The sequence below is a fragment of the Andrographis paniculata genome, unplaced genomic scaffold (assembly GCF_009805555.1).
Source record: "Andrographis paniculata isolate CXL003 unplaced genomic scaffold, ASM980555v1 Contig37END, whole genome shotgun sequence".
Classification (NCBI taxonomy): domain Eukaryota; kingdom Viridiplantae; phylum Streptophyta; class Magnoliopsida; order Lamiales; family Acanthaceae; genus Andrographis; species Andrographis paniculata.
In genome coordinates, this window is record NW_026137570.1 from 454,426 (window position 1) to 735,017 (window position 280,592).

The 280,592-nt window shown below is 32.0% G+C and overlaps 38 protein-coding genes and 4 long non-coding RNA genes across 78 annotated transcripts; 18 read left to right on the forward strand and 24 right to left on the reverse strand.

The window, feature by feature from the left end:
• The first annotated feature begins 2,217 nt into the window (after positions 1-2,217).
• On the forward strand, positions 2,218-3,659 carry LOC127250503 (transcription initiation factor TFIID subunit 15-like). Its single transcript, XM_051273818.1, has 4 exons — positions 2,218-2,341; positions 2,424-2,812; positions 2,930-3,060; positions 3,330-3,659. Exons 2-3 carry the CDS (start codon positions 2,442-2,444, stop codon positions 3,018-3,020), a joined length of 462 nt encoding a protein of 153 aa, XP_051129775.1. The 5' UTR covers positions 2,218-2,341; positions 2,424-2,441; the 3' UTR covers positions 3,021-3,060; positions 3,330-3,659.
• Positions 3,660-10,242: 6,583 nt separating this feature from the next.
• Positions 10,243-17,149, reverse strand: LOC127250267 (peptidyl-prolyl cis-trans isomerase CYP95). 4 transcript variants are annotated; one of them, XM_051273452.1, is made up of 14 exons: positions 17,039-17,149; positions 16,108-16,206; positions 15,916-15,970; positions 15,542-15,630; positions 15,192-15,216; positions 15,070-15,108; positions 13,113-13,230; positions 12,742-12,869; positions 12,323-12,641; positions 12,139-12,236; positions 11,855-12,065; positions 11,047-11,763; positions 10,897-10,959; positions 10,243-10,832 (listed from the first exon to the last, which is right to left on the reverse strand). In XM_051273452.1, the coding sequence occupies exons 2-14, from the start codon at positions 16,189-16,191 to the stop codon at positions 10,496-10,498; spliced, it is 2,283 nt and encodes a 760-aa protein (XP_051129409.1). In that variant the 5' UTR covers positions 16,192-16,206; positions 17,039-17,149; the 3' UTR covers positions 10,243-10,495. The 4 variants fall into 4 exon arrangements, with proteins under 4 accessions (XP_051129409.1, XP_051129408.1, XP_051129412.1 ...); XM_051273451.1 differs by having other exon boundaries at positions 16,976-17,144; XM_051273455.1 differs by lacking the exons at positions 16,108-16,206; positions 17,039-17,149 and adding exons at positions 14,783-14,865; positions 15,349-15,390 and having other exon boundaries at positions 15,542-15,965.
• Positions 17,150-18,562: 1,413 nt separating this feature from the next.
• Positions 18,563-21,876, reverse strand: LOC127250582 (ammonium transporter 2 member 5-like). The gene is made up of 3 exons (XM_051273939.1): positions 21,257-21,876; positions 20,129-20,414; positions 18,563-19,236 (listed from the first exon to the last, which is right to left on the reverse strand). The coding sequence occupies exons 1-3, from the start codon at positions 21,851-21,853 to the stop codon at positions 18,677-18,679; spliced, it is 1,443 nt and encodes a 480-aa protein (XP_051129896.1). The 5' UTR covers positions 21,854-21,876; the 3' UTR covers positions 18,563-18,676.
• A 4,083-nt stretch (positions 21,877-25,959) lies between these two features.
• Positions 25,960-30,484, forward strand: LOC127250371 (uncharacterized). 5 transcript variants are annotated; one of them, XR_007838685.1, is made up of 5 exons: positions 25,963-26,150; positions 26,849-27,319; positions 27,599-27,904; positions 28,785-30,303; positions 30,402-30,484. XR_007838685.1 is itself a non-coding variant. In XM_051273627.1 (4 exons), the coding sequence occupies exons 2-4, from the start codon at positions 26,882-26,884 to the stop codon at positions 28,397-28,399; spliced, it is 1,179 nt and encodes a 392-aa protein (XP_051129584.1). In that variant the 5' UTR covers positions 25,960-26,150; positions 26,849-26,881; the 3' UTR covers positions 28,400-28,659. The 5 variants fall into 5 exon arrangements, 4 of the variants coding, with proteins under 4 accessions (XP_051129584.1, XP_051129583.1, XP_051129580.1 ...); XM_051273627.1 differs by lacking the exons at positions 28,785-30,303; positions 30,402-30,484 and having other exon boundaries at positions 25,960-26,150; positions 27,599-27,673; positions 27,734-28,659; XM_051273626.1 differs by lacking the exons at positions 28,785-30,303; positions 30,402-30,484 and having other exon boundaries at positions 25,961-26,150; positions 26,854-27,319; positions 27,599-28,656.
• Positions 30,328-37,155, forward strand: LOC127250372 (transcription factor PIF5-like). Of its 3 annotated transcripts, XM_051273629.1 has the most exons (5): positions 30,328-30,479; positions 35,323-35,630; positions 35,719-35,784; positions 35,992-36,057; positions 36,728-37,155. In XM_051273629.1, exons 2-5 carry the CDS (start codon positions 35,334-35,336, stop codon positions 36,965-36,967), a joined length of 669 nt encoding a protein of 222 aa, XP_051129586.1. In that variant the 5' UTR covers positions 30,328-30,479; positions 35,323-35,333; the 3' UTR covers positions 36,968-37,155. The 3 variants fall into 3 exon arrangements, with proteins under 3 accessions (XP_051129586.1, XP_051129585.1, XP_051129587.1); XM_051273628.1 differs by lacking the exon at positions 30,328-30,479 and having other exon boundaries at positions 34,773-35,630; XM_051273630.1 differs by lacking the exon at positions 30,328-30,479 and having other exon boundaries at positions 34,773-35,630; positions 36,741-37,155.
• Positions 37,015-38,576, reverse strand: LOC127250373 (cytochrome b-c1 complex subunit 7-like). The gene is made up of 4 exons (XM_051273631.1): positions 38,384-38,576; positions 38,139-38,296; positions 37,443-37,490; positions 37,015-37,318 (listed from the first exon to the last, which is right to left on the reverse strand). The coding sequence occupies exons 1-4, from the start codon at positions 38,478-38,480 to the stop codon at positions 37,250-37,252; spliced, it is 372 nt and encodes a 123-aa protein (XP_051129588.1). The 5' UTR covers positions 38,481-38,576; the 3' UTR covers positions 37,015-37,249.
• Positions 38,577-39,899: 1,323 nt separating this feature from the next.
• Positions 39,900-46,180, reverse strand: LOC127250419 (probable boron transporter 7). Its single transcript, XM_051273701.1, has 13 exons — positions 46,077-46,180; positions 45,669-45,751; positions 45,114-45,300; positions 44,880-45,018; positions 44,162-44,330; positions 43,648-43,808; positions 42,975-43,148; positions 42,534-42,629; positions 41,884-42,003; positions 41,475-41,791; positions 41,004-41,283; positions 40,395-40,535; positions 39,900-39,932 (listed from the first exon to the last, which is right to left on the reverse strand). Exons 1-13 carry the CDS (start codon positions 46,178-46,180, stop codon positions 39,900-39,902), a joined length of 2,004 nt encoding a protein of 667 aa, XP_051129658.1.
• A 6,127-nt stretch (positions 46,181-52,307) lies between these two features.
• Positions 52,308-53,766, forward strand: LOC127250420 (probable indole-3-pyruvate monooxygenase YUCCA4). The gene is made up of 4 exons (XM_051273702.1): positions 52,308-52,946; positions 53,037-53,285; positions 53,377-53,499; positions 53,596-53,766. The coding sequence occupies exons 1-4, from the start codon at positions 52,308-52,310 to the stop codon at positions 53,764-53,766; spliced, it is 1,182 nt and encodes a 393-aa protein (XP_051129659.1).
• A 1,069-nt stretch (positions 53,767-54,835) lies between these two features.
• On the reverse strand, positions 54,836-58,658 carry LOC127250331 (serine/threonine protein phosphatase 2A 57 kDa regulatory subunit B' kappa isoform-like). Its single transcript, XM_051273551.1, has 2 exons — positions 56,832-58,658; positions 54,836-55,562 (listed from the first exon to the last, which is right to left on the reverse strand). Exons 1-2 carry the CDS (start codon positions 57,930-57,932, stop codon positions 55,203-55,205), a joined length of 1,461 nt encoding a protein of 486 aa, XP_051129508.1. The 5' UTR covers positions 57,933-58,658; the 3' UTR covers positions 54,836-55,202.
• Positions 58,659-62,354: 3,696 nt separating this feature from the next.
• On the forward strand, positions 62,355-66,129 carry LOC127250332 (E3 ubiquitin-protein ligase At1g63170-like). The gene is made up of 5 exons (XM_051273552.1): positions 62,355-62,675; positions 63,804-64,563; positions 65,078-65,203; positions 65,303-65,585; positions 65,689-66,129. The coding sequence occupies exons 2-5, from the start codon at positions 63,929-63,931 to the stop codon at positions 65,878-65,880; spliced, it is 1,236 nt and encodes a 411-aa protein (XP_051129509.1). The 5' UTR covers positions 62,355-62,675; positions 63,804-63,928; the 3' UTR covers positions 65,881-66,129.
• Positions 66,130-67,064: 935 nt separating this feature from the next.
• Positions 67,065-69,385, reverse strand: LOC127250145 (polyadenylate-binding protein-interacting protein 6-like). The gene is made up of 3 exons (XM_051273309.1): positions 69,187-69,385; positions 67,473-67,837; positions 67,065-67,392 (listed from the first exon to the last, which is right to left on the reverse strand). The coding sequence occupies exons 1-3, from the start codon at positions 69,368-69,370 to the stop codon at positions 67,282-67,284; spliced, it is 660 nt and encodes a 219-aa protein (XP_051129266.1). The 5' UTR covers positions 69,371-69,385; the 3' UTR covers positions 67,065-67,281.
• An 804-nt stretch (positions 69,386-70,189) lies between these two features.
• LOC127250653 (uncharacterized) lies at positions 70,190-73,710 on the reverse strand. The gene is made up of 3 exons (XM_051274034.1): positions 72,851-73,710; positions 70,793-71,054; positions 70,190-70,686 (listed from the first exon to the last, which is right to left on the reverse strand). The coding sequence occupies exons 1-3, from the start codon at positions 73,190-73,192 to the stop codon at positions 70,310-70,312; spliced, it is 981 nt and encodes a 326-aa protein (XP_051129991.1). The 5' UTR covers positions 73,193-73,710; the 3' UTR covers positions 70,190-70,309.
• Positions 73,711-74,407: 697 nt separating this feature from the next.
• Positions 74,408-78,181, reverse strand: LOC127250691 (syntaxin-32-like). Its single transcript, XM_051274094.1, has 5 exons — positions 77,794-78,181; positions 76,894-77,144; positions 76,629-76,804; positions 75,639-75,836; positions 74,408-74,648 (listed from the first exon to the last, which is right to left on the reverse strand). Exons 1-5 carry the CDS (start codon positions 78,023-78,025, stop codon positions 74,489-74,491), a joined length of 1,017 nt encoding a protein of 338 aa, XP_051130051.1. The 5' UTR covers positions 78,026-78,181; the 3' UTR covers positions 74,408-74,488.
• A 2,363-nt stretch (positions 78,182-80,544) lies between these two features.
• Positions 80,545-81,238, reverse strand: LOC127250247 (probable steroid-binding protein 3). Its single transcript, XM_051273424.1, has one exon. The coding sequence runs from the start codon at positions 81,062-81,064 to the stop codon at positions 80,759-80,761; it is 306 nt and encodes a 101-aa protein (XP_051129381.1). The 5' UTR covers positions 81,065-81,238; the 3' UTR covers positions 80,545-80,758.
• A 1,023-nt stretch (positions 81,239-82,261) lies between these two features.
• Positions 82,262-86,186, reverse strand: LOC127250246 (3-ketoacyl-CoA thiolase 2, peroxisomal). Its single transcript, XM_051273423.1, has 14 exons — positions 86,010-86,186; positions 85,208-85,284; positions 85,008-85,092; positions 84,792-84,918; positions 84,579-84,677; positions 84,419-84,486; positions 84,222-84,329; positions 84,073-84,150; positions 83,847-83,979; positions 83,665-83,761; positions 83,358-83,481; positions 83,175-83,283; positions 82,998-83,081; positions 82,262-82,617 (listed from the first exon to the last, which is right to left on the reverse strand). The coding sequence occupies exons 1-14, from the start codon at positions 86,103-86,105 to the stop codon at positions 82,508-82,510; spliced, it is 1,395 nt and encodes a 464-aa protein (XP_051129380.1). The 5' UTR covers positions 86,106-86,186; the 3' UTR covers positions 82,262-82,507.
• Positions 86,187-87,089: 903 nt separating this feature from the next.
• Positions 87,090-91,110, reverse strand: LOC127250459 (translocase of chloroplast 90, chloroplastic). Of its 3 annotated transcripts, none has more exons than XM_051273760.1 (4): positions 90,899-91,110; positions 90,519-90,631; positions 89,995-90,126; positions 87,090-89,468 (listed from the first exon to the last, which is right to left on the reverse strand). In XM_051273760.1, exons 3-4 carry the CDS (start codon positions 90,119-90,121, stop codon positions 87,202-87,204), a joined length of 2,394 nt encoding a protein of 797 aa, XP_051129717.1. In that variant the 5' UTR covers positions 90,122-90,126; positions 90,519-90,631; positions 90,899-91,110; the 3' UTR covers positions 87,090-87,201. The 3 variants fall into 3 exon arrangements, with proteins under 3 accessions (XP_051129717.1, XP_051129718.1, XP_051129719.1); XM_051273761.1 differs by having other exon boundaries at positions 90,472-90,631; XM_051273762.1 differs by lacking the exon at positions 90,519-90,631.
• Positions 91,111-91,770: 660 nt separating this feature from the next.
• Positions 91,771-94,236, reverse strand: LOC127250095 (uncharacterized). The gene is made up of 6 exons (XM_051273251.1): positions 93,924-94,236; positions 93,795-93,851; positions 93,213-93,366; positions 92,769-92,866; positions 92,402-92,467; positions 91,771-92,115 (listed from the first exon to the last, which is right to left on the reverse strand). Exons 1-6 carry the CDS (start codon positions 94,050-94,052, stop codon positions 92,077-92,079), a joined length of 543 nt encoding a protein of 180 aa, XP_051129208.1. The 5' UTR covers positions 94,053-94,236; the 3' UTR covers positions 91,771-92,076.
• A 1,124-nt stretch (positions 94,237-95,360) lies between these two features.
• Positions 95,361-99,590, forward strand: LOC127250706 (zinc finger CCCH domain-containing protein 18). Of its 2 annotated transcripts, none has more exons than XM_051274115.1 (6): positions 95,361-95,546; positions 96,301-96,609; positions 97,570-97,630; positions 98,025-98,854; positions 99,097-99,276; positions 99,342-99,590. In XM_051274115.1, the coding sequence occupies exons 1-5, from the start codon at positions 95,418-95,420 to the stop codon at positions 99,271-99,273; spliced, it is 1,506 nt and encodes a 501-aa protein (XP_051130072.1). In that variant the 5' UTR covers positions 95,361-95,417; the 3' UTR covers positions 99,274-99,276; positions 99,342-99,590. The 2 variants fall into 2 exon arrangements, with proteins under 2 accessions (XP_051130072.1, XP_051130073.1); XM_051274116.1 differs by having other exon boundaries at positions 99,351-99,590.
• Positions 99,591-102,611: 3,021 nt separating this feature from the next.
• Positions 102,612-105,845, forward strand: LOC127250270 (aspartyl protease family protein At5g10770-like). The gene is made up of 2 exons (XM_051273459.1): positions 102,612-102,937; positions 104,346-105,845. The coding sequence occupies exons 1-2, from the start codon at positions 102,736-102,738 to the stop codon at positions 105,632-105,634; spliced, it is 1,491 nt and encodes a 496-aa protein (XP_051129416.1). The 5' UTR covers positions 102,612-102,735; the 3' UTR covers positions 105,635-105,845.
• A 2,169-nt stretch (positions 105,846-108,014) lies between these two features.
• Positions 108,015-108,859, reverse strand: LOC127250271 (uncharacterized). Its single transcript, XR_007838595.1, has 2 exons — positions 108,447-108,859; positions 108,015-108,369 (listed from the first exon to the last, which is right to left on the reverse strand). It is a non-coding gene; the product is annotated as an uncharacterized LOC127250271 (long non-coding RNA).
• On the forward strand, positions 108,856-116,403 carry LOC127250269 (uncharacterized). Its single transcript, XM_051273458.1, has 14 exons — positions 108,856-109,034; positions 109,231-109,360; positions 109,848-110,088; positions 111,033-111,074; positions 111,516-111,587; positions 111,728-111,863; positions 112,011-112,168; positions 112,520-112,604; positions 112,968-113,140; positions 113,566-113,727; positions 113,812-113,961; positions 114,424-114,684; positions 114,872-115,144; positions 115,919-116,403. The coding sequence occupies exons 1-14, from the start codon at positions 108,980-108,982 to the stop codon at positions 116,165-116,167; spliced, it is 2,187 nt and encodes a 728-aa protein (XP_051129415.1). The 5' UTR covers positions 108,856-108,979; the 3' UTR covers positions 116,168-116,403.
• A 3,243-nt stretch (positions 116,404-119,646) lies between these two features.
• On the reverse strand, positions 119,647-121,803 carry LOC127250648 (zinc finger protein CONSTANS-LIKE 4-like). The gene is made up of 2 exons (XM_051274029.1): positions 121,010-121,803; positions 119,647-120,083 (listed from the first exon to the last, which is right to left on the reverse strand). Exons 1-2 carry the CDS (start codon positions 121,703-121,705, stop codon positions 119,790-119,792), a joined length of 990 nt encoding a protein of 329 aa, XP_051129986.1. The 5' UTR covers positions 121,706-121,803; the 3' UTR covers positions 119,647-119,789.
• A 3,789-nt stretch (positions 121,804-125,592) lies between these two features.
• LOC127250286 (DNA-directed RNA polymerases IV and V subunit 2) lies at positions 125,593-134,829 on the reverse strand. Its single transcript, XM_051273477.1, has 8 exons — positions 134,716-134,829; positions 130,470-131,006; positions 129,952-130,164; positions 128,934-129,820; positions 128,560-128,854; positions 127,439-128,392; positions 127,087-127,358; positions 125,593-126,355 (listed from the first exon to the last, which is right to left on the reverse strand). The coding sequence occupies exons 1-8, from the start codon at positions 134,722-134,724 to the stop codon at positions 125,854-125,856; spliced, it is 3,669 nt and encodes a 1,222-aa protein (XP_051129434.1). The 5' UTR covers positions 134,725-134,829; the 3' UTR covers positions 125,593-125,853.
• Positions 134,731-135,374, reverse strand: LOC127250287 (protein GLUTAMINE DUMPER 5-like). Its single transcript, XM_051273478.1, has one exon. The coding sequence runs from the start codon at positions 135,229-135,231 to the stop codon at positions 134,731-134,733; it is 501 nt and encodes a 166-aa protein (XP_051129435.1). The 5' UTR covers positions 135,232-135,374.
• Positions 135,375-141,126: 5,752 nt separating this feature from the next.
• LOC127250363 (ubiquitin-like modifier-activating enzyme 5) lies at positions 141,127-145,282 on the forward strand. The gene is made up of 14 exons (XM_051273606.1): positions 141,127-141,372; positions 141,750-141,818; positions 141,894-142,007; positions 142,512-142,640; positions 142,958-143,026; positions 143,127-143,279; positions 143,426-143,462; positions 143,690-143,772; positions 143,975-144,049; positions 144,127-144,201; positions 144,294-144,380; positions 144,471-144,583; positions 144,661-144,707; positions 144,790-145,282. The coding sequence occupies exons 1-14, from the start codon at positions 141,283-141,285 to the stop codon at positions 144,933-144,935; spliced, it is 1,287 nt and encodes a 428-aa protein (XP_051129563.1). The 5' UTR covers positions 141,127-141,282; the 3' UTR covers positions 144,936-145,282.
• A 50-nt stretch (positions 145,283-145,332) lies between these two features.
• On the reverse strand, positions 145,333-151,179 carry LOC127250361 (probable cyclic nucleotide-gated ion channel 14). The gene is made up of 8 exons (XM_051273605.1): positions 150,698-151,179; positions 150,489-150,604; positions 149,267-149,682; positions 148,482-148,694; positions 148,054-148,355; positions 147,438-147,549; positions 147,081-147,317; positions 145,333-146,344 (listed from the first exon to the last, which is right to left on the reverse strand). The coding sequence occupies exons 1-8, from the start codon at positions 150,748-150,750 to the stop codon at positions 145,619-145,621; spliced, it is 2,175 nt and encodes a 724-aa protein (XP_051129562.1). The 5' UTR covers positions 150,751-151,179; the 3' UTR covers positions 145,333-145,618.
• A 2,554-nt stretch (positions 151,180-153,733) lies between these two features.
• LOC127250114 (uncharacterized) lies at positions 153,734-156,902 on the reverse strand. 5 transcript variants are annotated; one of them, XR_007838534.1, is made up of 6 exons: positions 156,822-156,902; positions 156,426-156,543; positions 155,993-156,079; positions 155,357-155,789; positions 154,685-154,841; positions 153,734-154,566 (listed from the first exon to the last, which is right to left on the reverse strand). It is a non-coding gene; the product is annotated as an uncharacterized LOC127250114 (long non-coding RNA). The 5 variants fall into 5 exon arrangements; XR_007838533.1 differs by having other exon boundaries at positions 155,357-155,461; positions 155,621-156,079; XR_007838535.1 differs by having other exon boundaries at positions 155,357-155,469; positions 155,621-156,079.
• A 1,150-nt stretch (positions 156,903-158,052) lies between these two features.
• Positions 158,053-162,127, reverse strand: LOC127250113 (uncharacterized). 2 transcript variants are annotated; one of them, XM_051273273.1, is made up of 7 exons: positions 162,070-162,127; positions 161,649-161,766; positions 161,129-161,217; positions 160,003-160,164; positions 159,211-159,339; positions 158,925-159,063; positions 158,054-158,442 (listed from the first exon to the last, which is right to left on the reverse strand). In XM_051273273.1, exons 2-5 carry the CDS (start codon positions 161,735-161,737, stop codon positions 159,266-159,268), a joined length of 414 nt encoding a protein of 137 aa, XP_051129230.1. In that variant the 5' UTR covers positions 161,738-161,766; positions 162,070-162,127; the 3' UTR covers positions 158,054-158,442; positions 158,925-159,063; positions 159,211-159,265. The 2 variants fall into 2 exon arrangements, with proteins under 2 accessions (XP_051129229.1, XP_051129230.1); XM_051273272.1 differs by having other exon boundaries at positions 158,053-159,063.
• A 2,248-nt stretch (positions 162,128-164,375) lies between these two features.
• Positions 164,376-171,108, reverse strand: LOC127250381 (phospholipase D alpha 1-like). The gene is made up of 9 exons (XM_051273656.1): positions 170,841-171,108; positions 170,657-170,741; positions 170,450-170,549; positions 169,714-170,259; positions 169,244-169,368; positions 167,762-168,195; positions 167,070-167,226; positions 165,734-166,407; positions 164,376-164,996 (listed from the first exon to the last, which is right to left on the reverse strand). Exons 3-9 carry the CDS (start codon positions 170,540-170,542, stop codon positions 164,554-164,556), a joined length of 2,472 nt encoding a protein of 823 aa, XP_051129613.1. The 5' UTR covers positions 170,543-170,549; positions 170,657-170,741; positions 170,841-171,108; the 3' UTR covers positions 164,376-164,553.
• A 146-nt stretch (positions 171,109-171,254) lies between these two features.
• LOC127250382 (pentatricopeptide repeat-containing protein At5g10690) lies at positions 171,255-178,850 on the forward strand. Its single transcript, XM_051273657.1, is given in 15 exon segments — positions 171,255-171,613; positions 172,531-172,713; positions 172,922-173,054; positions 173,288-173,385; positions 173,482-173,643; positions 173,748-173,813; positions 174,181-174,316; positions 174,739-174,971; positions 175,293-175,370; positions 175,601-175,669; positions 175,765-175,941; positions 176,312-176,526; positions 176,528-176,582; positions 177,468-177,551; positions 178,317-178,850. Coding segments are annotated over 15 exon segments (1,977 nt in total). The 5' UTR covers positions 171,255-171,385; the 3' UTR covers positions 178,377-178,850.
• Positions 178,851-181,025: 2,175 nt separating this feature from the next.
• LOC127250547 (probable LRR receptor-like serine/threonine-protein kinase At4g31250) lies at positions 181,026-185,456 on the forward strand. Its single transcript, XM_051273879.1, has 3 exons — positions 181,026-181,997; positions 183,272-183,820; positions 184,654-185,456. Exons 1-3 carry the CDS (start codon positions 181,358-181,360, stop codon positions 185,322-185,324), a joined length of 1,860 nt encoding a protein of 619 aa, XP_051129836.1. The 5' UTR covers positions 181,026-181,357; the 3' UTR covers positions 185,325-185,456.
• Positions 185,457-191,131: 5,675 nt separating this feature from the next.
• Positions 191,132-194,000, forward strand: LOC127250568 (uncharacterized). Its single transcript, XM_051273918.1, has 2 exons — positions 191,132-191,319; positions 193,379-194,000. The coding sequence occupies exons 1-2, from the start codon at positions 191,152-191,154 to the stop codon at positions 193,937-193,939; spliced, it is 729 nt and encodes a 242-aa protein (XP_051129875.1). The 5' UTR covers positions 191,132-191,151; the 3' UTR covers positions 193,940-194,000.
• Positions 194,001-209,213: 15,213 nt separating this feature from the next.
• LOC127250334 (uncharacterized) lies at positions 209,214-215,206 on the forward strand. 14 transcript variants are annotated; one of them, XR_007838674.1, is made up of 15 exons: positions 209,214-209,532; positions 209,616-209,727; positions 209,819-210,156; positions 210,249-210,290; positions 210,393-210,454; positions 212,303-212,878; positions 213,015-213,096; positions 213,189-213,244; positions 213,434-213,516; positions 213,645-213,720; positions 213,922-214,001; positions 214,157-214,224; positions 214,321-214,382; positions 214,878-214,918; positions 215,058-215,206. It is a non-coding gene; the product is annotated as an uncharacterized LOC127250334 (long non-coding RNA). The 14 variants fall into 14 exon arrangements; XR_007838672.1 differs by having other exon boundaries at positions 213,937-214,001; XR_007838678.1 differs by lacking the exon at positions 214,157-214,224 and having other exon boundaries at positions 209,215-209,532; positions 212,303-212,331; positions 212,467-212,878; positions 213,937-214,001.
• Positions 211,641-213,677, reverse strand: LOC127250336 (uncharacterized). The gene is made up of 2 exons (XR_007838679.1): positions 213,443-213,677; positions 211,641-213,149 (listed from the first exon to the last, which is right to left on the reverse strand). It is a non-coding gene; the product is annotated as an uncharacterized LOC127250336 (long non-coding RNA).
• Positions 215,207-218,328: 3,122 nt separating the features above from the next.
• On the reverse strand, positions 218,329-221,726 carry LOC127250700 (basic leucine zipper 9-like). Its single transcript, XM_051274106.1, has 6 exons — positions 221,424-221,726; positions 219,901-220,006; positions 219,527-219,665; positions 219,331-219,406; positions 219,122-219,247; positions 218,329-218,823 (listed from the first exon to the last, which is right to left on the reverse strand). Exons 1-6 carry the CDS (start codon positions 221,604-221,606, stop codon positions 218,512-218,514), a joined length of 942 nt encoding a protein of 313 aa, XP_051130063.1. The 5' UTR covers positions 221,607-221,726; the 3' UTR covers positions 218,329-218,511.
• Positions 221,727-224,287: 2,561 nt separating this feature from the next.
• Positions 224,288-231,553, forward strand: LOC127250625 (protein arginine N-methyltransferase 1.5). Of its 4 annotated transcripts, none has more exons than XM_051274001.1 (24): positions 224,288-224,599; positions 225,816-225,933; positions 226,147-226,256; positions 226,399-226,488; positions 226,586-226,651; positions 226,930-227,021; positions 227,112-227,187; positions 227,498-227,584; positions 227,764-227,839; positions 228,005-228,096; positions 228,197-228,232; positions 228,355-228,423; positions 228,622-228,690; positions 228,792-228,845; positions 228,953-229,027; positions 229,344-229,436; positions 229,535-229,638; positions 229,733-229,781; positions 229,869-229,955; positions 230,049-230,154; positions 230,347-230,434; positions 230,518-230,611; positions 230,749-230,846; positions 231,215-231,553. In XM_051274001.1, the coding sequence occupies exons 1-23, from the start codon at positions 224,462-224,464 to the stop codon at positions 230,830-230,832; spliced, it is 1,953 nt and encodes a 650-aa protein (XP_051129958.1). In that variant the 5' UTR covers positions 224,288-224,461; the 3' UTR covers positions 230,833-230,846; positions 231,215-231,553. The 4 variants fall into 4 exon arrangements, with proteins under 4 accessions (XP_051129958.1, XP_051129957.1, XP_051129959.1 ...); XM_051274000.1 differs by having other exon boundaries at positions 231,232-231,553; XM_051274002.1 differs by lacking the exon at positions 231,215-231,553 and adding an exon at positions 231,099-231,117.
• Positions 231,554-237,220: 5,667 nt separating this feature from the next.
• Positions 237,221-244,661, forward strand: LOC127250120 (F-box/kelch-repeat protein SKIP25-like). Its single transcript, XM_051273278.1, has 2 exons — positions 237,221-238,453; positions 244,411-244,661. Exons 1-2 carry the CDS (start codon positions 237,252-237,254, stop codon positions 244,457-244,459), a joined length of 1,251 nt encoding a protein of 416 aa, XP_051129235.1. The 5' UTR covers positions 237,221-237,251; the 3' UTR covers positions 244,460-244,661.
• Positions 244,662-247,530: 2,869 nt separating this feature from the next.
• On the forward strand, positions 247,531-251,466 carry LOC127250388 (trihelix transcription factor GT-3b-like). The gene is made up of 4 exons (XM_051273663.1): positions 247,531-248,055; positions 248,812-249,386; positions 251,000-251,048; positions 251,131-251,466. The coding sequence occupies exons 1-4, from the start codon at positions 247,654-247,656 to the stop codon at positions 251,131-251,133; spliced, it is 1,029 nt and encodes a 342-aa protein (XP_051129620.1). The 5' UTR covers positions 247,531-247,653; the 3' UTR covers positions 251,134-251,466.
• Positions 251,467-251,727: 261 nt separating this feature from the next.
• LOC127250387 (uncharacterized) lies at positions 251,728-256,569 on the reverse strand. 2 transcript variants are annotated; one of them, XM_051273662.1, is made up of 7 exons: positions 256,251-256,569; positions 255,471-255,592; positions 254,369-254,617; positions 253,959-254,093; positions 253,473-253,655; positions 253,240-253,401; positions 251,728-252,389 (listed from the first exon to the last, which is right to left on the reverse strand). In XM_051273662.1, exons 1-7 carry the CDS (start codon positions 256,552-256,554, stop codon positions 251,976-251,978), a joined length of 1,569 nt encoding a protein of 522 aa, XP_051129619.1. In that variant the 5' UTR covers positions 256,555-256,569; the 3' UTR covers positions 251,728-251,975. The 2 variants fall into 2 exon arrangements, with proteins under 2 accessions (XP_051129619.1, XP_051129618.1); XM_051273661.1 differs by having other exon boundaries at positions 251,732-252,389; positions 255,471-255,628.
• Positions 256,570-257,906: 1,337 nt separating this feature from the next.
• LOC127250720 (cytochrome P450 CYP72A219-like) lies at positions 257,907-262,579 on the reverse strand. The gene is made up of 4 exons (XM_051274140.1): positions 261,989-262,579; positions 260,102-260,349; positions 259,066-259,432; positions 257,907-258,479 (listed from the first exon to the last, which is right to left on the reverse strand). Exons 1-4 carry the CDS (start codon positions 262,496-262,498, stop codon positions 258,048-258,050), a joined length of 1,557 nt encoding a protein of 518 aa, XP_051130097.1. The 5' UTR covers positions 262,499-262,579; the 3' UTR covers positions 257,907-258,047.
• A 6,150-nt stretch (positions 262,580-268,729) lies between these two features.
• On the forward strand, positions 268,730-270,368 carry LOC127250515 (uncharacterized). Its single transcript, XM_051273844.1, has one exon. It carries the CDS (start codon positions 268,796-268,798, stop codon positions 270,284-270,286), a length of 1,491 nt encoding a protein of 496 aa, XP_051129801.1. The 5' UTR covers positions 268,730-268,795; the 3' UTR covers positions 270,287-270,368.
• A 1,655-nt stretch (positions 270,369-272,023) lies between these two features.
• LOC127250403 (pentatricopeptide repeat-containing protein At4g19440, chloroplastic) lies at positions 272,024-277,201 on the forward strand. 3 transcript variants are annotated; one of them, XM_051273683.1, is made up of 5 exons: positions 272,024-274,807; positions 274,895-275,003; positions 275,775-275,870; positions 276,403-276,508; positions 276,719-277,201. In XM_051273683.1, exon 1 carries the CDS (start codon positions 272,251-272,253, stop codon positions 274,795-274,797), a length of 2,547 nt encoding a protein of 848 aa, XP_051129640.1. In that variant the 5' UTR covers positions 272,024-272,250; the 3' UTR covers positions 274,798-274,807; positions 274,895-275,003; positions 275,775-275,870; positions 276,403-276,508; positions 276,719-277,201. The 3 variants fall into 3 exon arrangements, with proteins under 3 accessions (XP_051129640.1, XP_051129642.1, XP_051129641.1); XM_051273685.1 differs by lacking the exon at positions 275,775-275,870 and having other exon boundaries at positions 276,389-276,508; XM_051273684.1 differs by lacking the exon at positions 275,775-275,870.
• Positions 277,202-280,592: the final 3,391 nt, after the last annotated feature.

The window sequence follows — 280,592 nt, forward strand, 5'->3', positions numbered from 1 at the left end:
CTTCTACAAGTCAATTATATTTACAAAAATATCATTAATCAATAAGTTTTGTACACATAAGAATACTTTTGTTTTTCTATTACATACAACTACTTTTACAAACAAAATATTATTATTTTGTAATGTCTGTATGAAATACATTTATTATATATATTTCCTGAAATCATTGTATTAAACATATTACAACAAATTATATCGTGTCAAAAATTTATTTAAAATTTTATTATTCTCAAATCTCGAAACAACTCTCAAACAACACTCAAATTCCTATATATATATATATATATATTGAGGGAGACAATGAGACAAGAGAAATCTAGTATGAGAATATGTGAGTGTGGAGTGGGGACAAAATATTCACTAAAAGACACAAATTATTACCATTCTCCACAAAAATAAAAATAAAATATTTATAAAAAAATTACAAAATATATATATATATAATTGTATATAAATATTGTTCCTGCTTATCCAATCCTACTCAACTGTCCACCAACATATCTATCTCTATTAGATTGTTCTCTTACAATTTTTTGTTACCATTTATTTATTTATTTATCTATATTATGGCCATTCCATTTGATATAGAGAAATCGAAATATTACAAAAACTATTAATTTAGCTTGAAGAGTCAAAATTAAATAAATGTAACAATGAAAAAATAAAAATAAAAATAAAAATTAGATAATCATTGTTGGAATACGTACAAGTCTTAAAAGCAGCGCATGCAACGTAGATACAATTAATGCAATCTAACTTTATCAAATTTCACAACACACACACACACACATATATATATATATATATTTAAAATTTAATTAAATTTTATTCCATACAGACATATATATAAATAATAAATGTATATAAATATAATTTGTTTAAATAATTACATCCAGCAGCAGCACTGTTCACTTTTCTCTTTAAATTTGTTCTTTTTATGTGATTCTCCCATTCTCCAATTACCGTCCAGAATAATATGATGACCTGTAATAATTTCATTAAAATATAAAAAATTTAAATTAGTGTATATTCAATGCTAAAAATATTAAAAAATATATATATACTATAATATTTCATAATTTAGATTTTTTATCATTAAAAAACTTATATTGTTAATCTAGCTTCTATAGAATTACTATTAAATTATTTAAATGGTTAAACTTAGATACATATTATTCATTTACATATTAATCAATACGCTCTTGACGTGCAAAGTGAATTTATGTCACATACGGATTTTACGTATTGACGAAGACAAATGAAAACATACGGATTTTACGTATTGACGAAGACAAATGAAAACAGTGGAACTCGAATACGAGACATCCCGATGATTCTATACTATATAATTTTTGGATGTAAAATTTTAATTATACAAATAAATAATACAATCATATATATATATATATGACAAGACACTATAATTTTCACAACCATAATTTTTTAGAATTATTTTATTTTATTTTAATATTAGATTTGGATCATTTGTAAAAATTTGTTAGAATATCAAATAATCCAATAAAATTAAATAATAAAAAAATAGATAAAATTTTATATATTTTTTTTACTAATCAATTTTTTGACTTTTAATTTTATCGGTTATATTCATTATCTACAAAAATCTATATTTTCAAAAAGAATATAATGTATATATTTTAATATATTTTTCAATTTTATAGATTATATTCAATTTTTGAGTTTTTTTTTATTTAAAAAATTCAGAAAGAAAAAGAAAATTTACAATAAACATTTATTCTTTTTAAGATATTCTTTCATATATATATATATATATAAGCTTGTTCTTACATTACATAAACATTTATTTTTCTAATTAATTTTTTTTTTTTTTTTTTTGTCTAATTTTAAGTTAACGTAGACCCGATACATTTAGATAAAAAAAAGTTTGACCGTTTTAAAAAAATAAAAAATATATATATATATATATATATAGTAAAACATAGCATTTGATATTTTGAGGAAAAAGAGAAACAAGTCTTTAATATATTATCTTTTTTAAAAAATAATAATAATAATAATAGTTTTTTTAATAAATAATACCAAAAGTTAGATAGAACCAAAAAATAAATAAAATAAAATATTTTTCTAAATATATGTGTTATAAATTTTTTTAAAAAATAATAAAATTGTAATTTAATCTATAGATAATCAAATATAAATATATACATATCTATTAAATCTAAAATGAATGAGTACACGCAGGCATGCAATATATATATATATATAAACCCAACTAGACTCAATCAACTCATAACTTCAACCCCAACATTCACAAACATTTCAATTTCTCTCTCCAATTCTCATATTCACTAATTAATCTAAGGTACTTCATTTATTCACATTTTTATTTAATATATATATAAATATATTGAGTTTGTATGAATTTAATTAAATTTAATTTTCAGGAGTTGAAGGCCCGGAAAATGAACAGGCCAGGGGACTGGAACTGCAGGTCCTGCCAGCACATGAACTTCCAGCGCCGCGACTCCTGCCAGCGCTGCGGCGACCTCCGGCCCGGCGGCGACATCTCCTACGGGGCTCGGCTCGGCTTCACCACCGGCCCCGATGTCAGGCCCGGCGACTGGTACTGCGCCATCGCCAACTGCGGCGCCCACAACTTCGCCAGCCGCTCCAGCTGCTTCAAGTGCGGCGCCTTCAAGGAAGACTTCATCATCGGCGCCGGCGCCGGAGCCGAGACCGAATTCCCCAGGAGCCGCGGCTTCGGATTCGGCGGCGCCGGCGCCGGCGGCGCGGCGCGGTCCGGATGGAAATCCGGCGATTGGATTTGCAATAGGTAATTTGTAAAAGTGAATTAATTAATTAATAATAATAATAATAATAATAATAATAAAAGCTTTAAATATGTGGTGTTACATAAATTAATTAAAAATTAATTCCACGTCATCACCAGGTTCGGGTGCAACGAGCATAACTTCGCGAGCCGGACCGAGTGCTTCCGGTGCAATGCGCCGAAGGAATCTGCCAGCAAAGCTTCCTTCTGATCATTGGACAATCCACGTGTTTGTTTGGCTACGTTTCTTTGTAAGTTCTTAATATATATAAAATATTTTTTTAAATTAAATATTTATAGAGATATTTTTATTATTACTTACTGTAATTTATTTCTATAATATTATTCTTATTTAAAATTTTATATTATTCGGTAAATAAAATAATTTAAAAATGATGTTAAATAATAATCAGTGTGAACTAAATTTTGTCAACAGCTTATTCAATTAAATTATTAGTTACTTAATTTAATTAGATAATTATTAATTAATTTATGATATATATATATATATATATTTCAGGTTGAGAAGGCGAATATTTAGAGGGAATCAAGATTGAAGAGGAGAAAGGGAATGGTTTTTGGTGTCTCTCATTAGCTATTTTTAATTTTTAATTTTATTTCATTTTGGTGTCGTAGGGATTAGAGTTAATTTAGGTTATTTATGTTTGCAAATTCATGTTGGTACATTTTTCTTTTTATTTTCGATTTTAATTTCCTTGAGTTTGTGAGGTTTAATTTAAGTTTTATATATTAACTATCAATTAGTATGCATTATGATATATACATATATATGGTGTTGTGTGTCTTGTAGGTTTATTGAAATCAATTATAATATCAGCGTGTTTGGAGAAAAAAATAATTTAATATTCTATATATATATATATATGCAATTTAACAATAGACATAAATTATTTAATTTTATGAACCACAAAATTCATGAGTGAATGAATGAATAATAATAATAATAATATGATCAACTTGTCACGAGATTATTTCATAATGTGTTTCTATATATGATTAATTTAAAAATAAAATAAAATGGAATTTTAATCATTTTAGTGAAGATATAAATTGGACAATGAGGATGTGTTATTTGCATACCACCTTACTTTTTCAATATTAACATTAACCAAAATTCTCTATCTGTATTCTATATCAAAATATTATTTAAATTAAAATGTAAAATAAAATACGAACAGAAATTGTCATCTACGTATGTAATACAATCTTGTAATAAATGAGACCTATACTTTTAAATTCTTTTTACGTCTAAAATCCATTTGAATCTTATTTTGAATTGTAATGTCTATATAATCTATGCGGTTCAGTTAATATTCAATAATATAAACTTGAAATAAGATTAGTATATGATTCAAAACCTTATGTCCTCTCCTCTATATATATTTTAAAAAAGAAAAGAAAATGACACATAGGATATGATGATTGTTAAACGAGGGTGCATTAAACAACAACAACAATAATAATAATAATAATAATATACTGGATAATTAAAGATATTTAATTTCATTAATTTTTTTATTATTATTTCAAACACGTTTTATATTGTTCGTCCGCACAATTTTTGATAAAAATATACCCTCTTCGTCCCATAAATATAGTCTTAATTCAGTTGGGCACGAGATTTAAGAAATATTGATATTATATTGATAGTTGGTAAAAAATATAAATAAAAGACTTTTTTGTCCTTGTGAGTGTATTAATGTAAAAAGTAGTGATAATTGTGTAATAAAAATAAAAAAGTATCGGTAGTTTTATGGTGATATATTCATTTATGTAAATAAGACTATTGTTTTAAGACAGACAAAAATAGTAAATATGGACTATTGTATTGACACGGATGGAGTATTATTTTTCTCACCAAAAATTAACTAAAATATTATTTAAACTAAAATCAAACACTCAATTTCAAATTAAAATCGAACATATTTATTTTTTTTTTAATTTCAATGTCCAAACAAAATGGTATAACGAAAAAATATTATACAATAACTCAAATTACAATCAAACAATACTTCTTCACTCATTGATAAAATTGAACTTCCAACTAAATCTCTCAGCTTACAACCAACCACACTAATATATTTTTTTATTCAACTTATTTATTATTTTCAAAACAATAAAATAACTCAAAATACTTTCAAAATATATTTAAACACAATTATAATTATTTTTAAATCAATCTAAAATATGAAAATACGTCCTCAAATACAAACATACCCCAATATTTTAAATTTTTCTTTTTCTTTTTTTTTTTGTTTGGATGACATGGGAACCTGCGGCCGCTACCCGAAAGTGCGCACTGAATAAACCCCGGTCGAACCTAATACCCTGCACTTGATAGCACATGTTTGTAATATATATATATATATATGAATATGAATATGAATGTATATAGATTAATTATGATGAGTTGAACACAGCTCATTTAATCATAATCTAATTTATCTTTTTCATTTTCTTTATTTTTTCCTCTCACTTTATTTACCTTTCAATATATTAAAGCTTTTTTTTTGCAGCTTTAATTTGCACCTTACTCTTTAATGCCTTAGTCCAAAGCCCAAAATATAAATATTCATAAATAATAATTTAATAATGACAAGTCAAATTTATTTAATTTTTATGCATGCATGTCTATATATATAGAATCTTTTTTTAAAAAAATAATCACTCTCAAATTTAATTATTTTACATTTTTCATATAATATTTTCAATAATAAAAATATAAATATTATGTTTGTGTTTTTTAAATAATAGTAATGATTTGGAAGGGCGAGAACAGAGAATTATAATGAATAGTGTAAAAATATAATATTTATTAAAATAGGTGAAATGAAACTTGAAAATAAATTATGATAGTTCAAATATTTTATTCGGAGGTAAAAACATTGTTCATCGCATCGCATGGTGAACAAAATCAAATAAAAATGCATATATATATATATATATACATATACAGTAGCGGACCTATTAAGGGACAAGGGTAGACTGCAGCCCACCCTTGTTCCACTCCAACCCTATTTTTACTCTATTTTATTAATTTTTTTATTTTTAAAAGAATAGTATATATATTTTTTATAGATAATATTTAAAATAAATAAAAAATTAATAAAAATATCGAAGTGTTGATTTTTTTTTTTTAATAAAAAGTGCATTAGTTTTTTTTTTTTTTTCAAAATATAATATATCAATATTTACTAATAAAAAAAATTGTTTTTTTTTTATTTGGACTAGATATAATAATTAATATTTAATATTAGTATAAAAAGTAAATATAAATTTATTAAGTGGACGATATTGATATTATTTTACAAATAAAAAATTTGTTTTGTAAATTTAAAATTTTTTGTCACTCCCTCTAATAATATTCTAGTTCCGCCGCTGTATATATATATATATATATCAAAATTAATTTAAAGTCATTCTATTATTATTTTTCTTCTTAAAATTTATCAATATTTATCGGGCTCAAACTCAACTTGTAAAATCTTATTTTGAACAATATATTTCAAGTCGAAAAAATAGAAAGTCTAAAGGTACTTTATTATGATTAGTATTAATCTTAATTTTATAAAATTTGAAGATAACATTAATTTATAAGCAAATTTAATTTAAAGTTGCAATTAGGAAAAGAAGAGAATGAGAGTGACATACTATTAATTCACATAGGATTCCCATTTGCTTTTTAGCTGAATGTTGAAAGATATATATATTAATCTAAATAATTAATATTATTAATTTAGAGGTTTTTATTTTATTTTTTTAATACACTTTTGATTTTATACTTTTAAGGCAAAAAATTCACTTTCTTTTTTAATATCTTTCTTTTTTGTCTTAAAAATAGTGATCCTTTTTTCTGTTTCAAAAATAGATGTCTTAAATACTTTCACTTTTTTTCATCTTTTTTTTTTTAAAAAAAAAAACTAATTGTTCAAATAATGATTAAGTTTATGTAAATATGAAATATATAGGATGTGTTCAGTTTTTTATTTACTTGGGTTTATTATTTTACTTATTATTATTATTATTATTTTATACAATGGATTGTATGTAATTTTTTGTAAAGTGAAATTATGTAGTTTTATACATGAAAGAATTATATAGTAAAAAAAAAAGTTTGAAAAAAAAATAGTAAAAATATCACTACACAAGTAAATACATCCTAAATTTGCAAGAGTGTATATATATATATATAGATTTATGCATGCATGCATGGGAAAGGAGAGAGAGAGAGAGAGAGCTAGAGAGAGAGAGAGCTAGAGAGAGAGATGAATGATGAGTGGTCAAAAAAGTAAGCATGCAAATATTGATTAATCTCTCTCTCTATCTCTACTACACTCCATTATTTAGCTTTTAACAAAGATTCTTGTCTCACTTTAGGTTCTCTCTCTCTCACTCTATATATATATATACAGAGAGAAAGAATAGTGATAGAAGAAATACATTAATTATTGAAAACTAAATCCCATGCATTAAAAAATATCACTACATAAGTAATTAAGTTCTGAGTTCGATTTCTGGTCAGTACATATGTGTTTGACTTGAATGAAATTCTCGTCAGATGCGTGAGTGTGTAAAATAAATAAATAGACAAATAAATAATAATTATAACTAGTCCGTTTTTGGTTTGGGGTTTTTTAAAGGTTTTTTTCTACTATTTAGAAAATTATCAAATTAAATTTTTATTTTTTATACTATATTGAAAGTTAAATTTACATTTAAAATAAAATATAAGCATCTATTTATATTATATTAAATAAATTAATATTCAAATGATTTTTATTCAAAACTCAAATACTCAAACAAGACACATCTTAGAGATGATCAAGATTATCATAGATCATATTCAATAATACATACATGTCATATATATATATGTATCTATATATGTGTGTTTTAGGCATTATTGTTATTATTATTATTGAAATTGGAATTGGAATGAAAGGTCTCTCAAATTGAGGAGATGCAAGAATTGAGAGAGACACTTCTATCTCCTTAAAAGGGCAAAAATTTGCTTAACTTTAATCATCCCAAATATGTCCATTTTTATAAAACATATATACTTATCAATTATTTGACAACCCATTAAATTTACCCTAAGTAAATATATGGTTTTAAAATATTTTCTATTTTCTTGATTTATGCTCAATTATACTTCAAGATATAAATATGTCCAATAAGTCGAGCCATGCCTAGGATTAAATTTGATATAATAATAAACTTGAAGATGTCCAATAAGTCGACCCTATCCCCACACGGGTTTAACTTTGATTTTTAAATTTTAAAAATATCAAATTAAGCATTTATTTTTATTTTTTATATTACATTAAAAATCAATTTTATATTTATAATAATATTACATCAATACTTTTATATATATATATATATCATATCAAATTATTATTTCAATTCAAAATTTTATTTTCCACTATCCTAACACTACATCCAAACACACCCTATAAAAAGTAAAAAACAAAAAATAAAATAAAATAAAACAACAGGTTTGTTCCCTTAACATTTCTTCGAATTACATGATTCTCTCTATATATTTTTTAAAAAATATGATATTAACAATATATATATATTACATACACTTCATTCACTCAAAAATAAAAATAAAAAAAATTAATAATTAAATACAAAATATTATTATTTTTTTGTTACTAACATACTTTTTCGTACCTAACATAAAAAAAATATATTTATAAAAAAAAAAAAAAAAATACAAAGTACACAAACTCATGTCCCTAGTTAATAAATATTTATAATATTGTTCATAGTAATATTGTATAAAAAGCATATTGAATGATTTTGGTGGGGTAGATAGAGTTTGGATGTTAGACATCTTGTAGGCACTTTTCTTTTCAATTTTGGCTATTCAATTTCGATGTTTTATTAATATAAAATATATAACTTCTTCCGTCTCAATGTTCATATTTTATATTTTCATCCGTTCCATATATTTTGTCTTTCTTTTTATAAATACAATTATTCATTTTAAATTTCATAATTTTTAATTTGTAATTTTAATTAAGTTATTTAATTATTTTTATTATACAATAAGTATGTTTTACTAATATATTTCTTAATTACTTACTAATTAAATTTTATCTTAATTTTGGATGTTTACCACAACAGGGACATATTATTTGAAACGGAAAAAGTAAATCAAATTAGTATTTAAATTAAAATTAAAAGTAAAAATTCAACAACAATCCTCAAAAGAAACATACACATAAAGCCTTTAAAGCTACCACTACTTACTTAAAAAGGCCTTTTGGCCTCCACTACTATTCTTGTTTTAAAATAATTCAAATTATAATTTATCATACTCTAAGTCTCGTCTCGTTGTCCCGTCCCGTCTTGTCTTAAAAAAAAAATTCAGATAGATTCGATCAAATCAAGAATTGGAATGGAATTGCGACGAGTGATTTCTCATTTTATTACGGGATTCGATGAAGAATATATTCTTCCATTATTATTTGAAAAGATATATACTATCATTGTTTACGATTAATATATATATTTCTCTCATTTAATAAATATATAAATAATAAAATATTGTTATATTTAACTTAATGTTACAAGTATGTTTTATATTATTATTTTGCAATTTATATACTTCTATATTTAAAAGCATTTTACTTCATACATTCTTATATGGAGTGCTATTTATCACATACAAAAATATTAATAATTTTTAATTTATGTAACAAAAATAACAACGGAATGAGGGCAGGGTGGGCACGGTTCGAATATTTACAAATATGCAGGTATACAAATATGCAGGTATTTGATATTTGAACCGAACAGAATCGAACAAATATCCAAAATTATGAACCGTATCCGAACTGAAATTTTCAGTTAACCGAAAATATTTGCAATATTTGCAAATAATTCGAACCAAATAAAAATAAAAAAATAATTTAAATTCTAATTAAATCAAAATATTTGCAAATATTTCAAATATTCGAACCGAAGCCGAATCGAATATAATTATTAATATAAATTTTAAAATATAATAATATAAATATATTCGATTCGGTTAACCGAACCGAAAAAAATATAAAAAACTGGAACCGAACCGAACAAATATCAAATATGCAATATTTATATTTGAACCAAATTTATTTAGTTAACTGAAAATTCAATTCGATTCAGCGATTGGACAGTTCAGTTCGATTTTTTTGCTCACCCCTAAATGAGGAAATATTAATATAACAAAACTTATACTAGTATTTGTTTGGATTTTAGACCCATTTGAGATAATTTTCATAAATGGGCTTATGATTTAGAGAAACAATAAGGCTTCAAAACCTTTGAAAAATAACCCAAAAAAAACACACAAAAGCATTCTATGTGAAAGACAGCATAATAATAGTCAGAACGCAGAACTTATAAAACACCTAACAATATACTTGACTAATCATAATAGAATTAAATGTCTTTAAACCCAGTTGAAAATTCAATTTTGGACATAATAATAATAACAATAATAATAATAACTGGAGAAAAAGGAGTTCTGCAGCAGAAATCCAAACACAAATAACAAACTCAACTTAAGACACATAACACAAGACATCCAATCCGATAATTTTTTAACACAACATAACAAACGAACGAGCTAAGCAAGAAACGGTCCTTGCAAGTTTTACCTTCAGACACATTCTATTCCCGAGCCGAGTCATACGACACGAGCCCCGGTCGAGCCTTCCCGGCAGGGCTACCAGACGACGACCTTGAATTGCCTTTCTCCTCAGGACGCTGAGAGTCGTGTGACAATCGAGAACCCGAAGGGGACCTGCTCCTGCTCCTGCTCCTCGAAGGCGATCTGCGTCGCTTTTCCGAACGCGGCGAGCTACGCGAGTATCTCCTCACGGGAGATCGACTTGGGACGGGACTCCTGCTCGGGCTATATCGACGGCGGCTGCGGTACCGTATTGGGCTCCAGGACCCACTAGGACTCCGGGTCCGACTCCGACTTCGACTCCTCCTGCCTCTGAACCTGCAATGCGTTTCCTACAATAAAAACCGGCACTAATCAACGAATACTAAACAAAACATGCTACCTTGGAGATCGTCCTCGAACCGGGCTTCGATAACGTCTCGGGGATCTTCTGTAACTCGGATATCTATGAAGAAATTTCAAAGCTAAGTACGCGAAGATACCGATTTGTGTAAACAGCAGGGAGTGAGGAAATTACGATGATTTTTCTTACCTATCGCGATCGCCCCTGCCACCATAGCGATTAGATCTTATAGGAGAACGATCGGGGGAACGTGTCCGGCTCCTGTAGCGACGGACGTAAGAATAGCGATCACTGAAGCCCCGTCCTCTTCGGACACGTTTGGGTGATCCGTCGACAGACGGACTTCTCGATGAACTCCTGCCGCGGCCAGAAACGGGCGACCTCAGGCGACGTCCCGCTCCAGAGGGGCTCCCGGAGTAGCTGGGGCGATTATTTCTTCTCGACGACCTGGCTGGGATCGGACTCGGGCTTCTTTTACGAGAAACCCTACCGGAGCTTCGACTAGCACTTCGACGAGCTGACCTGACGGGGCTTCTGCTTAAACTGCGTCGAGAAGATCTCGCAGGACTCCGGCTACCTGACCTTACCGACGATCTCCGGGGAGATGTTCTCGACGGCGGGCTCCGAGTGAGTCGTTTTCTCGGAGGAGAAGCGGTGGCACTTCGACTGCGTGCTCGAGGAGAACTCGTGCTGGCGCTTCTTTCTCGCCTGCTCCTTGGGGGACTACTGCTGGTTCGACTTTTAACGGGCGTGTTACTCCTGCTTCTGCCCGAGACGTCTTTCGGGATTGGACTAGCGTCGGGACTTCGGTTATGTTCCGCAGCAGGACTGGGGCTTCGATCGATGCTTCTAGGACTGATGCTCATACTCTTACTCCGAGCCCTTTTCGGACTTATGCTTCGACTCCTGCCCATCAATCATCCAACCCAACACATATAGAATTTCGAGATCGATGCTTAAGCATGTAGAGACATGAGGGAGGAGAGGGAATGTAGACCTAGATTTGCTTGGAAGGTCATTCAATACATCGGGGCGCTTATCGGCACTTCCATCAGATTCAATCCTTGCAACCCCGACATTATTACTTCGATGGCCGCCGTTTTCCCTCGGGAATTCTCTGTCTTCTCGTTCGGTGATCTCCGCTGGCTCCCCTTTCTTATGATTAACTTCGGATATCTCTTGCTCCTCAGCTTGTGGAGATTTATTTCCTGGCGCGATGAAATAATTAGAACAATAGATAAAATAGAAAAAATAGAAATATGATCTAAAAAGGTAGTATACCTGAGGGTCTATGATTCCCATCCAATGCATTGACGGCGTCATCATCCTGAGAACTACTTTCACTTTTAGTGTCACTCTCGCTATCGGAGTTGCTCTGCCTACATATCCAGAATGAGAGAAATCCAATGTGTTATATAAAATCGAAGGGAAAAAGTTATAAATACAATGCAACAACAACTCCTACCTCTTAGATTTACGTTTTGATTTCTTATCGCGTCTCTTGCGTCGCTTCACATGTCGTTTATCCTTCTTCTTCCCACGCCTAGGCCTGTCTCTCTTAGGCTTCTTTCTCTTCTTCCGCCTATAATCACTTGACGAGGTGGTATCACTCAATGAGGAAGACTCAGAGTCGGATTCAGTGTCAGATTCCGATGAATCCAAATCGGTATCAGATGAACTATCAGAGTCAGATGAGTAATATTTTCTTCTTCTCTTCCTCCTCTTCTTGGATGATCTCTTGTGCTTCCCCTTCCCCATTTTCAGGCCATTCCCCTTCTTTTTATCTGTACATAGAAGAGTTAATTCCATAGGCGAAAAGATCAAAGGGGCAACAAAAATACGAAGAACTATATACAGGTATGTGCATAAAGTCTCATTCCCTACCATCTAGTATTTCTCCAGAATTTACAATTTTAACAGTCACAGCAGGTCTCCCATCCTCATCTCCAGCATCCTCAATCTTCTTCAACAATTCATGCCCATCCACAAGTTTACCAAAGACAATACTTTTTCTGTTCATCAGACAACAACAATCAATGAATAGAGTAACACTAGAAGAAAATATCAGGCATATCAGGCTGGGTGGATTAGAATCTGTACATACAAGGATTTGATTAACTTTATCATTAAAGAAAATTGAAGAAACTTGAAGCTATTATGGCATGAATTAATTGAAGAAAACGATGGTTTTCCAATTTGATGTTCGAACACTCAGAAAAATTCATTGCATTCATTAAAAGATATATATTACAAACCTGTCAAGATGATGATCAGCCTTAAAGGTGATACTAAACAGTGAACCTCGTTCATCGCGATCAGCAAGGGACATGGATAATAAGCCAGGGCCATCATGCTTTAATTTTGGAGACTCATCTGATAAAACAGTAAAAATACTTTCAGAAGCTACCCACTTGCAGTTATACAAAGACTCCTCAATAAACGATGTATGAAATTATGGATCCTTCATGTAATTCATAGTATAATTAAGATGGAGGACATGATGACAGACAGAAATAACCCATTTCACAACATTCTGTCTCCCAGATCAACAATCACTTGATCCAAACTTTACAGTAATAGACACCAAATGGATGCCAGAATCTGCACAAACTTAGGTGTGGTTGTTTAGCCTTTCAATCTCGCACTACCAATACTATTTGGCAAAATTTCGATGCCCTGCTTGACTTCTAACAATTCCCATCCTCCTGTCACGATGTGTATGACTAATGTACATATATGTGCGCATACATATACTATTCCACCCTAAGATTTTAGTTTTTATATTTATATACATTATGTATGTTATTGTTTCTATTCATTTGTTTACATAATATTTTTATTCTCTTATAAAATAAATATATATATATATTAAGTATATTATTATAAGGATATAGTTGCAGAATGACTTTGTACACACTTTTAAATTAATTTAAGTAGAGTATATTACAAAATATTTTTACTTTTACATCATCACACAAATCGATACGTAATCAATGCATTCCTAAAGTCATCCAAGCATCATATCACAATTCTCATTACAAATAAATTATAAGCCCAAATACCTTCAAAAGCCAAACAACTCCCCAAAAGCCAAACAGACACTCTAAAGTTTGAGGTCAAAGATTTCAGTATAATCATAGAATGATAGTAACATGAGATTTGCAAAAACTTGATCTCAGAGTCAAAACCATAACAGTGATGCAGTACAATCACCGAATTACATCAGTACAATGTGATTGATTAAAATAAGATATGCGCATTTTTATCATGGCTTGAAAAATTAATGCAGCCTGAGACTGAAAGGGAAAATAATATTCGGGCTAAGGTCAATAGGGCTAAGACCCATTAGATTGTTATGTCAGCACAAGGATTAGCTGTAAATACTTGTTAGGATTATTACTTCAGTATTATCCATGATTTGAAATCAGGATTTGATATTAATTTGATATTATCCATGATTTGAAATCAGGATTTGCCATATGGATGTGACAGGAAGAGTATCTATTTCTATAGGACAGGAAGAAATTCCAGTTAATTTTTTGTTTAATTTAATTTTTTTTGAGTATATATTTTCTACATAACAATAGCCTGTTCTCTGGCACTGGATGCAACGGTGACAATATAATGACCGCAGGCACAAAAGGGAAGAACCCAAAATTTCAGGTTCCCTTAAGTGCACTTACGGACATGTATACAGCTCCTATCAGGATAATGATAGTTCTAGCATCAAATTTCAAGAGGAAGTAATTAAAATGGAATCAACAAAATCGAAAAAATGACAAGCAGGGAAAAATATTTAAAGGCATCCCAGGAGTACAACATCATAATCATTGCCATTGATAAAACATTTGAAGAAAAAATAAGTATGTCAGGAAAAATTCGAAGCACGGGCTGAACAAGTTGTTCAAAACATTTAGATTCCTACCATAGTAAGAGAAAACAATTGTTCCAATATCATTTGAATTGAGGCTCCAACGCAGCGAGAATAAGATCAAACTCAGCCCCAACCTTCATAGGCAATAGAAAAAAGGAAACCCACATGTTCTCAAGACAAAGAAGTTGTGAATAAAGAAACATATGAATGTGTTTATGAGTGAGTATTCTAAACATAGCAATACAAATTTTAATGTAAAGAATGAATCCAAGGATCTGTCTAGCTATCAGTCAGGATACCTAAACATTAGAATTTAAACCAAATTGTTTGTTTCTCACCTGGGAAATTATCTCCATATATACTTTCTCCAAAATTGCCTGCACACGATGATAAAATTCAGTTAACCGGTTCAAAAGAGAATAGCAGTTTACTATGGCATCAATATCCTGTTAAAACATACCATTTTGCCGCAGAAAGTCACCTGCCTGTACAAACAGTCAAAAGGCAGTCAATAACATTTTATAGCCAAAATGAAATAACAAAAATAAAATAACTCTTTTGGTCCTAATCAGCCAAGGTTTACCAAATAATAAGAATTGAAAACTCAGTAGTACAACCTTAAAATTATATCACAAGAAATGCAGTCATGATCATCAGCCCTGTTACAGGATAAACAAGGATAGCTAACTAAACATTGAGGTGAACAATTTCACTTATGCTTGAGCAAATAATACATAAGCAAGTTAAAAATATTAATCTCTAATATTTACGCATTACCTAAACCCAAAAAGTAAAAAGTCTACCAAATACCTGAGCAGCATATCCTTTGACTATACTATGGAAAAAGGTCCCTTTGTAATGCAATGGCTTCCCAGTTTTAGAGCTGATACCTTTTTCTCCTGAAGAATGGAGTCAACATCTGATAAAGAAAACTTACATGATAGTATATAAATGATTTGGTGAACATAAATAGGAGATTTCTCAAGAAAATATAACAGAATAGTAAAACAACAAGAAAGGAAACATTTCAACAGCTGTAGCCTTCTCAAAAGCAAGTCCGAAGTTTTATGAAACCCATCACTCATGAAAGCATTATTAAACTTGCAGATCCCTATACCGTCAAGCAATACCAGAAGCATGTGAAATCAACTGTATGGCAAAGATACATTCAAATTTAGTGTTACCAGTACAAAGTGCTCGAAAGTTTTCAGCAGCTTTGGGAGCAACATCAGTGAAGAGCTGCACAGCAGGAGCAAACAACAGTTCGGCATCTTAGCATATTGCACTATACAAAAAATCATTGAGAATGAATCTAAACTAATAATTGTAACCACACTACCACAGCAATCTTATGTGGTTACAAAATAGAAGAATACCTCAAAAACCATCCTCTCCAAAGGATCACCATCAACGGATATGTCCAAAAACACTAGCACTCTCTTCTTATTAATTTTCTCCATCTTCTAGCCTTGCTCCTAAAGTCAAGTATGCAGTGTCAATGGAAATTGTAAAAACCCACCAGAAACAAAATATACGATAGCAGTCGAGAATATAATTCCAGAAAACCAAACACAACATCAATACAAATTTCACATCAGAGATCTACCATAATGCAAAGAGAAAGGCCCAGAATCTCTTTTTAGAAATTTTCAGGTCATAAATACATATACCAAATTCAATAAACAAAAATCCTACCATCCCAAAATGAATAGCGCATCAAGAAACCTCAACAAGTGCATTACATAAAATCAACCCATTAGTTTCTCCATCTTGTAACCTCACTAATAAAGCCAATAATACGATGTAAATGGCAATTACAGAAACGCTACAAACAGTGTCAATGATATAATTCCAAAAACCAAATACAGCAAAATCACAGATCTAGCATAATGCAAAGAAAAAAGATTAAACAAGATTCCACGAAAGTACACTATCCCAAAATTAATAAAGCGTCAATAAACTTTCACGAGTGCATCAACACAAAACAACACACACACACACACCCAAAAATCCAGAGAGACATTCAAAACCCTAAACCCTAAGGAATCATCCCCCCTCAGAAAACACTAACAGCTCGTAAATTAACCTCGGCAGTGCAAATCACAACAAGGGCCTAGATTTATCGGGAAAAATAAAATTAAAAGAAAAAAGAAAAAGGTAAGTCCGAACAATAACTTCGTGTACTCCAAAAAACCCAAACAAAAGAGGAAGAAAACGAAACAACGATGGATCGAATAATTCGACCTTGAATAAGCAAATTCGAAGAAAACAAGCAGACGATTTAATTTAACGGGATATGGTCTAAACTAGGGTTTTTGAGCAGCTGGCAAGCGGTGCAGTGCAGCTGGAGGAACTGCTCCTCTCCACAGAATGTGCTAATGAAATGAGATTTGTTGTCTCTGCTTGTCCGAGGAGCAGAAAACCTAACTGAAATAAATTGCTGTAGCGTTTTTAGAAAGCGCTGATTCTGAATCGTATAGACACACACCACCCACGACTTGTAGCGTAGTGTGTTCTCGATCCCTCTACTTAAATTTTAGTATTATTGTTATTATTATATAGGGAATTTTTTTTTTTTTTTATTTTTATCGGAATTATTATATAGGGATATATGGTAAGTTGATCTTGATTCGAGGGATATTTGGTAATGGATGTTCTAATTGATATTGATCCAATGAGTTAATTTGATTAGTCGTATATATTTATTATTTGTGTTAAAATATCATTTCAATAAAATATTTATATTTATTATAAATATTTTATCTTTTAAATAGATAATTACATTTGTTTTATAGCGTTGCCGTAGCTGCTATTCAAAAGTATTGCAGTGACCTAAAGTATCGGGTTTGAATATATGACCTCATGATTTTACAAGTCTCACTTAATTACAATTTTTTTTTTGTATATAGAATTGTTTTATAGTTTTTACAGGAGTATTAATTAGTACTAAAAAGTATGAAAATATTTTATTTTATTTTTGTTTTTTAAATGCTGTAAGAATACTAATTAATTTTTTATTGAAAAGTATGTGATTTTTTTTAGAAATAAAGTAAAATTATATATATTCGTATTTTTTATTAAGTTAATTTTTAATTAAATTATTTCTTGATTAAATTTATTATAATATATTTATTTCTAATGATTTTACCATATAAAATAATATTATAATATATATTTTGTAGATAGTTTTGACAAGGCGAAGTAACATAATTTTTTATAAATATTATTTAAAAAATATATTGTTTACACGGATTAAAACAATAAATAATATATATATTTATTAATTTATAATAATATTTATAAAAAATTATATCATGATATGTTGGAATACAAATTTAAGTTCATAAGTTTTTTGAGAATACCTAAAAACAAATCCATTCAAACTCAGTCTCAAGCTGATAATATTATAGTAGTGTTGAATTGTCAAATCAACAACCTAAAATATAAAATGTACAAATCAAATTTCATATGTTTTCATAAAAAAATTGTAAAATTTATATAGTAATGGTATATTTTTTCCGGTATTTTTTTTCCCAAAATTTAATATTCATCAATTTTTTTCTTTAAAATATTAGATCAAATATCTATTTTTTATTTTTATATTATATTAAAAATTAATTTTACATTCAAAACATCACATCCACATTATTTATAAAATATCATACACCTATTATAATACAAAATTTTTACTATAAAATTTCAATCCAATATTCAAACCCCAAACAAATACACTCTAAATAAATAAACAAAATCAAACTCAAATATATAATAAAACTACAAAAGTTACAATAAAACACAATCAACACTATAATAATAATAATAGCAACCAAACAAAATGCAATTTTATTCGGACAAGATTGTCGTGATCACGAACAAATTTTCGCAATCCAACTATTAATTAGCGCCAACAGTACAATCCAACCAACCTTCCAATCAATTCCTACCTCATGTCAACTCCACTTGTCCCTTATTCTTCGACGACGTTCCGGCGCCGCCGCCGCCGCCCTCGACGTCATTATACAACGAGAACCGCGAGTTCTCATTGCGGTCCCCCTGCCCCCAAATGGCGTAGGCCTCCTCGCCGTGCGCGGCTTCGTCGCCGACCTCCATATCTTCCTCCGTCATCCTCAACGGGACAATTAACTTAACGACGAGACAAACGAGGCTCGTTATTACAATGTTGATCGAGACGACGAACAAAATGCCGATCAATTGGATCCCGATTTGTCGGAATCCTTTACGGACTTGCTTCATTTGGAAGCCATAGAAGAGGCCGACGTAGTGGCCGTACTTGCCGTAGAATAAGTAGCAAAGCTTTGGGTTGGCGAAGAGGCCGGTGAGGATGCCGCCGAGGGTTCCGGCTACGGCGTGGGTGTGGAAAACGGCCATTGTGTCGTCAACTTTTTGTAAGAGAACGGATTTTTTGTGAACCACCATCATTGTGAACCACGGTATAGACCCTGAGCATACGCCCATTATTATGGCGGCCCACCCGTGGACGACTCCTATAGTAAAAAAAAATTGAATTGAAATAATTAAAAATGTTAAATGTGATTTTTTAAATTTAAAATTAATTTTAATATAATATAAAAAAATAAAATTTAAATTTTTTATTTATTTTTTTTTTGGATAAAAAATTCAATAAATAATAAAAATCAACCAAAATCTTCGAGCCAAACACTTTCCCCTTATATCCTACATTTAATTACTAGTTAAATTTAAATGTAAAATTAAAACACAAATCAAGCACATCATAGATTCTTTAGAGAAAATATATTCACTTTCTTCCTTTAACAAATTATTATTATTTTTTTATTTTGGTATGTTTTATAATAAATTATCTATTTTTTTACTACGCGATATAATAAAGTTATTTTAGTCATTTATATTTTATTCCTACTGTATCCAATATAATATTAATATTTTCAAAATTTTATGAAAAAAATAGATACATAAATATGGAATAGAGGGAGTATGGTGTATTTATTTTGTAAAATAGTTTAAATATATATATATATATTTTTTACGTAAGATATAAGTAAATATGTATGCTAGTATTAATTTTTGGGAAAAAATATATGGATTATTTTTGCAAAAATACATCCTAAATTATTTTACCATTTTAAATTCAAATCAACATTATAGTATGACAATTTAAATCTAAAATTATTTTTTAATATTTTGTTATAAGTGGTAAAAAAAAAAAATACTAAAAAGTCCTACAAACAAACACAACCTATCATTTTCAATAATATATGTATATATATATATATATATGTATATATTCATAAAACATCACATTCAAATCATATAATTAGAAAAATATATTCAAAAAAGAACAAAATAAACCGGACAATAACATATGTATATATATATAAGGCCGGATACGATGCTGACCTGCCGCCGGCGTGATGCAAACAAGGCCGGTGATCATGCCTTGAACCGCGCCTATGATGGAGGCTTTGCCGAAGAATGCAACGTCGAGCATGAGCCACGTCATGAGACTGGTGGCCGTGCACACGTGCGTGTTCAGAACTGCCAACGATGCGTCGATACTGGCGGCATACGGGTCCCCACCGTTGAACCCGGTCCACCCCATCCATAGGAGCCCGGCGCCGGCCAACATCAGCAAAATGTTGTTCGGAGGAAACCTCTCCCTATCCTTCGTTAGTCGTGGCCCAACCTGAAAACCGTCGGATTTATATATCGATTAGAATTTATATATAATTGGTTTTAATTTCGAATTAAAATTATCGAATTCATTTCATACGATTTTCAATAAAAATATATTATTTTTATGTAAATATGGTATTAAAATATATTATTCAAATAAAAATTTTAAGTCAAAACTTAATAAAGCTATGATTGTTGGTAAAAAATATTGAAATAAATAAATTTAAGAAATTTGGAAATATTTTCTACATTTAATAATATACTAACATTTTATATTTCTTAAAAAACGATATAATAGAAAGTTTATTTTCGATTCTAACACTCTAAATCCGTTGAAAATAAGTTATTCTTTCTATTTTAACCGCGTTGCTCGAAAGCTTTTTTTGTTTTTCTTTTATTCTAATAGCATAGAAAATGAAATTTTTTACTCTAAAAAGTTATGTTTCTTACTCTAATAATTTACTTTAATAATATTGAAAGATATATTTTCATCTATAACTAGGTCAAGAGTTCTATTTTTTACTCTTAACATTATTGAAAACCCTATTAAAAAGTTATGTTTCTTAAATTAAATTAATAATGTTGAAAGCTTTATTTTCAACTTTAATTACCTCAAAAATTTTATTTCCAACTCTAAACATTATTGAAAACCTTGTTAAAAGCCTTGTTCCTTATTCTAACAGGGTTGGAGCCTTGTTTCCAACCTTAAATACGTTAAAAATTATATTTTCAACTCTCAAAACAATCCTAACTAACCCATTCTCCAACTCCCTCGACAAATTAAAATTAATTTCTACTATATGGACATATTTTCCATATTCAACAAAGAGAAAAAGACCATCAAAACCATACCCAATAAGCCGCGGTAAAGCCGGCAACCCCCGACGAGAGGTGAATAACATAACCGCCGGAGTAGTCAATAAGTCCGGCGGTGGCGAGCCAACCGTTAAGCGACCAAATCGAGTACGCCCCGACCGTGTAAGAAAACGTGAGCCACAACGGCACAAACAGCATCCACGCGTAAAAATTCATCCGGCCGAGCACGGCGCCGGCGATGAGAATTAGCGTGATGGCGGCGAAGGAGAACTGGAAGTAGACCATGGTGGCGTTGGGGAACTTTCCGGCAAAGGCCTGTTCGAGGAGGTAATGTTGAGACAGCGCCACGTTGATCTTCCCCCAGACCGGCACGAACTTGTCGCCGAACGAGAGACGGTAGCCCCACCCGACCCAGCAGACGAGGACGCAGGCGAAGGCGTAAAACGCCATGAACGCCGAGTTAACGGCCCATTTTTTTTTAACGGCGCCGCCGTAGAGAATTATCAGCCCCGGCACCGACTGCATTCCGACCATAGTCGCCGCCGTTAGCTGCCAGGCGTTGTCGCCTTTGCTCATCCATGCCGGATTGGCGTCGTCGGGGATTAGGTTCGCCGGCAGGGCCGCCATCGACATTTTTGACTGATTGATTGGTTGGATCGGAATATGGTGTAGATTCAGTTATGGAGTGCATGTATATATATATATATACATGTGTGTGTGTATAGAGAGGGGGGTTGGGTGTAACGGAATAGAATATTTTTTCTTGTCGGGGGGGCATTGGTGGCGTCGCCGGAGCTAAGAAGTGTGTTAAGACAGACGGTGACGGGTTTTCCAATCAGGGAATTTTGGGTGTTATATATGCTGGAAGTTTTGGAGGTTTGTGGTTTGAGAGGTACTTATTTCCTCTTTTTACTCTTCTTCCCATTGTCTTTGCTGCTGTCATTTGTCAAAAGAAACCAATGGGTTTGTTTGTTTAGTTTAACACTGTGCTTACGTGTTACTCTCGTTCTCGGTCTCATATATATTTTGTGTCTATTACGGTAGATAAAAGAATTCACTTCAAGTATAATTAATAGGTAATTTAGAAGTATATTAGTAGAAATAATTATTATTTAGTATAAATAATTATAAATTAAAATTAAGATAAATAAATAGTTTAATTAAAATTATAAAATTTAAAATTTTAAAATATGATTAAAATAGATAATCATGTTTCCATAAAAAGAAAAGACAAGTTATATGGGACAGACGAAAATAGAAAATAAGAACAAATTACGTGGGACGGAGGAAATATTAGACAATATATAATATTATTAAAAACAATACACTGTATATGTTAATACAAAAATAGTACATAAACAAAACATATTTGCTATAGTCTCAACAACACACAATATTACGACAGACAGGACATTGTATATGTGAATATAATACAAATATAACACACGAACTAACATCACATGCTATAGTCTCGTACAAAAACACAACAGTTGATTTTATTATTTAAAAATAGCATGTACTTTTATTATACATAACATGTGTTATTTGTAATACTAATGTGTATTTGCATGACATTAGCACCGGTTACCCTATCCCAATGTATTGTGTCTCTTCTACGTCGACCAATCACCATCCGCCATGTGTAATAGTAGGAGCACAATACATTAGGGGTTAATACAAATGCCATGGTGATTGAAAGAGACATAATATATTGGGATAGTATAACTGAACCCATATATATTTATGTATAAAAAATTATGAGCAAAAGTACTTTTCTGTGTATGGCTGTTCTTTGTTTTTTTCAAGATATTGCATGAAATTTTTTGTTATACATAAATTATAAATAAAAAATTATTTTCTTATCACAAAAAATATATATATATATATAAATGAATTTCATAGAAGATTTGTGAAAATATTAAGGAAAATCATACAATTTTTAGAATAAAAGAAATTTATATTAAATTTTAAAACCACATGAAAAATATAGATAATTTTAGCAAAATTATGTCGATATTATACAAAAACAAAAATAATTTATATTTGATGTTTTGTATATAATATGAATATTTAATTATATATAATGTTAAAATACTACTAAAATTCAAATTTTTAAACAAACATACCATTAAAGACATCTGTTAAATATGTTTGGATTTGGTTCAAATCAAAATAACATCTATTCTTCGTTTTTCAATAAAAAATTATCTCTCCATCCCAAAACTATAGTTTGAGTTATGTTTGGCACGGGATTTAAGGAATATTGATATTATACTAGCAGTGGGTAAAAAGTACGGGTAAAAGACATTTTTGCCATTGTGAGTATATTATTGTAAAAAATAGTGATAATTGTGTAATAATAATGAAAAAGTAAAGACAATTTTATAATGATATCATTATTTATAGAAATGAGACTATTGTTTTGGGACGAACAAAAATGGTAAACAAGATTATTATATTGGACGGAGGGAGTATAATATTATTATTTAAAAAATATATTTAAATAATATTCAAATTAAAATTCGAATAAAATAAATAAATTCAAACTTATTGAATTTTGATGCATTTTACTACTATTTTTGTTTTATTTATTTACAAGTAATATATCTATTTTATAATTTAGTATTAAAGATAAGTCCTTTATTTTATTATTATTATTTTTTATTTATTTATTCTTTTTTGTACTTTCTTCATCGACAACTTTGAAGATTCCATCTCAATATTACAAAATTAAGTGTGAATATTAGTTGGAAAATATTTCTTTATCTATCTATCTTATATTTCATATAAAATTATCATGATATCCTTATTTTATTTTACAAGCTTTCAATAGCTTTCAGGGGACTTAGTGTTTGGATGTTGGGAGTTTTGCTTTTATCTTACTCTATTTATTATATGTTTTTTTTCTATAAATTATCAAATTAAATATTAATATTTTGTATTACATCTACTCTCAAGCCTTCTTTGACCATGTAAGAGTTATATACACTTATGTTGGAGTTGCAAAGATTACGAGATATTTGGTAAATAATATTTTAATTTATTAAAAAGTTTTTAGTTGTTTCATGAGGAAACTAATTAATTTTTGTGTTTGGTAAATTAATATTTTCAATACTAACTTTACATATTAGTTTTTTATTTTTATTTTTTATTATTTATTTATCCATAAAATTAATTAATTTCTTGCATATATTAATTTTTTTTATTATATTATTTATTCATAATTTGGATATATTATATTCTAATAACTTATAAATTCGTATTTATAATTTCAAAATAATTATTTTTTTATATGTTAATTATCTTATTTATAATTTTTTTAAATATTTTAGAATAAAAACAATATAAAAATATTAATATTCCATCCGTCCCGTTAGAAAGGTGACGTTTGATTTTTGTACGTAAATTTTTGAATATTAGTATTATATTAAATTGTAATAAAAAAAACAAAAATACCCCCTAGTAGTATGGTGTAATATAAAAGTAACGAACATTTGTGTAATATATTGTAAGTTGAAAAGATATTTATCATGTGAAGTAGGTAGTACAATTACTAAATTAAATATAACCTTGTTTTGGAACAGACGAAAATTAAAAATGGTAACCTGTCAATGGAACTGAGGGAGTATTATTGATTCATTTATTAGTATTTTTTATCATATAATATTTTTATTAAAATAAATATATTTATAAAAGTTTATATAAATTTTAATAATAACTAATAAAGAAAGTTTATATAAATTTTAATAATAACTAATAAAGAAATATATTAAATTACTAACTAACAAAGAAATATAAAACTAATTTAGGGTGTGTTTGTTTGGGGGTTTGGATTTTGGATTGGGATTTGAATAGTAAAAATTTTGAATTTGAATAGTTGTATGATGTGATATAAATAGGGTTTGATGTGATGTTTTGAATGTAAATTTGATTTTTAGTATAATATAAAAAATAAAAAATAGATGTTTGATGTGATGTTTTTTGGGGAAAAAAATTGGATGAATAGTAGAAATCCTTCAAAATCCTTCAAACAAACACACCCTTAATATATTGAATGATAATATATGTTAAAATTATAAAACTGAATATATTAATATACAATATAATATTGTTATATATATTATAATATATTTTTTTTATATTATTGATAATTATATATTATTTATTTATTTATTTTATAAAAATAATATATGATAACTTTAATCATAAATATATTATATTTATAAACTATGTGTTTAATATAATTTTATATAATTATATATATAAAAAAATTATTGTACAATCGTACCAAATTGATATAAATTTATAAAAAATTCAATCAAATTTATAAAAATTCATTTAAATCAATTACTAAAATGTATAAATCTGTACATTTTTTAAATCCACATAAATTTCATTGAAATTTCAATTCAAAAAAATTCATTAAAATTTCAATTTTGAATTATAAATACATCCCCTTAATATTCATAAAACTTCAATTTTCAAATAAAATAATTATAAATGATCTTGTTATCTTTGATTTCATTTTATTATTAATTAATTAATTAATTAATATTTTGTTTTTTTTTTTTTTTTTGGGCGTAGAGGGGTAGTTTAAAGGCTATCCTAACGGCACTAAGCGTGGGCGTGCTTTACCCATCCCCTAATTTTATTCGTGTACGGATTCAGTTTTAAGCCTGTCTTGGTAAAATTCCTAAAATGCACCTAGGGCTCCCTGTTTCATAATATAAATTAAAATAACCTTTGATCCATCATCAATCTCGTGATTAGTATTCACTTTCCTTTCAATTAATTTGTCCTCAAGCAAAAGAAACAAACCCTAGACCGTAAATCTGAAGATCAATTTCTGGCTTTGGAGAGCATCCGAGATCGAAATTTATCTAATTGCGCAAGCTGCTGGTGTAGATTCTTGTTTAATTTGGCGAATAAGGTATGTTTTTTTGAATTCTAGGGTTTCGTTATTAGCCTCGATTCCTGAATTTGATTAATGTTTAGTTGTTCTAATCTAGATTATCCTTTTTGTTTTACGCAAGTGTCTACTGTGATTCGTTCGTTATTTGGTTGAAATTCTTATTTCGTTTCTGCGTTCATGGCTGACTTGCTCGGTTTTGAGGACTCTGCATGATCTACGTTCTAGTGAATTTAGTTGATGAATGCTCGATGCATTGGAGATGTAACCGGACATCGCGTGTTCGTTACAGAGTGAGGCCGATGTATATCAGTTGCAAATTTTTTGATTAATATATGAATGCTTTTAGGCAGTTAATGTTTTTGAAATTTAAATGAACGAATACTTTCTTAGTTATAGATGTCTACGTGATTTGAATTGATCTGAAAATTAGAGTTTCCCAAATCTGTAGAATTTAGAGTCTCCTGATTCACTTTTTGCTATTCGCAAATTTCCTGAATTGTTATATAGCTTGATATGTATATATATATATATAAGAAAGAAGTATTGTTACAGTGATTTTATTCCCCTTGAATACTTTTATGAAAAAGTCCTATGATATCTTATTAGTATATTTGATCAATGCGTGGATCTAGATTTAATTTCAATCATATTTCAATGTTGATGCTTATCAAATTTATGCTGCTTTCTCATTGATGTCCTTTTCATTATTGCGACAGTTTAGTGATATTTGTTGAAGAAAATTGCTTACAATGAGATTCAAAAAAGGAGATAAAGTGGAGGTTATGAACAATAAGGGAGTGCCATATTTGTGGCATCCTGCAGAAATACTCTTCGGTACAGGGCATACATACCATGTCCGATATGATTGTTATCCTGCTGTGGGAATTGACCGATTGGTGGATATAGTCTCAAGGAAGCTTGTTAGGCCATTGCCTCCTCTAGTGCAGCTAGATCTTGAGAGTTACAATGCTGAAGACATTGTGGAGGCGTTTTACAAGAATTCATGGACGGTTGCTGTTATCGTAAAGATTTTGGGAGGCAAACAAGAAAAGAAAAGGAAGACTGCAAGCCTAAAAAATCGATATTTACTACGGCTGCTTGGGTATTCTCAGGAAGTAGTTGTTGATAGGTTGAACATCAGGATGAGACAAACCTGGGATGGTGGCAGATGGTTTCTAGTGGGAAAGGTACTTTTAATCTGTGTTCTCTCTACTATCTGTGTGTTAACCTGTATCCTTATCCTGTGGAATGCTTTTGTTTCTTCTTCCAAAGTAGAGCTATGAAGGATTCTTGAATGCTCAGTGTTACTGTAAAATGGGGATAAATTCTTCCCACCAAGTGACCGAGTTTATTCATATTTCTAAGTTTTCTACAATTCCTATTTCTCTCCGTTCTCATTTGAGTTCAAAGCAATAAATCCTTATCTTAATTTGCACATTCTGATATTGTCTTTCTTATGTTTGCAGATATCCCATGTGGGCAATGATTTGATGTCTAGGAACCAATCAACTTCCAGTGGTTGTAGAAAGATGAAATTTCAGGTGCCTCAAATCAATTCAACGGCTAACTTTGAACACGAAAATGATTGCATGAATGTCCAGGATGGTGCTGCGTATCAGAATTCTCCTTTAGTCTCTGCAGCATCTCGAAAGAGGGCTTCCCCCTATGATTCATCCATCATTGAAGCAAACAATGGACCAGCACAAAAATTACGAGCAACTGTGAAAGAAGGCCAGAAGCAGCGAGTGGTTGCTGCACCTTACATAGAAAAGGTAGATGCTGCTGCTTACCCATTTTCGGGTGGAAAAAGCATGCATTCCTACTTTACCGTTATATCAAATGGATATGATCAAGCTGACAGGGCTAAACAAAATGAGGTTGGGTATTCTTTGGTCAGCAGCTCCGAATTAAGTAGTTCTGACAGTGAAGGTTCTTCTGTTGGTAGTTGTAGTCTAAATAACGAGCCTCTGAAAAACTCATCTGGTCATTTCATACCTGGTAGTTTCAAAGAATCAGAAACCCTTTGTAGTGACGCAGAGTCATCTAGTTGTCCAGGATTTGAGAGTTCCTCTCATCCTTCCAAAGAGGATGTAGCGATCAGTATACATAGGCTAGAATTGCATGCTTATCGAAGCACTATGGAAGCTCTGTATGCTTCTGGTTCCTTAAGTTGGGACCAAGAAGAATTATTGACAGATCTTCGCATTATGCTTCACATTTCAAATGATGAACATTTGAAGGAGTTGAAGCACCTAATTTCTACCTAAAACCCTTATTTAGTGTAAACTGATAGCTATAGATATTTCCTGTCTTTCATCTGTTGTCCTCATGTTACCTCATCCACTTTCAAGAATGTAAAGAAATATAAAAAGGCAATACTTTGTGTATTCTTCTTCTTACCATCTTTGTTATTATGCCCATATCTTGTAAGAGAAGCACGTATCAAATGCTTAATTCTTTGTTTATTTTTATTACAGGTTATATTAATTTTCAAATTGTAGCAATATGAAGCCTAGCATGCTTAAATTTAAGGCTACTTATTGTATATGGATGTATTTGTAGCAATATGTATTTTTATGAAATTGGCAGCACATGAATTTCTCTTTTGAGGGCATTATTAATCATGTATCGACCCTGTCGTTGATTTTCCAGGGGTACAGTTGGAGGCATGCTCATTTGCTTCCTATGATTGTGAGATGATGCCAGGGTTTGCTGCCTGTCTCTGGCATTGAACTTTGGACGATTCACTCGTCTACTTTCAAACTTATGCTTCAGTATATGGCTGATCCCTGGTATCACACAATTTCATCTTACAATGTGTGTGTGTGTGTGTTTGTATATATATCTATGTATGTATTAAACCCTAAGCTGTTTAAAATACTATCATGTCTTTTTCCGTAGGATGTGCAACAAGATATACATTGATATTTACCTGGTCATTTCTCTTTCAATATTTTACAATAACTCTCATTCTTTATTTTGTTTGGGTACCCATGCTTATTATCATTTACACATTCCCAACTGTACATATATTCGTAGTACATTGCCATTGGATCGTATTGACATTTGAATTGCTTTTGGGACTTTACATGGGAAATTGCTTTAGAAGCATTCTCGACATGTATATGTTGGATTCATTTCGTTTTACCTTTTGCTCGTATGCTTTCATGCTGTTTACTTGCTACAAGAAAACCTTAGCATCTGCATATGAAGATACCATCGCCAATATGCTTCACGAGTTGGAATTGTTGGCACTTGTTCAGGTTGGTGTGAATGACTTATTATGTCCTTGGAGAACACTTTTGTGATTGTGATTTCTCTATTCTTTCAGTTCAGTCAAAACTTGCTCGTAATATTCAAGGCTACTTACAGTTATGTATAAGGTTGGTTTTGTTTATGTTAGTTAGAACATTTTGTAACGGGATTTGGAATCGAGAAAAGTGAAGTTGAAAGATCCGGCTTCCTGAATAAGAAACCATGCTCAATTGTTTATGAAATTTAGTACTAGTAAACTTATCCATGTTAATTAGCATAGAGCTAAATTCTCGAGAATCTGTTTACATATGTTTTGGAATTTTGGGAGCTTTTAGGAATAATAAAAAGTTGAGGGAAAATAATTGTTTCATGTGATGTAAATAGTGCTGGATACGATGTTTTGAATAAAGAATCTTTGACATTATATCTCAATAACGAGTTTTTAAATAAGATCTTCTTTTAGAGGCAGAAATTTTGATGAATAGCCCTAAAACAAAGTTAAAAATATAAATATTGTGAGGTATTGAGAACTGTGAAAGTATTACAGCGACGATATTTTTTATATTTTTGTTTGACTTTTATTGTTACGTATTATTTTTGGGATAATATTTTTGGAGAATCATGTAAGTATTAAACACTCATTATCCTGCAATAGTTATATTACATCGTGCTGTTTATAAAGTTATTCAATAATGATATATGCTCCCTTTTTCATCATCTCTTGGTGCAGAAAGCAATGAAACTCATCTTACTAGTGGACCTAAAAGGAATTCGTCGTACATGACACAATGGGAAAATGGGTATCCTTTATTTCAAGAGTTCGATTAGCGCAATATCAATTGAATTATAAAGTATATTACCACTAAAACGCGCCAAGAGCATTGCCTTTCCTCTACATGGTCCGGAAACTCGCAAGGTTATGGTGATCAAATCCTTTTTCTTAAATATTCACTTCATTTATTTTCGCAAATTATTACCACATAACTCGATGAAATTTATCTTTGTCGGTTTCAGCTTTCCTCCATGTAAAGTGTTCCTATTGCGCCGCAACAACAACAACAACGGCAATTCATTGTTTAACCGATTTCACGGGTAAGTCAATCTAAACTACGCCAATATTTTATTGCAACTTGCATATTATTTGCTTGGGGTTATATGTCATTGGTAATTTTCATATATATATATTTAGTTCGGGTAGGCATTTTTTATATATAGGCTATAGCATTGGGTATTCTGTTGATACGGTAGAGAGAGGAGGAGAAATCTTTTTAACTCGAAGGTTTTAACAGAAGTCGAAATAAGAAAAAATTGAATAAAATCAAATGCAACTAAAAACAAAATATTATTGTTGTTACATTCCCATAAAAATGAAAAACAAAAGAGCCCTGACAACCTAATTATTTTTAGTTATTAGTTTATTTTATATAAGTGTTGGTTTTGATTTTAAATTGAAATTAATACTATTCTACAATTTTAGTAAAAGATTCTATTCAAAATCAAATTAGCTCAAGTTTTTTCCCCTTACTAATTAGTTATCTTCAGTTTTAATTCATTTACATAGGTAAAGTCTGACGATAGAGGAAATTGTCTTTATTATCTTTTATATATATATATATATATTTATAAGATTACGAAAATGATGTATTAGTATTATTTATAAGTATTATTCCTTTGTGTTTTGCTTTCGTGATTTTTTTTTTTCAATTTCTTTATTTTTAGAATGTTTTTAAAAATATAAATATTTAATGATATATTCTATAAGAATTAAAAGGTTATCTTGATTTAGCATAAAAAGTTTGATAGCTTATTATAATTACGAAGATTTAGTTGGACAAGAAGACTTAAAAAAAATATTAGTATAATAATATATATTAAGATAACTAATTAGTTTAATTAAAATTAAAAATTATAAATCAAAAATTAAAATTGTGACTAAAATGTAATAATTTTTTTAAAAATGTCATGAGATGTAGTTGAAAATTAGTTATTGTTTGTTTAGTTAAAATATTATTTATAAATATTCATATATATTCTATTCATAAAAAAAATAGTTAATAATTTAAAACAAAATATTATTTCTATAATTACTGATATATTTTTCATATTCATCCAGATACATCCAAGTTGTGTATATATGTAGTAATATTTTCGCTGTTAAAATTTTGCTATTATTTTTGTACGTTAAATTTATATTTAATTTATTTATAGTAAATAAATTATTTATTTTATTATTTTTATTTTAATAAAAAATTATTATTTATTAATATTTTTTTTCTATTTTCTCATTATTTTTTATTAATTACTTAATAAAAATTTAATAATACTTTTATTTTAAATTTATCTCCTATTTTAATATTAAAATAATAGTATTTATTATTTTTTAATTTATGTATCCAAACAAACTTATACGCCCCATCCGGTGCCAATTTATTTAATTTTTTTTTTATGTGAATTTTAGTATATTACTCATTCCGTCTCGAAATTGAGTATCTATTTGCTTTTTGCACGTAATTTAAGAAATATTAGTATTATATTGGGATATAGTAAGAATAAAGTAGAAATGACTAAAATAACCTTATTAAATAACCTTATTAGTACGTGTGATATAAAAGTAAGAATATTTGTGTATATATTGTAAGTTGTAAGAGTATTTGTAATGTTAAGGTAGAAAGCACAATTACTAAAAAAAAAAATAAATACTTTGTTACGAGACGGATGAAGTATTATTTTATAGGTAATAATATAATAGAAAGAGAAATAGTTTATTTTACTTTTATTTTTTTTTCATGATATTATTTATAATATTGATTAACTGTAAATTATAAGAATTATTTTTTTAGTAAAGTAAAACGTATATTTGTTTTAAAAAAGGAAAAAAAAAAAAGATGCATTGAATTTGGACGGGCAGGGATAATATCTATAATGTTAATAATGTGTGTGAGTGTACTTGTGATGTTATATATATTATGAATTTAAATTTCTGATGTTATATATATTATGAATTTAAATTTCTGATATTTTTAAATTTGTGTGTTATATATAATTCGTTGTGTGTGTGTTTTTTTTTTTTTAACTAATGTAATTTATAAATTATTATATTTAAAATATGTACGTGAAAAGTGTCAATTATAGATTTTGATGTTACACTACTAATTGTATAGAGCTGTTAAACGAGCTAAATTGTTAGTAAAATTTGGTCCGATTCGATTTGATTTGGTTTTAGCTCATTCACAAACATAACTACTATATGAATTAAAAGTAAAATAAAAAACCATATCTACTTAAACGAATTCGAACAATAAATTTTTTAATGAATCGAACTTGAACAATATGAACAAATTTGAATATTTAAAGAATGAAAGCAAATTTTATTCGCAAAATTAATAAACGAACATAAACGCTTCAAATTTTATCCGGTTAGAGAGTGAAAAAAAAAAAAAAAGGGAAGGCACCATTGACACGTGTCAATGAGGTGAAATAGCTACTTGTTTGTGTTTGAGGAAGTCAATATGCCACGTGTAGAGCGTTAGGGTGGCCTTGAGCCTGAATGCCCATCTGCGCTGCTGCAATTTGCAGCAAGTGTTCCTTCTTGAATCATCCATCCATTATCCGTGTGTGGTATAATCCCTCCTTTCTTTTTGTCACCAAACATTACATTTTATTTTATTTTTTAATTGTTTAGACATAAGAATCTTTGAAAAAAGATTAAGGAGTGTTCTTTTGATAATTTAGGGTGTGTTTTTTTTGGATGAATTTAAAAATAATTGGTTTAAATTTGGTATTAAAATAATATTTGATAAAATATTTTGTGAAAAGAAAAAAATATTTTTATTTTTTATTTTTTATTTTTTATTTTTATACGCAAAGTCCAGTAAAATACGGAGAAATTGGGTAAAGAAACATACCCTAAAATTTTGTGTTTAGAATTTAAATAGCAAAAATTTTAAATTAAAATCTTTATATAATATAATATAAATAGATATTAATATGATATTTTAAATTTTAAATTATTCTTTTGGTCTTTTGGTCTTTTGTTTTTTTATCCGAAAATTTCTCTCTAAAAAATTACTCCTCCTTTCCAGATAATTTGGTCATATTCCTGTATATTTATTTACATTAAAAATATTTTTATATTTAAATAATTTACTCTACAAATATTATTGAATTTGTATTATAAAAAACTATTTTTGTTCTTTTTTTCTTTTCTTTTGATTTGTATTAATTGTTTATATAATAATTAATATTTAAAAATAAATATGTAAAATATTAATGACAACCTTCATATAGGGGACTTAAAAAAGTACTTTTATATTATCTACCCAAATTTCAAACCAAAACCAAAATATAAAACACACTCTTGAAAATTTTTTAATGTGTGTGTTTGTTTGGGGGTTTGGATTTTGAGTTGGGATTTGAATAGTAAAAATTTTGAATTTGAATAGTTGTATGATGTGATATAAATATGTGTTGATGTGATGTTTTGAATGTAAAATTAATTATTAGTATAATATAAAAAATGAAAAATAGATGTTTGATTTGATGTTTTTGGGGGAAAAAAATTGGATGAATAGTAGAATTTTGTTAAAATTTGACAAACGAATGGAAAGATAAAAATATTAAAATCTTGACCAAACAAACCCATAACTTTTACATTACAAATAGTATTTAAATACAAAATTAAAACCTCTCAACTTGTGTGTTTATGTAACACAAATTTCTTAAATCTTTTCTCGAAAGAAATATAATATTATTTTTCTTTTACAAAATATTTCTATGAAATACTCCATTCATCAAATTAATAAATATATATTACTTTTTTACGTAAAGTTTAAAAAATAATACTAATATTTTAATTGTAATGAATAATTATTTTTATTTTTTGCTACAAAAATAATGATGTGATGTTCAGTAAGAATATTTATAAAAAGAAAATAAAGTATTTAATAAAATAATTAACTTTTTATTGGACAACTAAACATAAATATATATATATACCCGAAGGAAATATTATTTTAGTACTAAATCAAAAAATCAAATATTTCTAAATTTTTACTAAAATGAAACGTAGTTAATAATGCAAATTGATTCGAAACCGCGCCCTAAATCTTTATCTTAATACTGTTTTGTTCTCAAAAATTTCTTTTAATCTAATTTTTCATTTAAAATATACAAATAACTTATTTTTCATCCAAACATTTTGATGAAATATAAATAAGTAATTGATAAAATATTTTGAATAAAAGTTTATTATTCCCTCTGTCTAGTTAAATATAATGATAAAAATACTTATTAGTTTCTTATAAAATAAATACAATTATTTTTATAGAATAAATTATATAAATATAAAATTATTTTTAATATTAAATACAATAATTTAAAAACAATTAAATAATTTTTGACCGAATGAAAGGAGTATTATTTTTTTAAGAATATATTAAACAAAAAATAAAAATTTCATTGGATGATTTTGGATCAGAAAAAAAATCCTAAATAAAATCCAAACTTTAAAAGGAACGCACTTATTAAAACATCAGCTTGGATAGGGTGCTACCAAGGCTGATCTTTATAATTAAATAATATATAATTATGTTAATTATATTATTTAATTATATAAATTAGGATTATTAAGTTTTCACCCATTTATCCTGAAAACATACTAATTATTCTTAATTATGAAAAAAATTTCCTTATATATATATGTATAAATTTACTTGAAAACCACCCCTCCAATCCCAGTATTTATTCACCTTCACTACCCCCCATTGGCTGCTACTACCATCAACAACTACTCTACTCTACTACTTGATGGATCTATTATTTTGTTCATCATATTAGGGAAGAAAACAAAAAAAAAAAAAAAAAAAAGGAGAGAAAAGAGCAACTAACCTGGAAACAAACATGGCTTATCATCATCATCTTCTTTCACCCCCACAAGGATTTACTGAAATGGATTTGGTTCCATGGGGAGAAGAAGAAATTCATCATTTGCTGGTTGATTATCCTCCACCCCTTGTGCATCCTGGAGAATTCATTTCACTACCAGAATTGGCTATGGAGGATAATAACAATCATAATAACAAAAGATCATCATCATCACCAGCCCTCCTCCTGGAAAATGGGAGCCAATACACCACACAATCAGCATCAGCATCAGCATCAGAATCAGATGATGTGTTGATCATACAACAAGATCTCACCCGAAAAAGATCACGTTGTACCCAATCTCGTAACCTCAATGAAAGGGTAAGCCAACTAAATCAATACACCTCTTACTTATATTACTATTTTATGAACTTAATTTAATTTTGTATCCTATTTATCTATGGAGCAGCTGAGGAGGCAGAGACTTGGAGAGAAGTTTAAGGTTCTACAAGAACTCATTCCCAACTGTCATAAGGTGCTGCTCTGCTCACAATATCTATATCCTTAATCATACCTTTACTTTGAAGAAGGAATAATTAAAACACGTTATTATTATTACTATACTACTAATTTTATGACTATCCTATTCCTATAGTCTCTTAAACCATAATTACAAATGTTTTGGTAAGGCTTCTATTGCTTACTGATGTTCTTACATGGTATGTGTCCTTGTGGTTTTTAGAGAGACAAAGCATCCACCCTGGATGGTGCTATTAAGCATATCAAGACATTGCAGTATCAGCTTCAGGTAAACATACACCCGCGCCCCCGCGCACATATATATATATATATACACACACCTATATGCATTTCCACACGCTTGACATTCTGAGGTATTAACACAGGCCTATGATATGAGACAGATGTTGCAACAATTTTCCATATTTAAATGCATAAAATACCCTAAAAGTAGATTTTATTGCATTATTCACACTTATATTTCTAATACAAATATGAATCATGTTATAAAATTTAGGGTAAATTGCATAATAACACCTTGTCTTTTAATATAAATGCACAAAACATCTCGTATTTTATTAATTGCGTGAAACCTAATGGTTGAGTTTTTTTTTTTTTTTTAAGAAAAAAAATTAGATAATAATCCGTGTAAAAATAATTATTAAATAAATAATTGATAAATTATTTAGTTATTTATTTTATTCAAAAAATATTATTTAAGATATTTTATCCTTTTTATGTATAGTTTACAACCAAATATTAGTTTTTAACAAAAATAGTGTTTTGTGCATTCTTTCATTTAACACAAGAGGGTTCCATACAATAAATAAAACACAAAGCATTTTGTACATTTTTATTAAAACACCTATTATGCAATTTACAAAAAGACATTTTATGCATTTATTTCGAAACACACAAATACAATATATGTAGTTTACTCGAAAATTTTTAACTCGTAGCACAACATACCAGATGATGTCCGGGTGGGCAAGTTTCGGCATTCGTCATCCATCACCATCGATGATGCCACAATCGATAGAACCGCGAATCCAATGGGAATCACAAGAGGAGAATGCCACTTCAGTGTTCCCCAGAGCCAGTTAGGAAGTTCATTCACTTCATGTGAAAATTGTCAGAACTCAATCCAAGTCAGAATCCATGGAAGCTCAACCCCATCAAAGGGAGCAACCACTGATTAAATACAGAAGTGCTATGAATTGAAGTCATGAAAATGACATAAAATCAATAGCATGAATGTATGGCTGCAATCAATTTACTGAAAATCAGGAAGCATTAGTTTAAACAGACCAGCAGATGCATTTCATAAGTTTAAGTAAATCTATTCTAAATAGGTTTAAATATACGTACGGGTAGTCGTGTACAAGCCCAGCAAGAACGACGCTATTGCTGTTATTCATTAAATCATTATAACATCTGTAGTACAATACCAGGCGCTGTTGTGGGAATATATTGAGGCTGACTTAAGGAATGGTACGCTGATAAAGAGGCAAGGCGCCGAGTGCCTCTCGTTCAGCTCTCTCTCTTTTAACCTGAACAAAAGAATCAGATTTAAACTACCATATTGTGAAGATCAAGTTTCCCATAATAACAAATGGGTTGCGAATGCTATACTCGATTTAGTTCTATAACCAGCATTTCAGAAAAGAGACTTACCAAAGCCAACATCTCCTGAAGATAACTCCGAAATGGTGTCTGCATTGCCTGTAAGTGGAAGAAGATAAATGTAAACATAACCAGAGCTTCGAATACTATATAGCAATGCATACACTAAATTTACACTCATCTCATACAAGATGTGCCAACAAGAGTATTTACTTAAGAATTCAAGTTGTTCCATGTGAATCATGATCATCAACGATGTGTGATGTTCTTCACACCAACAAACCTAAAATTGGCTTAAAAAATATTCAATGTGCCTGAGCCTGTAAGAGTTCTTATCACAAGTAATTGGATTCGAAACAGCTGACAAATAGAAGTGGCTAATGGCTAACGTGAAGAATATGGAAGTCCATGGAGAAATACATAGCCACTGAATTGTGACAAGCTTGATATCAACACAAAATTGCATACAAATTCCTTTTCAAACTAGAATATAATTTCACATAGAGTTATGAATAGAGTTTCTGGATATATATATATATATATATAAACCAGAGAAGAAACTAAGGTCAAATTTAGCATCTAACAAGCCAATACTCCATCACTATCATCCTTACAAAATCCTTGTCAGTTCATTCCTTCAAATTCACACACAGCTAGCTCAAAAACAGTCAACATTTACAAACACCAACAATCGAAGTGAAAAAATCAAATCAATGAAATGGATTACCGTAAAAAAATTATTTTCACCTGAAGATCTTCCGGAAGATATTTATGCTTCAGAGAGAGGTCCAAGGCGCGCTTAAGGCGTTGGTTCCTCGCATCCACAATCTCCCTCGGCAGCCGATTAAGCGCCTCTTTGACATCCAGATCGTACATCGGATCGTACAGATCATCGTATCTAAGACCTAGTTTCAAAAAACATCGCACAATCAATTCGATTCCAAATCGAACTTGTCACTCAAATACGACCAATAACACTACAACCGACGTACCGTATTTGCGTAGGCGCTTGGACACTGCTTTCATGTGGATTGCCGCCAGCGGATTGCGCTTCGGATCCACGAGCCATTTGGAAATCGCCGATGCCATTTTACAATCGTCTCTCGAGAGAACTGTCGCAATGATCAGAACTTTCCCTCTCTGCTGTGACTTTTTGGTTTTGAGTATTTGTGAACGGAGACTGAGCCACGACTACACGTTGATATTATTTCTACAAGGCGTGTTTTCGGGTGAACGCGAGTTTAGGTATAATAGTAGAAAATTGAACCCTAAAGACGCTACTTTTAACTAACGCTTTTACAGTTAATAATAATTGATACTTGTTGCATAAATAGAAAAATAACATAAAATTTCAAAAAATAGAATTTAATTTAAGATACTTGTAATATTTAATGAAATTCATATACTAAAAAAATATATATACAATGGAAAATGGCAAACAATTACATTTTGAGTGAAAGGAATTATCTTAAAATTTATTTAATTGTGATATGAGTTTGTATATATTTGTTTTTATTTGAATTTGAATTTGAATTTAAATCATATTTATTTTGAGACGAAAACCAATCAATGCATTATATTATCATCTTATTTTGATAATTTTTTAAAAAGAAATTTGTTTTTATTTCTTATTTAAAATAATTTTATTAATTGTATCTAAACGGATAAAAGAAAAAAAATGCATCTAAAAGAAATTAGAGCTATTTTTTTTTATATAAAGGATGAAAAATTGGTTAGTAATATAAAAAATAATATTTTATAATAAATATTATTTTTTATAAAAATAATAAAATATATATTAATTACCAAAATGTTATGGACAACCAAACTTGTTTGGTTACTTACATTATATATTTTTAAAATAAAATAAAATAATAATTGAGTATAATACTTTTATATACGAAATAAATATTAAGTATAATATTATTTTTAAAATTTCAAGATATGTGAGTTTGTTTGGGCAACAAAACTTTTATATATTCATACGATTTTCAATATATATATAATATTACATGTGCTTATATTATTTGGTCAAAATTCAACATTGTTTTTTATATTACCTATATGATTCGTCATTATTTAAATAATAATAAAAAAAGAACAAATTAAAATACTAAAGAAACAAATATTGTATATTAAAAAGATATATAAAAAATACAAGTTAACAAATAAATTTGAAAAAAATCTCTGTAAATATCGTCTGTTTGGAATTGTGCGTGAATTGAAAGGAATAAACTGAAGTTTTCTTAATATGGAAATTGTAAATTCTTTGATCAAATCTTTAAAAACAATAATATATAAAATAATGAAAAAAAAAACTCAATTAATTTGGTTAAAAATACGAAAAACTTAAGTTATGCTCCTCAAAATTTGCATACAACAATGGAGCTTGCTAGCTAGTTAGGGTTTCTTACAATACTTATTCTAGCATTATACATCAATGTATATATGTATAGATATGAATTTTTGTACGATCGTCGATTAATAATGTTGCGCATGGTACACAATTCATTGTGTCGCAGAAGAACTTGCCTGTAAACCCTGCATTAAACGATCAAGAGATATTATTAATTTTTGCAAACTTGATCATAAGCATGTAATAAGGGAAAAATGGTAATTATTTGTCCATAGAAAAAAGGTCTTGTATCCCGGACATAGTTAGTACAAATATACAAAGCAGATAACACGGTAATGATAACACATGATAATAATAATATACAAATCATATTTAAATAACACATAATAATACAATATATCAAACAATATACTATTAATTTTTAACACAATAAGCATATATGCATACAATACAATATATTATATATATTGCACAACACACCTATATAACACAACATTTAATTGTCGTCTTTCGTTGGATATTGATTCATTAATGTTACGGTATGATTTAGTGAAATCAACACGGTACTGACTTGACCAAGCCAATACCCTAAGCTATATATATATAATTTTTGGTTAATCAATTGAATCATATACAATTAAGGTTACCTGAGGCTGATGATGTTTTCTCGAGGGATGGTGGTAGCTCAAAGACCTATGCTTGAATTCACCTCTATGGGTTGTCATAAGATCTAATATTTCTTCGGGAGACATTTCTACTTCATTTTCATCTCCTTCTGATTCTCCTTTCTGCACATATAACCGTGTTAGGAAATTAATAATTTTGAATTGAGACGAATTCAAATTCAATAAGTAGAATTATATCAAAAGCCGTTGGATCAATTCAACTTGATTTTATTTATTAAGAAAAAAAAAAAATTTAACATTTTTTTTATCAAAGATTACATCAAACTACCATACAAATACAAAATATAAATACGAACACAAACCCGACATAAAAGACCTTGTATATGCACATTATGCTACTAGATTATCTTAATGTAAGGTCGCGTTTTTACTTTGATAAATGAATCATCTTGTTTCTTATAGATATAGTTAAACACTAGTTATGACACTGTTTAAATACATTTTTTTTTTTTAAATTTTGATGTTATTTATTAACAATAATATTTTTGAGTAGATGATTTAACTGTTGTTCTACTTACAAAGTAAGTTGTGTCGTATAAAATATGTTTGAATTAAAGGAGAATAGTGTACCTTGCGATGTTGATCGTTAGGCATATACGAGTGCCCATAAACTTCCTCGTACTCAGGGGAATCTAAGTCTTGAAGATGTTGGGTCGGGATCACCTTGGGGAGAAGACGCTCTCTTATGAATATAAGAAGGAAGAACGGAAATGGGAACAAGATCCCGGCTATAGGAATCCATGTGATTCCGAAGCACACCATAAGGTACATGATTTGAAACACCGTAAGCATGAATATGTATTTGAACGGCACCGATTCAATGTACGATGCATGCAATTCTTCGATGATTCTACAATGATCAAGAAACAACAAATACACACGTAAAATATCAAAAGAAAATTGCAAAATCTGTTCTATACCTTTGGTCAATTATTACTATTGTACAAAAAAAAATCTATTTTTTTGTAAGTAACGAGACAAAAATATAAGCTAAAAATATATACGAGACAAAATTTATAATTTTTTAAAAGACAAACTTACTTGTAACGACGTTGTTTGGTAACAAAGAGGAACAACAATCTCTCCCAAAATTGATTCCCCGGAAGACTATCAATTGCCATATAGGCAAAGTATCCCCACAATACTGAGGTTGGTATCAGCCGAATCACGGGCATGGCGCATGCGGCAACCCCGACAAGTATGGATTGTCCTAAGTTGCTTAGCCGTTGCTCGTTTACTAGGACCGGCAAGTGGAGATCGACACATTTCTCAGGGTCAAATTCCTCCTTTTTATTCCCTTTGTCATCGTGTTTCACTACAGATTCTCTTAAATTTGTCAAATCTTGTTTAACCGTTTTCTACAAAAAAAAAAAAAAAAACTCGCAAAAATTGGTTCGATCCCCATTCTTGCATTAATGATACTAATGGAGAAATGATGATCGACTCTTACCGGAGGGGAAGAAGCCTCCATCTCAATGAGCACGTCGTGCATTCGACCGTATATTTCAGAGTGGCTCACTTTCTCCTCAATTCCATCCTTTGCGCGTTGCACCATTTTCCTTCGAACCATCTATAGAAATGTCGTAAAAGCAAGAGCAAACAACATACAATTTTTTATTGAGATATTAATAAATTAAATGGTAAAAGATTTGTGTCCGTATGATCTTTTTTTTTTTATTCAATACTTATTAATTTTAATAAAATTAGGCTATTTCTTCTGATGAAATATCATATCATAACTATTTAAATTCAAAATTCAAAATGAACAAAGTATTTACTTGTATTTATACGTAGATATACATACGAGACATCATTTTATTAAAAAAAAAAATGTACATAACATTTCGTTACATATATAAGAATTTTTTACCTTATTTTGACTACTACTAAAACGAATAATTATATAATATATTGGTATATTTAAGTTAGAATATAATTACTATAAATTAAATTTACTTATAAGAATGAACACACTAAAATTGATTGTTGTTTTTTTTTTTTTTAAAAGGAAACTATCCAATTTTTTTTTTTATGTATATTAAAAAATTTATTTCAATGAAATTTAACAATAATATTAATCTCAAATAAAATATTTCTCACCTGCCTTTTAAGAATGGCAAGACTTCTCGTATGCATAGGAGATTGTGGAAGTACTCCATTCGAAGGAGGAAGTCCAAGTATTCCACATATAAACGTCTGACAATACATGGTAATTAAATTTTACTCCATTACATATATAATTCATCTTCATAATAAAATAAAATAAAAATAAAATACATAGGAGCAGTTTCATACTGATTAGGTCCAATGATAGCTAATTTGACTCGATTAACATTATTTAATCAAAATATACAACATATATTTTGACAACAATAAATAATTTTTTTCTGTAATATGGTATATTATTGATTTAAATACAATAAATATATTTACAGTATATAAACTGCATAACACATTCTTTTATGGTGTTGCATATTTTACAAATGATTCCCCAATATTAGAAAAAAATAAAACATTGCAAGTTCATAATAAGGTTCGTACCATGATCCCGAGCAAAAAGACATCATAGTGAAAGGCCGATGGTTTTTTTAGGTTGAAATCCTTCTGTTGAGCCATCCGAGCAGCTATACTGTGGTCGAAAAAATATAAACCAGCGACCATCAAAGCTGGAATGATGGCCGCGAAGATGTAGCCGCCGGGTACCCTTCCCATGCCCTTAGAATTGTTAACATTCATGAAGATGAGAAAACAAATATTAATAATCATGAATGTACTACAAAAATTAAGTCGCTATTAAAATTATAAATGTATATGTATTGAAAGTTTAAATAAGTATTTTTGCATGTTATCTTTATAAATGGAATTCCTATGGCTCTATTTCTTTGTAGGTTTTTATTCAACTTTTCACAGTTAATAAAAGTTTCTAAAAAATTTAAATTAAATATTTTTTTTTATATTATATTGAAATTAATTTTAAATTTGAAGTATCACATCAATTTATATTTATATTTGTAATAACTATTTATTTAAGTTCAAAATTTAAACTTCACAAACAAACCAATGTCGCTTTTCTTGATAATTTTTTTTTTTTTAAGACTTATCAAATTTGGCTAAGTTTCGCTTGTTAAAGATATTATCAAACCTAAATAACGAACAACATTAAAAAGATGTTAAATATTACAATATTAAAAATAATAAATAATTCGAAAGATACCACAATTGTATCCCAATGAGAGTTCGATTTCCATGGAAAAGAAGCATCGAGTCTCCTCGGAATTCCAGAAGGAATCTTTGATGGTATAGCAAATGAAAGCGCGGTCCAAATTATGACCGCTACCGGAACTCCATATTCTGCAATGAAACTCCTAAACCAACCTACATACAAGTCACGACAAAATCATAATTTAATTCGGTATTGTGATTAATCATAGAAAAAATATATAACTTATTTCAAACCAACTCCGAAATACATTCACTAAAGAGGATGACATGGCACACACGTGCACATATGGCATGTCTTTATATATGCCAAGTCATTCTCTATGTTGGCCAATATGGTGGCAGTATTAAAGCCAACATGGAAGATGACGAGGCTAAATAGAGAGAATGACATGGCACACACATGTACACATGGCATGATTGCAATGAAACATCAACAGTCATATCCTCAAACTTAAAGGATAGAATTGATAATCAGATGTAATTTTATTGCAAAAACTTGTTCGTACCTGTCCCATATACCCAAGATCGAGCATTTCGGCTCTTCAAGGTAGTCAAAAGGACACCAGTAGCAAAAATAACTGCAAGCAATCCATTTATATACAACCATTGGAAATGATATTTCTCTTCGGTACTACCTTCTTCGTCTTCCGGAACATTGAATTCTTCTATTATACCCTATCATTGATATGTAATAATAAAAAAATAAAAAAAAGACAGACAATTCTTCATAAGAGCAAAGACAAGCTTCACGTGACATGAAAGGTTATTGTGAGACGAATCAATATAATGCTGATTTTTCGGTCAATACATCATAAATGACAGACAATACATAATTTCAATTAACATAACATTATTGTGTTAGTTGAAATAATGTCCTAATAGTTCAATTCATAGGATATGGTGTATGAACATATTTTATGTGACAAAAACTAATAATAGTGTTCATAGGTTGTATTATTATTATTATTATATTAATATAGATAATATTTAGTTTGTTGTTATATAATGTATTATTTGTTGTTATATAGTATGCTATCACTACTGTGCTAAATTAAAAGAATTAAAAGTTATTACCGCCTCACGCAACTATCACAACATAAGGTTTTCAATATGAAAATTAGTGAAATTAGAAAATTTATTCGATCATACAAAATTATATGATAAAAGTGATAATTGAATCTATAAATGCATATATACGATAGGAGTGAAATTAGAAAATTGTACCTTGATGGCTTCTTGAATGAAAAGGACCGCGATCAACATCCCAAATAACTCCCCGGCAAGCCTTGTGAATCGATGGATGATAGCGCACAAATTGAACGTGGCAATAAGTAACAAGAACAATGCCGTCCATGTACATACCCTGCATCCCGCCCCATATGAAAAATTTAAACTAAAGCTCGCTTGGCTAGATATATATATATATCTCGTAGATAGGTATATATGTAGATTGCTTACCATCCGGCCCAAGCTAAGAACAACTCTTTCCCGATCCTAGTTTGGATAAAAGAATATAAGTACGAATACATTATAATTGTTGGTTCCGCGACTCCTAAAATCAACAATGGTTGCCCGCCAAATATTGCGTGGATAACACCACACAAGGCTGTCGACATGAGTGTCTCCGCGGGGGTCAAGGCCCCATCTAGTTTCAAAATAAATAAATATATCAATACATCTATTTAGTGAAGGTTTTCAAAATATTTTGTTATTCATTCTTTTTTTTTTTTCTAAAAATATTAAATCAGATATTTTTTTTAATTATTATTTTTTTTATATATACGTATTATGTGAATTTTAAAATTTGATCATAAATACTACACATTGATTAAATCACATGCCCATTAGGTGAGAAACTAAGGGTGTTTTTATTTTGTGAAATTGATATTTTTTAAGTGATGTACAAAGAATTATGTAGGTAATATAAAAATAATAAATGCGTGTAATGTATTAATTTTTTTTGAAAAAATATGTATAAAAAAAAAACCAAAAGAATACAACTATAATATTTACCTGTGGCTTTACTCAACTGCTCGCCGAAAGCAATGACAGGAATAGCCGAAGCGAAGAACATGAATGCCATGGGAGCGATAATCCTAAATTTATGAATAAATAAAATTTAAGAAAAAATAAAAAACTAGTTCTTCAATAAATATGAGAACAATACAAAAATTTCTAGATAACAGTTCCTTTTTTCTTTTTTTTCTTTTGTAATATATACCTTATATTGAAATATATCGTATTACATATTATTAGAATATTACTACGTGTTATTAGTTTATATTATGCATTAGTGTTATGTTAGCAAACATCTTATGCTGAGATCAATCTTAATATATATTGTATGAAATATTATTATATGTTATCATGTGTTTAACCTACGAAAATATATACATATATATATTTGAAAGATGTACATACCCGGGACCAGAATGAAATGCATGGAGCCAGTCATTTTTGTAGCATCTCAACCTTCCCTTGACATCAGTAATTACTCCTTTCCCCGGATTCTTTAGATACTCCATTCGATTCAATTTTTACTGTTCATAGAAAAATTTGCATTAAAATTTATTTATCTAGTATATATTACTATTAAAGAGTTATGAAATTTAAAATTTTACTATTCAAAATACAAAATAAAATTTAACTCTACTATTTATTAGTGTTATGTTTTAGTATGTGCATTAATCTATCTTTACACTCTTTATCAATTTTTTTTTTTGATTAAAAAATCATGTTCAAAAATTAATTTTTTATTTAAACTACTAAATTTTAAAATATATATTTTTAATTGAAAATATTTATTCATTTTCTTTATCAAATACCTATTCTTTATTCTTGTTTTTTTTCTTTTTTCTTTTTTTAATATACTCTGTCAACTCAAAATGCTAATGTACTTTTACAATATATTTAAACGCAACAAATAATCATTAAAAAAAAGTAGAAAAAAAAAATCTACTTTATGATCAATTTGAAATATGTAAAGAAAGATATAATAGTAATTAATTTTATATATATATATATATAATCAATTAAGAGTACATTATCTTTGCATCTGCATCGCCCTATGTAAATTAATCAAACACATTATTAAATTATTCATAGTATAAAATAAAATTAAAATTAAAATAAAATACTGACCTTAGATCATAGCCGGAGAGTGTCGGAAGTGTTCATCTGATTTAATTTTCCGGCAACAGACGAAAAGCCGGAAAAAATAAAAACTAAAAAATTACAGGGAATTTCAATTTCAAATTCAATTTAATAGATTACTCAATGTCATTCAATTTTTTTCAATTTTTTTTTCTTCGTGTTTTTGGGGATGGGCAGTGTTTACTTTTCCTCTTGCTTCTGTTTTCTCTCTTCAATGACAGTTAATGTTGTCTGTACAGACAGATCCAATATATATATATATATGTATATGTATATATCTGTGTGTGAGCTCTTAGATAGAGATGGAAAGGAGGATAGAGAAATGGGATTGCATGCATGCATGCATGCTTGTATATCTAGGAGAGAGAGAGAGATTTGTTTTTACGTTGAAACGTAGTATTCGGTGTATGATTATTACTGAGTCAAAGGATAAAATAATTTTTTATTTTTTTTTAGTTTTTAAATAAAATATTTATTTCTATTGAAAACGAAGAATTTGCATGGTTAAAAAAAATGAAAAAAACTTCAAAATGAAAGGAACATACATACATATATTATTATAATTAGTCATATGTATAACAATTGTATATAATGTTGCCCATAGCCCACTCCATTTTAGGGTTCGAATAAGATAGTAATTGAATGTAATATTATATATATAAGTCTACTTTATTTTATTGAAAACAATCAACTATATTATAAAAAATATATATTTATATATAAAATAAAAATAAAAAAGAACAAATAATAAACCTATTGGTTTCAATTTAATACGTTGACATATTACAAAATAAGTAAAATAATAATAATTGAACAAATCACTACTATTATAAACTATAAATTAGTTATAAATTTAATATAATGGCGTAATAAATTAGTTTATCAATTTAATTATACATTAAAATATACTTTAGTAGTTCCATCAATATTGCTAAAAGACCTCTGATATTTTGTAAAATTGATTTTGCTACCTAGTTTATATTTAATGTCACCTGAATTCAATACAGCACAACATTTTATTTTTGATATATATATATATGATACACATTTAAAATCTGCTGTAGCAATCTATAGTAATTTAATTAGTAAAAAATATTTAAATAATTTTGGCATATAGTTTAATATTTTATACGTATTCTATTACATATTCTGCAGCACTTTTTATATATATCATCAATAGTCGTGATTAAATTTATTTTCTATAAATACACAGAATAAAGCTAAATTTAGGGGTGACTTAATTTTGGCAGACGGTGCAAATCTCATTCGCATTTTTTATTTTTTATTTTTATTTTTATTTATTCTTACGTAGCGCTTTTCATGATGGTTGGAATCTAATATTCATTTGAATTTATTGAAATATTTAATTACTGAATAAAATTGAACTACGTAAGTCAATATAATTTATTCTTTTTTATTCAACCGAACGTTAGCGGTAAGCAGCGATAATGCTATACTATAAGAAAAACATATTTTTAGAAAGACACGTGAGAACGTAATAATAATAATAATAATAATAATAATATAGCTAAAATAGGGTTTGTTCATTCCAAATTTGTTCCTTCGTCTTTATTATTATTATTATTATTATTATAACAATGTGGATATGTTTGTTTTGTGAATAATTTGAAAGAATATTTTTTTTTTATATGATGTATAAAAAACTATAGAATTAATATAAAAATAATAAATTTATATAATGTATTAATATTTTTAAAAATATATATATATAAAAAAAAAAAAACTTAGTGTATACACTCAACTAAAAATTTTAGACATTTTTTTATTTATATTATAAAATAAAATAAAGGAGTACATAATGTATATGCATATACTTATCTAATATTTCATTCGTTCTACCACAAATGACACTATATTTTCATTTTCGTTTGTTAATAACAATTGACATATTTTTTATTTTAAGTAAAATTTATTAAATAAAAAATATTTAACAAATATAAATCAATTTAATTAACTATATACGAGCATGCATACTCACTCAAAATTTATTTATTTATATATCTCTCCTAAAAAAATAAATATTTTTTATCTAAATTTAAAATTACACGTCTTTTTATAAAATTAATTTGTTAATTATAAATAAATAAATATTTTTGTTTACATATTTGTAAGAAAAGTTATTATTTACAAAATTATATTCATGTCTAATATATTTTTTATTACGATATAATTTTCAAAATATTTAAATATATATTTTAATTTTTTTAGTCATATAATATATTAAATTTATTTTAAAATTATCAATATTATTAATTATATAAAAATAATAAAATAATATTATAATACATTATAATTAAATAAATATTACTCCATCCGTCCATTTATAATTGTTCTAAAGTATATTTGCATGATTTTTTAGATAAATTATCTTTTTGGTATGAATCGACAAATTTATCATTTATGAATTATGATAACGTAGAGATTAAAAGTGATAAATAAATAAAGGGTAAAAAAATAAAATTTATGTTTAAAAAGTGAAATATAACAATAATTTTTGGATGTTCCAAATAAAAAAAAATAAGAGATTAATTTTTGGACGAAGTATTACTTTATATACGTTTAATGTCAACGGTAGAAAATACTCCCTCCGTCCAACTATAAAGTACATATATTTCTATTTTGGGACGTCCAATTACAAAATAACTATTTTATTAAATATTTTATTTTTTCCACAAATACCCCTACTTTACATCACATCGTTACTTTTATACAAAAAAGTAAGGACAAAAATATAATTATCCTATTTTTACCTATCTACTATAATTAAAATACTATTATTTTTTAAACTTTGCGCCAAAAATAAATATATACGTTTTTTTTTTTTTTATGGAAGGAGTATATATTAACACGAACAGGTAATTTATATTATAAAATATTTTTAAAATAAAATTAAAATTCTTACATCCACGTGACGAACACGAGTTTTGGTGGGTCACACTGACACAACTCAAGTATAATTAAAATATAGTAAAAGTGGGACCCACTGTTTTGGTAATAATAATAATAATGATGAGTCTGTTGCATGAGATCAGACCGACCCAGCTACACCATTGTGAGGTCCGTTGCTATTTTTGGCTAAATACACAATTGAACACAACCAAGGTGTATATAAATGCTTATAACTCTTTTAAAAACATATATATACTATATTTTTCTTATTTAAAAATATATTTATTAATTATGTAATGTAAAAAAATAAGAAATAAATCATTAATACACAATTGAACACAACCAAGGTATAACTGAGTGTATTTTATTTACTCTTTATTATTTAATTTATTTAATTTCTTTTTAAAAAGATACTCTTCCATTCCTAGAACAAGATAATCAATTTTTTTTTTTTTTTTTGTTTCAAATCAATATATTCACATTTTTTTTAGTAAACTTATTATATACACATATTATATTATCTTTGTTTAACCAAATTACAAACTAATACATCCTACTAATATATATGATTATTTTATCTCATTTTGTACTATATATATACATATATAATACTTAAAAAAACTATGTAAAAATAATAATAATAATAATAAAATTGTTACTTTGTTAAAGGGATTGATAGAGTAACAATTTTCTAATAACATATTAGTTTTGAATATTATTTAAAATTAAATTCATATAAAAAAAATATATAAAGGGAGTATGTATTTAATTCTCTTTATTATACATAACCCTTATTTTTATAAATTAAAATTATTAATCACTTTAGCCTTCCCTGTCTTACCAATTTGCTTTTAATGTAAATTGGAGTAAAGTATTTTCAATTTTATGTTTATATTCATTTAATTCGAAATTAATATATATGGATACACTTTGTTTGAATATATATGTATCATTTTTATTCTTTATTTTTTGAAAAAATAACTTATAAATTGTTATAATATGGATATATATTGTTTTATGCCTAGACGTGCATTGGCACATTGTGGTAGAGTATTAAGACAAATTTTAAATGTCTAATATAAATATAAGTTTGACAAATTATTTACAAAATGAAACTCAAGCTAATAATTCCATTATTAATTCTTAAAATTATATATATATATATATAGCCATATAAATAAGGGCGACTATTAAAAATTGATTCATTGTGAAGCTACATATTATGCTTAATTTGAATAAATTCGAAAATTCAAATTGGACCCTCACCGTATACCTCTCTATAAAATGTCTAGTTCTTCCCGATGCCGAGTTTATAATGAAATATTTAGATTGGGCCGATAAAATCGATGAGAGTAAATTAAAGCCCTAGACACAAATTAAACATGCAAAACAAAATTAACTAAGTTAATCTTTTCAATTTGTTTTGAAGATACTAACTTTGTTAGTGTTTCTTAGCTTAGAATGGAATCAATATTTTAGAAAAACATTTGAAACTTATTTTTTAATTTACTTATTTCAAATATTTGTGTATGATTAGCTAGGGTTTTGTTACAATTTAAAATACTATTATTTGTATATTATTTTTAAGTATATATTACTTTCTAAAATTTAAAACTAAAAGTGACAATCTTATTAGAAATGTGATTGAATTTAAACATATGATTCAATTAAATTTAAAATAAAAAATCTTGGGTTCACACATTATTGGAAAACTAGTCTTTTTATATTTTACTAAATCAAATTATGTACAATAATTTTAAAGAAGATCTTAGGATTGCATGTTTATGATTAAATTATAATTGTCAATCTCAATATAATGTAAAGTATATCTTATACCACATATTGAATATGATACAACAATTTCATAAATTAATTATAAATCTTTTATAATTAAAGTAAATATAAATTTAGAACCAAAAATAATATATTCACTTTAATCATTCGTGCGTGGTAAATACGACACATGACAAATATATGTGCAATAATTATTAAAAGTAATTTTAAATTTTATTACATTGTTCGAATGAATTGCATTTTTATTAATAAATATGGGTGAAAACAACAAAAAAAAAAATATCATTGAGAACGTTGTAAAGATAAAAGAACAAAAACACATTGAATATACGATCACTTCTTGTACGCAAAACATTCGACTATAATAAAATTACATGCTCGTAATATCGAACTCCTAAAACAATCCGAATTATTATTTTTATAATTAATTCAATCATTTTAAACTAGAATTTATTTATTATATATTTACACTCTAAACCGATAGATTTTTCTTGAAATAAAAAGACAAAAGACAATTAACAATTAACAATTATAATCTCCCCAACTACATTCACCAAAAAAATCAATACATCGTCCCCATAATTACACAAGTTAATCCACTTATCCGTACACCTAAAATGTTTTAATGACGTAACATTTTCCGACGATTAATTTAGATTGCAACACGTGTCCCAAATCTACGCCTATAAAACGGCCACCACATCACTCATCAAAACTCGTCAAAATTAAAAATAATTTAATTAATTAATTATAATAATAATAATAATTCTTTCAAAGCTCTCACTCCCTCCATCAATGGCGTCCTCCGACGGCCGCCGTAGCGCCGCCGCCGCCGCTGTCGTCTTCCCAGGCCCGATCATCGTCGGCGCCGGCCCTTCCAGCCTCGCCGTCGCCGCCTGCCTCCGCCGCCACGGCGTTCCGTCGCTAATCCTCGAGCGCGACGACTGTATTGCCTCCCTCTGGCAGCGGCGGAGCTACGAAAACCTACGGCTACACCTACCCAAACAATTCTGCCAGCTCCCTTACCTCGGATTCCCCGAAAACTTCCCAAAATACCCCTCCAAAGCAGACTTTATTACGTACCTGGAAACTTACGCCGCCAATTTCGAAATCGCGCCGCGATTCGGACAGTCCGTTTCCAAGGCCGAATTCGACCCCCGCGACGGTGCATGGACCGTCGAGACTCACGGCGGCGCATCCTACTCCTCTCCGTGGCTCGTCGTCGCCACCGGCGAAAACGCCGAGCCGGCCGTGCCGAAGATTCCCGGAATCGAGAAATTCCGCGGACCGGCGATCCACACGGCCGACTTCCGGTCGGGCCGGCCCTTCCGCGACAAACGTGTCCTCGTCGTCGGATGTGGAAATTCCGGCATGGATGTCTGCGTCGACCTCGCCGGACATTCTGCATTTCCTCACCTCGTCGTCCGAGACTCCGTAATTAATAACATTAATTAATTAATTAAAATTTTAGTAGTATTTTTGTAAATTATTAACTAATTAATTAAGATTATTTAATTTCTGCAGGTGCATATACTCCCGGTGGAGATGTACGGACTCTCGACGTTCGCCGTCGCGAATTTTCTCCTGAAGTGGCTGCCGGTAAAAATGGTGGATAAGTTTCTTCTGAAAATGGCGGATTGGATCATCGGCGACACCGAGAAGGTGGGGATCCGCCGGCCGGCGACCGGGCCGTTTGAGCTGAAGATTCTGACCGGCCGGAGCCCGGTTCTCGACGTCGGCGCGCTCGCCGGAATAACTTCCGGCAAAATCAACGTAATTAACTAATATATCAATAAATAATTAAGTACATATATATAAATAATATTTTAAATTTTAAAAATGAAATAATTAATTAAATTAATAGGTGGTGGGAGGGGTGAAGGAGATAACTGAAAATGGAGCAATTTTCATGGACGGAGAAGAGAAGGAATTCGATGCGATAATTTTCGCCACTGGTTATACGAGCAACGTGCCTGCTTGGCTAAAGGTCTGCTATATTATATTTCGATATATACATATATATATATATATATCTGTATGTATAATTTAATTTAATTAATTAATATAATTGGTGGGGGTGCAGGGGAGTGATTTCTTCAGTGAGGATGGAATGCCTCGGACACCATTTCCGAAGGGGTGGAAGGGGGAGAGGGGGCTGTACACGGTGGGGTTTACCAGGAGGGGCCTCGCCGGAACTTCTGCCGACGCCGTCAACGCCGCCGGGGACATTGCTCGCCACTGGAGCATCAAGTGAATTATCGTCGTCGTCGATCACTTTTCCGGCGAGGGAACTCCGGCGCCGCTCCGCCTGTGTCTGTCTGTCTGTCTGTTTGAAGTATGTGAAGTGACTGAGTAATTTAATTTGCTTGATTTATAAAAGTATTGTTTTTCTATGTTTTAATTTTGTGTGAGATGTAGTTTTATTTGTTATAACGTTTATATTGGAATAACTTAATTTGAATAATTTCAGCACCAAATCACCAGAGAGTTGGAACGGAACATACACGTGAATACGTGCATGCATGCATAAATATATTCATTTGAAATTTATACAGAAAATTGTGGCTAACTTTAACTGTAAAAAAATAATGTTCTTTCATTATTTAGAAAATTTTGAAGTGTTTGGCCGTTAGTTATTGAAAATTGTAAAAAAAAAAAGTATTAAAATATTTATTTTTTAAAAAAAAAAATATATAAAATGTTGAAACTTTTTCATATTTGAATTTTACACTACACCCAGAGCTCAAATTCATGAAGTCACAATTGACAGACGTACGAAAAATAATTTGGGGTGTGTTTGTTTGATTGATTTGTTCTTTATTATTTTTAAATTATTGAAAATTAATTTTACATTCAAAATGTTATATTACTTTTTATTTATATCACATTAAACAAATACTTAAATTTAATTTTATACCATTTTAATGAAAACCCCAAACAAACATACCTTTGAATTCTAGTACATATTTTTTATTCTAAAATACTTCTTGAATGAACAAGGCTTGATTCAAATTTTAGTAAACTCTCAACCTTCAAAATTTAAGATCCATTTTATTTTGATTTCAAATAAAATCCTAACATGATTTAGCTCGATTCCGAGCAAGACTACACTATAAACATCAAATCAAAATATTATATTATCTAAATCAAAACCGTAACATTTGAATTTAAACAAATTTTAGCAAAACTCAGAACTCAACCGCACACGCGGACACGATCAAAAATCATAAGGTTACGACAACATTAACAAGCTCACATTACTTCGAACAACCCGACACAAAAAATAAAAACCAACACTCACAATTTCATGAGCAAGACAAGCATCGAAAACATACCAAATATACACCAGATGCAAAAAGCCAAAGCAATCAAAGTAAGAGACCTAAAAATTACCAAAGAGACAAAAGAAAATAGTTTACAACATCGATACCCAAACTTCCTCCCGAAACATCTTAGGCATTGCAGATTTAAACACAGCCACATATCATATCAATTCATACAGTTAGAGACATTAACTATAACACAACAATAGCTGCGCCGCAACCGATAACTCAAAACATGGGCAAACAGCCATACATATGACCAATTACCGAAAAAAATAAAAAAAGAAAGAAAAAAGACAACAGACAGACAGACAGACAAAATGCACATAAACACAGGCGCAAACGAGCAAACTAACCTGGACGGCAGCTATAGACACGGCGCAGGGGATGTTCCCGGCGTCACCAGAACAGCAGTGTTGCTGCCTGCCGGCTGAAGACTGGCGGCAGTCTCCAGACGCCGCCATGTTTCTGTCCGTTTTCCGGCAGTCTGGTCTGCCTTTTCTTTCTTGGCTTTGTACTCGGAGATGCAGGTTTGCACGAGGGCTTCATCCATATCCGTTAGGGTCTTTTTAACGTTTAACGTTAAGTTAAGGACGGCCTGGTTCCAGTGCGCCTGCGCATTGTGTTCGAGCGTCGGGACTATGATGGGGATGATGATGTCCCGGTTGTGCGCGACGAGGCTCAGAATCTGGTCATTGTTCCAGAAGAACAGAGCCCTCTCGGCTACCTGTAAAAAGGAAAAGTAAGAGGATCGATGTTAAAGCTATTTCATCGAAACAAAACAACGACATATTTCGAGATAATACAAAGTAGACTAAATTACATAATGCTAACGAATGTAGTATTGTTTAAAACTATCGTATACAAACCACTCAATTCAATTCTAGTTTCATCTCTTCAAACATCTTTAGTCGTGCTTCGGCACTATTGTCTCTCAAAATTGCACCGAATAATCTTCGGATATTGCGACAAAACATTCCGAAACTGCACAACGCACACGTGCGCGCATTTGAAGTAAACAGAGGAATAACACATGTAATAACACATTTATTATGATCAGAAATCGACATAATACGTCAACAAACATTTTAAAACATGAAAAAGATACAGCACTTGGCCACATGTACCTACACAACTACTATGATCCCACAATAAGCATAATACGTTAACAAATGTTTTAAGACATGAAAAACGGCAGCACTTCAGCCACATGTAACAACACATTTATTATGATCCCATATTTGACATAATTTGTCAACGAACATTTTAAAACAGGAAAAAGTGACGGCGCTTCTCCACATGTACCTACCCAAATTACTATGATCACGCAATCAACATAATACGTCACCGAATTTATTAAAAGATGAAAGAATGGCAGCACTTCAGCCGCATGTAACAACGCATTTATTATGATCCCATGATCGACATAACACGTCAACGAAATTTTAAAACATGAAAAGCAACGCACCTTGGCCACATGTACCTACACAATTACTATGATCACAAAATCAACATGACACGTCACCGAACGTATTTAAACATGATAAAGCAACAGCACTTCAGCCACATGTAACAACACATTTATTATGATCCCGCAGTCGACATAAAACATCAATGAGCATTTAAAACAATGAAAACATGACGGCGCTTTGCCACATGTACCTACACAATTATTATGATCCCAAAATCGACATAATACGCCACCGAATGTATTAAAACATGAAAAAGCAACGGACTTTCAGCCACATTCATTACGATCCCACAATAGACATAATACGTCACCGAATTACACCAAACAAAGCATCATCACATAATCATTCAATCAAGCCAAGAAAGCAAATAAATGAACTCCTTATATGTCAATCTTCATTAAGTAAAAACGTAGTTTTCCATAATGGACTTACCTGCAGAGAAAAGGCCAAAGCGCATAGAATTCATTAAAGCTTTGTAACAAAGACAGATCTTAAAAGTCACTACGAAGCAATAAGTTCAGTACCTGAAAGTGAAAGCTGCTCATACAATGTCGGAGGCGACAGAACAACGGAATCATGATCCTTTGAAACTCAGCCATATTAATGGCTTCCAAAATCTCCTCCAACTCCCCCAAAAACATCACCTCCTTCTGACTGTTCGTAATCGGCCAATACTTCAACAGCCCTTTAATCACGCTGCTCGCTAGATTCGGATCCTTCTCGATGAACTGTGTTACGCAGTACGAAAGCTGCTGAAAGTAAATTCCCAACGATTTCGGCTTGTGCAGCGGAATCAATGCCCTGGATAGGAATATCTTGTGCTCGTCTTTAAGCGGCAACGCGAATCCCGTAATCACACTCCCGCAAATTTCCAAGAGCTCTGCAATCCCATTGTGCTTCTCGGCCTCGAATACAAATCGATAGAACACATTGCTTACTATCTTCCGGATAAACGGCCGGTGAACCATAAACTTGCCGTAAATCCTATGGAGAATCGCCTTCAGAGAGTCCCGCTCTCGAGGATCCTCCGAATCAAACAAGTCGATGATTCGGAGCAGAAACGACTGATTCACATACTTCTTTGCGACTTTTACTTCCAGAGATGTCGAGGTAACGAGCTTGAGCAGGAAATCGTAGACTAACTGCAAGTGTGGCCAAGCAGGATCGAATGTAGGCTGATCATCATTGTCGTTTTCGCCAAGACTTGAGGCTCTGGATCGACAACTAGGAGGAAAAACACGGAACAAATTGATCGAACACATCTTGCAAGAGGCGAGGATCGCTGGTTCGGAGAATTTCGGCGGATTTTCCGACACGAATTCGAGAAGCTCGAGCAATGTGGCTCGTTTGAGCTCCTTTTCCTGAACATTCTTCACAGGATCGGTGAAATCGAAGACGACACAGCACAGACTCAGTTTACTGATGAAGAGATTCATCTTCTCCGAATTGGAGACATCTTTGAAGGGAACCAACGGCTCGATTCCGGCGATCACGCTGGAAGGGAACACGGCGGCGCGTTTCGCGACGGGACTGGAAGCGTTGGAACTCAAATTAGGGTTTTCGGATAAATCCTGATCCGATTTTGAGGATTTTCTGGGGAGTTTGCCCAAAAATTGCTTCCACATTGTGAGGGTTTCGAGGCTTCCGATTCGACCTCAATCGACGAGAGATTTTGAACGAATTGCCCAAGGATGAGTGTTGGAGGATTTCAAATTGAAGAATAATGCATGGCTGAAGAGAAAAAATTGGGGATCTGTGAAGAAAATTCAAAAAACAAAAAAAAAGCCCCAGAAATTATCACCCCCAAATTGCTAGAACACGAAACCTTCGCGCTGAACCAAAAACGCTTAGAAATCGCAGGAATCGTCAATCTACGCTGCGAATTTCGACTCGACGAAGCGAAAATTCATATCGGAAATCACAATCATCGCCCACATTTTGAGAAATCAGAATCAAAATCACAATCACCGCCACCACCAGCCACAATACATTAAGAACCCTAATTAATCTGAAAATGCACCCAACGCATGAACACCATCCACCATATACATACATTCACGCATACATATATGAGAGAGAGTTAAATCCATGGCTTGAATTGCAGTAACACTGGAATTTCAAAAGGACAAAACAAACCTCGGATTCCTCTCATGAAGAAAAATAAAAATCAATAACCAGAAAAAACACACAGAGGCAGATTTACAAGGAAGAGTTGGATCTTTGGTACAAAAAAGCAATTTTTATATATCCATGTGTGTGTAGTTGTAGAGAGAGAGAGGATAGGAGGGCCCTGTCTCTCTGCGAGAAATAACTATGGGGGGAAAAATGGTGAAAGAAAAGGTGAGCAGAGAGAGAGAGAGGGAGAGAGGAATCAAATTAAATAATTTCAACTGGGCGGTTTTTGTTTGTTTGCTTGTGTTCTGTTTGCAGAGAAAAAAAAAAAAGAAAAAAGAACAAGTCTGGATGAATGTATCGAAATTAAAATAGTGGTTTTAACTCAATATGTAATAACAATATCAATAAAGTAAAAAAGTTAAATAAGTGTTTGTTTGCATTTTTAAGCCTTTTTATATAAATAATTTTAAAAATATATACTACTTACATTCAAAGGTGTGTTTATTTAGTATTTTAATTTGATATTTTTTATTTGAAATATAAAAATTGTATTAATAATATTAAAAATTACTCATCGGTTCCAAATATCCTGCAACATTTCATTTTTGGTATGTGTCAAACATCCTTCAATATTTTCAAAATAAGAAATAATTAATTATATTTAATCTCTACTTCACACTTTATCCCCACATCATCTAAATAAAAAAATAATATATATTTTTCTCTTCGTCACATCACTGTACTATCCACCTAAAAATTCGTATCAAAAGCAAATGTTGCAAATTGTCTGATAAGGAGGGAGTACTATTTTATATTAAATTATTAAATTTTATTAGAAATGAAGTATAAATATATATATGTAGTGAATTTTGTCAATCGAAATTATTTTAGCTATCCATCCAAATCTCACAAAATACTATAACATCAAGTATTAAGGGTGTTTTTTTTAAAAAAAAAAAAAAAAAAAAAAATCCACACATTTTTTTACAAAAATTAATATATTATTCACAACATTTCAATTTCAAGTGTGTGTGGTTTTTGTTTCAAATACAAATCAATCCATATTTAGGTTACATAGTTTTTGCTAAGAACATACTAAGTTATTAATTTTTCTCACAAGTATGATAAAATGTTGTGGCTTTGTTTAGAAAAATAAAAAAAATAAAAATAAAATAAAAAAATTGAATTTTGAAAGTTTAAAAAAAATATAAATTTAATATTTGATTTGATGTGATGTAAAATAAAATATGTATTTGACATGATATTTTTAAAAAATAAATAGTATCAAGAAAGCAAAAATTAATTATTGATACCAAATTTATTTCAATCAAAAAACACAAATTATCTTCTTATGAAAAATACCTATTCTATATTAGTATATAATATTCTCTAAATTGAATTTAAATTAAAATCTTGAAGTCAAATCAAAATCAAACAGACACTTATTTGTTTGGGGTTTGGATTGAGATTTGAATAGTAAAAATTTTGAATATGAATTGCTATATGATATGATATAAATAAGTGTTGGTGTAATATTTTGAATATAAAATTGATTTTTAATATAATATAAAAAATAAGTGTTTGATTTAATATTTTTGAAAAAAAAAAAATTGAATAAATAATAAAGTTTGAGAAAAATCACCTAAACAAACACACCCCTAAGGAAATTTTAAATTTTCTTTTAAGAAGAGTTAGCTTTTATGTGATTTTCTAAATAAAATTTAAGCCTTATATTTGGGGTGGGTTTGATTGAAAGTTTGGCTTTTAAATTTGAGTTTTGAAGAGTAAAAGTTTAAATATGAACAGTTGTACGATGTAAATTTGAATAGTTGTATTATATAATATATTGATATATATTTTTTAAATATAAAATTAATATTTACTATTATAATATATTTCTTTCGTTTCGAATTGTCTTTCTATTTTTGTCCATCATTTTATTATTTACAATTTTTTAAATTTTAATTATATTATTTAGTTATTTTAATTTTAATTTATAATTTATTTTTATTAATATATTTTTTTAATTATTTACTAATTATATTTTATCTAAATGATCATATTATTAATATAGATAATTTATCCGAGACAAAAAGAATAATAAATAAAAAATAAATATTTAATTTGATATATTAAAAAGATTAATAAACATTATCAAACACTCTCTCGATGTTTCACATGAAAAACAGAAATTACATGTTCCGTTCACGTAATGTTTTTAGATTGATTTTTAGTTTATGGTAGGCTGAATTGTGTTAAAAATTTATAATATAATTATTTTAAATTGAATATTTAAATTTTTTTTAATTTTTATAATAAATATTTAATTTAATTTTATATTTATTTTCTAATAAATTTTTTAATAATAAAATAAATATCAAAACTTTACTAAAGAGACACCATATATTTTTTTATAAAAATAAAATATTCAAAATGGACGATAATCACAACCAAACACACAGTTTGATAAAATAAAAATATAGAGAAAATAAAAAAGAAAAAGAAAAAAAAAGACAGACAGCAATCATGTGGATTTGTGCATTTACCAATTAATGACCCTTTTACTAAGTAAAAGATTTTTTTTTCCTTTTCTTTTTTAGCGACGGTGATTAATATGTTGACGTATAAAATTTAGCATATATAATACTCGTAACATTCCAATTATTTCATTTTCTAATGTCCTATTTGATATTTACACGCAATTTTAGATAATTAAAATTTTTGTTATAAAATGACAAATTTGTCTTTTAATTTTGTGTATAGAAAATGATAAAGTAAATAAAGTGAGGGTAAAAGAGTAAATTTTATATATAAAAATAAAAATATGACAATAATTATTGGACATTCCAAATAAAAAAATATGAAGTTAGTTTGTCGACGAATACAAAGATACAAACCACGTACGGATAGACAATACTCTTACAACAAATGACATTCTATCTTTATTCTACATGAATTATTTATATTTTTTATTTTTTTTAATTTTATAGTATTTGTCTTTTTATATTAAAAATATAATTATATATTTTAATTATTTTAAATTTTATAATTTATAATTTATAATTATACTTTACCTAAATTTTCGTATCTCAATATCATGGGCAATTATTTTTTTTGACCGTGATTAATTAGTTGTGATAAATCAGATTTATCTACATTGTATTTTGATTATATAATTTCTTTTCTGATACAAAATGTTATATAATAAAATTTTAAATTAAAAAAAAAAAAAACGTATATATATAATTCACACTCCATCTTAATAAATGGGTGCTAAAATGACAGACGGTGATGGAGATGTATTGACAGCCCAACAAAAAAGACGTAACCCATAGGCCAACTACTGGGCCCATTTCAGCCCAATGTAATTATTAATTGTTCATTTTAACTGTAAAATTACAACATATAACTGTATTTTATTTGTTTTTATATTTTTAAGCAATAATTAAATATTTGATACTTGTTACATATTCAAAGTATTGTCAAACATTATGTTGAATATTTTTTATCACACACAACAATCATAGTAAAAAATTTATCAAAATTCCCCAAAAAATATGTCAAACATACCACTTATATCATAAATTTATTTTACATTAAATTTTACTATGATCAATTTAAAATAAAATATACTTGTAATGTGATAGTAATATATATGTTAAAGTCAATATTTCAAATAAAAAAAAATTAAATTGAAATCTATATAATAGTTAATTTAATATTAAAAAAATCAATGACATTTTTTTGTATAACCCTTTGGAATCACCCGACACAAAATTTGTAACTTTTTAGTAAGTAATTGGAAACTCAGATATTATTTTATTTATGACATCATAAATTATAATATTCACCTAACCTCTCAAAATAAAAAGAATTCTCCTGAAAAAATGTAATATATATAATAAAATAAAATAAAAACCTACAATCTATTATAGAAAAAATTCGATTCATAGTGGAATCTGTAGTCTCTCTCTCTATATATATGTGATTGGAGTTGGGACTTGGGAGTGAATGATAGTGGAATTTTTGAGGCGAATCGAAGGAAATGAAGCAGGACGAAGATGAGCGTGGATGACGCAGTGATTGCGCAAAAATAGGGAAGAAACGAGAAAAATCGAATAAAAAACGAGTGAATCTAATAGAATTTTGTCTCTCTTTGAGAAAGCGTGGAAAACAAAGTGAAGGCCGACGCCATCAATCGATTGGAGGCGGCTTTCATCGGATTCTGCAGCGGATTCGAGCTCCGGCCGCCGGTGCGTGTTTCGTTATTAATTTATCGATTATTTTCTTGGATTTGGAAAGGAGAATTAAAAAAATAATAATAATGTGTTGCAATTTTGTGGATTCTAGATGAGGTTAATTGTTTGTATTCGTGTGTTGATTTTGGATTAGGTTTTTTTTCTCTTTTTTTCCTTCTCGATTTGTAGCTTTGTGTAGTTTCCTCAATTAGAATTGGATTATCGATTGAGGTTGAGGTTGGAAACTGATTGACGTTTTTGAAATTTTGTTCAATCTGGAAATTTTAACGAAATACCGTTGACGATTAATCTGCATCTTGTTAAACCTTTGTTTGCCAAACCAGAAATGATACGATTCTATATTTCTCTGTCTTTTTTGTATTATCATCTCTAAGCTGAACTTGTATTGGTGGATTGAGCTGAAAATTTTTGATGATATCATTTGTCTGTTCAATTTGGAGGCATTATTGTTTTGCTCAATTCAATCAATATTTTGATTTCTTCTCATCCTAATCATTTTGGATACTTTGCCTAATTTGAATAATTTTTATTTGTTTGTCGGATTTTATTTTTTTTCAGTTTCTTATCGAATCATTGCTCGTTTTGAAGAGATTGATTAGTTTTTATACATTGATGTGGTTCCTTTTGGTGTTAATGTACGAACATATGATTATCACAATCTCTATAAGGTTTGGCATTGATCTTTGGTTTGGGTGAAAATTGAAGAGGTTTTATATTTGATGTTGATGAATAAACACATCTTGGTCGAATCTCGATTTTGAAATCCAAATAATTCTTATGTTATGCTGTTGTTAAACACACATGTAGGAAAGCAAATAATGAAAATTTTTACATAGTTTGTTGAAATATTTTAGATATTTTTATGTATGGTTTAGATTAAATTTCTATTATCTAATTTATGTTGTTATTGTCTGGCTATGTCTATTAGATTAAGTTGTTACTATTTTATTCTGCCTATCACAACTATTTATATGTCTTTGATTTCATTATTAATAATTTTACAATTTTAAAAGTTCTGCAAAAATGTAATATGGTATCGATCTTTGGATTGCTTTCTTGATTGATAAAGATGAATCGGCCGTGATCTCCTTGCTTTTGTCTCGTGGTTTCATATTTGGGCAGGATAAGTAGAGTTGCATCTGATGCACAAAGATTCAATCGAAAGCCAATTAATATCGAAAGGGTTTGAGAATTAGACTTGGGTCGTATGCGTGGAATTTCCTTTGCAGCCTCGGGTGGCTTTTTCCATGCTGGGACTGCATTGTAAAAGCCAATCGAACAAAGTCCCTTTGCCAATGGATCGAGCAACGAGCAGCCATTCCCACAGTGATAACGACCACATAATCGATATTTCTAGCAGCAGTGATGTTAATACGACTACGTCATCCCACCAAAGGTCATCCGGTGGCTCAGAGCAGCAGCACGTCGACAATCAACCGTCTACTAGTTCGCGAGGGCCCGGATATCAGCCGACACTCTCGGTTCGAAGAGGGAATAGCCGAGGCCGTCAGCGTCAACGGAGTCCGTTAAATTCACTTCTGTGGATTTCTGTGGAGTTAGTTTTAACAGTTGGGCAAATTATCGCTGCGATTTTGGTTTTGAGCCTGTCCAAGAACGAAAAGCCGCGCGCGCCTTTGAAAGTTTGGATTGTGGGTTATGCGACCGGTTGCTTTGCAATCCTTCCTCTTCTTTATTGGCGCTTTACGTATCGAAATGCGGGCCCCGAGCAAGATCCACCATCTCAGATGCGCCGGGACTCTTCTCTTGAAGGTAATAATAATGTTGGCACCGGAAATAGAAGAGTTGCGGAAGGCGTAGATAGCCAGACGACGGGTAATCCAACAGGAAGTGTTCAAAGTAATAATGGATCACCGAACTTAAGGTACTCGCCTCTCTTATGTTTTCATATCATCAGAACGACTGATATCTAACACATACACACATATATATATATATATATACACACATATATATAGGTCTGGTTATGGCGTTGAATCCCCAGTCAGCACATTGTAATGATATATATAACACAATTTGTGTTGTATATATGATTAGCATGTGTTCTCAGAATTATGCTATATTAATTCAACATACTAACAACAGCCATATATATATATATATATGCATATATTTTTTGTCGATTGTTCATGTTAAGCCTATTGTTACCTATGGTGTTTGAACTAGTTTCTGCAAGTGTAGGTTTCGATTTCACGTACATTCTTGTACGATCTCATGCACCATCAAACGCATATTAATGTGTATTTCTGTCCATATATGCCGATGCTTTTTCATTTTCGGTGTAAAACCGAAGCATGGTTATGCATTTGTTCATCACAGTCTGAAAATTCGTCGTCATTTGAGCATGTTATTTACACTTCAATGTGTAATCTTGGCAGGCTTAAGTTGTTCGTGCAATATTTTAAGATGGCGTTAGATTGCTTCTTCGCGGTATGGTTTGTCGTCGGAAATGTGTGGATTTTCGGAGGGCAGTCATCCGTAGCCGAGGCCCCCAATGTATACAGGTACTGTTACAATACCCTCTCATATATCTGTCAATGGCTGTATCTACATCACTTCTCATAATTCCGTACACTTGCACTTGATTCGATCCGTGTTTACAGGCTGTGCATCGTGTTTCTAGCATTTAGTTGTATCGGATACGCAATGCCGTTCATTCTCTGCACTACAATCTGCTGCTGTCTCCCGTGCATCATAACCGTTCTAGGCATCCGAGAAGATTTCCCTCAAACCAGAGGCGCTACACAAGACTCCATCAACGAGCTCCCGACCTATAAGTTCAAAACAAAGAAATCCAAAGGGAGCGCAAACGCAAAGGAGAATTCCGAAGGTGGGGTAGTGGCGGCAGGAACCGAGCACGAGCGTGTAATATCAGGCGAGGATGCGGTAAACCTATTTCTTCTATCCAAAACCTTAGATCACTCATCGTTATCGATATTTGTTTCGAGCTCTTTTTTCCGAAATCCGGCAAGTTTCTTCTTCTACACAGGTGTGCTGTATTTGCTTAGCAAAGTACGCGAACAATGATGAGCTCCGGGAGATACCCTGCAGCCATTTGTTCCACAAAGAATGCGTCGATAAATGGCTCAAGATCAACGCGACATGTCCACTCTGCAAAGCTGAAGTCGGGAAAACAGAACAACAGAGTCCGGTAACTGGAATGACTGCCGGTGGTGTGTAACACAGGAGGTAAGTATATCTATCTGTATCTATCCTATCTTCTGCCATTACTGAATTCGTAGTTCCTAAAAGTTGCGTCGAAGTTTTGTTTTCGGAGTCTAGTTTTCTGCGGTCAGCTTTGCATATCCGTTCGGTGTAATTAATTTGTTATACGAAGAATAAAGAGTGAAAATTCCAGGATCGAGACAACGCTGGCGATATGATATTGTACTAGTAGAGAAGATATATGAGAATAAAAATGAATGAGAGACATGCTTTGCATGACTTTTTTTTTTTTTATAACGTTGGAAACTGCAGCGGCTGCTAGCTTACTTTTGAATCGATGCAATCATGCCTGCTTTATTGGATCATATAGCTAAGTATATATAATTTAGGAGCTTCTTAGTTGTTTGTCGTGGATTCAAAGTCTTCGCATTACCTTAGCCTACGGAATCTAGGGTGCATTTGTTATAAAGAAATAGGGATAGAAATATAAAAATATTTGAATTTTTCTTTGTTTGTTTGAGTGGAAGAAATTAAAATTAAAGAATAAATGACAAAAGAGATTGAGAAAATTGATTTTTTTTTTTGTTTTTTTCGAGTCAGAGAAATCAAAATTAAGGAATGAATGATAAAAAGATGGAAAATATTGAAAATTTAGAAATATATCGTTTAGACAATAGATTTTTGAAAGTGTTGGAGTTTTGAAAAACTTAGAATAGTAAAAAAATTGAATAAAAATAAATTTGATATGATGTTTTTAAAAGTAAATAGTACCAAAACTCCAAAATACATTGGCTAAATAAAGCATTTTTTTTTTTACAAAATACTTATTTTTAAATTACTCTATATTACCATTAAAATTAATCTAATTGAGTATTTAAAAATTAAAGTAAATGAAAAGAGAATGTAATAAAATTATTGATATATGCAGTAAATAACTATCAAATAAGTAAATATTGATTTGTTAATTTTATCAAAATTAAAATAAGGTAAATTTAGCTAGCTGGACTAAAAAGAAAAGTGAGAATAAATATGACTAGATTGGTAAAATATTATTTAAATTAACCAAAAAAAAAAAACATACAATTTTTCACTTCACACTAAAATTTCTCTTATCAGACCTATCACCTTCTCATGATCGATTCATCACATCTTTCCTCACTCCACAGGAATAGAATCAAATTTTCACAATTGATTCACACATATTGTTATATTTTTCATCTGAATTTTTTATTTTATCGAAATCTCTCTACTATTTTGATTTCATTTTCTGTAGCAAACACATTCTCATGGGATTCTAAAACTAATAATTTGTGTTTCAAGACGAAACGAGCATTTAAGTTTGCAAAGAAGTACACATATTGTTGTTCATAGTAGCATAAAAGCTGATTAGCTAGTAAAAAGGCGAAATCAACAAACCTTATTTTAAACCTCCTACTGCCGCCTCTTTCTTTGCTTCTTTCGACGATTCTGGCACATCGCCTATGTCCAGTGTGTCGGGAAGTATATCCAATGAATCCTCCGCGACATTCTGTCGAGTGCAACTTCCCAATTTGTATGACAAATATACACTTAGCATATGTAATAATAAAGGGGAAAGCTACTAGTTACCTCAAGTTGATTTAGCATGTCGACTGCAGCATCGAGATTGCAGTTACTGGCGAAATAGACACCGTGGAGAGACTCGTTGGATATTCCGGGAAAGTTCATCCGGAGATAAGATATGTCCGCGTCTTCATTCAAGTTGGAAGGCGGAGATGTCCACGTGAATCCCCGATGATCCTCCTTTTGTTTCATTAAGTTGTAGGTCTGAGTAGCAATGGCCCTCCGCTCGTGTGTGAGTCGAACAACTTCCTTCCCCCGACTGTTCGAATCTTTAGCCGGATTGTCTGCCTCGGCAGCGGCGGCAACTCTTTTGAAGAGCGGTATGTAGGATGCTGCATAGGGGTTTAAAGAGGATGTACCTGTCTTCATTGCTGCAACACCAAATGTAAGATTATGCATTTAGTTTTACTATTTTAATTTTATTTTTATTTTTAAAAAAATATATATATATTAAATTTATTATATTATATTAAAATTTAATTTTATACTTAAAATATCATATTAATATATATTTATATCATATCGAATAACTATTTTAATTTTAAATTTTACTATTTAAAAGTTAAAACTAAAACCAAAGTCTTACCCGAATAAACACACTTCACAAATTAGTTTTTATTTGGAGATTTTGGAATGATTTTACTATTTGAATATTTTTTTTTAAAAAAAATATCAAATTAATATATATTTATATCACATCAAATAACTATTTTAATTTAAAATTTTACTATTCAAAATTAAAATCAAAAAATCAAAATCTTACAAATAAATACACAATTAATGATCAAAATCTCACAAAGTAAACACACAATTAGTTAATTAGTTGTATTAAATTCTATATTGACTTGACAACAATTTATTGACACAACTACTGTCTAGGGTGCTACATCAACAAAACTAGTTTTGTTTTACATATTAAATAAAATATTTATTTTTTATATTATATTAGCAATTAATTTGATATTAGAAATGGCCTGAGTCGGGTTCGATTCCTATACAGTCTATATCTCCCCTTTATATTTTGTGGTATGGGTTCCACAACCTATCTTTTAATCAATAGCTTCGGCTAGTCCAGCAAAATACATATTATTTGTACCGAATGAGTACAATATATATACATTAACAAAGTCACACACAAAGTATTGTTTCTTATAATACTTTTATAACTTTTTATACCTCAAAAACGTAAATACTTAAAATCATAAATGCTATACAAGCACATTCAAATAATAAACTAAGTGATGTATGTGTGTTTAAACTTAATTTCGAGAGAAAATGGTAAAAACAAAATATATGAACTGTTCAAAATGCTCAACCTATTAAGTCGGTTACTCTGTTAGTGAGAAGAATGTGAAGAACTGAACATAGAAGTTTTTTACTTCCTTCTTCAAATTGAATCGCAAAAACATCAAATAATGCATCTTCTCATCAACCTAGAACTTAAACTAAAACTAATCACACTATTTTTTCCAGCTTTGTATCGTAGGTTAACAATTAAAATTTCCGAATAAAAACAGCCAAACAAATGAATTCATCCTTTCACCACATAATCACGATTCACGAAGGTAGGAGCACCGATATTGCAATAAAAACATCGAATTAATGAAATCATCCAAAAAATTGCTCACGATACTAAAAACGCGCACACTGATTCTCGAAATTAATCCAAAAAAAGAGCAGAATTAAAGCGAGGAAAGTAAAGTGAGTAACCGGATCGTACCGCGATCACATACGCGATAAGCAGCAGGTGGAAGGAGCTCTCTGGCGTGTGCGAATTCGTGATCGGCAGCCGGCGGGGAAAAGGATCGGAGAGAATCGAACGTCTGCAATCGATCGCTTTTGGAAGGATCGGGAAATGGAAGTGTAGGACGGTTTTCGTGACTTATATAATTATTTTGGGTCATCTAATTCTGTCGTTTTGTTACGAGAATTGTGGCTTTTGTGGCAGGACGAAGAACGGCAGATTTAAAAATAAATGTACTATATTGCAATTTATATATTTTGCAATAAAGTATTGGAGTATAAAAATTTTATTAAAAATTTGATAAATAAATAACTAGATGAGTATATTTAGAAAGAGTAAAGTAATTTTATTTGTTATATTAGAATTTGTAAAATTATGAATAAATAAAATTATATATTATAAATAAATTTTGTGAATAAGTTACCTAACATTTGACATTTTTATGATGGATGAAAGGAGTATAATTTTATGTTTTTTAAAAAAATATTTTTTAGTTTCTTTATTATTGTAATTTGTCCATAAAGAAATAAATATAAGACAAACACACCCTTAAGTAAATTCGACTTAATATGTTATTTAAAGTATTTAAGACATAAATTTGATGACCTAACGATAACAGTGACTTATAATATTTATTTTTTAGATGAATTAATGATAAATAATTTTTATAAAATAGAGAGTTTAATACAAATAAAAATATTTATTTATTAATAAGAGATATAAATAAAAAAAATTGTGAATGGACTCAAATGAAAAATATATCAAGTAGTTATGAGAGGAGATTATTTTGTTAATAAAAAATATGATAAAATAAAAAAAAAGGAGACTGAAAAATATTTTGAAAAATATCTTTTGATTCAAAGCACATACAGCAAAACTGCTTGTAAATGATGCATTCAAATAAAATCCCCAAACAAGCATCAAAATTCCAAGAAGTAAAATGAGATAATAGATACATAAAAGAAACAAGTAGCAGTGATTTAATAAGTAGCCCGGAACCGAAGTTTTCGACGCCCAAAAAACATGCTCAACAACAGTCACATTTTGTCGAAACTTTCTCATACATATAAGAGTATGCAGTAGTAAAAAGTTGATCGGCTTACCGGATCGGCTGCTGGTTGTAATGAGTCTTCTCTTTCTTCTTAGCAGCAGCCGCGAGCTTAGCGCGTCGGGCAGCAGCCTCCTGTGCAGCGGCTTTGGCTGCGGCGTCCATTTCTTTATTGGATTTCTTTTTCTTGGCAGCGGCCACTTTCTTGAGCTTTTCTTTAACATCGACTGTTGGATTGTTTTCCTCTACCTGTACAGTTTGTTCTTGTCCATTGGGGGCGCTGCTCGACTGCTCTTGAGGCTCCTTTGCCTTCTCCTTTTCCTTATCCTTCTTTTTCTTCTTCTTCGAATTTTTGGATTCAGTTGGGGTGTTTTCTTTTTTACCTGTCTCTCCGTTTGGTTGTCCCTCTTTCTTGTCATTGGCAGTACCTACAATAGAAATGGATGTTGTTGTTTCGATGGCATATTAATTTGGCAGTGGTAAAGTTTGATATTAATTTAGCAATCAATTTTTTTAAAAAAGAAACTCGGTTACCGGATGGGCCATCCTCAGTTTTTTCGGTTGGTTGGTTGGCTCCATAATCGGCTAAGATGGCATGGAACTCAGCAAGATCCTTTTTTCGTCTCTCACTCTTGGAAAGTGGTTTTTCCGGCTCTTTGGGAGCTGGGGAAGGTTCTGCCGGCTTTTTCACAGTTGGTTCGGGCAGTGGTTCTTGGACTTCAGGTTCTTGATCATGTTCCTCTTCTACGTCATCATCGCCTTCATCAAGAAGGAGATCGTCTTCACTTTCACTTTCCTGCAATTGGAATGGAGTAACAATCATAATGTATGGCAAACTAAATTCTCAAGTTGATCGAAATATCAAACTCCGGATTAGGTTATAGTTATGTTAACAGAGACCCTTCCTTGAGAAAATAATTCTGGGCAGAGACATTTTTTAGCCTTTTAATTATTTAGAAGACTAAGAGAGAATTTCACAGAGAGAAGATATATAATGGCTGTTGTAGACGGTACTACCATCGAACTATGATCGCAGTTAGTCAGCTTTGATTTCTTATTTGTCAGAACATATGTTGTAACAATATCATTCGTGATATGGAAGAGGATGAATTTTTTAACGCGTGGACAAAAAACACAGAAAAACAAACATATAAGCGCGCAATGATACACAGACGAGAAGATGTCAACCAACTAAGGCTGCCAGATACAATGAAGGGTAACATTTATATGTATGTGTGTGTGTGTGTGTGGTAGAAAAGAGAGAGTACATGCTTATAAAGATTTCATTTCTAAGATCATAAAGAATGTTGAGCTTCTCATAGATATTAATATTATTTACCTATGTCTCATTTACTGTGAGGTACTATCTAATATTTACTACTGTCTCAAAAGTAGTAAATATTATCAAATAAACAATCAAGTTAAGGGCAATCCTGTCGAACATGGTACAGCACCATTTACCATAATAGATGGAATGCATAAATTAACAAGAAACCCTTGTTGCTAGTGTGCTTGGCAATTTGTTATCTTATCTAAAGATCAATATGCCAATTAAAATTATGATACTCATATTGGTTCGAGGAGATTGCACTTATGAAGGTACAAATTTTAACATCATTAGTGCCTGAGTTATTGCTTACTCCAGCTGCCAGCTAATTAAAATAAAAATGTCTTTACTGCAAATAATGGTAAGTGTAATGCTAAAAATTACCATTCAGCAAGGTAACCTTATCAATAAGAGGAACATTCTTCTTAGTTCATAGTACGAAAAACCATATATAGATAAAACATCATCATAATTGCATGTCATATTAAGAGGAAACGGAGAATCCCAGATTGGTTATATAATGGAAGAGAAAACATTTTGTTTAGAATAAAGATCTTTGGGATCTCTCTAATATCATAATCTTATTCATTTCCTTTATTTTCTATCATAGATGCAGAAATAAATTTGTGATTCTTCCTTCCATATACTCTTGAGAATAATTAAAGTTCAGACAGTTAAAAAGGAAAGGATGAAAGAATGTCATGCACTCAAAATCCTTAAAAGATAATATCAAGACATGGATAGATAAATAATATATATGAGTATTTTCTGTCCCGCTAATCCTTTACAAGAAAATATACAATAATTTATGAACAAAAACAAGGAGGGACAATATGTTTGTATGGTTGAAGCAAAGCCTACCAAATAATTAATTCCTAATGCAACATCAACTAAACAGAGAAAAACACATATCACATTGTTTAACTATATGTTAAGGTTTTCAGAAAAGGAAGAGCAAAATAATCAATTACTCAAGAACTAGAAAAGAAATAACAACAATCAACAATTGCCAAACTGAGGAAAATCATAGATTCAAACACATTACTACATCAAGAAGAAAACAGCCGTATAGCATGATAATTCGAACAATTAAATCACCGATGACATTATTCAGCATCAAATTAAGGTATTTGATTCACTAAACCAATCAAGCAAATCAGGAAGAAACACAAACTAGCAATATACAATTAGAAACAATGAAATCAAGATGCTCAACATCTAACACGTTTCCAAGAATAATCAAACAATATACACTGCTAATTTACCTCCACAGGATCTTGATCATGCTTATCACTCTCTCCGCCTTTGTTCAAACCCCATATAGCCTGCGGAGGAGCAGTGGTGGCATAGTAATCATCATCATCCTCATCATCCACATCCGCCCACGACTTCACAGTCAAAGGTGTAGGAGCCCAAAAAACCTTTTTCTCCTCCTCGGCTTCCTTAGATTTCCCAGAACCAGCTTTGGATGTGCTCTTCCCGCTTTTCGAAGAACCCTTATCTTTGTCGGATTTCTTTTTCTTCCTTAAAGTATCCAGAGCCGCAAAAACATTGCTATTAGTAACAGTAAACGATCCTTCATCTCTCCTATTCCCACCACCAACCATCTTCCACTAAGAAAATGGAAAAAATCCTAATCTAATATCGGAAAACGGAACTCAACCAAATCAACAACACCAACACACCAATTTCAAATTACTCCTGAAATTCAATTCTCAAAAACTACTATATTCGTGTAATAAAGGAACCGATCAACAACACGTATTCCCCACACAAATTTTAAAATTAATCAAGGAACAATAAAATTCCTTCGGACTTCTTAACTAAACAGAAATAACACTAACAAAAGCTTAAATCTGATATATCTCGAATCCCCTGGCCGATCACGTCCCCCTTGAAAATCAATTTCCAGAATGAGAAGTCGAAAAATTAAATTTAACACAAAAAACTAGAAACCACCGCGAAAATTGGACGCGATTCGAGAGACGACGAGTTATATGCGGATATGGTTAAGCGCATTGCATAAGAGAATCAAGATACGTGTGTACGCAGGGAACGAGAGGGTTTGAGAAACGAAACTGGCGGAGGCAGAGAAGTGCTGTGGTGCAGATAATGTGGGAGACGAAGCCAGGGTTTATATACCTGTGCTTCCTTCACAATTGCTGGTCCCTTTATTTTAGTTATTTTCGTTTTCCACCCCAAAATTCGTACCAACTGTAATTCTTTACGGATTCAAGTTTATCGTGGGCCGGAACCCTCAGGTCCGTTTTAACCCAAAAAATAGCGCACTACAGTCAACCCAGACCTGAATAGGCCCAATTGTTATTATAGTATTTTTTTTTAAAAAAAAAAAGAAATATACAATATATGAAAAAATATATATATTTATACTCATTCTTTAAATTTTATATAGAAAAAAATAAATACTATATTTGTAAATATGTAGATAATATAAAAATAATAACTATCCCTAATTGTTTACTTTATATAAAAGAGTATTTAATGTAATAAAAAAATAAATATTTAATTTAATATTCTGAATAAGAAAAAAATGAATAGTAAAAATGGAAAGTACAACCAAATACACCTATCCTAAACTTTTAGGTCAACAAATAATTATAAAATAAATAAAAATTAATATCATTTTACAGAGGGTCGACGATAAGGCATCATCAACTGTAGCTGCCATACACAAATCAATTTACAAATTGAGTTCTCCCGAATTAAACCCTCACAATATGTGTACGTATATATATATATATGTATCTATATATGTATTTCTGGAAACACACACACACGCACAAAAACATGAAGAAAGAAAATTAAGGAAAACAAATACAAGCATGTAAGTATGTCTCATAAGCATATTACATCTTCTTTCTTACAAGAAAATCAAACCTTGATTAGGCCACAAAGAATAGGAATATCATGAGAAAGAAAACCAGCACAAAGAAAATCTTGATCATCAGCCACCGGTTCGACGATATGCTGTTGAGATACTTGAGGAGGGCTCCCTGAGCTCCCTCCACGTTCGACATCGTGTCATCCATGTTTTCGTCGATCCTGATCCACACCACAACGTGAAAACTTGTTCAAAACCATTCAAGGAAAGAACCCGATGTAATAAGATCCAACAAACTACTCCAAACCACCGTTTGATTCAAATTGAAATTAAGTAAAATTGTTTATAATCCACCTGTGATTTTGAAATTTTGCACCATACTCATTTATGATTTAGACACTGCACGAGATTCTCTCGTATTTTAGAAAATATTACGCAAAATCCCCTCAACAGCGGATTTATGTAGTCTTTTTGAAAACACAAGGATCTTCATGTAATTTCTAAATTATGAGGGAGAAATGTGCAAAATTTTCAAATTTCAAGTGGATTATAAGCATTTTTGCCTAAATTTAGCCATTTTGTGTCTACAGTGCCATAGAACTAAAACACGAACTGTGCAATGCTTATCATCTAAACTTAGGATATTTTTGCATCCAGTAAAACGACACATAAATATTTATGGTAGAAAATTTTTTCTTGCTAAGAAGCATCATCTTTGACATATATTTTTCGCTTAATACATAATATCGGATACCTAACCATTACACCCGACACCTATTTTCTATTCAAAAACACGTTGAAATCCAAGGCATCCGAAAACACAACCAAACACACATTATTCGAATGTGGAGATCAAACCAATATTGATGGTATAACAAATGAAATCAACACTGGAAAATTTTGGGATAGTAAGATATTGGGTATTTGAGGTGATATTTTGTAAAAAGGTAAAAAATAAAAAATTATATGTGAATAGTATCAAAAGTTCCAATAATGTCTATGTAAATAGAGCCAAAATTCCTGATGATCTGAGAATATTTATGCACAAGCTACATTCATTGACACTTTCTGGAAACGGATTATCTAATGATTTATCGCTAAATGGCATGGCGATAAAAATGACAGAGCAATTATAAGAAGGGTAACAATGCAGTAGTGATGATTAAATTTACTAGCAGTCGAAATTTTTTTATTGAAGCCATTGTGCAAACCTGATAGCAATCTCTCCTTGCTGAGAAACCAACGTAGCTAGCTGATTGAAAATATTACTGAGCTCATGAATCGTTGATTCCACATTCTGAAGAGCCTCGGCTCTACTCTGCATATAGCTGTCCTGTAATGGGACCATTTGCTGTTGTTGATTTTGTTGCTGCGCCAGCAATGGCTGAGATTCCGCATCTTCCGGAGACCTGATTAAGGTGTTAAAAGAAATGAGTCCTCCAGGTGACATAATCTTATAACATATTGAGTAAATATTATTTTAACTGCCTTATCTGTTAATAATGCATTGGGGATTCGCGAAGAATCCATGCAGTGTAGAATAAATTTTTTAATACTCCTCCGTCCACTCAAAATATTTACATTTTTATCATTTTTGTTTGTCTAAATACAAATTTACATTTCTTTTGTTAGTAAGTTTAACCACACTACACATAAATACCTTCAAACTTACACTTATTTATATTAATATCATTTCATCACATTAAAATACAAAGGGGAAAAAAAAAAATGAAGACAAAAAGTACTGTAAACTACCATTTAAATACTATTTACTCCATCCAAGATAATTATGTTAGTTTTTCATTTTTGGTTGTCCACTAAATTTATGAGTAATCCATTCATCCATTCATAATTTTATTACTCATATGTAACAAATCAAAACAATAACCAAATTGCACTAATTTTTCTACCTATCATACTATTTTTTATTAATTCTTTCTTAATTTTTTCATAATACTCCCACTTTACTATTTAAGTATTTTATTTTTATATTAAAATCCTATTATTTTTTAGTCTCTCTATCCACTGAGATATCCGTGCCAAAAGTAAATGTAAACCTTTCACTGGATGGGAGTATATCATAGTTCCTTGACAGTATGCAACAGAGCACACACAAAATAGAAGTTCAATGCAAAATTATGTAATCAGTAAAAGATCAGAATAGCAACGATTAATTGCAAAAAAGTTCTTTTGGTACATACTTGGGAAATAATTGAGAGGAAGATTCTTGGTCTTTAGCCCACGGGAGAGGAGGCGCTGATGAAGTACTGGCACCAGATTTTCCGGCCAAAGGACGCTGGCGAATCAAAGGGTTTGTCGGATTTTTCGAATAGGAAGAGGAAAATAACTGTCGCCTATTCTCGTGAACCTTTAAGTTCTGTCAAAGAATCAGAAAACACATTTTCTGTGAGTTTGAATGCATTTATTTGCTATTTAAGGATGGCTGGAACAGAGTTTATGTTAAACCTCGGTTCGCATGGTCAGCACATCCTTGAATTCCTTTGTGGCACTCATCAAACGATTTTTCAAATCATCAACAACTGTAGTGGCGTGGGTGGTTGTGTCGGTGGACGTATCCCCACTTCCAGTGCGGGAATTGCAGAGAAGCTGAAGATCGACTACTGCAGAATTAAGAGCCGTTATATCTTGCTTGATAACTGCAGTTAGCTCTTGGATATCCATGGTGGGGTCATTGAATACGGACGTCTGCTTGGCCACTGAAGACAAAGACTGTGTTACCAATTTTGCAATAACAGCATAAACCCAAAAAAACACGTGTTCATAACCGGCGTGCTCAACATAATTCATTTTTCAAATGTAAATACCAACTAAAGGTTATCGGCACACTTTGAGAATCGATGCGATCTAATTTAACCTTCACATTGTTTTCAACATACCAAACCAATAAATAGAACAAAATTATCCTGAATATCAATCCATTCGAAGTGTGGATCATCGAAAAAACAAGAAACACATACAAATAAAAACCCAATCGCACAACCCTCCAAACCTGAAATCTGCAATTGAACTTAAAAAGTGACTCACAATGCGAAAAGGAAACATAAAACACTAAAATCAACAAGCCAATCAATGTACAGATTTGAGAAATTCTGCAAAATCCTAAGCATAGCAAAAGCATTATCAAATGAACTGTAACTCAATCATTGAAACAACATCAATGAAGACTGCTAGAATAAGAAATTTGCTTAATCCCAAAATCAAGAAAATGCAATTCAGAGAATCGTCCTCCATAGATGAACAGAAATACAGATGCAAGGATTAACTTTTCCAATACCATTAGAACAAGACCCAATCGAACGACACAAAACGCAACAAAATCCCCAAAGCAGGGCAACGATCACTTACATTTTGCTAGCGCAGCTAGCTTCTGCGATGTCTGGTGAATCCCAAACCCAATTTTCGACGCCCTCCGATTGAACTCCGACTGCATCGCCATGGCCGACCTCGGCGGCTCCTCCGGCTTCGATCCGCTGCTGCTTGGGCCATTCGGCCTGGAGAATGACTTCTTCGCCCTCTCCGCGATCCCCAGGAATTCCTGCGTCCGATCCCTAATCGATGAGCTCCCACTCTTCGCCATTAATTCAGTATATCAATTTTCCAATCCCCCGCAACACATAGGATGCCTAAATTCCTTGCTACCCAGAGAATTCACATCAATTAGAGATCTGAAATTGCACAGTGAATTTCGTAGAAATGCGAAACCCTAGATCTGCTAAAAGGATCCCAAAATTGACGATTCGCACGTATTTATATGTTCTGAGCAAATTACAATTAACATACTCCATGTAAAAAGTTCGAGTGGATTACACACATTCATATTATTCATATTATATACTAATACAGTGTTTTTAAATTTTATTTTTTGTCTATCAATTTGTTCGTATTTCTTTTTAATTCGTACGTTAAAATTATCACATTATTATCTTTTATAAAAATAAAAATTTAATATTTTAACATTAATTTTATCAAATTTTTATTTATTATAATTATCATTATTATTGTAATGATAATAATAAAATCTATTTAACTATTATTTATATTTTTCTCAATTTTAGAATAAAATGTTTATTTTCTAATTTTTCATGTCATCCAATCAAAATAATTTTAACAAATAGATGAAATATACTTTTAAAAAAATTATATATAAAAAAATTCTTTTAATAATTTTAATCAATTTTAATTAAATATTATATGTATTATATAATTTTTTTTCTATAAAATAATATCGGTATGAAATATATTTATTAAAATAAAAATTTTGAAATATATTTTTACTTTTTAAAATTCAAATATACATTACATTTTAACTTAATTTATGTTATAAAGATTGTACATTTTAAAAATAAAAAATATATAAAGATTTTTATTAAACAAATTTAATAAAAGAAGAAAATATATGATGGTGGGATCTGTAGAAAGCAATGTGTAACACCGGTAGTTCAGCTTCATTTTTTGGAGTTGGATATTTTTTTTTTATAGTTTTGTTATTTTTTTGTATGGTCGTAATTTTAATTTTTTGGAAAATGGTGACTTTATTATTATTTTTTTAAAAAAATATATATTTATTATTTTTATATTATATACACAATTCTTTTTAATATTTCACTATAAAAAAATATTCATTCAAATAATTTTACGAAACAAACAAACCCAATGTGTCTAATTTTTGAAAAAAATTAAATTTATATTTTATAAAGTAATACTAGTATGTAATTTTTTTGTTTTAAAAATAATTATTTTTGTATCTTTTTCATAAAGAAATTATACTAATATTTATATATATATATGTTAAATAATTATTAAAAATATATATATATTTGAAAATAATTATTAAAAAATATATATATTTGAATTTGAAATTTGTTTAATTTACAAATATAAAAAATTATATCCTATGAAATATTTAATTTTCGACATAAAAATTTAAATGAATAGTATTAAATTTAATAAATTAAAAATTAAGTAATATGATAAGAGAATTATATATTTATTTTATTTTGTTTGAGTAATATAATTAATTATTTTTTTGTTTTCTAAATATTAAAAAGTATATGATATAAAATAATATAAAAAAAAATACCTTTTAGAGAGCAAGGATTAATATTTATAACTAAAATAAAATTCCTATAGTGCATATTTGGCGCTATGCGATTTCTTAGTATTTTGTATTTCTCTTTTCATTTTTATTTTGAAAGCTTAAGAAAGTATTTAGCAATTATCTTATTCAATCAAACACGTAAATGAGTTTCAAGAATTTTTTCACTTTAATTAGCATAATTCGCTAATGTATATAGCTACTAATAGTTAATTGAATAGAAGTTTAGATCCCTTCGTGTATGTATTTTCATTTTTTTTTCTTTGTCACTATTTTTTTATAACTATTATAAAAAAAAATACTACCTCTGGGTCCCATAAGAATCTCATTTAGTTTTTGCGTGTTAATACTAATAGAATGACATTTGTACACAAAAATTATACTTAGTATTTTCAATATTTTTAATAAATATAACATCTGAGAGAGTATAATTTATGGCACAATATATATATTACTACATTCATCCGACTCTAAAGATCTTATTTACTTTTTTTTTTTTTTTTTGTGTATTGGTCTTTGAATATTAATTATTATATGAAGGCGTTGATATTTGAATATTAATTATTATATAAAAACGCAATAGAAATTAAAAAAAATATTTGTATCAGTGTCTTATAATACTACTACACATATATAGTTTTTATTCCCTATATATTACCTATTCAATTATCCTAATTAATAAAAAAGTTTTAAGGTGTATCTTTTTATAAAACTTCACTAAATTTCTTTTATATCATATCAAAATCCCAAAAACAAACACACCCCACCTCAAGGAAAAAGTCATTTATTTGTCCATTTCTCCGTACCAAACGCTTATGATTTCCAAAAATATCTCCCACTGCAATCCTCAAGTTCAACCATACATACACACAACTTGTTTTGATTACAATTTACAATTGATTACATCTCTGCTCTGCTATTATTTCATACATGAAGATGATAATGATACGTTGTTGAAGAAGAAGAAAAAGATGATATTCTACATAATCGGACTCACTAAATTCACAAACACCACAGATTTATTTATTCATTTATGAATACGCACAAACTGCTTCATACAATTACAAATCCACACAGCCAAATTCAATCACAGATAGAGCAGCCAACAACAGTTCAATACACACACCGATTTATATATGTAATTGAAAATTATTGATAAATCGTTCGATTTAGCGGTGGATCGCATCGAAATAAGTACGATTGGAGACAGAGAAGTTAGTTACCGGCGACGGTGCCGACGGTCGGGTATTTGGCCTGGAATTTCTTCTCCCAGTCGTTGAGCACGCCTATTTCCTTCTCGGAGAGTCCATCGACGGAAGGCACGACGTCGTTTTCGTCCTTGCTCATCTTCGCCAGGGCGCGGGTCGCATCCTTACCGGCGAAGACGTGGTAGTCGCCGCCGGGGCCGTAAAACGACTTTCCGGCGGTGACATCGTAGATCTGGCCGCGGATGGCCACGTAGATCGGCTTCGATGGATCGGTGCCGTCGTAGTTCTTCAGCTGCTGCGGCGTGAGCTCCATGGATGGATGAATCTGAGAGATTTGGGGATTTTTGATTTGGAATTGGAACAGGGATATGAGAGGCGTTCCAGAAATTTCCAATAATAAATAATACTGAGTGAGCGAGTGAGTGTGGGTTGAGTGAAAATCCGAATACTTTATTAATTTGCATTTGTTGAAGGGGACCGCCAACTATTCCATTCCTTTTATTTCTTTATATTGTCATTATTATTTATTTATTTTTTTATAACGTACCATCCGAAAATACACACTACTAAACTCATAATCACTGGCTCACTCACAACAGTAAAATATAAAGAACTAAATATAAAATAAATAAAAATAATAAATATATTTAATATATTATTTTTTTTACAAAAAAAAATATGGAAGATTTTTTTGCATAAAGAACAATCCTTGGATTGTAAGATTTATTTAATTAATATATTAATTAGGAAATTAAAGTAAATACTCAGTCCGTCCCCCACATTTACTCTAACTTTAATCTTCTCCGCTAAATTTATCTTATTATTAATTTAGCAAAATTAACAAATATTTAATTATTTTTCTTTATTCAATCTTTATTTACAACGAATATCACCATCTTTATTACTTTATTTCTCCTATTCTTTTAATTTCTAATTTACTTTTCAAAAATACTCCAATTATCCTTGACAATTTTTATATATATATATAAATTCTAAAAATACTTTATAAAAAAAGGAAAAAAAAAAATAATCACAAGCCTGGTTGTTGCAGTTTTGGCCCTCCCGCGCGGCACACGATGCCTAATTTGCAGAATTTACCTGGTGTGCACTGGTAGCTATCCCTGCGAATTTCTATATTATAAACTTATATTTTATTATTTTTATTTATCAATTTCTTAATAATTTTTTCATAATACCTAATTTAATTTTTATCTATCTATTTCATTTTAGTATCATAATACTATTATCTATAAATATCCTTGCACAATCCAATTTGCATAAATTCAGCAATAGAGAAATAATTTCTAATGACTAATAGTGAAATTATTGTTATTTAATTTAGAATTTGTTTCTTTTAACCTCAAATTATTTGTTTCAAAACATCTCATTATACATTATTTAATACCAAATCCAAACTAGAAATTTTCAAATTACATCAAAAGAAAAATACCCTACCCTTAATGTTTTGAAGCTACTGACCATAATTGATTTTTGCTCTAACAAATATTCACACGGTAATAAAAAACAGAATTTCTTCATCTTTATGGAGCACAATTATTATTTCACCTCTTAGGCATATATATATATATATATATATATGTTTGGATATAAAGTGTAGGGAATAGAATTACATGAACCATACAAGTCTTCCTCATGATACTAACTATCATGGAAACGATAACATATGCTATGCATAGGATAGCTTTATTAGGAACCCAACCTTATGATAAGGGAGAGATATGGCGAAAGTGTTCCTTCACCTTGCATCTTTAGATAGGAAGTTGTGCGATTCGACCTTTTTCACGTTCATTAGCTCGTCGCACGAGTCCCCTCTTTCAAATACAGCCGCAGCCCCCATTCCCGTACCTGCAAAACAGTCGATTCTATCACACTAAATGTCGAATGTAGAGACAGAGGCGGAATGTGTGTGGGCGTACTGTGAAAATAAATTATGAAAACTGATAATTTATTTTATTGATCATCAAAATAAATAAAACAGACTTGATATACTCATATCTAAATAATACTACCTCCGTCAGACTCTAAAGATTTCATTTATTTTTTTGGGTGTTGATACTTGGATATTAATTATTATATCAAAATGTAATACAAATTAAAAAAAAATTGCAAAAATACTTCCGTAATAGAATGACATTTCTAAAAAAAAATTATACAAATAATAAGATTAAATATAAACCTGAATCTAATATATCTAAAACTGAATATATAAAATATTTCAACATTACCTATGCACATGGATATTACACCAAAACGACAATCCTTTCCACGACGCTTCATTTCATGCAACAACGTGGCAACACAACGGGCACCTGCGAACAATGCCGAGAACAAGTTTGTATCAAGAATGGATTCATTTCCATTTCCCGTACGAAATAAGATCGATCACACTAAAGGTAGCGAACCTGTTGCACCCAAAGGATGCCCAATGGCCATGGCACCTCCATTCACATTAATCTTCTCGGGGTCGAGTTCAAGCTTCTTGCGGCAGTACACAAATTGCGAAGCGAATGCCTGCACAAGCACAAGACATTATTTCACGAATGACATATTTGCACAGTGACGAAAATGTGAAGTCAAATTATTACCTCATTAATCTCGAAGAGATCTATGTCTCCAAGTTCAAGACCAGCAGCTTTAACGGCAGCAGGAATTGCAACCGCTGGCCCAATTCCCATGATGGCAGGATCTACACCAACAGCAACAAAGGTCCTGCAGTAGCAGTAGAGAGATTGATTGCACAAATGAAATTCGTCATTAAAAAAAAAAAAAAAAAAAGAATCAACAATGTCATGTGAAATGGGAAAGACATATAGCTCCTCAAACAATTTACGAAACAGTTTGCGATACTTCTCCAAAACCAAATTATCAGACAAAACGGAAATTCTTACAGACCTAAATACCCCCAGAATGGGAAGTCCTTTCTCCATTGCCACCCGTCTCTTCATGAGGAGTACGGCTCCAGCACCATCACTAACCTGGCTGGAGTTCCCTGAAGGATACTCGGAAACAAAAGATGAGAGTTTATGAGAATGTACACTTATAAAAAGTTCTTGTAATCCGGCACCACTTTTTACCAGCAGTGGTTGATCCGTCTTTCTTGAAAACGGGCTTCAGTTTGCCCAAGTCTGCCACTGTTGTGTTTGCCCTTATGCCATCATCGACAGAGATTGTTACTTCCTTCTCATCTCCTGACTTCGGGTCCACAAGCTTCAAACATCCAAATTAAACTCAGAATTACAAAAATGTGAATAGAAAGAGAGAGAGACAACAGATCAAAGTGTCTGAGACATTTTCTAACACCTTAGTCTTCACTGGTATGATCTCGTCCTTGAATTTCCCTGAAGCAGTGGCAGCAGCAGCTTTCCTATGTGACTCTACCTGAAAAGAACATTCGATCTTAGAACCATTAACCCGACTCCACAGTATTTGGGCAGATGTGATCAACTTACCGCAGCCTGATCTTGCTCCTGCCTAGTCACACCAAATCGATTTGCAACATTTTCTGAAGTGATACCCATTGGAAGAAGACAGTTTTGTGCTTCTACCATAGATTCGACCTAAAGTGTATAAAGTAGCTCAGTTGGAATGGAGTTTCTGATAAAAAAAGCTTAAAACAGCGCGAACAAGTCTCGAGGGAAGATTTTACCCTTGGATTCACAGATCCTTCCCAAGCCATGGGATTAATAGTCATCGATTCCAAGCCAGCGCCGATCCCTGATTAAAATTTAAGGCAGCTAAATAACAGAGTAAAGAACAGTCTTTCTGTTATATCTTCCAAGGCATTATATGGAAATATATCAGCAAACCTATATCGTAGAAACCAGCTTTGATAGCTGCAGCAACATCAGCTACAGCTTGAAGACCAGATGAACATTGCCTATTCACAGTTCGAACAGGCACCGTTTCTGCAGGTGTAACATTTGCATTAAATCTATGTGTATCATGTAGAACTCAAAATTGATCCCGAAATTCCCAACAATTATAACAACATAAAAGGTATGAAAGGATAGACAAGCTACCAGGGAAACCGGCATAAAAGGCGGCCATTCTGCATTCACTTGCTCTTTGAGACCCTGGTGCCAAAACTGTGCCTACAACGATATCCCCAACTTCGCTAGGATTCACGTTCGTTTTCTCAATCAATGCCTGTAATTCATACAAGTAGCGAAAGCATAAAATATTCAGAACTTGTAATTAGTTTCTGGAGAATTATAAACAATGAAGCAGAAACGAACCCTCAGCACAGGAGCGAGCAAGTCATCAGGATAGGTATCCTTGAAGCCACCCCTCTTTGACTTACAAAGAGCACTCCGATGAGCACTGTGCAATCCCAAACATATCATCTCCAGGCAATATAAAATAGATCGGAACATACATTTTTAACCAACATGGACATGAACCTTAATTCTAGAATATATCAGACGAGGAAACTTACGCCACTATAACCACATCATCACCAAACACAGAAGAACGCTGATATGCTGCACTGTCCCCAGCTGAACATATTGATGCCTGATTAAAATAACAAAGTTACATTGAAAAATATTCCAATCCAGTACATGTCAAACTGGAAAAATAAAGAACATCACACTCTAATTTGCATTTTCTATATCATATCACTCCCTAAATATAATGAATGTCACCTATAGTAGTAGAAAAGATGGAGTAATTGATTTCATGTTTTTCTTATACTTTCAATTCAAAAGGTAACTAAAGTCCATCTGATTTCTAGAAAGTTCAATTTTACTTTTTTGCCATTTAAAGGCAAATTTTAACGCCTGCGGAAAAAGATTTAAGGAAGAATGACGGCTGTCTGCCCAAACATCACCTTTTGATTGCATAGATTTTAGTGGGAAACAAATCGATGAAAAACACTATTTCCGTGTGTATCTAAGAGTTAAAAGTATCTTCTCAGCCATCTTTCCTTTTTGTAATCAGACATTTAGCATCAATATAGAAGTACGAAATGAAATCATAGCAAGACAGAACAGTGACGATAAACAAAGCAACAATTCCGATCAATGAAATCCTGCTCCAATTATTCGAATCAAACCTAATCAGTAAACCATCACAAATCTCATAATCTTTGATTCGCAAATCGCACCAGAATCTCAAAACCTCAACCTCCCGAAACTCCAATCAAATCAGTAAACATCATATACCGATACCCCAATCAAACATAAGATAACTTCCTAAATACTGAAGAAAATAAACGAAAAACTAAAATAAACACTCACAGAAATTGAAGAATCGAGATCTTCGAGAGAAGACGACGTGAACGACGGACGGAGGTGCTGTAGCAACACCCTCTGCCTATCAGCTGCTTTCTCCATCTCTCTATAAAATCAAATCAGATCTCGTAGCCAGAAATGTCGACGGTGCCAACTGCTAACTATTCCGTGCCCCTCTCTTTCTCTATCTAGATATATATAGATATACTCCGTATACATTGGGAAACACGAGGAGATAACGTTTCGTATACGACTACAACTATACGCGTATTTGTGTATATAGGTGATATCTTAGAGTGTGTTTTCTTTTTTTCTTTGTTTGCAAAATTTTAGTTTAGCGTTTGGTATTAAAAAACAAACCTTTAATTTCAATAAAAATCAGACATAACTAACTAATGCTAGTTTATATATTAACGGCGCGATTAAAATGAATTTAAATATTAAAAACACTAATTAAAATATATTTAATTTTATAATACTGACATTTATACTAAAAGTTATACAAATATAAGATAAATGTGACCATAGAGCCTGGAGGGAGTAATATTTTATCCCTTTTGGCTATATTGACATAATACAATATTTAAAATAATGATATTTGATTAGTTAATAATAATAAATTATATCTATTTTATTATTTTTATATAATTAATAATAGTGATAATTTTTAAATAAATTTTAATGTATAAAATTTTATAAAATTAAATATATATTTAAATATTTTAAAAATTATATTGCAATAAAAAATATATATACAATATAAATATAAAAAATAAAATTTCTTAAATAAAAAAATTTATTTATTTATTTATAATTAATATAAATAAATTTTATCAAAAAAGAGTTAAATTTTAAATATAAATAAAAATATTTATTTTTTTGTTAAAAAGAGATACATAAATAGTTTTAAATGGTTCTTACCTAAAGACAAAATAAAAAGAATATCAATTAGAATGAGATGGATAGATTATAAATAAACATTAAACAATAATAAGTGTGAAAAAACATAAATGTTTTAGATATAAATTTTAGCATATAATATAATATAAAAATTATTATATAATTTGATATTTGTAGATATATGTATATGAATTATAAAAATCCCGTAAAAAGCCCAAAACATAAACACAGCCTACAATTTCACGACATGAAGAAAGTAAGGTAACAAAACTAATACCCGACCCGAATCTACTCGACCCTACCCGGTTTCCAATATTGCCAGTGTGCTGGTTTTATTGCACGCCTTCTTCCTAAGCATGCCTTTGAGCATACAACACACTACACCAACTAACCCTATTTCCATATTCTCAGAGCTATTAATCTTCACACTAACCTGTCCCATTTTCCGGCTATTCACCTCCGCCGTCACCGCCGCTCTCGTCCGGCGGCTCAGCCGGAAGTTGGAGCCGATGCTTCCGCCCAACACCGCTTCGTTTTTGAACGACAGGATCGTCATCGCCAGCGTCATTCCATCGTCTCTCGCCGGGTAGTCCCTCCCCTTGATCAAAGCTTCCAAGCCTCCGCCGTACACGACTTGGCCGGCGCCCGAAATCCCGCCGGCGTTCGCTTTGAAGCTCAGTCGACTCTTGGTCGAGACCCGGTCCTCAATTTTGGCGCCAAAATAGTACTTGTCTCCGAATGACATCACCGAAACGCCGCATTCGGTTGCGTTGCGGTCGAAGATCCTCAGCTTCGCGTTGCTCCGGACAGAACAGATCAAATCCTTCCCGGACGATTGGGCGTCGAGGCCTACCGAGTACATGCGCCCTCGAGGATCCGAGAATCCGACCGTCGACTCGCACTGGACGTTGAAATCTTGCTTATCTTTGCTCATTTGTCCCGACACATACGTCGTAACGTTCTTCCGTAACTCCGCGGCTATCTCGAGATTGATCCCGTCGAAGCTGACGTCGTGATCCCACCCGTGAGGGTCGAGAACAGGCCGCGCGAGCCACTTGTCGGTCGTGACAAGGCAGCGATAGCGATGAATCGGGGAATCCGAATCGAAGCTCTGCGGGACAGCCATATCCGGGAGCACGATCGACTCAGGAGGCCCTTGATCATTGTCAGGGCTCTCGTCGGCGGGTAGCCGGTCATCACTGTTATATTTTTCCCGTCTTTTCGAACACTCTTGTTTCAGCTGTTTCTTCAAATAAAGAGTCTCCCGGTAGTCAAGCTCGTCGAGATAATCCTTTTTCTGAGAAGGGGTCAGCTTCTGAAACTGAGTTCGAGTCAGCATCCGGATCGGGGGCAGCTTATCATACTCGTCGTCTTCCTCCATGTCGGATATATAGAGATCATCGATGTCGTCATCAGCCCCGTCGGGGCTGATTCTAACACGATGTTTAAGGAAAGACGAGAGTAAATGAGGCATTGATGGCAACCGGGAGCTACCCAAAGGCCCGAGACGTATAGTGTCCTCGAAGCCCAAAAGACTATTGACGTCGCCAAGAATCTTTGTGCATACGCACAAGAACATGAACCGGGAAATCCACGCCTGCCCGTCGGGAAGAACCTTCTTCCCGAAACTATCCACCTTACAGTGAGGATGATTTTCGACCAGAATCACCGGGTTTTCAAGTTTTGTATCCAGGATTGTTTCATGAATACGACGCTGCACCACCTGCGTGCAGTAATTGACGTAAGAATCGTAGCTCACCGGATATCCATTAGGACCTTCGGGAAGAGCCGACGAGGAATGAGTCATGACAATATTGGTGCTGAACCAAATTGCCGAGCCGAGAATGCTAGTTATAAGCTTCAGCAGCCCCAAATCACAGTAACCCGAGCTGATCAAGTCAAGGCGCTCGAAATATAAGACAACATCCGGACGTGATTTCCGAATGTACCGCTTGACGGAATACAGTATCTTCCGATTTCTACTGTCGGAGTTTTTCGAGGAAGGTAACAGTCCCGGTGTGTCGATAAAAGATATCCGGACACCATTTAGATTTCCCACAATCTCTTGAACACGATCGGTTGCAGGGTGGAATGCATCCGTGGCGACCTTCGACTCGCCGAGTATGGAGTTTATCGTCGAGCTCTTTCCGATGCCAGTTCTTCCCAAGACAAGTATCTTAAGAGAAAAGTTCAGTTCCGGTTGGCCGATTTCTTCTTGCTCGCCAGCTATTGCTAGAGCTTTATCGCTTTTGAGACTAGCTTGCTTTAGATCCAATTCTCCTGCTCGCAACAAAGTTGCAAGGTGGATTCGATATAAAACTTTTGCCACCGTCAGATTATCTTGCAGCAACCCCAAGCGGCGAAGAAGACGCAAGAATTTAATTTGTAGAGCTTCGACCTCTGCAAGAGGGCCTTGTTTCTTTTCCTCATCAGTAATATTTGAGCGAGAAGAGTTTCCTACTTGTGGTGACAAGGTACTCGGATATTGACTAGATGAGCTAGTTGCTTCACTAGAAACTGGCTGTGATATCGCATCAGCATTGTTGGTTTGAGTTGTACCTGATGCTGCATAACATAACAAGTAACAGATGTGATAAAATAAATCGGCATGAATAAATATAGACACAAAAATGTAGAAACGGCAGCTTGCAGCTTCTGGGTGGTTTGACTAAAACCCATAACCCACCTTTCTAACTTTTATGGGAACCGAATCAACCCATCCTACTAGTAAACCTGCCACGATTCGTCTAAGTTTTGATTTTCTAATCCAGGACCAGGTCAGGTGTAATTTTAACCCAAAAATATTACCAGATGCCTGAATCAGAACATCAGTGTGATTATGATTTAGAATGGAGAAAGTAGATTTCAATTTTTTGATATTATGGTTCCAAATTATTATAGAATATATAGTGACCAAAGCATATTAAAAAGTAAACCAAAATGGAACTGGTTTCTGGCTAATAACAAAAAGAAAGAAAATCAAGATTTCAATGGACAAAATTTCAATAGACTACACAACATCTAGATAGTCCATCTGTTGGACAATCTATTTCACAGCATTTGACGGAATAGGGGAACAAGAGGTGATTACCTGAGATTCCAGGTTCTTCACTCTGAGATTCCCTTGACAAAAATCTTTCTGATAATGACAATGGCCAGGTTGAACCAAACGAATTGGATATCATTTCAGAAAAAACCCAATCCTTAATGCTTGTCATTGTGGCTGCGCATGTTGGATGAACATCAATATTAATTCTTACAATAAACTAGACATGCCAAAAGTTAGAGAAAAATAATTGTTTTCAATTTGAGGCCAATCATATGCAAGTCTGCCTCCGCATCACATACCATACACCAACAATGATAAAATGAGAAATATATATGTAAAAAAAAAAGTTGCAGAGAGCAATGGATGCTAAATGCTGCCAATAGATTAGTTAAAGGAAACAATCATAGAGGAATTTGTTTTCAGCAGTGAGAAACTGAATTGTATCAGTTGAGTTCTATAATCATCAACAGAGAAAGATTTAGCACAATATATTTACATTGAAACATCAGTAGCACCTACAAGCAGCTTATGATGAAAATTCAAATCGGTAGCAGAAATCCACATACTCAGAATTGATTCAAGCACGCTGCAGCTAAATGGTTCCTATCGATGAGTTAAGGGAACAATCACAGCGGACTTTGTTTTCAGCAATGAGAAACTGAATTGTGTCAGTTGAGTTCTACAATCATCAACAAAGGAAAATTCATCAAAACATATATACATACAAGAGCAGTACATATAAATTCATAAACCATCAATAAAAACCTACGAGCAGCTTATTATCCAAATTCAAATCAGTAGCTGAAATCCACATACTCAAATTGATTCAAGCACGCTGCAGCAGAGCGCGAACGCGGACGCACACATTATGTTCAATTTTATATTATTAACAGTTAGTTCAACCTAGATATGGATCAATTAGGGTTTCAGATAGAAAGTCAATTACCGGAAATGGCGGCGACGATTGGGTATTTGACCTGGAAGTTCTTCCCCAGTCGTGGAGCAGGCGTATCTCCTCTGCGGAGAAGGCGTCCAGGGGAGGGGCGGCGTCCCTTTTACCACGGCGAGGTCGCGGCTGGCATCCTCCGCTGACGACGAGAATGGATTGGGTAATTTGGAGATAAGATGTTCCAAAAACTTTTGCTATGAGATTTAGCGTGGCTTCGAATATTAACTTGCATTCGGCGGTGGGGCCGCCTATTATCCCTTTGTTTATTTTTGTATTTATTATATTTTTTATAATAATAATAATAGTAGTAGTTGTTGGTGTTGTTGTACCAGTAGAATATGTTCTTAGAGTTTAGTTTTGGTAGTTTTTGCTTAAAAATATTTGAGGTAGTTATTATTAGTTCTTAATGAATTGTGTAAAAGTTAATAAAATATTTATTTTTTTATTTTTAAATATGTGATAAGAAAAAAATAAGAATGTTTTTAACATAAAAAATGAAATTACAAATAAAATAGAAATATAAATATTACTCCCACCAAATAAAATGCGTTTAATATTACTCATTTTAACACTATATATATGAATTTATTTTTTATATCATATATTTTCTATATATTAGTAATATAAAAAATAATATTTTATATTTAATTATTATTTGTGAATAAATAAAATATATTATATATTGTATATTTTATAGTATTCATTATAATCATACCGCCAAAAATTTAAATGAATTTGTGTGAGTAATATAAAAATTAATATTTTATATGAAATGTTAACTTGTATGTAATAAAATAATATATATATATATATATGGAAGTCCGTATCTTAAAAAAATAAGTTGGTGTGAAAGAAACATACAACTGAAATTATGTCAAAAAAAATTGGCTAATCTTTAGAAGTAGCGCTGCTGTAACAAAACACCATAAAATGTCCAAAACACACTCCAAAACAGCAATCCAAAATCAAGTCAAGGCAAGATGAACTAAGAGAAGTTCTTGTTTTCTTCACCGCTATAATATACAGTACACGAATATGCCGATGAATTCGTTCCAAAAATATAAGAAAAAACTGAAGTCTTCACCTGAGTCGAGCATGCGAAACTCCATCACCAATGCAGAATTCGCATCTTGATTCGGTAAATCTCATCTCGGCTGGTGAATTCAAAGACAAAGCTAGTAAAGAGGAATACCTCCGCCGGAATACTCAACCTCCTTAAGTTGGGAAAAAACGAGAACCCGTAAGAGTGTGTTTTAAGAAAGCAAGACTGGAAATTACGGATCATTTTATTTTTTGGTAAAGCAAGAAACGAAGGATTAGTACTATGCGCTTCTTTCGTTTAGATCTAATTGTCGAAACCATAACCACTCGAATCATTATCCAAGATGTAGAAGAAGATTCATATGTGAAACTTTTAAAAATGATAAACCATACTATTAAAATTATTCAATTTCGCAAGATATTCAGAGAATGATATGATATTAGTTGAACACATCAAACCTGTGGGGGAGGTAACGACGAGACCCAATCCGACACATGAGTTGGCAGAAGCCCAAGTGTATTAAGCTGTCAATAAGGGAAATAAAGGCAGTAAGAGTGTGTTCACTTAGTGTTTTATTCTTACACTATTTTTCAAAAATATTATCTAAAAATTACAATATATACACACAACAATAAAAGTGTACAAAAACACACAAAAGTCAATAAAACATACCAAACACCATTTCTTATGAGTAATACTTATACAATTTCCTGATCTCATAACAAAAATACTTAAATCCATAAACACTAAACCAACACACTTTCAGTCGTAGCGTTTCAATGGAAGTTTCACGATCCAGGCTTTGGTAGAGGGTAGAGAACAAACCTTCCATATTCCTAATGCCAAGCCCACCAAATTAAGGGCAATGAACACCAACTTCGGTGCGAGAAGATCCACTTTATTGTCCTTGTATGGCTCGAAAACTGCAAAAACAATGTAATGAGACAATTTAGACGAGAAGACTGTGTAATGAGATGAATTTTTTGTCCGCAAAACAATTTAGTAATTGACGTATGTACAATTCCCACAACTATTTCTTGAAGTCAAAAACCGCGCTCAAAGGGCGTGATAATCACAACAATCAAGATCAAGAAAATAGAAAAATGTTCGACAATACAGGACATCTACAATGAGGATCAAATGCTAAAGCAGTATAGAGACTACGAATAGCAAATCATCAGGCAGCTATCAAAAATGGATTATTCACCCCAACAAAACTAAACAACAATAGCCAAGTATAAAGTGCAGATTAAAAATTTAAACCCCCACCTTTCCCGACTCCTCGAAGTGCATTGATCGGCTGAAACAGTGCCGAAACTGTTATACCAATGCTAAAAAGATGAACAGTGCTTCCCGCCATCCACATCATGAAGCCCATCATGAACAAGTTCTTAAATGGCGCTTGTGCAACTTCCCATGCTTTCTGTTTAAATATTTAAATGTTCAGAATGATTCGAAGACTCGTCAAACTATTCAAAACTTGCCCCTTCAAATAGACAGAGCATGTTAATTAACACCACATTACAAAAAAAATGACTCCTACAAATCGAAAGGTAAAAGCAAGACACAAAATAATCATCTCTTCTCTGAAAATTCACCAACAAAACCACTTTGAAGACTGCTATGATTGATTTGCAAATTAACTAATTAAAGAAAAAGTTATTAAGGAATCATAATTTTCACACTAACTTCTTGGGAAGAAAATATCGAAAAGTATAACCGATTTTGTTCATTGCATTACTAAACTCGTTCGGAAACACTTAAAAATCCTCGAGATTAAGGGAATCAATGAATCCAATCCAAAACCCTAATTCGATTAAAATTAGGTCAATACGATGCACAAAAGTTTACCTGAGCTTTCCAATTAGCTTCAGCGTCCTTCTTCTGTTTACTCCCGGCCGAATCATCCTAACATGAGAAACAACGCGAGAATTCCGATCACTATACTAATTCGGCCTGAATTTTCATTTATTGAAATACCTGTTCTTGCGACGAGCGAGTGAAGCCTGGCGGATCGGGAATATCTCGCGCTGAATGAGATGCTGAATTGTCAGTGAATTCCACCGCCCAGCGGCGGCCGGAGCCCATCACTGCTTTGCCTTTCTCCATATGTACTTCTTCTCCGGTGGAAACTACAAAATTCAGAAATTTGCTATGCAGGTGGGGAAGATGCCCAGGATGATTCTCCGACTGGGAACTTTTCACCAATAAGGCGTGTTTGGATTTGCGTAAAATCGAGGCCTTTGTAGCAAATAGGAGGTTTTATTATCGAATTTTCTCATTTTTTAAAACATAAAATTATAATCCTTCCTTCTTGACTCAATATATTATAGTTCTCCTATTAAAATAGAATGATCTGGTGTTGTGTGGCGTGGGCTTGGATTTATCACCGTCATGTTAGTGTGATTAAGTTTAGCGGGCCCTATTGAATAAGAATATTAATTAAAATATCATTATAGAGAAATGTAAATAAGTAAATAGTATATTTATTATTACTAGTATTATTTTTTTTGATAACGTTGAACTCGAAATCACTATCATCGATACTTAGTCCGAAAATGATATACAACAAACTAAGTTCGACAAATACAAACTATATTATGCGAATTATGTATCATATTAACGAACCATGTATGACACATGGACGTATAGACTTATGAAATTTGAACTAATGACTTTAGAATAACTAATTTATTATTTTTTTTTTTTGTAAAAATATCATCAATCATTTTTTTTATGAAGATTAAAGAATATATATTATTTCCTTTAATATATGAATCTATTATTTTTTCTTTTAATTTTTATACTTAGATTGAAAAATAATATTATTTTTATTAGCTAAAAATATATATAAGAATGTATATATATGACTATATATTATAATTAATGTGAAAATTATGAATATTTAAATATTAATATATAATTAGTATGATAGAGAAATTGATACTTTTAGTTGAATATACTATAATTATACAAATAATACTTTTACTTGGGACTAAGAGCGTATTAAATATTATTTTAGTATTTTAATAATGATAGAATTATAATTTGTATAGAATTAGTAATTTAATTTTTAAATTAAAGTAGAATTGATGATGAGATTAGTGTAAATACAATAAAAAATAAAAAATAAAAATTTAGTTAGTGTAAATACAAACTCAAATGCCATCATTATAGAATCTTATTTCGCCGGCATATCATATACAGTGATTATTACTTTATGAATGTGGATTATATTTATTAAAGAATATAGAATGGAATTAAAATTGATTACTTTATTACTTTAGGCCCAATATGTTTTGCAAATTAAAATTGGGCCCAAGATGCCAGCCCGCTTTACAGCCTAAAAGAGTCCAATTAAAGTCGCTAAACCCGGAAGGAAATCGCAGTTTTAAGACCGCGCTTTTTATTTTCTTCGCTTTTGTTCTGTATCGCTCTTCCCTTCTTATTCTCGCTCGGTCGTCGGTAGTGGCAATGGCGGATGAAGAGGAAGAAAGGGCTTTGGAAGAGCAGCTCCAGTTTCAGCTGAAGGAGCAGAAGGATTCTCTCGCCGACGTCAATGACGCCATCTCTGGCGACCCCTCTAACGCTGAACTACTCGCGGTAACGCCTCATGGAACCCTACGCTGTTGCACATTAGCATATTTGATGTCAGTGTATGTGGTTGTGAATTTTTTGGAATTTTATTCTATTCTTTGTTTTCTGGAGAGGTTAATTTGTTGAATTTTGTAGTTACAAATCTTCAATCTGATCTGGTGTTTGTATAATTTTCCTCTCTGGAAAAAGGTAAATATTGATGGAATTGCGCAGGAACATTCGTACAAAGCATGTTAAATAAATGTCGTTCTCAGTTCAGGCTCTACTCAATTTGTTGAAGATTCGTGTGAATATATAGCGTGAGGAGGTGATCCTATTAGTTAAAATTTATAACCTAAAGTGCTTCCTGCCTGTGAGATATCATGCGAAGTCTGAAGAATGTGTAGATTATCATCAATGCATGTTTAATTTTAGTGTTTTTGTATCTTCATATCTTTTAATGATTGAATGATTTGGTAGATTTACAATCATTTATTCAATTTTAGGATGTTTGTATGTGTTTTTGGTTGAATCTGAATTTAAATAGTCAAGGATTGGGTAATTTTTGAATATAGGAATTCGGATGTACTGTATTTGTATGTGTACGAGTGTTTCAGATGAACTGTAAGGTTGGAGTGAAGATGCTTTTAAGCGACACAAACTAAGTAAAACTAACAACCAAATATAGTGAAGAAATCAATAGAAACCCCATGATTAAATTGCCTTTTCTCTTTACACTTTTATGTTTCCTTCAACGAGATATATATTTTGTATTATGTAGGTTCATGCCGATCTAGTTCAGGCTATAAAAGATGCTGAGGATGGTCTTTTTCACCTGAAAAGGGCGAGGTTGCTGCGAGAGGCCGATGCAGTTTTACAAGGAACACTTAGTTCGAATGATGTTACAGCTGAGCCCTTGGATCCAGCCGAAGTTGAAGCTGAACCGCTTGAGGATCCAAGCTACTCTGTTGGATCCAAATGTAGATTCCGCCATACTGATGGGCGGTGGTACAATGGAGTCGTTATTGGATTGGAAGGTTCTGAGTCTGCAAAGATATCTTTCCTCAATCCGACATCCGAAAGTATGTTGGTGAGTTTGTCATTTAACACGTACGTCCTCTAGGTTTATTACCATATGTATTTTAAGTTTTACATTTGAATCTTCACTATTATCTGTTTATATCCCTCGTGCTAATTTATACTAACAGATTACTACTACTATGACAAATAGATATTAGAAGTTATATAAGCAAAAAAAAATATAGCTTTCAGATGTATATATAATAATTTTTTATATGTCATTAAATATAGAATCATAGTTTATATAGATATATAATAAAAAAATAATTGGATCAAAATCTAATAGGTAATATTTTTCCTCTTTTTCATGTTCCTCACTTCTACCCTTGTATGAATACTCTTCATCTTCTTCATTTTCATTCATTTGTTTCATTGTATGTTCATCTTGCACAATGTTCTTTCCCTTTCTAGAGCTAAAAGTAGCTATAGTATATTATAACGTAATAGTATCTTCATTTACTAAATAATTTGTATTTAGTATGCCGATAGTATTTCTGACTTTAGGAAATAATTTCAGTATGGTGCAGATAATGTTTCTAAGTTTGATATTGGGGAACTTTTTCTTTGTTGTCAATAATGCAATTGTAGAGTTGTTATCATTTATGGACTGTTTAGTTTGTTATGTGTCGATTTAGGTGATTTTCTAGCCAGCATTTTATAAACTATTGCACATATTTATGTCCCATTGTTGTCTGATGGTTTGCAGAATCAATGTTAACTTATAACGCGATTCTGCTTCTGAACATCTCATAAATCTTGACATGTAAAATATATGTATTTATTTTCGATTGAGTCTTCTGCGATTCACCATCAAAGCTTCGATACTCACTGTTCCTTGCTTCCATGACACTTATTTCTACTTTTCTTATTGCAGCATAGTGTGTTTAATTCTTGTCGTTCATAATTCTTATGCATGAGGAAGATTGTTCAAGTCCAATCCTCTCACTAATGCTAGACCACCCTAGTGCAGATGTGCAAGTTCTTTCTACAGCAACGATGTCGATTTGGTAGTTATTGCCGATTATCGCATGGTATGTTTATAACCAAAACAATCTTGGCAAGTCATTTTCCTTTTGGTGCATTAGTTCTAGCTACTGATTCAAAACTTAAGTAGAACATCAAATATTTGTTTGGGGGTTTGGATTTTAGATAGTAAAATTTTGAATTAGAATATTTGTTTCATGTTATATAAGTAGGTATTCATGTGATTTTTAGTATATTTGAATGTAAATTGATTTTTAGTATAATATACAAAATTACAAAATAGGTGTTTGATTTGATATTTTTGGGCAGAAATTTTTGGAATAATTGTAAAAATCCTCCAAAATCCCCTAAACCAACACACGTAATTGGAATGATTCCCATTATATATCGAACTCCTCAATGTAATTCCATAGTTTAATTGTGTCGATTTATCTATCTCAGGTGTCGATGTCCCGATATCTTCCCTGAAGAAGTATATTCCGACAACATGGGAAACCTCGTTGATTGGTTCCACTGTCTTGGCCATTTCTGATACCAAAGCAGGCATCTGGCGAGAGGCCGAGCTAGAATCATGGGATGAGAGGCTTGGAACAGCAGAGGTTGTTTTCCGCGACGATGGAAATTCAGCAAAACTCGGAACTGATGCCATTACATTGTCTGAATACGCCCAGACGAGCGACATAGAAGCGACGGACACAACCTCAGACCAATCCGATTCTAGCGACTATGAAGACGACGAAAGCTCTAACGGATTGGGATTCTTACAAACTACAGCCTTGCAGAGTGGTGTCCAAACCGAAACCGCCATTTTCGCCAAGTGGGAGAATCACACCCGAGGCATCGCATCGAAGATGATGGCGAATATGGGCTTCCGAGAAGGTATGGGATTAGGGGCTTCGGGACAGGGTATGGTGAATCCGATCCCTGTCAAGGTTCTTCCGCCGAAACAATCCCTCGATCATGCCATCAAAGCTATCAAAAAAGAAGGGATCGGCAACGAGACCCCGTTGTCGTCGTCGAAGCGGCGCACTCGAGGCGGTAAGCGGAAGCGCGACAAGAAGTTGGCTGCGGAAGCAAAGGCTGCCGAAGAGGAAGAAGAATCGAGAGACGTGTTCTCACTCATAAACAACCAGCTGGCAATGCACGGACAAATCCTACGTGGCGGTGGCGGTGGGGGGCCTGCGAAGAAAGCGGCGAACGGGGACGGAAAGAAAGAGGACAGGCGGGCCCTACTTGCGTACGAAGACGAGATAAAGAACCTAAGGCTGCAGGTAAGTATGGTATACCGAAAATATTCGATTATAGTCTTACCGAAAATTTGGTTTATAAAAGAATCAACATACCGAAAAATTCGTTATGATAAATATTTAATTCGATACCGTACCAAAAATTTGGTATATCAAATTGCTCGTACGGTATCGATATATACCGTTTCATTGTACCAAATTTTGGTATATTTTCTTTTTGTATGATATTGCGGTTTTTAGATAATTCAGTATTTTCCACACCATAGGTGGGGAGACTTGAAGAAATGGCGAACCGGAACAAGAAGGAGAAGGCCGTGCACGATGCTGCGATGAGAAAGCTGAATGAAACCCGGAAAGCGTTGGCGGATGCCGAGGATGCACTCGCCTCGACGTCGAACGCCGTTGTCAGAAACGAGAAAGAGAAGAAATGGCTCAAATTCTGACAGGTAAAGGGCCGTTGCAAATCTGTTTCGTTACATCGGTGGCTTAACTGAAATTTGCTGTTTGGAAGATTGTTTAGGTTCATGGCTTCGTTGGGAATATTGGCGGGAAGGAGTAAATCGGGCCGGGCATTTGAGTGGCGCGACATAATTGGCCCGCTAAGGTAAACGGGCTTTACGATATCATTTTACTGTGCATGCCATTTGTTTGTGATTTATGAAAATACGTATGTGTGTAGGTTATAATCTACGCTTGAATTTGATGCTGAATGAGTTTATTTTATTTTATTTATTATTATTTTAATGGTGTTATTATGAAATTTAATAGTTGGAATATTGTGACTGCTAATATAATTATATTATATGACAAAGTAGCATGAGATTGTGTTCATTTTGTATTTTTGGATTAATTAATTAATTAATTAATTTATTTATATGTTAGATACGTTGTCGGTAATATAAAAATAATATATATTTTTTTTGTTAAATTGTTCATTTCTTTTTAAAGTGAATAAAGTGTATATGGAGTGTATATTATATTGTATTTTTTTTTTTATATATATAATATTTATGGGATCATTCCATCTAATAATATAAAGTAAACCAACATAGATAATTTTATGAAACATTATTATTATGATTATTATTATTAGAAGAGTGTTTTCTTTAGTGTTTATAAAAATTAAGTGCTTTTGTTGTGACACTTGAAAATTCCGAAAATATTTTAAGGAATAATGTTTTGTGTTTTTTGTTAGGCTTTTGTGTTTTTATTGTTATTGTGTATTCATTTGTTTTTTCCGTTTCAATTTTACATAAGGAATTTATCTGTGCTAAAAAATCCTCAAAATTGAATTTTATTTTTATATAAAATGCTATATTTAATAGATTTATTTTCTGTATTTATAAAATAAATTAAAATTAAAAACAGTTATAATATCTCTTAGAAAAGCACTCTATATGTGTATTTGTTTGAGAGCATGACAAATTGGGACCGTATACGATAGTGCAATGGAATTTGGGATTCCTCCATGCATGCACTATAAGACTTGGCTTCTTATGGGGTTGTCTTGCTCTTTTTTTTTTTTTTTTTGTAAATTATCAATAAATAAATAAAAAAGGAACTCTTTATTATCCAATTGTCAACTCAAGTTTTCACAGCCTTAGATTAATATATATATATATATCTGTATATTATATGTAGATAATTTTACAAGGGCGTCTATGGTATTGGGTAAATGTGTGGCAACCACAATTGATATTATGGCATTCATTAGATTGTGTAAAGTGTTATATTTTCATTTATTATTTTAAAATACTAACCCAGTATTAACCCACTAATTGTAAAAAATAATAATATAAATAAAATAAAAAATAAATAATGGCCCATTCATGTTCTTAGTGGAGTGTTAACTGATAAGTGATGACATTTCAGCAGAAGTCTTCCCACTTCTCAAACTGACTTTGAGAATGGCTTAGAAATCTTCCAAAAACAAAGGATAATAAAATACACAGGAAAAACCTAATAACAAAACCATCACACTATAGTTTGATGGGTTATAATTTGAAATTAATTTAACATAAAATATTAATTAAATTTTTTATTTAAATAGTATTCTAATGTGATATTTTATATAAAAAAAATGATACATTTTTATTGAAAATTAAACGAAAGATAATTTCATCTTGAAATCACAACTTCATTACTTTACAAATACACGAGCATTATATACTACTACAATAATGTTCAAGGTTCGTTTTTTTTTAGGGTTTATAATTTGTTCAAAATTTTGTTGTTAATTATTAAAAATAAGCTATAAATTGTTTGTGTTTTATTATTTTTAAAATATTTTATAAATTTAAATAATATAACTACTTTCTCATAAAAATACATACATTTCCAAACTACTATAAAAATTTTAAAAGTAAGATTTTTTTTTTAATATAAAAATAAAATAGATAAAAATATATAATAAGATATTATGAAAAATTTATTAAATATAATAGAATTAATAAAAACAATTAATGAGAAATTAAGTACTCCTATTTATTAAAATTACAATAATAAATTATTAGATGAATAAAATTATTTATTATAAACAAATTATACATAATTTTTTTAACAGACAATATATATATATATATATATATATTTAAGAAATGAAAAAATTAATAAATAATGGACCATTTAGATTCCAAGTGAAGTGATAAGTGATGACATTTTACAAAAAGTCTCCCCATTTCTCAACTTGACTTTGAGAATGACTTAGGAATCTTCTAAAAAGAAAGTAACATAGTAAAAAACCAATTACAAAACTATTACGCTATTATGTTAAGTTTAAGGTGGTACTATTTTATGTTTATATTTACATTAATTTTAATGATTTCCCTATTTATTATGGGTAACGGCTAGATTTCCACACAATCACCTCCTACCATTCTAATTGGTTGCCAATACCTTATTGAATTATTACATTCGACGATGCTAACCTCCACTCTAATTTCTACCGTCTTCGTACAAACTATTTCTCTACTATCATATGTGACCATGCTGAATAAAAAAATTCAACACTATAATCACCTTCATTCTAATTTATATGGCCCTTGTACAAATACATAAAACATATTGTAGCAACATTGAAGGTTTGTTTGATTTTGGTTTTAAACTATATTCCACATGATTTATAATAAAAATATATTATTTTTTTCAACAAAAATTTTACTAGAATAATATTTAAATCAAAATTTAAATGAAAATAAAAATTCAAATTCAAACAAACCAATTTTTTATAACGTAGAAATCCACGGCCGTTATTCTTTGAGCCCACTTTAAATAAACCCCAACTGAATCTAACCCGACAAGACATGCAATTCGGTAAAATAATTATTTTCTCTCGCAAAAACAAAACTCCCAAAAATATTCAAAATTCAAAAGCCATAACCTTAACATATTACTTTTTCATTCTTACGAAATTTGTCCATATTTTCTATTTTGCAAGCCCCGCTTAATTTGAAAATATGATTATACACTTTAATTATTTTTAGATTTCATAATTTATAATTTTATTAATTTTAACTAAATTATTTAATTATTTTTAGTATATAATAATTATTTTTACTATTATATTTTATTTAAATTCTGGTATAATTCTTGTACGATTTTATTGTGCAAAAAAACAATGCTACACATTTATGTATGTATATATAGGAAAAATAAACCAGAAAAATGCACTTACCAAGGTCTGCACCCTCTTCTCTAAACAAGTATGTCAGCTTTCTTCACCTAATTTTCAAAATGAAACAACAATAATAATAACAATAATAACAACAACACATACACACTTCCCATAATGGATGACGTGGACCCCTAAAAATTCCTCATATAAGTTGTATGGATATATATATATATATATGTAAGAATATGGTTGGCAATAAGAACACAAGCCACAAAGAAACAAAAGAAACACCATGGAAGCCCTCAATTATCCTCTCTCCCTAATGAAAACTCTACTCTCATCTTCTTCTCTTTTCTTCATTTTGATAACATGTTTTCTGGAAATAACAAATGCTTTCCAAGCCAGTATAAAAGATACTGAAAATCTAAAGCATTACCATACTGTGGAAATCACTTCTCTTTTGCCTGCCTCTGTCTGCACTCCATCCATTACAGGTCAGTTCCTTCTTTCTATATCTTCATTTATTGAAGATTTTCTTTTATATACATATACATATATCAACCATGTTTACTTTCGGGATTATTTAATCGATAATAATTCCACATTCTTTTTTTGTGCTTGCATTTGCAACCCTCTGTTGCATAACTTCAACTTCTATTCCTAATGAATTAAGTGTGTTCGGTTATAGGACTTTCTCCCCAAATTCCACTATTTATCAAACTCTTTTTTTCACCCAAAAACATCGAATTAAACACTTATTTTTCATTTTTTATATTATACTAAAAATTAATTTTATATTCAAAATATCACATCAACACCTATTTTTATCGCATCATACAACTATTCCAATTCAATATTTTTACTATTCAAATTCCAACACAAAATCCAAACTCCTAAACAAACACACCCTAAAGGTATTTCAAGAAAATATGCGGTAGCCATGTGTAAGAAGACAGCAGATACAATTACACACACTCCTTTAGTTATTTTACATTAGAATAATATGAAATTAGGGCAAACAAATTAGGTCATGCATAGGAAGTTATTTTCAACCATTAAGTCTAGAGAACTGAGAAGGCATCTGTAGTCTAATCTGTATGAAAATCTAAGCATACAAGAAGTAATGTCATGGAGGAATTTAATTATGTACTGTAATTCCCTGCATTTATTCTTGTACCAATAATGGAATCCTTTTCAGATAAGACTACATAACTAAAAGACAGTATGAGAGTGCATCACAGCTGTAGTGAATATGTATATATATATATATATACATATTTTGGTTCATTTGCAGGAGAAAGAATAACCAAGTTGATTGACCCTCTTGTCTCACTGTCATTTTGTCAGTTCACATGCTGTTGGACATTGAAATAAAAGAGTATAATTTCAATTTTCATGCATGTGAACTTATTTCAAATAGGCCCACCCAATTCAGAAATATAGAGTTACAAGAAAGTCAGACAACTAGTAATGCTTTGTTCATACCTCAATTAAACCATATTATATCATGAATGTCACATTTTGGGAGAATTTCTAAGTTTTTTTTTCATTAATATCGAAATTAGAATTTTATATATAGATCCAACACAAAATGGATAAACTCAAATTATAATAACCTAATTTAGTAGGTATGTCTAAATCATAAGAATCCAATCTAATAAATTTTCCTAAATAATAACTGTCAAATCTAAATAATATTAACCAAAATGTTTATCTAAAATATATCTCAACGACGAAGATATTGCAATAAGGCCTAGACAAGAACAAACAATACATGTGACGTGAAGCACATGACAAGAAAATTCACTAAAACATTTTTACCCATTTTAACAACATATTTCACATTTCCACAAGTTACTTTCATGCTCTTGTTCCACAAATTGATCAAATAACATTAAACAGGTTTCAACAAGAGGCAATCGACACTGGAAGTTACTCACCAGCATGGTCCGTGCTCTAAGCACGTTCATGGTGACACTGTCACTGCACCATCCCTAAGTGAGATCCTCTCCAATGATCAATCCAGAGTTGATTCCCTACATGCAAGAATCAATCCACAGTTAAACACAAATAAAATCAAGGGCACGGGTTCAAGAACGCACAGGGTCAGCGATAAAAAGGCCAGCCTCCCAGCAGAATCGGGTCGCTCGCTTGGCAGTGGTAACTACATCGTCGTCATAGGCCTTGGGACCCCACTGAGACGTCTTTCTCTACAATTCGACACAGGTAGTGACCTAACATGGACACAATGCGAACCATGTGCCAGGTCATGCTACCAACAGAAAGAACCGATTTTTGACCCATCTACCTCAAGTTCATACCTCAATATATCTTGCAGTTCACAAGAATGCGGTCAGCTTTTGGGCGCCACGGGCATCAACCCCGGATGTTCTTCCTCAACATGTGTTTATGGGATAAGATACGGTGATCAATCCTCCTCAGTAGGTTTCTTTTCGAGGGATAAATTGGCATTGACTGCAACAGAAGTCATTTCAAACTTCATATTTGGATGTGGCCAAAACAACCGTGGTTTGTTTGGGAACACTGCAGGTATATTGGGTCTCGGAAGAGATCCTGTATCGATTGTGTCTCAAACAGCACCGAAATATGGCAAATACTTCTCATATTGCCTCCCGCCAACTTCTAGCTCAAGAGGGTTCTTGGAATTAGGCAGAAGTGGAAGTTCAAGCCATGTCCGGTTCACCCCTTTTTCTAGCAGTCGAAGCAAAGAACTATACTTCATTGACATTCAGTCAATAACTGTAGGAGGGCTCAAACTACCAATCAGCCAATCTGTTTTCACGACTGCAGGAAGCATAATAGATTCAGGCACTGTCATAACACGCCTGCCCCCAGCAGCATACGGCGCAATGAGAGCAGCATTCCGGAAAGGAATGGCGCAGTACAAAAGTGCGCCAGCCTTTTCGATATTGGACACTTGCTATGACTTCAGCGGTCTCACAACTGTTACAATCCCGACTATATCTTTCACATTCAGCGGCAGTGTTAAAATTGACCTCCATCCCACCGGAGTACTGATAGGTGTTGGTAATTCGGTATTGTGCCTTGCTTTTTCTGCAAACAATTACGACACCAGCGTGGGCATATTTGGGAACACTCAGCAGAAGACTTTTGAGATTGTTTATGATGTTGCTGGAGGAAGATTAGGCTTTGGCCCTGGTGGGTGCTAATAAGTAACACAAAATCATATCATTATCATAATTGGATGCTCGGTAAGCACTTACCTTCGATAATAGTCTGTACTATGTAAGCAATAAGTTAGCCCGAAGAGCACAAAAAACCAGTCAAAGAAAGTGAGGTTAATTATGATATGTACTAATGAAAAATAGTATGTGTGAATTATCATACTGGCAAACACGAAATAAGGCGATCTTTTTAATATATGAATATACTACAATAATATCTACTTCGAAGTTTAACAAGTTGTAATGATTTCAGTTAGTTTCCATTTCAAAAACAGGACAATCACAATGAAAAAAACAAACAAAAAAAAACTATTCCAGTGGCAAGGAAATTTTATCAACTAAACTATTTGATTCACATGTATGACAAATTGGGACCCTCGTACAAATCAGATTCGATATATCTGCTGCATCATGACTACTTAATGGGAGTTTCATGCAATTGCCAAAACTAATTGTCACAGTCCTAGGGCAGATACTACATAGATAACATCGATATAAGGCACAACAAAGTAAGAGTTTAATATATCACAGTGTTTATACAGTACTGACTGGTGGGAGAAAGTAATAAGCTCTGTGGCATAAACAAAAAGGCATCAACTTAAGATCACTTTTTCAGAATATTTACTTAGATGAATGGAATGGGAATCTTTTATCCAGATAAAAGAATTGATTAAGTTTATCATGCATGTTATCTATTAATCAATTTCATACTTCAATGCAAACATATCCTTTGAACATTGATTATATGCAATGATATGACGTGTTTTTATTTTTCTACTCCTGTTCACTAAAAATAGTTATATTTTAGGCAAAATTGAACAAAATCTACCTATGTTTCACAAAATTGCGCCAAATCCTCCATACTTTTAAAATTGCGACTTACTCATGGTTTAATAAACTCTGTGCCTAGCCCCCCCTCGGCTAAATATAAGGGGTATATTATATTTGTAAATTTAGAGGATTATAAATGAAAATTCTGAAATTCATTCCCAGTTTGGGTGCGTGTAGATCAAATACGGTTAAATAAAAACGGCTGAGGGGCTAGATTCAGAATTTATGAAATCACGAGGAAGTTTGATGCAGTTCTAAAAGTATGGAAAATTTGGCGCAATTTCATGAAACAACCTATATTTTATACAGGTTTAACCCTAAAAGTTCAACCGGTGTCAAGCGTGGAGAAACCAACCGGCAACCGCATACTTGACTCGTACTTAGCATAGCATCATCATACATGCTGACCATTATAAGAAACCTACACACCCTACATTGCTGCAACACAGGATTCTTCTATCCACATTTCTCCTTGTCTTTCCTATAGGTTAGAATAGCAGGAATCTTTGCAGAAAATAATTACTCGTTTCCAACTGGTAAAAACAACGTAAATATCAGAACATTTAACGAATCCAATAGGTACTCAACAAGATAGTTCTATCTAGACCATACAGAATCAAGAGAGCCAAGACAGAATTCAATGTACAAATGAGTTAATCGTTCAACTGATATGTCGTGTTACTGCAACATGATTAGCTTTCCTTGCGTACTAGTGGAGTCAAAGTTGCTGAACTAACGAACACTTTCAACTGTGAGCCAGGCTATGCCCTAATGGAAATTTTGTTGGTTCCTCAAGTCTGACATCGATGCAGCTTAACAACCAAATGACTACCTTCATAGTCACTACCTTGATCAAAATCAACATCATATGGTATTCTTTTATTTTTTTTGATAAAAAAAAAACAAAAATCAAATCAAACCAAATAGTAGACATAAAGACTAGTGAGAAAGTGAAGAAATATAATGACTCGTGAATCTTATCTATGATTAATACATGCATAATAAACATGCCATACCTGGGAATAATTAAATACTGTCAGATAATATCAGAATCTCATCATAGCAACAATCTTAACAAATATCTTATCCACAGTCAACACAAAGCTAGATTATAGCAATCAATGGAAATGAGTCGAGGCAGCACTATTGAATCCTTTAGATCGGGAACTATAAACTGTTGTAGTGTTGAATTCTTTGTAAGCAATCTCTTCCGTTTACAGCACTAAACACAGATTTACTTATGTGATTCACATAACTTAAGTTCCACAGAAGTAAATTTACTGTACTTAACTTTCTATGGAGGATTCTGCCATAGAATGCATTATGAGAATTGAAAAGGTCAACACTATTACAAGAGTGAAAAATATACGTGAACAAATCAATGCAAGATCTAGTCCTCTAGCTGTTTTCCGTGTACTCTAGAAGAACTGTTAAGATGAATCACATGTTCACACAAACGCAAACAACACTTCTGCAGTCATTACTAGTTGCCGGCATGCAGCCACAAAAAACAATCAAATTTACTCTACATTCGTCAACAAATACACACCCTATGTCCTCATATATATATAGCAATAATAAGAAGGAAACACTGAAATCTCCGGAGGTGAATGATCACACCACCTCATTAAAATTGAACAAAGAAGAATCAGCAAAAGAGACCCTGAAATGGAAAAAAAATAAATAATAATGTGCCGATCCAGATTGGAAGATTATCTCAGGTAGATGAAAACTAACTTAACAGTCATAAAAGAATTTAAGATTCAAACTGCTTTACAATACGTATGTAAACTCCCAAACTCAAAGTGATTTCATGCCTACTCCATCATCTAATGTCTCTTCATTCTCTGTGGCTGCTTCTCAATCGCTAACCTGTAAATCCAGTAAACCTACACAAAAATTCAATAACAAATTAACATAAGACAATCAAAAAGCGAGAAGTTGATCGGATGATATGGACACCGACCATAGCAAGGACATGTGCAACAATCAGAAGAACAACCACGAGAGGCACGAGATCGAGAAACCACGGCCGAATCGTCGATTGATGAGTATCTGCCATTAACGCTAACCCTTGCGTTTACTATGCAGTTTGTAGTATGTACAGTCTCTTAAACCCAGCTCGAGCTTGTGAATTTACTTTTATGCCCTCAGAAGCCGCTGGGTGATCTATAGAGGAAGAAATCGTACCTTCATCTTAAGTAGATCTATACCATTCATAACGTGGGCTCCAATTAATGAACGGTTCAGATTTATCTGGTTTTGAGATCCTGGCACCCTTGAATAATGTTGACTCACGAAATACGTGTCAGTCTGCCAGTTTTCTACCCTTGAACCGGAGTTTGCCCACCGCTTTAGCTTAAGAGAAGAAACGACGACGTTTGGGGATAGTATAAATATCTTCACTCTCGCATTTTGTCGAATAGTTGGCGTGCAACAAGCAATGGAACGGTATCAGAGCTCGTAGAATCGGCTACAGTTTTTTCCGTCTCTGTCCACATGAAGAGCGTGGCTGATTGTTTCAGGCGGCACCGTTTCTCCCATCGGAGTGACTGTAATTTTCTTTGAAGAAACCTAGCTTAGTGATGTTATATATATATATATATACATATATTTTAATTTTTTGCGTTTTCCTGCTGGTTTTATTATTTTTGGATGATTTTCAAACTATTATGATTTTATTGTATGATCAGTGTGCAAGTATCGGCGTGGAAATGTGAATGTACGATTACCTTGTGTGCATTTTGCAGTTCTACGGAATGGAAATTCTGCTGAGACAACCAGGTGGAGGCTAATACTGCTCGGAGGGCCGAAAGATGCTTTTAGAAGAGTGCATGATCATGACATTATGTGTTTGAGCCGCACCCTGCAATCAAAATTGTGAGACCATGCTTAAATTCCTGCAAATAATATGTTAATTTATTTTTAAAATCCAGACCTCGACTGATGATTGACGATAGCATATTGCAAAAGTGTAAAATGTTTGAGCTACTTACTATGTTTCTAGGGTTCGTGCTATTCAACTTTTTTTTATAGTTCTGTGTTGAATTTGATTGTATAGATTTCATTTGGTAAAGCTATGATTTATTCCAGAGTGTAGCCCTGTAAGGCTGGTTAGTGCATATCATATCTCCCCATTGATTGACCTTGAGGTATACAAAGTAACGCTCAAACAACATAAATGATGCCATAGTTGTGTTTCTAATTTTAATTGTGAATGTGATGGTGATGAGCCATCGTTTTGTCTCTGGATTTTTTTATTTATTTATTTAATTTTTTTTTCTTGGCTGAAACAATATATCTTGCACAATGGATAGTTGACTTTGGTATTTTCTTTCTAATTTTTTATACTGTGGGGTTGGTATAGCTTCTGTACTAGCTACTCCTCCGGTGTGCATGATGAAAAGCCTTCTGCTGAGTATGCAAAGTTGAGAAAAGAGGCCCTTGAGAGCCAATTTGGACGTGCACTTGGTACGAAAAGTGTTTCTATGTTATACCAGTTTGGTCCATTCTTGGCATTGTACAGAGCGGCAATTATTTCATTCCATGTGTTGAAGCTAACTATTTGGCGCTTCTTTGTTCATGATGTAAATAAACGTTCGGTTAAGGTTAGTTTTCATTTCTTTTAGGTGTTATCAAATTTTGCAGCTGAAAGATTTACTACTATACTTATATGCTGAAAATTGTGAGGGGCTGTAAGCATGTTCTCTTAAATTCAATTTTAAGCTACCACTTGGAATCTTATTTGAGTCCCGGCTCCTATGAACTCAATTCATCTAATATAAGCCCATCGAATTGACTTAAAGTTGAGCTGGAGCAGTTCTCTTTATCGCTAATATAAAAGTTTTTAGGTTGACTTGCATCCTTTTCAGTGCAGCTTCTAAACATTTTCCCCGTAATGCTTAAAAAGTAACACTGTGGAACTTAAATTAGATGCATACTTATTTCTATCACTTTGCATCAAGCCTAATTAATGTTAAGACCACAATGATTGAACTTTAGCTAAGCTCGGTAAGTTTTGAAACACGAATGTACATAGCTCAAATTTATTTGAAGACACAATCCAGAGAAATTTCTTAATGGATTCCTAGGAGAACTTGTTTGGCATAATAGGCTTTATAATGTCACTTTTTGAAGCTTTTTGTTTCTGAGAGCAAAAACATTTGGTGAAGATATCTTAGATCTCACGGCTTGTTCCACAAGCCATTTTGGGTGTGCGTACTTGTAAGATTATGATTTCTTAAAAAAAAAAATTGAAATATTTTTTTTTTATGTGATATAAATATGTATTGATTTGATGTTTTAAATATAAAATTAGATTTTAGTGTAATAAAATAAATAAAAAATGAGTGTTTGATTTGATGTTTTTGGAGGAAATAGAAAGTTAAAATAGTGAAATCAGGGCTAAAATCCCACATGTAAACAGAGCCTTTATGATAATCCTACCTGAAATCTTATGGCCATCACATCATGTAGGATTCCGTTGCTTTTTCTCAGTTGGCATGGTATTATTTTTCTAATGATTCCTCAAATCTGACTTGACATGTTGCAGTTTCGTGAAGCCCTTATTCGACTGGGGCCTTTCTACATCAAGGCAAGTTATATTTGAACTTAGTGGTTGCTGTATGTTATAATAGCTGTTGTGTATCTTACTTATTGTTTGAGTACAATCCTTTCCTCTACAAATACACCAGAATTTAAAAGTTTATTATGTAACCGCCTTAGTCAAATACCTCAAGCTTTTGTTGCTTTTCTTTGGTTATGCTACACCGGTGCTTATATTGTGGATATCCTTTGATCTGTTGTAAAAAAGGTTATTTAGACCCCCTTTAGAATCTGAAATTGCTCTAAGATGCATTTGGAAACGGGGATCCGCATGGAGCTGTGTTATTACAAAAGATTGGGCATATAAATATTGGGAATTTAATTAGTAGTGTGTGTACTTTTCATCGAAGTTGCCAGAAGGCAGATGATGACTATCTGGAAATTCTTTTCAATGAGATCTATATTAACCTGCTTTTTTCCTCATTTACAGCTTGGACAAGCGTTAAGCACAAGACCTGATATACTGCCTAGTGTATATTGCCAAGAACTTGCTAAATTACAGGTCTTCTGCTCCTTCTCATTTTTGTGGTTGTTTTATATCAGCTTGTAATGTTAGCATGTTTTCCCCATTGCGTAAAATCTACAACATTCAATTGTCATCTTGCATTGAATACTAAACCTGAAGCTTCATACTGGTGGTAGGATCAAATACCTCCATTCCCAACACATATCGCCATTAAGTCTGTAGAATCCCAATTGGGAATGCCGTTATCACAAATATTTGCTGATTTTAGCAAGGAGCCTATTGCTGCAGCGTCATTGGGGCAGGTTTATAAAGGTTAGAAAACTTATATCTGTAAATAGGCAAAGCTTTTTGGCTCTATTATTATGATTGGAGACAGCTATGGGAAACGACCCTGTGGGAATGACTATAAATATGTAGCAAATTCAACAAACTCTCTGTTTGTTGCTTCAAGTTTTGCAGCTCACTTGCACTCTGGAGAGCTTGTAGCTGTCAAAGTTCAGAGGCCTGGGATGTCCCATCTGTTGACCCTTGATGCTCTATTATTTCGTATGATTGGAGGGCAACTAAAGAGATTTGCTAAAGCTCGGAAAGATCTGCTGGTAGCAGTGACTGAGATGGTGAGTCTTCTGATTCCTCATCGTGATGCATGGTAGTGCTTTGGTATTGTACATGTACCGTTAGAACTGGTTTCATGAACCTTGGCAGTGTTTTATACACTTATAATTTCTCTTTTATTGTAATGTAATTTACCAGCTCAGTCGTCTGCTCTGGCTGATACAGTTAATATGTTTAGTTTTTTGTGGCATATTTTTTCTCTGGCTTGGTTGATTATCTGCTCTGGAAGGTTTCTTGTGTATTTGAGAATGACATATTTAAGGAGGCTGTTTTGTATTTATTTACTCATGATGTCAGTTCGTGGAATTTTCGATATAAGCCTAATGAGTTAGTGGAAAATTGCAAATGAATAGGTGAGGCATATGTTTGAGGAGATTGACTACATCTTGGAGGGCCAAAATGCTGAGCGCTTTGCTAATCTTTATGGTCACAAGTCTTGTAAGTTCATAACTCTGGAATGAGTTACAGGCCTTCAATTATCTGGTCCCTCCAAATAACTATCAATTGATTCCTGTTATGAGAATAGAGTATCTGGTTTTGCCTTTCACGGGAACTTAATATTTTCTCAGTTTCTAATGAATTGTTACTGTATTCCCATTTGTGCAATATTTCAAATCATATGTTCTTTCTTGTGATTTGGGTATTTCCTCCTTGGAGGCGAAATCGGCTGGATAAAACATTTGACCATCTGTTTTTTTCTTTTTAGTATCTTAATTTTAGTTCTATTATTTTGTTTGTATGGTGTTAGTATGTGTAATATTTTACTAAAATGTGGCCGTTGGATGTCATGTGATGGAAAAGCAAACCTTGAAGATACCGATGCTGCCCATCCCAGTGGCGTCAAAGTTCCCAAAATTTACTGGAATCTAACACGCGAAACTGTTCTCACAATGGAATGGATTGATGGAATTAAGCTCACGGATGAAAGGCGTTTAGAAGAGGCCAATTTAGATCGCAAGCTACTAATTGATGAGGTAATTTGGAGAGGCAGTTGTCTGATTGATCTGACCTCTTCAGACCAAATTCTTTAGGGGTGTGTTTGTTTGGGGGTTTGGATTTTGAGTTGGGGTTTGGATTTTGAGTTGGGATTTGAATTTGAGTAGTTGTATGATGTGATATAAATAAGTGTTGATGTGATGTTTTGAATGTAAAATTGATTTTTAGTATAATATAAAAAATGAAAAATAGGTGTTTGATTTGATGTTTTTGGGGGAAAAAAATTGGATGAATAGTGTAAATCCAATCCAATCCCCCAAACAAACTATGGTGTGTTTTACTTTTGGAGATAACTTGTCTTGTATTTGCGTGGTTTGCGATTATCATGCTTTGACATGTAGTTATTGTTGGATTACCTTTTATTATTTATTAATATAGTAATATTATTTATCAAAATCTTTAGGGTGTTTACTGTTCTTTGAGGCAATTACTAGAGGTGGGATTTTTCCATGCTGACCCCCATCCTGGAAATCTGGTTGTTGATAAGAGTGGCTCCCTTGCTTATTTTGATTTTGGGATGATGGGTGATATTCCTCGCCATTATCGCGTGGGACTGATAAGAGTGGTGGGTACTATTCAACCATTTTTTCCTGTGCATTTTGGACTGAGAAGTTCTCTGGAACTGATTTTTTGGATTGCTGTTTGTCAGTTAGTGCACTTTGTTAATCGCGACTCGTTCGGGTTGGCTAATGATTTCCTATCTCTGGGGTTTCTACCTGAGGGGGTTGACATCCATTCCGTATCAAACGCTTTGCAGTCATCATTTGGTGATGGGACAAGACAGTCCCAAGATTTCCAGGTTCTATATTTTATGAAGCACATTTTTTTAGACTGTTAATAATGTGATGAACGAGCTAGTGCTTTGTTTGTTGAACTTTCTTGAAAATTACTCCCTCCGTCCGCTAAATTTATTATCACTTTCCTTTTTAATCCGTCCGTTAAATTTATCACATTACTAATTTTGGCAAATTCAATAAATCAACATTTAATTATTATCTTTCATTCAACATTTATTTACAACAAATACCACTAACTTTATTATCTCCTCTCTCTTCATTTACTTTCATTTCTAACTAAATTTTCAAAAATGCCCCAACTATTTATCACTTTCTCAATAAAAATATTTATTTTTCTTAAACTCCGTGATGGACCCAAATGTGCTATTTTTAGTGGACAGAGGGAGTATTTAGCATATGTATTGTCTGATATTTGTTGAAGTTTGTTGCTGAATTTTGTGATAATTATCTTCCTTTGAATTCAGAGTATAATGAATCAGCTGTATGATGTCATGTACGAGTTCAATTTCTCTCTTCCTCCGGATTATGCGCTGGTGGTCAGAGCCTTAGGATCACTTGAAGGAACTGCAAAAGTTTTAGATCCTGATTTCAAAGTTGTTGAGAGTGCATATCCATTTGTCATTGGTAGGCTATTGTCGGACGCAAGTCCCGATATGAGGAAGATTTTGGGACAACTTCTTATACGGAATGACGGCTCTATCAGATGGAATCGGTTAGAGAAACTGGTGGGTTGTGTCATCCACTCTTTTGTCACCTTCCCGCTCTTTCAAATACGTTTACTTTGATGCAAATGTATTTATTTAATGGAAACTCTGATAGTGAAATCTTTTGCTAATAAACGTATTTATTTAGCTTATATTGAGTGAGATTTTGGCTGTCCTGACTTCCATTCGTTCCTTTTGACGATTTCAGGTTGCTGCAATATCACATCAAGGTTCTGAAGCCGATGGGGCTTCTTCTAAACCTGAAAGAACTTCAGATCCTTTGGGATGGAGGTCATTCAACATGAATTCTGTTGCTGCAGCTACAGAGGATCTTTTCAAATTTATATTGTCTAAGAAAGGTTCCAGGGTTCGCGTTTTTCTTATCAGAGACATAATTGCGGCAGCTGATACTTTTCTTGACCACGAAGTTATTTCCTGCTTTGCCGAAGAAAATTTAAAAGCAGGAAAGCAGCAATCTGAGGTTAGTCTTATTATGAAATATTTAAACAAGATACGGACTACATTGAGATGCAGTTTCATGACTAGTAATTCTCTCGCTATTTGGTTGCAATTTTTAAAATTTTAAATCATTCTCCTCCTAGTTACTTTTAAAATTTTTATAAGTTGAATTTGAGTTAGGTTGATGATTTTTGTTATTATGCCGATAAGAACTGGGAAGTTCCAATGAGGTCATAGAGATTCATTGTTTATATATTGGGATTATTATCATCTGCCAGTATATCATCCCACGGTAGTAGGAACTAGTAAAGCCTGCAAAAACATTGTAATATTTAAGGAGTTATAACCGCTAACCCTCTGGTCAAAACAATCGATGACTTATTAGATTGTTGCTTCATAGTAAGAAATGATGGAAGCGATTCTAATGTCCAATATAGGTTGGTTGCAAAAAATCATTGTTTGTTTGGTTGTGTTTTGAAATTGATTTGAAATTGTGCATTAAATTTGAATTTGAATTTAAATATTATTTTAATGTGATGTTCTGACAGTTAACAAAATCGTTACTATATGTTTTGAAGTATGAGTAATATATTTAAATAGATAGAAAAAATAGTTGCTATATATATATACATACGGTTATAAGCAAATTGTAAGTTTGGCAGTATTTCCTATATGTGAGTGGTGCAATGTATTTCTTCCTTTCGATTCCTGCCAACAATTCCATCGACTCTAATGTACATATGTATATATCGCCACTCCCTTGCCCCGGCCGTCACGGATGTGTTTTATTTTACAGGACGAGGCGATGCTGTTGAGAGTGGTGAATGGTCTCAAATCTTTTAGAAAGGCGGTGGTTTTAGCTCCCGGCGTATGGACAGCTATGGCTCTACGGCTGGCAGCCGAGCCGGAGTTCCAGAGGTTTGCCTGCGACACAGTGTCAGCACTGTTGGCACACTCTCGCAATAAAGTGCCGTCGACGCTGTGGATTTGGATATCAAAGATATCTCATAAGGTAACTAAGGATGATCCCTCCTCAAATTTGTAGTGTCTCGCTTATTACTATTACTAGGTTTTTTGCCTGCCTTACATTGTTTTGTTACTACTACTAGAATTGACATAAAATAGACTTGGATATTCAATACAAATAAATACATGCTCAATGGTCATTAGGAAAAGAGAATTTTTTAAATTTGAACAAATAATAGTAAGTATGAATACACTGAATATGATTTGATTTATAAATTTTAAAGAAGAGGAAAAAGAGGAAAATTAAGGGAGTATTTAGATCATTTTTCATTTTATAGTGCACTATTCTCTCTTTTTTTTTTTCCCAACTATTTTATTAGTTGGAATTTATTTATATCTTATTTTATTTTTTGAATAAATAAATTTTTTTATATTTAGTAATTTTTTTAATAAAATTAATTTATATTAATTGTGCATATATTGAATATATTTTAGTTTTTTAAATTATATACTATATTAAATTATAAATGAATATCAATTAAATAAATTATATCAAATTACATTCCCAATTCACTCTAAATTTGATTTGTTTAGTTTTGATTTAAAATTTTTATTATATTAAAATTCTATTTAGATAATACTTTAATACCTCATCGGTCCCGTTGGAAGGGTGACGTTTGCTTTTTGCATGTAAATTTTTTAATATTAGTATTATATTGGATTGTAATAAAAAGACAAAAATACCCCTATTAGTATGGTGTAATATAAAATTAATGACATTTGTGTAATATATTGTAAGTTGAAAGGGTATTTATTGTGTTAGGTAAGTAGTACAATTATTAAATTAGGAAATGGTAATTGAAAGGGTATTTATTGTGTTAGGTAAGTAGTACAATTATTAAATTAGGAAATGATAATCTTGTTTTAGGACGGACGAAAATAAAAAATGTTAATCTTTCAATAGGACGGAGGAAGTATAATATTTTATTTTATTAAACTATAAATAAATAATTAAATACTTAGAAACTTTTAAAAAAATTAAAGTTTTGTTAAATCAATATTATTTTTCAAGTACGATTCAAAATACTAAATAATATAAAATATTTTTTATAAAAGCTAAAAGAATCAAAAAAATTAAAATAAAGCATTCGTCTTAAAAAGTCAAAACATCAAAATATTGAAATTAAAATAATATATTTTATATTCTGTACATTAATTTTTTATATTATACATCAAATAATAATTAATTAAAAATATTAGATGAAGTGAGCAAATACCTTGTTATTAAAACGAATTGAGATATGGATATATAATAAAATAAAAAAAAAATTAGACGTCATGTTTCTGAAAATAGTAGTGTACAAAAATCACATGGCTATAAGAGTTAGATGTCACTATCACAATCAGATAACTTAAAATAATATTTTTAATTTAATAAATGGATTTATGAGTTAGGAATAGGATGTAAGTAAATTAAAAAAACTCCAGTGGTCGCAGTAGTAATGGGAACGCATAACATGTGGCTGAAGAGATAACGCGAAATCCCGCCACCCAGTCATATTCCAGATTTTGATACACTCTGGACCCCACCCTATCCGACACGTGCCACTTCCTAATTAAATTTTCATCTATGTTCACTTTTCTTTTTGGATGGTCATCAAAAAATATTTGAATTTTTTTTTTAAGTAAAAAATCATTTTATTTTAGTACTGTTTTTACTATAAAATGAAAAATTAACAATTATTACTCACTTTTATTAAAATTTATGCCCGATCAAATTAGCACAGATTTGCACGAAGGAGGGAGTACACTATTATGTTTCTTTTTTATTATTATTTTATTTTATTTTTGCTAAGGGTTTATTTTATTTGGTTTGTATAATAATAGTTTTATCTCTAACTATTTTGAAATTTGTTTTTTTTTTTCATTTTTTTATTATATCATTTTCATGATTATCTTTAAATATATTGTTTTATCTAAAAGAAATGTTATATTTTAAGTATTTTTTGAATTAAAATTTAAAACTAAAGTACAAATCAAATACAAATTTAAAATGAATTAATTGTTAAATATAAATATTGAATAAGGTGTTTTTGAAGGAAAATTTGTCATATTGAGTTTGCCAAAAAATGAACAAACCACGAAATAGATAAATATTAAATAATATAGAAATAAAATGGTTAATTGGTTTTGGAGGATTTACATTTTTAAAAAAGCTTATTAATTTTGATGTAATATTTGTGTAATAAAAATATCATTTGTAAAGAATTGAAATATGTGTATTAAAGAAACTCTAAAGATGTGTTTCTTTTCTTTAATATTCACGATCTCAAAAAATTTATATTAAATAATATTTAAATAAAAATTTTAAATTCAATCAAAATAGATACAATTAGTCAAAATTACTTATACAGTATTATGTTTCAATTTCAATAGTCTATTTATGTTGCCAACAATCATACCCATTTATATTTACGTAATCAAAATTCCTCACCCTTTCAGACTTCATGTCATTGTGTTATTTTGAGATCTCACCTTATCGAATATATCGTGGTCCAATTTCATCATTTACAATGAAAAATAATTATCCCTATCGAACAATAATTCACATACTTTTTGTGAAAGTCCAAAAGCTATGTCCTTTTAGAAGTTTTAGAATTTACTATAGTTTTTATTTAAATATGATATTTTTATTAAAAATTGTATAAAATAAATAATTCTTTTTTTTTTATTTAAATTAAAAAAATAGTTTTATCAAAAGAAATATGATTAATGCATGAGAATAGTTATGATACTTATATTAAAGTGCTAATTAACTCTAATTAATACATAATATATATATTTATTTCCGTATGTCTCGTATTTATCTGTCCGTTTGTTTTTTATACGAAATTTTAGAAATATTAGTATTATATTGGAGTGTAGTAAAAATAAAGATAAAAAGACTAAATAAAGTTATATAAATATAAGGATATTTGTGTAATATATTGTAAATTGTAAGAGTATTTGTAATGTTAAATAGATAGCACAATAACTAAAAATAAATAAATATTTTATTATGAAACGGACCGAAATACAAAAAATAAATAATTTGTTAAAAGACGGAGGAAGTATACACGTGTGTTTGTTTGGGGGTTTGGATTTTGAGTTGGGATTTGATAGTAAAAAAAATTTTGAATTTGAATAGTTGTATGATGTGATGTAAATAAATGTTGATGTGATATTTTGAATGTAAAATTGATTTTTAAGTATAATATAAAAAATAAAAAATAAGTGTTTGATTTGATGTTTTTTAAGAAAAAAAAAATAGGATGAATAGTGATTGGAAATCCAATCCCCCAGACAAACACACCCTTAGTATATCAATCATGTTATATATTGTGTGAATATCACATTTTGTTAATACATACATTTCACAAAGTATACTATTGTCCACTTTGTTTCATGTACTATGGATTTATATTTCATATATTACAAGATACTAATTATTTCGTAAACGCCGCCGTATAATATATAAAAAAATTGAAAAAAAAAAAAAAGAAAATCTCCAAAAAAAGATGACCCAAAAACTTCTTAACATTATACATAAAAAAGACAACATTGCTACAAAATCGATGTTCAAAACTCAGTCGCATCGATCAAAAACACACTGCCATTATATATACAACAATCACAATGCACATCGACGAGACAACCCTCGACTAAAAAGTCGGGACAACACCGTACGACACATCGCTTGTAAGAAACGAATCCCCTTGGAGCTCCGATCGCTTTGCGAATCTCCCTTTGATCCTCGGCCTCGTTTCCGCGTATGCCTTTCTCGAGGCATACCTTATGGTCTTCTCGAACCTTCTATTCTTTCTCTTTTCTCGGTATCTCAAAACCCGGGCTTCTCGATCGACCCCCGATAGCGGGGACGGGATGATCGCTTCGGTCTTCGATACGTCGCCCATCGCATTGTGGTCGGGGACGACGCCGACTTCCGAAGAAGATACCTATAAAATTAGTCGTAAAAATTCATTTGATATACTCAGATCCATAATTTCTTTTAAAAGTCGAAAAAATATCACTTCTTAACACTTATTTCTTATTTGAGAAATTTTTAATAAAAATCATTCTAAAATAATCCTCGAAAACACAATTGAATACAGCTTCCAAAATATAGGGTTATTGAAGATTTATTTACATGCTCATTTTTTAAAATTTTTATACTAAACATATTTAAGATATAAAATGAAACTGAAATATATATTTTCTTTGTTAAAACATGTGTTTAATAGCTCTATTTATATATATATATATATTATTTTTTTTGTAAAAAAAAGAAATTATTTTTATTTTCTTTTGTCTGAATTCAAATATCTTATTATAAAAATATGGAAGAAAAATTTATATTTTTATTGCTTGATTTTATATATAAAATAATTATGTTTATAATGATAATTTGTAGTTAAAATGAAAATTTAAGGTATTTAGATATTATTATATGGATTATCTTTACTGAAAAATTAAATTGATACTTCCAAAATGAGAAACGAAATTGATGAAAATGATAATTTGATGGGGAATAAATTGAATAGTTTTTTTTTGTTTTTTCTTAATAGAGTAACCTTAACTCATTCCAAAACTTCGAAAACTTGTATGAAGTCAAAGCATGAAAATTTTAAAGATTCATCAATGAATAATAAAAATAAATACAAAATTGCTTCTTTTTTTTTATGTTCATAGAAAGATTAATGAGTTTGATGAATCAAAATTAAACTCTTACCTAACACCGTGATACATACAAATAACGAAATAATTAAGTAAACTAAATTTGACTTTTTATCGATCAAGAATATTCCAAATTAAATATATATTAATTTTAACGAATTTAATTTCCAAATAAATAAATAAACGAAAGGGATCAAGAACAACATACACTTTGGCTAATGGACTGTGATGTGAAGTTGTACATGAAAGGCTTGGATCCCGGATAATCCATATCGTAAGTCGGGTACCCGTCAACCACTGGACCCGGGTACTGACCCGACCCGTATCCTCCATCGTGCTGAACGGGTACGACGCCGTCTGCAGAATACTGCTTAACTTCGCCTTGGCTCTGCTTCTGCGCCCCGGGCATTAGATCCGAATCCAGATAAGGATCCATATTGGTGAACAAATACTCAGCGGACTTGCACTCGGGCGACCCGGGATCCGTATCTGGTTTGGCGTTCGGATCCGGGAGGAGCCAGGAGGCGGCCTCGGCCTCCTCCTCGGAGAACTCGCCAGATCGGGAGGGTTTCGCGGCGGCGGCGGCGGAGGCGTCGTAGAAGGGGACGACGGGGAGGCGCTCGTGGCGGCGGGCGAGAGGATTGGCGGAGTGGATGTCGCGGTCGCAGGCGTGGCAGAGGGCGGCGGCGTCGGCCTTGCAGGTCACGGCGGCCGGCGCGTGTTCGCAGACCTCGCAGACCACCACGCGCGCGTGGCGCGACGCGACTTTATTGGCTGCGTGCACGCGCGCGTCACACGACGCGCAGAGGAAGGCGTTGTCGGCGCGGCAGTAGGCGGCGGCCCGCGCCGCCTTGCAGGAGTCGCACGGCCTCGCCGTAAAGCTCCAGGGCTCTCCGCCGGCCATGGATTCCGATCAGTTTTCGTATTAGATTCAGATTTCGGTGAGTATTGATTGAGCTGAGAGTGATGAGTGAGATTGAGAGAGAGAGAGCGTTGGGAGAAGAAATGTAGAGTGAGAATATAGAGGCCAGTGGGTGCGAGAGATCTATGGAAGACCCAATGAAAGAGGGACACGTGGTGCAATCTTAGCCAAATAAAATTGCCTTAATTATTTGCATGTAGAAATTTGAGAGTAGTCAAATAATTTCTTCTAAAGTTTTTAAGCCAAAAATTTTATGACAATGGTTTTTATTTTTTGTTTTAAATTAACATCAATTTATTCCGTTGTTATCCATGCAAATTTTTATTTCTTATAAAAAAATTATATTTAATATTATCGACAGAATTTCTAAAATATTAAGTTGAGTTTATTAATGCACATTTGAAAATTTATCCAAAATTTTATTTAAAATGCACTTGAATAGTAACAAATATGAGGTTTTAAATCATAATAATAACTATCATTTACTTTGGAAATATTTTATAAGTATAATAAACTCTTTCAAATCTATTAAAATCACTAGTCTTATTAGTTTAGCTAGGGCTTTTTATAGGATATAATTTTGGTAGTTTTTTAATTGATTTATTTTAATTTTCATTTAAAATAAATTTATAAAATTATATTCATAAGGATAAAAACAGAAGAAAAAATAGGTATACATGAAGAAAACAATACGAATATTTTGAACCATCTCAAATTTAAAATATATTAGGACAAAAGGAATGTCTTATAATATCAATATATATATTATACTATAAAATAAATATGCTAGTATGATATTTTATAGGATTTCAATACAACATTAATAAAAATTGTAAGATTTACTCTATTTTATTATTCAAATTTTTTATAATGTAAATTGTTAAATTATTGTGTCAATTATGTTAAAAAATAATATAAATACTGAATTAATACAAATCTACAATTTTTCAATTTTATTTTGATTATTCAATTTCTTAATTTATTTCTTTAAAATGAATATATTCAATTTTTTGGTAAAATAATTATTTTAATTAAAATATTAAAATGTAGATAGATATTGAAGGAAGATAGGCACAAAATCTAGAAAAAACAAGTATTATTCCAGAATAACTTTGTACTCCCTCCCTCCTTGTATACATATTTTTATTTTGCACATTAAATTACTAAGTAACTATTTAATTAAATACTCAATTTTTTCTACGAATAAAATTTTACATTACATTATTTTTTTTATAAAAAAAAAACAAAAATGTCATTACACTACTTTTACATGTCCACTATAATTGAAATACTATTATTTCTTAAACTATGAGTCAAAAATAAATGTATACTTGTTACTTGAACGAGAAAGTATTATTTTTAGAATTTAGTTCAATTATATTTATATTATATTGTTATTTTTTGTAATTAAATAATATACATATAGTATATTGTAGAAGGATATTTTTGGAATTTGGGCTTTTTGAATAATGGAATAGTTTTAAGATAAGGCCTTACCTTAGTGGTGGGCCTATTGTTTTGATTTTTCAACCATTGTTTGATCTTGTTGCACATGTGTTCGTTTTATAAAATACTTTATATATATATATATATATATATATAATTTCAAAATAAATATTGTAATTTTGTAATTACTGATGGCTACTTTTTTGGCCTTTAGCCTTCATCCGGAAATTTGGAACATGACCAAAAAAAAAAAAATGTTTGAAAAAAAAAAAAAAAAACATATACATTTTCTTTGAGAGTTTAATAAACCAAAAATGGAAAACATCACAAAAATGATCACTTACATATCTATGTCTGTACTTGTATACTAGTACTTATGAATCATCCATCTAGAATTTTTCCATCAAGAGATTTACAGCCATCTAACTTCCCTGCTTGATCAAATTGGATTTTCATACACTTCTTGGGGTCTTCTAAATCCATCAAATTCGATCGCTTTTATTGTGGGTCTCTTTCTTAAAAATGGGCTACAAACACCTCCCGAGTCCATCAAAATCGAACTTAGGGCTAGCAAAAATAATCACAAGCTGAAAATTCGACTTAAACTCAGCATGAAAAACTGTATTTGACCTAAAAAACAGGCCTAAAGTATTTCCGATCATACTTGACCCAACGCGAAAAACTGTACTTGACCTAAAAAACAGGCCCAAAGTATTTTGGATCATACTTCACCCAACACGAGTATAATCGGACCGTATTCGGGCCCATCAAAGTCGGCTTATAAACATAAAATATAATTTAAAAAATAATTTTGTAAATATATTAACAAATAAATTTATATTAATGTCAATACAATAGTTATAGGTTCAATTCTCATTGTTTAACATATAAATTTTACTCCCTCCGTCCTAATACAATTGTCTTATTTACCATTTTTGTCCGTCTCAAAACAATAGTCTTATTTTCATAAATAACTATATCACCGTAAAACTACCCATACTTTTTCATTTTTATTACACAATTGCCATTACTTTTTACACTAATACACTCGCAAGGGCAAAAAAAAAATTTTATCCATACTTTTACTCACTGCCAATATAATATTAATATTCCTTAAATTTCGTGTCCAACCCAATTAAGACAATATTTATGGGAGGAGGGAGTATTAGATTACTTTAAATATATATAAAAGAAAAAAAACAAAACTAAGGGCTGTTTGGTTCATGGATTTTTTTGGTGGGATTGAGATTTCACAGTAGGATTTATATGTGATGGGATTTATTATATTTAGGATTTGAAATCTCATATTATGTGTGGTTGGTAAAATGTGATGGGATTTATATTTCGTGGGTTTTGATTTTTTATATTCTAAATGACATAATTGTCCTCTTATGAATTTTATTTATTTTGACAAATTAAACCTCTAATTCATTATTAATATAAATTGAAAAGATATCAATAATATTATAGGATGACAATAGATTCTCGTAAACTCGAGACCCAACCGAGCCCGACCTATTTATTTGAAGTTGAGTCCAATTATTTGAGTATTAGACCTGGATCCGGATCATGATCAGGGTAATATAATAATAATATATCAGCCAGACATATCAAAAAATAATTTTGAATAATATAATTATATTAAAAATATTTTTTGAGTTTAACATATTCATTTTTTTATTATAATATTTTTCTAATTAAATACATAAATTTTAATATACATTGGATCCGGTATATGTATAATTTTAAATTAAAATTTAAGAATTGTAAAAAAAATGGATTTTTCGGATCCATCGAGTATTACTGGGTATAGTCTCGGTCGGATCTAGTATAATCGGATCCAATTTGAATATCGGATTTAACAATATATATTTGGGATGAATATCAGTCCGTCTGAACCCGACTTATGGTCGTCCCTATAATTTTATAATTCAAATAAAATTTATAATAAATAATAATTTAAACAATGAATTTATTAATTTATTTAAAAAATATTGTATAATTAAAAATAATATAAATTTAATTAAATATATAATTCAAATAATAATTAATATTAAAATTATTTAATTTTTTATATAAATATAATACTATTATTTGTTTTATAAGAAGATATAAATGTAAAAATTAAAATTTCAAGAATGAGATTTAAAAGTAACAGACGTATCCCTATTACAAAAAAAATCCCTTATTTGTAAACCATTTTTTTCAAATCTCATCATTTTAAATTCTACCTTTTTTTTTTAACCAAACATAAATTTCATAGGATTTAATTCCATCAAATCCTTGAATCAAATCTGAGAGAAATCAAAATGGGCCAAACAGCCTAGTTTCGATCGTGCATGTCTGGCCAACTATTGTCGGGCCGGACCGGGCCAACATAAAAAATCAGCCTAATTTGCCACCTCTAATCGAACCCTGCAAACAACATCAACATATATAATATATATATATAAATATAAAATAATAATAAAATAAAAAACTACCCTCTTTCATCATTTTTCCAAGGATGTGATATCAAAAGAGTAAAGAACCCACCCAACAAAGTCTCCAAACACACACACCCTTTCTTCAGTTCAACATGAAGATTTAAGATTTCAGCTAAACAACAGAGCTGTCGTCGAATGAACATAAACAAGAACATCAAAGAAAGCCAAACCAGTCGAGATCCCCCGGCTCGGCTCGGCTCAGCAGAGCTTGGTGTCAAACTTGAGGGAGATCCCCATGCTGAAGAGCTCCTGGCACAGCAGCTTAGCTCCGTACGGCACATTCACCCTCACGACGTCCTCCACGGACTCGCACACCCGGCAATACGGCCCCCGTATCTTCCGCCCCCCAAACACCGGCCGCTGTATCACATTTGCCATGTTCTTACACTTCCGGCATATGTGCATCTGCGACGAGTCGCTCAGCGTGAACAGCCGCTCATGCAGATTCGCCGCCGCGCCGTGCGCGATAAGACAATCCCTCTCCATCTCCCCAAACTTGATCCCGCCGAACCGTTTCCGGTCAGCCACCGGCTGCCGGGTCAGAGGGTGGACCGGCCCCGTGTTCCGGAACTTCACCTTGTCCTCAGCCATGTGGGTCAGCCGCTGGTAGAACGTCGGCCCCATAAAGATTAGGGACCGTACCATTTCGCCGGTTCGCCCGTCGAACACCCTCTCGTGCCCCCAACGGGAAAACCCGAGCCTGACAGAAATGCACAAGATCACGAGACTTAACGATCGAAGAACAATTTTATCTACTCGTAATTTTATTATTTCTACTCTAACAAATAATAACAAAGGCTTTGTTCACCCAATAATATTTTTCAATTGCAATTCCCCAAAAATAATATGCCTGACAGTCACGTATTTATATAATTTTTTTTTACAAATTTTCTTCTATTAGTATTATAACACACTAATGGATTTTTGCAATTTTTTCTTAATTTGTACTTTTTTAAATATAATAATTAATATTTAAAAACACCCAAAAAATAAATGAGACCGTTAGAGCCGGACGGAGGTAGTAATAAACAATACAAAACATTTTTATAAAAGTCAAAAAGTAAAAAAAAAATTCAAAATATTCATTAAAAAAAGTCAAAATATTCAACTTCAAATAATACTCTTATCATCACAATTTATTCTTATTTTTTTTTTTTTTTTTCAAATTTATTCTCGTAAAAAAACACCACTGTTTCTACTTGTTATTTACCCTAAAAAGAAACTATTTCTATTTTGACCTATTTTTTAAGGAAAATAAGGCCGGGTCAAATGGGATGACGGATGGAGCATATTTTATATTTTTGACATAATTCTTAATATCACATAAAAACATCAAAATTCATCCAGAAACGCGGAGTGAACGCCTTAATAATATCATTATATGATAATCTCTGTGACCAAGCGAAAATGCATAAGTAAAATGATAGATACCTGTGAAGTTGGCTTGTTATGTCTTCAACCGACGGTGTAGAAAACGGGGTCGCCTGTTTCAGATGACCTCCGAGTGCGATCCCTTTCCCGAGAGCAGCCTCCAAGAGCTGACCTGGCGTTTGTCGAGAAGGAAATGCATGCGGGTTTATTACAATGTCGGGAACAATACCTTGTTGTGTGAAAGGGAAGTTTTCTTGACACTCGAGAAATCCGAGGACACCCTTCTGCCCGTGCATGCTCGAAAACTTGTCGCCGAGGCACGGGGACCGCACCTGAAAAGCCGTAGATCAAACATTATTACAAAAAAGGAGACGTGAGTCGATAAAATTATAATATTACCCTAAGAAACGACCTGTCGAAGTGATACGACTGCATAGTTCTTTCCTTCGTCGTTGGCTGAAAGGACGACCTTCTGAACCATACCCTTTTCCGTGTGCTTTAGCTTAATGCTATGATCGACGCCCGACGCTGCGTGTTTCCCGATGACAATGTCTCCGGTTTGCAGATTCGCACCGACGTACGGAAGCCCGTCTTCGTCGAGACTATCGACGCGTCCAATCTTGCTCGGTATCTTCCCGAAGTTGATTAACTCGTCGTCCTTCACCTTCTTCCCCGGCGCAGCCTCCGAATTCTCGACTTCCGATTTGTAGCTCCTCACGTGCTCGGTTCGGAACATCCCGCGTTCCAAAGACGAACGGTTCATCACCAACGAATCCTCCTGGTTGTACCCGAGATGGACATTGACGGCAACGATCGCACACTGCCCGTTGAAGTACTCGGGATGCGGCACCATCCCCTTGTGGAGGTTGTACCTCGAACTTCCGAGGTTGTCCGCAAGAAAACTCCGGAAAAGCGGCCGCTGGGGGTAATACATCTGGTGCGAATTCGTGTCGACCCGGATCGTCGGGTTCGTCGTCGAGTACCCAATAGCTTGCTGCGAATGCTTCTCAGATTGGTACAGAACTCTCCTCGCGTGATCGTGATTTGCGAACGGGATAATGCCACAGCTCAACCCCAACAAGAACGAACTGTCGATCTCGCAGTGTGTGTACTTCACGGCTGAGAAAAGGTTCTCCAGCTCTGACCGGAAAAGGTATCTTATTTCCCACGCCGTCTGATTATCTTCTTCTTCCTCGGCTCCTACAAGCTCGACTATTCCAGTTTGTAGAAGTGTCCCGAATGAAAATCCCCCTTTCAAGTCACGTATTTTCTTCAAGTTCTTTACGACTAAAAGAGGACGGAGGATTCTTCCAGCATCGGCAAATATCCGCACTTCTCCATTGGTCGCGTCCCTTTTAACTTCTACCTGCAAAACATTATACATATACATATACATATAAACCAATACACTACAGAAAATACAAGAAAATCGAACTTCCAACATTATGTGATCGGAAAATCGTCGACATATAAAGGTTTGGAGCCACCCATTGCGGTAACAGAGAAAGTTAAATGAAATTTTGCATAGCTTACCTGATGAGGAAGAACCGATCTACGGCGTTTGCTTCTCAGCTTAGAGACAAAGGACGAAGAATCTTTGCAGACGCCGACCCAATCCCCGTCGAGAAAAATTTTCTGTTTTCCATCAACATTGGAAGAAGTCTCATCCAACTTTTCCATTCCACACTTGTGAAGCGTCCTAATAATCGACTTTTGTTCCAGAATATTTGTACTGATGAGCGCCGTACTCGCAAGATTTTTAACCAGTCCACAATTTTCGCCGTCGGGAGTAGAGATGTAGCAAATCTTACCCCAATGAGACGGATGTCTGCAATAACAACATCAAAAACCATCAGGTGTTCACTGTAAGAACTGAAACCAAATTAACACGACATCAAACAACTTACGGGTATCTTGCATCGCCAACTCTTCCGGTGTAAGAAACTTGCTGGCGAGTCTTCCTCATATCAGCTGTCGCCTGTAATGGATTCGTTCGACGAACAGTAGCCACAACGCCCGAAACTCTCTCCATTCTCTTGTAAGGATGTGACCACGCCCCGGTGGAAAAGGCTCTGCAAAGACCATTAGTAACAATCGATGCATCAAGGTACTGATCGAAATTGTCGGCATTAACATCGCGCTCCTTGTCGAGATCCCTTTGTAAAGATCTAACCAAGCGCCTCTCGGCGTGTTTGATATGAACTTTCAATTCTCTCTCAAGTAACTCCCCGGCCAACTCCAACCTCTTATTCCTAAGATCGTCTCTGTTATCGGGTTTACGGCGTCCTCTGTAAGCCTCAAGGAGACACTTAACCATATACGCAAGAAAACACGCCTTCTGCCTAGGGGTTTTAAGGTTAGGAAAGAGGTAGTTCCTTATGCATTCATCCACCGATTCTGCCGGGGGAAACTTAGATTTCATCATGTGTTCCCTGATGAATTTTTGCGCATTCCCATCCTTCCGGAAACCAACATGCTTTTTGTCGGCATCATAAATTGTTCCAAGAAGTATATTTGCGATGACGGAATCTTCCTCAACGTCAAGATCGATAAGTTTCAGAACCTCCTTGTCGTTTTGAACCCCCAAAGCAAAGAATAGAAGCCACATTGGAACTTCACAAACAGAAAAGTAAACTGTAAGGATCATCTCCCCGCCTATGATCGGCTCCATTCTTGGAACTAACTTCACGTAAACTCTTCTTCTTTTAAAAACCGGTCGATATGCTATAGTCCAAGTAGGTTCTTTGGACACCCAAAGCCTTTTAAGGCATATCTGCTCTTGTGCAATGAAAGTCTGTAGCAAAAATTGCAGAAAATTCATGTCTTGAGGTAACACAATATTGACGAATAAATTTATAAGAGGGATAACGAAAAAATGGTTGATTCCAATTATCCATACATAAAGACATTATTACTTAACCGTACCTTCTCAGTGCCTTTGATTACAAAATATCCTCCTTGGTCGAATTCACAATCCCTTTTTTCAGATGTATTCATCCAGCACAAGTCTGAGTTCACCATGATTGGAAGTCTACCGAACATAAGCTCTTTATCAAAACTCGTCACTTCTGTCTTTGCAACCCCTGTTTCCGTACCAGTTTGGAACTTATCACTTCGGCCGAAGCTTTCCTCATAGATCTGAAAATACAATTCAAATGATTGAGAAATACTTTTTATAAAAATAAAAAAGGGAACTGGGCCAATGCTATGGCTATTTAGAACTTTTTGAAAAGACAAGAATACACACATTGCAACAATTCTAGAAGTAGTCAGCAAAATTTTTGCCCCAAAATTAGTATCTAACTGTAAACGATGCATCACAGGATATAATGGCTCCAACACTCGAACTGCAAATGGATAGTACGCAAAAGAACAAAAAATATAAAATTAAAATCACTGTGTAAATGGCTATGGAGGCAGAAGGGTTTAGAATCTTTTACAACCTCAACATGTACCATGACTTTGATCCGGCAGGAATACGTCATGTTCTGAAGACGAGCGTGTCGAGGATACAACTCCAAATCAACCCTAGCACCATCAACCGACTGGAATTTTTCACCAGGCCAGAATCTGGGTTTTTCGAGAGTGACCTTCCCAAACTTGATTGAACCACGCCTCCAATCACCATTCTTTTTTGATGGATCATATCCGGGCTCAACAAGGATCTCCCCAAACGAATCAAACACCTTCTGAATGCCATGTCTAACAAAATCATTGTACGAATTGATCTGGTGGCTAATCAAACCATACTCATCGAAAAATGCTCTTGTGGCCTTTTTACAGAATTCTTTCACAGAACCCTCATTCAATCCTTGCAAAGAATTATGAGGCTCATCATCCGAACCAGATGACTCAACCTCCATATCATCAATATCCTCCTCCTCCTCATCATCATCGATATCCATCTTGGCCGAGCCATTATAAGCCTTTCCTTTTAGGCTACTAGGTCCAGCTCCTCCCAGAAAATCCTTTGCCCCCATCTGCACAAATAATTTAACAAATAAATAAATAAAAATACTTCACTGATGTCGCGGCAACTCACAAACTACTCCAATCTTTGTTTTTCAAAAAACACAATCACTTCACATCATCCGATCATTACTATTTTCCACCATGGATGGACATGGAGAGAAATAATGGCTGTGTTAACTTATGCTTTTGTTAAAATTTTCACACTATTTAATCTATGATAATATTCATTTTTCCTTCGAAAAAACTTCAAATCAAGCATTATTTTCACCTCAAAATTTTGATACACAAAACAATCTAGAACACCAAACCACAGGGAATCACTTCCAAACTCTTTCCACTCATAATAAACATGAAATTGGCTGCAAAACAAGTATGAAATTCGAAGTCCTTTTCATGTAAATTCAGCAGTACACAAAACAACATCGAAAACCCCAAAAAGAAACCCACACTGCATTTCCCAAATCGCACACACAAATGCTCATAGAGCTCAGCCTCTGCACCGCTGAGCAAGAAATGCAGAGAAAGGGGTAAAACTTCCTCCTAAAACGCATGTTTTACAATTCATCACCCTTTCTCTTAAATATGCCATTAAAACCCTAAATCATACAAAATTTATAATAAATGTCATTTTTGTAAACCACACAAACCCATATTACCGAGCTTCTTTTAGGTCAAAACGTTTCCCCCCTTTTTTTTACTTCCAACCTACTGAGCAAAACCCTAAATCAAACTTCCTTCCTCAAAAACCTCACAAAAAACCAAAATGCATGTGTCACAACGAAGACGAAACCACGAATTAAAACCACAAACAGTCGCAAACCTTCAAAGAAAATCACAAAAATCAGGCGTAAGAGGATACTTGAATAGAAACTCACTTCGACGGTGGGTCGGCAGAGTCAATTTACAGAAATTTCTTGGCGACTGGAAGCGCTCCTTCCCCCGCAGAGGCGCGCAGAGTGAGAGTGAGGAGAGAGAGGAATTGAAAGAGAAGATTCAAAGTCGACTGTATTGGAAAACGAAGAACACTGCTAGGCTAAAGCCTTTACTGGTCTTCAATTCCACTTTTACGTCATTATTTATATTTTTACCAGTTAAAATGTTGAAAACATATATTTAAAATTCAATATAAATATTTTATATAGATAATTTTATCATTTTTAGAGTGTATGTATTTTGTATAATAATTTAATTGAATATTTTATATTTAAAATATAAAAATGATGTAAATAATAATAGATCGTATTAGATTTTTTTAAATAATGAATTAAAAAATTAAAATTAAAATTAACTAGCCCAGCCGCGGCTTTGACCCGGGCCTGGATTCCTAGGCCCGATATAAAATTGGATCGGACTTGCCTTGACTCGAATAAATTGGATCGTACGGCACAAAAAAGTTGTGTTTGAACTTAAAAAACAAGTTTGAAAATAATTGCGCTATGCCTGATCCAACATGAGTATAAATCGAGTTGTGCCTGGTTCCATCAATATTGGGTCCGGCTCAATTTTAAAATTAAATATAAGTTTAAAAAATAATTTTTATAAATATATTGAAAAGAATTTATGTCAAAAATAAAAATATAGTCTAATGATTTAATTGTTGTCAATCTGCTATTTGGTCGGGACAAGCCGGCATTATAACCATTCCATATATATTTAAAAATTTTGGTCCACTTCCGATAAAAAAAAAAAAAAATTGGTCCCTTAAGAAATGACCTCGTGGTGGTGTGGGATTACCATAAACTCCTAATGATTAAATCATAAGTTCAAATCTCTTATATCTTCAACGTCGAAAATATTTGACTTTTTAAAATGAAAATTTGAAGTTTTTTTTTTAACTTTGACTTTTTTTTAAACAAAATATTGATTCTTTATTATTGTTTTTTGAGAATCTCAATTCAAAATTTATATTGGAATATTATAGTATATGTAAATTAAATGTAATATAATTTGATGTGGAATCAATTTTTCTTTTTTTTTTTTGGAAATAAAATATATTGAGAATATTTTTTTAGACATGGTATAATGGTTCATTACGGATTTAGCTTTATTAATTTAATATCTAATCCAAACAAAAAGAAGATTTTATTTTACTTCAATATTTAAAAATGTGTTGTCCTATTATAATTTTATTACTATGGTGCTTTATATATAGATACAAATATATCATGCCGGTCATCATAAGAGCTGAATTGTTTATTTGGCTTAGATTTAAATTACATTTTATTTGAAATGTATTTTGATAAGTTATTTTTGGAAGAACAATAATATATTTTTATCAATAACTTTGATTTGTATTTAAAATATAAAACAAATAAATCAAATATTGTAAAGTTACATTGTATATTAATGTTTGAATGATTATTATTGTATCATTGTTTTCATGTATGGATTCGAATAAAAACTTATTTTTCTGGTCTGCTATGTTTATACTTGTTTAGTTGGACAGGAAGAGTAAAAAATATATAACATTTGTAATAAAAAAGTAAAATAAATAAAAGATAAAGTAAAAGTATTATGAAAATTTTATTAAAAAATTAATAAAAGAAATAGAATAATTAGTAAAAGAAAATTTTTAAAAATAGTGACAATTTGATTATTATTTATTAAAATAACTATAAATATTTAACTTTGAGTAAAAAAAAAATTACTATAAATATATAATGTATAATTTAACTGACATTACTACATTTATATTTAGAAATAGTACATATAAAACATATTCATATGTTCCTTTGTGTTATGTTTGACTTTTATTAAGTGATTAATATATATTATATTAATGTGTGTATATATTTCTATTTTTTTATTGAAAAAATGCTGAGTGAATAGATTGATTTTAACTGAATATTTGATATTTTGACTTTTATAATGACTTTTTGACTTTTTACACCGAAATAATTTGAATTTTTGGTTTTGTATTTATTATTAGTATTTTTAAAAAATTACAATTGAAAAATAATATTAAGAGAACACTGCATGTCACATACAAAATTCAATTTTCAATTAAAGAAATTTTAAATTCAAAGAAGGAAACAAATACAAAAGTCACCGTACGGAATGCCATATGTTTTTTTATCCGTTTATACACAATCAATGATCATATCTGCTAAAGCAGGCAATAACAATATCCACTAAATGGGAATTAATTTGGTTAAATAACTAGAGGTTTAATTTTGAAGTTATTGCGCCACCGGACTTGTTGAGAGAATACAATTATTGATTTAATTAGACCTTTGATTAATGAACCCAAAAAGGCACACAACCAAAGCATGAATTTATCATATTTCCAGCTCAAAAGTGAATTTTACAACAAAAAACTTGAGAAACTATGCATGCTTTCCTTCCTGTGGGTGGGTAGGTCCTACGCACTCCACCCCCTACCCTACCCTATACCCTACCCCACCCCCCGGGGGTAAGCACGAACCAACTCCGGCCAGAAGTACAAGACGCATGCATATTCATTATAAAATTTTGCTATGTTACTATACTCCGGGAACTAATTACAATAATGAATCAACCGAAGAATGCAAATTAAGCAGGAACAGCACGAGAAATTTGTTTGAAAAAATTAACTTATACTATACTCCACGATCTAATTATGATAATGATTCAACCGAATATCAATGCAGATTAAGCAGGAGGAGCATTTTTTTGAAACAAAAATAACTCATATTGTATAAATCACAAGTTTCACAAAATCGAGCAGAGTGATCTGACCGGAATCATAGGTTTTCAATTTTCCTGAGATGATTCGCCGCTCTCGTGGATTGTTATTGCTTGTTGTTGAATCTCGTTTTGATTTTTCGGAATCGGATTTTCCTGCTCTCTACTGGTAGCTTGAATTGAATTTTCGCATACAGAAGCTCTGTTTGGCGAAGCAGGAATAGCTAAAAAAGTAGGTCTAACATCCCCAGCCATAATTACCAGAAACTTATCCTCGAAAGAAGAGGATTCCTTCGCATCGGAGCTGTTCTCACTCTTCTCCTCGACGGCGCCGTCGCGCGCAGCGTCTATCTCCTCGCCGCCGAAGAGCTTCCAGTAAGCGCAGCCGAGGAGGAGGAGCGCGAAGGCTATTAGCCCTAGCATCGCCGCGAGGCCTCCGAATAGGTACGGAACCGGCGAGCGCCACGGAGAGTGTTCCATTCCCGGCGGCGGCGGCGCGGCGTAGACGAATTGAATCCCCGCAACTTTGGATACTGCTCGTGAGTGAAACGAGAAGCGAATCGGTCTCATTTTGATTCGACTCTGGCGCTGTCGGTTGAATTGAAAATTAAAATCGATCGGTGATTCACTTGAGGAATGGAAGCGGCGGCGATGGCGTCAATATGAGGTGCTCCGGTGGCGGTTCAGAAGAGATTACAGAAGCTTTGATGAAAGAAAACGAAGGCAATGCAGTTATATATAGAGAGAGAGGGGGGTGGTTTAGATGTTGATATCTATTAATTGAGGGTGTTAGGAGCAATTTTGTCGTTTTGGTAAGTCGATGAAAAGTAGTTGTAGTCGATGACAATAAATTATCAGAAAAAATCTAACGCTGCGTATATACAAACTTTTGACAGATTTGGGATTTTGGAAAATTTATGGATAATAAAAAATCATTATCTAATATGATATTTTGCGATAAAGAAAAAATATAAATTTGATATAATTAGAATGTTAGATTTTATTTTTATTTTTTATTGTCTATTACTCTCGCTTTAATTTAGGACTTCACCAACTCAAATGATTCCTCATAGATTTGTTTAGATTTTTTTAAAAATATATCATACTACTGAGTTTTTGTGAAACTTGTAAATGTAGTTCTTCTTCTAGTCTTCTAACGTGGAACTTGGAGTTAATTTTTTGTAATATTCATATTTTACTCTTTATACATCGTAATTAAGTTACAAATATAGCATTATATTTACAATTATTTTATATATAAAGTATAATGTTAAAAATATCAAATTTTTTTGCACACTTTTACTATTCAATAAAATAATATTATTTTTTAATATATTATAAAATCTCAAATGACCAACATAGTGAATAACTTTTACAATTTTTATAACTGACAGGAAAGTTCTTTTAATTCATAAACACAAAATGAATACAATCATAAGATTTGTTTGATCTATGTTTGAGTTTGATTTTTTTATTTGATTATAAATTAATTTAATTAAATTACTAATTTTTTAGTACGACCAATTTATTTATTTATTTTATCTTTTTTAATAAATGAATATTTTTATTTATATTTAATTTTTTTTATTTTTTTATAAAATTAATTTTAACTTAAATATAAATAATAAATATATATTTTTATTTATTTGTATTATATAAAATTTTATTTTTTAGAATATAATATTTATATTATATATATTTTATTGAAATATACTATTAAAAATATTTAAAATATCACTATCAAAATAACTGTCTCTAACAAAAAGAAATCATATATATATCACGGATGGAGTATTATTTTAGAAAACTAAATAATATATTATCTTTTTATTAATTTTATATAGATTAAACAACAACAACATCAACAACAATAATAATAATAATAACAATAATAATAATAATAATAATAATAATAAAACAGCTTATGTTATAAAGAAAAGAACCCCATAATATGTAAACCGAACAAATCTATTAATAGAAATACATTTTTTATTAATTTTTGCTGTTGTTCTTTTCAAATTATCGACTTTGCTCAAAAGAATCGACCCATGCACAAATTTTTATACAAATATTTTAAATGCATTTCAAATTCATTATTGTATTATGCAAATTTAATGTTAATTTTTAGTTAACGTATTAATTCTTTTTTTTTTTTTTTTGGGGGGATAAAAAAAAATCTATTTTAAAACATGTAATAATTGAGAGTACGTGCTATCCAAACTGTCATTATTATTATTATTATTATTATTATTATTATTATTATTATTCTTATTATTATTATTATTATTTCATTTTGCATGAGATCATTTACTTATTGAATAGTAATTTTAAAGTTAGGATTGTGCTTTTAATAATTATAATATTCATTCCGATGGACTGATCTTCTTGGGTATTATTTGTTTTTGCTTTTTAGTAAAAATGACTCAATAATAATAATAATAATAATAATAATTAGGTTAAATACAATTGTGGCTGAAAAGCCAAATTCTGAACTGGCAACAGCAGGATTTTAATATGAATGAATCTTTTATTATAGCCAAATATTTATTTACTAATTTAATAATTTTAATATTTACGTGGATTATTGAATTTTGATTCTGGCATATGTTTGGCTGCCTAAATGTGATATTTTATTTTATTTTTAATTATACATTTCTTAATTTGTGGAATCAAATTATTTCTGCAAATGTAATGTTGTCACTTCTACGTGAAATTATTTTAAGGTTTGGATTCCATTCATATATGTACATATAGTAATGTTTCTCAGCATATATGAAAATAATAACTTTATTTAAATAAATATTATAAAAGATAACAATTATATATTTTGCAAGAAAAGTTCTACTGACAATAATGTAGGGTGGTGGATTGCTGATGGGTAATTAGTTGTTTAATTATATTACATAATCAATAATTAATTATATAATAATAAAATAGTTCTTTTGTTAATTATTACTACGATTTTATCCAACCACATTAAAAAACAATTGCTCTTATACGTAGGCTCAGTTCATCTCATTTTGTATTCTTTTATAAATGTATTTTTTACATTAAGTATGAAAAATCATATCGGTAATATTAAAAAAGAAATTATTGAATACTTGACGTTTTATTTTTTTGTGAATAGAGTACATATATTATGGATATTGCGTTAAAATGTATATATTTTATTTTTTCAAAATAATATTTATGGAGAATTATGTCATCTTTCAATAAGTTGGATGGACAGAATATTTTATTTCATTCCTATTATGAAATATAATATTAATTGTAATTTTTATAAAAAAAAATATATTCTTTTATCTAATAAAATATTACGTCCAAGCTCTTATAAGATAAAATCCAATTTTAAGTATATTCATATATAGATATTTTGAAAATTATTAATATTATACATATATATATATATTCATGAATATAAAAGCATAAACTTTTCAACTAACATTCTTCCATGCACGATATAAAAATTACTATTATTCCTATATATATAATAGGCCAGCAAGGATAGTGTTGAAATAATTGTTACATTTTAATTAAGGAATTCAATAATTGGTATATATGTATTTGATAAAACGTAATTATTCTTTTTTAGTTAATCTTGCATTATTTTTGAAGAGCTAAAGAGATGGATGTCTGTCGTGTCATCATCATCATTATTATTATAATAAAATTTATCATTAAAATTTGAAATATATCAACTGTTTATGTATATATATATATTTTGTTGTATTTTTGCAACATCTTGTAATTAAAATATATATTGAATTGTTTTTTTTTGAAAAATAAAATAAAAAAATAAAAATGATCATATGATTGTTGGAGTAGAGATATGAACTTATGGTGTGTTTGTTTTGTATATTTAATTTAATATATATATTTTTTTAGGTACAAAGAAATATATCAGTAAAATAAAAAATAATATTTTATATTGAATTATAATTTATTTAATATATAATATATAAAAACAATTATAAATAATAAATAATGAATAAGAAGAAATAGTGTTCAAATGATTAAACAAGTCTATTTGACAAACAAAATTTTTGAAAAAAAAAAAAATACTTATAATTGTGAACATGGGAAAATATAACATTATATATCAAATTTATAAATTTTATTTTAGAATTTAATTAGTATGAAAAACGATTAATCGCAAATGTAAAGGCATATGATGAATAACCCCAAAAGTGAAACACAACATCAAAGAATTAATTTAGAGATAATAAAAACAACAATAGATATAACCCAATAAACAATGCATAATTAACAATTAGGAATCTTGCAAAGTTCATTGTTGTACCAATTCTCCCTTTAATAAATGGTTACTCATTATTTTATTTATATTGGACAAAAAGGGCATTTCCCACTATTTGATTTATAATATTTTAATTTTATCTTGATAGTTTCAATTGTATATATATATATTTTTTTATGTAAAGTTAATAATTAGTTTTATTTTTGTAATTTAAATTAAAATTTACTTTGTTAATTTTTTATATTCAAATTTTATAGTCTTTATTTAATATATTAAACACAATAAAAAGTTTAACGACTAACCAATACTTTATTTATTATTCTTTCCGTTCCATATATCGTGTCTGTCCTACACTGTAGATACAGTATTTTAGATGTGTAATTAGTAGATAATTAAGAATATATTAGTGAAATAATTATCTTTTAATATAAATAATTATAAATTAAGATTAAGATAACTAATTAGTTTAATTAAAATTTAAAAAAAAATTAAAAAGTTTAAAATGAGATTAAAGTGTGTAATAATTTTTCAAAAAAAGAAAGTAACATGGAACGTGGGACCGACAGAAATAGCGTTGCTGACATGGAATGTGGGACGGACAGAAACAGCGTTGCTGACATGGTACGTGGGACGGAGGGAGTATTATATAAAATAATTATAATAATATTATTACGCAATAAAATTATAATAGAAATGTTTTTTTTTTTAAAAAAAAAAAAAAAAAAAACTTGTTATATGACATAATGATGCCTTGTGTTTTGAGCATAACTAATTAATACAAATGGGCAATTATTTAATCATTTTATTTCAGTGGTGTGACATATTGATGATGTGGTGATATATTTTTAGATAATTTAATAACAAAAAAAATATATTAAATTGGTAAGTGAGAACATTGGTATCTAATATTTTCTTGAAAGGATATAAACAAATATGTTTAGTGGCATTGCCACTTATAAGTGTCAAAATATTGAACATAGAATAATGTGTTATTGGATGTCAAATTTAATTTAACATTATCTAACTGCATTATATGAAGATAATCATAAAAAAATAAAAAATTATTACCCAATTCGGTAACATTAAATTCATATTTGATATCTAATCCCAACTCAATATACTCTATTGGAAAAGAATTATATATATATTTTTTAATTGTACACTTATAAAGATTATACTTATTTTTTTTAATAAAAACTTAATTTTAATATGATATTTATAAAAATATATATATTCCCTCCGTCCCATTGAAAGATTGCAATTTTTTAATTTTGTCCGTCCCAAAACAAGGTTATCATTTACTAATTTAGTAATTTTACTACTCATTTAATATAATAAATACTCTTCTAACTTACACTATAGTACAAAAATGTCATTACTTTTATATTACATCATACTAATATGGGTATTTTCGTCTTTTTCACTACAACCTATTATAATACTAATATTAAAAAATTTACGTGCAAAAAATAAACAACAATCTTATATCGGGACAGAGGGAATATATATATTTAATTTTCATTCTTTATTCAATTATTCCATTATGCTGTATAAAAGCACCTCTAAAAGTAATTTTAATTATAACTTTAGTATCTACTTTTAATTATTGGTTTGTTTGGGCTGTTATAGTAAAAATTATTTCCATTTGTAAATTTGTATAAAAATAATTTTATATAATATTTTATAAAAATAATTACTATATTTTTATTGAAAAATCATATATGAAATTGATAAAAACGGACACAATCCTCTTGTTACTGTGAGTGGTGTAATTATTTTTTAAATAAATAACAAAAATATATATTATATTATATTATATATATTTTTGTATAATATTTCTAATAAAAACCACAAGCAACCTCATTCATATAGATTAAAACATACATTTTTGATACTATATATATACACTATAAATTTTAAGAAATCACATAAAATCTTTTTTTTTTTTTAACAAAATATATCAAATATAAAATTTTTACTCTTTTACAAAATTTTTAAAAATCCTTATCCTGCAATAAATAGACAACAATACCGAATTTGCTTAATTGAATTATGATAATACCTTTTTATTACATTTATTACCTTCCGGCCCTACACTTCAGTAGTATTGCAGACGTGGAGCCTTCTGATTGGCCATATCTACGCAATGGACCGTTTCCGGTTCATTATCGTTCAACACCGGTCTGAGAAAAAACCCATTTCCAATTCCAAATGAGGGGAAACCTTAAAACCCTAAATTAAAATTTTCCGATCCCAATCCGGCGAGGATTCCCTCATTTCGACGCTAGGGAAAGCGAAATTCTCTGTTGATTCGAGATTGATAAAGGTTGAATTCATCTGAAGCGCGTATTTTTGTCCAGGAAAGGATGGAGGCGGAATTGAAATCTTTGCTGAATGATCTTCGTAGTCTGAAGGATTCTTTATCCGATCCGTCTCATCAAGCTTCAATTGACAAGGTAAATTTTGATAGTTCGTTTACTGTCAATAATTCTGTGCAGTTTTGATCCAGTTGATCTGAGTATGTTAGGTTTTGCCTTTGATCTTGCACTGTTTATCATTTCTGGTTTGGTGCTCCTATTTTTGCTAAACTACCTAGCAAAGTTTCGTAGATAGAGTTCACAAACAGATTCATTTAATTTACGTAGCTCTCTTACCGAGTGAATGTAGGTTAGCTGTCGTTAGGATTTTTGCTTCGAATCTGGACATGTTCTTCCGCATGCAGTTCGGTTCTATCAATTTGCTGTCATTGAAGCACATGGTTATGATGATTGGGAATCTATGTTGTTTTATACAAGTATTTTTAATGGTGCTTGCCTGCCTATTGTCTTTGCAGATTCAATCGCGTGCTGAGAATCTTTCAACAATGGAAAAGTCTAGCAGCTTGCATCGATCCAAGATTAAGGTTATTATTTTAGCTAATTATCTGGTGTAATTTTTTGAATCGAAGCAATTTGACATTGAAAATATTGCAATGCAGAATATGAGCACTGAGGTTGTTGATAGCAACCCTTACAGTAGGCTTATGGCGCTTCAAAGGATGGGTATAGTGAACAACTACGAAAAAATCCGGGAGTTTTCGGTTGCCATTGTTGTAAGTGTGTAACTTCTCTCTGAAGAAGTTTCATTTCTAGTAAAATTAGTGGCTGATTACAATCTCTATGCAATGCTCATTTTTGTCAACGGCAGAAAATGGCTTGAATAAGATAATTTGACATTTACTTGTATTGATCTACATAAAATTTCTATTTAGTCCACGTAGCTTCCTTGGAGATCTGATCTGTCTCCTATGTGGCTAGATTTGTTATTTAGGTTCATATATTTCCAGCATTGTTGTGCAATGTGCATTTTGTGAACGGCAGAAAATGGTTTGAGTAAGATACTTTGACATTTACTCATATTGATCGACATAACCGTAGGTTCCTTGGAGATCTGATCTGTCTTCTATATGGAAATTTCTATTGTTGTTGTCCATGGTTCACTGTATTCTAACTTCCAAGTTGATATTTGATTTATGGATCCATCAGATCTTTGTGCAAGACATGTTAATGATATTGCTCTTTCTACATTAGCCTCATATATTATCTTTTCTGTGCAGGGTATAGGTGGTGTAGGGAGCGTGGCAGCTGAGATGCTAACAAGGTGTGGAATTGGCCGCCTTTTGTTGTATGACTATGATAAAGTGGAGTTAGCTAACATGAATAGGCTTTTTTTCCGTCCAGAGCAGGTGCACTAATTGTATATTATCTATTTTTAAGTCGACCCATCAACGTATTTTGTTATGGAAGTGAAATATTGATACTTTTGATCCAAAAGTTGAAAATAGTTGTCTTGATATTTTTGTAGTTAATTGCATTTATCCTTCTAGATAAAGGCGTAGAAATAAAGAATAGTGGTCTGTGGAAGGAGAAATTCTTGTACTTAAATTACTTTCTCCATTTTTTTGGTTCAATTTTATCGGTGCAATGTATTTAGACTCTCGTTTAAGTCATTCTACTTGCTATAATTATTGCATAATACATTTGTTTTTTTGTCCATTTCAAGGCCGGCATGACTAAGACTGATGCTGCTGTCCAAACTTTGTCCGACATAAATCCGGATGTTGTGCTAGAGGTAACGTATAGAAATAACTCTACCTGCGATAGCGTTATAAATTATATGTGGTAGCTTTCTGTGGTGTATGTAATGCTAATAAATTTCTTTGTGTGATCAGAGTTATACACTGAACATCACAACAGTACAAGGCTTCGAGACGTTCGTGTCTAGTCTAAAAAACAAATCGTTTCGTCCGGATAAAGAGGGCATTGGAATTGATCTTGTTTTGAGCTGTGTGGACAATTATGAAGCAAGGATGGTGGTAAATCAGGTCAAAAAAAAAAAAAAGAAGCTATTATCACAGCATACATTTGGCTACTTGTTTTGATTGATACCTTTATCGTTTAGTGTTCTAGAAGCAGATAAGAAAGCTTTAATTTAGGCCGTTATCTAATTCGCACGTGGTGTTGTTTGCAGGCTTGCAATGAGTTAAACCAAACCTGGATGGAGTCTGGTAATGATACTGCTTCCGTTACGAAATTTCGCAATTTTCATACTATGATATTATGCATATAAAGAGATACACAAACAGTCGAATCAAATACATTCGTTTCATAATTTTTGTATATTCCTAATCTTTAAAGCATTAAACACACACGGTCTATGATTTACGTTCGATTGGATGAAAGTGATCGTGCATTATTGCTATGCAAGAAAATAATGTGAGATGCTTTTGCACAGGTGTATCCGAGAATGCTGTTTCTGGCCATATACAGTTGTTGGTCCCCGGTGAAACTGCTTGCTTTGCATGTGCGCCACCCTTGGTACGTCCACTTTAAAGCTTATTTCCTCTAAAAAATGGATGTATTCGCCTCAATATATTAGTCTTCTGATTTACCAGTACTAATACTTAATCGAACAACCACATTGATCACTATACATTGTTTGAAGTTTCACTACATAAAAAAATTTTTGCACCCCAGATTCGTTTCGGTCTTTAGTATTTGTTTATCGCGGTATTCTTAGGTTGTAGCATCAGGAATTGATGAACGTACACTAAAGCGTGAAGGGGTGTGTGCAGCATCTTTGCCGACTACAATGGTAGGCATTATCTACCTCAGCCTTATTTTAGCCTCTCGAATTTTTTGTTATTTATGCTTGCCTAATTTGACTTGAAGGGAGTTGTTGCTGGGCTTCTTGTTCAAAATGCATTGAAATATTTGCTGAAGTTCGGAAATGTTACGCCCTATTTGGTATATATATATATATATCTCATATGCCTGTGTGCGCGCACACATTTGCTCGATGGTCTTGATCGTGATTATACTATTTTTCTTGAACTTAGGGTTACAATTCCCTCAACGATTTCTTTCCAACAATGGCAATGAAACCGAATCCTCAATGTTCGAATGCCGCTTGTTTGGAGAGACAGGTAAAAACCAAAGCCTCGTGCAGTCTTTTCCTTCGAAAGTTTTTATTACAAATATATATATAAATCTATATATATATTTTTGTCGAGCAGAAAGAATACAATCTTGCAAAGCCAGCGAGGGACGCTGCTGCTAAAGCCAATACGGAAGCGCAAAAACCACCCGAACTCGAATGCCTCCACGAAGACAACGAATGGAATATAAGGTGATCATTTTGAGCAATTGTAAATATAAATTCTTCTTGCGCCGAGTAGTTGGTTTCTCACATTTCTTGTGGTTCAGTGTTGTCGATGATATCGATGTACCAGGAGGCTCGAGCACCACTTCAGGTTGTTATAATCTTCCTATCCCGTGTCTCTTTTTTCAATTGAAATTCGATCTTCAATTTAGAGCTCCAATGTTACTTCACAGGTGCTCTGCCGGAAGGCCTTGTTCACGAGCTCCCGAGTGCAGATGAATTCGATACACAGCCTGTTTCAAACAAAACAACACCGACGACCACCATTGATGACCTCGAAGATCTGAAACGGCAACTTGAGGCCCTCAACGCCAACTAAATTGCCGGTAAACTTTATTTCCTTATCCCGTAATTCGATCAAAAGATTATACATTAAGGCGACATCTTTTCAAGAACTAGAGCATCCATTTCTTGCATAGAAAATTCCCGATTGCGAATTTGATTGCCAAAGTAGACCCGACCTTTTAACTATCAAAAGCTCGTGTTTTTGTATCCTATGTACATTTTTGTACCTTCTTATGACTTCAAGAACCAAAAATGAAACACCTTGACTGCATATATATATATATATATATATCTTTCCTATGTTAGAAACTCGATCTAAAGCGTAGATTCGAGCTTTATGAATATATCTCATGTGCTGAAATCAATGAGTATCAGTCGTACGATCTATGTGTTGATTAATATTTTATGTCGGTTGTATACATAAGCAGATAAGCATGAAGACAGGTTATATATTTAACAAAGTTCCTATGCATTCGAATGAAACATGTGTTACCTATGCACAAGAAAAGTTTGAACTGAATCGAGCTTTTTTAAAGCGTCGAACATGAAAGGTGTATGGAAAAGGTCGAATCCCGACCCCTCCATTGATTTCCTGTACAAAATTTCCGCCACTCTAACATATAAAAATAGTCACCGCATGCTTTCGCGCAACGAATATTTCACAATAGATTAGATTAAATGACTAACTGGTCTGTCGAACACCCCCCCGAAACGCGCCTAGTCGTCGTCGGGGTCAGCCGAGAAATCCGGCTCCTCGGGTTTCTGCAGCTTAGGCAGATCAACATCCTTAATCTTCTGAGCACCCCTTCTAGTATTAGCTGCAAATCTTGAGGCCAATAGCGTAACTCCCAAATGTTTCGACGAATTCTCGAATTCTCCGTCATCGGCAACATCGCCCGTTTCCCGCGCATTTTCATCGTCCTGTAATTGGGACAACAAAAACGACTCTCGCATGCTGAGACTCTGCGCCATCATTCGTTTCTTGTGTCGTCGCCACGCGGCTTGAATGAAACACACGGCCCAAGTCCGCCAGTGATGGGAGTAATACCGGAACGTGTGCTGTAGCTTCTTGCTGTGGAGTCGTCGAAATTGGTTGGCGACGAATTTGAGGTCCTCGGCCCGGAGCGCGAAGGCTTCGACTTCGCTGAGGGCTTTGACGGTGCGGGTGGAAGACGGCAAGTTTAGGGTGGACTTGGGGAGCAAAGCCCATGCGAGGAGCTCTTCGCCACAGAAGTCGCCGGGGCGGAGAGTGGTGGAGTTGAAGAAGCCGGTTCGACCGCCGTTTGTCGTCGAGCTCTCGAGGGTGCCCCGGATTATGAAGAGCATCTCGTTAACGGGATCGCCCTCGCGGACGATGTACGTGCCGTAAGTGCTTAAGGAGGATACGAGGCGCTCGCATATGGCGTCCAGGAGTTGGTCGTCCATTTGGGAGAAGAATGGCACCTGAAAATTTTAGGACAACTTAGAAACATTTTTGCTGTTTGGCAAACTTTTTCGAAAACATAATACTCCTCCGTCTCACCAACAAATGATTTTCCCTTTTATTTTTTTGTCAGCTGAATAATTTTTTTAAATAATTTTTTTAATTTTAAATATTATTAACAAATATAAATCAATTAAATTAAATTTCTAAGCAATTAGAATCTATTCAAAATTTTTTTATTTTTATTTCTTCCTAATATAAATATTTTTATTTCTCTTTAATTTTTTATTTTTTATAAAATTATTTATAGATAAATAGTTATTATTTATTTATTTGTATTATATAAAATTTTATTATTTATAAAATAATATTATATATATTATTGAAATATAGTATCTAAAATACAGTATTTATAACAAAAGGATCACGTAACCCTGGAGGGAGTATTATAATAAAAAAAATACACAAGAGATATTAAAAAATGTTTCATGGAGTATTTTTTTTTTCAAAATTATAAACTACTTTTAATTTTAGTATTTTAATATAAAATAATATTTTGATACCGTACAACCAATTTAACATACCGAATTATCAATAGGGTATGGTATATGCAGATACCTATTTTTGGGTATATTAAATTTTCAGTACAACATCAATATGATAAAATATTATATTAAAACTTTCATAAAAGGTATAAATATGTGGTATAAAATATTATATTGAAGAACTAAAACAACAGACAGAGAGAATTCTTACCCGACGGACGAGGTCGAGGCATAGGTGGCGCTGAATGTCGCGGCGGAGATCTTTAGGCAGTGCCTGGAGGATGGATTCTTCATTGACTCCTCTCGTGGTTAGCCACTTGTACTGCACGAACCGTCTCACACGCTGTCGTAGCCCTTCCGGGAGCTGCCGATGCTTCATCCACTCTTCAGTGTCTCGCCGCTTAACTCGCCATTCCTCCAGCCTAACGGTTATGGATTGCAAGTATGTCTGCATCAATAAAAAAACAATTAGCCGGTGAAGAAAATGATCGATTAGAATGCGCTAAGGCGCTTTCTTCAAAAATATTACAGCACATTCCCGTGAGATTTTAAGGATTCGTAAACATACCTGCATATTGCCGATCAAATGAGCAAAGAGAACGAGCCCCAATATAGCGATGAGTATAGCGAACATAGTTTCGCCAATAAAAGTGCTCGTCTCCAACGATTGACCGTAAGAACTGTAGTATAAAAAGATACACAACGACGTAAGCTTCTTGTGCTAAAATCGGTGAATCGAACGACTTATTTTCATCTAGGAGGCAGTTGATGTGCTAGGAGAAGATTAATCAGTAGGTACTGATAGAAAATGAAATATAACCGACAGCACATGGAGTATAAATGGTAATATAATACAAATCCATGAAACAAATACTATAATTGAACTAAACACATAAAATATATAAAAACAACACAACTATAAAGTGTGAATTGACAACATATACCTTCAGTTAACAAAAGCTATGTAATGTCTGTCTACTTTGTATGTGTTAATTAGCTCCCTAACTAGCACATTGTTTCTTTTCAGTTTGGATTAAGTTTGGAGGTTTGAACTTTTGATTTAAGTAATATTTAATGTGATATTTTACGAGAATAAAATATATATATATATATATTTCTTTTCAAAAAATCGAACTACTCAAAAGAAACACGCACAACGTTCAATATGGAGCACCACGACATACCTTAAGTTTTGCAAACCCCACCAGAGACAGTAGAAGTACTTCTCCATGAAAGACGAGGATACGACGTTCTTGGCAACAGCATTTCCAAATATCCCATGATCAAAATATGTCGTGTTATCCGGATTGCAATTAGCGAAAACATTCGTGACGTTCAACCATTTCACTCTCCCGCTATCTCCCAAAGTTCGACAGTCCAAAAACTCGAGGGAGCAGTTCAACATCTTGGATTCATCGTTGCAAGCTGATTTCAGACATGTCGCGTGCCTCTCAATCGAAAGTAAGTACCACGACGCGCCTAACACCTACAAAACAGCAAAAAACAGTCCAATTATGTTCATATTCTCGAACAAACAATCGAACAAGCAGACTAACCAACTTAAAACAAAGTTTGACCCCTAAAATTCTAACAAATTCATGCCTCGACTTACATGGCTCGCCAACATGTAGAGCAGCAGATTGTAGGCGGCGCCGGCCCAGGCGGTCTTTGTGACGACGCCGTTGGCTTTGATAATTTGGGAACTTAAGGGGAAAATAAGATATAATCTGGGGACATATTGTAGGAGGACAATGAGTACTAAGGCATTGTTGGTGTGATCAGAGTGTGTGCTCCTAATTGCTGGTAATATGCACCATATAACAATCTGCAATCAACATATATAATAAGTAGTAGTTAACACTGATCCAATTTATAGACAAGAAATTAAAATTTCCCAATGCTGGATGTACTTCTCTAAAAGAAAAATACATAAATAGGGGATGTTGCGGAAAATTAGGAAATCAAGGACGATTAAAAAACATACACAAGAACCTAAAGATTCGATTATCCAGTTCGATTGATGTGACAGCCAAGCCAGGTACTATCATATAAAAATTACATATATAAAAATGTAGATCAAAATCGGCCTAATAAACTGTACGACAGTCCAAATTTTCGAGGGGCTGAATGTATACCTCCTAGCTCGAACTTGAGCTAAGACAAGAGGAACTTTAATCTACCAAACATTAGCTATGTTTTATTGGAATCCAATTTATACATCATGTAATATAATTATTTTGATTCAATTTTTTTTTTTCCTATCGAAACACACCCTGAACAAAAATCTCAATCAGAGTAATTTTTATAGCTAGAAGATCTGAACACCAAACAGATTTCAAAAACAATCAATCAACCAAAACCACAGGCAAAACATAAAGGAAAACAGAAGAATCATACCTGAGGAAGAGGCAGAGCTGCAATGAAATCGATGAAGAAATCCGTCTTCAAATACCTCCTGGCAATCAAATTCAAATCCATAACAAGCTCGCCTTTGCCGAACACTCTCGAACTAGGAGACACATAAGCAGTTCTGAACTTCACAAACACATGCAGCATATAGAACACATCTGCAATCGACCTGAAGCACGTGATCACAATCGCTATATTCGAATCCACCCTCATACACGACGACGACGAATTGCTCTGATTCGTCACCGAAGGCATGTAGAAGAACAGAGGATCCACAAAAAGTGCTAGCAAGCATGAAAATAGGAACACTCTGTTCCATCTCAACACCGCTCCGCTTCCTGGATCGAGCACTGTCTTCTTCTTCGGCTCGACGCCTTCTTCCGGGAACACGCGAGACCTCCCTCCTATTGCATTTTGGAGAAATTTCTGAGATGCATATTCTTAATAATAAAATTAAGGAGCTATAAATAAGTGCAAAAGATAGCTTAAATAATAACAATCTAATATTATGAATATAGCTAATAATAACAATTTAATTTAGATAATCAAAATTTAATATAAACTATAAACTAAGATCAATATTCTTCTTCAGAGTCAAATGGTGTTGAATTAGCAAAAAAATAAAATAAAATAAAATAAATCAAAGATGACATAGCCAAGATCGTCCGACTACAGATCACACCCTCAATTGAATAAGTGTCGGAAATGGGACACAGTAATAAGTATAGTGTTGAAAATGAGATTCGCTCGTAATGAAATTAAAATTGAAATTAGAACTCGCTCAGAATAGAATTAAAGCCGAAAACAAATTCATTCGTAACATAGTTAGAGTCGAAAACAAAACAAGCTCACAATGGAATGTCGGAAACGGACTCACTCACAAAGAAATTAAAGTAAAAAATAGATTATCATAACGGAGTTAGAATCACAAACAAAATTCCGAAACAATGGCTCCAAATAAAATCTATCAAAGGCCGAACATATACTTTATTGAGACTGAAAAGAAAATTTGACCAACAGAGCAACCGCGGGTATCCTAAATCTAGAGACCTCCGAACACATTTCAAAGTCGCATACAATATTACGTTTTATATAGAAATTTCATGAGTATTATTCATAATAAAATCAATACCTAAATAATACAACGAAATAATAAAGAATTAATCTGAACAATAGAAAATCGAATCTAAATCAAACACAACAAACTTACGAAGCTTATCGCTGCCGGATCTCCAGAAGGAACTCGAGATTTTGAACACAGGTAGCTCCTCAACCTCCGTCTTCTCCAAAAACGCTTCGATGTTTCGTTTCTCCTCCTTGTGAAACCTAAAAACGCCATAACAATTTCAACCAATCAACCACAAAATTTGAAAAAAAAAAAAAAAAAAAACCAGCAACAATTTGACCGCGAAACCCTACCTCACTTGCTTCTCCTTGAAATCGACGGCGACGAACTTCTTCTCCATCAACATTCATCAATTCGAGTTCGAATCAGTTCGGCCGGCTCTTCGCATAAACCATTTCACAATTCACGCCAATTCACCAATCAATACCTTCCGGATATTGAAAACAATTAAAAAAATACTAATCAGCCGTCGCATTCAGGAATGCGTCAAAGAGCAGAGTTGTGAGGGGAGACAGTCGAGTCGATCAACGAGAAACAGCTCTGCGACGAATGAAAGTGGTGGAGACTGATGTTTTTGTGTGACTTTTTCATGAATGGATCACCGAAAAGGCATAGCTGTAATTAATTAAAATATTGAATGAGTGGGGGAGGGGAGTCTCCGGAGGTTCTAGAAGCTCTGCGCCAGATGGATCTCCGCCATTAATGGTGGGTTCGCATGGCTTTTATCAATCTGGTGCTCGACTCCCCGGAGCTTCTGAGGAATAATCAGTGATTCCCTTCTGCCGGAAGTACGCCGACGACGTGAGCACCATTTTAAGTAATTTACTTATTATTTTATTCTCATTATTGCAATTAGTATCATAATCATTTCAAATTGCAAGTAGTATGATTTTATTTATTTATTTTTTTCTCAAAAATTTTGGTAGATATTATTAGTATTATTATTTTTTAATACTTGTTGTTTCTAACAAGCTTTTTCTTTTTTTAAAAAAATAACAAATTTGTTTGTTTAAAATGAGTTGATTTGATTTTGCTTTTATAGGAGATATAGAAAATATTGTTTGAAAAATAATATTTTATATTAAATGTTAGATTTTTGTCCCAATACTATATATTTTTATGAAAATATAAAATAAAATTTTGAAAAAACAAAACAAATAAATAAAGACTTGGTTGAAATTATTCCGGGTGTAATTGTTTTATGTTTTGATTTGAAAAAAATTATTTTAATATTAGATATAGAGAATTGCATAGATAATATATAAATAATGAATATGTGTGGTATATTATTTTATTTTTTTAGAAAAATGTGTTAAAAAATTTTTGGAAAAAAACAAAACCCCATTCTTTTAATATAGAAATCTAATTAAATATATTTTTTTAAGTTCAAATTTATAGAAACAAATAAATACTAAACTTCAATAGTGGAATATATTCTCTAAAGATGGGTGTGATTTATTAGTTTTATATATTGGTCATATTAAGAAATAAATAATAAAGGTGGGGATCATAACTTTTTTGAATGAATATTCTAAATATATTCCATACACGAATTTAACTGTTGTTTTCTTGATGATGTGTGACTAATTTATTTTCATCGTATATACATAAAAAAATAAAATAACAACAAGAACAACCAATAATAATAATAATTATTATTATTATTGGCGGTGAAATAGTTCACTTTGTAATTTTTATTTTTATTTTTAATAATTAAAAAATATATTAATTTTGATTTAAATAATAATTTATAATTTCTATTAAAAATTATAGTAAATTTGATTTTAAATAAAATCAAACACATCCTGTTTTTCTCCGAAAAATTTAAAGCTTGTATCAAACTATTTTATCTTCTAAAATATTTTTCATATACTCAATTTAAAATTTTATTAAAAAAAAAAAACCTAACCTAAATTTTTATGTAAACGAAGCTTAATTTTATATATAAAAAAAATAAAAATATATAACCATACATTTTAAGCAAGAACCATTGAAAACGACACGTAACCACTTTACAACAAATAAGTAATAGTATTATTTTTTTTTATGAATATTATACATTAAATTAGTAGTATGTGTTTATATTTGTAGCTGACAGCTTTTCTTTAGTTTTGGGCTCTTTTGACTTGAAGTCACTGCTATTAATTTAGAAGCATTAGAAAAATAATTCCAATTATATTTAAGATCTTGTAGATATTTTTCTTATCCTTAATTTCTACATTAGTCACATTGCAATCCGAATTAAATATACAAGAAAATGATACAGACATAGCAAAAGGGCTTCTCAAAAGTTGCGAAACAAATTGCTCAAGAAAGTTGATTGAATTTAATTTATTTAATTTCTATGAAGCCTCTTTTCATAAGTTGAGATGAATTCAATTCCATAGGAACTATATTTCTTTGACAATTTGGTTTTAATTATTAATAATAAATAACAATTTAAATATAATATTTCAAAAACTATAGATATACCTTTATTTTATTATTATTTTTTTTTTATCAAAACTATTCTTTAAATATGAAAATAATATACAAATTCATATAATTCTATACTATCAAATATATTAAAATCCAACATTATCCTTAAATCCAAAATTAATATATATCCTATACTATAAAATATGTCAGCTTAAATATCTTATTGAAAGTAATTAAAAATTATAATCCCAAAAGAAGTAATGTGTTTGTCTAGGGAAATATTTGAAGAAATATATATATATATTTTTATGTGAGGTATATAAAATTGTATAAATAATATAAAAATAATAAATATATATAATATATTAATTATTTTTTAAAAAGTATATTTTTGAAAGAAATGTGTAAGAACATACCCTAAAAACACATATGGGATCAAAGGCTAAGTATGGACAAACTAACACTAAAGATTATTAACCAACTTTTCATTATAATTATATTTTTAAAAATTATCACACAAAATATATATTTCATTAAAAGTATTGCATGAAAAGTATATTTTTTATTCAAAATATCAATTTAGATAATATTTTGCACCTTTACCACCATATAATTCCAAAATATAATTAAATAGAGACTTTCAAAAAGATTTTTTTTTTCTTTTTCTACAAAATATCACATCAAATATTATTTTAATAAAGATTCAAATTAAAATTCAATTCTAACAACCGAAACAAGGTGCACTTTAGGAAGCCTATATTAGTAGCAACAAGTCCTATGACCTAACTGTTACCGAATCTTTTGGGTACTCGACATGAATTATTCGAACCCTGAACTATTCGCCCATATGCAAACTTTAGGAAGCATATATATCAAAACATATGCTTCCAAAATAATATAGCTAACTATGGATCAGCATTTAGTAATGAAAAAATGTTGCACAATTCATATACATGTTCGATATACTAGCAAACCTTGCAAAAACTTAATATTGCTACAATCAAGAGCAAATGATAAACCATCCCAAACATGTATTTGATTTATCAAATTATATGTTTACAATTCAAAACTAGATGGAATATATTTTGTCACATCCAAAAAAGAATTGTAGCCTTCATCAAAGTTGTCCATAGAGGAATTTCGAACATGCAAAAAGGTGAAAAATACAAAAATAGAGACATGTGTGAAGATGAGGTAATCATACACAAGCAAATAAGTTATAGGTAACATTATAGTAACAATGTAGCAGGAATTAAAGCACGTAGAAGATAATCTTTGCTCATTGGATTTGGCCATGGCAAGAAAAGGAAAATCGGCCGTGGAACTTTCACATGCATTGTATGAAATCGGAAAAGAAAGTTCAAAGTTTTTTATGTTATTTATATGATTCTTTAATAGAAGTGGATTCAACTAAACGGTGACAACCACTTTAAACGAAAGAATTTTCGAAATGAGGAAACTTAGCTTTCAAAACCGGCTATTTAGTTCCATTTCGAACTCTCACTCTAGACAGGCATGCAGCAATATGGGAACAAAATAATCCTCAGTGTAATGGAAGGGCAAGATTATGTTATAACAGTCATGTAATGGATCATGTACCTGCAAGCAGCGTGGAAGCCGGTCATTCATAGCTAAAGACATTCAATGTAAAGAAGCTTCTAGCAGAGAAGCCAGCTAGGATCCACGATAGGTCAAAACCACGAGTGCAGAAGCACGAAACCAATAAAGCAGTGCCAGGCAGACACTTCAACACAAAAAAGAAAACCATAAAAAATCTTTTAGAAATTTTCGTAGTTTTCAAGTGGATAATAAAGATTTAAGGATATCAGATCTGTATGCATAAGAAAAAGTGACAAACTTACTAGCAATAACGGCACTCAAACATATGCAACAGTGGAGGCTGAAGCGTCACCTCACTTACATAGTCGTGAACACACTAAAGGTTTTATGATGTACTAGAATTACTAATAGCCGATCCAAGCTCAGTTCCTGTTCATATCATTTTCTCTAATCCCATTCCTGATAGCAGATGCAAATGAAAGAACAAAAAATAAAAAATACAAAGTCAATAGAGCAGCAAACCATAATTATAGCAAACAAACTTTTCAACAGATGAATGTAAGTATTTTGTTCTATGACAAAAGTGCATACTGTAGAACACCACTGCTCACCCCGGAGCATCCCGATTTCTAGCACACACTTACGCATAATAACATGTTTCAATAATGGGATGCCCAAAAACAAAGCCTGTCCATCCAAGTTAAACCAACTAAATTGAATAAATTTAAGATGGCTATGCAAATTATGATTGTTGAATTAAGCAGACATTCAATCTTAAATACACCAAACTTGGAAATAAATATTAAAATATTGAAGATTTATCAATCAGTTCACCGAGAGAACTGAGTAACCAGGAAAAAATTACACAAGAAATGGATAGAACATCACCCATTTGCATATGGCATCTCATCTCATCAACAGAACAAGTAATCAGGAAAACTTTTAACTAAAAATGCATAGATGTAGACAATTACCCAGTTGCATATGGCACCTCATCTCATCAACGATATGATGGTGACCTTCTGTAGCTCCGACCTCTGGGAGACAAACTGCGGGTTCGAGGGGAAGAGCCACGAGGACTGTAACTCTTGTCAGAACATCAACACCCATAGGGAATTTTGTTATGAATTAGGATTAATATAAATATTAGTATATACTCAGCTTATCAGTTTTCTCCCCTTTCCCTAAGATTGAATTTATAAAGCAGATTAAGTAAATGTAAGCCTTTTCAGAATTACCTTCGACCATAACTTGGGCTCCGTCGGTACCTAGGGGGGGTCCTCTGTCTCTCAAAACCACCTTTAATTTTGCAGTTACGAGCAAAATGACCAGGCTCACCACATTCAAAACATTTAAGGTCACGAACACGATTCGTATGAGATGGCTCAACTTTCCATCCATTTTTTCCTTTTCCACAGTAAGGCAGATATATAAATAAAGTCCAAAAAACAATAATTACATCACAGATGGTGTTTATGAGAATGATAACATACATTTAGGTAATTAAAATTCAAGAAGACATCAAGAAAAAACCAAGCTAATAAGCAATGAGATACGCTGTGAGTAATTTGCACCGATTATATCAAAGCATGTAATATCAAAAAGCCTACCATCAAATTGTTTAATGGCATCTTCAGCATCTCTTCGGTCTTCAAAATCAATGAAATCATAACGAGTAGTGTGTCTGAAAACCCACACTGCAGAAAATGTTCCATTAGCCCATCCAGTACATTAATTCAGGATAATGTAGGGAGTCTCGAAACAAAAATTTTAATTGAATTGTGATCACAAAGTTTAATCCACAATACCAATACTAAAATTCCAAGAACATAATAAATAAACAGGCTATAAAGATAGGAACAGAAAATAAGATAAAAATAAGCCCGCATATCATCGCACAAAACCATGATAACAAAAACTGTAAACGACAAATTAAGCATTAAGTACATGTTTCTTGGAACAGAAACCATGTTACAAAACCGATTAGATCCGAAATGCACTATATTGAATCTTGTCAAAATAAATTTATTGTAGAACTTTTACCTCCTGATTACTCCAAACACGCTAAACTCATCCTCGAGATCGCGTTCAGTTACCTGCGGGTCCAAATTCCCAATGTATATCTTGGACATCTTGAATCAAATTTCTTCCAACCAAAAGCCTGAAGACGAGAAAACACCACCCATCATGGACACTTCATATATAATAATTCTAGTACACAAGGAAATTGAAAATGAAAGATATCGAAATTCCAGGAACAACGGATGAACATACAACACAGTAAAACACTAGATCAAATTTCACGGCAAAAACTAAAAGAAATCGAGAAAACGATCGGACAAAAGATAATTGCGAAGTCGAACAATTAACAAAAAAAATTAGCATCGTATACTACAGCATCTGATCTCAATAACGAAACAAGGAATCGAGGAAGCGAACCTGAATCCTAAACTGAAGTTCCGGAAAAGCTACTAGATGCTCTCGAAGCAACCGCCTACAACAGTCTTGCGAATAAAAAATCTGGAAGCTTTAAAGGAACACCAAATCGCAATGACGATAATACCCTCAGGATTTGTGACTCGCCGTTTTGATTTTTGGAGCGACTCAACGGTACAGAATATTTATTTCTATATATATTATTTAATCTGATTTTTTACAAAAAGAAACATATTTTTAAAGCTAGTATCAAACTATTCTCTCTTCTAAAATATTTTTCAAATACTTGATTTAAACTCGAAGATGTGTTTCTTTAGTTTGAGAGCCTTTAATTTTACTATTTGGATTTTTATAAAATATCATATTATATATTATTTTAATATAAAATTCAAATTCAAATTTTATATTAAAAAAAAAACACACACTCTAAATTTTTATTTAGCAAAGCTTAATTTTATGTAAAAAATAAAATTTTATATTTTTTAAGCAGAGCCATTGAAAACTGCTACTACGCACTATAATTTGTCTGTTGTCAATTGTTCTACATAATTTGTTACTTATTCTTTAAATATAATTATACATTTTAATCATATTTTAAAATTTATAATTTATATACTAATTTCATTTTAATTAAATTATTTAGGTATCTTAATATTAATTTATAATTATTTTTACTAGTATATTTTTTAATTATTTATTAATTACATGATACTTGAAATTACTTGTCAACTAAAGTAGATAAATTAGATGGGACAAAGAGTAATATTTTTTTTTATAAATATTATACATTAAGTTAGTAGTATGTGTTTAAAAATTATTAACCAACTTGTTATTATAGATACAATTTTAAAATTATCACATCATATATATATATATGTATATAATATTACATCGAAAGTGTATCTTTTATTCAAAACACCAATTTAGATCATATTTAGCACTTTTACCACAATATTATTCCAAAGCATAACTAAATAGAAGTCTGAGTTTCTTCATTTTTCAATTTTTATACTGACTTTTAGTATTTTAATTTTATGAAAAAAATATTTTTTTTCTTACAAAAATGTCACACCAAATATTATTTTAATAAAAAATTTAAACTCCCAAACTCAAACCGAACTTTTCATGTATAAGGTTCGAACTATTGGAGCTGTGCGCACTTTAGGAAGCCTATATCAATAGCAACAAATCCTATGACCTAATTATTATATAAACTTTTGGGTACTCGACCTGAACTATCCGAACATATGCTTCCAAAACAATATAGCTAGCCGTGGATCAACTCAACATTTAGCAATGAAGATATGTTGCACAATTCAGATACGCGTACGATAAACTAGCAAAACTCGGCAAAACTTAACATAGTTGCAATCAAGAGCAAATGATATACATCTCAAATACAAGAAGCTGGCTATATATATATATATATTTTTTTTTTGGATGAAGTGGGAACCCGCAGCCACTACCCGAAAGTGCGCACTGGGTAAACCCCCGGCCGAAGCGGGCTATGTATTTGATTTATCATAGTATAATGTTTACAATTCAAAACTAAATGTAATTTTCATATATTTTGTTACATCCAGAAAGATTTCTAACCTTCATCATAGTGTTGTCCATAGAGGGGCTTCGACCATGCAAAAAGGTGAAAAATACAAACATAGAAACATGTGTGAAGATGAGGTAATCATATACAAGTGAATAAGATAGGGAACATTATGATTTATGGTAACAATGTAGCAGGAAGGCACGTAGAAGATAATATTTTCTCATCAGACTTGGCAATGGCGAGAAAAGGAAAATAGACCATGGATCTTTCAGATGCATTGTATGAAATAGGAAGAAAAGTTCGAAAATAAAAAATAATTTCTTTTTTTCTATGATTCTTTAATAGAAGCGGATTCAACTAAATGAGAAACCTCCGTAAAATCACTTTAAATGAATGAATTTTCGAAATGAGGAAGCTTAACTTTCAAAACCGGCTATTTTGTTCCATTTTTAACTCTCACTCTAGACAGGCATGCAGCAATTTGGGAACAAAATAAACCTCAGGGTAATAGAAGTACAAGATTATGTTATAACAATCATGCAATGTAATGGATCATGTACCTGCAAGCAGCGTGGAAGCCGGTCATTCATAGCCAAAGACATTCAATGTAAAGAAGCCAGCTAGGATCCACAATAGGTCATTGCAGGTCGAAACCACGAGCGCAGAAGCACAAACCAATGAAGTAGTGCCAGGGAGACACTTTAACACAAAAAGAAAATCATAAAACATCTTTTAGAAAATTTTCGTAGTTTTCAAGTGGATAATAAAGACTTTTGGATATCAGATCTGTATGTATAGTAGTAGACCACAATAATTCGTAAGTAAGAAAAAAAGTGACAAACTTACCAGCCGTAACGGCACTCAAACATATGAAGCAGCGGAGGCTGAAGTGTCACCTCAGTTACGTAGTCATAAAAGTATTAATAGCCGATCCAAGCTCAGCTCCTGTTCCTATCACTTTCTCTAATCCCATTCCTAATAGCAGATAAAAATGAAAGAACGAAAAAAAAAAAAAAATACATAGTCAATAGAGCAGCAAACTATAATTATAGCAATCAAACTTTTCAACAGATGAAATTTAAAAATTTTGTTCTATGACAGGCGCGCATACTGTAGAACACCGCTGCTCACCCCGCAACATCCCAATTTCTAGCAGAGACTTAAGCATAATAACATGTTTCAATAATGAGATGCATATTGCTTAGGTCCAAGTAACCTACACAACTATCTACACAGATTGCACAAAAACAAAGCCTGTCCACCCATGTTATAACCAACTAAATTGAGTAATTTTAAGATGGCTATGCAAATTATGATTGCAGAATTAAACAGACAGTCAATCTTAAATACATAAAACTTGAAACAAATATTAAAAAAATAAGATTTAACCATCAATTTACTAAGGGTTTGTTTGTTTAGTATTTTGGTTTGAGGTATTTTCTTCATCTCAAGTACATAGAATTGTGTCGGTAATATAAAAAATAATATTATTGTTGAATGTTAGACTTTTTATGAAATGATAGAATATATATATTATATATATTATGAATCATGTAAGTAAAAAAATAATTGTCAAACAAATCCTAAGAGAATTGAGCAACCATGAAAAAATTTAAATAGAAAGAGATAGAACATTACCCATTTGCATATGGCACCTCATCTCATCGACGATGTGGTGGTGACCTGCTGTAGCTCCGAGAACTGGAGCTCCGAGAACTGGAACTCCGAGAACTGGAGCTCCGAGAACTGGAACTCCGAGAACTGTAGCTCCGAGAACTGTAACTCCGAGAACTGGAACTCCTGTCAGAACATCAACATCCATAGGAAGTTTGTTACGAATTAGGAATAATATAAATTATTTCCTATTTTATATGTCATTAATGGAAGAAGTGCCCTCTTATCAATGTTTGTAACAAGTGTAAAAAATCATGGTGATAAGTTGAGGCTTAATAAAGGTATTAGTGCATACTCAGCTTATCAGTTTTCTCCCCTTCCTAAGATGGAATTTATAATGTAGATCAAGTAAGTGGTAAGCCTTTTTCAGAATTACCTTCGACCATGACTTCGGCGCCGTCGGTGCCTAGGGGGGGTACGACTACGACGTCGGTGCCTACAGGGGGTGCGACTCCTACTCCTACGCCGGTACCTAGGGGGAGTGCGAGTGCGACTCCTACTCCTACGCCGGTACCTAGGGGGAGTGCGAGTGCGACTCCTACTCCTACGCCGGTGCCTAGGGGGAGTGCGAGTGCGACTCCTACTCCTACGCCGGTGCCTAGGGGGAGTGCGAGTGCGACTCCTACTCCTACGCCGGTGCCTAGGGGGAGTGCGAGTGCGACTCCTACTCCTACGCTGGTACCTAGGGGGAGTGCGAGTGCGACTCCTACTCCTACGTCGGTGCCTATGGGGGGTGGGACTCCTACGTCTCCTATGACCGTCTCTATAGTTGCATTCACGAGCACAATGACCAGGCTCACCACATTCATAACATCGACCAGACCTCCCACGATCACCACCATGATTGTGAAGAGCTCGCTCAACTCTCCATCCATTTTTTCCTTTTCCACAGTAACGCAGATATAATGAAATGCCAAAAACAATAATCACAGTACAGATGGTGTTTATGAGAATGATAACATACATTTTAGCTAATTAAAATTCAAGAAGACATCAAGAAAAACCAAGCTAATATGCAATGATATACGCCTTGAGTTGTGTCTATAATTTGCACTGATTATATCAAAGCATATACTAACAAAAAGCCTACCACCAAATCCTTCTACGGCATCTTTAGCATCTCTTGGGTCTTCAAAATCAATGAAAGCATAACCATGAGGTCGTTTGGCAATCCACACACTGCACAAAATGTTCGATTAGCCCATCCATCCAATACATTAATTCAAGATAATGTAGGGAGTCTTGGAACAAAAATTTAACTTGAATTGTGATCACAAAGTTCCATTCACTGATGCAACACTAAAAGTTTAACCCAACAATACCAATACTAAAATTCCAAGGAATATAATAATATAAACATACAGGTAATAACGTAGGAACAGAAAAGCAAGACAGTCTTAGTAAGACACATGCTTCATCAAAGTTGACCCATAAGCCCGTATAAATATTAACATTTATCATTGCACAAAAACGTGATAACAAAAACTGTAAACGACAAATGAAGCATTAAGTATATATTTCTTGGAACTGAAACCATGTTACAAAACCGATTAGATCCGAACTGCACTATATTGAATTTTGTCAAAATAAATTTATTGTAGAACTTTTACCTCCTGATTTTTCCAAATACGAGAAACTCATCATAGAGATGGACTTTAGATACCTGCTCGTCCAAATTCCCAACGTATATCAAGGGCATCTTGAATCAAATTTCTTCGAACCAAAAGCCTGGAGACGAGAAAACACCACCCATCAAGGACAATTCATATAAAATAATTCCAGTAAACAAGGAAATTAAAAATGAAGGTATCAAAATTCCAGGAACCACGGATGAACATAGCATACATAAATTCGAAATCACCATACAACACAGCAAAACACAAGATCAAATTTCATGGCAAAATAAAAAACAAAAAAATCGAAAAAACGATCGGACAAAAGATAATTGCGAACAATTAACAAAGAAATTATCATCGAATAGAGAACCGATATATGATCTTTATTACGAAACAAGCAATCGAGGAAGCGAACCTGAACACTAAAAACTGAAGTTCCGGAAAGTCTAGATTCTCTCGAAGCAACCGCCTACAGCAGTCCAGCGAATACAAAATCCCGAGGCTTTAAAGGGACACCAAATCGAAATTACAATAATACCCTCAGGATTTGGGACTCAACGGTAACATTAGTTGCCAAGGATTCGAGCCGAGTCAAATTTTAAGTGTGAGCGAACAAGATTCGTATTCGTTCGTTAAGCTTTCGAGCTCGTTTATAGTGTTCCAACTCGGTTCGTTAAGAATTTTTGTTGTTTGAGTTCGTGTTCGTATTCGGCTCGTTTAGACTCGATTAAACTCGTTCGAGTTCGTTCAAACTCGTTTGTCTTATTTTTAAAATTTATATATAAATTATAAAAAAATTTAAAATTATTTTATTTATATATTTTAAATTAATATTTTATTTATTTATAAATTATAATTTTATATGTATATATAATATTTATAATAAACATATTATTTAAACGAACGTTCGCGAATAAAAACTTGGGTTTGTTCGTTAACTAAACGAGTCTGTTTATTTTGTTCGGTTCGGCTCGTTAACGCGAACGAGCTTTAATCGAGCCAAGTTCATGAATGACTCGTTTCATTTAACAGCTCTAGGTACAATCCGAACCAATGGAATATACTTAAATATATATATATATATATTCTTTAAATGTGATTTTTACTCTCATGTTGAACGATGGGGTAGTTATGTGCGGCCAAAAATTCAAATCAAACATGGCGAATTGAATGTAATGAAATTTCTTTATAATCAAAAAAATTCAATTTGAACACAGATACTATATATGAATACCGATACTATATATTTATTCGTCCATTAAAATTATATTATTAGTATTCCCTTTGTCATTTAAATTTTTCTAGTAAAAATAATTATAATTTAATCAAAATAATTATAAATTAAAATTAAAATAATTAGACAATTTAATTGAAATAAAAAAATATAAATTATTAATTTTAAAATGTAATTAAATTATTTGACTAGTAATCTTTTAAAATAAATTTGAATTTTAAAATATGACAAATTATATGAGGCAGATAAAAATAAAAATAATGAACAGTTAAATGGAATGATGAGAACAAATAGAAAAAGTGGACACATAATGAGATCAAGAGAGTAGAGCTTTTGGCCACCGCTAGGCTTTTACTGTTAAATAATTTATTAGCCTATAATTTCATTATTTTTATTTTAAAAAATAATAATAAATTTGTCATTATTTTTTTTATATACTAAGCTATTTTTTTATTTATTAATTTTGTAATAAATTTTATATAATGCTCTCGTTTTATTTTTTTAACTACTAATATTAAAATATTATTATTTTTAAATTTTTATGTTTAATCGAATCTATATAATTTTACATAACCAACAGAGTGTATGATGTTTGTTCAATTCAATTCAATTTAAATTTTTAATATTATTTTCGATTAATTGAATCGAATATATTTATCTTATTATATTTTAAAATTTATATTAATAATTATAATATATTGGGTTCTTCAAAATATTTGTAAGCAAATTTCATTTCTGACTCAGTTGAACATTGCTTCGGACTCCAACCAGACAATTTTGGCTAATCGTCTTTGATCTTTTTTAGTAAATTCAAATTGTTTCTTCGACAACAGTTGAGTCCTCCGTTGATACATTGTCATGTTTGGGGTTAAGGGTTCGATCCCCGGAAAGTGCTTGAGTGTGTGTATGTGTGGGAAATAAATTAATACACATTAATTACATTTATCAATAACTCATTACCTCTATAAAAATAATAACAAAAATATTTGTTTAATTAATTATAACTTAAATTTTAAATTTTAAATTTATCAATAGTTTATTTATACAAATACAAATTCAAATTTATTTCAAAAGATCACTAGTCACCTACGTATTTTTCAATAATTTTTTTATATATCTAATTTTAACATTTATTTTTTTTTTTAAAATTTTTATATTCAATCTATTTTCAACTAGTTCTTTAACAAAACTATCGAAAACAAAAAATTATTCCGACAATATATTAATTCGAGTTTATTTCAATTATTCAAATTTTTAAATACAACTAATTTTATAAATTCGAATAATATTAATATTTTATAATATAAAAATGTATATAATATTATTATAGTTTATATAAATTACTATTTTAAAAATAAAATATAATATTACATAATAAATACTATTATATATTATGAGATAATAAAAATATATAAAAATAAATAATTATGATAAATTTTATAAAAAAATGTAAAGGTAATAAATAAAAGTGACAATGCTTTAACGGATGTTAAAAGAAGTAATTTGAATTTTGATATGAATATGAAGTAAAGAAGAGATTAAAAAGGTAATGCAACAAACACACTAACTGTAACGGATGGTCTAATGATCACAATTAATTGGAATATTATCTGTGCATGCATACATACATACATATATATATATATATCGAATTACTTCTTCCCCTCAAGTTGTGAGGATAGGAGGAAGATACTCCGATTTGGTGCCAAGAACTCGAGCCTTAGTGTCGGGGAAGAATTCAAATCCCGGAATGGCACCGATCTCCCCGTTGCCGGAGATCTCGATTGGATACCTCAAGAGGTGCCCCAGAAGGAGATCTTGATCAAATTTCTCACTACAATACATCATCCAATTTTCTTCGGCAAGTTTATTGATAGTTTTGACACATTCGAGGCTCCCCGGCCAAAGAAACGTTTCTTCCTCGCGCAATAAATGCTCGCACCACAACGACATTCTTAGGCCAAATATTTGTCCCCTGGCAGGCTCTTCCCCTTCCCTATCGAGGTGCCCCGGCTGGAAACCCCCCATTGCTATCTCGCTGTCGCGCCCCCCGTCCATCGATCTCTGGTTTATGTTGGCCGATCCAACGATTATGTATTCGTCATCCACTGTAGTTTGAAGAGACAAGGAATCGAACTTTAGTTGCGTTCTTTTGTGAAATTTTCAAGATTTTTTTGTTTTCATAAAGAAGAATAATAAAATTATTTACTATAAATAAATTTTGTATAAGTTTAACGAAAAAAAAAAAAGAAAAGAAAATGAGCTGATGAGCTGATGGAAAGTGTACTTTTATTATATGTAAATTTCTTTATTAATGAATCAAATATTTAACGAATATCAAATCAAATATTAAAATTGTATTTGATCGGTTTTCGAATCAAACCAAAAATATATATTCAATTTCGAATCATAAAATTTTGAATGTGAATATCAAATTTTCGAATCGAACAAAATCATTTAACTCACTTTCGAATCGAATATCTATATTCAAATTCGAATCATAAAATTTCGAATTCGAATATAAAAAATTTGAATCGAACAAAATTATTTGATATCATTTTCGAATCAAATCTAATATCTATATTCAAATTCGAATCATAAAATTTTGAATACGAATATCAAGATTTCGAATCAAACAAATTAAATTATTTAATTCATTTTCGAGTCAAATCGAATATATATATATTCACGTTCAAATTATAAAATTTCGAATACGAATATCAAAATTTTGAATCAAACAAAATCATTTGATTCATTTTCTAATCAAATCGAATATCTATATTCAAATCGAAACCATAAAATTCCTCGTACGAACATCAAAATTTCGAATCAAACACATACATACCTATCATCATCTTCGAATGTACGTATATCATAAACCGCCGGGATTGCTGAGCTCGGCTATAATCCGAATCCGGCTCCGGCTTCTCCAACGGCGTGTACTCTCCAACCACCTTCATTTCCCGATTACCTAAACAAAAAAAAGTTAAATACTCTCTTGGATCCGTATTCGCCATCCCGTTCGCTCTCAACGCGCCACAAATATCAGAATACATCATTTCCATCGTCCTCCTTTGCCAGTCGAGGATCGCCTGAACCGACCCACTCTCCGGGATGCCCTCGGGCCACATCGGGATCACGACGTATACGGTAAATCTCTCGCCGGCTTGAATTTTGCTCACGATCTTTAGAGAAAGTTCTTTAGGTATCAAATGCAATGCATTGATTTCCTCTATTTTAACGTCGTCTCTTTTTTTTCGCCAGTCGAATGAGCTTCCGAGGAAGTATTGGTTCTCGATGTATATGAAGTTTTTGGCTCGACGAATGGCGTGGATGTACGCATCCTGAATGCTTCGATCTATCACGTTGTCCTTCCCGCTGATTAGGCCGAACTCGGCTGCTTCCTCTGGCTTTTCCGGGAAGCCGGAAGCTGCCCCGCCATCGATCGACCGGAAGATTTGGACATTCCACGCCTCCGGATCGGCCGGCGTGGTGACTTCGGTCGGGCGAAGGAGGAACCTGTCGGGGGTGAGTATTCGGATTTTTTTTTTTTTTTTTAAAATCCGAATCAATTCAAAAATTAGAATTTTTTTTTTTAAAAAAAAAACTACTCCATCCGTCCCACCTACTACTGTGTCCGGATTATCATAGACAGACAGGAGAATTTAGGATAACTTGATAAGTATAATTAATAAATAATTAAGAATATAGTAGTGAAAATTAATTCAATTAAAATTTTAAAAAAATTATAAATTAAAAATTTTAAAATAAGATTAAAATGTGTATTTTTTTTATTTTTTATTTTTTTTAAAAAAAGTGACATGAGATGTAAGACAGATTGGAAAAAAAAAAAAAAAAGCAATATAGACACTGTAAGTAGGAAGTAAATACGAACCAAACAACTATCTAAAACTCGAAAACTACATAATATATTTAAAATTTTGTTTCTTTTTATTAACATTTACGAAATACAAAATAATAAATATATTAATTTATAATTATGAGTTTTATATTTTTATTAAAATATTTATTATATATAATAAAATATATTAATATATAAATTATATTTAGGATTTAGATTTGTTCGACTTTTTATTATATCAATTTGAACTACTTCGAAAATTCGAAACAGATTGGTCCAAATCAGACATTCGAATTTCAAATATTTTGCTCATTCTTACCTATCAAGCTCATCGAGTGAATACAAGTACTGATTCCCGACCTGTTTTTTCCATCTTTGTTCGAAATTGTACAGGACATCCCACGCCACTGGCCCTTCGAGGCGACAATGGATATCATGCCACGGCTCCCTCGGCCCGCCTTTCTTGATCGAAGCCCCTGGAAATATAGCCGAAAAAAATAAATATGATTCGGAAATCCGACCTAAACACTACGTACAAAATTAGGCTCAAATTTTTTTTCGGACTAGGCCAACGTGACGCTATTTATCAAATAAATTAAATTTAAATATTTTTTAAAATATATTATAAATATATAATAATAAAAAAAATGAATTATATATTTAATATCTAAATTCTTAATTATTAGTAAAAATAATGTTTATAATTATGTTTAAGATAGTTTAAAATATTTTTAGTTAGAAATTTAGTTAGATATTAAATAAATGAAAAAAAAAATTGTAATAAATGCCGTGCAGCGGCATTTATTGTAAATAAGTATTGAATAGATGACTTTGCAGACGAATTAAAAATAAAAGTGAAAGTAAATTTGATAAACGAAAAAATTATAAAAAAAAATAATTCAAAATTGAGCCGACCGGGCCCATGAAACGGGCTAGGCCTACCCGCACTGGTTGAGAATAAGATGGGCCAGCCCGAAAAACATCAAGCCGGCTCGAAATTGCCACCCCTACCTGGAAAGTTTGGCTGATGGAAGTCGTCACGATGAACCGTGTTCAAAGTCCCGAAAAGCGAATGCTGCCTCGTGTCGTATCTTCCGTCGCAAAGATCAATCCCGCCGAGAAAGCTTACGACCCCCCTGTTCCGATGTCCGGGGATTTCGCCGTCGACGACCACCGTTTTCTGATGATGTGTGAACATCGCCGACACTTGGACCCCCTGGAAAATGCTCGAGCCGCCGTCAGGGTTACGCGGGCACAAGACGCAACGTACATTCGTGTTTGAAAAATACGCCTTCGTTTCTTGGTCGTGGGTCGCCATTAGGCCGTCCTTTTTAAGCTCCACGACGGATGTCCGGTCGTCCCACACGAGCATCAGCACATTGACACCCTCGTCGGCTTTCTTCTTCAGAAGCTCTCCGAGCGTTGTATCTCCGCCTGGCTTAGGCCTGGTTGCAATGGCAGAACCAGAATTCAATAGAAGAGACGATTAATTTTTGAAATTTTTAAAATAAAATAAACTATTTATATATATAAGAAAATATATTTGTTTGTTTGTTGTTGGGTAATTATACTCTTCTATTGTTATATTTTTAAAATATTGATAAATAATGAACTTTAGAGAAATCAACAAATGGTACTTTTTTCTTTTCTTTTTTAGAAAAAAATAATTTTTTTTTTTTTTTTTTTTTGTTAGGGTCTCATTTATTTTTTATCATTATACTTAACATTAAAAATATATTTATATTTGTATAATTTTTTATATGAATGTTATTATAATAGTATTTTAAAACACAAAGATTTTTGCCATTTTCCTTAACTTATACTACAATTTTATATAATAATTAATATTCAAATATTAATAAACAAAAAATATATAAATCTTTAAAGCGATGTAATATAGTATTAAAACGGATCGGTTATCCTACCTCAATGATTACTCTTATGTACATATCACTCCTTCGGCCATATATATATATATATATAATTTTTTTATTTTATTAAAATTTTTGTTTTAAATATATATATATATATATATATATATGACCAAATGTGATTGGTCGGTATACTAGAGGCATACTTCATTGAAGTCGGTTAACTAAACTGGTTTTTTTTTTTTAAAATATATCATTAAGATTGTTTCACTCTACCAGAGTAAAATTTGTAGCATTATTATTAATTTATTGAGAAAAAATTGTATATAATACTCTCACACCGTTTTAATATAATAATTTTATTTATCATTTTTATCAGTTCTAAAAAAATAATAGTCTAATTTTTATAAATAATTCTATCATCATAAAATTATTCATATTTTTTTTATTATTATTACCATTTTTTACACTAATTCAAAAAAATCAACTATTCATACTTTTTACCTACCATCAATATAATATTAATATTTTTTAAATTATGTATCCAACCTAATAAGACTATACTTTATTTTTGGGACGAAGAATGTATTTTTTTTTTTAAAAAAAGATAAAAAGCACATACCTGGTCGGATCTCGGACAAGCGTGATTTGCGTGTAAACAGACCACCCCGCGATGTATATCAAATGTTTGGCGTTGCTGATAGCGTCGAACAGGTCTTCCCAGCATCTTTGCGGCGAAAAGTATCCCTTATAAAATTATTTGATTATTCAAATTTTAATAATTCGAATATATTATATTACTTTATAAAAAATAATATTTTGTTTAAAAATCATTTCGAATGAAATACGAATAATATTTTAAAATTAAAAAAATATCGAATCAAATACAGTTCTAACCTAAGAGTTCAAAAATTGTCTGATGCTATCGTCAGAATCAAAAAATTTTGTTTAATTACTCAAAATTTTATAATTTGAATGATTTATATTACTTTATAAAAGACAATATTTTGTAAGGAAATTATTTCCAACGGAATACGAATAATATTTTAAAATTCGAAACAAATCGAATATCAAATTAAATACTGTCATAACCTGGGAGCTCAAAAACCGTGTGATGCTGTCGTCGGGGACGTGCGCGTCCGGGTAGAGCGACACCCGGCAGCCGGGTCTCTGTCGAAAGAACGTGTACGGGACACCTCCGAAGGTCGATGACCTGATTCCTTTCGACCAATTGCTATTTTGGGAGACATGAAAGTACTGAACTTTTACGTGGATCTTCGATCCTCCGTGGATCGGGTTCATGTCCTCGTCGAGGATGTCGAGCCACCGATCAACGGGACTTCCACGAAGGACCTCCTCGACGGGTAGCCTAGCTCGCCCGATCAAGGTTGCTCCGATCGTGTTGTCGTCTTTGACGGTGAAGATTATGTTGGAGACGACATGGGCACAATAAATGTGGAATTCCTCGTACCATCGCGGGTTTGACGGCTCGTTTTCGAGGATTCGGGTTCTCCCGACTCTTGCTCGTTCCAAGTCGATCGTCGCATAGATTTTCGACCCGACGACATCGGGACGACATAAGATTGCCCTCTTGAGTTGGGAGAAGAATGTCTTTGTTCTTCTTGGTTTGTTGCTTTTCTTTTTTTACGAAAAGATCACATCAAATATTATTATTTTTTATTATCGATATAATTTTTTATTTATAAAAAAATAATGTAAAAATAAAAATAACTTTATATTGATATGATGTTCTATAAGTATATATAATTATATTATTTTTTAATAATAATAATAATAAATAAATAAATAATATATTAATTCTATGTACCATGCCAAATAAGTCAAGAAAGGATCCACCTTGTAATCTCTCAGCCTCATATATGGTTGCATGAATGGTTCCATGAAGCAATCTTGGGGCCATATTTTCCCTAAAATTACATCATCATAGTAATAATACTTTCATATGAGAAATATCATTCCAATAATCAATCCCAAATGACAAAAAAAAGAGATTAAATTCAAGAAATGAACAAACCCAATTATTGATTAATTCTTCCAAAAAGACAATCTTTCTGGATAAAGGGTGTTGGATGAAGGACCCTCTCCCTCTCCCTCTCTCTCTCTCTATATATATATAAATATACACAAACATATGAATATGTATATGCACTGTGAATTAAAGAATCTAAAGATGGACCTTTATTTGAAGAAAGAAATACCCTTTTGCTTGTTGATGTGGCCTCCTACATTATCAAGCTAAATGAGAATATCTTTCTTGATTAAGGGTGTAATTGGATGAAGGACCCTCTCGCTTTATATATATATATATATAGATACATATAAATGTGTATATGAACTACAAAATTCAAGAATCAAGGCTCTGTTTAGAAGAAATTTAAGGATATTATTTCAAGAAAGAAGTATATATCCTTTTGCTTGTTGATGTGGACATGAAATTGAATTGCTGCACATTGCAAGAAATCATGTGTTGAAGAAATGAATGATTGCTGAGCGGAGAGGAAGAATAATCTGTTTAGGTTTTGATTTAAGGATTTGATTCTTGGGAGATCCCTGGAGTCTAATTCCCGGATGTCACGTGACCTGCACGTTCCCAGCCCTACGTTATCTTCGCTCATTACTTCACTATCTTCCCCCCACCATAACTTCTTGATTCACTTCCTTCGCACTGCGGTGACTCTCTGCTTTGCTGCTGCCTGCACAAGCTATGGCCGCTTCGTGAAATCAAGATTCGTGATTCGCGAAGATGCTTCTGATTCATGGAGCAGCACCGGCTGTTCTGTTTTCGTCGGCGTCGGCGTCGGTTGAGACCGTTGTCTTCGGCACCACAACTCCTCAGAGACGTTTGTGTAAACGTTATTCGACCAAATTGTGTCAGCGGCAGCGGCCAAGCTCCCCGTCCTCGGAATCGCTCAATTTGAAGTCACTTACCTCCCGCGTCGTCCAGCTCACGCGCCGGCGACAGCTTGCTCAGGTCGGTCGGATTTTCTTTTTTTTTTTTTTTTTAAATATATTATTATTATTATTATTATTATTATTATTATTTTAGAATGATTGGTGCCATCTTGAACCTACAATGCTTTCTACTTGTGCAGTTTTAGAATCATTACAAAACTTAATTTGACAGGCTGCATGAAGTTCCCTAAATTCGAAAGAATCAATGTGAAGAATCAATGTTTGAATATCTAATCAAACTTTCACTTTGTAATCTTTTCACTAGCATCATTCACCATTTCGCTGTATAGTATTTGAAAATGGCTTAAATACAAGGAAAAATGTTGAGTGTGGTGCTTCAAATCAATTTCATGGTTGTTATATTTCACGGATGGAGTATTTATGTTTGCAAGACAATCTTTTGGAATACTTGGTTATGGGTTTTTGCTGCCATTTATGTTTTGTTGGCCATGGATTCAGCAAACATTCAGAAATTTTAGTGGTAGTTCACAACTTCCGGCACTTAGCCATCTCCATCTCACACTTTAGTCCGGCAAAACACTGTGGTCCATTGACAGCTGATAGTGAATATATTTTGTATTTTATTAACAAGATTTGCCATTGTACCTCGCCATAAGTAGTGCTGAACTCTTGATTGATTGATATGTAGAATAATTATGTTTCAAGAGAGCTGATTATTGCATTAAAGTGTGAGGAGTTAGTCATCTTCATTGTGATTTGTAGTTGTCATGTTTAGTGGAGCTCTTAGTTCAAATTTTCCGGAACAGGTTTTGAGAATCTTCCAATCTGGAAATCACTCTTTCCAGACAGAAACTAATTATTTTAATGTCGATGGTGTGTAGTTTAGAACTACGCTTTTATAATACAAAACTGAATGTTGAGCTTATTTACATCTCACAACATGAGCTGTGTTTGTTTACTTCCTTTTCTTTTCAGATATTTGAGGAAATAGAGATTGCAAAGCAGCAGCTTGGGAAACCAAACATATTTGTGATGAATGCTGTTCTGCAGGCTTGTGTTCATTGCAATGACATTGAATCAGCTCTTAGAGTGTTTGATGAAATGTCAAAGCCTGAGGGCTGTGGGGTTGATGGTGTTACCTATGGCACACTTTTGAAGGTACTAATTTCCAGTAAGAATGCATACCAGTAGTGTTAGTGGTCTAAGGAAGTGATGCGCGTTTCAGCAATTAGACATGTTCTGAAGCTGTATTAGGAAGGATTTTTTTAGACATCTGTTTCACAGTTTAATATTTTTTTATTTTTCCAATGATTTACATTAAAATACATCTTTTTCATTACAAATGGCTACTTTTGTTTCCTTAAAGGGTTTGGGCAATGCTCGGAGAATTGATGAAGCATTTCAGGTTCTGGAGTCTGTGGAACAAGGTACTGCTGTGGGCAGTCCAAAGTTGTCTGCTGCACTTATTTGCGGACTCTTGAATGCTTTGATTGAATCAGGTCAGTTTTTCTACTCAAAGTAGCAATTTATTTCTTTCTAATGACTGCATCTGCTATTCTTTGTGCCCTTTTGTTATTGTTGATTTGAAGGAGATTTTCCATGTACCTCACTTCCATAGATAATATTGTTTCTAGTTTCTTCATATGTCCCTCCAGGATTCTCTTCTATATCATGTTTTAATTTCAAAAGTCTTTGCTGACATTGCCTCTCAGAATGTGACGATCTAGTGCAGGGGATCTCCGGCGTGCTAATGGACTTCTTGCAAGATATGGTTATGCGTTTCAAGAAGGGGGAAGTCCATCAATTTGGATATTCAATTTGTTGATGAAGGCAATTTTCTGAATTTGACACATCCCCTCTTTATGGTTTCTTCATTTGCTTGGGGTTGTAAAATGGCATCGATTTACATGTCTTCTCCTCTTTCAGGGATATATAACTGCTGGTTATCCTCAAGCAGCTTTAGCAGTACATGATGAAATATTGAGATTTGGACTTAACCCTGATAGAGCCAGCTACAATACTCTAATTTTCGCATGTATCAAGCAAGAAAACTTAGGAGCAGCGATGCTATTACTTGAGCAAATGAAGGTCTCATGCACGTGTCTCAAAGGCTAGTTTAGAGCCTCATGAATGAGTGGTATTGCATAGAAGGGAGTTATCTGTTTCTTGAATAACTGCCATGTTTATTGCAGGATAAAGCACAGAACAATGTCAGTGATGTTTCCCCTGACCTTGTTACCTACACTACATTACTTCAGGTCGGTCCTATGTGCTGTTATAACCATGCAGTTATCATGTTGTAATCATACGACCTGCTGTACCTCTTTTTGTTACTTGTGGGATGAAGTTTTTGCATACATCATCAATACAACAGAAAAGTGGTGTTTATAACTTCCTACGAGCCATTCCTTTGGGCAATACACTGCTTCCTGTTTGGAAAATGTGTTATAACTGAAAGCTTATTGTACTTTTTCCGTAGTAGTTTTATTTTATGTGTGCTTCTCATTCTAAATATCAAAAACTTTAGCTTCCTCTAGGCCTAGTGGCTCTTACTATTGCAGTTGAAATTTGCACCTTTTACTTTTTACCCTCTTATAACAGCATTGTAACATGATATCTTTGTAGGGTTTTGGGCATGCCAAAGATATTGATTCTCTGGAAAAGATCTGGATAGAAATGAAATCATGCAAGAAATTGCGTATAGATCGTGTTGCATATGGTGTCATTATTGATGCTCTTCTTAACTGTGGCTCAACCAAAGGTATGCTTTATCTTGATAGAAATTCTGACAATTGTAGTCAGTAGATGGTCACATAACAGTTTTCAGAATAGAAGGACACAAATAAAAATCTTTTTGCTCCTTGAACATTCAATTAAAAAATTGTTGATATCTTTTTCTGTATATGTTATCCATGAACTCTACTTAAATGTTGACTTGTATTTGTTGGAAATCTTGTGACCTTTGTTGTAGCAATTCAGGGCTTTTAACTAAGTAAACTCGTTCACGAACTCGACTTTTGCACGTCTAGGAATCTAAACCTTGTCAAAGCTATACGATAATATAATCCTTGGACCTTTCTATGAGATCTGAGTCTGTATTTTGTGGTCATATAGAGGTTAGCTTGTTTATTGTATGAGATAGATTTGTTAAACTTTTCATTTGCAATTGGGAATTATTTTCAGGAGCACTTTGTATTTTTGGGGAGATATTGAAACAAGCTGAAATCAACCCGGCAGTGAGGCCAAAGCCTCACCTCTTTCTGTCAATGATGCGTGCATTTTCTGCTAGAGGAGATTCCAGCATGGTTGGAAGACTTCAAAAACGCATGTGGTTTGACTCGTGTGGAACAATTACCTTGGCAATGCAAGTGGAATCTGATCATCTTTTAGTGGAGGCAGCTTTAAATCAAGGCCGTGTAAGTTAATTAAATTTTTCAAAGTTATACGGCATATGCCTTGGTTGGTACCTCTGCTCTTTTAAAATTTCATTTTGAACTGTTAACAATTCCTTGACTAGACAAGAGGCCTTCCACACTATATAGTTTCAATTTTGTTTTTGTAATGCTTTATATTAAGAAAAGAAAAGAAAAGTGTATGCTCTAAAAAGCATTTGTCAGAAATACAAAATAGAAGTTTACAAAACCACTTGAACTACAAGGGTTGACTTATAGTTGTATTAACACTTATAGGTCATTCTTCTTCCAGCATTAGCTCACTTAGGCCTGGATTTTTCGCAGTTTGACTTGGCTGTACAAAAATTTAAGAAGATTGTGCGCAAATGGAGGACCATACCATGGGGCAGTCGAAGTGGCATGGTATGCTACTGTTCATATTCTTCTGTATTTGAGAGATGTAAATTCTACTTGTTTGCGAAAACACTTTGGATAATGGTCTTTCAATGAAGCATTATCCTTAAAAGCAAATGGTGTGCTAAAATATATATTTTTAATTATCTTGGTCCATTGAGCTGATGTAACCTACTTGAAAAGGCCTATGCTCGAAATTACCACACTTCATCTACATAATTGAAGGCATCACTCTGCAGGTTGCTTTACGCCTCGAGGCATTGATGGGTTTAAACACTTCGATACTGAGCCCTCGTGTACTTCCTGAGGTCAGATTTCTTGTAGTTTGATCTTTAGTCAGTGTACTATGATGTCGCCAATATAGCTAAAATCAGTGGAATTTAACAATCCAAACCTGGATCAGGTATCACTTGGAGTTGCAATTGAACACATCATGATTCCGTTTAGTGAAGCTTCACCACTTCAAGCTACATCACAATTGAAGCAAGTGGTGATGCGTTTCTTTAAGGATCCTGTTGTGCCAGTCATAGATGAGTGGGGGGGTTGTGTGGGGATCCTGCACCGTGAAGACTGTGATAGGGTAATATTTTTCACTGCATAAGTTATCCTTAATAATTATTGATTGCACTCAGGAAAAAATATTGCTATTCAAGATTATAATATATTTTAGGCTATATAGAGCAAAAATATTTATTATTAGTTTCTCAATCACTATTTTCTTCAAGCATATATACTTCTCCAGGACTGCTGCAATGAGAAATGCTATATATTAAGACTTTTTATATTGATGGTTATGGGAAAAGTAATTGCTTTTGTTTGGTTTTATTCTCTACATATTTTGGATTGTTAGGGAAAGGATGTCTTGTAATTTTATCTTTTATTAATTACTATCTTCTGTTCTCTTTGTCTTGGTATCCTTCTTCTGTTTGTAAGAATGGCTTTTCTCGCAGCTGGATGCCCCAGTTTCATCCCTCATGAGAAGCCCCCCTCCTTGTGTTACAAGTTCAACATCAGTCGGTTACGTTATTGATCTTATGTTAGAGAAGAGATACAAGATGGTAGTGGTTGTCAAATACCGTGACTTTCATGGGATATCTCCTACCTCAAGTTTGAGAGCATTGGGAGTTTTTACACATCAACAGCTGTGTAAGCTTACCAGAAATTCACGAGACAACGCTTGAGCAATTTCAGCAGTCAAAAAAGATTTCAAATATTTTAGAGGTGAATTCTGCTATCATCTTTAGCTCGCCATATTCTTTTTCTGGCCCCTCATTGAAATATTCTTTCTTCTATCGCACATTTGCATTAGTTTCTTGGATTGCTATGGGATTTGTCCTTTATCTAAATGAGATAATTAATTTATAGTTATAGCATAGAAAATATTACCTTCCTAACCCGATTCTTAAGTTTGCTATGCTTATTATATATGACTTCCCGATTCTTTATTCACATAATTATAACTGCCTATTTTTTTGGAACTATGTCGATAAGTAGATTATAGCTTGTTATACAAGTATAGTCGAAAATAGATATTTTTAGCATGTAAATTGTTTGATTTTCATGACATGATATACTTTAAACTACCCACTCACATAGAAATTAGTAGAAGACTATGTATAAAAAACAAAAGCATATACGGATTACTTTAAAATTACAGACTACAAACAAGAAATGAACTGGTGTCAATCTACCCACTTTTTCCTGAAAGATCTTATTAAATAAGTATTAGAAGTTTGCCTTTCCATTCCAAAAATTTAGCATGAGTCATTATTGCTTATTTTTCCTGCAAAGCTATGACAGTTTCAAAAGCCCGAGCAAGTGCCTGCACCTTGTTTTTTCTCTGCTCCCGTAGCTTGATAGCCGTCTCCTCAATCACATCATTAGATACCTGAGAACTGCCTTTCTTCCCTTGTAGCCTAGGAGCAGCATTTTCTGTTTCTTGTTTCTTCTCCTCAGTCACTTGCTTCAGGGGTGCATTTTCTGATTCCGGCTTACTTTCAGCAACTGTTTCTTGTTTTTCTGGTACATTTTCTGTTTCTTGCTTTTCTTCCTTGATTATTTCTTGTTGTGTACATTCATTTTCTGATTCTTGATTCTTTTCCTCAGCTATTTCTGGCTTTGGTGGCACATTTTCTGGTTCTTTCTTGTGCTCCTCGACAGTTATTTCTGGCTTTGGTGGCACATTTTCGGGTTCTTTCTTGTTCTCCTCAACAGTTATTTGTATAGGAGCTACATTGTCTGGTTCTTTCTCCTTTTCCTCGACGGCTTCTTCCCTGTCTGTTTCCTGAAACTCTTGAGCTTCCCTATCGCTAGCCACTGTTTCTGAATTATTCAATCCGGTACCTCCTTCTTCCACCACTTCATCTTTTGCCCCTTCCTTATTGCAATCAATACTTTCAGCAGAATTACTGTCGCCTACTTTATCCACTGTGTGCTCTTCTACTTCGTGTTGCTCGTTCTTATCTTCTTCAATAAATGGTTTGTATTCTTCCACTTTCGTTTCGATACCAATCAGGTCATCTTGCTGTTGTGAACCTGTAGAAGAATCAGCAATCACGATCTCGATGTCCTTATCATCAACCCCTGTTATTGCTAACAAATCCTCAGTGCCATTTTCATCGAAGCTTTGTAGGTATTCTTCAGTCAGATCGTCCATGTCAGTAAGGAACATTTCTGGATCGTCGTTTTTCACTTTGGTAACATTTTTAAATTCGACCTTCTTAGGAATAGGAACAGAACCAATGCTACTGACTCGTCCCCTTACCGCTGAAGTAGTGTTTTGACTCCCTTGTTTCTTAACATTCATAGCAGAAACAGCATTTTGACTCCCGAGCTTTTTAATATCAGTCGAAGCCTTCTTTACACCGCCAACTGGCCTAGAATGCATCATAGAGTGGTACTTCCCGGCATCCTTACCTGGTAATGTTCTTACATTCTTCTCCTTGTCTTGAACAGGTTTCTGGGAAGCAGTCGTCTTCCCTGACGATGAAGAAGGGCGAAGGGGCGGTGGATTAGTCGATCCATATGCAGTTTTTTGTGTTAAAGATGGTATTACTGATGGATTTGTCTTCCTTTCGAGAGGTGGTTTTGTTCTGTTAAGTGCAGGGGTGTTAATGGAAGATGGTTTCTTGACGAGACGCTTAGATGCATCAATGGTGGTGGGTGGCTGGATCTTCGAAGGATTGATTTGGGTGGTAGAGGGCGACGTTTTGGTGGATGTCGGAGAAGGACAAGGTGTTGCCCTCTTCTCCTTCCCCGGTAAAATGTCTCTTCTTCTTGTTGTCATTTAATGATTATTTACCTGCATTCGTCGTAGAAAAAAATAGTTCGTAAATTAAGTTTAACCAGAGCGAGCCGTATTTCGTGTTCTTCGATAGTTTGTATGCATGCTTAGGCTAAGTTTCTAGATTGGATTTTGTCTTTCTGAATGAATCTGAAATAGGGAAAAGAAAACATTGGATGGACTTAACAAGATTTCATTTTAAAGGACTACTTAGCTGTGACAAACAGAAAATCAATGGAAAAAAAATGATATGATAATAAGTTTTGTAATAGAAGATGGGAAATGGGAGTTTGAACTTACCTTCATGAGAGGAACAAGAAGAAGAGGAGGAAGAAGAAGAATGGAGGTTGTAGGGAGGAAAAGAAATTATAAATTATAATAATAATATAATATTTTATTATTATAATGATAATAATATTACTGATAATTATTATAATCTGTTTAGAAATGAAGGGAAGAGAGGAATCATAGGTTGAGAGGTATTTTTAGTGATGGAGTTTGATGCCTTATGCACTAATTTCTCAATGCCTTTCTTTTACTTTTAGATGTTGTTACCTAATTATATTATTTTATAAATTTAAAATTTTGATGTAATAATATTAGTTAAAACAATGAATATAATCCTTACTAGATTTAGAGTGGTAACTTGTTTTATTAATATTTATTTTAAAAAATTATTTTAATATTCGTTAATAGTTAATTTAATAATTATATATTATATCGATATATAGGGTATTTTAAACAAAATAAATATATAAAGATAATCTATTACAATAATTATTACTTCCTCTGTTACACTCCTCATGTCCACATTTTCATTTCCGTCTCATTTATTTTATCAGTTTTTTTTTAAAATAATTATACACTTTAATTTTTTTTAATTTTAATTGTACTAATAAATTATTTTAATTTTAATTTATAATTATTTTTATTATACGATAATTATTTTCACAATACATTTTTAATTATTTATAAACTATACCTCTCTTAAATTTTCGTGTCTATATGGACAAAATATTCGGGGCGGAAGGAGTATTATATGTTCCTATTTGATCCAACTATGCGTCCACTTTCACTAATCATTATTAGATGTGTGTATCTATGTATGTCTGGTATTTGAATTTTAAGTATAAATCTATCAAACTTTTATTGTAAGTTTACTGAAAATTTTATGATTATCTATTAATTTAAGTGTATCTGGGTTTTGGGTTAAGTTTTTGAATTAAAGTAATTATTTATTGTGATATAAATATTTATTAATGTAATATTTTTAATATAAAATTATTTTGTAGTGTTAAAAAAAAAAAAAAAAAAAGATTTTTATTTGAGTTTTTGGAAGGAATTTTTTTAATATATTAATATGTTTGTTTGAAGGATTTTGCGGTAAATTCACTATTCACATAAAAAATTTTCCCCAAAAAATATTAAAATCAAACACCTATTACTACAACAAAAAATCATTTTTGTAACAATACTTTTTTGTCTTTAAATCTATTTTTTTCGTTACTAATGACATTAGAGATGGAATTAGGAATGGAATTATGTTAGGGATGAACATTAGGGACGGAATTCCGTTACAAATATATTATTTTTTTGTAGTGTATTTTTTTTTATATTATTACTAAAAATTAATTTTACATTCAAAACATCACATCAATATTTATTTATATCACATCGTATAATTATTCTAATTCAAATGGTTTACTATTCAGATCTCAATTCAAAATTCAAGCTTCCAAACAAACACACAAGTGAATTATTATTATTATTATTATGAAAGTAGAAATTATATATTAAAGTGATAGATGGATATATACATGCAGTGAGGCTTAAATTTCATGTAGCTTTGGATAATTATATCTTATACGTGCATATGATTTTTTCATAATTATTTCAAAATTTTCAATGCAAGAATTCATATATGTTAAATCAAGTAGGTATTAACACCTTTATTAATGGGAAGTTAAAATAAATGATAAGGTATTATTTATGGTATAATATTGGGCAGTCAATTAGGGTATTGAGTTCATTCCATCAGCACATATGAAAATCAGACCAAGTATGTTTTTATATAGCTATGTTGTATAGAATCAATTTATTTTATATTTGTATTGTATTATATTTATTGTGTTAAAATAAATAATATACTATGTTATATAGAGTTATATTATGTGTTGTCAAGATATGGTCAGTAAGGAATATAGGAGTTGGACTTGTGACCATAAAGTAATGGGTTCAAATCCCGACGCTTCAGGTCAGCTGCATGAATATGTGTAGTACTATTAAAAAAAAAATAGTGACATTTTTTATTTGTAAATAAACTAAACAAACAATATAATAATAATAATAATAATAATAATGTATAGGGAGCATCGCCAAAGACTAGTTTAGAAAGGGAAAAATATATTTATTACATCAAATCATTGAATCCTTACCATTTGGAAACAACGACATTATCTCACAAACGACAGCTATACACACACATACACGTACATACATTCATTATATATATATATACATACAAAATCTCCATTTACAAAGATACAAAGTTCAATCAATGGACACCATTGCCGGCCTCTACAATATTATTCACCCTCCATTTGTGAATCCCACGATTTTCCAAATCCTCCCATAACCCACATTCTTCCTATCCCCCAATTATCAATTTCTATTATATTAAAAATTAATTTTTTCGATCGATTATCGATCGACGATGTCTCCCGTCTTTCTCCTCTTCCTCCTCCTATCTCCGCTCTCTGCCGCCGCACCCGACGCCGACTACGCCGCGTCGCTAATCAAATTCAAATCTTCGCTACTCAATGCTTCGGCGCTCGACGATTGGCGACTTCCCGTCGACCGTCTCTGCTCGTGGAACACTCCCAAATGGACTGGCTGCTTGTGCGCCAACGACTCGTTTGTCGGCCTCCGCCTTGAAAATTTAGGCCTCGGCGGGACCCTCGACCTCGGCGCGATCGCCGACGTGCCGATCCTCAGCCTTAGTGTGATGAACAATAACTTCACCGGGACGTTCCCCGGCGGCCTAAACAAGCTCGCGAAGCTCCGGAGCCTTTTCTTGGCCAATAATAGCTTCGACGGAGAAATCCCGGAAAATGGGTTCGACGGGATGAAGGGGATGAGGAAAGTCGTTTTGGCGGCGAATAAGTTTTCCGGCAGGATTCCGTTGTCGTTGCTCGGCTTGCCGAGACTCGTGGAGCTGCAGCTTCAAGATAATCGATTTTCCGGTAGGATACCAGACTTTTGGCAGTCGGATTTGACCGTTAATTTTTCGAATAATAAGCTCGAGGGCGCCATACCGTCTACTCTTGCGGATGTTAATACGACGTCGTTTTTAGGTATGTTTACTATCCTTTTTTTTTTTTTTTTTTAAGTATTAGATAGTATAAATTTTAATAAAAATATATAATTATTTCTATGAAATAATATATTAAAATTCTGATTAAAAAGATTGAATTAGAAGAAAACATATACTACTTGTTTTATTTTTTCACTGATAAATGTTTTTTTTTTATCCAAGATATTATATCTAACTACTATCTTCGTCTCATTTATTTTTTGCGTGTTGATTTTTTAATATTAATTATTATATAAAAATATAGTACAAATCATAGAAATATAATACTATTATAGTGATATTTTTGCAAAAATTTATACAAATATAAGAATATTATTAATATTAAATATAATGACACAAAAAGTAAATATACTCTTAGAGTCGGGACGAGGGAGTATCACATGTAAAAATTAAGATATATCAATTATTGTCCATTTACATTTAACACATGATAAAATACATTATTGATTCTTTAGAAATTGGTAGGTTGTAAAGCTACTTGAAAAATATTCATTTATTATTTAATCCACAAACAATTAAATCTTAATTGCTCGTTACTTGCATGCACGTTTATAACAACATCATGACTCAAGACATGGATTTTTCCACTATTTTAATTTTATTTTCGTGCTGTATAAGTTTAAATAAAATATTCATAGATATTAAATCATTATACTATCGTATAGTTATTTGCAATAAAATAGTTCTATGTAATTAATTGATTTATATTATAATTTGTCAAATTAATTACTTGTGATAAACATAATCGCTTGGTTCACCCCTAAACGTTTTTTCAAATGAAATGATTCTTTGACATATGTGCTACGTGGTATGAAAAATTATATCGAAAATATAAAATAATTTCATATTTAACTTTTTGTAATAAATATTTTAAGTTTTTTTTTTTAAATCTTTTATAACGAGCATTTAAAGTTTTTTTTTTCTTTTAATTTTTATATAAAATATAAAATATTTATTATTATTATTTTTTGAGAATCGCAAATCAAATTCATAAAAAAATATAACCATTTTTATGGCCATTTTAATTTAAATTCAAAACTTTTAATTTAAGTATTTAATATGATATTTTTTTTAAAAAAATTACTACTCCATCCGTTTTGAAAGACTATTTATTAGTTAGGCATGTAATACAATTACTAAATTAAAATATGATAACTTTATTTTGGGACGGACAAAAATAAAAAATGACAACCTTTCAATGGGAGTGTATATGTAAACAGTAGTCTCATATATTACTGTCGAAATTTTGGTTAGGAAACGGAAACTTGTGCGGGAAGCCGTTATCTCCGTGCAAAGAATCCCGGTCGCGACACAAAACGGCGTTCATCGTTGCCGCGACGCTAGGGATTGCATTGGCGTTCTTCGTAATACTCATCCTCCTCGTTCGCCGTAGGCATTCGAAACCTCTAAAGTACGAAAAATCAATCGATAGCTTCGAAGTTGACGAGAAGGCGGCGGCGGGAGCGAACAAAAAAATGGAACACGGCAAGCTACATTTTGTGAGGAACGATCGGGAACGGTTCGACTTGGAGGAGCTACTAAGGGCCTCGGCTGAGGTCCTTGGGAGTGGGAGCTTCGGGTCGTCTTATAAGGCCGCGCTTTTTAGCGGACAAGAGTATGTTGTCAAGAGGTTCAAACATATGAGTAGCGTCAGGAAAGGGGAGTTTTACGAGCACATGAGGCGGCTCGGGCGGCTATCCCACCGGAATTTGTTGCCGCTTGTCGCGTTTTATTATCGCAGGGAAGAGAAGCTTCTCATCACCGATTTCGTCGGGAATGGGAGCTTGGCGAGTCATTTACACGGTATGTTTTTTCAACCACGTTGATCTTCGTAAGGTCGTAGGGTCGGTCCTGAATTTCGAATGGCTAAACCAAACAAAAATAAGAGGCCTCTAAATAGTTATAAATGATAATAATAGTTATAAATGATAATATATATTTTTTTTTACTTATAAAAAAATATAAATAATTAAATGAAACAATTTTTTCAAATATCAGGAGTTTAAATTCACGACCTCATAATCACATATCTATACCCACGCCGTTGAGCCGTCGCGTAATATTTTTTTATATATTTGTGTTTGTTTGAGGGTTTAGATTTTGAATTGTGATTTAAATAGTAAATTTTTTGAATAATGCGATATAAATAAATGTTAATGTTATATTTTAAATATAAAATTAATTTTTAGTATAATATAAAAAATAAAAACTAAATATTTGATTTGATATTTTTAGAGATAAAAATTTTAGTGAATAGTGAAAATCCTAAAAAATCTGCCAAACAAATAAATTCTATGTACAAATATTATATATATAACATAAATATATAATGAGTCTTCTATTTGTATTGAGCCTTGAGTAGACGTACCTCTGGTTCGAACCTAATGTCAGTTCATCTTCATTATATTGATACTCAATACTCTCGATTATACAATATTGAGAGTATTTATGAAAATTTAAAATTTTTTAGAATCCACCGGTTGTTTGAAAGTTATGCACTACTTTTTTCTCATAATTTAAAATTTACATTAGACTTCATTGTTTCTCATAATTTTTAAACCACGTAGACATTACAAACAGTTTTGTCTTATCTTCTGAAAATCTAAAGTAATCTTTTGAATAAATCTTTTGAACAGGCAAAAAAAGCCCGAACCAACCGGTGCTCGACTGGCCAATGCGGCTAAAGATCATCAAAGGCGTCGCGAGAGGATTAGCCTATCTATACAAAGAACTCCCGACGCTCACTCTGCCACACGGCCATCTTAAGTCATCGAATGTTTTACTGGACGCTAACTACGAGCCCATTTTAGCCGACTACGCGTTAGTGCCCGTGATCAACAAAGATCACGCACACCAATACATGGCGGCCTACAAATCCCCCGAGTCGACACAAGCCACTCGATTGACGAGAAAAACGGACGTGTGGAGCCTCGGGATCCTAATCCTCGAGCTACTCACGGGACGTTTTCCGGCGAACTATCTCAAGAAAGGTCGGGGGCCGAGCTCCGATTTGGACACGTGGGTCAAATCCGTTGTGAGAGAGGAGTGGACGGGCGAGGTGTTCGATAAGGACATGAACATTCCGCGCCATTTCGAGGGGCAAATGTTGCAATTGCTGAAAATCGGGATGTGCTGTTGCGAGTGGAACGTCGATCGGAGGTGCGATTTGCGAGAGGCCGTCGAACGGATCGAGGAGTTGAAGGAACGGGAGAGCGACGGCGATTACTCGTCGTATATGAGCGACGGCGACGCGTATTCTTCGGTGACGATGACCGAAGAAGGCTTCTCGGTATCGAAGGCGCTTTGAAAAGGGCGGGAAATTAAATTTGAAATTATTTTCGTATTATATTTAATACGTATTTATCAACAATATATATAGATATTTTTCGTATATTCATTAATTATCATGTATTAATAAGGACGTCCGGAAGAAATTACTCAACTTTTATTTATTAGAAGAAGATTTGAGATTTAACTTAGTTTAGAATAAATTTTGAATTATGATATTATTTTACTTTTATTTATTAGAAGAAGATTTGAGATTTAACTTAGTTTAGAATAAATTTTGAATTATGATATTATTTTACTGCATATTTTCTGAGTCTCAATTCAAAATATTATTTTCATTATTTTTTTTTCTCAAAAGTATCTATTTTGTATTTGAAAAAAATAATAATAAGCATATACTAATACCAACTTATTATTAATATTTACTTAAATTACAAAGATACAATTATTATTTTTTTTTTTTCATAAAGTCAAAGAGAAAAAATATCAAAATATCTGTCGCACTTCCACTAACTAATAAAATACTATTGTTTATTAATCTACTACAAAAATTCCAAATGATCAATTTGATTTGGGATAGAAAAAGTATATATTTAGCATATTTCAAAATAAAAGCTTTTTTTTTTTTGTTCATAAATATATTGCCTTCCTATGTTATGTCCAAAATTTAAAATATTCTTTATAATTCAATTCTTATTGAGATCTCATAAGAAAAAAAAAAAAAAAAAAAAAAAAAAAAATGGAAGTTGTAATTCTTATTGAAGTCTAAGGAAATTTTTGAGAGTGTTTTAGTAATATCGAAATTGAATCCTATCATTACGCCCACCCATCCAACCACCTATTGAAGGAATTATTAGTTGGTTGAAATAAACAAAGGAAAATGTGATCGTGCCTTATTTGTGCTATCTGTATATATTTTTTATTTATAATATTATACTTACTTTTAATTTAATATGTCTATTATGTTTATTTTAATATAATTTTTTAAGTAGTATGCTTTGTTTTTTTAAAAATAATTTTATTGATTATATTTATCAAAAAAGAAAAATTAAATATAAGTAAAAGAAAATTACAGTATCTTAAATATTTTTAATTAAAAAATAATAAATATATTCAAACGAATAAATATCAAAACTATATTTTATTACAAGAACAAGTAATAATAATAATAATAATAATTCAAATTTTAAACAAACAAGTTTAGAAATATGTGTGCTTTTCCCGTCGGTGGACTTTTTTAATTAAATAAAATATGATATATTTAATAAATATTATTTTATTAAAATAAGTACAAAGTAATAGTTATAAATAAGCTTATATTTATGTGTAGAATTTATTCACAAGATCTCATAATATTTAAATCGTTAGGGGTTACCAACCTTTATAATAAGCTTTTTAAATTTGGGCGTGTATGTTTTAGAGTTTTAATTTAAGTTGCTTTTTGTGTATTAATAATATCAAAAGTAATATTATGTGTTAAATTATTAATATGATTAAAAATGGAATATATATTGTTGTAGAAATTCAAAAAATATATATATATATATATAAGAACACAAAAATTAGTGATCAATTCGATTAAAATGATTTACGTTTGAGGCTGCTAAATAACATATGAATTGAACATGTATAAAAGTTTTTTATGTAGGTCAAACCCTAGCACTCGGTCCAAAATTAAATAACTATTTATTTTTGCCGTCGGCTAAATTTATGCGCAATTCTAAATAATTGTATCCACCAATAGTTGTTTTACTATTTTTATTTTAACAAATAGTAATTAATTTGACACTATTTTTTCTATTTATATTATATTTTTTTATCAAATTTTTAATACATTTTATATAATACTTTACTTTATTTTTTACTTAACGTTAGTTAAACATTAAAATATTAATATTTTTATTTTTCGTGCACAATCATATCGACATAATTTTGACGGACGAAAAAAAATATAATAATTTTTTTTTTTTTTTTTGTAAATTACCGCATCATCAACCAAAAAATTGTTGGATGAAACTATTAAAAAATAAGGTTAAAACTCCAAAAATTACATACTATAGATTTTAGTTTATTTCGCTATATTCATTTAGTGCTTCTTGTTTTTTAAGCACGTTGTGTTTTTCTCAATGATATTAACTCAGTTGTTTTGAAATTTGAGATATCTCAAAACAAAAAAAAAAAAAAAAACGAAAGAGAGAGAGAGAGAGAGAGGTCTTATTCCAGGCTGTGTTATTTTTAAGTTTGATTTTTAAATTTTTATTATACAAGTTTTATGAATTTTTAAAAAATGTTTATTAAATATTTATTTTATAAAATATTGTATCTAATGCATTAATCAAATATCACAAGTTATTATTAGACATGTGTTATTTGTTCATAATTACAAGTGTTATAAAATATTGTATCTAATGCATTAATCAAATGTATTGTATTTATATTATATTATGTTGTTGTAATCAAATAATACATAATTTGTTGTTCTAAAGCTGCACTACAAATTAGGTAAATACCGCATTCGGCATACTCCACTTTCTTTCCTTCTTCGTTTTAAGCTCATGTCACCATTTTAGGTTCAATTAATTTTTCTATTTATAAAATAACTAATGCATGTTATGTCAATATATGTATGTATATACATATATGTTACTATATAATTTATTGTAAAATTACTTTTTTATATTGAAAATATTTTTCTTTTTCAAAATATTATTTAAGAATACCTATTATTTATATATTTTTTAAAAATACATTTAAAAATAAGTTAGAAAACAAAACACACCCGAATAAAAAACCAGATTATTTGTTATAAATTTAGAGTTTTGAATATCTAAAAAACTGATAGTTAATATCATATCTTTGCCAGAATAATAAACACATTTTTACATAATGGGGTGAATATCGATTAGTACTCAGCCATTTCAGAATATGTATAAAAGATATGAATATTATTGAGGACTCTCGTCTATGGATAAATAATTAATAATTACGTCTATTTAACAATTTGAACTTTTAGGTGAGACGATCATTCTACATCCGATATGATATCAGAGCTTAGACTATGTAATATGCAGTGCACTGAGACGGTGCAAAAGTAATACATTTTTAATTATGGAAGACCGAAAGAGCAGGTGGATTTCCACCCAAGTTTAAAATTAATTCCACTATTACTAATAAAATAAAATAAATTTGTCCACCCTGCAAATGAATTATTATAAATTTATTTTGTTGGTCATGAAAATTCACAATATTTGATTAGTGGGTGGATACATATTTTTCTGAGGTAGCTTGAATTATAATTGGGCATCAAATATGATCACTTAGGTTTGATTTATTTAATATTACTACTATTGTTTTTTCCCCATCAAATATGATCACTTTGGTTATTAATTTAGTTGAATTGTTACAAATTTGTCGTAATTCTTTAAAGAAAAAAAAATTATAATTATTTTATTGTATTTTAGGTGTTAATTATTCTAATTTAATCATATTTACTCATAATCAAGGAGTATATTAGATCACCGTTCTAAAAAATATAATAATACCTTTTGTCAAGTTCTAAGGTCTCGTTTACTTTTTGCACATTGATACTTGAATATTAATTATTATATGAAAACATAGTACAAATCAAGACAAAAATACTTCTATTAGTGTCTTATAATATTATTACAATAACATTTGTGCGAAAAGTTATACAAATATAAAGATATTTTTAATATTAAGTACAATGAAAAGATAAATGAGCTCCTTAAAGCCGGACGGAGAAAGTATAATATAATACACTTATTTCCTATATTGGTTTGGTGGAAACCCTAAGCATGTTAGAGGTTCAAATTAGGTTATATACCTAAATCAATTTCTTAACGTAATTAAATAAAATGGTTTGCTTCAATGAATAAATTAAATTTAAGTAGGGCCATAAATCCATTTATATCCATATTAATTAATTTTGCTACCTCCTCCAATTTCCAAAATAATTTTGATATATTTTATCTAGCTATTAATTTTGAGATGTCGTTTTATTTAGAAAAATGTACTAATTTTATGTAGAAGATATATTCTTTTGTCAAAATAGTTATATATATTGTTACTTGAGAGTATTAAGTTCCTTTGGTTTTAATTTGAATTTTTGAATAGTTTTATTTGAATTTTAATGAAACAATATTTAAAAATAATAATAATAATAATAATATATTTTTATAGAAAATCAAAAGTACTATATATTTATATTTATTAACGGTAGTTATACAATATGATGAATAATTATATAAAAGATTCTTACTAAGTAGTATAATATAATTACATAACAATAAAAGTTTTACTAAGTTATTATTCGTGTACTATTTTATAATATTTATTAACTATCATAATATAAAACTAATATACTGTTGTTAGTTAAATTATATATTTATGTAGTATTGCTTATGTCAACTAGTAGTTAAGTGTGAAACAACTTTATAACATATTATTAAAATATAATAATAATTTTTTTAAAAAAAAAAAAGAAAAGAAAAGAAAGTGGTGCATATTTACCATATAATTATTATTTATTACCACTTTACAGACATGCAATGCATGCATGCATGCATGCGCCTATCTCCACTCAGAATATCACTAATTTAATTTGTAGTATATTAATTAATTAGTTAATTAATTAATTAAATCAAGGACGCACTAATTATGACCAACACATTAACAACAACAACAACAATAATAATAATAATAATAATAATAATAATAATAATAATATTGTTTTGGATGGATTATTAAAAGACAAAAAAAAATTCAACATTACTTAAATTAAAAATATATATATTATTAGTTATTCAAGTCCAAATAAATATTTTTTTAGCCTCATATTATGATAGTTCTTATTATTTTGGTCGTTCAACTAAAATTTTGTATCGAAATTGTTCTAATTTAGCTTAATATGAAATTGTTGAAAAATTAAGTAGATTTAATTTTGTATATTTATTAGTAGTAAATATATATATATATATATATATTAAATATCAAATTGATGTAAATTAAATATTCAATACTAAAAACTGCCACATGGATAATCAATTTTTGGCCGTATCACGTTAATACACATGATAATATTCTGGTACTAGAAGTTGCTATTAAATATAAAATTATTTTTATACAGATTTTATTTAAAAGATAAAATAATAATTCATGACATATATGAAGAGTTTTGAAATACATATTTTTATGTAAAACAGTATTCTGTTATCGCTTGCGGTTAGAGTGTTGATCCTAACGGTCACCCTCAATATACTTTTTCCGCCCCACATATTATGTTACTGTTTTGATTTTTTTCGTTTCATATTTTATGTTATTTTTTTTATATATAAAAAAAATATACATTTTAATCTTATTTTTTATTTTCTAATTTATAATTTTTAGATTTTAATTATATTAATTATTTATCTTAAATCTCAATCTAAAATTATTTACATAGTACTGTAATTATTTTTATTAATATATTTTTAATTAGTTATTAATTATATTTTTAGTAATATATATATATACATTAATATTTATATATTTGGAGGTCAGACATTTTTAAAAATGACACAAAATTAGAAATTAGTACATAGAAAGAGAAGCAAAGACAAAATTGGCAAATAATAACTTACAAATAATTAATGAGCAAGACATTTCGTATATAATATATATATATTAATTTAAGTGTAGTGGAGGCCACCTAGTTATCAATTAGTAGCTAGTATTTTTTAACCAAAATAAATTTTGTCGGGCATGTTATATATATATATATATATATATACATTGCAGCCAAACAGGGCCTTATATATATGCATGGGATTGAAGAGTAGAAGCAGAAGATGGAATGGAGAAAATGCTATCTGGACGTGATATTAGTGCCTCTGGGATTAGCGGCGTGTTTGGCTTACCATTTATACTTATGGCATATGGTCCGTACGCACCCCTTCTCTACCATCATCGGAACCAACTCTCGTGGCCGTCGATTTTGGGTCTCTGCCATGATCAAGGTCCTCCATTCTATTATTATTATTATTATTATTATTATTATTATTATTATTATTATTATTACATGCTAAATGGTGACTCTGTTCTTTTAGTTTTTTAAGATTAGTTAAATTTTTATTGTTAATTAATTATAAATTATAAAAATATTTTGAAAAATTTATGAAAGCATTTTGAGTAAAAGAATTATTATTTTTATTTAAGTATTTTGAAATGAAATGGATATATTTTTTATTAAGAAATGCAAATAATATTTTAAATTTAAAATAGTTAAGACATAAGAGAACAAACCTAAAATTGCTAAATTAGCTGCATTTATTTGAAGTTCGATTTTTTATTTTTTTTTTAGTAGTAATATTGATATAATATTTTATTGAGAAAAAAATACTATAATTTTATATATAATTAGGATAAAAAAACTAAAACAAAATTCTAAAACAACATAGCATTAGTCAATTAAATTTCCATATAGTTCAGTATTTTTGAAAATAAATGTTTGGGTCTATATTTTAGATTATTCTTGAAGCCTTTTATAATTATAGTCAATTTATTTATGGGCAAAAAATTTTGATTTCTTATTTGTTTTGTGAAATAATTTAAAGGGATACTTTTTATATGAGGTATAAAGAAATTTTTAAATATTATAAAAATAATAAGTGTATATAAATATATTAATTTTTTAAAAGACATGTAAAAATTAATAAAAAATAGCAATGTATATTTTTTTATAAGTAAGTTTTTATTATACTGAAATTATGAAGAAATTATCCTTTGTTTTTCAACGAAGGCTAAAAGCGTAATTTCATTCGTGCACGTTTTTTACCATAAATGGAGCTGAGACACACGACTTTTATATACGCTATAACTGAAAATGCATTAATTGAACTAATTAATTACGCTTAGACGTTGTATTATAGATATATATATATACAAATATTTTTAAAATTCTTAATAATACAATTTTTTTTTAAAAAAATAATAATAATAAATCACATTAGCGATAATTTTCTCCTCACAAAATGTTACACTGTAATATTCAGCTTCAAGGCTTGATTTTTAGATAAATGTTTTGGAGGTCTTAGGGTGTGTTTGTTTGTATATCAACTACCAATATTACTCTCTCCGTCCCATGTACCATGTCCATATTGCCGTTTATATCCGTCTCACATAAAATGTCACTTTCTTTTTTTGGAAAATGATTATACACTTTAATCTCATTTTAAAATTTTTAATTTATTTTTTTTAATTTTAATTAAACTAAATAGTTATTTTAATCTTAATTTATAATTATTTATATTATAGGATAATTATTTTTACTAATATATTCTTAATTATCTACTAATTACACCCCTTTTAATAGCAGACACTGTACGTGAAACGAGGGAGTATTATTCAAACTCCTATAGTTTTTATAAAAAAATTATTAATTTTTGTTATAAAATATTAAATCAAAATTCAAATCAATTTTAAACCATAACCAAATAAATAATATATTTAGTCATAGAGTTTTGGTTTTATATTTGAATTTAAAATTTTGAATTGAAATAATTATTTAATTTGATATAAAATATAAATATTAATTGATATAATATTTTAAATATAAAATTGCTACTTCCTTCTTATGTCAAATTTATTTTTATTTTTTTAGTTGTACATTAAAATTACCACCAAAATAATATTTTCAACATTTAATTAGTATCTTCAATTAAATATATATTTATTGCAATTTTCACCAATTTTATTACATTTTTGCTTTGTTCTTTCAACAATTCTAACATATTTTCTAAAAAAAATTAATATATTGCAGAGTATTTTTTACTTTTATATTATCTAGATTGATCTACAAAACTCACATAAAAAAAAAAATATCAAAAACACAAAACAAACACACCCTTCGTTCTCTCTTCATGATAATTAATTACTAGTTAAATTTTTAAACATACTCTCAATTATATATTATAACGTGTATATATTATTTTTTTTTAATATTAATTCAAATATGTGTTAGAATTTATTTTTTTATTGAATGAGAACATTTTAATAAAAAAAATTAAATAATTGCAGGAGAACGATAAGAAAAACGTGTTGGCCGTACAGACCTTGAGGAACACGATAATGGGGTGCACGCTAATGGCGACGACCTCCATCCTCCTCAGCTCCGCCCTCGCCGCCGTCATCAGCAGCACCTACAGCGTCAAAAAGCCTCTCAACGACGCCGTCTACGGAGCTCACGGCGAGTTCATGACGGCGCTCAAATACGTCACTCTCCTCGCCTTCTTCCTCGCCGCCTTCCTCTGCTACTCTCTCTCCATCCGATTCATCAATCAGGTCAATTTCCTCGTCAATTGCCCGCCGGAAAGCTCCGGCGGCATTGTTACCGTCGATTATGTCGCCGAATTGCTCGAGAAAGGCTTCGCGCTCAACACGGTCGGGAATCGCCTCTTCTACACGGCCGTGCCGCTGCTGCTCTGGATATTCGGTCCGGTGGTGGTTTTCCTATCCGCCGTGACTCTGGTGTCGGTGCTGTACAATCTCGACTTTGTGTGGACGACGGAGATGCGAAAATCTATGGCGGCGCCGGTCGAGAGTGCCGCCTGTAACCGCAGTGTGGTGGAGGCGGTTTAGGAGATATGGAGTTTTCATTTTTATTTTTTTTTAATAAATGATCAGATATTTAAATTTTTTATATTCCTAATCGAGAACATAATAAAAATATAATATAATAACTAATCAAGAACGGAAATAAAATATATAAAATCGACAATACATTGTATAAAATAAATATTGTAATCCACCAGTCGCATTTGCTATTTTAATACATCTTTTAGCAGACAAACTATAATAATAAAATAAACATAATTTTTACATGAAAAAAATAAACTCCCGTTAGCAATATGTTCATTTACTTTTTGCTTCATTGTAGTTAACGTAAAAAATATTTTTATATTTGTATAATATTTTATGCAAATGTCATTATATTATTATTATAAGACACTAATAAAAATATTTTTGCAATTTTTTTATTTATAATAAATTTTAATATAATAATTAATATCCAAAGATTAATACAAAAAAATAAATGGATATTTAGTTTTAGTTAGATGACGGAAGGAGTATATTACCTTTCATCAATTTACAACATATATAAATACCAACATCATTTACACTTCACAAAAATGAATAAGTAATTATTAGTCTAACAGAATGTTTAAATGCATAATTAATTTTGTAAATACTTAAAAATATGACCGTTGGCGTAAACATAACATTTTAATTAATTAATATATAATACATGTTCATTATTCTTATATTATATATGTAATTTTATATATTTTATATAAAAAAAATATATAATATATTTAAATTATTTCACAAAATAAACACCTTTATTTCTTCAAAAAAATCATTTACTTTTTTGTCTTAAGGGTGTATTTGTTTGGAGATTCTCCCCTCATACACTATTCATTTTATTTTTTTTTCTAAAATATAAAATCAAACACTTATTTTTCATTTTTTATATTATACTAATTTTATATTCAAAATATCACATCAACTCCTATTTATACAACTGTTCAAATTCAAAATTTTTATTATTCAAATCTAAATTCAAAATTCAAACCCCTAAACAAACACGTCCTAAATTGTAAAACTAGACTAATGACTAATCAATATTAGCTCAATTGAAAATTCAAATCAATTTTAACCAAATTTCAGTCTTGTTTAGTGTCTATGTTTATTTTTTAAAAATGTTTAATATATATTTATAATTCAATAAAATATTTTTTACAGTTATTTTAAAAAAAAAATCATCAAGTTTAATATTTAAAATAATTCAAAATTGTTACGTACGAAATTTAGAATTAGGTTAAAAGCCCAAGGTAAAAAGAAGAATGGGCCTGGCAATAGAGTTGATTGAACTGGTTGAAGGACACCGTGAGGAAATCAAGGAAAATAGGTTTATTTCTAAGGAAAATATAAGACGGAAAGACCTCAGGTCGGAAGGTCTTCAGGTCAGGAGGTCCTCAAGACGGAAAGTCATCAGGACGGAAGGACTTCAGGTCGGTAGGTCCTCAAGACGGAAAGACCTCAGGACGGAAGGTCTTCAGGTCGGGAGGCCCTCAAGACGGAAAGTCATCAGGACGGAAAGATTTCAGGTCGGAAGGTCTTCAGGTCGGGAGGTCCTCAAGACGGGAGGTCCTCAGGACGGAAGACTGCAGGTCGGGAGGCCCTCAAGACGGGAGTTCATCAGGACGGGAAGTCCGCAAGTCGGGAGGCCCTCAGGACGGGAAGTTCTCAGGTCGGGACTCTGCGGCAGGGCCAATAAGTCGGATGGTTTATTAGTCGGGATGTTTGTAGCTAATCCAAATAAGTCAGATGGTTTGCAAGTCGGGAGGATTGGCAGTCGGGTCAAAAGGGCGGAAGGTCTGTGGTCAGCTCAAAGAGTGGAATATAGGGATAATTTTGGTCTGCTGAGGACACGTGTCAGCAGGAGAAGGATTGGAAGACGGTTGGGAAGGAGACGTTGTAACCGTTCGGGCGACGGTTTTCAGTACAGTTTCTCAGAGAATATTTAAGGATTTGGATCATCATTTGGCAAGGTATCTTCAATCAACTTCAACAAAGCAAAGTCAAATTTGGGGATCACCACTTTAAATTTCAGTCTTTTATTTTCCAGTTTATTTTCTGTACCATACAGTGTTTAGAGATTCCTAATCTCAGGCACTAATTAATCAAGTTTAAGGATATTTTCTATATCTTTGAATTTTACTTTAAATTTGTTGAAAAATTACATCAACAAATTGGCGACCACAGTGGGAGCAAGACAAAATTGCTCATTCCAATTCCGGCGATAATTTCATACGTCTTAGATCCGGCCGTATCATCGGAAGGGTCCATATGGCAGGTTCACAACCTCAATCATCTTCGGCACCGGTGGGAGAATCCGTTCTACCACCGATTGTGCCAAATGCCGGGGAAATCCCACAACCACCAACTGATTGGTGGTCTTATGTTCAACAAATGAACAACCAGCACACTTTGGTTATGCAGAATATGTTGCGTGAGCAACAAACGAACATGTTGCGTGAGCAACAGAGTCTGATGCAGAACATGATAGATCAAGCACTGTCAAGGGTTAGTCTTCAACCCACTCAAACTCCACCAGGAGTATCACCATCCAGACCACAGGCAAATTTCGCAGGGCCATCATTCGTGGATAGTACATTCCCAAGTGCCACAAATCCCAACCGAATGGATAGGGGAAAATCTCCTCTGACTTTTCCCAACACTGTTCCACTGGGACCAAGGGTTACCAATCCGCAGCCGAACAATACAAGGGAGGACAGGCCTGAAGGATATATACATGATCCTATTCATATTCCTGTGCAGGATCCGTTCCATGTTCCTGATCATCAACGCTTTCATGTAGATCCTGATGAGATTGCACATATATTAAGAGATCAGTATGGATTAACTCCTCAGATGGCTAACCGCCTGCATATCAGAGACCTTTCCCAGAAAGGATCATTAATGAACACCCCCTCCCAAGGAATTATCGACCACCCGATTTTCATGCATTCTCAGGGGAGGACGGATCTTCCACCATAGAACATGTTGGTCGGTTCACAGCACAATTGGGAGAAGTTGGTAATAACCCTTTTTATAAGTTGCAACTGTTTGGTCTATCTCTTACTAGAACAGCGTTTTCGTGGTTCGCAAGTTTACCTCCTGGACAAATTCAGACGTGGGAAGGACTGGAGATGGCATTTCATGCCAGATTCTTCAATCCTTTACCAACTGTTTCTTTAACTGATTTACTAGAATTGAGACAGTATCCAGAAGAATCTGCTTCACAGTTTATAGAAAGGGTGCGATTGATGAAGGGACGATGTCCTACGGTAATCAATGAGAAAGAGATGACCAATTTAGTGGTCCGGAATATGCATACTCGCTTAAGAAAGGCACTCACTGCCCTGGATGTTGAGGATTTGGCAAGTCTTGCATCCAAGGCAGGACGTTTAGAGTCTTTGTTCAGAGAGGAAGATCAATATAACAGGCGTAATAGAGGCCAACATATGGCGAGTATGGGAACAGAAACATGTGACTTTGATTTTAATCAGTCAGAAGAGATGGCAGCCGAAATCCTTTCTGGGAAACCTTATGTATGCCCCAAATTGAAGCCAGTACCAGGATCTGAAGGAAAGGAGCAACCGACGTTTGATAGTTCGAAAGCTGATGAAATCTTTGATATCCTACTGACTGATGGGCAGATCCGTATTCCAAAGGGGCAAAGACTGGCCACTAAAGAAGAAATCAAAGGGAGACCATACTGCAAGTGGCATAATTCTTTCACACATAATACAAGTCAGTGTACTCATTTCAGGAAGGAAATTCAAAAGGCCATCAGGACAGGGCGGCTCAAATACATCACTCTAGGTGTAGACCAGCAACCGTTTCCGAAAGTAACAACGGCAATGGTTGACATCCAACCAAGTTCGGAAACAGGGAACAGTTCGGCCAATAGTGGACGAACAGGGGAACGAACTCAGGCAAGCCCCGGAACAAAGAAAGGAAATCAGCCAAACAGCAGCCGACCGGAAGAACAACTCAAAGTTGTTGAAAGGCCAGTCGCTGAAAAATGGGACCGACCAGACGGTTCTTTTAATGTGGAGGTGAAAGAAAGGGTTTTAGTGCGTGACCACCCGACCAGAAAAACAGGTTCAGTCGGGAACAATTGGGCTCGAAATAAAAAGCCTTTACCAGTTGATATAGATCCTCGTTTCCCAGGTATGAATCGTACACAGATTCGCAATGCCAAACGCAGGTATGCCGCAAAGTATGGGAAACGAGTTCCTTCAGCAAAACAACTAACCGACGAACAAAAAACAGCCGACCACTTGGCAGGAGATCAGTCCATTATAGTCTTTACAGAACAAACGACCAACGAGCAGGGAGCAGCCATTCAATCTCCAAAAAGTCGGTCCAGTCGGGTCTGTTCAGGAAAGCAACCGAACGACCGATTAGGTGCTTCCGACTATACCAAAGGAAGTTCGTCGGGACAGGGGAAAGGTAAAGGAATGGCAGATGAAATAATTAGAGGTTTTAGATGCCAACATTGTGAACGGATCAACATCAATCCATCTCTTGAAGAATTCCGTATAGAATCTTTGACGGTTCAGTCTCGGAATCAGACAAAGGAAGAAGTTGTAACTACAGAGGAAAATTCGAGATCTGTTAAATCTCGTCTGGGGCCACGAATCCCTTGTCGAATGACAGAGATTAATCAGATGAAAGATGAACCGATGTGGGCGAGTCTGGTAGATGATACTATGGACGAACCTTTATGGGCATGTTTGGTAGGTGATGAATTAGAGGAAACAGAGTGGGCAAAGACTTCAGATTCCGAGCCTCAGCCGGAGGCACCTTCGATTGTGTTTCCTCCTATTCCAGAGGGGGCGATCTCCCATTTGAAACCTTTATATGTTAATGCTCACATTTGCGGGAAACCAATCACAAAGGTTTTTGTGGATAATGGAGCAGTTTTTAATGTTATGCCATTGAAGACTCTCAAGAAGCTAGGGAAAGGAATTCATGATCTGTCTCCTGTGGAATTCGAAATGACAAGTTTTACAGGGCAGCCGACTAAGCCTGAAGGCATGATGGTTGCCACAATTGAAGTCGGGCCAAAGAAGATCTCCACTGTTTTCTTTATTGTGGACGCAGATACTACATACTCTCTCTTGTTGGGACGAGACTGGATTCACGCCTCTCAATGTGTGCCATCAACCCTGCACCAACAATTAATGTTCTGGGATGGAAATCAGGTCTTCAAAATGGAAGCGAATGACAACCCATTCGATGTAACAGAACAAGTTGAAGAGTCAGTGTTTTATTCCAGTCATTTGGCTCCGATGTCTCAGTTGTATATGGCCAGGGAATACCCAAACAAGGGTTATAAAGTCACTGGCCAGAACTCGATGTTCTATTAAAAGAACACCTTTATTGTATGGCTCATAATAAAGCCACACCCGTTCCCATATAATTTGTTTGCGATGGATGATACAAGTTTAGAAGTATGTAGTTCTCTTATTAATAAGTTCTATTTAAAGCAGTTATTACATAAAGCAGAAAATAGTAAAGAGATTCTTGATGTTCACCTCCAAGAAGATGAACAATTTCGTTGGCCTGATTTATTGGAGAAAACAGAACCAACAGCTTCATCACAAGACCCATTATTGGAGTTTAATTTAGGAACCGAATTGGTTCCAAAAGTGATCAGGCTGAGTGGTTATTTGTCTAAAGAGCAACAAACAATGATGCTCGAAGTTATTAGAAACAACATTGATTGTTTAGCATGGGATTATTCAGAGATGCCTGGTTTGACAAGAAGTCTAATAGAGCATCGATTGCCTATCAAGGAAGGTTGTAAACCTTACAAACAACCTCCAAGGCGAATGAGTCCGGATCTGATGCCTCAAATCAAGGAAGAAATCCAAAAACTTCTCAAAGTGGGTTTCATTCAGCCTTGCCGTTATGCGGAGTGGCTGGCTAACATTGTGCCAGTGGTCAAGAAAAATGGTAAGATAAGGATATGCATCGATTTCAGGGATTTGAATCTAGCTACCCCTAAAGACGAATATGTGATGCCTATGGCCGACATGTTGATAGATGCAGCAGCAGGGCATAAAATCCTTAGTTTGATGGATGGTTATGCAGGTTATAACCAAATATTTCTGGCAGAAGAAGACATTCCTAAGACAGCATTCAGGTGCCCAGGGGCTTTAGGTATTTATGAATGGACAGTCATGCCATTCGGGTTAAAGAATGCAGGGGCAACTTACCAAAGAGCCATGAATTCAATCTTTCATGATTTAATTGGCAAATCTATGGAAGTTTATATTGATGATGTTATTGTTAAATCTGCTAGTTTTGACGAACATTTGAGAAATCTTGAAGAGGCATTCGAAAGAATGAAGAAGTACAAGTTGAAGATGAATCCAAATAAGTGTGCTTTTGGAATATCCGCTGGGAGCTTTTTAGGATTTTTAGTTCATGAGAGAGGAATTGAAATCGATGCCAATAAGGCTAAAGCCATTCTTGACAGTCGGCCACCCAAGACGATTAAAGAAATCCAAAGTCTTTTGGGTAAGGTGAACTATTTGAGGCGTTTCATTTCTAATGCTGCTGGCAAGGTCAGACCCATTACTAAATTGTTGAAAGCTGGAAAAAATGCCTTTGAATGGGGTCCCGATCAACAGACGGCTTTAGATGCTATCAAGCAGGCATTGGTTCACCCTCCAGTCTTGATGCCTCCTAAACAAGATCGGCCGCTCAAACTTTATTTGGCAAATACATATGAAGTGGTTAGCTGTTTATTGGCACAGGATGGTGATGATGAGAAGGAAAGGGCAATCTACTATCTCAGTAAAACCCTTACAGGACCAGAACTGAATTACACTATGCCAGAGAAAATGTGTTATTCATTGGTCTTCGCTTGTACTAAACTCGAGCATTATTTGCTGCCCAGAAAAATTGAGGTCATATCAAAGGTGGATCTCATCAAATTGATTTTGCAGAGACCTACTATGAAGGGCAGACTCATGAAGTGGGCCATCAAATTGGCTCCTTTTGATCTTCAACATTCCCCTTTGAGGGCAATCAAGGGACAAGCAGTAGCCGACTTCTTAGCAGAATTTTCACAAGTCGGGTATTCTCTTTGTGATAGCGCCCGACCACTTGGTTGTTCATCATATTTGAATAATCTACAGGTCGGATGTGTACCTTATATAAGTACCCGAACATGGTTGATGTTCTTTGATGGTTCTACCTCTGGAAACAAATCAGGGGCAGGGGTCTTTTTGCAAGGACCTGATGGTCAAAAGATCAACTTACAACTACGATTGGAAGCCATGACCCATAATTCGGCAGAATATGAAGCTTTGATTTTGGGGTTGGAAGCTTTAATAGCCAGGAAGGTCCAGTCTGTAATCATAAGGGGGGATTCTCAATTAGTAATCAACCAGGTAAACAATCAATATGTTTGCAATTACCCTCATCTTCGCAGATACAGGAATATTGTGGGTCGGTTACTGACAAAAATCTCAGAAGTAATAATTGAGTTCGTCCCGAGGAAAGAAAACCAACGTGCTGATGAATTGGCTCAAAGGGCCTGTAAAGGAATTCTGGAGGATATGTGGTCGGAGGTCAAGTCGGGCATAGAAGGAAAGACTGACCCAATATGCGAAATTATGGTCGGGCAGGAGACTGTCGGACAGGAGCCCGACTGCGAAGTTATGGTCGGGCAGGAGACTGTCGGACAGGAGCCCGACTGCGAAGTTATGGTCGGGCAGGAGACTGTCGGACAGGAGCTCGACTGCGAAGTTATGGTCGGGCAGGTATGGTCGGGCAAGAGACTGTCGGACAGGACCCCGACTGCGATGTTACGGTCGGGCAAGAGGCTATCGGACAGGAGCCCGACTGCATAGTTACTGTCGGACAGGAAGATACCAGTGAAACAGTGCCCGATTGGAGAACAGAGCTTATCACGTATTTACAGAATCCAGGTGCAAGTGTTTCAGTTGCGACACGATTGAAGGCTTTGCGTTTTCAATTGATAAATGGAATTTTGTATAAGAGATCATTTGAAGGTTTACTTTTGAAATGTTTGGGGTCTAAAGAAGCTCTAGAGGTAATGACAGAAGTACATGGTGGGATATGTGGAGCTCATCGGGCAGGTCTGAATATGAGGTGGGCCATTCATCGTTTGGGTTTTTTCTGGCCAAAGATTTTTGAAGATTGCATACAATTTGCCAAAGGCTGCCAGGAATGTCAGAGACATGGAAATTTAAACCATTTGCCAGTAACCGAATTGCAATTCTTGGCAAAACCATGGCCTTTTAAATCATGGGCTATGGATATTATTGGTAAGATACATCCTGCTTCATCGAAACATCATTGTTTCATACTGGTCGCAACTGACTACTTTACCAAATGGGTAGAAGCAGTTGCTTTGAAAAATGTGGATCAGAAAGAAGTGATAGACTTCGTTTTGAACCAAATTATTTACAGATATGGTATCCCTCAGTCTATAACAACCGACCAAGGCCTGGTTTTCACAGGGGAAAAGTTCTCTAGTTTCTTGGCAGAATTCGGTGTTCGATTACATCATTCGTCACCTTATTATCCCCAAGCCAATGGACAAGCGGAAGCAGCAAATAAGATCATTATTGGGATTATAAAGAAGATGGTTGAAGGGAACCCAAGAAAGTGGCATTTGTTATTGTCTCAGGCTTTATGGGCACATAGGAATACCAGAAATACGGCCACAGGGTTCTCACCTTACCAACTCACGTTTGGCCAAGATGCTGTTTTACCAGCCGAAATCCGAGTATCATCTGGCCGAACAGAGTTTACTGATGGTGATCTTACAAAAGAATACCAACAACTTATGTTGCAACAGTTGGAGGATTTGGATGTTAACCGACTTCATGCAATAAGTCGAAGTGTGAAACAGAGTGAAATCAGAGCAAAGAATTACGGAAAGAAAGTTCTTCACAGGACATTCCAAAAAGGAGACTTAGTCTGGAAGACCATCCTTCCTACATATAAGAAAACTGACCAATTGGGAAAGTGGTCACCGAATTGGGAAGGACCATACATTGTTCAAAAAGATATTGGGAATGGTGCTTTCATTATTGTAAATCATGAAGGTAGAAGAGTACATGATTGTATTAATGCTAAATATCTGAAGAGGTATTATCCTGCCTTTTCAGATAACAAAACTGCCTGAAACAAAATATTATTCAGAACCCATTTGTGGGGTTCGAACCTATTTAAAGGTTCATTTCTGTTAGTCATCATGTATTTGTGAGAAATTTTCTGCCTCTGAATCAGACTTTTCATCCCAGTGAGTGGATATTAGTTCTGGTTCTTCTTCAATAAGATCTTCCAAATCTGGTCGGTACCTCTCCCATTGGCTTTGCATTTCATCTAAATCTTGATTGGTACGTGCTTGCATGTCTGTTATGGCTTGATATTCACGGTCAACAATGGTACGCAATCTTGAAAAGACTTTTCGTTGATTGGAAAAGATATTATCCCAACCAAGATCTGGAAGTATGGTTGCTGCGTGATTTTCAATCATTTCCATGTGATGATGGAGGTCAGGAATGCGACCAAGGATGTCACGAAGAGGTTCATACCCTTCAATGATTTTCTCCATTAGGCGGATGACGCGATGAATGGTTCTTCTACCTCGTTGGGAGAATCGGAATTTGAAGTCTAGTTGCTTGAGTATATGTAACAAGTCTTCTGCATGGCCTCCAATAGGGTGATTACCTACAAAGAAGGGTTGAAGAACACCTTCCCAGTTGCTTGATGGAACATGAGGTCGGTCATTCGCCATGTTTGTTAACACTTCAAGTGTTTGATTTTCAAAATATGCCTTGGAATGTGTTTCTTAAAATGTGAGAAACAGTGTTCTTTTAAAGAAGGAGTTTGTTTCGGTTCCTACAAAGTTGGAAATTGAAAGGTGATCCTTGTTTTGAGAGAAGAAGGAACAATATATTACTAAGTCAAATGTTGTTACAGAGGGGGAAGTATTACAAAAGTGCCCCTAGAGCAGTTTTTATATGTGTCCATTTGACTTCATCCCTGGATAACCTTCTGGTATTAGCAGCCGTCTGATATCTTCTGATGAATTGAGATCGAGCTTGGGTTTTTAGCTCTTGATCCAATTCGGCCTCGTTCTTTGTATACTTCTCAAGCAGACGCTGCTCATTGATAATTTGATTATCCAGGATAGACTGTTCCTTCCTTAGCTCCCGCAATTCTGCCTCCTTTTTCTGGATAGACTCATCAACTTGAGCCTTCGTGCTAAGGAGACCGCCCAACCGTCCAGTAGTTTGTTGAAGGGATTCTCGGGTCTTGGCCAAAGAATTTTCCAGTGTTGTTTGATCGAAGTCAGGCTGGGGGGTTTCGGCTGACAGGAGTCCAATAACTAACACTTCAGTCTTGAGCTCCGTAAGTCTCTCCATCAGCCGATGCAGAATGGGGACGGCTGGTGATTCCGTCGGAGTGTAAAAAAGAAGGCCACCAACCGTCTGAATGAGGTTGTCCAATAAGTCGGATTTTAATTCTGAAAGGGGATGGTTGATGGCCTCAGTGAATATAGTTTGGGCCTTCGCTGGAACTGGAACAGTCGATAGGATAGCTAAGTCCGAAGGCCCCTGCAAGTCTTACAGTTTCAGTAAGTATTCCAAGGGAGGTGCAAAATTATTCAGATAATATATGTGTCACCTCTGGGCGAACTGCTGTCAGTGAAGGGGGCAACAATGAGGTCGGTCGAGTAGGGCAGACAGCTGGTATAATAGCAGCCGACTCGTCGGCTGCTGCGAATGGTCGCTGAGGTGCCAACCTGGGTCCCTTTGGAAAATAGTATATAAAACAGTTAGTGTTTTATAGAAAGAAACATTGTGGCATGGATTGGTTTAATCTTACCAAATTCACAGAAGTCTCCGAATCGGACGAAGACACTTCTTCCATTTCTGGAGGTTGGGCTGCCACAGGTGGTTCTTCTGCCTGCCACTCGATTGCTGGAGGTAACGCCGCTGCTGGCTGGGCGGCTGCAGGTTGGGCGGCTGCATCTAGAGCCACTGCAGCCGGGATCTCTGGAGCAACTGGGATAGCCGCAGCCGGGGCACTTTCGGTTCCCAGTGCGGCTGCATCCGTTTGGACTATTTCGAGATCACTAGCAGCAGGTATGTTGTTGTGAGGGTCCGCTTCGGCAGGGGCAGTTGGTTCTTCCTTCGAAATGGATGAGTCTGATGCTATGTATGGCGGTCGACCCATCTGGGAAGTAGTCCCCTCGCTGTCAGAAGAGATCCCTGCTGCTGATGCGATGGGTGAAGGTGTCTGTGAAAAAATCATGGAAATGTTGTTGTTAAATCTATCAAGGTGGGTCATTAGAATCCTAAGTATTGCTGATGAGAGAACTTACTGGTTCTATAGGCACTGCTGGTAAAGATTGCCTCCTGGTCGGGTGCCTGGCCCGACCACTCCTCGGTACGGGAGGAAGAGTTTGCCTCCTCGTCGGGTCCTCCGCCCGACTGCTCATTGGCAAATTGGTCTGGACCAAAGGTCCGATTGAATGGTCGGCTGGGGGTGGCGTCGTTTGTGTGGTCGGTGTCACCAAGGTCGGTTCTGGTGAGTGAAATAAGTGAAATCAAAGTTAAGATATAGTGAATTGGTTCACGGTTTTAAGAAAAATTACCTATTCGGGGTCGGGTCCTTGCTGACGTCCTAGTAGTTCCAAGGTCCGCTGGAGCTTGCTGGTCGGCCCCAGAGGTCGGGGGTGTTTGCAGCTGGGAAGCTTTCCTTTTTCGCGTTGGAACACTAGATCCGATTCCCGGGGCGGCTGTTTGTTGCTGAGTGCTAGTATGTCTGGCCGCCCCTAGAACCAATCCTTGGGGGGGAAGGAGTATGTTCAGCAATTGATCCTCATCAGGGGAAACCAGGGGCCATACAACCGACCACCATTCATTGAATGTATCTACAGTCTCAGGGTTGGAGCGGAAAGGAATATAAGAATTGGAAATTATATACGTGGTGAGCTGGGAGATATAAGAAGGGATTGAATTAGGTAGGACTCGTCGGTCAGGACTTTGAAAAATTATATGCGGACAAGCGACGGGTCCAGGGATACCTTGGCAACAGCCGAACTGGCGCGCCACGAATTGAGGTTCATAATTAAAAGTGTAAAAGGTTTTCTGCCCTTTTTTATCAAGTTTTTTGCTGCTAAAAAGAGACCTGGGTTTGAGGGCAACGTCCCAGGCAAAAGGATAGGTGGGATGAGCACAAGGCTCAGGAGTCGGAAGAGGATTTGCTGCCGGAAAGGGCCAAAAATGGTCGGGAGCATAACCCGCATATTTTTTATACATAGAAAATCGAGAGTTACTGCGGGTATCCGTTACAATTGCGGTTATTATTGGATCGGAAGATTGGAGTTTATTGCGTCCTGAGCAGAGTCGATTGAGGGCTAATCCCAAATGTTTTTCGGATGTTGGCATAGTGGGCGGAGATCCTAAGTTGAACGCGTTGGGAAAGTAAAGACGGAACCAAAGTTCTAAAAACCAAAAAGGACCCGATGCGGCAGTGTCTAATTTTCTACTATCATTATCTGTTAGACGAAGGCTAACTCTAGTAAGTCCTTCAAACAGATTGGCTAAAAACAGGGTGCCAAGGGAAAAGAACCGACCTGACGCGATATGAATGGCCAGGTCGAGATGAGAAGGAAGAACACATTTGGAAGGGGAAACAATGACGTACCTACAAAGCCAAAAAAGAATAAAGGCAGTATGCTCCCGGTCGGTCACGGGGGTCCCTGGAGCCCCTTGCTGGTCGGTTGCGAACTTTGTCCAACCCCATTCCTTCACACTTTGTAAAGACCACCCTGGATGGTCTTCTGATGGCTCCTGCCCATCTAGGGCTCCCATCACAAGGTCTTCACCCACGACTGGGAGATGCGCGATCATTGCCACATCCATAAGAGTTGGACCAAAGGGGCCCGATGGTAAGAGGAAAGTCCCATTTTCCGCATTCCAGAAAGCAGACATGGCCAACAGCACCTTCTCATGCAGGTTGATAGGCATGGTGGACAATAGTATTGCCTAGTCGATTTTTTGAGATCGCCATTGGGTCTGGAAGTGTTCTGCTACCCGTCGATACCAAGCGCGGTAAGGATCTTTTGGGTCTGTGAGATGGGTTTTGATGCTGTCTCGAATGCGAATTGCTTGGTAGTTAGGGTTGTTGATAGCCAAGGAGTTTCGAGATTCCAAAACTTCCCTCATCCGATTTGAGTCGTCAGGAGTAGTGCAATATGGGCGGATCGTCGGAGTTAGTACTTTCGAGGCTGAAAATGGGCCCTCTGGGAGGGTTCTGTCGAAAGGAAGGGCAGGAATGTATTGATTCGCCATGGTTAGAGTGTTTTGGGATTGTGATTCACAAAAGCCCGTATTGCGGGGAAGGAAGTTAATCAGGAGTGTTGCAGTAACTGGTGCAGTTGCTAAGGGAATTTTTCAAGAGGGTAGTGGATTTATGAACTTCCAAACATTGATTGTTAAATGGCGTTTGAAAGTCCCTTGGCGGCGGGCAAGTTGTTACGTACGAAATTTAGAATTAGGTTAAAAGCCCAAGGTAAAAAGAAGAATGGGCCTGGCAATAGAGTTGATTGAACTGGCTGAAGGACACCGTGAGGAAATCAAGGAAAATAGGTTTATTTCTAAGGAAAATATAAGACGGAAAGACCTCAGGTCGGAAGGTCTTCAGGTCAGGAGGTCCTCAAGACGGAAAGTCATCAGGACGGAAGGACTTCAGGTCGGTAGGTCCTCAAGACGGAAAGACCTCAGGACGGAAGGTCTTCAGGTCGGGAGGCCCTCAAGACGGAAAGTCATCAGGACGGAAAGATTTCAGGTCGGAAGGTCTTCAGGTCGGGAGGTCCTCAAGACGGGAGGTCCTCAGGACGGAAGACTGCAGGTCGGGAGGCCCTCAAGACGGGAGTTCATCAGGACGGGAAGTCCGCAAGTCGGGAGGCCCTCAGGACGGGAAGTTCTCAGGTCGGGACTCTGCGGCAGGGCCAATAAGTCGGATGGTTTGTTAGTCGGGATGTTTGTAGCTAATCCAAATAAGTCAGATGGTTTGCAAGTCGGGAGGATTGGCAGTCGGGTCAAAAGGGCGGAAGGTCTGTGGTCAGCTCAAAGAGTGGAATATAGGGATAATTTTGGTCTGCTGAGGACACGTGTCAGCAGGAGAAGGATTGGAAGACGGTTGGGAAGGAGACGTTGTAACCGTTCGGGCGACGGTTTTCAGTACAGTTTCTCAGAGAATATTTAAGGATTTGGATCATCATTTGGCAAGGTATCTTCAATCAACTTCAACAAAGCAAAGTCAGATTTGGGGATCACCACTTTAAATTTCAGTCTTTTATTTTCCAGTTTATTTTCTGTACCATACAGTGTTTAGAGATTCCTAATCTCAGGCACTAATTAATCAAGTTTAAAGATATTTTCTATATCTTTGAATTTTACTTTAAATTTGTTGAAAAATTACATCAACAAAAATAATAATAATAATATATTTTTAATAATCATAATTAAATAATATATAAAAATTTTGGTAAATATTTTTAATTCATAATTTATATATTTTTTAAAAAATATTATTTAAACAAAATAAAAATTGATCAAAAATTTGTTATGTGATCAAAATTAATTTTAATTTTTTTAATATATTATTGATATTCTCGTGCGTAACATTAAAAAATTGCATATATTAAAAATCACAAATAATTAACATACCCAATGTTCAAATACATAATTAATTTGTAAGTTTTGAAAATTAAGTGGCGAGGGAGTTAAAAAAAGGTAAGAAAATATATATAATTAATTGTAAGCTTTGAAAATTAATTGGTGAGAAGTTAAAAAAAGGTAATAAAATAAACAATTAATTGTAAGCTTTAAAAATTAAATGACTGAGGAATTTAGAAAAAAGTTATAAAATATACATAATTAATTGTAAATTTCAAAATTAAATGACGAGGGGTTAAAAAAGGTAATAAAATATACAGATTAATTCTGTAACGGAAAAGACCGTTAGGTAAATGACGAGGGGTTAAAAAAGGTAATAAAATATACAGATTAATTCTCTAACGGAAAAGACCGTTAGGTAAATGACGAGGGGTTAAAAAAGGTAATAAAATATACAGATTAATTCTCTAACGGAAAAGACCGTTAGGTAAATGACGAGAGGTTAAAAAAGGTAACAAAATATACACAGATTAATTCTGTAACGGAAAAGACCGTTAGGTTGCGTGCGTACGCAGCAACATTTTATTTTTAAGTTCACAAATTCACTCTCTTAAGACAGACAGAGAGAGAGAGAGGTGCTCACCGCCGCCGTGGTTCCATCTTCGAAGGGAGCGATCTCATTTCTCATCGCCGTCGTCGTTTGGGCTTCGCAGTTTAGATAGAATGCGACAGGCGCAACAATTCTGGTTCCGATTCTATTCGATTAAACTGGGGAGGCGATCGGAGATGATGCTTGGCGCGTCTAGGGAATTTTTTTGTCTATCTAGGGTTTGAGTATCGATCGATGAGCAATTCGCTGTTATCATCTCAGCAATGGAGTAGCCGTGACTTATCGACAAACTTTTGTGATGCAAAGATGTAATTCCTTATCGTATATCTCCTTCACTCCTTTTCTTTCTTTTGTAATGTCCACTATCAATTCTAATAGTTTTTTGAATTAGGATGGTTTGTGAGGGTGTTCTGGTATAGTTAATATCAGTTTTCTGGCGATGGATGGAAGGACATCGAACGACGCAGTTTCTTCATCTCTATGTTCTGTTTTAAGCGTGACAGGTATGTTTTCTGGTTTTTCAGTGTATTGCTCTGGTGGTTATGTCTTCTCTTGAAATAATGATTGCTAACCATATTGAGGTTTTTTTATCAGGATTTTTTTATCACGAGAAGCTGGTGTTTTCTTGCCGTCTGTCTAGGGTTTGAGTATCGATCGATAAGACAATTCGCTGGTATCGTCTCAGCAATGGCGTAGCCGATTAACTTACGACAAACTTTTGTGATGCAAAGATGTAAATCCTTATCGTATATCTCCTTCACTCCTTTTCTTTCTTTTGTAATGTCAACTATGAATTCTAATACCATATTTTTTTTAATGAGGATGGTTGTGAGCGTGTTCTGGTATAGTTAATATCAGTTTTCTGGCAATGGATGGAAGGATATCGAACAACGCAGTTTCTTCATCTGTATGTTCTGTTTTAAGCGAGACAGGTATGTTTTCTGGTTTTTCAGTGTATTACTCTGGTGGTTATGTCTTCTCTTGAAATAATGATTGCCAACTATATTGAGGTGTTTTTTATCAGGATTTTTTTATCACGAGAAGCTGGTGTTTTCTTGCCTGTCCTGTCAGTTTCTTTGTTAATCAATAAATTGATCTGAGCGCTTAATCATATGTATTTTCTTGTTGCTCTGATTAACTGAGATTTTGTGAATTGTGATTTATTCAGGCTCATAATTTCCGTCTTTGAGCGACTATTTTGGAAGAACTTGATTAGGGTTTATATTGGAGGTAAAATCTTTGGGATTTTAGTTTTCCTTTGAAGTTAATTTATTTCTGCTATTCTGTGGTGAATTTTTCTATATGTTCTGTTCTGTAAGTTTGTCAGTTTTTTTTATCTTCTTTTTTTCTGAAAAGAGAATGTAAGTTACACTTTAATGTCCTCCTGAAACCTAAGCAACAATTGATTGGTTATGTTCTACAGTTTGATTGGTATTGAGTTGAGAATTAAATCTGTGAAATAGGTGATGTGTATGCTTGGTGTGAATTAAAAATCATGGCCTAATTTATTGAAGTTAGGGATATGGACACATTTTTAGACATGGATGTGAACATTTTTATTACCCACTTGTAAAGATTACTTCCCATGTTGCACAGTAATAGGTAGATCTTAAGTTTTCTCTAATGGTGTGTTTGTTTGAATGCTTTTGAAGATCTCTACTGTTTATACAAATTTTTCATTCTAACAACATCAAATTAAATATTTATTTTTTATTTTTTATATTATACTAAAAATTAACTTTACATTCAAAATATTACATTAATATTTATTTATATCATATCATATAACTATTTCAAATTAAATTTTTTACTATTTCAAATCTTACCTTAAAATCCAAACCCTAAACACCCCCCAAATCTCATTCCCTACTAAAGAATGTATGTTCTTGTTATTATATTGGCCTCTTCTTTTCTTATACTGGCATCTATGTTCTTGTTCTTTTATTCTCTAATAATATTTGTTGTCTAGCAATGGTATGTAAAACTATCCATTTGCCGTACAAAAATATCAAATTAACTCGAACTTTTACATAATTGGATGGTCTTCACTACTACACTTTGGTAACTGTTTTAAACCTTCATTTTGTTGCTTGAAATTCACAGATTAAAAATTGCAATCCCACTGTTGGAGTAGGGGCCTGAGCTGGTTCAGATTATGGCCTGGGTCTGGTTTGGGTTTGGGTCAGTTGTACTCTGGGTTTGGGTCTGGTTCAGGGCTGGGTCTGATTACGGGTCTAGGTTGGGTCTGGCTTTGGGTCTGGTTCAGGTCTGTGTTAGTTCTGGGTCTGGGATGGGCCTGGGTCTGGATTTGCTTCTGGTTTGGGTCTGGGTCTGGGTCAGTTGTAGTCTGGGTTTGAGTCTGATTCAGGTCTGGTTCTGATTACGGGTCTGGGTTGGGTCAGGTTCTAGGTCTGAATCTGGGTCAGGATTTGGGTCTGGTTCAGGTCAGTGTTGGTTCTGGGTCTGGGTTGGGTCCGGGTCTGGATTTGTTTCTGGTGTGGGTCTGGTCTAGGTCTGGGTCAGTTGTAGTCTGGGTTTGGGTCTGGTTCAGGTCTGGTTCCGATAATGGGTCTGGGTTGGGTCTGGATTTGGGTCTGGTTCGGGTCTGTGTTGGTTCTGGCTCTTGGTTAGATCTGGGTCTGGATTTGCTTCTGGTTTGGGTCTTGGTCTGGGTCTGGATCAGGGACTGGTCTGAGCCTATATCAGTTCTGGTTTGTTTTGGGTTCTACTCAACTCTGGGTTTTGTTCAAAACTATTTTCTTATAAATTGTTGAAAATCTCAGTTTTTTTTCTCTTACCAATAGTGTTTTCACTATATCAAAATTAGTTTTATTTTTTTCTTTTGGCTCCCTGCATCAGCATTTCTTGTCTGGAACATGCAAATAATTCCCACACATATTATGTAGTAGTGGGTAGGTCCTAAGTTTTCTCTAATATCAATTTATTCCCTGTTAAAAGAATCTCAATTTGCTATTAGATTTGCCTCTTCTTTTCATATATTGGTATCTCTGTTCTTATTCTTATATTGACCTCTTCTCTAAAGTTCATTGCTAATGTGTCTTGTTTTGTGTGATGCAGGCTAAGCGATGCTATGTAAAGCTACCCATGTACGATAAAAAATGTCAAGCTTTTACATAATTGGACAGTCTTCACTTTAGACACTTTTGTAAAATATTTTAAACATTGCAACTTTTTTTACTTTGAAACAAGAAATAACTTGGGATTCTCCTCAATCTTTGCAGGTGGATTGTGATAGGAATTCTAATTTCTATGCTTTATGTCCGGGTTTCATATATTTAATGTCTCCATTGATCTCGTTTATTCAAAATGTATGCTTGTGCTAATTATGCAAAATATTTAAATAAAAATATTGCAAATCCTAGGCAGCATGCAGGTTTTGCTTAATTCATTTCCCACACATGAATTTGAATTTAGTTTTAGTGCATAACATGGTGTCTGCTCTCATTCTTATTATTAAGATGTTGCTTATGATTCCACTGGAGAAGTCAGAAGGTGTCACAGATGCAGCAAACTCAGAATATACTCTTTCCATTTTCCATTTGGATTTTTTATGCTCCTAATGTTTTGGGGCATCCCGACAATTATATACTTGCTAATCCGATGTCCACCCTGGCGCCATTCCCAGAACTAGCAGTTTGTTTATACCCCCTAATTAAATTGTTATTATGTTCCTTGGTGAATTTAACGTAGTAATTACATGCTACTACTAAAACCTTCTTTGTTTATGTGTTAATTCTTTTTATTGAATTTTTTATCTTTCATATTGCAGTTGATTGAACCATTGGAGTTGTAGAATTCCTTTCAACTTCATGTAAAGATCATAACCAACTCTCAGGTGGACTTGAAGTATTGTGAGTTTACCCACCAAATTTCCTAATCCGAAATTGTTCTATGAATTTGTATCCTTGCTCTTTCCAATTGATTAATATTTACCGTTTATTAGGTTCTCATTATCTTCTGCTTCTTCAGTTGGATGGAGGGCCAGTTGAGGCTGCCATAGTAAATACTAATATGAATCTAAGAATTTCGTCATATATAATTGACTGGTAGTGGTATACTGGTATACGCTTTTGACAACATTCATCAAGTGTTCTTAATTAATGGAGCATTGCTTTGCATATGCATGCATCTATGAATTCATATTATATGAATAACCAAGTTTATTTCACTTTGCTTTTCTATATCAAGGGATGTGACCATCTCCTGAATAGGAGCACTTCGAGGTTGATTATCTGTCCATTTCCCGAAACTATTTACAATTGCTTTCGACGGTAAGTTTCCATATTAAGGACTTGTATTGCTGCTGTTTCTGTTTTTCTTTTCTTCCCCAACTATGAGGAATAGATTTTGTGTGTTTGATTCCTGTTGTGATTGTTCTTCCAATTCTAACATATTGTAGTGAATTTTTCACCCCTTATGGACAACGTCGAGGCCAAACATATGAAACTTTTGAGGACACTGTCAAATATAGCCAGGTGTGCAGTAATTTTGTATAGATTTCAATAACCTTCACAAGCTTAACTTTTATTTTTATTATTGATGGATGTTTACAGTGTTTAACGCTAATCTATAATAATAAACTTAAAAATACTTTTACAATGTCTAAAATGGATAAATGTGTCTTCTTATATGTTTTGATGTTATGCTTCTTTTATCTCTGTTCATTTTGTTTTAAGTTGTATACTTGCCAGTGAGGTAGAGCTGTACTAAAAGTACTGATTGATAGAGTTCGAGACAATGCTTCTACTATACAATTGTAAGTTCTTTTATGTTGGAGCATTTTTATTTGTTAAGATACTACAAAAGGTTTTTTGTTGGAATATGATATGAATTTTATTATGTACATGTAATACTCCCAGGGTAGATATGTACTTTATTACTTATCCATTGTGATTGAAATTCTAATTTCAGAGCTTTATGGTCCAGTTTCCACATATTTAATATGTCACCATTGACCTCCTTAGTCCTTTATGCAAAATGTATGCTTGTGCTAATTATGCAAAATGTTCTAATCATTTATTATTCATGGTGTCTGCCTTCATTCTTATTATTACATTTTCATGTTAAAATTGTAGCTTAGGATTCCACTAAAGAAATATGAGGGCGCAACAGATGCAACCAACCCAGAGGGGAGATGGTGAGTGATGTTCGTTTACTCCCATTTGTATGATCATTACATATGCAATTCATATTAGATTTTGTTTTTCAACCCTTACATTAGAAACTTAATGCACTTCTTTTTTTAACGTGTTTTGGATGTCTTTTATTATCGCTACTAATATTGTTTAAGTTACGTACTTTACGGTGAAAGAATTGGTTAATAGAGTTCGAGATGATATGAATTTTATTTAGGTATCAATGCTGGTTGTTTTCCCATCACTTTGCCATGACATATTTAAATTTAACACGATCATTTTGCATCCCCATCGTTTGACAAGCTGTAAAAAAAAAAAAAAAAAACCCCAACTGACATCAACTTAGGAAAACTATTGGCTCAAATTTATGAGATTCTTGTTTTGTCCACGTCTATTTTTCATGTTAAAAGTATGCATTAAGACAACCTGCCTTTACCATCTTATAGAATTTTCTATTGTATTATATTTATTTTCCTTTTTGTTGTTTCCTTCGGCAGGTGTCGTCTTCTTGTGCAGTCAGTCGATAAACAAGATTTTGGTAAGGGCTTTAAAGTTATTTACATCAAGCCAACAATAGTGTATGTTATCTAATAGATAATGAAAGTTTTATACACATGTGTATATATATATATATATATGTTTATATCATATGAGTGGAATTACTTGACAATTGACAGGCACATAAAACTCTTTTGATTTTGGGACATGGGAAGTGGACATAATATTCCAATGCATCGAGGTAAATTTGTTACAAAAGTTATTATTTTTTGTTTTTTATCTTTCTCTTTTATGTTTTTATGCTTGCATAAAAGAAGTTGATTCGTTTATTTTTTTGCTTGTATGTATATATGTAGATCATTAGTTGTTGTGTTATCTGTTAATGCATATTTATGGGTGTGTATGTGTACGTGCAAGCAAGTCTTTATTACATTTGTATTTTTTACATGATCCTTATGAATTTAGTAAGATTAATTTAAGTAGTTTTTTTTTAAGTATTTTATGGTAGTTAGAAGAATGAAGTTGATTTAATTATAATTAAGTATTATGTTGTATGCATGGTTGTGTATGATTAGGTTTGTATTGTATGTATATTATGTTTGGTATATATATCTTTTGCTATCTTTGACTGAGCTATAATTTTATTTATTGCAATGTTTTTGTAATGTTGATTATGTATGATCTATTAAGATGCATGCAAGTATTTTCTTTTTAGTCTGTATGCTTGCATGGATGGATGGATATGTTTCTTACACTAAATATGAATAATTTTGTATATTTTATTATATTGTGTGCATGCATGATTAGTAACTTCATCATGTATGTATAAAAATGTTTTCTTTTGTATTCTTTTTTTTTTTTTTTATTCGCATGATTAATGAATCTAAATTGTATTCTTTTTTTTTTTTTTTTCATGTTATAAAGTTTTTGTAATAATATTTATGGCGAGTTTGCTTAGGTGTATGCGAATGATCTATGTGCTAAATGTATAAACATATGTATGTATGCATGCATAGGGCTTATTGTATGGATTATCTATTATTTATACATATATGCTTATTATTAGTTTTTTGTATTGAGTTTGCGTCAAGCATATATGATCCGACTTTATCTTAGATGTCTATGCATACTTTGATTAAACTTTTATTTTGTGTATTTATAATGTTGATTTTGATGGAAATATTATTCAGATTTATACTAAGATGCATATTGTGTACACAAGTTTTTTTTTTTTAATAATATCTATAGAAATGTGTGCTTGCCACCACTATGTTGTGTTTGTGTACAATAGGTTTATATTGTATGTTAATTGACTTCTTATGATTTGTGTATGTATGTATATATAATATTTTTTTTATTTTTGTATATTTCTTTTGCTATCTTTGATTGAGCAATAATCTTCTTTATTGCAATGTTTTTGAAATGTTTTTGAAATGTTGATTGTGGCAATTTATTAAGATGTATTGAAGTATATCTTTTTATATTGTATGTATGGATGGATAGATATATGGATGGATAGATATGAATGTATGTGTATGAATGGATGAATGAATGCGTGTGTGTATGTGTGTGTATGTGTATGGATGTGTGTGGGTGGGGATGGGTATGTTTCTTACACTATATATGAATGTTTGTTTTTGTAGGAATGTTTGTGACGAATTTGTTATATGTATATTATATTATATACATATATGATCAATTGACTTTACCATTGAAATATTTAGATGTATTTGATTGAATTTTTATTTTGTGCAATTATAATGTTGATTTTGATGGATATTATACAGATCATGAATATAAGTTATTTGTTTTTCACTAATATAAGTTAGTTTTAACACTATATTGTGCATTTAGTTTTTGGCCATGAATGTTTGTTTAACTATTTCTGGTATGTTTGATTGAATTTTGTTTATTTATTCATTTTGTTTAACTATTTCTGGTATGTTTGATTGAATTTTGTTTATTTATTCATATCATTTCTTTTCTAATGAATTTATTTACACGACTTCGTTGTTGGATGCTTGCATATATAAAGTTGATTTTCTTATTAATATGTCAATACGTGTATGTATACATGTGTATGTGATTGTGTGTATGTTTATTTATATACGTGATTGTGTGTGTTTATATTCGTGCATAGAATTAATTTTTGTAGTGTGCATATGTATGTGTGTGATTGTGTGCATGTGTGGATATTGTGTATTAAATTGACTTTCTATTTATTCATATAACTAAATTTAAAAATAATAATTAATTGATTAAATTAATGATATTGTTTTCTAAAATGTGTTGTATTATTAAATTACTTAGTTATTTAAGTTGTGTTTGATTGTAACTTGAAATAAAGTGTTGATTTTTTTATATAATAATAATAATATATTTTTATTAAAAATAATACAAATTGAATATTAATATTTTTAATGTGAAATAAAAACACACTTCACTCTTTTTCAAAGCCGCTCTCTGTCTCATAGAACTCCGGTGGATTCATAGGTTTTTTTTTTTAATATATCATTTTTTTTTCATTCAAAAGTAAAATTAATTATTATTTTATCTCAAAAACATTAAAAGTGTGTTCATTTTTCTATTTCAAATAAAAAAATATCATTATTAAAATATATTTTTATTTTCTTACAAAATATTATATCAAAATATTAAATAAAAAAAATTTCAAATAAAAAAAATAAAACCAAAACAAAATAACCCCAAAAATAAGTTCTAGTTTAAATATTTTTTATGTGAAATTTAGGTCTCCTATAAAAATATAATATTTTATGTTAAATATAAATTTTTTTATAAAATTGTAGAAAATAATAAATACATTGTGAATTGTATAGATGAAAATTTAGTCAAACAAACAACCCCATAAAAACAATACAAATAAAATGCTAAAACAACAAAATCAACAAAAACACAAATTAAATGCATGTAAACAAGTTGGAATGAATTTTGAAGTACTATAATATTTTGTATTAAAAATAATTTGAAAAAAATATATTTTTCAAAATTAAAATCCAATGAAATATATTCATAAATGTCTAATAAAATGTTTTGTAAAATTGTACATAAGTTTCACCCAAAAATAATATTGAACATGTGGAAAGAAAGTCCTAAAAAAATTGAAAGTAATAGGTTGAGAATATATATCCCCATGAGAAACTTTTGGTTGGAATTTTAATTTAAATAATTTTTATTTTTACTCCCTACTGTTTATTCTAAAAAAGAACAACGTTACATCAGCTTACTTTTCATAGCTATCATTCGATATAAAAAAAAAAATTATTCTAAAATTTTTCAAAACTCTAAATCTAATCTATATATAAAATAAAGCCTATATATCTTAAATTTCTCTAACACTATTTCAAATTTGAACTCAATTTGTTAACCATGACTAAGCATAAAATCCTAATTCCAAAACTACCCTACCATAATTTCCGAGTCCAATAAAACTTATTTAAGCTACAAACTATAAACCAGCGGCAATCAATTTATACACAACAAGAAGTCCAATATAAGGCAAAAATAGCAAATAAATATAAACAACCGATGGGCAAAATAGGCGTCCAAATTAAAGCACAAAGAAGCATCATAAACACATAAGGATAATTAAAACTAGTCGAGTAAACATACCTCCTATTTAGAGACCGGCACGACAACAGAATCCCAAGCCCACATTTCCGGTGCGCCGTCAGCACCAACAGCTCCCGTTGAGACACTGCTAGTGAATGCCGCGGAGTTTCCAAGTCCAACGGTCGGGGGTGATATCCCGGTGTAGGAAAAATTATTGTCCCCGCGAGGGGCAATTATTGGGGACACATTATTGTGACTTATATTGGTCATGTTGTTGTTTGCGTAGTCGTCTGGTGTGTTCAGATAGTTCTGAAGAAGATGGCTCAAACTTGAGGTCAATGAGCCACGTGTGACCATGTCTTCAGCTAGTTTCACCTGAATAAGGAAAAATGGTAAGTTAGAGATTAGGTGAATTAGCTAGGTGGCAAGTCGGGAGGGATAAATGACCAAATCACTAATAATAATAACATAAATACACATTATATATATATAGAACAATTGACCAAACAACACATACTACCATTAATCTCTAACATTAGTATAGTCTCATGAGGCATTATATTACCAGTTAGGGAGTAGATAAATTTAATTAATTGTAGTATAATACCTTAATAATAGAAAATAAAAATTCGATTGATTAAAAACTCTTAAGTTTTTACAATAAGTGAGATACCTTGGCTCGTAAAGCTTCAACATCGGATCTAAGAACACGATTATTCGTGGTAGAATCTTTGTATTGTTGAGTGGCATCAGCAAGTTGTTTGTACAATGACTCACTTTCCCCTCGTAATAATTCAACCTGTATAGAGCAAAATCCTCGAGAAAGTATACAGACTCATTGATTATTGAGTGAACCATATACGCAGCCGACAGAAAGTATACCTGTTGTTCAAGCTCAGCTAAATGTTCTTGCTTTCTTTTCCTTGACCGCCTAGCAGACAACTTATTGGAGACCATCCTGAATTCATATCACATTCTTCGATGTTAGTTTTCCTACTCAAGTCTTTTTAACTTTTATTATCGATCATGTGTATTTAAATATATATATATATATAGATGTGTGTGTGTGTGTATATACCTTTTAATGCGCTTAATTTCTTTAGGATTTGTGATTTGTTCACAACAACCAGTTTCTATCTCCTGATCATCTTCATCTGATTGTTCACGTGATGAACTATCATCTCCCTTTGTAGTATTGACCGATATCGGGCTGTCAACTATACACAAACCAACCAGCGAAAACAACACGCAATTTTATATTAATATAATACAAATACAGCCTATGAACAAAAAATATATGACAATTTTCCGCAACACATACTACCATTAATCTCAGTAGAAAAAATATTTCCCTATAAGTATGAACTTAATCTCTCACTATTACATATTTTAACCTTATGCTAACTCTTACAAACCTAGGATAAGCTCATTGAAAGCTAGATCTCGACTTACCACATATTGCCGACTGGGAGTCAATTTGTGCAGGGAAGTTAGAGTGCTTTGAGTAAAAACTCTGAGACCATATGGGAATATCCGCCAATGCATTAGAAAGAATTTCCTGACATTTGAGAGCAACTGATATCACAAGTGCAGTACGAAGATTATTGTATATAGAATTGTTCGTAAGAGTTAATGTACTTATTGTAAGGTAACACATAAGGTAAAAAGGAACAATGGGGAAAACGGATTTGTGAAGCAAAGCCTTCTTTTTTATTCCCGGACGATTGGCCGGTATACGTAAAGTGTTAAAAGACCACTAATCTTGCAAGAGATACCTCTTATCTTTACAAGGAATATCCTACCAAAAATACAACAGGTAAATATGAGAAACATAACACATCGATATAAAATATTCCCAAATATCGGAAGTTATAAAAAATCAAATAGCACCAGATTCCTGGGCCACAACTAGAGTATTAGAAGATTTTGTCCAACAGATTCTTATTAATATAAAAACAGAAAATATGGGGCAAAATTAGGAATAAATCTTAAAGCAGTCTTTCATGTCATAGTTGTATCACAACCATAGCCCTCAATACTTGGTAGTTTCCTTAATCTCTCACCATATAAGTTGTTTGAAATTCGAAAAAAGGCTTAAAGGGAATTCCCCTAAATAAAGATTAAGAACCTGTTGGATGCCAAATACAAAAGATACCACAAACAAAGAAAAAGATATCAATGAAATTCTTGGCACAAAATGTTGATATTAAGTTCTAATGAAATGTAAAGCCCGGAATACAATAGTTAAAAAAACACAGACAAACACACCCTACTTTCTCTCTTCTGTAGCATACATGGACAAAAGTTAATATTGTTGGCTTCCAGTCGCCAAACTAAAAGACAAAGACAGTCTCAAGGCAGATGTACAGTTTGATAAATCGAAGTTTAAACACTTTGACCAAAAAGGAACAGAACACGACTTTACTTGCAGCAGCACGCCAATATTTTTCTTGAACTCTATCAAAGAGTCATGACTCATACAACCAGTCCGTTAAAGTAATAAAGAGCTACAGTAACATATAATGATTGAGAGAAACAGTATTTATACAATAGCTTTACTCCATGGAAAAATGAAGACCAAATCCTATTAAATAATTTGGCAAACTCCCTTCCCTACTGGTAGGTTTCCTTCAGGATTTTATTCCTTTTCAGTTTATTTATATTGCTTCACTAGGCAACAATTCTCCATGTTCTTGCAAACCAGCAAACACATAAGCACGAACTACAAGTCCATTTTGCAGATCAACAGGCTTTCCGACAGTTCCACCCAAAGATCTTCAGCAAAAATCGCTTCAAACCATACATAAATAAACCGAATCCTTCGTTCATCGATTAACACCACATATCAATGGTACGAACACAATTTCAAACCAAAAAAAAAAAAAGCATAAAAATAAGTGCAAAATAATCGCCCAGCGTTTTCACACACACATATCTTATCGAAAAATAAAAAATAAAAATAATCTGAAGCTCACCTGATTCTCAAGCTCAAATAGCTCATGGCGAGGTTCAGAGGCTCCAAAGATCTGAGCTCCGTGATGCACTTTCGTGTCTTCTTCGGAAGCTAAAAACTCGTCAAACACCAAGTCGGAATCACTTCTCTTCATTCCGCCGCATCCAAGGATTGAACTGCTCCTGGAATTCGATCTGCCATCCATAATTTCAACTTCCTTAGCTCCGAAGGATGATCGGCAAATGCGCGAAGGAGAAAAAAGTGCGAAAAGGGGGAAAGTGTGAGGGGGTCGCTCATCATTATATAATAGGCGCAAAAAGGTTAGGTTCAGTGGAAGTGACAAAAGCACCCAAAGCCAAAGCCGCTTTATTAATATGAAAGAAACTGAAGCGTACTTTCGGGATTCTGGATTTACTTATTTACCCCCAATCATTTCCATTTACTTATTTACCCCCAATCATTACCGCAGCATTCAAACTGAATCGTACTGTCGGGGTTCCTGAATTTACCTATTTACCCCCAATCATTACCGGAATTTATAAGTGTGTTTTTCGGTGTTTTAAAATTATAGATTTGTTCACTAAACATTTTTATGTGAAACAATTTTGTTATCTATTATTTAAAAAATACTTTATATATAATATAATATATATATTATTTACTAATAAAAAAAATTAATAATTAAATACAAAATATTAATCATTCAATATATCTAAAGTAAAATTAATCTATCATTGCGGTTATAGTATTAGTTTGGTGAAATCAGTATTGTACCGATTTAACTCAATTATCAAATATTTATAAAAAGATTATAAATTATTAAAATGATATATAACCCATATTTAAATAATACATTATATATAATATGTAGCGAGCTATATTATAATTTCAGCACAAAGTAAATTGATCAAAATAATAAATATTTATAAAGAAATTAGCACTTATATAACACAACATATATTATTTTTTTTCTAATAATTTGCTAATTGTTTCAACTTAATGTACTAATTTTATAATATGTTGTCTGTTGTGTGATAATTTGTTAATTATTTCAAGTTAATTCCAAATCAGCAATGTTCTAATCAATACCGTAACTGTAGCCAATAAATGTACACCTAAAAACCAAAAGAAACAAACCCGATTTTTTCTTTTAATAATATTATGATATAATGTTATATTGAAAAGAAGTAAAAAAGAAGAAGGCACAAATAGCATAAAATTTCATTATAGTTCCGTAATTTACTATAATCTTAAAACTCTATATAACTTATTCGTAATTCTCAAAATACTGTAGAAAAAATTAATAGTATGCAAACTTATGTTTTTTTACCCTAAATTTCTCAAATTTTACCATTTGAAATTTGCGTTTTTCGGAAAAATAAAAAATAAAAATTATCTCACAAAACATCCCATCAAACATTATTTTAATATCAAACTCAAACCAAAATTTTACCAAAACTTATAAAAGAAACATACAAAAGATTAGTTAAACACATCTCAGTTAACTGGAGGAAGAAAATTCCAGGACGCAAACAAATAATTCTACTGGTGAAAGATTTCTTTGTAAGTATATATATAAATTTTATCGGAAATTTTTCTTTATATTTTCTATGAACAAATTGTTGTTTGGCAATCAAGATGGACTAAAAGAGAATAGTATATGAAATTGACACGTGACTAACAAGTGGCACCAAATATTTTTCAATAAGACTGTATTTGATTTATTAATAATTTTATTATTTATATTTTTAATAAATAATAATAAATTGTTAGTACAATTTATTTAAATAATAATATTCTATTAGTTAGTATAAACATATAAAATAATTTTAATAATTTTATTTTTTATATTTTATATAGTATTATTATTTAATTATATATGTAATAATATATTTGTAATTTATATAAAATTTAATGGTATATTAGTATTAATGTATAATTATTTTTATTATAATATAAAATAAATACTTTTAAATCAAATAACTAAAATTATAAAAAAATATTTTTAATTGTAAGAACAAATTATTATTCTTATTATTATTTTATCATTTTCTTAATATTTTTTTGTATAATATTTTATTTTATTTTTTATATCTATTTTGTTTTGATATTAATATTAAAAAAAATTAGATCATTTATTAAATTTAATATTTATATATTTTTTCTGTTCCAATTAATTTATCTATTTTAAATCAAATAACTAAAGTGATAAAAAAAATATTTTTAATTGTAACGAACAAATTATTATTATTATTATTTTATCATTTTCTTAATATTTTTGTATAATATTTTATTTTACTTTTTATATCTATTTTATTTTGATATTAATATTAAAATTAGATCATTTATTAAATTTAATATTTATATTTTTTTTTCCAATTAATTTATCTATTTTAGCAGAAAAATAATTATGAAGATTAAAATGAATGACTAAATAATTTATTTAAAATAAAAAAAAATTTAAAATAGCAATTAAAATATATAATTATATTTAAAAAAATAAATTATGTGAAATTAATGAAAATAAATAAAAAAGATAAATTATGTATAACAAATAAAATGATATTTAATGAAACAAGATTCAAAGTCGTAGGATTTGAATCAAAGAGTATTAATCAATTTTTTTTTTAAAAAAAATATTAAATTAAATATTTATATGTTTTTTTTTAAAAAAAAATATTAAATTAAATATTTATATGTTTTTATATTATACTCTATGTCCGTTTCATTTAACCACACAGTGATAAATTCAATCGTACACCACCACCGGCCATCGTTTGCGGACATTAACAAATATATATATTTTGAAAGTGTCGAGGCATAGTGAAAGCAGTACATTAACAAAGATATATATTTTGAAGTGTCGAGGCATAGTGAAAGCAGTACATTAACAAAGATATATATTTTGAAGTGTTGAGGCATAGTGAAAGCAGTGGAGCTGAGACGAGCGGCGACTCAAAAACCCTAGTCCCCAAACATTCATTTCATTCGCTCACCCCCTTTTATTTAAACCCTAAACCCTACTCACAGCTCATCATAGCTTTTGAGTGGTGATCCAAAATGCCGCTCGGAGAGAGACACGCCGGAGACAAGAGCGAGTCTCGCTACTGCGGCGTCGAGGCCGACTTCGATGACGACATGCCTAATCTCCTCTCCTTCAACGTCCATGGAGGCTTCGATTTCGTTGTCGCCACTCTGGTTAGTTTGTTAGTTTCTATTATTATTTTTTTTCTATTCATTTTTATGCGCGTGTGGCACCGTCGGTGTTTAAGGAGATTATATTACCTTGTCGCCGCTGTATCCTCTCTCGTAGCGGCATTTCGGTCTCTGTATCGAATTTGCAGCTCGGACGGTGGTATTCCGACTCTGGTTTTTGTCTGCTGTTTGTGAATGTGTGTGGTGTGGTGTAGCGGAGCGTTATGTTGTCGTTGTTGGTTGTTTGTCTTGGAACGGTGCTTCATTTGGCATGGAGTGATTATGGAACTATTTTACTTGTTTCTAGTTCTGGATGCTAAGCTTTTGATCTGTAGCATATGTTGTTGTGATTGCACATGATGGTGATTAATTAGCCAGTCACAGTTCTTGTATGTGTGAATGGTCAGTAAATCACCTATATTTTGATGTGTTTAATGGCCTGGGATCACATGAGTTTGCCATCTGGGTTATTACTCCAATGTATGAACTAGTTTGCACCATATTCATGTAGGCCATTAGCACTATATTACAATATTTACTTTTGAATAGATGAATGTATAGAATGTTGCTTTCATGTTTGCGTCCATTTATTTTCATCTATATGCATATTTTCATTCATTGACCAAAGAAATTCTTTGAATAGAAAGATGGAATTCATCCCAAGGACCTTGAACCTCATTTTGGAGTATTTTATTCAATGTTATAGTTAGGAATTGATGATGGACAAAAGATAATAGAATGATTTTCCTTCATGTCAAACCACGATGGTGGCTAATTAGCCAGTCATACATCAGCTGAATTGCTGTCGATCTGTATGAATGGTCAGTAAGCTCACCTAGATCATTGTGTTGATGGCCCCCTGCTAGGGAGACTTCATGTTTCTCGTTGCGGTTATTAACCACATCTAAATTGCAAGAACTATGAATAATGTTTGTCATGCTACAAAATTTGCAAGTGATTCCCTAAACATATATTTCAACTGTATATAATTTGATGATTTTAGCCAATATATCATTTTTAAGAAAAAAAAAGTACTGAAATGAATCCAGTGAGATGTCTGTCCAATGGACAATGTAGGATTGTACAACTGATTTGCTTAAAGTGTTCAATAAATGGCTATGTTGTGGATGTGGATATTTAGCATTAATCAAGTTTAATATGATAGTCTTCACTCTCCATTTAAAGTAACTTGTGCTTTATATGCAATTTTATGATGCAGATGGATCCTAGTTATAGACCTAGTCTCTTAGACAACGAAACTAGTAGATCTCGTGCTCTGCCATTTGCTGGGTCAGACCTGGTTCTAAGCCCTTCACAGTGGAGCAGTCATGTTGTTGGTTGTGCCTCTTCCTTGACTGCTGTATTCTGCCATGCTCCAAACCCCAATACTTTTAGTTGCATTCTTATAATTAGTTGCTTCAATATTTGATGTAATTCTCATAAGTCATGAGTATACTTTTTACTCACTAAAAGGACTGCCTTGTTTTCTGTCACTACCTTGTCAATTTTTTTTTCACAGGAACTCTCATCTAATGTGTCATTCTATCCAGGAAAAATTAGTTCATGGATTGACTTGGATTCTGAAGATGAGACTCTCAGAAAGGATTCTGAGATTGTGTTGAAACAAGAAATAGCTTGGGCTTCTCATCTGTCTTTGCAGGTGGATTGCTATATGACTTCTAGATTCTTCTTTGACCCTTCTTGGGGTCCCCTGATGTTCTGGGGTTCTATTTCAGAATTTCATGTTCATACTTTTTCGTGGTTGACCTCTTTTATTCAGAATTTGTGCTATTTGGTTTCAGGCTTGTCTCCTGCCTACGCCTAAGGGAGCTTCTTGTGCTAATTATGCAAAATGTTTGAATCAAATATTGCAGAACCTAGGCAACATGCAGGTTTTACTTGGTCCATTTCCATGAATTCCAATTGATTTTTGGTGCATAAGTGTTCATGGTGCATGCTTTCATTCTTATTATTACTTTTATGTTAAAGTTGTGGCTTAGGATTCCATTGGAGAAGCCTGAGGGTGTCACAGATGCAAACAACCCTGATTTTATGGTGAGTGATCATTAGATTTTGTTTTGCCGTTTGTTGTTCAGATTTATATGCTCTTTTCAATCCTTATTTCTTCTCTCTAGCAATTGTTTCCTCCGATAGGTTTTTTGTACCCCATATGGTGTGGGCAACTAATTGAATCATTACACATATTTTTGGGTGGATTTAATGTAATCTGCATGCGGCTAAGACCTTTTTTTGTTGTAACTATCAACCTTTCTTTATCTTGTACACAAAAAGTGTTTGTTTGTTGTTTAGCATGATGTTTACATCCATTACAGGAGGAAAGGATAAATGATTCATGGGAGTTGTGGAATTCGTTTCGGCTTCTCTGTGAGCATCATACCCAGCTCTCAGTTGCACTTGAAATATTGTGAGCTTAAATATGGAATTTCCTGATCAGAAATAGTTCCACGAATTGTTAATTCTTGCTCTCAGCTGATTGGTTTTTGTTGTTCATCAGGTCTTCATTACCTTCTGCTTCTTCAGTTGGACGATGGTTTGGAGAGCCTGTTAGGGCTGCCATAGTAAATACAAGTGTAAATATAAAAATTTCGTTATTACAATTTATATTGGCAGTGTTATAAGTGTAAAAAATCCTTAATAAAGGGAGAGATGCTCTGTATATGTATGCTTCTGTGAATTCATATTATCTGAAAAAAGTTTATCAGAAAAAGGATGGAAGAGCTGTCAATGCATGTGATTTTCATTTCATTGTTGTCAACCTCTTACTGAAAATATTTTCTTCCTTGTATTAAAGATTTTGCCTTCATATAAGTTTTGTCCTTTTTAAAGGACATAGTAAACCCTCATTGTTATTTTCATGATGTCGAATTTTCCCTTTTCCAGGCTTTTCTAACTAATGCAAAAGGGTATCCTTGTCTATCAAAGCGTCATCAGATGTTAGTAACTGCATTTTTCAACCACTCAGTTCAGGTAGTGGTTTGACTCAGTCCTGTTACCTTTTTATCAATGAATTCTTGTTGTAATGATATGATGAGAGTGTTGTAATTTGATTAAACAGATGTATATGTATTATGTTGAATTTAATTATAGTTAGAGATGATTTTCTCATTAATTGCATAATCTTTATTGTTTTCTCTGTCAATTAACAGATAGTTGTTTCTGGACAACCAGTGCATAGCATACCTCTGGGTGTATCCGGATCAGATTCTGATAATAATGTTGGGGGTGAGATGTGAGCTGAGTCTAATATTACTGCAATAGTTTTTTGCTTTTAACCTGACTTGTATTTTCATAAGTCATGTTCTATACTTCTATTTGTAATGTTTTTAACAGTTTCTGGTACTTTCTTGTATGTGATGTTGAAATGGTGATTTATTTATTTTTGTTCAGGCGGTTGGCGACACCCTTTAAAGTCATACTTGGATTATCTGGCTTATCTATATCAAAAGATGGGACCACTTCCTGAACAGGAGCGCTTTGAGGTCAATAATCTGTCCCTTTCCCAAAAGATTGAATATCTTAATGCATTTTTATCAACTTCTCATAGTATATTTCTCAGACATGCTTCTTGTGATTTATCAGCTCGGGTACAGAGACTATCTACAATCACCATTGCAGGTAATTTCCATGTTAAGGACTTGTCACTGCTGCCTTTTCAACTATGAGGAATAGATTTTGCATGTTTGCTTCTTGTTGTCACAGTTCAACCAACTTCTAACATCTTGTGATGAATTTTGCAGCCTCTCATGGATAATTTGGAGGCCCAAACATACGAGACATTTGAGAAGGACACAGTTAAATATAGCCAGGTGTGATTTTGAATCAATTTCAATAATATCACTTGTGGACCTCTTATTTATATAAATAACGACTATCTACAATGATTCATACTGATATATATTAATAAACTTAAAATACTTCTGCGATGCGTAAAATGGGTAAATGCTTCTTAATGTGTTTGAATGTTATGTTTCTTTAATATGTGCTGACTTGTTTATACTTGCCAGTACCAAAGAGCTGTTGCTAAAGCACTGGTTGACAGAGTTCCAGACGAGAATGCTTCTACTGTGACAACGGTAAGTTCTTTTATGTAGCAGTGTCTTTACTGCAATTGGTTGGTCTGTTTGATTATCATAAGAAGTTTATTATGATGATATGTGCAATTCTTTTGGGGTAGGTATTGATGGTTGTGGGTGCTGGGCGAGGGCCTCTTGTGAGAGCATCGCTGCAGGTTGTTCTCCCATCACTTCTTCATGACATATAGATATGTATCATGATCATTTAATTTTGATGCATTAGACTTCACGTAGTGACTGCTTGCATAACATTTATTGACAGGCTGCTGAAGAAACCGAACGCAAATTAAAAGTTTATGCTGTGGAAAAGAATCCGAATGCGGTGGTTACCCTCCATGTAAGTTGTAATAGTTTCTCAACTTTTTCATTTTTCTCTTATGCATATAGAAATGCCTTTCTTCGGTATGTGTTTATGCATGATATTACCTATTGCTACTTGGATGAAATACGGAACCATATATATTGAACGCATGAATTAGGTGATTGGTCCAATAAATTAATGTAATTAAAGACTTGCTTATCGTCTAAAGTTGAGCTTGTTTGAATAAGAAATTATAATTTATTACTGATGATTTCCCATGACTTTATTACTAATGTATATCTGTTATTTGTATGAGTTACTTATGCATGTCGACTTATGCCTTTGAGAACAGAGTTTGGTTAAGCTGGAAGGCTGGGAAGATGTGGTAACTATTGTTTCTAGTGATATGCGAGATTGGGATGCTCCAGAGAAAGCAGACATCTTGGTATTGTTCTTTCCAAAAAAGATTATACTTACAATGCCGACGTGCCTATAGAGGAGTCAGTTTGTCAGTAAGATTCTCTTCTTTGGAACTTATTGTAGGTCAGTGAGTTGCTGGGTTCTTTTGGCGACAACGAGCTCTCTCCCGAGTGCCTCGATGGTGCCCAGAGATTTTTAAAGGAAGATGGAATTTCAATACCTTCATCGTAAGAATGATTATCTTCAAAATGCCCCATTCTCTTTCTTACATAAAAATATTCTTGAGTTGTTTTATGATCCACTAACTTGTGTCGTTGGCAGGTACACGAGCTTCATTCAACCTATAACTGCCTGCAAGCTTTACAATGACGTAACAGTTTATTCTTTAATCTTCAGTTTGGTTTGCCGAGATTTTCATACCCTTACCCCCGTCTAATTTATTTTGTTTATGGATTAGATAAAGTCACACAAGGATCTTGTGCACTTTGAAACCGCATATGTAGTCAAGCTACATCGAGTGGCAAGACTCGCACATCCTCAACCGGTTAGTTACTATTCTAATTCATATTCCACACTTAGTTGTTTTATTGTTCTCGACTGGCTCTAGGCTTTCACTTACCTGTTTCTTAATGCATAGGTTTTCACATTTAATCATCCGAAACCCTCCTCGGAATCCAGCAATGAGCGCTATACAAAGCTACTTTTTGATATCCCAAGTGACACTGGATCAGCCTTGATTAATGGTATTTATAAATTTATTTTTCCTGCTGATTTCTGTGTCTCATCATTATTTACATAACTACTATTCAACTGTTCCATTGTAGCTTGGGATATTAATTTTCGGGGGATATTGTATATATAGAGCATAAATACACCTGGAAGTATTATACAAACACATATTTTGTGTTTTAAACAAACATCCGCCTTGCTAACAGGGTTTGGAGGCTATTTTGACGCCACACTTTACAAAGACGTACATCTTGGCATTGAACCCGCGACAGCCACCCCGAACATGTTTAGTTGGTACGGTATTTTGGTCATTATTTTATCTTTCCTGTAATTACTTGTTTGGTTCAATGCGGAATTTTCTTGTTATCCGAAAACAGGTTCCCAATATTTTTCCCTTTGCGGACTCCTATATATGTTCAACCGGGCACTCCTTTAGAAGTTCATTTTTGGCGGTGTTGTGGTTCGACCAAGGTATCCATCTCCCTATTCTACTTCTACTGTACGTTCATTATTTTTGTCATTTTCTCAATACAATCAGAGAAATAAAAAAAAAAAAAAAAAAAAAAAAAACGGCACCATTTATTTAATTGTGCTCGAAACGGCTACAGGTTTGGTATGAATGGTGCATAACATCTCCATCTCCTTCGCCCATGCACAACACCAGCGGTCGTTCCTACTGGGTCGGCCTGTAGACTTTAGTCATAAGGTTAGCCCAAGCTATATATAAATCATTTGCTATAAAACGGCGCTTTTGTGGATTAATCGTCAGGATTGGAATAGATATAATACACCGTGCCCTCTAGAGCAGAGCCAATTTGTTCTTTTTTGTGCGTAAATGCAAGATTTGTTCGAATTTCATTATTTAAATTCAAGGCGTACGCCGAACATTGAACCTCGACCATTATTACAATGGTAATAATTGTCGACGTTGATGAACCCAGTTCTCGTAATCTTGTAGCACCTGCTGCAATAGCAACGGCACCAACCGGTCGACCATCGCCTGGATCATCCTGCGATCGTCATTAAAAATGTAAATCTTAGTCCTTAGTCGAATAAGTGTCAAGTCTAAATCAGTTTTTGAGTTCTTACAGGTTTCCCGGACGCTTGACAGCTGATGTCGGCAGCAACAAGAACGGCCGCGTATATATCTGCCGCAGAAACAGAAAAATCATTCATTTCACTACAGCTGCAGTATACAGACAATATTCAAGAATCGACAGCCACCTCGAGTGCAAGATCCAGTCGAACATCGATGTCCAAAAATGTCTCGGCACCAACTGTCTCCCATCTTACGCAATTCCTCATCGAAGCTGCAAAAAGAATTTGAGACAGGTTTAGTAGGGTTTTAACGTTTACTAAACCAAAGAATTAATTCTGTTTTACCTGTGAAATGCTCGTTTTGGCTTTCGACCATCTCCGACCCCTCGGAACTACAAAAATCACACCGCATTCATTTTATATCTCGAAAGCGCAACATCTTACCCGTTCGATCAGCACGGCTATTTATTTCCGGACACTTGGCTTACTTTGCACGACAGCATCTCGACTACACAGTCTCGGCTAGTCGGAGTCACTTGCAAGTCTAGCACAGGCTCAACCTCGAAGTTTAGAAGCTGAACCTGTGGTAATTTACACCTAAACAACAAGATAATTTTTTTGAAGAAAACATTTTATAAAGTATAATATGATAGATTTTATTTAAATAAAATGTTTCAAACCTCTAAAATCCAATTTAGACTGAAAAGAAACAATTTGATGTTTGAATAGTTTTGATTATACCTAAACATGGTAAATACTTTTGAATTCATACGATATATTATTAGCACTCATGAAAAACTATGTTTAACTTGAATTGGGGGTGAATAATACGCTTTTATAGGTATTTGTGAGAATTGTAGAATGAAGCAATTAAATAATAATAAAAATAAAAAATAAAAAATACCGGGATAAACATGACCTAAAACATAAAAAAAAATAATAATAATAAATCCAAAATGCAAATAAGCTCCAACTGGATAAAATTTTACCCATATTTTCATTTAATATATATAATATTTTTTCGTATCAAATTACATTTAATAATTATTTTAATTAGGATGAGCATGGATTGGGATTGGGATTGGGAAGAAATACTTACGGCAGTATAATAAGCAAATGAAATTAAATTAAATCAAATAATAAATGAATTAGCTGTAGAGTAGTAAATTGGAATATTGGGATTGGGGATGTCTGCATAGCCCTAATATTCAAAATGGCTTGAATCCCACACTGACTGGCGACTGCTCAAGAACTCACTTATATTTAATTCTCCATAATTTGGGATCTTCACCCTCTCTTTCTTCCTCGCTGAAAGATTTGCTTTTCTGACCAAAGTCAGAATTAAATTAATTGATTTCGAAAATCATATATATAATGGGGTTTTGTAGATAGATAGATAAATTAATGAAGAATGGATATACATACATAGATATGTAATGTAATGTAATGTACCTGAGTTGTTGTTGTTGGAATTGGAAATACAGACGTGGGGAGAGGCGTCTAATGGTGGCCATTGTTGTTTAATTAGAGAGAGAGGATGTTTATATATAAACATATGTGTATGTGTTTGTGTAGAGAAGATTTTAATTTATTGGTGAAATCAGACATGTTCTTGGGAAATACTCACCAGCAAAATGCTAGCTTTCCCATGTGGGATTTTATTTGGTGGGGTTTGTTTTCTTTCTTTTTATTTTTTATTTTTCCTTTTTCTTTCTTTAGAATTATATTCACATCGATTTTGTTATAGCAATTAATATATATATATATATATATATAAAGTAAGGCATATAGCTTTACATGTGACGTATTATAATATTTTTGTTAAAATAAATATGGCTATGTTTACACATCACCTTTCACTTATTTAGTATTATTTATTTTTTTTAAAAATATTATATCAATTTTTTTTTTCTCACAAAATATTAAATCAAATATAATTTTTTACTTCTTTTTAAACTTTCAAATTTTCAAAAACCTCAAAAACCTACTATCTAAACAAACCCTATAATGTTTGATGTGATAAAAAATTTTATGAACAATATTAAATGTTTCTATAATATATATATATATATATGTCAACGAAGTACCTAAATCAAGTGTACTCTTGTTTCACTTGACTAATAAATTAAAGTTTAAAAAACACATTATACATTTAATAATTTTTACGAGTTATTAAAAAATATATATTTAGTTTTAACTACAATATATAAATTTAGAATATTTAAAATAAAAATAATAATTACATATAATAATTCATTAAAACAAATATTTAATTATTTTACATTATAATTTAAACTAATTTTTACTCTTGTAATCCCATATTTAGTAATACTTTCATTGGGCTTATAGCCAGTTTGAAGAAGAAATGGCCCAAATTGCTTTCATTTACAAACAAGGACCGGGCCGAGCCGGGCCGGGCCTACGCTAAATTAATGTTGAAGTCGCTCCAAAATTAAATAAAAATAGTCCAAATTGATCTATATTCTAAGCGTGTTTGTTTACTTTTGATCAATTCCGTGATTCTCAAAAAAATACTATTAAAATAATACTACTTTCTCGTCCCAATTTAAATGGATTATTTTAGGATTTTATAATAGATTAATAAATAATAAATTTTTATTAAGTACTTAGAACTCTGTAAGATAATTTTGATATTTTTTTTATCATTTATACAATTTAACATGTAATAATAATATGCTTGAAATTTGTATAAAAAATTAAATGATATTTTGATATTAGCATGATTACTTATACTTGAATTTTAAAAAGAGGGAATTTTGATTTGTTTATTTTATTATATATTTATTAATACATTTTAAGAAATATAATTTAAAATGGGCTAGGCCCAAAACGACCCAATTTTTACAAGCCTGAGTTGGGCCAGTATGAGTTTTATCTAAATTGGCCGAAAGTTTATTTTCAAGGCTCTAAGTCTAATTTTTCTTTTTCTTTTTTTATCTTGTGCTCGAGTCCAATTAACTAATATTCCTCATGTTATTTAAATTTTTATCTATTTTTCTTTTTTGTCTTTCACTTAAAAATATTATTATTTATTTATTTTAATAAAAAATATACAACTTTTTGTATATATATATATTACCATAAACAGTAAAAAAGTAACAAATGTACAAATATATATTACCATAAACACTTTTTTTTGTGATGGGTTAATATATATTGGAATTGTAGAAACTTATATGGAATGTTTGTTGAATGATGTATATTTCTACTTTTGCCTATGAAATAAGTTGATATTTTATTAACATTGCAGTGTTCATATTTAACAAAACATGTCTATTATTAACCCAAGGAGAATATGTCATGGTCAGTTTTGACTTTCGATCCAAGTGAAATAAAAATAAAAAGTCTTAAATATATATATATATATAAATGATATTTTACCTAAAATAAAATGCAAATAATTAATTTTTTTTTTCTTGCTTTTTAAGATGCAAAAGTATCAATAATAATATTAATATTAATTTTTTTCTAATATTTCATTTTTAATTCACAAATAAATATCTTTTAGAAAAACAAATCCAAAATTTTGATATAAAAAGTTTGAACCTATAACCTTACAATTATATATTCATCCCACACCACCAAATAACACATTTTAAATATTTTAAAAATATCAAATAATTTATATATATATATATTTATAGCATAAAAATTAGGCGAATCATGTATGATAGGTGAACTCGAAAAAGTCAGGAATTTGAATCATCCCACACAACCCGGCCAATTACATGTGTTGTCTAACGGTCACATATAGATATATTTATCCATAAGAAATGATCAAATTAGTGTGATGTTTGATTTGTGGTCGGAAAGATTTCCCGTTTTAATTCCAACGACATTTTCTTGGCTGAGTTTCCCCCCGGTCTTAAGTGGCTTCAGTATTGTATTGAATTGTTCGGGTGACTATAGATGCTTTTGCGTCAAATCTTTTTGGTAGTTTAAATTTTTTAGATCAATTTTTAAGTGATATTCTATTCATCCATCCACTCTAAAATTATTTTGTTAGTTTCGACTGTCGAAACACAAAATATTATATTTTTTTAAGTAAGTATAAATTAAAGATCTCACAAAAAAAATTACAAATATCATCAAATAAAAACTTATTTACACCGGTACAATTTCATTTATTTTTATACATTTAAAATAAAAATGGTCTTTACTTCTAAAAAGAATGATCAACAAACATTAAAATGTAGTTAAATTTTTTTTAAAAAAATTACAAAATTTGTGTATAAATTAAAATTGAAATTTCATATGTTATCTAAATTTATTCTTATTTCTTTTAATCATAAAAGATCTTTTATTTTTACTTATTTGTTCTAAAACTTGTGCCCGATTTGAATAAACACATATTTGTATAACGAAGAGAATTACAAATTTTGTTTTGTTTTTGTCTTTTGATTTTTTTTTTTTTTTTAAAATTATTGTATTGACATGCACTTTACCTAAATAGATGCATGACTTTGAGTACAATCCAACCAAAGGCAACTTCTCATTCTGTCATGACCAAAAATTAAATTTAAAAAAAAAAAAAAAAAAAAGAAATGAATAAAAATGAAAAATGATTAATTGGTGGAAGAATATGCATTTATTTTTGGTTTAACTTTTGAAGTTCACCAATCAGGTCATGACACGTGGATAAAAAAAAAATAATTTCATAAAGTCAGTGCGTGTCGTCGTTTTTAAATGGCAATCAGTACGTTTCAATTCTCTCTGCACCATCCATTTATCAAGGCGTATCCGATTTGCGACACGTGTACGGTGGATGATGCACTATGCTAAAATTGAGAATCCCAGATCCCCACAAAACGACAAAAATAACTTTTTCAGCTTTATCACTACTGACCAATTTGTTTTTGAAAAGTTTTTTTAGGTCAGAAGAACAGACAACTTCTGCATTAACCTTTTTTTGCTTTGTCATTAAAAGTGGTAGGAATTAATGGAGCATCTTTATCGTTTGGTCCGGGATCGTTGATCCTGTTCATATAATGATTCAAATCCCGATCGAACGGTTGTCGTGGGTTTGGGTCTTCTGATCCCGGGACTTTCTATGTATTATAGCGTGCGTGACCCTGTAATGGTGTCCCGTGCACTCAACTATGTGGGCCCAATTTTTATTTTTTTATTATTATTTTAAAAAGATTAACCGATAGTGACGTGGCATCTTTATGAAAACGCCTTTCTGTCTAGCGTAAAAACGTTAAATATTAGCAAACACGACTTTATTTATATATATATATTGATTTTATTTAATTTTATTGGTAACACGCTTTTCTCTTAAAGACACGCTTTTTCTTATCCTACAATGAATCTCGCATTCATGTCTGTAGTTGGAAAGTTTCAACTACTTTACGCTTTTGTCATTTATTGTTTCCGGAATTAAATAATTTAAATTTTTTAAACTTTCAGTAAGATAATAAATAATGTGGAGTGATAATATTTTTAGATAAATGTAGGAAGTAGAGATTAAATGAAATTAATCAGAATACTTGAAAATTTGTCCTCTATGGGGTCCCACTACGAGTCTAACCCATACCACACCATAATTAAAGTCAAGATAATTTATAAATTTATTTTCATAAATAATTATTAATTTTTAAATACTAGTATGATATTTTATCAGCCTGAAAAAGAATATATACTTGAGTCACTTTCTTTATTTGGTTAATTCCGAGGAGTTCGATGGTCCACCAAGATGGACAGATCTGTACCGTTTAAATTTCAAAGATCTGTAGATGAACGTCTTTGATCTACCAGGCGTTCGGGACCCTGGCCCTGCCAAATGAAATGGTACAGTTGTAATTATTGCTGAAACTAGGGGTAACTTTGATTTGTTGTCGTACTCCAATCCAACTTTTGCCTTTTAATTCCTGATCTCGAATCATCTTCTCCCACGTGTCCACTTCCCCTCCAATGAGTAATTAATTCGATTTATTAAATTACTCTATTAAATTTCTTTTTCTTTTTCTTTTTCTTTTTTTTTTAAAAATAAATTGTAGCCTCCGCCCTTTAAATCTTCTTCAAGTATTCGCTGTGTTATCGGAATCCATAAATGCCCGATTTCAGAACCGCCGGAGCTACCGCAAAACGGCTGAAGCGCCACCGTCACACGGCGGAGATGGAGGATCGCGATGACAACCACCAGATTAACAAGGAGTGTTTGATTCCTGGAATTCCTGACCACATCGCCCAACTCTGCCTCTCTCCAGTCCGGCCGTCGGTTCTCAGCTCCGTCTGCCGCTCATGGCGGCGCTTGATCTACGCGCCGTCGTTTCCGCCTTTTCTGTCGGTGTACGCTCTTCTCCTACCGATCGGAACTCATCCTCATCAGTCTGATGTTCTACAGTTTACCTCCTTTGATCCGATCTCGCGTAAGTGGAATTTCCTACCTCCGCCGCCGCCTCCGCCGCTGCGGTTCCTCGTCCGACATCCTTCGTTTATTTCTCGGAAACTTTCCGTTCAATCGGTGACGGTTTCCGGAAAACTCGTCGTCGTCGCTGCAACTAACGACCAGTTCCTCCCTGCCTTGTCTCGACCTCTAGTTTTCGATCCGCTGTCCATGGAATGGTCCTTCGGTCCTCAATTTTCCGCGCCTCGCCGGTGGTGCGCCGCCGGCGCTATTCGCGACACCGTCTACGTCGCGAGCGGCGTCGGCGCCCACTACAACAACGACGTATCGCGGTCGCTTGAGAAATGGAATTTAATCGAGAACGAATCTCGTTCGCCGGAGCTCCATCGCCGCCGCTGGAGTTGGGAAAGGATCAGAGAACTGAAGGACGGAAAATTCAGCCGCGAAGCGATTGACGCCGTCGGATGGAGAGGAAAGTTGTGCATGGTGAACGTGAAAGGAGACGCTGCGAAGGAAGGAATAATCTACAACGTCGACTCCGATCTGTGGGAGGAGATGCCGGAGGGGATGCTCGCCGGCTGGAGAGGTCCAGCGGCGGCGATGGCGGAGGAGACGATATACATGGTGGATGAGTCGAAAGGATCTCTGAAGAAGTACGATCACGTGACGGACACGTGGGAGGTAGTGGTGGATAGCGAAGTGCTGAAAGGCGCTCAGAACGTGGCGGCGGCGGCGGGGAAGGTTTGTGTTGTTTCCGGCGACTGTGCTACCATTGCGGTGGTGGATGTGGCGGCGGCGGCGGCGCCGGTTCGGCTGTGGGTAGTGGAAGTTCCCGATGAGTTTCAGATTGTTGCTATTCATATACTTCCTAGATTGTGCGGCGGAGATTTCCATTTCCCTTCCAGGTAACACCATTTTTGTGTTCTTATTTCAGTTCTACAGTTTATATTTGCTGCACATAATTTGAAAAGATTTTTTGGTTTTTGTTGAGGAGAAAGTAGATATCAATTCAGATCTGAATCCCTTCTGCTATTTAATTGACTACTCCTAATTTTTACATTTTGTAGAAGTTTCTGGTTTTTTTTTTAATTATAAAATCCAGATATTTATAAATAGATGTGATATAGAAATTCAATCTAAAAACTGAATTTATAATATTTTTTCTGTCCTTAGATATTTATACAAAAAAATTATAAAAAAATAATATTTTTAATATTAAAAATAATAATAAAAAAATAAATATAACTTTTAGAGGCTGTCGCATATAATATAAATTAAATATTTAAAATATTTGAAACTTAAAATTTGATGAATCGTAGCTAAATGTCGAATGTGTCATAGCGGGAAGCAACACTCCAGTCGGGGAATCGAAAACAAGATTAACTCGGAAATAAGACTCTCGTAACAGAGTCAAAGTCAGAGTCGAAAATTAAAAGATTTGAGCATAATACATAAATTATGATATGATATTAATACATAGTCGATATATTTAATTAATATAACAAAATAAATAATTTAAATAAGAGTAAAAAATCTAATATAAAACAATAATTAAAATATGATTGATATCGTTTGAATAGCAAAATGCTACGCCTAAATGATTTATTCTGATGCATGGGTAAGGTAATTATTTGATAGCCATATTTGTTGGCAGCTTTTTGCGATTATTGTTGTGTTTTATATTTATATTCCATGGATTAGTCTTCCTTTGCTTACGGTGCAAATCTCTATTTTAGAGAAATAAATAAATAGTAACACAATGCAAGATTTATGGGTGAAAATAATAGTGTTAAATGCATGTGACTTAGAGGCTTTAATGATTATTATTGAGTCAAACATAACACAGTTGGCTGCTGATTAGCTACAGGACAGAATACAACTTTTCCATGTCTATTTAAAATACTCCTGATTCTCTGCATAATATATATATATATATATAGAGAGAGAGAGAGAGAGGGAGAGAGCGAGAGAGAGTGTGTTTTTTTAATATTCTCATTCGGTAAAATTAGAGCATTTGAGTCTGATACGGATATTAAGAAAAATAAATATTCTCTCCATCCCATAAAGAAATATTCATTTATTTTTTGCACTTAATTTTAGAAATATTAGTATTATATTGGGATATAGTACGAATAAAATAGAAATGACTATAATAACCTTATTCATATGTGTGATATAAAGTTAATTATATTTGTATAATATCTGTAAGGGTATTTGTAATGTTAGGTAGATAGTACAATTACTAAAAAAAAAAATGGATACTATGTTATGGAACGGACTAATTTAGAAAAATAAATACTTTGTTATGGGACGGAAGGAGTACTAACTTCGTTCGGCTTTAAGTATCTCATTTACTTTTTACATATTGATCTTTTAATATTAATTATTATATCAAAATATAATACAAATTAAAAAAAAAATTGTAAAAATACTTTCATTAGTGTCTTATAATACTAATACAAAGATATTTGTACAAAAAAATTATATAAATATAATGATAGTTTTTAATATTAAGTACAATGACACAAAAGTTAAATGTGACCCTTGGAGCCGGAAGGCGGAAGTATTTTATTGAAAAAAATGATAAAAGTAAAAGTTGATGGCAGTTTTGAAAATTTAGTTAGAATTTTTCTAGAAAAATGAAAAGAAAAAATATAATTAAGGTAGCGACACTTGTTGTAAATAAATACCGCACGAGCGATAATAATTAAATGTAATTAGTTGATTTTGCTAAAATTAGTGTTGAAGACCCCTGTTTGGATAAATAATTAATGACTGTGTTTCTCTAATAGTTCGATTTTTTTATGTGAGATGATCATTTTGCATCTGACAATTAATAATAAGATAAATTTAACGGACACATTAAAAAAATAATAAAAATAAATTTGACAGACAAATAAAATATATATTTTTATTTTTTTGGGATTGAATAATATAATAATTTGTGGATTGAAAAACGATTCATTAGGATACCAAACCCAATAATATTAATTTTAATTTGATTTGACCTGGTTTGTTGTTTTGCCGGCCTTTTTGTTTACTAATACTACTTGATACTAACTAGTTGTAAAGCTGATGTTGGTATTATTTTATAAGAACAAAAAAATAAAAAATTTATTAAGGTGACACAATGGTTTGTTTGTATAGTGAATAGGGATTTATAGTATTTTTTGTTAATAATTATTATAATTGTGTAAAAATTATAAAGAATAATGATTTTGATTGATCAAAGTTGTTGATTTTTTATTTTTATGTTTTGAGCATAAAAACATCAATTTATATACTCCCTCCGTTCCATAACAAAATATTCATTTTTCCATTTTAGTCTGTCCCATAACAAAATATCTATTTTATTTTTTTCAGTAACTGTACTATTATAAATATCCTTACAACTTACAATATATTATACAAATGTCATTACTTTATATCACACAATACTAATAAAGTTATTTTAGTTATTTTTATTTTATTCCTACTACATTCCAATATAATACTAATATTTTTAAAACTCCGTGCAAAAAGCAAACGAATACATAGTTATGAGACGGATGAAGTATTATAAATCTTTTACATATTAAAATGATTGTGTCTAAAATGGTGCTCATGTAGAAAAAGCTACATTCTGATTTTGAAATATATTTTTAACTCAATTTAATTTGCTATTTTATAAATTTTCTTTTGCTATTTTATAAATTTTCTTTTTATGAATAAACTAAAAGATATGTTTGGTTTGTGTTTCAAGTGTAATTTAACGTAATATTTTGTATAAAAATATTATTACACTGCTAAATTACCCCCTCTTTTTTTTTTTTCTTTTTTCTTTTTAAAGAAATATATATTATATAATATTTTAAATATAAAACTAAATTTTAATGTGATATAATAAATAAAAAATAATTATTTAATTTAATATTTTTATAAAAATTTTTTTGAAATAATAAAACCATAATAAAAATCTCACAAGCAAATCCTTGTCTTATCCTAATTTTAGTATTATAGGCATTTAATTTTGGAATACATCATGTGTGAATAGGGATGGATAAATTTACCGTACACACCAAAATACCGACTTATCGCACCGTATCGTGTCGAAAATATCGAAAATTTCGGTATACCGAAAGATTCGGTACGGAATGGATATCGTACCGAAGTTTTCGATACGGTAACTGTATGAATTTTCGAAAAGTTCGGTATTTTAGTATGATACCGTACTGATTTTATTTTTATTACATAATTTAATTATTAATATAAATAATAATTATTAATATTTTTTTAAATTATTAAAAGAATATGTAAACTATTGAAAATTTATTTGTTTTTTCATAATATTTTTGTAGTGGAGAATAGTGATATTTATTAATTTTTTAATTATTTTAAAATTTAAAATTATATTTTCGGTATAATCATTATATACCAGTATCTACCAAAATCAAAATTTTCGGTATAAGCTGTATATATTGGTATCGTATCGAAATTGAAATTTTCAGTACGGTACCAGTATCTATTTTACTCATACCGAAAAATTCGGTACGGAATCGGTATCGACAGGTATTTTCGGTACGGTACGGTATGTCATCCCTATGTGTGAATAGTTTCATCAATGTAAAACTTTAGTATGCTTACTTTCATTTTTTTTTTTTGCCATAGTTTTTTTATATGATATTTTGTAAAAAAACAATATATATATTTATTAAAAAAAATAAAAATCATGAAGTCATTTATAACATCAAGGTATCAAAGAAAATCACAAAAGGAAACATTAATCAATTGAAAAACAAAACTACTAAAATGAGATTTGATTAACGATGTAATTAATAAATTAAAATAACTAATCAATTTAATCAAAATCAATAAAATATAAATAATAAAATTTTAAAATATGATTAGAGTTTGTATTTGAATGACAATCAGGACATATCTTATCCCAGTATTAATAGGAGGGTTCTATTTCAAAATTTTAGTCACCAGGGATTGTAAATTTTGAGATTTTAAATTCGATCGGCTCTGGATTGGATTACAAATTTGATCAAAAAATCCGTTTAAAACCGCTTAAATAATACTCCCTCCGTCCATTTAGAAGGTTGACATTTATTTTTGGCGCGGTATTTAAAAAATAATTGTATTTTAATTATAGTGAGTAGTTAAAAGTAATGTAACGATATTTTTGTCCTTACTTTTTTTTTTGTGTAAAAGTAACGATGTGATGTAAAGTAAAGGTATTTGTGGAAAAAAGTAGGGTATTTAATGAAATGTTAACTTTGTAATTGAACGTCCAAAAATAAAAATATGTAAACATTGTAAGTGGACGGAGGAGGGAGTATATATTTTTATATTTTTTAAATTTTGAAATAATTACTAATATTTAATATATGAATTTGAAATATATTTTCTTATATAATTTAGATAAACTGGGCCGGGTCACAAGTCAAGGCCCATCAACTAGCTAGCTAGCAAATGGGCCAAATCAGTAACAAATATATATTTTACAAAGCAATAATGTACATTTTGAAATATATATATATATATGTCAACTAATGAATTTTAAGAAAAAATAAATAAAAGTCTACACTCTTATTTTCTATACATATATAAAAATGAAAAATATTTTAATATTTTGATATTAATTATTTTTGCTATAATAAAAAATAAATAATTTGAGTATAACAATTAAAATTGATAAAAAGAATATATTGAATTGTGAAAAAAAGACAGTATTTTATACTGAATTATTAATTTTTCTTTTTTATAAATGTATATATTATATATTATATTTTTTTACAATATTTATAAAGTCATCCTTTTAAAAAACACAAAGTGAACAAATCCTTCGTTTTATTGCTTTTAATAAAATATATATTTTTTCATTTTAAATGTATTACCCCCTTCATTCCATAAGAAGTATACAATTTTTATTTATGTATGTCTCAAAACAAAACAAATGTATCGTTTTTTAATTTAGTAACTGTATTACTTATCTAATATAATTAATATTTATAATTTATAATATATTATACAAATGTTACTACTTTTATATTATACAATATTAATAGAATTATTTTTATTAAAAATTAATATAATACTAATATTTAAAAATATAAATAAAAAAACAAATAATATTTTTCTCACGAGACTGATAGAGTATTTTATTTATCATCTTGGTTGTTTATTTTGAATAGTCGTTTTCATTTATATATTTTCATTTATTGTGTTTGTAATCTCTATGTAATTATTAATTTACTACTATTTTGTTTATATTTATTATTTCACACTATATATTTTTAACATACTAAATTCAATATTTTAGATTTTTTTTTTTTTTTTCATCTTAAACAAATTTACTTACTGATATAATATTTTTTAATTTATTAAAAAAATCTCTAAGACAATACATTTGTGTCGATAGCATCTATTAAAAAAACAACATAAATTAATATATTTAAAACAAAAACAATGTATCTTGAGTTGTATATATTGGTTATTTTGTTGTTATTGGATTTATTCGAAGATAAAGAATGTTGTATCGAACTATCTTCGGGAAGGGTCGCATGGGTACGCGCTTGAGAAAGTTTATACGATATTAAACAAAATATAAAATAATATAATGAATGTAAAAATTATGTTACATGTTGTTTGAAAATTATCATTTTCAAACGAGGAATTAAATTATTTAATTTCGGCCTAAAACCTTGTAAATTCAAATTTATTTAAATTTGAATCGATAACTTTAATGAATAAATTGAATCTTTTTAATTTGAAATTAAAGTTGCATATTTTCATGAAAAGATTGTGTCTTTTGGATTTAAAATTCAAGTTCAAATCTTTTCGGAAAAAACACTTCCTGATTTATGGCTTATCTTCACAGAATTTTCGGAGAGAAGATAAAGAAAGAGAGAAGAGAGAGGAGAAAATGAGAGAGAAACGGTCACAGAATCTGAGTGAAATGAGTAGAATACTCTCAGGTCTCTCAACATTTTACTTGTTCGATTTTTCGCCTAAAATTCGAATGTTGCTTTATTTTATTCTTGTACGAATTTCGTGTAATCCGGGGCGTTAATATGGTCAAAATATCGTATAAGGAAAACAAATCTATGCGACTCAATTATATCCACAATCGTGTATACCCTGCGAAATTCAATTTATTTGTATTTTGATTGAATTCAGATTATTTATCCAACAGTATATGAAAAAAATATATATATATTTTCTTAAAGATGCATTTAATTTATATGATAAAAAATTATTCATATTTTCCATAAAATAATGTTACTTTCTTTTATAAAATGAAACTATAATCCCCTATTACACTTTCATATTTTTCAATAATTAATAATATAAATCTCAAAAAACTGAAAATTAAAGGATTTGTTTGGTTTTGATTTGAGGGCGAGATGTTAATTTAAATTTTAGTTTTACAAAATAGTAAAAATTATATGGACTAAAATAGTGATAATTTTTAATTTTTAATTTTAAATAGAAATCAAATGCATTCAAAAGAAGTTAAACTTTGTTTGATTTTGATTTGAGTTTAAAATTTTGATTTGAATTTTATTTTAAATAATATTTTTGATACGAGAAAAAAAAAATATATTTTTTTTATTGAGAGTAGTATAAATTAATTAATACTCTTTATGTTCCATATCTATATATTCATTTAGTTTTTGCACGGAGTTTTAGAAATATTAGTATTATAATGGAATAAAGTAGAAATAAAGGTAAAAAGATTAAATTAACCATATTAGTATTATATGATATAAAAGTAATGATATTTGTGTAATATATTGTAAATTGGAAGGGTATTTGTAATGTTAGGTAGATAGTACAATTACTAAAAAGGAATGGACCAAAATAAAAAAATAAATAGATTTTTAAGGGATAAAGAAAATATTTAATTTGTATCTGTATTTGGAACGCAAACTAAATATACCCTTACAATAATATTCCATGTATATTTTATAATTATTACAAAGCATTATACATTAAATAAAATATAGCACAAATAATCGTATTACAATGGTAACGCATAATATTGCAGGTATATTATTTATCATTACCCAAACATAATATGAAATAATATTATATATATATATATATATATCTGTAATATTGTTGCATTTCATTTGATGGAAAAAAACGCGGGTTTTGTTTGTTTGTATTTTCTTTTTTAAAGTATAGAATGCTAAAAAAAAAATTGTGAGAGAATAGAATATTAAGTTTATTTTATTTTATTTTTTTTGACAACATTTTGGATAAATTTTCAGTCGAATCTAATACCCTGTCAATTAAGTCTGATAAGACAAATTATACTAGACAAATATGAAAAAAAGATAAATACTCTGTGTATTGTAATTAATTCAAATCATTATCTAAAATAGGAAAATTTGGAAAACAATTAAAAATCTAAATTAATTTGTGTTATTGGAATAAATTTCAAAAATAAAAAATGATTTCAGTTAGAAAATTAGAAACCTAAAGTTGCATTATTTTGTTTCACGCTATCATTCTTATATATACTCTTCCAAACATGGCCTTATTATTATTATTATTATTATTCTGAAATATATAAAACTTTAAATAAAAATTATACAATAATGTTTTTATTTAGTATATATTACTCTCCTGTCCCAATACAATAGTCTTATTTATCATTTTTGTCCGTCCCAAAATAATAGTCTTATTTTCATAAATAACAATATAACTATAAAACTATCCTTACTTTTTCATTATTATTACACAATTGCCACTACTTTTTAAATTAATATACTCACAAGGGCAAAAAAGTCTTTTACTTGTGCTTTTTTTACCAACTATCAATATAATATCAATATTCCTTATATCTTGTACCAAATACAACCAATAGTATACTTTTGGAATGAAAGGAGTATAAAATAGTATAAATATAAGGTGAAAAGTTTGTTTGATTAGTAATTCAAACTAGAAATTTTATATTCAACCCACACTAGTATTAAAATATCATTCCTATTTATAATATACTCTCTTCGTCCCTTGACAATTTAACCATTTTTTCAGTTTGGTCCGTCATATAGCAAAATATCAATTTCTTTTTTAATAATTGTACTATCTAACTAACATTATAAATACCTTTACAATTTACCATATATTACGCAAATGTCATCACCTTTGTATCATACAATACTAATAAGGTTAGTTTAGTCTTTTTACATTTATTTATACTACATTACAATATAATACTAATATTCCTAAAACTCTAAACAAAAGTAAACGAATAGATAGACAAGAGACGAAGGAAGTATTATACAAGTATGATTATTTTTATATTGGACAATTTTAATAAAAACGTTGTTATTAATTTTTAATTTTTTTTTAAAAATTTATACTATAATATAAAACTAATGTCGTTTATCTCACTAAAAAAGTATCAATTTTTTATTTCAAAAAAAAAATAAGTATACACTAATACCAAAATATTTTTTTAATTTTTACTTAACTGACAGATATACTATTACATATACAATTACATGATACATAAAGTCAAATAGTAGAAATGTCGAAACCTCTTCTACAATTCAATTAGCCAATAAAATACTACTATTATTTTTAAATTACTTTAAAAAAAAAAAAAACCAAAAGAGCCTTTGTCTATTGGAACGGAGGGAGTATATTCTAATATTTTTTTTTTCAGTCACACTAGTATCTAATTTTTTATTACAATAAAAATAATTAAACAATAATATCAAAGTATTCTTTTAATTTTTAAAATAAATTACAAATGTATTATTACTGGTACAATAAATTTAAACATTACTATTACAAAAAACACGCCAAACAAAATATTCCACTTTGAACTCAGGATTGCTCAGATTTTAAATATTTTGCCATCCTAATAAATAACTGCTCACCCTCACAATAAATAATTTATTCCCATTATTTAATAATAAATAATAAATAATAACCAACACCAGAAAATATTCACAAAATAATAAAATAAAATTACCAATAAAAGCAGGGGGGGTTGTGGAGAGTCTTCTCTTCTTCACCAAAAATGGAGCTTCTGTTACAGTAGAGAGAAAGAAACACACATTTCCGATTTCCCCCAAATCAAAAACCCTAATCAAAATCCCCCGCCATGTACAACTCGCCGGCGAATGCCAGCTCCTCCTCCTCCGCCGCCGCCGGCAGGCAACAAGGCATGTCGTCTTCCTATCCGATTCTCCACCACCACCACCACCTCCAGGTGCAGCACCACCCGGTGATGATTCCCCTCCCTCTCCAACCGCCGCCGTCGCTGGTGGCGTCTGGCGGAGACGACGACGAGCTCCCCAGGCGCGACGAAAGGTTTCCTCAGTGGAGCAATCAGGAGACGCGCGATTTGATCGGAGTTAGGGCGCAATTGGAGTTCGAATTCACGGCGGCGAAGAGGAACAAAAACCTCTGGGAAATGGTGGCGGTTAAGATGAGGGAGAAAGGCTACAGAAGGACCAGCGAGCAGTGCAAGTGCAAATGGAAAAACCTCGTCAACAAATACAAGGTAGAAAAGCTAATTCCTCATCAATTATGTGCTTCCAATTCAGTCTCTTCTAGTTCTTCATTTCGATTCATCTCCAATCCAATCCTGCTTCGTATTCCGACTTATTTGTTGTTTTTGGATCGGTTGATTCTGATGACTGTTGTATCTCACTTTCTTTCGATCAATCCAATCCTACTTCTGTATTCTGAATCGTTTGCTGTTTTTGGATATGATGGATGATCGATTGGTTGATTCTGATGACTGTTGTTTTCTGTTCGTTTGTTTGATTGAGTCTTACAGTTTTACAGATCAATATTTGTCTGCTAAATGTTGTTGATGATGGAAAGCCTATTAAGCATTTGGTTCTACTGTTCTGCTTTTCAACATTTGCTATTTAATCGATTTTTGATCCAAATCCGAGCATTTAATGGCAATGAGACATCTTTCTGTTATTGTTTGAAAAGATCATTGCGCCTGGCGCCGCAGATTGATTGCGATGCGTCGAATGTAAGCACATATCTGTTCTTTATTGTTAGGATTGGGTTAGTTTTAGTTGGATGACTATAATTCTATGTTGTCTTGACTCGGACAGGCTTTCGATCCCAACATTTAATGACGATCACGATTGTTGCCCACCGTGTGGGATCAATTGATTGGTCGTGCATTCGTATTATCTTATCTCTACGTTCGTTGATATTTTGGTAATACGGATCGGTTAGTTGCGTGTGGTGTAAGAGTTTCGGAAACGTTGTAATCCGATGTTGTCTTTAACTGCAGGCTCAAGAAGCGTCCGACGTGGACAACGGTCGAGTCTGCCCATTTTTTGACGAGCTGCACGCGCTGTTCACCGCGAGGGCGAACAGCCCGAACGAAATCAACATCGGTGGGCGGAAGAGGGATCGAACTCCCGATGATATTTCCGACGAGGACGAAGAGACCGAAGTCGAGCAGACGGGCAGACCCCGAACCGCCGCTCTGAGACCAAAACCCAGCAAGGAGAAGCGGCCGAGAGCCGCGGAAAAAGAAAAAGAAAAAGAAAAAGAACCTTATACGACGACACCGACGATTCTCGATGCGCTCCAGGAGATACTGAGGAATTTCATGACCCAGCAGCAGATAATCGACTCCCAGTGGCGGGAGTCGATGGAGCGGCGCGCGGAAGAACGGGATATCTTCGAGCAGGAGTGGCGGGAGAAGATGGAGAAGCTCGAGAGGGAGAGGATGATGATGGAGCAGGCTTGGCGGGAGAGGGAGGAGCAGCGACGGCTGCGGGACGAGACTCGGGCAGAGAAACGGGATGCGTTACTCACGACTCTGCTCAACAAGCTCGTCGCGAACGACGACAAAAACCCGTAAGATGGGGATGTGATTTTTAACCTCTTGTTTTTTTCTTGCATTGATCATATACAAGAACTATAGGGATATATATATTGACTGTCGGAATGATTATCGATGCTGGGTTTCGTCTTCGATGAAGATTTTAGGGTCGAAACTATTAGGATGTTTTGGAATTTAAGATACATTGTTATGCTTTATTCGGTTCTTGTTCGAATGAGGCTTTTTGGCTAACTTAAAAGCTAGTTTTCTAAGAAGTTTATACATTCGACTACCCGACAAGGTTGCTACATTATCGTAGAGTCGAATCAATAGAATCTTCGTCTTTAGTAAATATGTAGGTGTATTAAAATTCAACTCTAATTCCCTATCGCCAAATGTAGGTTATGTGAAGAGTTATTTTAACCTAATTCTCGTCTACTTATCGAATGCTCCTATGGTAGAACGAGCAACAACCTTAGATCATCGAATGCTCCTATGGTAGAACGAGCGACAACCTTAGATCATTCTAGTCGCGTAACTACGAATTAACTCGCAGCGGTTAAGGTGCAAGGTGCTAAATGATACATCGCATATACATGTACAATATATTAATATATAATATAAATGCATCCACCGTTGATCTCAGTATATATCATATGCTTAGCACAACACATTACAAACAACATTATGTTAAATATAATATAATACAATATATGAACTGACAACATATAACAATAGTCCACGCAATATAATCTCAGCATATATCACATTGTAATATTAGCACCATAACCAGCCGAGGATTAGTCTAACGCAGTCGAAAACAGTTTGATAACATAAATAACACACAAGGGCAGATCATAACTTCTGATAAAGAAATTTCGGAACTAAATCTAGTTTTCATTCATCGAGAAGCACCCCTACGGAAACCATCTACTGCAGAAACTAAAATCGATAGTCTCAGTTAATTCTTCAATAGCCCTACAGATTCAAGCCAAAAAAAAAACCAGCATCTCTACCTAAAGTCGTATCTTTATGCTATGACCAATTGTGTAGTAATGAATTCGGAGATGATATATATCTAAAATGCAAATAGGACTGACTCTATATTGAAACAAAGTTAAATGCAAATAGAGTTAAAAATAGAATGCAAATCCAAAATCAAACGGAATTAGAGTTGATCGCAAACGTAAACATAAATGCAAATTGGCATGATATAGAAATTTAATCTAAACCATAAATTAAATATCTAAAATATCTCAGTATTCTACAAAAACAGAGGCGTAATCGGATGAATGCAGTGGCGAATATCATCGATCTATCTGAAACATAAGCTTGTATTGAATGAACATACACAATTACATTGGTATAAACACAAAGCATGAAGATTGAAATCCTCCTCAGTCAAATTTTATAGTGATAGTTCCATTACATCAATATATTGAAAGTTGTTACCAAAATTATTATGCTATCCGGAGTTGCTTGGCGCCTTTTCTTTTGGATGCTTGGAAGCATAATGATCAACAAGCTGATTCTGATTTGCTAGCTGAACCTGAAATCACGAATACCTAATGAATACTTTCTACTAAGTTATAACCTGATCTGATTAATCATCGAATTTGATCAACTACCAATTTGAATGGAAACGCAGGTTTGGCAAATGTATGCAGAAGATATTCAACAAGTTTTATGCAATCGTGGTAGGTTTTGAGTTTTTAATAAATTGATTCGCAGAAAATTGCTAATGGAGAAGTAATTCTAATTTGAAATTACATTACGCAGTAATTCATTGTTATATTCATCTGCAACTGAGAAGAATTCAATCCATCCATGGAGGCAAATACAGATCCAATCGGCGAATCGAAGAAATTAGTGCTTGCGTGGGTGCGGTGAATTGGAAGTAAACAAGGATTGAAGGAATTAGTACTTTGCAAATAGGGCAGATGACTCTGAGGCCGACGGCGCGTGCTTCGAGCTGCGAGCCTTTAGGCTTCTGGTTCTTCTCGGCGTTCTTCTTCTGAGCATCGATCTTCTGCTTCCCTCTCGTCATCTCCGCCGCCGCCGCCGCTGCTGCTGCTAGTGCTGCTTGATCTTCCGTCGTCTGTGATTGGGCATTCAATCGGAAATTACTTTATTTATTGAAATAAATTATATATATAGATATTTTTTTTTCAATTTCAGAATTGATACTGTAATTTTATTTATTTATTTTAATTTAGATTGAGTGTTTCTTTTCAAATTGCATTAAGTTTATATACTTATGTTTTTCATTTAAATAATATTTTGTTATAAAAAAAAATAAAAACAAGGATGACAATTGGGAGTAGACCAGCTGCCACGACACGATAATAAACAACCTATATACAGATCAATACAAATTCGACACAATAATAAACAAATTAGAGCTAAAATATTCAATCCGTCTAAAATATTTAATCAGACACGAAAAGTCAATCTTGCCCTGTCCGAGAAAGTTCATTTTTTTTATATTTGAAATGGGTTAATGAATTTTATGATTTTAAATCTGATTGAATTATGCATTTCCTTTTGACAAAAAATTTCCAAACCGATTCCGTCTCAAATTCGTTTAAATTAATAAGACAGAACGACGATGATCTCAAACAACGTTAAACTTCCTTCTCCGGCCAAACTTTCTGGGCAGCGGCGGCGGCGGAATGCCGCAGTCGATCGACGATGCCGCCGCCGCCGGGTTTCTGCAATCTGCTTATAAGCCATTGATACTCAGCCAATGCATCTTCGGACAACGGTTCCAGAAGCTCACATTTCGACAAGATATCGGCCGGGGGAACATTGGCGACGAGATTAGTCTCCAGCTCCGGCCTCCCTTTTCTCCGTTCTCGGGTCTCTCCGCCGGCGGCATTAAACGAACTTGGCGATGCACCCGCAACGATCTCTTCCTTGAATGGCACGGCTCTCTCGGGTTGCGAACTAAAGTCGAGCCATTGCTCGACGAGCGGCGATGGCCCTCGGACTCTCCCGCCGAATTTGTCCGAATCGATTCTCGAGGTCGCTGGAATTACCTACACCGTTACGAGATTCAATATTACGACAAATTGACGAATCAAATAGGAATCGAAGAACTCGATAATTGTGAATACAGTTCAAGAATTATCAAAAAATTCGATGTGTTCACCCGATTCCCAATTAATAATACCAAATAAAACATAATATATACACTCTCACAATATATATAATATATACTCTATTTATTTAGAGATAGTTGTCACTTCAATATAAAATGTTATTTTTTCTATTATTTCCCATATCTAACATGAAATAAATACAAAAAAATACAAAATGAACACACCTATTGAATAAGAATCGGAGAACACGGAAATTGTGCATATAGTTCGAGAATTATCAAAAAATTCGACCACATATCGGATGTGTTCAAACAAATCCCGATTAATATTACCCAAAAAACACAATAGATACACACTCTCACATTATATATAATATATATACTATATTTACTCAGAAATAGTCGTCACTTCAATATAAAATATTATTTTCCATCTCTAACGTAAACTAAATACCAAAAAACACAAAATGAACACACCCATCGAATAAGAATCAAAGAACACGAAAGTTGTACATATGGTTCAAGAACTCCCAAAAGTCCAACGACATATAGAATAGGAATCGAAGAACTCGACAATTACGCATACGGTTCAAGAATTACCCAAAAGTCATGTCACAAAATATCACATCAAAATACTATTAAAACCAAAACTCAATCAAAAAAAAAAAAAAAAAACCCGAAGAACACGAATAATTGTGCATACGGTTCGAGAATTATCCAAAAATCCAACGACATATCAAATAGGAATCGAATAACACAAATAGTTGTAAATACGGATCGAGAATTACCCAAAAGTCCGTCCATAAGCTCGTGCCTGACTTAGGAACCATCACCGAAACATTCGACATGGTTTTGGCGACGGGGAGTACGTCGCTGCTCCATCCAACGGCTACCCATACGTCTCCGCCTCTGAAGGCTTTAAGGTAGTGCTGACTATCGAATAGTCGAACCTGTAAAACAGCTACATAATTTCGGGGCGGGAGAGTTGTAATTAACGGAATCTACGCTATTTTTTTCGCACCTGTCGAACGAGCAATTCCAGCTGCTCCAACACTGCCTGTTTTCCGCCAACTATTTGCAAGTCGAGACTCGAAGCATTATACGATGCTCCCATGTGTTTCAACACTGCTCCAATAATCTCCCGGGGCGAATCAACCATCGCAATCTTTCCAGCCAGTTCGGGCCGCCAAAGATCCGACCAGTCCTGCTCGACAAACGTCATCTTTAGCACCCAATACATGATTAAAAGAATAAGGCTCAAAAACAGAAAATTCGATTTTTTCAGTCTACAATTTTTTACTATTTGGATTCTCCATTTTTTCTTTTTTTCTCACAACATATTATATCGAACATTATTTAAAGATGACTTAAATTGAAACCATTATTGCAATAACTAGAAATTGAGAGGCTAATGATAACTTTCGCGACATTATAGGATTACTAAAAACAGAATCGGACCGTTAAAAGGTGAAAACTAAAGTGAGAATCCAAGAAAGATAACAATCACCTCTATTGCAGCAAATTTACGCTTTCGAAGTTCCTTTTGATTACAAGCTATCACCATGCTGCCCCACCGGTACGGCACAGCCCAAATTTTTCCTTGCGAATCAAGACTCCCGTCGGAGCTCCTGTGTAAATATACCTGACATTATTTCAGAAGTAAAGCCAATGTGGTCTTGGAAGCACGAGGCAAACGGCAATCGAAGGAACAAAACGAAACATTAATGCCGTGAGAAATTAGGGATGAAATTATCGAAGAGGACCTAATTCACACTCACTTTCTTTGACTCGGAAAGCATACTTTAAGGTTGATCAATATATAACACCGATCACTACACTACAATTGAACTAATTCATATAACCTTTACAAAGCCAACTAATGAAACACAAAGGAAATCCGAAAATCGCCATTCTCACCTTCCACTTGTAGCTTAAATCTCGAAACCAATCTTGATGTTCGGCTCCTTCAATGGGCTCGATCAACCCCTTGCTGATGGCATAACTCAGCCAAGAATCACCAAGAGTGACAAGATCAGCAGCCACAGCAGATTTAGCAGCAATTTTCCCTTTCTTAAATGGATTTGAAAGTTCCTGAAATATGTCTTCGAGACTCCTACGAAACTCTGGACGAAATCGCACTCTCTTTCCTTGTGATTTCAAGAACTCCTGTAATTATAACATTAAGGGTGTGTTTGTACCTAGAATCAAATTACAGAGAAATAATAATAGATCATAGAATTAATTCTTTTTATTAGTAAACCACAGTTCAATTGAAAAATGAAAAAATAAATAAAATTGCAGTGATTCAGAAAAAACAATGTATTACGAATGGAAAAGGAGATGATGGATCGATCAAGAGGAAACAGTAATTGAACAAAAGAGAGTTTTTGTGAAATGAGAATTTGTCGTGAAAGAATTCCTTTGTGTTTAGTTAGTAATGTTTTTTTTTTTTTTTCAAATAATAATTTGAATGCCATTTGTAAAATTAAAATAGTGTATTTTTAAAGAAAAATTTTTAAAGTTAAATAGTACAAAAATAAATGATAAAAAAACAAAAAATTAACAAACACACCTTACACATTTCTCAATTTTCATTTCTCCGGATTTTTCTGAACTTGCAAGAGAAATAAAAATAAAAATTGAGAAATCTCAATTTTGAATTATCCAACCAAACTAGGGAAATGAAAGAATTTGTTTGCCCAACCATTCAACCATTTTTTTTTTATCATGATTCTCAATATATAATATATATTTTATCATTTAAAAAAAGAAAACATTCAACATAAAATATTATTTTTTATATTACTGATATGATTCTCTATACCTCAAACTAAAATACTAAACAAACAAACCCGAAGATATTTACATTTCTCTATCCCAAATTTTCATGTGCCAAACACACCCTAATCGTCAACCTTAGAGCTCTTCTGCAAAATTCCACAACTTCGACTCGATACGAAGAAGATGAACAAATAAGCTACAAGCATGAACAATATAAGATAAATTCACAAAAACACACCCGAATCCACACCGGAGGCAGGGAACCTTCCAAAGCAACTATTCTTAGGGGAACTGTCAATGCAAACGATTTAGATTTAAACTTCTCAAATGCAGCTTTCGTATCTTCGTCTTCAATGTCACCTAAATTTTCATGATCCACCATGGCAGTTTTGGTTTCTGTTAACGGACAAGGTAATTTTAAAATATCGAAATATTTCTTGTTTGTTTGAATCAGAAAAATCAAACCTGAGAAAAAGACATCCTCTATTTTTATTTCTCTTTCATGCATAGAGAACCAGAGATAAATGAAAATTCTTAAACGACATTCATTTGGTAACTTTTTTTCATGTTTTTTACTATTCAACTTTCACAATTTTCTATAAAAATACATTATCTTTTACTCACAAAAAGTTAAGTTCAAATTATCATCTTTCTCTTCACCCACTGCAATGCAATATATTACCTATTCAGCTTAATTCTTGTTTTACCATTACCAAACACAAGAATCAAGAATTCAGTGATTACTTTTAGGTTTTTTTTTTTTTTTTTCATTCCATTCTCATACCAAACTCCCCTAAATTGCTCCCGGCTAATTATCTACAACTGAAGGAAGCTGTTGATTCATTTTCACACAAGAAACTGGCCTAAATTTTCTACAATTTGAAAATCTCAACAACACGAAATGAAATTCCATGATCCAATGAGAAATTTACAGGCAGCATGATAAAACCCTAATTTATGAAGGTACAACAAACGTAGCACGGGGTACATCCCTAATTTAAAGAGGAAAGCATATTACCTGTACCGAGGTTTTCACGCGGTTTGGCCATGGAGGAAGAAGAAGAAGCGGGAGAGATTAGGGCCAGAGCAGGAGGAGAGAAGGCCCATAGGCTGCCAATTCCTGCGCCCATAAGAAGAACCGTGGAAACTGATAGCCGTCGGAGAAATTCCGCCGCCGGTGAACATGGATTACCGTTCGGTGAAGAGGCGAATTTAAGGGACAGGGTAGGGGTAGGGCGGAGCGGAGCCAATTTTCCGGTCGTGGTCGACCTCCGGCAGTGATAACCGACGCCAGCCGGAGTGGGGAGATAGTGAACGGCCATAGTTGATGGTACAGATTCAAGTCAGATATAAAAGTACAAATGTTGTAAATTTATTTATATTTTTTCACAAAATATTACTCCGACGTCCCAAACATCATGCAATATTTCATTTTTTTGTTTGTTCCAAATTTACTGTAACATTTCCAAATTTAAAAATAATTAATAATATTTATGTATATATATTAATATATATTTCACTTCATCCATTATATCATTCAAATAAAAAAAAAAAATAATCATTTATCTTTTCAATCACGTCACTTAATATTCAAATTATCTCAAATTATCATACTTTAATACTCTCAATATAAATTTTCGTGCCAAAAACAAATATTGCACGGTGTTTGTAGTGTTTAAGACGGACGAAGTACTATTTAAAATAAAATTCAAATCTAAATCAACACAATCATTTAGCTAGGTGATTTTTTTATCTTTTTCAAATTTAAGATTGTTAAATGATACTTATTAAACTATATATATTTTTTATTATTTTAAAATTTTTCACTAAAAATACATAAAATTGTTCATAATTCAGAATTTTTTTTTTTAAAAAAATTGCATTATGCCCTTATATTTTAAAAAATATTGTATAAAATTATCTGTTATGCAAAAAAATATAAATATAAAATCATTTGTTATCACACAAGGAGGTTTTAACTTAGTGGAATTTTATGCAATGTAATATTTTTTAAAATATAAACGAAATTTTAAAATCAAAATAGAGTTAAGAACAATTTTACCTTAAACATATGAATATATATTTTAATAGAAAACATTTATTATACACCTTTAAAAAGAAAAAAAAAAAGTTGTAGTTTGTCATGTTTGACAGTGTAGTAGTTTTATAGTACTATATCGGCTCTTAGAGTCTCAATTATTTTTTTTTTGTGTTAATTTTTTAATATTAATTATTATATAAAAATAAAGTACAAATTAAGGCAAAATGACAAAAATACTTCTTTATCCTGTAATACTATTATGATGATATTTGTGCAAAAAATTATACATATACAAAAATATTTTTAATATTAAATACAATAACGCAAAAGATTAATAGGACCTTATTGCCGGACGAAGGGAACATATCTTTATTACTTAATTTTCATTTTTCTAAAGAATCAATTTCAACATATTTATGGTATATAATCATAATTTGAATTTGAATTTAAATAATATTTTATATAAAAAAATATATTTTTACATTACATAATGAAAATATTGAAATAGAGTGCAAATAAAATAAATTTGTACAACAACACAATATTACATTTATTTATAATATATTAAAATCTTACAACATATTCACTTACTAAGTATGTGTTTTCAGTTTTTATCATTCATACTAAACAATGTTGAATAATAAATATATTGTTTATTTTATTGTAAAATACATAAAAATAAAATTTTTAACAATTAATAGCAAAAATTTAAAATTTCTTAAACGATAAAAGAAATCGTTATTAAAAACTTTAACACAATATGCATTCGAATAGCTATAGTTTGCGTAGTATCAATGGAGCTCCGTATTGAGGTTGTAATGTTAAGACAGCGCGGGGAGCATGAGTGTAAGAAGGCGAGAGCTCGAATACGAAATTTTGAAGAATCATCGTTAAGGCGAGTTTTGCTTCCATGACGGCAAAGTTTTGTCCTAAGCAAATCCGCGGCCCCCAACCGAATGGATAAAATGCCAACTCGTCGTGATCTTTACCCGCCTTGGAAACTCCTTCGGCAAATCTATCTGGCTTGAATTCCTCGGCATCTTCTCCCCAATATACGGGATTGTGATGAAGCAACAACGTTGGTAGTACGAGGTTAACGCCGGGTGGGATGATTTTGTCCCTGATTTTTATTGCTTCATGTGTGTGTCGGACGGTAATAGGTACTGAAGGGTATAATCTCAAGACTTCTTGCAAAATCATCGACACCTGTAAAAGACAAAAAAAAAAAAAAAGTCTACTTAACTGTGTTTTTGGATTTAATAAACAGATCGACTACTCTCTCCATCTCGAATAATTTTGTTAGTTGTATTTTTTTGAATGTCTGTTAAACTTATTTATAATTCATTTATAGTAATTTTTTTTTCTATTTATAATTTTATTACTCATATTTTAATAAACAATAATTATTTTTTACGATATTATTTTTTAATGATTCTTTAATGCGTGTATATATATATATATATATATATGGGCATGAGTCAGTGGTTGATCCAATCAAGTCACCGTGATGCTGATTTGACCGAATCAACATATGCTATAGAGATGATCAACATATATTTATAAACATATGTTGGTCACCCACATGACATATGATGATCCGATCAAATCAACATGTTGATTTGGCTGGATCAACACAAGATCTAATACTGTTATTATTATTATTATTATTTTTTTATGTATCTTACATTTATATTAAAAATATTAATATTTTTAATCTTCGTACTCAATAAAAATAATATATATATTTTAGATAGAGAGTGTATTATACTTATATAGTGATACGTTCTCTTACTATTTTGAGTTGGTTTAGAGTTTTGACGTCGGGGATTTTCTTGCCAAAGACGTGGAGAACTTCTTCCCGGGCTTTTTCTTGCCATTGTGGATGCATTGACAAGACGATCATTGTCCACATGAGCCAATTTGCGGTCGTCTCTTGCCCTGCAAAGTAGAACAATTTGCACTCTTCCATTACATCATCGATAGTCATATCATTACCGGATTGCTTTTGGCTCTTCAGAAGCAAACTCAACAAATCTTCGTCGCCACCCATTTCTCCATTCCCTATTTTTCGTTCTTTCTCGAGGATCATATCTCTCAACTTTGCTTTTATCGCCCTGTCGATTTCATACATTCTTCGATTCCTCTTAGTTGGCAAAAACCTACACCAAATTGAGCAATATCAATGCTTGTATCCTAAATTTACAATGATGTATTGTTTATTCATTTTACAAACTCTTTTCATATGTTATATTATTTCTGTCCATCAAATTTACTCTCATATTTCACTAAATTTATCTTAATTTTAATTTTATCAAAGTCAATTGTTACTTTTCATTTACTACTTATTTACAACGAAGGTCAATATCTTTATTATATTCTTTTTGTCTGTAAAATTTACTTTCAACATTTAGCTAAATTTGCCTCAATTTTTAATTATGGCAAAGTATTATTTTTCATTTACTCTTATTTACCACAAATATCAATATCTTTATTATATTATTTCTATTAAATTTTTTAAATTTTTAACTAAACTTCAGAAAATATTTTCAGCTATTTTTTTTATATTTATCATTTTTCAATAAAATATTTATTTTTATTAATCTTCACGTCAGATCCAAATGTGCTAATTTTACTAGTCGAATGGAGTACTATTCAATATTCATGTCTTTTTATATATATATATATATATTTAATAAAACATCATATCCAAACTACTAAATTTGTCAAAGTGAACGCATTTTTAAGTGACGGAAAAATTATTTTATTTTTTTTTTAAATAAATCACCAACTGAACACATAATTTTTCTTAATAGCCCATAATTATATACCTTGAACCCGGAAAATACACGGTGGAAGCTGCGTCAAGAACCAATGCAGCTTGCTCCTTTTGAAGCTTGAATATCGTCTCGGCTTCTTCGAAGCTCACCCCAAACGCTGCTCGGGCAATGATGTCCGACGCAAGGCGATGCATCTCCGGCGCGATATCAAGCTCAAGGTTTCCACTAGAACCCTCGATTTTGTTCGTCAATCTCTCGACTAAGTTGCTACAACTAGTTAGAAACGTCGGTATCATTCCCTACCGGACATGGACAACATATATATGTTATAACGTCACATTCGACAATTATATATTCTATATGTTCTCACTTTTATTTTTTAACTCACATAAAAAATACTCATTTGTTTTTAATTAAAATTTTATATTATAAAGAGTAAAAATAATATTTTATTCATCACGTGAAAATAATGGCATTTTTATACGACAGAGAGAGTAAAAAATACAAAATAGTATAAAAGTATAATTAAATAACGAAGATAGTATAATCAGTCTGTTCACTCAACATTTTTTAATGGAATAATTCTTCATAAATAATATTAAAAAATACAAATATACACACAATATTAATATAATATATATCATCTATTCAAAAAAAGGCAAACATTCAACACAAAATATTACTACCTCCGTTCGGTTCTAAGGGTCCCATTTACTTTTTGTATGTTGATATTTGAATATTAATTATTATATCAAAATGTAATACAAATTAAGAAAAAATTGCAAAAATACTTCAATATTAGTGTCCTATAATACTAATAGAAAGAAATTTGTACAAAAAATTATATAAATATAATGATATTTTAATATTAAGTACAATGCCGTAAAAGGTAAATGAGATCGTTAGAGGTGGACAAAAGAGAGTATTTTTTATATTACCAATACAGTTCCACATACCACACAAAAAAATCAATTCATCAACCGACTGAATGCTTTTATATTTTTACTATGTATTTAAATAATAATTTCTTTAACCAAAATTTCCGAAATTTACTATTTGTACTCTGCATTTCTTTAAAAAATATATTTTTTCATCTCATAAAACATTCCATCAAACATTATTTTAATAACTCAAACTAATTTTTTTCAAACTCAACCAAAAGAAACACCCCTAATCACTCCAAATTAACATCAAACCCAATAAAATTTGAAAATAAAATAAAAATGAAGATAAAGAAACAAAAAGCTCTGTTTATTCTGTATTTTCGGATTGATATACTCATTTCCTCCGTCTCTAAATCTCACATTTATATTTTGCTTCATCGTACTTAACATTAAAAATATCTTTATATTTGTATAATTTTTTGTAAAAATGTCTTTCTATGAGTATTATAAAACACTAATTGAAATATTTTTGTATTTTTTTTAATTTGTACCGCGTTTTGATATAATAATTAATATTAAAAAAATGAACACACAAAAAGTAAACGAGACCCTTGAGTCGGACTGATGTAGTATTTTTTATACTCCTGTCATGTACGAAAAATCATACTCCCTCCGTCTCATTATAATAGTATTATTTATCATTTTTGTCCGTCCAAAAATAATAGTCTTATTTTCATAAATAACTATATCTCCATAAAACTACCCCTACTTTTTCATTTTTATTACACAATTGCAACTACTTTTTACACTAATACACTCACATGGGCAAAAAAGTCTTTTATCCATACTTTTTTATCAATTATCAATATAATATCAATATTTCTTAAATATTTTGTCTTACCGAATTAAGACTATATTTATAGAACCAGGGAGGAGTATCCAATGAATAATATATATAGTACTATTATATATATTATATATTTTTTAATAATATTAATCAAGAATTATATCACTAAAAGAAAATTAAGCATATCAAAAGCTTACTAGTACTTACGAGAAGTTTATCATGGTGGAAAGCAGGGCTGACTAATTTCCTTCTGGTCTCCCATCGACGCCCTTCCAAAGTTGATACCCCCAAAGTCAACAGCTTCACCAGAGGATTCCGAGGAACCTTCTGGAAGCTTCCATCTCTAGCGTTTAGAATCTGTCTTATTATCGCTGCATCGGCGACCACCACCTGGGCCGTAGTCCCGTGCCAGCTGCCCGATATCTTCCCGTGCTCCCGGACCATCCGGTCCCAGTACGGCTGGACACGTGGCACGATATCGTGGCTCAGCGTCATCGGCTTCGCCGCCGCCTCTGACATCAGCTTCTTCGCCTCCTTCAGGTCGCCTGAAAACAGCCGGTAAGAACTTCCGGCGACGCCGATCCGCCGGAAATATTTTTCCAGGCTTTTGGGCTTCCACCAAACACTGTAGAAGATTCTTATACTGCAAAATATGAACATTAACAAGAAAATATTCAAGATTAATTTTGAGATTAATTGGAAATCCATGATTTCCATTTCAACTTTTTTTTTTAATGGAAGAGATGATGAAATTTGAGATTTTTTGTGGGTTTTTATTTATTTTTGGTGGGGGGCAATTTTTGTTCACATTTATAATGAAGGAAATTATTGGCCATTATTGTGAGGCTGAATTTTTATTTTATTTGAATTTTATTCTTATTTTTATTTCTATTTTTTTGACTTTTAGCGGCAGCTGGCCGGCGAAGATGTTCTTTCTTTTAAAAAAATAAAAAATAAATATAAATAAATAGAAGAGTCAAATGGAACGGTTAGGGTGCTGTAATAAATAAAAATTGTTACTATAAATGGATTCTTGAATATGGTATTTTAAAGTATGTCCGATAAGAAACTATTCATTTGTAACATTAAAAATATTTTTATATTTGTATAATTTTTTATACAAAAGTTATTATATTAGTATTATAAGAGATTAATAGAAGTATTTTTGTCATTTTTTCTTTATTTGTAATAGAATTTGATATAATAATTAATATTTAAAGATCAACGCGCAAAAAGTAATACGAAGGGAGTATTTTTTCGTCCGCCTTGAGGGTCATGTTTACCTTTTGCATGAGTGTACTTAACATTAAAAATATTCTTATATTTGTATTTTTTTTTTACAAATATCCTTATATTAATATTATAAAACACTAATGAAAGTATTTTTGTAATTTTTTCTTAATTTGTACTACGTTTTGATATAATAATTAATATTTAAAGATTAACACGAAAAAATAAATGGTACTTTTAGAGCGGACGGAGGTAGTCTAAAAATAAATATTAATTTCATATTTATTATTTTACAAAAATTATAAATCTGTATAGTAATAATATATATATATATATATAATCCTTAAGGTGTGTTTGATTTATGTGTGTATTTGTATTATATATTTGAATAGTGATTGTTAAATGTAACACAACAATTAGTTTGGACTTTTGGTATTTTTTACTTTTAAAAAATATTATATTAGATATATTTTTGATTAATTATTATTATTTTTTATTTTTAAAATTCTAAAATTCTTCATTTTTTTTATCTAAACAATTTTATTTTATTTTTTTGTTTTTTTTTGCATGGTAATTTTTAAAGCATAATATAAATATTTAATTTGATTTTGAATATAAAATATGTAAGTAAATTGTAATTTGATGTTTAAAAAAATAACTAAAGAAAGAAAAAATACAATTAATAATGTGTAAAAATAATTGCAAAAGTACATCCAAAGCCATCTCATAAAGTATTAATTTAAAATATACAATAGGTATGATATGATACTCCCTTTTGTTCGGATTCAATATTGTTTTGAATTAATTATATATTTTTTAATAAAATTGTATTTTTTTATTCAATAAATTATTGTAAAATTATATTTATTGAGAACTTAAGAATGCTCGTCAAAAGAACTCCCCACTACTAAAACCTTGATTTAAGTTGCAAGCAATTTGTAGAAAATGTGTATGTATATATATTTTATATTTTAGAGAACCTACATAATATTTGTCATTTTAAAAAAAATAATTATTATATATTTTAATCGTATTTTAAATTTTAAATTTTAGAATATTTTAATCTTAATTAAATTAATAAAATATTACTCCTTTCGTGCCACATAATTTGTCCATATTTTTTATTTTCGTCTGTCTCACATAACTTGTCATTTTCTTTTTTTTTGGAAATCTTATTATCCACTTTAATCACATTTTAAATTTTAAATTTTATAATTTTTTTAAATCTTAATTAAACTATTTACTTCTTATTACGGAAATTCTAGGAAATCAAGATGGGACAAGAATTTGGTAATCCAGTTCGATCACAATGATCTACGTTTGGGGGCGCTGCCAAGTCAGAAATTTTACTATAAAGTACGCAGTCACATGTTAAAGTGAGAATACATGGATATTTATAGGCTAAGCCTATGCCAATAATATCTAAATCATATCTCTAAAATTTAGAATATAATATTTAAATCACATCCCTAAATTTTAGGATATAATCAGGCTTCATATCCTAACAATCTCCCACTTGAAGACTGATTTCATCTTCCACTTCAACATTTTACTTCACCGCAATGACAATGCCAAGCCTTCTTCTTCACTCATCGAGTTCCATTGAGGTTGAACACAACCTCAATTCATCTAAGGTCACCACCTTAGATTGTTTTTCAAGATTGCTCATAAATCGGCTCAATACTCTTACTGCACGTGCTTTCCACCTCCTAAAGGTATCAAAAGCATCATATTCACGCTTAAGGAAATATACCTCCCTTGTAACGTCGTCAATGATCGTGGTGTAGTATTGTGAGCCTCCAAGGGTCAATACAAAAGCTGGTTCCCGCAGATCCATAGGAACCAACTCCAACTTTCTATTTTCTAGGTCTCTCCCAACCTTTGAGAAGGCCATCTTTCGTTGCTTATCAAAGATACAGTCATCGCATATTCCAATATCGATGGACTTGAGACCTGACAATCTTCCCTTTGAAATGAGCTCCCCTATTCTTTTCTCGTTCATGTGTCCGAGACGAGAATGCCATAAATTTGTGTCATTATTTATGGCCACGGAACTGATTCCGTCTTGCATGCTTTTCGTCATGTAGAGAGTTCTATCTTTTCTCCCATGGGCCACCACAATGGATCATTGAGTTACCTTCTACGACTTTCTAAAACTGTCGAGTAACCTACCACATCCAATTGTCCCACGGAAATCAGATTCCGTTTTAGACATGAGACATGTCTCGGGTTATTCAGTCTCCACTCCCCACCATTCAGTGTTCTGATTCGAATCATTCATTTATCTACAATTTTAAGTGTCTCATCATCTGCAAGATAAACAACACCAAAACTGTATAGGATTCCATAATTCTCGAATCACTGCATGAGTGAAATGACGTTCCTGAGACCAAAATCCATGACTCCATCGAACTGCTGACGCTCAGAATCAGCGCATCGGATATCTCCTTCGTTGCATTTGCCGAATCCTGATCATTCTCCGACGCCCCGCACTCTCGTTTCAAGTGTCCCTTGCAATTCCAACATACCACCTGACTTGCATCTTCTCTGTCATTGTTCTTCGGCTTTAACTTTGACCATTCTTGATCTTCACCCTTTCCCTTAGCCTCAGACCTAAATTCAAGACATTCTCCCAAAGGGTTAGTTGAACCGCACTCATCGTCACTCATCGTCTTTCTGTCGATCTTCTTTTACTCAACTTCATCCATCTTGACTCTCACAAACAAACCTAAGGTTCACTTGATATAAGAGCACATCAGATATCTCTCCGCTGTGTTTGCCAAAACCCTTATCATTCCCTGCAAACTTTGCACCGCCTATCACAAAGGGACCCGCTGCCTGACTTACCGGTCGGGACTGACCCAACACCACAAGGAGACTTTCGACACAAGGCACCTCCGCAGGTCACAAGGGATTCCCACAACGACCCAATGTCCGATTCCTCTCAATCCACCCTACCAACGAATTAGACTCTGATACCACTTGTTATGGAAATTTCAGGAAATCAAGATGAGATAACAAAGACAAAAGAACACAAGAATTTGGTAACCCAGTTCGATCACGATGATCTACTTTGATCACGATGATCTACGTCTGAGGGTGCTGCCAAGCCAGAAATTCTACTATAAATTACGCAGACACATATTAAAGTTAGAATACATAGATATTTATAGGCTAAGCCAATGTCAATAATATCCAAATCCTATATCTAAAACTTAGAATATAATATCTAAATTATATCCCTAAATTTTAGGATACAATCAGACTTCAGACTTCATGTTTCAACACTTCTCTTAATTTTAATCTATAATTATTTTTACTAATACACTTCTTAGTTACATACTAATTATACTTTACTTAAATTCTTATATTTAAAGAAATATGCCCAAAATATATGAAACGAAGGGAATATAATCTTAATATATAGTGAATATTTATATTAATATTTTATTATTATTTATTAATTATAATATTTATATTTATCTTGCATTGGTTATCAAAATACTTTTGTACAAATCATCGTATCAAATAGTATTTATTTATCAAATTTTTATTATTCCCAGACTATTAAAATTCAAATTTCGAAAACACTCTTAAATACTCCATTATTCTTTTAACAAATTATTCAATTTTTAATTTTGGTCCATTTTATAACAAAATATTCATTTTTCTTTATTTTTTTTAGTGATTGTACTATGTATCTAACATTACAAATATCCTTATAATTTACAATATATTACACAAATATCGTTACCTTTATATCATATAATACTAATAAGATTAGTTTAATCATTTTATTTTTTATTTTTATTATATTTTAATATAATAATATTTATAAAATTTAAAAAAACAAATCAATAAATAGAAATGAGACGGGGAATATTAATTTTTCAATCATATATATTTAATTAATTTTGTTTTGGACTATCTTTTCATTTTCTTATTGGCCAACTAATTTTTGAAGAACGTCCTTTCAGGCTGCCGATTTCTGGGTTATATTAAATATATATATATATATATATTAATAATTTAGATAAAGAAAAATATTAAGCATTGTCGAATAGTTCCATGTTACTGGTCAAAATTGTACATCCCAAAGATCGATTCTGGTGGCGTTGACTTCGTAAAGTTAACGGCTAAGCAATATGCCTAATTAATTAATTATCCATAAATAAATAGGCCTTATATATATATATATATATATTATCCAGTAGCAGAAAATTAGGCAAAATTGCTTATAACTCCCTTGTGATTTCGAAACTCAGCGTAAATTCCCCATTTATTTTAAAAATTGCGTGACGTCTCTTTATACTTTAAAAAATGTTGCATGAAACCACTTTTTGGTTTCGAAACTCAGCATAAATCCCCATTTTACTTTAAAAAATTGCATGACGCTCACTTATACTTTAAAAAATATTGCATAAAACTCCCATGTCATACAAAACATATAGATAGTAAATCATCTTCTTATCACACGAGGAAAGTTTCATGGTGGTGGGGTTTCATGCAACGGATTTTAAAGTATAAGGGGGTACCATGCAATTTTTAAAGTACATGGATATTTTACACTGAATTTTGAAACCCCATGGGAGTTATAAGCAATTTTACCAAAACAAATTAGGCAAAACTTAATAATAATAGAAGAGGTAGACTTAAGTTTATAATACATGAGTTTTTTTAATATAAATGTATAAAATAATTTAAATAAAATTAATTACATAAAGAGCAAAAATATTTTTTTGGTGTCATTGAATTTTTTTTAATCATTTTTTTATATAATTTAAATTTAAATTTAAATTTATTATTCTATCTCATGGTAATAGAAAGAGATTGGGCGCGGGATATTGACTTGAACATGGTCATATTTCAAACCAATATGACTAAAATTGATCAACTTTAATTTGAATTGGAACAAAGTTTATAAAAAAATTTCAGTAAAATCAAAATTGATAATTGTGATTTACAATAAGACCAAAAATATTTTTTACAATTACATAAAATAACTTAAATAAAATTAATTAGATAATTTATATTTCCTCCGTCCCAATACAATAGTCTTGTTTATTATTTTTGTCCGTCCCAAAACAATAGTCTCATTTCCATAAATATCATATCACCGTAAAACTATTCTTACTTTTTCATTATTATTACATAATTGCCACTACTTTTTACACTAATATATTCACAAGGGCAAAAAAGTTATTTATCCTCACTTTTTACCAAGTACCAATATAATATAAATATTCCTTAAATCACGTGCCCAACCCAACAAGACTATACTTTTGGGACGGATGGAGTATTACTTTCGTTTGACTTTAAGGGTTTCATTTATTTTTTTTGTGTTGATTTCTAAATATAATTATATCAAAACGTTTTATACATTAAGAAAAAATTACAAAAATAAATATTTTATAATACTAATAGATATTTATAAAAAAAAAAAATTATATTCATGAAATTTGTGTATAGAATCTATTGATATATATATTGCTCTAATAATAATAATAATAATAACTAAGGCAAATAGCGTGAAGGCCTAACACATCTTCACAATTCACATGCCATTTAATGTGACAAATAAATAAAGTGGCTTTTGCCTAACTTCCTCCCCAAAAAAAGTGCCCCTCATTTTATTTTATTTTATTTCTTACACTTTGCTTATTCTTCAATCAATTTTCTTGCATCCCAATTTCAATATCAACTTCAAATCCTCTTATTTTACATTGTCCTAAAAGTAACACACACACAAAAAAAAAAAAATCAATTCTTACACAATCAAAATCAATGGCCAACTCCAACAACAAATCGAAGAAACCAATTCCCAATCTTCGATCAAATCTTGCCATAACTCTCTTCTTCATCATCGTCTTCACAATCCCTGCCTTGCTCCTCCTCCACACTCCCACAACCTTAATTTGCTCGAATAATCGATCCTCGTCGTCGAATGCCGCGCCGTGGGCCGGCGATCTTCGACGGGCCCGGTTTTCGTGGAATAGGCTCGATTTCGACGAAAAAAAACGGCCTCCCGAGGGGCTCAAAATCGCCGTTTTCTCGCGGAAGTGGCCCGTCGGGACCACTCCCGGCGGGATGGAACGCCACGCGCTAACGCTCCACTCAGCGTTGGCGCGTCGCGGCCATCAAGTGCATATTTTCACTTCTCCACCCGCCGTCGATCCCGCCAAAAGTTCGATCGTAAAATCGGACGACGGCAGGCCCGCGCCGCTGTCGCCGGTGTTGCATTGGCATGACGGCGAGCCGGGCCAGTGGCGGTACAATAAGGCGTGGGAGCAATTCGAGGAGGAGAGCCGCCGCGATGCGGCGGCGCCGTTCGACGTGATCCACTCGGAGAGCGTCGCGCTCCCGTTTTGGCTTGCGCGGGGAATCCCGAATCTCGTCGTTTCGTGGCACGGGATCGCGCTCGAGAGCGTCGAGTCGAGCATATACCAAGATTTGGTCCGTAAACCCGACGAGCCGATGTCGGCGGCGTTCAACGATAGTTTACGAGGAATGATCCCGAAAGTCCTGAACGAGATACGATTCTTCGCAGAGTACGCTCACCACGTCGCGATCAGTGATAGTTGCGGCGAAATGCTCACGGATGTCTACCAAATCCCGAGCGAGCGGGTTCACGTTATCGTCAACGGAGTCGACGAGCGCGACTTCGCGCAAGATTCTCGATCGGGGCGAGAATTTCAATCGAAAATCGGGATCCCGGAAAATGCGAGTCTCGTACTCGGAGTCGCGGGGCGACTCGTTAGGGATAAAGGCCACCCGTTGCTATACGAGGCATTCGACAAGCTCAAGATCGACAACCCTAACGTTTATTTAATCGTCGCGGGGTCGGGGCCGTGGCAAAATAGATATAAAGAATTGGGTCGACAAGTTATCGTTCTCGGGTCGATGAGCCCGTCGCAATTGCGCGGTTTTTACAATTCTATCGACATTTTTGTTAACCCGACGCTTAGGCCACAAGGGCTCGATCTTACGCTAATGGAAGCGATGATGAGCGGGAAACCGGTGATGGCGTCGCGATTTCCTAGCATTAAGGGGACAATAATCGTCGATGATGAGTTCGGGTTCATGTTTACGCCGAATGTAGAGTCGTTGCACGCGGCGTTGGAGTTGGTTGTCCGGGAAGGGTCGAAAAGGCTCGCCGAGAGAGGCGAGGCTTGTCGAAAATATGTAAAATCGATGTTTACGGCGAAGAAGATGGCCATGGCTTATGAAAGATTGTTTCTTTGTGTCAAGAATGAATCATATTGTACGTACCCTTGAAGTATCTTCTTCTTTTGTCGATCTTTTGTTTTGTTTAGAAAGAATTTCTGATTTATTTTATCAAGAAATGAGAAATGATGAACTAGGCTTTGTTTATATATGTATATTTAAAAGTTTTGATACTATTAATCAATAATAATTTTTAAAAGATATATTAGAATATATATATATATATATCTTTTACTATTTTAAAAATTCTTGAGAACTTTCCAAAACTTTTCTCTAAATGAAACTTTAGTAATTCAATCTTGCGGAGCTATTTTTTTTTTTTTTTTGGTTTAATGAAAAAAACTAAAAACATAAATTTATTACAAATTGTGTTCTTTGAAATGAATTGAGAGTACTTATTAATCCAAAATTGGCTTATAACAATTTGCAATGTTAACCCAATTGAAAAACAAAAATAAATAAATATGGGTATAAATAATAATCACAAAATATAAAATAAATGTTTTTTTTTTTTTTTAAAAAAAAAAGTTGGAGTCGGTGCCTATTCATTTTATACTTTGTATAATAAATTAAAAAATAATACTTCCTCCGTCCTATGTACAGTGTCTGCTATACTGTAGACACCGTATTTTAGGAGGGGTGTAATTAGTAGATAATTAAAAAGGTATTAGTGAAAATAATTATTCTATAATATAAATAATTATAAATTAATATTAAGATAACTAATTAGTTTAATTAAAATTAAAAAAAAAATAAATTAAAAATTTTAAAATGAGATTAAAGTGTATAATTATTTTTCAAAAAGTGAAAGTGACATGGTATATAGGACGGACATAAACAACAACATGGACATGGTATGTGGGACGGAGAGAGTAGTATTTTATTAGTGAGCGGAAGTGTGTAAAATGTTTGACATTTTTTTTTTTTGATTTTATATATAAAATAGTTGCATGTGTAATTTAAATAAAAATTAATGATATTTTAGTATTTATATATAATTATTCTTATTTAATAAAAAAATAAATACTTTTGATTAATACAACTAAAATAATAAAAATGGTATTTTGAATTTACGCAAAGTGAGTATAACACAATATTTTTTTACTTTTTTTTTTTTTACTCCCTCCGTCCCATATCTATATATCCATTTGTTTTTTGCACATAGTTTTAAAAATATTTGTATTATATTGTAAATATGCATGTCGAAAGTAAACAAACTAAATTTGATCAAAAATAAAGAATTAACCGTGAAATTAAATTAATCACTAAAGGTGAACGCAAACTCTAATCGGTTGTCATATGTTGTTTAGATAACCGATGATCAAGATACCTAAACTGTAAAATAATTCAGACATAAGTGTCGTAAGGACATCCTGTTGGTGCGGGCTTGGACGTGTGACACCAGCCACACATGGTTCACCTAGCGTGACTTGTTTGTCGCCTAGTTTACAGGGTATTAGGTTCGGCCGATGGTGGTTTACCCAGTGCGCACTTTCGGGTAGCGATTGCCGGTTCGATGTTTTCAGATCTTGGTTTTATAAATATGTTAAAAAATAGATTGTATCAAGTTATGACACAATAAAAATAATATATATTTACGGAAATTAATTTCGATTAAAAATGGAAGCCAAACAAACTCATAAATATAGAAATCATATAAATTTTTATGGGCCTCCTCTAAGGCCCAAAATTTCGGCCCAGTTAAACAAACCTAATTTGGGGCCCAATTAAGAAAATCAAACAAACCCTGAAAGTTCCCCTTCTGCTAAAACCCTGATTTCCCATTCCTCCACAGGGAAAGGGTCTAACGGCTATTCGGATCCTCCCGCAGAGCCCGACCCGTTTACCCGAGTCGCCTTCTTCGTGGCTCCTTCTCTGCCTCAAACCACTCGCTTTCTCCCCGACTCTCATGGCCGCCTCGGCGTCCTCCCCGAGTTCTCTGTAACATTTCAATTACACCATTTCCATCGAAGTCGCCGTCGAAAAAACGAGGGAGCGCTGCATCCGATAGTCGTATGGATATGAGAAGATTGGCAGCAGTCAATTCTACCGCCGCGACCAACTCCGCCGCCGCTGTCGTCCTGCATCCCATCAAACGCCCCCTCACCGCATCGCCTTACCCTTTGCCGAAGCCGCAAAGCCCTAAATCCCGACCCCCGGACGCCGCCCAATCGGATTTGGACGCGCCGGCGCCGGGGCCCTCTGATCGAGGTTTGGATTTGAGGAACCGTTTGTCGTCGATTCTGTCGAGTCCAAATTTCAATTCGTATCAGTGTAGGGATTTGTTGCCTAAATTGAATCCTCATCAGTTCGATTCCGTTTTCTGGGAAATGCATAGCTACGTTCATCCCCTTACGGCGTCGAAATTCTTTTATTTCGCTTGCAATTATTCCTGCTTTAGATTTACCCTTAGATCGTATTGCATTTTGTTCCACTTAATGCTTGCTGAAAATCTCGACGCCGCCGCCCGATTGCTGTTGATAAGATTGATCGACGGGAAGTTTCCGGTGACTTTGAGCTCTAATTCCGTGAATTTTCACAACCAGATTGTTGGTGTATTTGTGGAAACATTTTTCGAATCTGCAAAATTCAAGAATGGCCGAAGAGGAATTGATATCTTGGTTCATGTTTATGCAACTCAGTTTAGGAATTTAGGGTTCAAAGTTGTGATGGATGTTTTCAAGTTTCCATTACTTCAAGGATTGGTTCCATCGATGAAGACTTGTAGTGTTCTAATGAGTTCTCTTGTCAAGGCGAACGAATTCGATAAGTGTTACGAGGTTTTTGTTAGTGTGTTACAGCATTGTTCGCCGGATGTTTACTTGTATAGTATTGCTATAAATGCATTGTGCAAGGGAGGGAGGGTGGAGGAGGCGGCGTCGTTGTTTAACAGGATGGAGGAATCGGGTGTTGCGCCTAATGTTGTTACGTACAATAATCTTATGGACGGGTTTTGTAAGGAAAAGGGATGTTTGGTGGAGGCATTTCGGCTTAAGGAGAGAATGGTGGGAAGAGGGCTGAAGCCTACGAATGTTACGTATGGTGTTTTGATAAATGGTTTGGCGAGGCTCGGGAAATGTAATGAAGCTGTTTGTCTTTTGGAGGAAATGACGAAGAATGGAGTTTTCCCGAATGAGGTTGTGTATAACACATTGATTGACGGGTACGGAGCTGTGGGCGACATGACGGCTGCGCTGAAATTAATGGATGATATGCGGTCGCAAGGTCTTGTTCCGAATTCGGTTACTTACAATACTCTTGTGAATGGATTTTGCAAGGATGGGCGAATTGATTTGGCCGAAAAGTTTTTATATAGGATGGTGATGGAAGGGTTTAGTATAAACTTAGGTACGATAAATTCTACTATAAGTAGTCTGTGTAAGAAGTTGCGATTTGAATCTGCGTTTAGATTTACTGTTTTAATAATATCGAAGAACTTGCAGCCGAATGATGGATTGTTGTCGACTTTGATAGCCGGGCTTTGCCAAAACAAGAAGCACATGGAAGCCCTGAAGCTCTACGAAATTTTGGAGGAGAAAGGATTAAGGATCAATGTAGTGACATTAAATGCCCTTATTTTTGGACTTTGTAATGCCGGTGAATTGGAGGCGGCTAAAGTAATTGTTAGGAAAATGTTGGATAAGAATGTAAGATTGGATGCTTTTACGTACAATGCGTTAATTCGTGGTTGTTGCAAAGACGATAAGATGGAGATTGGTTGTAAGATTAAGGAGGAAATGGCTGGGAAAGGAATTCCTCCCGACATTGTTACTTATAACTTGTTGATGCAAGGATTTTGTAGCAAGGGTGAAATTGACGATGCACTTTTGTTATGGAATGAGTGTCGAAGGAATGGTCTCGAGCCTGATGTATGCTCGTATAGTATTATAATCGGTGGTTTTTGCAATGCCGAGAAAATTAAGGAGGCTATGAATTTCTTCGATATGATGCTGAGACAGGATATTGTGCCGAACTCTGTGGTGTTCAATATACTTATTCGAGGGTATTCTAGGATTGGAAACATGACAGAAGCTTTAAAACTATTCGATGACATGAGAAGCAGAGGCGTTTCGCCTACTGTTATTACGTATTCCTCACTAATACATGGAATGAGCAATGTTGGGCGCGTGGACAAGGCTGAAAACGTGTTTAATGAAATGAGGAAGGAGGGTTTGCGACCTGATGTTGTGTGTTACACTGCGCTAATAGGCGGGTACTGCAAGCTTGGTCGGATGTCCGAAGCAAGAAGGCTATTACAGGAAATGTCTGCATTCGGCGTAAAACCTAATGAGAAAACGTATACTGTCATCATCCATGGGTACTGCAAGTTGGGAAACATGGAGGAGGCGATGAAGAGCTTTGAGGAAATGTTAAGCAAGGGGATTGAGCCTGATTCGGTCACAAACAATATTTTGTCGTATGGATTCTGTAAAGAAGGGGAATTGGAAAAGGTCTTTGATTTGTGGGATCAGATGTCGGATAGAGGAGTTGATTTAGATGAAGTTGCTCATACTTCTTTGGTTCACTGCATCACCCGGGAAGTGCGTGTTGAAAATGATTAAATATGAGACGGTATGGTTTTACTGTGTGGAAAATTTCTCACAACTTTTGTGTAGATACACTGCATATTCATTGGACAAATTATGTGTTCTTGTGTAGGGTGCCGAATAAGTGTTTTTGAAAATGAGATTCTGTTACCTGCTCTAATATGTCGTCTTCGATATTCCACGAAAGATGGAGGGTATAGAGCACAGGCAATGTTTAGCAGGTATATAAATTACGGTACAAAGCATTTTCATTGATACTATTCATTAAAATTTCAACGCTGTTTCTAGCTTCGACATGGAAATTAGATCATACGAAAAGATCAAGAATTGTTCTCCTTAATTGAGAAAGATGGATTAAATATTGGAGGAATGGGCTTCTAGGTTTTCGATTTTGTTGCAAATATAGCTTGATGTTCTGCGCCGATTAGCTGACTTAAATATATTGATCTGACTTGTTTCGGTACTTGTTGAATTGTGAGGTATTTAGTTATATATTTAAGAACGGATTGCATCACAGAACCTTCTTTTAATTTTCATGTTTGTGATTCGGCTTGATCTTGATTTGCTAATTTGAAAAAGCACGCCATGGTATGCAAGTAATATCGTTATGAATCATGCCAACCATGAACTTGTAGACGTGAACCTTAGTGCTATGCTCTTAAAATCTTGTTTAATCTCTAACCCGAACCTGTTGGCACGAGCAGTATTAGGTTGTCTAGAAAAAGCTCTCATCCTATTAGTTCCATGTTTAAAGCGCTTGAGAGAGTTCGATTTGTATTGTGATGAGATTCTGTTGCGAACTATTCCTTATCGATTCATTATTCGCCGTATTGCATGACCGTATCATTAATAAACCATTTGCATCTTATTCTCATTACTTTTTTGAATTCTTGTGTTTGTAAAACGTTCTTTGAAGAACGGTATGTTACTGCTTTGTCTTTTTGTTGATCTGGTGTTGAACTCGTGCTTCCCGTCTTGTCGGCGTTAATTAGATTGCACAGAAAAGCGGCTCACAGAAAACCACACGCTCCAATTGGCTTTCGAGATTAGACTCCACTTCATTGATCCCTGACCGTACATAAGTCAAGGTTGATTAATGGCCAAATCTTTCCTTTACTATCGATCATTAAGTCCGCTATTTGTAAATTAAATGTTTTACACTGTGATACTCATTTTTTCTTTTTTAAAATTTAAGGAGAAACACATTTTTGGTTTTCTAACATAACCAGTCTCTACTTGCTCTTTAGCATCTTTATTTATTCTTGTATAGGCATTCCGGCGTTGTCAATAGACCTTGCAATTTACTTTCGTGACATTTTTTGTTGTTTATTTTGGCGGCAACTTCTTTGCTAATGAACTAAACTCTTTTTTTGTTTGTAATTCTTCTATATACACATATTATCTTTCCTCGGTTGATTTTCTTGAAATTTGATGGATTATTTCGCTCCACCTTCCGAAATAGTAATCAATCATTGTGGTGCAGCTAGAAATGGTCGATTTTATTGATTTTACATTACAATTGCAGTTACTATTCATTTTCGATGAATGCTTGATTGTTGTCTTAGGAGTTCAATGTAAATGAACGTTAACCCTTAATACGATTTAGATTTTTGTTCGCAGACGTATTCAATTAGGATCTCATTCAAGCTAAGCTTGTTGGCAATCCGACGCGAGCCCCCCTAGCCCGAAACATCCGAAACCAATGTCAAATCCAGCATCGGGTCAGGTGTGTGTCGCTCGTAATCGTAGAGAATTCTTTGTGAATCTGAAGCCACAGTTTGATTTTCGAAAAAGATATTTACACTGCATTATTCTTATTTGATTTCGTGTCGCTTTTGTTGCGACTTTTGAAATTATAATCTGTAGCGTCGAATTTGGTTCTTTTTGTCGCTCTTTTCTTACTTTAAAAAGAATAAATTGCGAATGTTTTTTTCAGCGTAATGCAAGAGGGTTGGACCAGGTTGCGGAGAGAATCCGAGCTGAAGATATCTAATTGAAAATGATCGATACGCTGGGCCTAGGAAACACGAGGAAAGTGATCATGGCGTGAAATGTGGTGATAATTTATTTTTTTTGCGCCGAAATGGACAAACTATTTAGATTTTATAGCCAAATGCCGATCAGCCCTTTCGTAGGGCCACAGGCGAGTCGAGCTGCCCGCACCCACACACTTCATGAGTCGAACATCCATCTCGACCCCTAGGATTCAGACTTCTGTCGTTTGTTGTAATAGAATACCGGCTATTGTGGATGTGATCATCGTAATCGGGTTAGGATTGTTATGCGATTCGAGTTACTTGAAAGCTCGGCTCGTTAAAGATTCGAATTCAGCTCGGTTTAATCATAATAATGAGTCGAGTTTGAATTCCAAACTAAGTTGAAGATATAAAGATTCAAATTGGTTTCGAAAATGAGATATTTGAGTTTGAATTTTGGATCCTAAAAATTGAGGTGTTTTTGTTGTCAATCTATTTAACATTAAAAGTATTTTTATATTTGCATAATTTTTTTTTTGTACAAATGTTATTTTGTAGCATTAAAGACAATTCAAAAATTAAAATGTAAAAAATAAATTGGTAGATTAACTGTGAGGAAGGTAGTATTTTTTCATAACATATTTAAAAAATAATAAAAATCAATATTTTTGTAGTTTTCAATAATTAAAAATAAAATCTTCTATTTTTTTTTAAAAAAAATAAAAAGAATACAATCTATTTATGTATTTTAGAATGTAAAATTTTAACTAAATTTTCATTATTCATAAACTTTTTCTTTTAATCAAATATTTATTTTTAAATTTTTTCTTAAAATTTAATTTTATATTCAAAATATTAAATCAAATATATATGTGTTATTATACTCTCTCCGTCTCACTTCTCGTATCCATTTTTCCATTTTCGTCCGTCCTACTTATTTTGTCACTTTCCTTTTTTGGAAAATAATTACACACTTTAATCTTATTTTTTAAAATTTAATTTATAATTTTTTTTAATTTTAATTATACTAATCAATTATCTTAATCTATAATTATTTTTATTATACGATAATTATTTTCACTAATATATATTTAATTATTTACTAATTATACCCATTCTAAATTCCCGTGTCCACAGTAACACAGACAAAATATCCGAAACACGGAGGGAGTACTAAATTTTAATTTTTTATCCAAATTCAACGTAGAAACACGTCTATCATGTCAATCAAGAACCAAAAACTATTGATTGGGATGAGATTTAGATGTTTCAACTCAAAATTAAATAGTGATAATAGAGACACAATAGATATGTAGACATCGTCTTCTAATTTTTCTAGCCTATTCCTAACTATAATACTATTTCCGTCACGCAACAAGGTTGCCATTGGTTTTTTGCATGTTGATTTTTAAATATTAATTATGATATCAATACGTAGTACAAATCAAGAAAAGAAAAATATATTTATTAGTCTCTTATAATACATATACAACGATATTTGTTGAATAAATTATTCAAATATAAAAATATTTTTAATATTAAATATAATAATATAAAAATCAAATAACAACCTTATTGGGGACGGAAAAAATATAATTTATTTATTATTGAAATATTTATGATGAAGAACACGGAATTGTATATTGTCCGAGGACACACTATTATGGGTATTCTGACATTTTGACAGCAAATTGCAATTGCACCACTACAAGGACAAATCGGATTTGTTCTTTATATACATATATATATATATATCTATATATATTAGTAGTCACTTCGTCCACAAAAAAATAATAAATAAAAAATATTTCATTCGTTCCACATAATTTGTCCCTATTTTTTATTTTCGTCCGTCCCACATAATTTGTCAATTCTTTTTTTGGAAATATAATTATACATTTTAATTTAATTTTAAATTTTAAATTTTATAATTTTTTTAATCTTAATCCATAATTATTTTTATTATACGATAATTATTTTTACTAATATATTTCTTAATTATTTACTAATCACACTTTACCTAAATTTCCGTATATAAAGTAATAGGCCCATGATATATGGAACGGAGGAAGTAATTGAAATATTTTAAAAAATTTAATTAATAGTTGAAGAAAATAAAGAAAATATAATAAAAGTAATAATACTTAAATTTTTTTTAAAAAAATTTGTTCCTTTTGGATTTTTTTCATTATTTAATATATATATATATTGTTAGATAATTTGAGTTTTTTTTTTTTAAACAATTGATACGATACTTTGTGAAAAAAATATCTTATTGAGAAATGTAAATAATGAATAGTAAGAATTTTTTTTTAAAAAAAAAATCCCTAAAAAGAACATCTATTTTTATAACTTTTGAACAATTGTTTACATATATTTTGAAAGCTTTGATACTATTTATCAATGGTAAAGTTATTCAAAAATATTCTATCAAATTTTTAAAATTTCAAACGTCTCTAAATTTTGTATGTCACACCTGATTTGTTTAGTGTGATTTGCTTTGTTGGCATAATTTACAAGTTGTTAGATTCCATTGGTAATTTATTCGGAACACACTCAAAGAGTAATTATGCGAATTCTTACATCATAAAGAAATTCTATTAAATATCTATTTTTCTTACAAAATATCACATTAAATAGTAATTTTTTTATTATTTTCAAAAGTTTTTATCTAAAGAAAGCTTATGTACAAATGAGTTTTCATCTTTTTATTGGAATTTTTTACTATTGTTTTTCAAATTATATAATGTACATATATAAAAATATTTATTTTTCTATTTTCTTGACTTTCACTATAGCATATTTATGAAATTTATTTTTCTAGAGTGAGAGAATTAGAAAGAGAGAGAGAGTCTTGATTTGAGTGGTAAAGAATAGTTATAGTTAGTGTGATTTCATGTCATTATAATGTGTAATAATTAGGACCCTTTTTCTTGTCTAATTTAAATTATGTTATCCCATCTTAATCCAATATTATTTTATCAAATTTTCAATAATTATAGAATTGATCCAACCTAACTAATTTTACTATGAATAGTGAAATTATTTCAAGAGTTTGACATATATTTCTTGAAAACCAAAGAAACAAACAAATAAAGACAAGCTAATGAAATAACTAATTTGCAAAATTATAATTATTTTTAGTTCAAACATCATAATCTTGTAATTGACTTAAAGGTCACACAATTTGCAATATTATTTATGAATTGATTGGCCTTTTTATCCATTACAAGCTCACAAATTGCCAAATATGTCGTTTTTTTGGATGTTGATGTTTAAAAACGACTAATTATGAAGTCGACAACGTGTATAAAATCACGAAGATATAACAAAAGAAAAAGCCGTGAACTTATTATCTTGGCAATCTACAACATTTATTGGAAATAATTATCGATTAAAAGTGGCGACAGTTTCTCTTGCAAATTTTACTATAATTTTTTTTTAAAAAAAAAAATAAAATAAAATTTACATTGTGAATTGTAACGGTCCTTAACATATATTTTAAAAGTTCTTTCTAATCAACATATAAAAATATAGATTGTCCACGCATAATTCAATTAGTATAACATGTGTCAAATAAATTGTTATCCTATGTTAATATGTTATATTTACATATGTGTTGTATAGACATGTATTTTTATTGAAGTTAATCTTAATATGTATCCTAAGAAGTACTATGATGTGTGGTTAATTTATATATTGTATATATAAATATATTATATAAATATAAATATTATATTATTAATTTATATTTCATGTATTGTTTCATATATCATGTGCTGTCACCGTACTGTCAAAGTAATAAAAGTAAAATTATAGCATTTTATAAGAGAT

What these genes read in the sequence shown, in the direction of transcription:
- LOC127250503 (XM_051273818.1), top strand. Translation starts at nt 2,442, where the DNA reads ATGAACAGGCCAGGGGACTGGAACTGCAGGTCCTGCCAGCACATGAAC. An exon ending in GGCGATTGGATTTGCAATAG is followed by an intron (nt 2,813 to 2,929) that starts GTAATTTGTAAA and finishes CGTCATCACCAG; the next exon opens with GTTCGGGTGCAACGAGCATA.
- LOC127250267 (XM_051273452.1), bottom strand. Translation starts at nt 16,191, where the DNA reads ATGGAGAAAATTAATAAGAAGAGAGTGCTAGTGTTTTTGGACATATCC. An exon ending in ATATGGAGATAATTTCCCAG is followed by an intron (nt 13,231 to 15,069) that starts GTGAGAAACAAA and finishes CTGTTTTATCAG; the next exon opens with ATGAGTCTCCAAAATTAAAG. An exon ending in TCAAAACGTAAATCTAAGAG is followed by an intron (nt 12,237 to 12,322) that starts GTAGGAGTTGTT and finishes CTGGATATGTAG; the next exon opens with GCAGAGCAACTCCGATAGCG.
- LOC127250582 (XM_051273939.1), bottom strand. Translation starts at nt 21,853, where the DNA reads ATGTCGATGGCGGCCCTGCCGGCGAACCTAATCCCCGACGACGCCAAT. An exon ending in GCTTTACCGCGGCTTATTGG is followed by an intron (nt 20,415 to 21,256) that starts GTATGGTTTTGA and finishes GACGGTTTTCAG; the next exon opens with GTTGGGCCACGACTAACGAA. An exon ending in TTGCATCACGCCGGCGGCAG is followed by an intron (nt 19,237 to 20,128) that starts GTCAGCATCGTA and finishes TTTTTACTATAG; the next exon opens with GAGTCGTCCACGGGTGGGCC.
- LOC127250371 (XM_051273626.1), top strand. Translation starts at nt 26,882, where the DNA reads ATGAGATTCAAAAAAGGAGATAAAGTGGAGGTTATGAACAATAAGGGA. An exon ending in GATGGTTTCTAGTGGGAAAG is followed by an intron (nt 27,320 to 27,598) that starts GTACTTTTAATC and finishes TTATGTTTGCAG; the next exon opens with ATATCCCATGTGGGCAATGA.
- LOC127250372 (XM_051273628.1), top strand. Translation starts at nt 35,286, where the DNA reads ATGGCTTATCATCATCATCTTCTTTCACCCCCACAAGGATTTACTGAA. An exon ending in CTCGTAACCTCAATGAAAGG is followed by an intron (nt 35,631 to 35,718) that starts GTAAGCCAACTA and finishes TCTATGGAGCAG; the next exon opens with CTGAGGAGGCAGAGACTTGG. An exon ending in TCATTCCCAACTGTCATAAG is followed by an intron (nt 35,785 to 35,991) that starts GTGCTGCTCTGC and finishes TGTGGTTTTTAG; the next exon opens with AGAGACAAAGCATCCACCCT.
- LOC127250373 (XM_051273631.1), bottom strand. Translation starts at nt 38,480, where the DNA reads ATGGCATCGGCGATTTCCAAATGGCTCGTGGATCCGAAGCGCAATCCG. An exon ending in ATCTTCCGGAAGATCTTCAG is followed by an intron (nt 37,491 to 38,138) that starts GTGAAAATAATT and finishes TTCCACTTACAG; the next exon opens with GCAATGCAGACACCATTTCG. An exon ending in TTCAGGAGATGTTGGCTTTG is followed by an intron (nt 37,319 to 37,442) that starts GTAAGTCTCTTT and finishes TCTTTTGTTCAG; the next exon opens with GTTAAAAGAGAGAGAGCTGA.
- LOC127250419 (XM_051273701.1), bottom strand. Translation starts at nt 46,180, where the DNA reads ATGGAGTATCTAAAGAATCCGGGGAAAGGAGTAATTACTGATGTCAAG. An exon ending in TTGCCATTCTTAAAAGGCAG is followed by an intron (nt 42,004 to 42,533) that starts GTGAGAAATATT and finishes ACATTTCTATAG; the next exon opens with ATGGTTCGAAGGAAAATGGT. An exon ending in CTAACGATCAACATCGCAAG is followed by an intron (nt 40,536 to 41,003) that starts GTACACTATTCT and finishes TTATATGTGCAG; the next exon opens with AAAGGAGAATCAGAAGGAGA.
- LOC127250420 (XM_051273702.1), top strand. Translation starts at nt 52,308, where the DNA reads ATGGCGTCCTCCGACGGCCGCCGTAGCGCCGCCGCCGCCGCTGTCGTC. An exon ending in TAACTTCCGGCAAAATCAAC is followed by an intron (nt 53,286 to 53,376) that starts GTAATTAACTAA and finishes TTAAATTAATAG; the next exon opens with GTGGTGGGAGGGGTGAAGGA. An exon ending in ACGTGCCTGCTTGGCTAAAG is followed by an intron (nt 53,500 to 53,595) that starts GTCTGCTATATT and finishes GTGGGGGTGCAG; the next exon opens with GGGAGTGATTTCTTCAGTGA.
- LOC127250331 (XM_051273551.1), bottom strand. Translation starts at nt 57,932, where the DNA reads ATGTGGAAGCAATTTTTGGGCAAACTCCCCAGAAAATCCTCAAAATCG. An exon ending in TGAGCAGCTTTCACTTTCAG is followed by an intron (nt 55,563 to 56,831) that starts GTACTGAACTTA and finishes TCCTTTTTACAG; the next exon opens with GTAGCCGAGAGGGCTCTGTT.
- LOC127250332 (XM_051273552.1), top strand. Translation starts at nt 63,929, where the DNA reads ATGCTGGGACTGCATTGTAAAAGCCAATCGAACAAAGTCCCTTTGCCA. An exon ending in AATGGATCACCGAACTTAAG is followed by an intron (nt 64,564 to 65,077) that starts GTACTCGCCTCT and finishes TAATCTTGGCAG; the next exon opens with GCTTAAGTTGTTCGTGCAAT. An exon ending in GAGGCCCCCAATGTATACAG is followed by an intron (nt 65,204 to 65,302) that starts GTACTGTTACAA and finishes CCGTGTTTACAG; the next exon opens with GCTGTGCATCGTGTTTCTAG.
- LOC127250145 (XM_051273309.1), bottom strand. Translation starts at nt 69,370, where the DNA reads ATGACCCAAAATAATTATATAAGTCACGAAAACCGTCCTACACTTCCA. An exon ending in TTATCGCGTATGTGATCGCG is followed by an intron (nt 67,838 to 69,186) that starts GTACGATCCGGT and finishes TTGGTGTTGCAG; the next exon opens with CAATGAAGACAGGTACATCC. An exon ending in ACATGCTAAATCAACTTGAG is followed by an intron (nt 67,393 to 67,472) that starts GTAACTAGTAGC and finishes TGCACTCGACAG; the next exon opens with AATGTCGCGGAGGATTCATT.
- LOC127250653 (XM_051274034.1), bottom strand. Translation starts at nt 73,192, where the DNA reads ATGGTTGGTGGTGGGAATAGGAGAGATGAAGGATCGTTTACTGTTACT. An exon ending in ATGATCAAGATCCTGTGGAG is followed by an intron (nt 71,055 to 72,850) that starts GTAAATTAGCAG and finishes TTCCAATTGCAG; the next exon opens with GAAAGTGAAAGTGAAGACGA. An exon ending in AACTGAGGATGGCCCATCCG is followed by an intron (nt 70,687 to 70,792) that starts GTAACCGAGTTT and finishes TTTCTATTGTAG; the next exon opens with GTACTGCCAATGACAAGAAA.
- LOC127250691 (XM_051274094.1), bottom strand. Translation starts at nt 78,025, where the DNA reads ATGGCGAAGAGTGGGAGCTCATCGATTAGGGATCGGACGCAGGAATTC. An exon ending in GCTAGCTGCGCTAGCAAAAT is followed by an intron (nt 77,145 to 77,793) that starts GTAAGTGATCGT and finishes CTTTGTCTTCAG; the next exon opens with TGGCCAAGCAGACGTCCGTA. An exon ending in TGCTGACCATGCGAACCGAG is followed by an intron (nt 76,805 to 76,893) that starts GTTTAACATAAA and finishes ATTCTTTGACAG; the next exon opens with AACTTAAAGGTTCACGAGAA.
- LOC127250247 (XM_051273424.1), bottom strand. Translation starts at nt 81,064, where the DNA reads ATGGAGCTCACGCCGCAGCAGCTGAAGAACTACGACGGCACCGATCCA.
- LOC127250246 (XM_051273423.1), bottom strand. Translation starts at nt 86,105, where the DNA reads ATGGAGAAAGCAGCTGATAGGCAGAGGGTGTTGCTACAGCACCTCCGT. An exon ending in GATGATGTGGTTATAGTGGC is followed by an intron (nt 85,093 to 85,207) that starts GTAAGTTTCCTC and finishes GGGATTGCACAG; the next exon opens with TGCTCATCGGAGTGCTCTTT. An exon ending in ATCTCTTCGAGATTAATGAG is followed by an intron (nt 83,284 to 83,357) that starts GTAATAATTTGA and finishes GTGCTTGTGCAG; the next exon opens with GCATTCGCTTCGCAATTTGT.
- LOC127250459 (XM_051273762.1), bottom strand. Translation starts at nt 90,121, where the DNA reads ATGACAAGCATTAAGGATTGGGTTTTTTCTGAAATGATATCCAATTCG. An exon ending in TGAAGAACCTGGAATCTCAG is followed by an intron (nt 89,469 to 89,994) that starts GTAATCACCTCT and finishes TATGTTATGCAG; the next exon opens with CATCAGGTACAACTCAAACC.
- LOC127250095 (XM_051273251.1), bottom strand. Translation starts at nt 94,052, where the DNA reads ATGGAGAAAGGCAAAGCAGTGATGGGCTCCGGCCGCCGCTGGGCGGTG. An exon ending in CTCGCTCGTCGCAAGAACAG is followed by an intron (nt 93,852 to 93,923) that starts GTATTTCAATAA and finishes TTCTCATGTTAG; the next exon opens with GATGATTCGGCCGGGAGTAA. An exon ending in CGTCGTTACCTCCCCCACAG is followed by an intron (nt 92,116 to 92,401) that starts GTTTGATGTGTT and finishes TCCCAACTTAAG; the next exon opens with GAGGTTGAGTATTCCGGCGG.
- LOC127250706 (XM_051274115.1), top strand. Translation starts at nt 95,418, where the DNA reads ATGGCGGATGAAGAGGAAGAAAGGGCTTTGGAAGAGCAGCTCCAGTTT. An exon ending in CTAACGCTGAACTACTCGCG is followed by an intron (nt 95,547 to 96,300) that starts GTAACGCCTCAT and finishes TGTATTATGTAG; the next exon opens with GTTCATGCCGATCTAGTTCA. An exon ending in CGACATCCGAAAGTATGTTG is followed by an intron (nt 96,610 to 97,569) that starts GTGAGTTTGTCA and finishes ACCCTAGTGCAG; the next exon opens with ATGTGCAAGTTCTTTCTACA.
- LOC127250270 (XM_051273459.1), top strand. Translation starts at nt 102,736, where the DNA reads ATGGAAGCCCTCAATTATCCTCTCTCCCTAATGAAAACTCTACTCTCA. An exon ending in CTGCACTCCATCCATTACAG is followed by an intron (nt 102,938 to 104,345) that starts GTCAGTTCCTTC and finishes AACATTAAACAG; the next exon opens with GTTTCAACAAGAGGCAATCG.
- LOC127250269 (XM_051273458.1), top strand. Translation starts at nt 108,980, where the DNA reads ATGAAGAGCGTGGCTGATTGTTTCAGGCGGCACCGTTTCTCCCATCGG. An exon ending in ATTGGGGCAGGTTTATAAAG is followed by an intron (nt 111,864 to 112,010) that starts GTTAGAAAACTT and finishes CAAGTTTTGCAG; the next exon opens with CTCACTTGCACTCTGGAGAG. An exon ending in GCAAGCTACTAATTGATGAG is followed by an intron (nt 113,141 to 113,565) that starts GTAATTTGGAGA and finishes CAAAATCTTTAG; the next exon opens with GGTGTTTACTGTTCTTTGAG.
- LOC127250648 (XM_051274029.1), bottom strand. Translation starts at nt 121,705, where the DNA reads ATGGCCGGCGGAGAGCCCTGGAGCTTTACGGCGAGGCCGTGCGACTCC. An exon ending in CACAGTCCATTAGCCAAAGT is followed by an intron (nt 120,084 to 121,009) that starts GTATGTTGTTCT and finishes CTAATTTTATAG; the next exon opens with GTATCTTCTTCGGAAGTCGG.
- LOC127250286 (XM_051273477.1), bottom strand. An exon ending in CAGTCGTATCACTTCGACAG is followed by an intron (nt 127,359 to 127,438) that starts GTCGTTTCTTAG and finishes ACGGCTTTTCAG; the next exon opens with GTGCGGTCCCCGTGCCTCGG. An exon ending in ATAACAAGCCAACTTCACAG is followed by an intron (nt 126,356 to 127,086) that starts GTATCTATCATT and finishes CATTTCTGTCAG; the next exon opens with GCTCGGGTTTTCCCGTTGGG.
- LOC127250287 (XM_051273478.1), bottom strand. Translation starts at nt 135,231, where the DNA reads ATGAGACCGATTCGCTTCTCGTTTCACTCACGAGCAGTATCCAAAGTT.
- LOC127250363 (XM_051273606.1), top strand. Translation starts at nt 141,283, where the DNA reads ATGGAGGCGGAATTGAAATCTTTGCTGAATGATCTTCGTAGTCTGAAG. An exon ending in TTGCATGTGCGCCACCCTTG is followed by an intron (nt 143,773 to 143,974) that starts GTACGTCCACTT and finishes CGGTATTCTTAG; the next exon opens with GTTGTAGCATCAGGAATTGA. An exon ending in GAAATGTTACGCCCTATTTG is followed by an intron (nt 144,202 to 144,293) that starts GTATATATATAT and finishes TCTTGAACTTAG; the next exon opens with GGTTACAATTCCCTCAACGA.
- LOC127250361 (XM_051273605.1), bottom strand. Translation starts at nt 150,750, where the DNA reads ATGTTGATGGAGAAGAAGTTCGTCGCCGTCGATTTCAAGGAGAAGCAA. An exon ending in ATCCGGCAGCGATAAGCTTC is followed by an intron (nt 149,683 to 150,488) that starts GTAAGTTTGTTG and finishes AAAATGCAATAG; the next exon opens with GAGGGAGGTCTCGCGTGTTC. An exon ending in CAGCTCTGCCTCTTCCTCAG is followed by an intron (nt 148,695 to 149,266) that starts GTATGATTCTTC and finishes TGTTGATTGCAG; the next exon opens with ATTGTTATATGGTGCATATT.
- LOC127250113 (XM_051273272.1), bottom strand. Translation starts at nt 161,737, where the DNA reads ATGCCCTTGATATACGTTGGGAATTTGGACGAGCAGGTATCTAAAGTC. An exon ending in GTATTTGGAAAAATCAGGAG is followed by an intron (nt 161,218 to 161,648) that starts GTAAAAGTTCTA and finishes CATTTTGTGCAG; the next exon opens with TGTGTGGATTGCCAAACGAC. An exon ending in TGCCGTAGAAGGATTTGGTG is followed by an intron (nt 160,165 to 161,128) that starts GTAGGCTTTTTG and finishes ATGTTCTGACAG; the next exon opens with GAGTTCCAGTTCTCGGAGTT.
- LOC127250381 (XM_051273656.1), bottom strand. Translation starts at nt 170,542, where the DNA reads ATGGCCCCAAGATTGCTTCATGGAACCATTCATGCAACCATATATGAG. An exon ending in TTCTTGACTTATTTGGCATG is followed by an intron (nt 170,260 to 170,449) that starts GTACATAGAATT and finishes TCGTAAAAAAAG; the next exon opens with AAAAGCAACAAACCAAGAAG. An exon ending in ACATTCGAAGATGATGATAG is followed by an intron (nt 164,997 to 165,733) that starts GTATGTATGTGT and finishes TTCAAACTACAG; the next exon opens with TGGATGACGAATACATAATC.
- LOC127250547 (XM_051273879.1), top strand. Translation starts at nt 181,358, where the DNA reads ATGTCTCCCGTCTTTCTCCTCTTCCTCCTCCTATCTCCGCTCTCTGCC. An exon ending in TAATACGACGTCGTTTTTAG is followed by an intron (nt 181,998 to 183,271) that starts GTATGTTTACTA and finishes AATTTTGGTTAG; the next exon opens with GAAACGGAAACTTGTGCGGG. An exon ending in CTTGGCGAGTCATTTACACG is followed by an intron (nt 183,821 to 184,653) that starts GTATGTTTTTTC and finishes TCTTTTGAACAG; the next exon opens with GCAAAAAAAGCCCGAACCAA.
- LOC127250568 (XM_051273918.1), top strand. Translation starts at nt 191,152, where the DNA reads ATGGAATGGAGAAAATGCTATCTGGACGTGATATTAGTGCCTCTGGGA. An exon ending in GGGTCTCTGCCATGATCAAG is followed by an intron (nt 191,320 to 193,378) that starts GTCCTCCATTCT and finishes AAATAATTGCAG; the next exon opens with GAGAACGATAAGAAAAACGT.
- LOC127250700 (XM_051274106.1), bottom strand. Translation starts at nt 221,606, where the DNA reads ATGGATGGCAGATCGAATTCCAGGAGCAGTTCAATCCTTGGATGCGGC. An exon ending in TATTTGAGCTTGAGAATCAG is followed by an intron (nt 220,007 to 221,423) that starts GTGAGCTTCAGA and finishes CTCAAATGTCAG; the next exon opens with GAAATTCTTTCTAATGCATT. An exon ending in CTCCCAGTCGGCAATATGTG is followed by an intron (nt 219,666 to 219,900) that starts GTAAGTCGAGAT and finishes GTTTGTGTATAG; the next exon opens with TTGACAGCCCGATATCGGTC.
- LOC127250625 (XM_051274001.1), top strand. Translation starts at nt 224,462, where the DNA reads ATGCCGCTCGGAGAGAGACACGCCGGAGACAAGAGCGAGTCTCGCTAC. An exon ending in CAGAGAAAGCAGACATCTTG is followed by an intron (nt 229,437 to 229,534) that starts GTATTGTTCTTT and finishes AACTTATTGTAG; the next exon opens with GTCAGTGAGTTGCTGGGTTC. An exon ending in GGAATTTCAATACCTTCATC is followed by an intron (nt 229,639 to 229,732) that starts GTAAGAATGATT and finishes TGTCGTTGGCAG; the next exon opens with GTACACGAGCTTCATTCAAC.
- LOC127250120 (XM_051273278.1), top strand. Translation starts at nt 237,252, where the DNA reads ATGCCCGATTTCAGAACCGCCGGAGCTACCGCAAAACGGCTGAAGCGC. An exon ending in GATTTCCATTTCCCTTCCAG is followed by an intron (nt 238,454 to 244,410) that starts GTAACACCATTT and finishes TTATCTTCACAG; the next exon opens with AATTTTCGGAGAGAAGATAA.
- LOC127250388 (XM_051273663.1), top strand. Translation starts at nt 247,654, where the DNA reads ATGTACAACTCGCCGGCGAATGCCAGCTCCTCCTCCTCCGCCGCCGCC. An exon ending in ACCTCGTCAACAAATACAAG is followed by an intron (nt 248,056 to 248,811) that starts GTAGAAAAGCTA and finishes CTTTAACTGCAG; the next exon opens with GCTCAAGAAGCGTCCGACGT. An exon ending in GCGAACGACGACAAAAACCC is followed by an intron (nt 249,387 to 250,999) that starts GTAAGATGGGGA and finishes ATGGAAACGCAG; the next exon opens with GTTTGGCAAATGTATGCAGA.
- LOC127250387 (XM_051273661.1), bottom strand. Translation starts at nt 256,554, where the DNA reads ATGGCCGTTCACTATCTCCCCACTCCGGCTGGCGTCGGTTATCACTGC. An exon ending in TGCCTCCGGTGTGGATTCGG is followed by an intron (nt 254,618 to 255,470) that starts GTGTGTTTTTGT and finishes TTATAATTACAG; the next exon opens with GAGTTCTTGAAATCACAAGG. An exon ending in ATTTAAGCTACAAGTGGAAG is followed by an intron (nt 254,094 to 254,368) that starts GTGAGAATGGCG and finishes AAATAATGTCAG; the next exon opens with GTATATTTACACAGGAGCTC.
- LOC127250720 (XM_051274140.1), bottom strand. Translation starts at nt 262,498, where the DNA reads ATGGAAATCATGGATTTCCAATTAATCTCAAAATTAATCTTGAATATT. An exon ending in GTGTATTTTCCGGGTTCAAG is followed by an intron (nt 259,433 to 260,101) that starts GTATATAATTAT and finishes AATTTGGTGTAG; the next exon opens with GTTTTTGCCAACTAAGAGGA. An exon ending in CTCTAAACCAACTCAAAATA is followed by an intron (nt 258,480 to 259,065) that starts GTAAGAGAACGT and finishes TGTCTTTTACAG; the next exon opens with GTGTCGATGATTTTGCAAGA.
- LOC127250515 (XM_051273844.1), top strand. Translation starts at nt 268,796, where the DNA reads ATGGCCAACTCCAACAACAAATCGAAGAAACCAATTCCCAATCTTCGA.
- LOC127250403 (XM_051273683.1), top strand. Translation starts at nt 272,251, where the DNA reads ATGGATATGAGAAGATTGGCAGCAGTCAATTCTACCGCCGCGACCAAC.